Source organism: Gopherus evgoodei, chromosome 7 (assembly GCF_007399415.2).
Source record: "Gopherus evgoodei ecotype Sinaloan lineage chromosome 7, rGopEvg1_v1.p, whole genome shotgun sequence".
NCBI lineage: Eukaryota > Metazoa > Chordata > Testudines > Testudinidae > Gopherus > Gopherus evgoodei.
This window is the reverse complement of record NC_044328.1, coordinates 9,938,982-10,227,339: the sequence shown is the minus strand read 5'-3', so window position 1 is coordinate 10,227,339 and position 288,358 is coordinate 9,938,982. Positions and strand designations below refer to the sequence as shown.

At 43.4% G+C, this 288,358-nt stretch overlaps 4 protein-coding genes across 8 annotated transcripts; 1 reads left to right on the top strand and 3 right to left on the bottom strand.

The window, feature by feature from the left end:
• Positions 1-45,897: 45,897 nt before the first annotated feature.
• Positions 45,898-49,679, bottom strand: ADRA2A (adrenoceptor alpha 2A). Its single transcript, XM_030571032.1, has one exon. The coding sequence runs from the start codon at positions 48,928-48,930 to the stop codon at positions 47,593-47,595; it is 1,338 nt and encodes a 445-aa protein (XP_030426892.1). The 5' UTR covers positions 48,931-49,679; the 3' UTR covers positions 45,898-47,592.
• Positions 49,680-86,316: 36,637 nt separating this feature from the next.
• On the bottom strand, positions 86,317-198,145 carry SHOC2 (SHOC2 leucine rich repeat scaffold protein). 2 transcript variants are annotated; one of them, XM_030568915.1, is made up of 10 exons: positions 198,075-198,145; positions 196,350-196,531; positions 143,109-144,051; positions 129,541-129,678; positions 110,706-110,836; positions 106,604-106,792; positions 104,349-104,471; positions 100,280-100,417; positions 93,382-93,499; positions 86,317-91,395 (listed from the first exon to the last, which is right to left on the bottom strand). In XM_030568915.1, exons 3-10 carry the CDS (start codon positions 143,809-143,811, stop codon positions 91,187-91,189), a joined length of 1,749 nt encoding a protein of 582 aa, XP_030424775.1. In that variant the 5' UTR covers positions 143,812-144,051; positions 196,350-196,531; positions 198,075-198,145; the 3' UTR covers positions 86,317-91,186. The 2 variants fall into 2 exon arrangements, with proteins under 2 accessions (XP_030424775.1, XP_030424776.1); XM_030568916.1 differs by lacking the exon at positions 196,350-196,531 and having other exon boundaries at positions 198,075-198,131.
• Positions 198,146-235,697: 37,552 nt separating this feature from the next.
• BBIP1 (BBSome interacting protein 1) lies at positions 235,698-238,346 on the top strand. The gene is made up of 2 exons (XM_030568202.1): positions 235,698-235,935; positions 237,899-238,346. Exons 1-2 carry the CDS (start codon positions 235,890-235,892, stop codon positions 238,066-238,068), a joined length of 216 nt encoding a protein of 71 aa, XP_030424062.1. The 5' UTR covers positions 235,698-235,889; the 3' UTR covers positions 238,069-238,346.
• A 2,813-nt stretch (positions 238,347-241,159) lies between these two features.
• PDCD4 (programmed cell death 4) lies at positions 241,160-275,446 on the bottom strand. 4 transcript variants are annotated; one of them, XM_030568199.1, is made up of 14 exons: positions 275,352-275,446; positions 268,001-268,151; positions 267,119-267,301; positions 265,187-265,292; positions 258,967-259,266; positions 258,290-258,384; positions 255,483-255,596; positions 255,030-255,251; positions 249,678-249,775; positions 247,739-247,853; positions 246,736-246,843; positions 245,547-245,657; positions 244,364-244,503; positions 241,160-241,857 (listed from the first exon to the last, which is right to left on the bottom strand). In XM_030568199.1, exons 4-14 carry the CDS (start codon positions 265,227-265,229, stop codon positions 241,797-241,799), a joined length of 1,407 nt encoding a protein of 468 aa, XP_030424059.1. In that variant the 5' UTR covers positions 265,230-265,292; positions 267,119-267,301; positions 268,001-268,151; positions 275,352-275,446; the 3' UTR covers positions 241,160-241,796. The 4 variants fall into 4 exon arrangements, with proteins under 4 accessions (XP_030424059.1, XP_030424060.1, XP_030424058.1 ...); XM_030568200.1 differs by having other exon boundaries at positions 267,104-267,260; XM_030568198.1 differs by having other exon boundaries at positions 267,119-267,260.
• Between the last annotated feature and the right edge of the window lie 12,912 nt (positions 275,447-288,358).

Sequence of the window (288,358 nt, the reverse complement as noted above, 5' to 3'; positions counted from 1 at the left end):
AGCAGGCCAGTGCTCCAACCACTGAGCTACCCCTGTTTAGTACATGTACAATAAATTTCTAATCCCACTGGCCAGTTGACTGACTAGAGGCAAATTGTGTCCTCTCTCTCTGCTGCAGTTCTCTCATCTGCGTAATGGTCCTGACCACCTTCAGAAAACTATTTCAGCGCTATTGTTGAAAAGCGCTATATAACAGCTCAGTGGTATTAGGGAATGCCGTAAAATTACAGTGTCTATAGCATCAGCAAGCAGAGAAGTTTTGCTCTCATTACTTGCCACAACCCCACCGTTACCATCTTTCTTTTCTGCTAGCTGTGCCCTGCATGAAACGTCAGTTGAGCTGTTATTTTCTGAAGACATTATTTAAAAACTTACCCCAGCGTAAATCAGGGGTAAGTCCGTTACAGCCAAGGCAGTCATTCTGGTGAGATGAGAATCAACCCGTGAGTCTTCTATGGCAAAGCAGAGGGAGAGACAAGCAGCAGAGAACTATGTGGAATTGATTGCAGCCAGACAGATATAATTACATTGTGGAGAACATTTAATATTTCATCTAGGTCTTTGCACGATCAACAAAATATCAATCACAACATTAAGGCTTTGTTTGTTTGAACTGCAAATTACTGCAAGGATAACTGGTAGTTACTTACAGACATCTTTCATCTTAGTGTCACGCCCGTGGCAGAGATTCCAAAGTCCAGATCTACTAGATCGGTCAAGCTTCGCTCAGTACAAATCCAGAGCAGGTAAAGACAAAGGTTGCATTAAGTCTGAATCCTGGGTACCCAAGCACAGCATGTGCTTATTCTATTTAATACACCATGAATCCCTCCATAGATACAAATGCCATGCGCCTGCCTCCACAGGTGGGGGAACTAGATGGGGTCAGCGGTGTAAGGGGACAGACTCAGCAGCAAAGGAGGAAGACGTTGATTGGGGGGGGAAACCAGGTAGCTCCTGTCCCTCCCCTTTGGAGTCTCTGGCACCCATTGGCTAGTTGTGGGGAGGCGTGCTGATTGGCCAGCACCCCTCCAGCCCCTGTGGAGCCTCCTTCAGCTCCGTTCCAGCAGTGGCTTATATGGTGGGAGCCCTGTAACTCCTGGACTGGAACAACTTAAATGCCTGGTACAGGAGAGGGTGGGGGATGGGAGGGTAGCACCCTTCCCCAGTGTTTAGGTTTAATAAAAGTTGTGGCCTGCTGCTTAAAATCCATCCATGTGTCTGTTCTCATTTTGCCAGTGTCCAGATCAATAGCACTACACTGGTGTTTGACTCTGTGACTCACAGATTGACCATACACCGCTTTATCTCAAAAGATCCGACATGGCCATGCAAACAAATCTGAAGATTTTGAGGATGTGTCAATATTATTTATTTGTGTTTCAGGGGTGCCCAGAGGCCCCAGCTGTGATCAGGGCCACAGCAGGCCAAGCAACATGCAAACACATAGGAAGAGACAGGCCCTACCCTGAAGACCTTACAGTCTTACTAGAAAGACAGATAGATGGTTGGAGGGGAAACAGAGGCATAGAGAGGAAAAGTGACTTGTCCAAGGTCAGTACCAAAGCTAGAAATTGAACACAGGTTTCTTTAATCCTGCTCCAATGCCCTATCCACTGGACCACACTGTCTCAAGGGATTAGTCACCTAACAGTGAAATGCAACTTGCTCTGAGGTTTAACGTGACAGCCTGTAAACAGCTCACAGCAACACTCCATAACAGCTCATAAAAGCAAGCGAATAATGTACCCAAGTGAAACACCAAGGGAATTAGAGTGTGTGTGCATTCATGTTTTGCCATGCTGACAAATGCCTCTTAAGCTTGTCTCTCTCACAGGCTCACACACGTAATTGCTATCCATTTCTATATGTAAATTATACCAATGGAGGAACAGATTTATTCATCGCTTCAAATGATTAATAAGTCAGCCAGAAACATCACAGTTCATAGTACTGCAATGGGAAGAAAATGATCAGAGACCACTCTTCAACAGACATCAGACGTATCTTCGCCATCAAACCACACAGGGCCTGGGAAATGTAGGTAAATCGTTCTATTCTGTGCAGCAGCAACAGGCTGAAATGTAATGGCATATGGAACTAGCTCTTAAAAGCAAATTGTGAGATCAAGGAGGCATTCAAGAGGAAACAGGAAACAAGCAGAAAAATGAGTTTCAAATTAAAAGGAGAGATTGGAGATAAGATTGTACATTTCTGTTGTCTTTGTTCTGCTCTTTCAAGGTTTAGCACGGGCAGTTGTCAGATATCATTGACACCGAGGCAATTAAACCACAAAATAGTAAATCCCAAAAGCAACATTGAAACCATACTATCTACCTAGAGATCTTAGGTGTTAAGAGGATCCGTTTATTTCAGTAACTAAGCACCTCACTGTCTTTCATGTATTTATCCTCACAGTACCCTTCTGAGGTAAGCAGGTGCAGTTGTTTTCATTTTCTAGGTGGTGAACAGAGGCACAGAGTAAGCGATTTGTCCAGGATCATACTTCAAGAAATCCATGATCTGATGGATCCCAGGCTAATGCCCTGACCACTTTGGGACCCCAAAATAAGGATCTAAGTGTCATAGATCCTCCATGTTCCAATTTCCTTTAGAAAACAAGCGATTTCTACTGGAGCCAATAGGGATTTAAGACCAGGAGGAGTAATCCCCTCTAGTGCTAGCATCAGAGGAAGCCGGGGCAGCTAGAACCAAGCCCTAGGAGCAGACCTAAAGAGACAAATGGAGCAATACAGGGTGATTGCTGCTCTATAAAGAAATGACTCACCTTTCCCTGGATGGGAATGTCCCAAATGTAAGTATTTGGTTTTAGCTGTGCACCTTATCTTTTGAATAACCAACCCAGCAGGTTGAGGATCTGTCTGAAGAGTTTGCTGGGTGCTGGCTTGTTTGAAAAAGACTTTCCACTCCAGAAATAGGATTGCCTCCCTTCATGCCCTACCCCACCCCCACCCCCAAAGAGCAATGTCCTGGTGTTTGTAAATAGGGCTCTGGAAATAGGCTCTACCACAGATGTATTTGTACTAGCTAAAAATACAGCATTTTGATTTATTAGACTATTACTATTTATTACAATGGGGTCCCACCATAGTGGGCCCTGCACAGCATTATAAACAGGCCCTGCCCCGAGGAGCTTACATTCTAAATAAACAAGACTGATGAAGGCCAGTGGAAATGGTCTAACATCCAAGCAGGGTGACCAATGGGATAGCCTTCAAATACCATGTTAGTTTCTTGAATTTTCTTTATTCTTTAAATTTGGGGGAATGGGGTCGGCTGGGGGAGTTAGTTAGGATGGGAAAGCTGAACAAAATGACACCAACTAACAGTAAACTTTCAAAGCTAGGAAGAGTGTCTCAAGAACTGCCTTGCAATGGAACATGATTTGGGATAAGGATTCTTTTCTCACCCAATGGCAAACTGTATCGTCTCTCTTCAAAAAGGGAACGTGGGCTTTGACTTGTGCAATGTATTTCTTGAGACAGTACCTAGCATAAATGATCTTGTGAAGAGTTAACTGCACTCACAATAAAAGGGAAGCTTGGTGTGAATAGTTTCTTTCCACAACACTAGGTTTTTACAGCAAAAACTGAATTCCTTTTCTTAAAGTGAACTAGTGCCAGATTGGTAAAGGTATTTTAAAAGCAACTGGGCACCTAACTCCTATTGAATTCAATGGTGTGGGGTTCTTTCAAAAATCCCAGTAGGTACCTATCTGCAACTGTAGGTGCCTAAATACCTTTAAAAATCTGTCCCATGGTGTGTATGGAAAATGGCACACTACCATTTCTGGAAACAATAGCTGATATTCAGTTATCCTCAGAACTGGTATACCATGGACAGCAGCATCCCTGGTACCAAAAAACTCATGTGCAACAACCTTCATGGCCTGTTCCTTTTCTTAGCATCTTTGCTGAACGTAAGAACGGCCGTACTGGGTCAGACCATAGGACCATCTAGCCCAGTATCCTATTTTCCGACAGTGGTCAATGCTGTGTGCCCCATAGGGAATGAACAGAACAGATAATAATCAAGTGACCCATCCACTGTCACCCATTCCCAGCCTCTGGCAAATGGAGGCTAGGGACGCCATCCCAGCCCATCCTGGCTAATGACCTGAAGATGGCTTTAAGGGATGGTTTGTGTAATTTTTGGACACCTACACCCTAAAAACAAGGTAAACCACCAATCCACTTCATATAGGCCACCAAACAGCTGTCAGAAGATCATACACAATCCATATGGGGCAAACTACTATTAACTATCAGAGGGGTAGCCGTGTTAGTCTGGATCTGTAAAAGCAGCAAAGAATCCTGTGGCACCTTATAGACTAACAGACGTTTTGGAGCATGTACACACTTCAGCATTAAACACCAGCCTCCTTTCCCCCTTGTACAGTGAAGCCACTGTCCCCTGTAGGTCCCAACTATCAGATGAGTCAGGCCCTTAGTCACTTTCCTATAACATACAAAGACTTGGTCTATTGGCAGAGAATGGAGGAGGAAATACATGATGATTTAGTAATGGCCAAATTCTCCATGGATGTTCAAGACTTGAAATGCTGCAGAAATATCATGAGCAGAAAGCCCCAACACTGAAGACTCTATAGGTTGTCTGCATGTCTGTACAGCAATGCATAAAGCGGGGTGGGGGAGGGTTATTAGCCTGTAAACTCTTCAGGGAAGGAATCGTTTCTGGAGCCCTGCTTTATGAATGGGGCCCTTACATGCTACCGTAATATCAATAGCAATCAGGCGTAACCCAGGAGTCCCTGCAAATGTTGGAGTAACTAGCCCCAAAGCCAACATACTGAGGAAGCAACAGGCCACATCCTTCTAGACAGGCAGAGTAAATAGAGGATGACTCATCCCCAAAGGGCAAATGGAGGTGAGGACCCCCTTTGCTCCACTCTGTATGCAGCTCCCTGAGTGTGCAGCCTATTTACTGAAGCTGTAGGCTCTGCACCAGTCTCAGGCTCTGTGCATGAACTCTAGGTCTCCTTGGGTTAATATTTCAAATAAAACATATGAACAGTTTCATAGCCACTCATTAAAACTGGGACATTAAGAAACAACCGACACAAGAGTGTGCAAAACCCACTGCATTTGAGCAGCCATTTCAGCAGGTACCTAGCTACCACAATGACGGACAGGATATTAGAATCTGAATAGAATAGCAAAACTTGACTGCTTCAGACAGCTTTCCTCTGGCCCAAAATTCTTTGTATGTATTGTGAATACAGTCCATAAAAGTGTAACAAGCTGTGTGACAGGTACGTGCTTGGTGTTGTCCTGAGATGTGCCATACAAACAAACAGCTCTGTGACAACCCCAGGCTACAACTTGGAACTAGGGTACCAGTGTGCTTTCTTAGCTCTCCAGCCTTGGCTGTCTCTCTCAATGCTTTGCTAGTGACAAGCAGCAAACCCCTTCAGGTCCTGTTTTCACTCAGCACGATCACATGTGGAGCCCAACACCCAGCTAAATTGCATGAATGCTCCCAGAGTCACTCATGAATCATATAGAGAATGGCACCAGCAAATCTCCCAAGCCCCAAGCCTTGCACAGAACTGTACCATCTTGCTCTGGTCAGAAACCTGACCTGTGTAAGTTCATTACCCAGTCTGCCTCCCTCAATGCGGAGAGGACACACACTAGCCTTTGTAAACTGAGCTGAGTTTTCCCAAGCACTTCAACCAAAATACACCATTTTAGGTAAAATATAAAACAGATTTATTAAAGATAGAGAGATGCTAAGTGATTACAAGTGTTAGGCATAAAATGTCAGAGCTAGTTAGCAAAGAAAATAAAAGGTAAGTGCACAGTCTAAATCTTAATCCTTTTTAGACTAGGCAGTATTTGGATCAAGCAATTTTTCTCACCCCACTGGATGTTGTAGACAGATTACAGTTCTTAATACACAGGTTTCCCCCTTGAAGCCTGGGACCAGTCTCTTCCATTCAAGTCTTGGTCTTCCCAGTATTCTTGTTGCTTCCAGCACAGGTAGGGGAGGAGAAAGGCCAAATCATGATGCCACTGTCTCCTATTTTACATCCTCAGTCTGTAAACACTAGCCCAGACATGTTCTGGTGGGCTTTGCCAAATCACAGAGTTGAGCAATCCCCCATTGTATGATGCTTGTGCAGCCCTCTTACAGTATTGTAAATCCCTTGTTTACAACTCCCCAGCTGATTAATGATCGTTTAACACCCGCCTGGGAGTGGATCACGACCCAACAGTAGAGACTCTCAAACTTACAACATATTTCAATAAAAACCATACAGCAAAATCTCATAACATCCTACACACTGACGATACTCAGATTTGACCAGAACAATAGGCTTTAGCAGATCATGACCTTTCAGATGATATCTTACATGGCACATTTTCCATGAAATATATCATCATTATAGCACAGAGGTGAATATGGGGGTTTCAGGGTTCTGCTTCAAGGTACCGAGTGCCACACCTAGGTACCACAGTGATGCACAAAGTATTAGAATCTGAATAGAATCACAAAGCCCAACTGCTTCAGATAGCATTCCTCTGGCCCAAAATTCTTTGTGTGTATAGTGAATACAGTACATTAATGTGGAACAATCTGTGTGACAGGTACGTGCTTGGTATTGTCCCAAGATGTACCATACAAACAAGCAGCTGAAAGGATGGAACAGTTTCACTTCTTTTCCCAAGGAACTTTACAGTAGAATCTCAGTACTCTGCACACACTTTATTAGCCACATCCACAAAGGGCCATGTCAGAGTCTCAGCAAAGATGCAGTAGCAAAGTGCTGAAGTGAGCTCTCGCATTGCTAAGGCTTTCAATATTTTTACAAACCAATGTACTGCAGTTCATTTACTGGACCCCGGTACATTAGGAAATATTAGCATGAATAATTAAAACTAAACTGCAGTTGTCAAAAAAATATACCAAGAGTGTGTTTGAGATGAATAGGCCTGAGGTTTTTGAGTGTTTGTTCACTTATTCCCTGGATTCCATCATTCCCAGCAAGTCTCCCTTTCATTAGTATAAATAGTCAGCTTTTTTTTTTCATTTGAAACCTTTCAGCTGCATCTGCTCTAAAACTGTTTCTTCTAAAGCAATGTCTAGAGTAAGCCTTTTCGAAAGAGGGACTTCTTCAGCAGGGCAGCCCCCTTTCTGTGGCTGCAGTTTGCTCCTGCAGAATACGTGCTGGCATCTGTGGGAACCAATCTTGATATGGGAGCCAGATCCTCAGCTGGTGGAACCTGGTACAGCTGGGAGCTCAGCGCTTTGGAAAATCAGGCCATTTGCTTTAGGGCCTAAATATGGAATTGGGGGCCCACATTTAAGCATTCATTTTCTTTTTAAATCTTGGCCCTTGTTTACAACCACTAGCGGGTGGCCAGATTTCAGTCCTGCTGAAAATGTAGCCTGGGATCTCTCCATTATGAAGATATAATTGATATACAGTTTCTACAACCCCGCCATATTGATCACTACAGAACTGGGCTAGGACTACTTGCAAGAATAGCTCAGTGGTTTGAGCATTAATTAGCCTGCTAAACCCAGAGTTGTGAGCTCAAGCCTTGAGAGGGCAATTTGGGGATTGGTCCTGCTTTGAGCAGGGGGTTGGACTTGATGATGACTTCCAACTCTAATAATCTATGATTAACAGAACCCATTTCTGAGGGAAGCAGTGATGAGATGTACATAATCCATTCCCCACCCCATTTCCATGTTGTACTGCCTGGGGCTTTGTACACAGAACTGTATTGGGGAAAGGGCAAGGTAGCAGCAATTGACAAGATAGCTCCACTGGCCAAACACACACCTTGGAAGAGAGCCATGATTGTGGATGCTGCAGCAAGGTAGACTTCAGATGCTCTTCCACTAGCTCAGGAGGATGGGGTCAGTGTCTGTAATCGGTGGAGGAGGTGGCTCCAAGGCTTAGCTGCTTCATGCTATCACCATCCATGAACTGATTCACTCTTACAGGAAACCTGCAGCTTTGCTCTCTTTCCTCTGCTCTGCCCTCTCCTGCCTTGGATGTGGTCCAGGACCATGTTGCAGGTATCCCTATGAATGGCTACCACAATCCCAAAGGGCAGGGGCGGCAAGCTTGTATAATTTTTGGTGGTGCCCAAAACAGGTCCAAGTCCTGTCCTGCCACCTAAGGCTCTGGGAGAGAGTTTGGGTGTGGGAGGGGGTTTGGGATGCAGGCTCTGCAATGGAGTTTGGATGCTGGGTGCAGGCTCTGGGATGGGACAGAGGGTTGGAGTGCAGGAGGGGGTGTGGGGCATGGTGCTGGGCTGGGGATGAGGAGTTTGGGGTACAGCAGGCAGGCTACCCCAGGTCTCAGGCAGGGGACCAGAGAGGGGGACTTCCCCCAGCCCTCTCCCCAATGACAGCAGGGAGCTCCGGGGGAGGAGGGCTCCTTGGCCCCCCCAGCACGACACTCACCCAAGCCCTCCCAGGCTGCTGCTCAGAAGGTCCAGCCAGAATAAGCCCACCCCCTCCTCCTCTTTCCACAGGTGCAGCAGCTGCCTTAGCCTGCCCCGGTGCAGCCCCCTTGTAACCAGCAGTGGCCGGCAAAGGAGCGCAGTGCGGAGCTGCCCAGGGCAGGCAGGGATGCTCGGAAGCAGTGCACGGGGGCAGCAGATGGGGCCGAGGGAGAGATCCAGCCCTGAACATTGGTGGAGCCAGGCCTCCTGGGCCCTGAATTGCTGGAGCCCGGGCACCACGGGCCCATACAGCTCTCCACTCCTGCCAAAGGGGATTGCTGGAGAACTGACCCCATGGGAGCTGCCAGAATCAGCTAGCTCAAACGTTTAAGTTTCAGTGGAAAGTAAAACATTAAGCAGCAGCCCGCCTTCCTGCAGCAGAGTAACAACTAAAATGCTGCCAGGCGGGTTGAGATTAGTGGTGCAGCAGGTATGTACAGTCTATTTACTGTTCACACAGCCTATGTGAGCAATAAGACTTCCATGACTAAGCAAAAGAAGCTATTTCTGGGCTGCCACCCCTTCCTCTCCGATTACAGATTGTTTGGTTTTGCTCCAAGCCTCCTTGCCTTGGATTGTCCAGATAAGAAGTGTCCCACAATGCCATGCACTTTGCTGAATTTTTAATTGTTTAAGGAAGAGCCCCCTTCCTCTCCCCTCCCTCCCCCATGTGTTTGCCCAGGTCCATTTGAAACCACCTCAAACTATGGTGCCTTCTGCAAACATTTGCCAGGCACCTGAAACAGCCACCTGCAGGAGCTCTTCAATTTCTAGGGCATGCACATACCTACACTTGCATTTGTATTGTGTTCCCATTCAACAGTGAAAGCTGGATCCTTGCAGTCATTCCCTCCACCATGCAAATGACATGTGGCAGACACAACAGGCAGCAGCCCACTCCTTCTGGGGACAAATTCATAATCAGATCCCACTGAAAAACGCAGCAGCAGAGCTGATTGGCAGTGGCACTGAAGCAAACCTGTATCTTTGAATCAGAGCAGAGGCCAGAATAATCCAGCTCGTGCCTAGGGTTTACAAACCCCATAAACCAGACAGGTTCATAACCGCTAGTTGAATTTACTGGCAGGAGAGCCTCGACTACATCCATGGTTCTGCATGGAGGTGCTGAACACCACTGACTTCTTTAGGAATTGAGAGCACTCAGCACCTGGTGGGATTGGCCTCAACACGTCCAGGTTTGCAGGATAAGATGTTTATCCACATTGGAGAGGAGGGGGTCAGAATCTGCCACTCTTCCCTCCCCCCTCTCCCCTCACAGCCCAGTTGCCTTGTGCAGCTCTGGTGGTCCAACGCACCTGGGACATGAGTTAAACTGACTGAATTTCTTTTGCCAATGGGACGACTCGCAGAGCAAGGTACTACTCATTGAGAGTGAGGGTGGTAGAATCTGGCCCATGGTACATGATGTTAGCCTTTTGTTCTCCAAGTCACCTCCCAGCTAACTTTCCAAGCTCTTCTGGGGGTGGGGGGGCCCAGCTGGCAGTCCAGTGGTGGTGTTCAGCTGTGCCATAAGATATGGGTATGATCCTCATCCTTACACATCTTGAGGGAGGGACATGGTTCTCTTCCTCTTTCTTTTCATCAATTAATCTTTGTTTTTACAAACCTCTGTGCAGTTCATTGTGGGATAGGCTGATGTTAGCCCTTCTTGGTTCTAACTTTAGTAACCTAGTGCACCATGTGGGGAAATAATTGTTCTTTCCTGTGGCCTTATAAAACATATTGATACTTTATCAGTAGACCAGAAATGTAAATGAGGGAGGTCTGTATAAACCTTTTTTTCCTTTTTGCCTCCCACAAACGCGTTACAGAATAGAAATAATAACAAAACATTTCCATCAGGTCTCCCTGCTGTTAAGCAAGACAGCATAAAACTTTCTGACAGAGTGAAATGCATAGCAGGGAGTCTCTTTAAAAATGACAGCTTCTGCAGCTGACTTCTCTAAAATGCTTGTAATGCTGAAGGGGCATTTAGGGTATGCTTTTATTTTTTTCCAAAAATGCTCCTAAAGTGACTTAGGAGCATTGAAAGTCAATGGGACTCATGCACCTAAATCACTTAGATGCTTTTGAAAATCTGATAGAAGGTTGTAGCCCAGAAGAGCTATGCGCAGGGCCTCTCTGTGAGACAGTGAGCATCCTGAATGCCCACTAAAGTAATCTAGACCTGTGTTGAGCACTTTCCATGATCAAGCCCCGAACTGGCAGCTACTTAGATGGTGGCCATATTTCCACCAATGTGACTAGTATGCCTCACACCTGACCTGCAAGGACCACCCCTAGAGGGCCATTGTGCCTTGGCGTCACTGCTGAGATTGTCCACAAGGGGGCAGAGAAGTGCAGATTGTGGTATGGGCACTTGTCCACCATGAGCTGAGGCCACCAATTCCACCCCCTGTCAACTAGTGCTCCTTGAGAACTATCTCCTTAAATAGCCCTTGCACCTACAGGGGTCATCTCATTCCGCCATCTCCCAGCAACCTACACACACACACATTCATTCTCTGCTTACCTGGAGGAGGGGATTTAAATATTTTTTTAGCGTTTTCTGTTATCATTAAAAATGATAGCTATAGAAAGTAATCCATTTCCAGAGCAGCTCTTAGCAGGGTATCCTTTCATGGCAACAGGTGCCCAGCCACCTGGCACAAAGTAGACAACTGCTTAATACAGGAATTGGACTGATTGCCAGGAAGCATTCCGGCTAAATGTTCGGAGGCAAAGTTCTGGGATGGCACAATCCTGCTTAATCAAACTTAATAGTCATTTGAGGACACAGTCCTGGGACGTTTCTTTTAATCCACTCTGTCTTTAAATTAAGATTTGAGGCTGTCAGTAACTCAGTCAGAGGTTATAGACCTGATATGGGAGTGGGTGGGTGAAGTTTTGTGGCCTGAGACTTGCAGGAGGTCAGACTAGAGGATCATGATGGTTCCTTCTGGATTTAAAGTCCAAGGCTGCACCCCTTCTTTCACAGAAGCAGTGGCATTAGCCTCATTCACATACACACTAGGCGGCTTAAAATGCAAAAGCAAATTTTTTTTTTCTGTCTGACTGGTAATTTATTAGCATCCTCCAAAAGCACAAAGGTTACCACCGCCAGCAAATGCCCACTGTCTAGGGGATATCCTGGTCCTATTGTTACAGGTTCAAGGGGCCTACCAGCAGTAGAACTGGTGCCATTCCACTGTAGTGCAAGGCCAAGCAGGATCAGTGAAAGCTGTGCAGCTCCCTTTTGGGGGAGGGAGGTTTGGCATGGGAGGGATGGGGCAGATCTGCCACCAGATGTATCGTCCAGTCCTTCCCTCTACAGACAGGGGTGGGAGGAGATGGCTGCTGAAGCTGCTTGAAATATTTAGGCTACAGATTAAAACCATTTGGAAAGAGTCTGGTTCAGAATGCACATTCTGGCATGCAGAGAGATCAGTCCAAGTTTTACACTAGTTGCTGCTGAAGCAGCAGGAAGTGACCAGTACCAGACTGAGAAGTTAGCCTTATAACAAAGGGCTCCTTTAGCATTTTCTCTCTGGGCCCATGATTAACCATGAGTACCAGGGCTGTTTGTGCAGACAGGCAAGGCCAACTCCAGGGTTTTTACCACCCCAAGCAGCAAAAAGGAGAGAAAATAAAAGGCTGCAATCGCGATCTGCAGCTCTGCCGCCGCCGCTTCAGTCTTTGGCTGCAATTCTGCAGCTGGTCCTTCGCTCTGAGAGGGAGTGAGGGACCTGCCGCCAAATTGCTACCAAAGAGCTAGATGTGCCACCCCTCTCTGTTGGCTTCCCCAAGCACCTGCTTGCTGGGCTGGTGCCTGGAGCTGGCCCTGCAGACAGGAGTGTGAAGGACTGGGGAACCCCTATTTCATTGACTTTAAGACCAGAAGGGACCACTTTGGTCATATAGCCTGACCTCCTGCATAACACAGACCAGAGAACATTGCCCAATAATTTCTGCATCAAGCCCATAATTTCTGTCTGAGCTGCAGCATGTCTGTTTGGAAAGATATCCAGTCTCTCACTATAACTTATGTTTTCCAGACCTGAAACTCTTTTCCAAACCCTTCTCAGTTTTTCAACATCCTTCTCAAGAGTTGACACCAGAATTGGGCACCAGCTTCCAGTACTGGTCTTGCTAATACTGTACAGAGAGGTAATGGCACCTCTTTACCACAGCTTGATATTCCCCTGCTTATCCATCCAAGGATCACATTCACCCCCTTAGCTACCAGGATCACACTGGGAGATCATGTCCAGCTGGCTATTTACAATTACCCTCAATCCCTTTCATTGTTGCTGCATTCCATGACAGAGCCACCTATCTTATATGGGTGATCTAATTTCTTTGTTTATAGATATCTGCCCTGGCACTCGGTTATATTAAAACGTCTGTCATTCAAATGAGCCCACCTTACCAAGCCAATAGGTCCATCTGCACACTGACCTGTCCCAATCATTATTTACCATTCCAGCAACTTTCGTGTCCACTGCAAATTATCAGCAATAATTAAGTATCTTCTTTCATATCATTTGTTACATATAGAATAGCATTGGGCCAAGAATAGATCCCTGCAGGACCCCAGTAAAAACAACCCCATAGGGTATTTATTCCCTGTTTACAATGGCCTTTTTTGCAATCTATCAGAAAACCATTTTTAAATCCAGTTAATATGGGCTACCTTGACTTGAACAGAACCATTGTCTTAAATCGTAACCCAGGATGCAACATCACTGGACAAATAAACTTCTCTTCCCTGGGAAATATTTCAAAGGTACTTATCACCTGGCTGCTGTTAAGCAGTGCTTTGCTGGAAATGTTTATACTCTCTTCTTGGAAACTATGCTGAGAACATGGATAGTACAGAACAGTGTTCAGTTAACATCCTATAAAGAAAGCATGTGACCCTTGCAGACCACTGCGGTGGCTGAGGAACTCACATACAATCTGATCAGAAAAAAAATTGCTCTTTGCATGTAGTGTTATGAGCTCCACGTTAAATCTGTCTGGCCAGAATAACTTGGCAGTATGCAGAGAGGTGAATGATTCTATTATAGACAGGGAAGTCATCCCAATCTCAGCATCCTACAAGAACCCCTTCCAGCACATCCCTGCACCAGCGCTCACTCGAGTCAATAGGCATTTGGGATGCACAAGGAATGAAAGTTGAGACCCAAACAAAAGTAAGAAAAAAATTGAAATATTTGATTTTTATGGTGACGCTCCCCTTTAAAAATGTTACTAATTTTGCCCAAAGCCTGGTTAACAATGAGGTGTATGATCTGATCTATTCATGTTCATCACTGCCGCATCTGAGTGCCTTACAAAAAAAAATGTAATAAAGGCAGCGAAAATCTAACATCAGCTTCACCTGCAATATCTCCTCTTTCATAATATCGCAGTTAGCCTGGGTAGAGCTGATTACTTTCAGTGCACATTAATCATGGCCAAATCATGCAGAGGAAGAAAAACCGCACAGCTTGCTGTTCCCTTACAGCACCTTAATTTCACCCGATTCTTAGAAGAGTTGCTGCCTAGGGGGCATCGTGCCAGTGTAATTAACAGAATCCAGAATGGGGAAGAGAAAGAAAAACTTTGCAGGCACCTTCATTAAATATGGCACTTTGGCTCACAAAAGCCAAGGGAGAAGTACAGATTGTAATTAAGGAAATAGGACTCTGAAGTCAGTGGGAGACTTTTTTTTTTTCTTTTTCAGTTTTAGTAGAGATGGCACAGCCAGCTGTTAACAGGGAGTGCTGTAGTTTGAATTTATGACTCATGTGAGATGCTTTCTCACCCTTTCAAAGGCAGAGATGTGCTGTAAGGAAAAGCTGCTATCTTCTGCAGCACAGCTTCGGCCCACCCATAGGGGTCTATTCCCCATTTTGGTCTCAAAGACATACATGCCTTAGAAATACTGGTTACACTTCCTATTAAGGTCCCATTGCTAAAAATACTTTATAAAGGGCTAATCAGTGTTTTGATCAAAGGTTAATCCATAGTTGCAGATTATTAGAGTCCAACAGGTTTCTTATAAGAATGATATCTAGAGAACCTTCTAATAGCCAGTTATACCCCAAATGACTCATGTCTGTCACATGCTTAAATCATTGCTTAAACGGTTGTTAACCCTTTCTATAACGTACATCAATGGAGCATTGCTAGCGAGTGACCAAAGTACCTACAACAGGTGAAGGTAGGAAGGCTGGTCTAGTGGAAACTGGTCTGGGGTGATTTGGGCTCAATTCTCAGCTCAGCCACTGATTTCCTCTGGTGCCTTGAGCAGCTCACTTTCTCTTCCCTGGGCCTGATCTGTAACATGGAGATCCTACCTCACAGGGTAACGTCCATTAATGATTAGGGGTTTGGACTAGATGACCTCCTAAGGTCCTTTCCAGCTCTGATATTCTATGATTGTGAGATACTCAGATATTACGACACTGATGGGTATAGAATACCTTGGTAGCTATCTTGCTCTGGATCTAAGAAAATGAACCTCATTCAGACTAGACTGGCATAAATATTAGTGAGCGTACAAGGAGGAACAAACCTGCAACTGCTGGGGGTCAAGGGTTGTCTCAAAAACGCTAGCAGTCTATTCCATCCCGGACTTCTGTTATTCCATGAATTACTCAGATCCATTAAGGGACAGATTGCAAACGCTGTGCTCACAGCTACTTGCCCAAGTGATCCCACCAATGGGAGCAGCTCACCCATGTGAGTATGGGATTCACAACCTAGCCATCTGGCTAAAATTCCACCTATTTTGAGGTGCACAGGCCTTGCCCTGGCCCACTGCACATCCTTGAGGTATGTGGATACTACAGACCCAGGGTAGACACCCCCAATCTAGCTTTGATCAAGCTAGCTAGAATACCAAAGCAGTGATGCCGTGGCCGACCATGCTGCTGCAGCTTCACTGGTCTGGCACCCCAACTACAATCACCCCTTGTGATTACACTACAGAAATACACTGCTGAGATGGAAACAATTATTATTTCCCTCACAAATTCTCTACTTTTGATTCAAATAATGTCTTTGATTATTAAAACTTCAATGATTATTAAAAGTCTTTGGGCTGTACTCTCACAAGTCATCCAGCTGATTTCAAATGTGAGTCAGTCGAATTTAGTGACCTGCAGTTTCCTTTAGTTTTAAATTTGGAGCCAAAATTCTTGACAGTGTCTCTTTAAAAACCTCTTTAAGAAAGCAGACCTATATCAGCGAGGTCATGATAGAAAGTAGCTTGGGGAGAATGCCTGACAAGGGGCTGGACTATTTCCTGATCATTATATAAGTGCAATACAAGAATGAGTTATGACAGGTGCCAGGACGGGCAAATATTGACTAGTAGGTACAACCTGCTAGCATGGATGGAATACTGTGCATTTAAAAAACCAAATCATGCTTGCAGCAAGCAAAAGCTTTAAAATATAATCAGAGGTTAAATATGCAGCAAGAAGAGACACCACATCTATGGTGCATAATTAAATAATAAAGCAGGACCATGCATCTTTTAAAAGACTTCATCCACTTGGTATTCACCCCTTCATTATGAAAGCACAAAATGTTGGAGGGTTTTAATCTCTGGAATCACTGAGTACTGTGACCCAAATTTTGGTGTTCTACCTAGGTAGCAGTGTCAATTCTCACAATTTTGGTGTGACATTGGCTCATTTTCTTGAAGTCCCACTTCCTGGATTCATGTGAGTACATGAGAATCTTGGCTTTCATCTCAAAACATAAGTTTGTAGCCCACCTCGCTGCAGAAAAAGCTGGAAAATATGATGTCTAAAGGCTCAAAACCCAGAAGTCATGTAAAAGGACTCAAATGTTTTTGAAATCTCATGATGATTCTGGGATGTATTCACAGAAGTGTTACAAGCAAGACACGGGCAGTAATTCTTCCACTTTACTCAGCACTGATAAGGCCTCAGCTGGAGTACTGTGTGCAGTTCTGGGGCCACACTTCAGGAATGAAGTGGACACATTGGAGTAAGGCTACATGTGAACAAAACTGATTGAAGTTATAGAAAACATGACTTGTGAGTAAAGACTTAAAAACTTGGGTTTGTTTAGTCTGGCAAGGAGAAGACTGAGGGGGGACATGATCACAATCTTCAAGTATGTAAAAGGTTCTTATAAAGCGGAGGGTGAGAAACAGTTCTTAACCACTGAAGACAGGACAAGAAGTAATGCGCTTAAATTGCAGGAAAGGCGATATAGGTTAGATGTTAGGAAAAGCTTCCTAACTGTCAGGGTAGTTAACCTAGGAAGGTTGTGGAATCTCTGTCATTTGAAGTTGTTAAGAACAGGTTAGACAAACACCTGTCAGGGATGGACTAAATAACACACAGTCCTGCCTCAGTGCAGGTGACTTGACTAGATGACTCCTTGAGGTCCCTTCCAGTCCTGTATTTCTATGATTCTTTGATTTTTAGTGCTTGACTCATGATTTTTTAAGTTTGGGATTGGCGATACCAGGTATGCTATCTTCATGGGGCAGGTGCATGCATACTCTCCACTTCAGAGGGTTGAGACATTAGCACATTAACTGAAAGAGGCACAAAGGATTTGGAGTTTCAGTTCTTAGCCAGATGTGAAAGTCCATTCCGCTGCTGAAAAGGAGTACAACACACCAACACGCCTTTTACTCCAGGGTCCAGTTCTTTTAAAAAAAACCTCGGGAATATATGTCCGCTCAAACCCTCCACTTGATGTTCATGGTCTACTCCCATCTACATGTTTCTGGGCTGTGGATTTTAGTATCAATATGAATATCAAGAGTCTTTGATCCAAGGGCCTAACCCACAGCACATTCAAGTCCATGACCAGACTCCCAGTAAGTTCATTGGGGTTTGGATCATGCACCTGGGGAGTTTGCAGTGTACCCAGAAACCTCTCACTTCCATTGTCTTGGGTTATCACTGCAGGCCTATACTAACCAGCCTACTTACTTTTAGAGTCTTCCAGCGTGATCTTTGCTCAGTGCAGGAAGCTCAAGGCAGAAAAACCCAGGAGCTCCTGCATTCTTTCTTGTCTCCATGCTTTCTCCCAGCATGTTGGAAATGGAAATGGAAATCTATAATTATTGGTTGCCAGCTCCCCCAAGAGCCTTTAAACATTGTCACTCTGCCTTTTATATGGGGCAGCATTTCCATGAGAATCATTTTAAAAAAATGTGGATTTTGTCTCTGTTTTGATGTTAGGCCTACAGCAGCAGGATATTGGGCAAACGAGGTGATCAAAAAAATATGAGCATTGACAAAGCCAGACAAATTGCAAAGAAGCCTTCCTCTGTCATCAACCCACATCACCGGATGTGGATATCCCAGTTGAATTCCAAATAGCTCCCAGTGAGTGCAGAGGCCATTTGATCTGTTCAAATCCGCTCATAGGAACACAGCCGCTTCCTCCGTACGCTATTGTTCATCTTTTTTGGCCAACTATGGCCTGCTGTAACCAGCCTTTGCTGCCACTAATGAGGGTTTCAGTTTCAGCTCTCAAATTGGCAAAATGCTGCGGGTTCCAAATTAAGGAGTCAATTCAACTCCCATTAACGTTAATGCACTCCCAGGTGAGATGCACCTAGGAGAACAGACTGCTAGGCACTGAAATGAAAGAGGAGAGTTTACTCCTTTTGCATTTTCCTTGTATGTGTGAAAACTGCTGCATCCATGATCCCTGGGAGCCAGGAATTAACGTCAGTATTAAGGTAACTTATTAGCTATGTTACTTAACATATCCAGACTGGGTATCTCATAGAACTGACCACATAGACCCCCTCTACCACTGACTTTCCCTATATGTGCAGTATTCGTTCTGAAGAGCAGTGTTTATTCTGCATATGTAGGCAGAGCAGACAAGAGCAGTGTTTATTCTGCATATGTAGGCAGAGCAGACTATCATGCATCTCTCAGAGACGAGTTTAGCCCTAGGTCTCATATGCTTTGGTACATTTTCACTTCACCAATGCCAAGGAAAGGACAATATTATCATACCAGCCACTATACAGGGCTTGAGTTGATCTAACAAAGACCTCTGGTAACAGTAGCTGAGTACCGTGGAAACTCGTCAGCGAACGTGACTGCTTGGATGCGTTTGTTGCCATTGTTCCAGACAGCCCTTAGAAAATGTTACCTAAAAATCCATCTGCCACACTCAGTGCCAATACCTCTTCTGCTGGTGGTCTCCCCGTGCCACCTTACTGCCCTCTAGAGCCTCTGTGTAATGTCCAAAGCCTCTCCTGATGCACCATGCGAAGATGGAAAGTGGCTAGTAGGAATGTGAAGATCCAGACCCAGTGGGGGTGATCACGCATTTCTATGCCGATGCTGGAGCCAGATTTGTCTGTACAGCACAATGAGAATAACCCTGTTTGTGCCCCTCGGACTCCTATAAAACTGTTTGAATATCTAAATCTCATAGGCCAAGAGTGATTGTTCTTTTGCCTCATGGAGTTTCTGAAAGGGCAGCTAGAGCAGAGATGAAGAATGGATTAGAGATGAAAATGAAATAAAAAAGCTCTATTCGCTTGTAGCTGTGGTGCGTACCAAAGGAGAAGAACCCACTTCTGACAGGTTGTCAATTATTGTTACAGCTTTGGGTCTGGCGCCTGTGGTTACCACCTGACTTTACAACAAGGAAACAAATAACTGGCTTGGGGCCATTTTCGCAGCAGCTGTTCCAGCTATCGCCATAGGATGAAAGAAAGAAAAAGATTAGAAACTTGAGAAGGATGAGATCGAGGCCTGTGGGAAGGGAAACCATTTAACTGTCCCGTAGGCCTGCCACAGACAACATTCCTAAGCACTGCTAGCGGCATCGCATGGGGGGATCTGTATATATAGGTACTGCTGGTTTTTTGAACCGTGTAACAGCAATATTGATTTTTTTTTTTGTCTCAGCTCGGCTCCCTGCAGCTCTCACTGTCCCAGCCCTGTCCCCTCTCCCTGTGGCTGGGACTGATCACAACCAGCCTGTCTGCTCACTGGCTCTGGGCATTTCCTCTTCATGCCCAGTTCCCGCTCCCAGCACTGCTGCCTGCTGCCCCAGCCTAGCAGGAGAGCACTTCCGGGGCACACATGGTGTGGGGAGCAGCGTGGGGCAGCAGCGACAGGTGACCCACCTAGACCCTTCCCACAACCCACTGTGGGTTGGGACCCACCATGTGGGAAACACTGGCCTGACTATGGCTAGCGGCTAATTTATAGGGTGAGTATTCCCTTCAGTTGCTGTGGTTAAGAGAGACGTGTGTACATACTGGATAAACAATGACTGTTACATGATAACGGCCATATTCTTTAATGGAATGAGCCTGTGCAAGTCCCATTCATTTCATTGACTGAGTTGCACCTGCAGATGAAGGCAGAATTCTTCCTTCTGGGGGGGTTAATCAAAGCTAGGTGAAACTGGTGAGGGTGAGCTCAGGGAGCCGAAGATAGACAGAACAAAGAAACAGACGGGCTGACTCTCCGCAATGTTTTCCTATCACCGAGGTCTATGAAACTGCTCTGCAGTTTGTGCAAACAAACTTCAGCCTCTGCGTTTTATGTGAACTTTTCATTTCAGCTCCTCAACCGAGGCTGTGTCTTCACTAGGCTTATCTGACCAATGTATCCCATCAGGGCTACTGGTTTAGCTATAGAGTGGGACTCTAATGGAGGCAAGATGGTGATGAGCACTGGCACTTTACCCACTCTGGCACATAGACCTGCTCCTAGCCGCATTAGCTACCATCGCATTCCAAACAGCTTCAGCTACCTGGGGCCTTTTCTACACTAGGATCCCACCACTACTACCACTGGAGGAATAGAGCTGGGGTTTGCACTGGTTGCAAGTTTGGGGCAAAAAGGCCTATTGTAGACTGTCAGGGTTCCCTCCCTACTCTGAACTCTAGGGTACAGATGTGGGGTCTGGCATGAAAGACCCCCTACGCTTATCTCTACCAGACTAGGTTAAAAACTTCCCCAAGGCACAAATTCTTCCTTGTCCTTGGAACGGTATCACTGCCACCACCAAGTGAATCAGCCAAAGATTCAAGGAAAAGAACCACTTGGAGTTCCTGTTCCCCCCAAATCCCCCCAAGCCCCTTCACCCCCTTTCCTGGGGATGCTTGAGAATAATACACCAACCAAATAGGTTAACAAAGTGAGCACAGACCAGCCCTTGGGTTTTTAGGATACTAAAAACCAATCAGGTTCTTAAAAGCAGAACTTTATTATAAAGAAAAAATTAGAAGCAGCACTTCTGTAAAATCAGGATGGAAGATAATTTTACAGGGTAATCAGATTCAAAACACAGAGGATTCCCCTCTAGGCAAAACTTTAAAGTTACAAAAAAACCAGGAATACCTCCCTCTTACCGTAGGGGAAATTCACAAGCTAAAACAAAAGATAATCTTTCGTATTTCCTTCCAATTACTTACAATTTGTAATCTTAGATGTTTAGTTCAGCTATGGCTTTAGGAGATGTATTTTCCCTACCCTGGTTCCTCACTGACCCAGAGAGAACACACAAAGAGAACAAAACAAAAACCTTCCCCCACAGATTTGAAAATATCTACTCCCCTTATTGATCCTTTTGGTCAGGTGCCAACCAAGTTATTTGAGCTTCTTAACCCTTTACAGGTAAAGGAGGGATCTTATGCTACCCTTAGCTGTATGTTTATGACATAGACACATCCCTGCAACTAAAGCGACTACTTCACATAAGGCTGAAATTTAGTCTGCATAAATTAGGCAAGGCCTTGAGGTAAACTCCACCCCTAGGCAGAGGGCCAGTAAAAGGCCTGTGAACTACTGAAGTCCCAGTTAAACCTTGGATGTCAAGCTGAGTTTAAATGATGTGTCACCCTTGTTCCAACCCTCTGCAGAGGGGCAGATTTCACCCTGTTCTCAGACCCTTGACGTTGTTTCTGCTCCTCCTATTTAAAAGAACAGGACACTAGCGAAGAGCGAATCCTCCTTCTGAGTACAAATAACAAAAGCTTATGGGAGCATCCAACGAAGAGCAGCCACATGAATAGTCATGCCCCATACACTCCTACAAACAAATATTCATTTGCACAAATGTCCCTGACTGGTGGGAGGAAAAAGAGGAACAGACATGGGTGAACCTAGCAGGCATTTATTATGTTTTAAGGTGCTGGAGGCAGGGTTGAAACATTGCATCAACCTCTAATCCAAGCACAACAAAAAAAGATTGTACACTTGTGTCATAAACAGATAGCTAAGGGTTAATGTCTCTTTCACCTGTAAAGGGTTAACAAACAGTGACCTGCAACACCTGACCAGAGGACCAGTCAGGAGATAAGATACTTTCAAATCTCGTGTGGAGGGAAGCCTTTGTGTGTGTTTTTGGGTTTGGCTTTGTTCTCTCTGGGTCCTGGACGGGACTAGAGGTGCAACCAGGTTTCTGCCAATCTCCCTACTACAGTCTCTTATCTATTCAGAATAGTAAGTACAAAGGCGGTCATAGTCTTTTAACTTGTTTTTCTTTATTTGCAGATGTGTACTTGCTGGAAATAGCTTAAATTGTGTTTCTGCTGGAGAAAGCTTCTTTCTATTGTCTATAAGCTAAAAAACCCTGTATATTTTCCATCTTGATTACAGAGACAATTTTTATGTTTTTTTCATTCTTTATTAAAGTTTTTCTCTTTTTTTAGAATCTAATTGATTTTTTGGTTATCTTTTGTAAGACTCCAGGGAATGGAGTCTGCACTCACCAGGGAATTGGTGGGAGAAAGGAAAGGGAGGAGAGAAGAAAAACCTGCTCTTTGCGTTTATCTCTGTCTCTCTCCAGGAGAGAGGGAAGGGAGGGGAGAAGGGTGGAATCCCTTTGTTTAGATTCACGAAGCTGGAATCTGTCTATCTCTCCTAGAGTACCCAGGGCGGGGAGAATCTGGGAGGAGGAAAGGAGGGAGAAGGGAAATGGGTTTTTCCCCTCTGTTGTGAGACTCAAGGAATCTGGGTCTTGGGGGTCCCCAGGGAAGGTTTTGGGGGGACCAGAGGGTATCAGGCCCTGGAATTCCTGATTGGTGGCAGCGCTACAGAATCTAAGCTGGTAATTAAGCTTAGGGGACTTTATGCTAGTACCCATATCCTGGACGCTAAGGTCCAGATTTGGGAATTATACTATGACAACTCGTACACCCCAGTTTCCAAGAAGCTCTTTTTCTACCCTGTGTGTATCTCTTGAATAAACTCCAGATTTCTCTTGCGCCTGTGAATGCATTTCATTCCTGCAATGAGAGATTCTTCTCGCTCATTTTATAAAATGCCAGGCTATGCTAGCCCATGCAGAATCACATTTGGTTCTCATTTTGTAACAGACATACCAGCTAATATTTTTAGATGACGCCAGGCTGCCACATGCAAAAAATAGCCGTCTTTGCTTTATGCCATACATGATTTTTTACCAGCCTCTTTTTCCTATTTTAGTCATAATTCTGGAGTCGTTCATGGCAGAATATCCAGCACAGAAAGCGCTGAACACAATCTCCTTGGGTTTCTGTTGCTCAGGTCTTCTCCTATGTCAGGACACAAATATGACCTTCCCATCCCTTGTATGATTTCCGCTCTGCCTATCCCCAGGAATGATTTGCCAAAGTAATTTCAAATGTAGCTCCTATTTGGGAAATGTCTAGTTCACATGATGTCTGCTGCGCTCCACTGACGTCAATGCACCCACAGGGCAGCTCTCCAGGGTCTCCTGGCCGCCATAGCTAACCATGAGGGTTGCATTTAATCCCTCCCCAGCCGTGGCCATTTTAAACATGAAAGATGCTGATGAAGAGCATTTTGCAGTAAAGGAACAGCTGCCAGCAGGGAGCCATCTGTCTGGGGTGAAGGGTGAACGCTGCCAAGCATGGAGTGCCAGCTTTTGGCTGAGTTAATGACAGGCTCCCAAAAACCTGTTGCAGAAATTAGTTTCCCTGTCTGGCTAAGTTTTTTGCTCCACTGAAAAGCCTGGCACCGGGGTGGGGGGTGGGAGAGGGAGGGAGACAGATCTCTATGCACCACAAAGGCCACAGCGTGTCTTCTGCTAGGTAGACGGTGAGTTTGAAGCAATAAGAAGGGAGAAATAGGTCTCATAGACTTTAAGGTCAGAAGGGACCATTATGATCATCTAGTCTGACCTCCTGCACAACGCAGGCCAAAGAATCTGCCCATCCACTCCTGTAACAAACCTCTAACCTATGCCTGAATTATTGAAGTCCTCAAATCGTGGTTTAAAGACCTCAAGGTGCAGAGAATCCTCCAGCAAGTGACCTGTGCCCCACGCTGCAGAGGAAGGCAAAAATCTCCAGGGCCTCTGCCAATCTGCTCTGGAGGAAAATTCCTTCCCAATCCCAAATATTGCAAACAGCTAAACCCTGAGCATGTGGGCAAGACAGCCAGCATCCAGGAAAGAATCCTCAGTAGTAACTCAGATCCCACCCAGATCATGAGCCCTGTGGAAAGGGCACATTCTGCAGACATGCCCAGGATGGGGAGGATGTGAGGTACCTTGTATCTATGAGCAGGGGCGGGCCTAGAGTCTAGTGGGGAGCATTGCCCATGTGCACCAGCTGGCCAAAATGGGGCAGAGGGCGAGACAGGACCCTGGTCCTGCCCCTCTGTATTTGCCATGGGAGCTGGTCAGGCAAATGGTCAAGGAGCAAGCTGTAGGCTCTGTAAGGAAGGAAAGCTCCTGGTCCACCATGCGGTTTAGATACAGCAGGCAGCTAGTTCCATTGCTCTCACTATGCCTGCTATGCCTGTTGCATCATGCCCACTCCAAAAGCACAGATCCCACCACATAAGCTAAAGCAGAATCTCCGTTAGCAGTATGACGCCCATGACACACAGATTTGAGCAAGTCTGGTTCCCCCCAGCAGAGGGCAGAGATACACATCCACGCTAGCCAGTTCACAGCAACAGAGTATTGCATTGTTAATCAGTGGTCTGTGAGCCCTGAAAATAGAGCCGTGATCAACGGTCCCTTTAAAGCTTGACTGTAGCCCTGCTTAGTATGGAGGGCTCAGGAAGTGCTATGAAACAGAGAGCCTAGATCAGGCAACCACCTGGGAACGCCTTTCCTGTAAGAGCTGAAGCCAGCCTGAAATCCAATGACTCTGTGAGGGATGAGAGATAAGATCCCTAAGAATGCAATTGGAGCTGGTTACGCTGTGTGTCAGTGCTCCTGGCCTGAACCTAAGGACGCCATGTCAAAGCAACCCTAGTAACTGGTGACTGCAAACCCAAATGCCTTATGTGTGATTCATTCACCCCATGAGGCTACACGCAGGGACCAGTGTCAGCGCACATTATGTAAGGCAAACACAACTGTGCAAGCAACGGCTCTGCTGCATCTACACCCCAGAAACTGCTGCTTTAGATGCGTCCTCCTAAAAGCCTGCCGGTGCCCTGTTACAAGTGTCAAGGAGAAGTACATCCATTCAAATCAATGGACGTAGCTTCAGGACCTTTTTATGTGTGACCCAGTTCCTGCCCTAGGAGCCTCATCAGGTGTGAACCCATGCGGCGCCACCAAGTGGCTGCAGGCATTTCCTTAATAAAAATTTATAAATGTATTAATACTCTGCAGCTACGTATAGAGTCTCTCTCAAACAAAGGTGTGACTGCGCCTTGCTTAAGGAACAGTTATAGTCACGAGAAAGCAGCATGATCAGGTGGGCAAAGCACAGGACTTGGAATCAGCTGACCAATTCTGCAACAACTTCCTGTGTGACCTTTGGCAAGTCACTTAATATTCCTGTGCTTCAGTTTCCACTCAGCGTCATCTTACTGGCAGGCATGGCAAGGCCTTCCTTCATGAATGCTTTGAAAGCATTTAAACACTATTGGCTGGACAGGCCAAGTATGATTGTTAGCCTCATGCTTCACAGAGACTTGTCTCAACACATGACTCAACGTGCTATGTTACAACAAGCATTTTATTATTTATAAAGCACACCTGCTGGAATATTGCACAATCACTTTAAAGTACAGTTTAACACTCCATAAAACAAACAATGTAACGGTCACAGGAACTATTTTAAAGGCCAAAGGATACAGTATTACTAGAAAGGAATAGGGTGGCCATTGTTAAGAAGCCAGTGTTTTGCCCACACCTCCCCCAACACTAGCCAAAGGGAAGTTAAGTGGCTTACCAAAGGTTACCCAGGAAGGCTGTGGCAGAACTGGCATTAGAGCCATGAAGCTGTCCAGATGCCCTCCACAGATTTCTCCATGGCAGGGGAATCCCTCAACTGCCCGTTTTGAGGCTGCTTTGCACTGCTGGAGTTGTGCTAAGCAGACTTTATGAGGCTAAGGATCTGGCCCCCCTAATCTGCATCATTGTAATGTGGTCCTTTGAAAAAGCATCAGACACTGTGTCAATGGCAAGATATGGGGGTTACGGCACAGCAATCTGGCTCTAAGTGTTTACATCACTTCACCTCCTATTACTGGGCTCTCACAAAAGGATGTAAATATATTAGGTTAAAGTACTTATAATAAAAATGTTACCAGCAAAAGTTTTAAAATTCTTTTGCTGTCATAATTTTCATTGCATTCCTTGTTTTTATGTTAATGGCAATAAAAATTTTATCAATTTGGTATTGTCCTCAGTGTATGGTTTCTTGCCAAGCACCCCAAAAATCCTCTCCCAATATAGAACTCTCTGAATTCTTAAACTCTGTAGTCTAAATTAAATAAAAACCTATAAATCTTCTGGTTAAACGCAATCAGTGGCAAGCCATAAAAATTCACCCATCAAATTTAGGTCAACAAATAGGTGCCAGCAACGGTGGGGCTGATAGTGTGGCTAAAGTCTGGGCTTTTCACAGAGGACTAGGAAAGCTGAGCAGCCATTGCCTATCGAACATCTGGGGGAAGTGGGTGTGTTAATAAGCCCTGTCCCTTCAAAGAGTTTAGCTGCCCAGAGAGCAGGCTTAGGGGATGGGTGCTTCAGAAGCCCATGCTCTGAATAAAGAGGATCTCTTTCAAGCACCCTAGGCCCAGAGTGATTATAGAACACCACACAGGGCACCACGCATCCACAGGGCTCTTTGAAAATCAGAGACGTGGGTCTTTAAATATGGTTAGACAACATGTTGGTTAAAATGCCAGTTGCTGGTCCACCCTCGGGCTCCCACCGTAATTAGTGCCAGAGAAGCCGAACTGGTGGAAGGAATGATGGCATTTTAAACAAACAGACTCTCGTCTAGGTGCTCTTTGGGGGTTTCCCAAGCAAGCCCTGTCCAGGCCCCAACCTGCTTGATTTATAAGCCGTGCCAGGAGCACAACCTGAGGAATTTCCTCTGCCTCTCATCTCATGGGGAAATGGAGTTGAGACATTCTATTTACAATCATCTTTTCACGACTCTGGAGCGGAATGCAGAGCAGCTTTGGCGCAGTGGAGCTGCAGGTTTTTTCCTGGAGCTGGAGCAAAGCCGGAGCACAGCTCCAAAGCTCTGCATCTTTTAATGTACACTATTGAATTTCCAATTCACTCAGGCAAATCCTCTGCTCCTTTAACCAGCTGAACACTGACACTCTCCAGATGCTGTTGCCTAGGGATTTCTTGGTTTTGGAAGCCCTTCAAACACGTATGAAGATGATATAGGTACACGTGCAGAACAGGGCAGCACTGATATAATTTCCCATTAAACACCATTTGTAGTTTTGATTTTATGTTTCTCTAATCCACTGGAAGGTTGTTCCAGTTAAACGGCAATGCAAAATTGTGCTTGAGCTGCAAAACCTGGGAGATGTATTTAGCTGGAATAGAGTAGTTACAGTACACAGAGTATTGCAGATTGGTGGATAATTCTAAATACAGTTGTTAACTGTATTCAAAAGAAAGTGACGGATTCTGCAATCCTTATTCAAACTGAGCAGCACGTACACAAATAGCCCCACCGAAGCCAATAGAATTGCTTGCATGAATAAGTGGTAGCTTCCATGAGGCCAGCAAAATCAAGCTTATAGTCATTAGGAATATAAGAAATGTCAGATTAGCTCAGAGCTGTGGTTTATTTGCATCCAAATCCTAACTCTGAAAACGGGAACTATCAAATACTTCTGAGGATGTTTTCCTCCTCCACCAAAGCAGTTGGCTTATGCTCTGAAAGATGAAGATCTTATATATATTTTAGCCTAGCTAATGTAGCTGTGGATGTTCTTGTGACACTGCACCCCATATTTGTCATAGTAGTATTATTATAATATGATTATGACCTAATTATGATGTATTTTGTACAAGATAAGTCATGTGAGGTGTCATTGGAAAAGTTATGATTTGCTGAATACGATTATCCTATTTGTATGCACGTATCGTTTTGTATCTGAAGTTATAAATACTGACTATGTAGCTGTCCTTCAAATGTAGTTACACCTGGGTAACACCCACTAGACAAGATGCTTTCAGTCTAGATAGCTGGTTGTGAAGGGCCTAATGAGCCATTAGGGAAAATAATAAGCCTTAGGAGAAGCTTATCTTCCACCTGGTGAACCTTCCTGAGAACACTCCAGACAGCCTGTAAGTAATAGCAGCTGTGATTCTACAAGGACATGTGACCAGGCCACATGATTCTGGACTCCATCTTGGGATGTCAGTATTTTTCCACAAACCAGCCTGGGAACCAAGTTTTGAAACAAAGGGTTCCTTCCTGCATATGCTAAAGGTAGATAATTGGCATCATCTGTGGTTCTTCATTCTCCACACAAGAAGACACCCAGAAACACCTGCAGAACAAAGACTGAACTGGGGGAAGTGCTGGATCCAGGCTAAAGGGATTTCTAGTCTGTGTTTGAAAGACTTGGGGATTCCAAGCTGTAAAGCAAGTGTAACTTGTCCCATAAGATTCTGTAGCCTGCCGGTCTCCTCAGCCAGGGTGAGAATTTGCTAGGTCATAGCCTATCAGTATCTTAGACTTAGTTTGTGTTTTGTTATTTACTAGGTAAGCTGCTTTGATCTGTTTGTTATCACTTATAATCACTTGAAATATATCTTTTGTAGTTAATAAACTTATTTTATGTTTTGATCCAAACCAGTGAGCATTGACTGGAGTGCTTGGGGAAAATCTCTGCTTGGTTATTAAAAGTGTGCATTGTTCTCGTCACACTGAGGGGCCAGCGGACTGGGTATTAAACCCATATGGTGGCCAGATTTGACCAGGGCAGGACTGTACTGCTCTGGGGTCCCAGCCTGGGAAGCTGGTGATAAGACAGCCTGCATGTAACTGCAGCTGAATGTGTCCCTACATGTTTGAATGCTGGTGAAAGTGCAGGTTGGAGGGCTTTGCAGCTTGTCACAGCATCACAGTGTGAGAGGGAGCCTAATCGGGTGGGTCAGAGGGTCAGTGGCACGGCTGGCTCCAGGCTCGAGCTCAGCAAACAGGTGCTTGGGGTGGCCAAGGGGAAGGGGCGGCACCTCAGGATCTTTGGCGGCAATTTGGTGGTGGGTCCCTCGGTCCCTCTCGGAGGGAAGGACCTGCTGCCGAAGAAGAAAGCGGCGCAGTGGAGCTGCTGCTGATCGCGGATTTTTTTTTTTCACCGCTTGGGATGGCAAAAACCTTGGAGCCAGCCCTGGTCAGTGGTACCTCAGTTCCAGGTGGCACCCTGGGGGGAACCAGTCACGGTTCTCACTAGCCACATAAATATCTAATCCTACTAAGCTCTTTGCCTTAGTGATATTTTGTGGCAATGAGTTCCCCAGGTGAATTTTGCTTGGTTAAAAAAAAATCCTGTATCAGTTTTAAATGTACTGCCTTTTAATATAGTGTCATATGTAAGACAGGAGATAATTCTCCCACTCTGTTCAGCCCTGGTGATGCGTCAGTTAGACTTCTCTGTCCAATTCTGGGTGCTATGCTTTAGGAAAGACATGGACAAATTGGAGGGAGTCCATAGGAGAGCAACACAAATGATAAAAGGTTTAGAAAACCTCACTATGAGGACATGTTAAAAAAACTGAGCATGTCTAGTCTCAAGAAAAAAAGATTAAGGGGGAATCCGATAATACTCTTCTGTTTAGGGCTGTTATAAAGAGGACTGTGATCAGTTGTTCTCCATGTCCACTGGAGGTAAGACAAGAAGTAACAGGCTTAATCTTCAGCAATGGTGATTTAGGTTAGATACCAGAAAAAAACCTTGTTAACTGTATGGGTAGTTAAGCTCTGGATAGGCTTCCACGGGAAGTTGTGGAATCCCCATCACTGGAGGTTTATAAGAAGAGGTTGGACAAATAACTGGCAGGGATATTCTAGGTTTCCTTGGTTCTGCCTCACTCCAGGGGGCTGGACCTGAGAACTTCTTGAGGGCCCATCCAGCCCTGCACTTCTGTGATTCCATAACTGGGTGTCACCTTGGGGGGGGGCGTATTTGGAAATAGGGTCCCTAAATGCTCCCACCTGACTACCTCTGCACCTTCTGTTATTTCATTTAGTCAATGCTCAGGTTACAGGTACTCTTAAACTGCTGTGTGTGCATGCACACACACACACACCCTAGGTTGAAGGAAGAATTCTTCTGCCAATTTAGTGCTTTTTGTGCTGGCAGTTAGATTGGCTTAACTACATTGCTCAGGGGGGTGGACTTTTTCACATCCATTCGCAATGTAACTGGGTTCATGTAACTTTTTAGTGCAGACCTAGCCTAAAGCAAACGCGTACTGTAATGCTAGACTTACAAAACAGCTCTCCCACTGAATATCCTTGGCTTTGACAGGAGCCCCTTATCTCGAGGTCTCATCTGGAAGTCAAGGCAAAGACCTGTGATGGCTATTGTTCCTGCTCAGTCATCTGGTACCAAGCAAACAAAACAGGTAAATAGGTGTTGCCCTAAGAAGCAATGGCAATGTCTGATGTCACAATTCAAAGGTAGAAATTGCAACAGGACTTCCCCACACGTGCCAGGCCACCACAAACAGGATGCAGGGAGGGAGCGGAGAACTATAGCACAATTAACTTGTGCTGCATCCCCCATAAGAGCAGTTGATGGCACCAAACGCAGAGAACTCCTTACTTCATACCCCCTGCAGAAGAGTAGGGGGGAGTGTGGCCATCAGTGGGACGGCGGTGTTGGCAACAGCTCAGCCGAGTGGCAAGGCTGTTTCATTTCCCATAAACAGACCTAGACTGGAACCTCCTGAATCCTGCTGCTCCTAACATCTTCCTTCCTTTTTTCTAACCTGTGGAAGGAATACATCTCTCCTCCAGGGGCCCCTTTCTGCTTCGATGAGGCTAGGGTGACCAGATATCCCGATAAAATCGGGACTGTCCCAATTTTGAGGAGTTTGTCTCACGTCCTGACCAGAATACAGTCGGGATGCCATTTGTCCCAATATTTTGTTTCCTGGTCTTCGGTGGCAATTTGGCAGAGAGTCCTTCAGTCACGGACGGTCTTTGCCGGTATTTCAGCGGCGGGTGCTTCTGCCTTTGGCGGCAAGGTTTATTACCCCCCGCCGAAATACCACCAAAGACCGTCTGTGACTGAAGGGCTCCTCGCTGAATTGCCATCAAACTCCCGGACATCAATCAGTAGCCATTGTCCGAGCATTCCAGAATCACATCCCATTGCATGCGTCATCATCGCTGTTTGGGGCGGGGACCAGTGTTTTGTGTTGTGTTTGTACAGCATCTAGCACAATGGGGTCTTGGCCCAGGACTGAAGCTCCTCGGTGTCACACAATACAAATCATGAATCATAATCCTGTCACATGACTCTCGTAGACATTCCATCCCCCTTTATTATTACATGCACGTGGCTCCTGGAGTTAGAGATAAAAGCCCCATGGACTTCAACAGCTCATCACCAATTTACATCAGCTGAGGATCTGGGCCCATAAAGCCTAAACCCTTGTAAGAGAGGGTTGGCTAAAAGTTGCGCATGTCCCATTAGTCCTGTTACCCTGTCTTCTCCCCACCAATCTGGCTGCTTGTCTCCATCACCTGTTAGGTCTTGTCTTTTAGAGTGTTAGGTCTTTGAGGAGGGACTGTCACTTCACCTAACATAACTGGGCTCTCATCTGGTTGCCCTGTCCCACAATGTAAATGTGAGCGTGGCGAGGAGGTCCTCTTGTCAGAAGCCAGAAGCCAAGGAATGAGTGGACCATGGCAAATGACCTTCCATCTCAACCCCCGAGGGAGGGGTCCCACCAGGGTAACATAGAGGGATAGCTTGGGATGCACTCAACTGCCTGGTCTTGCTTGGTGGGTAAAGAAATAACTTCATTCCTCAGCCCAACAATCCAGCATGCTTCACAGCCTCACTTTGACTTTACACTGCAAGGGTGCTGGCCCATTTGAGTTCTGGGAAGAGGTGAGCCTACGCTCTAAAAGACAAGCCATTCAGAACTGAAAGTCCACCCTCTGGCTGGCCCAGAAAGCAACTAATTACTTGGAACAACAAAGTGAAAACAGGGATGGTAGTGAAGAGGTCTCCCTGCTGGACACTCACCAGGTTACTATGTCTGGGCCGATGTAGTCTTAAACTTCCTTTGCTCTGAGTAGGCTCCAGCATTGTTGGCTTCCTTGGTGCCACTGCCACACTTCTCAGGCTCGGGCTCTCTGTCTGTCTGATACTCCTTCACGGAAATGGGACCTCATGGCCCAGCTTCCCTAGGCCCCCAGGATAGCAACCAGAAAGCAAGCCCACCCAGGGCCCTGGGAACATACTCAGGTTGCCAACCCATGCCACCATATCTACACTACTATTGTTACCTGTGCGGGTTAAATTAAAGGTAGTATGAGTAAGCCTACCCAGGCTACAATCAGACGTTCACTTGCAGTGCAGGCATATGCGCAGGCTCTGTGGTTTTTAAGATGCAGTGCTAACAACACCTGATCTCTTTGTTCTGCTTCTAGGAAAATTCCATTCCTTCAAACCCCAGCTCCCTGCAGAAAGGCTGGAGAAAACTGGCTTCATCTAGACTGCAGTTACTTTTTTGTTCTGCCAGATAAGATCAATTCAAATACTGATGGTCTTTAATGAGCCACTTGTTTGTGGACAGACGTGTAGGTGCCACCCCCCCATCTCCTTAGTCCAAGGAGCAAGAGGCACTATGCAGTAAAAGACAGCCATAAGATATAAGGATTCGCAGTGGATAAAATCCAGCTGGAATTCATAAGTTATACATAGAGTCCGCAAAGCATCTTAGACATCATTCCCAAGCCTGTCAATCCAGCTTTGCCAGTGCTTTCATTCACTTGAAAAATGAATATAAATAATTGAATTAAATAAATGCCCTTTTGCTAACAATTGGACACGTATCTACTCCTGTGGGAGCTGAGTGGATTTATTTGTCACTAAAGGTTATAAATCAGTGCTGGTCTCTTATGAATAAAGAAATATGCTGCAACATTTATACGGTAGCTGAATAATTTTTAAAAGGAGACGTGAGTTCCCATCTCAAAGCACATGAAACTCCCTACCAGAAATCTTGACAGATTGCTGAGCCAGTTGAGGGAATATGACAAAACCAGGGGTCCAACATTCATTCGGACTCTGAAGAAGGGGCACAACCAAATTTAAGCCCCTTTTGAGTCTTCCCTCCCAACCGTTCATATGAACAGTTTTTCGGTTCTTTCTTGTTAGTTGCACTAATACCCTCAAACAAAGGTATTGGCATGAGGGCAAGAGAATTCAGTCTTAGGTCCTTCATTATTTGCCTTTTGAAAAAGTTTCCATCATCCAACCAGGTAGATGAAACAATACCACATGATTAAATGGCCCAATCAGTGACTAGGACAAGTGGACCATTTGCAAACGAACGACCCAGAGGCTGACATTTCTAACCTGCAAAAAGAACAGGGGTACTTATGGCACCTTAGAGACTAACAAATTTATTTGAGCATGAGCTTTTGTGGGCTACAGCCCACTTCATCTGATGCATGCAGTGAAAAATACAGTAGGAAGATATATCTATATACACAGAGAACAGGTGAGAATAGGTGAGCTATTATCAGTGGGAGAGAAAAAGAACTGTTTGTAGTGGTAATGAAAATGGCCCATTTCCAGCAATTGACAAAAAGATGTGAGGAACTGTAGTGAGGAAAAATAAGCATGAGGAAATAGTTTTACTTTGTGTAATGGCCCATCCACTCCCAGGCCATGTCTACATCTAAAATTTTGCAGCGCTGGTTGTTACAGCTGTATTAGTACAGCTGTATAGGGCCAGCGCTGCAGAGTGGCCACACTTACAGCAACCAGCGCTGCAAGTGGTGTTAGATGTGGCCACACTGCAGCGCTGTTGGGCGGCTTCAAGGGGGGTTCCGGGAACGCGAGAGCAAACCGGGAAAGGAGACCAGCTTCGCCGCGGTTTGCTCTCGCGTTCCCGGAGCCACCCTGCAAACCGCAGGGAAGGAGACCTGCTTGCTCGGGGTTCCGGGAACGAGAGAGCAAACCGGGAAAGGAGACCAGCTTCGCCGCGGTTTGCTCTCGCGTTCCTGGAGCCACCCTGCAAACCGCAGGGAAGGAGACCTGCTTGCTCGGGGTTCCGGGAACGAGAGAGCAAACCGGGAAAGGAGACCAGCTTCGCCGCGGTTTGCTCTCGCGTTCCCAGAGCCACCCTGCAAACCGCAGGGAAGGAGACCTGCTTGCTCGGGGTTCCGGGAACGAGAGAGCAAACCGGGAAAGGAGACCAGCTTGATTACCAGAGGCTTCCTCCTTCCACGGAGGTCAAGAAAAGCGCTGGTAAGTGTCTACATTGGATTACCAGCGCTGGATCACCAGCGCTGGATCCTCTACACCCGAGACAAAACGGGAGTACGGCCAGCGCTGCAAACAGGGAGTTGCAGCGCTGGTGATGCCCTGCAGATGTGTACACCTTCAAAGTTGCAGCGCTGTAACCCCCTCACCAGCGCTGCAACTTTCTGATGTAGACAAGCCCTCAGTCTTTCTTCAAGCCTAATTTAATGGTGTCCAATTAGCAAATTAATTCCAATTCAGCAGTCTCTCATTGGAGTCTGTTTTTGAAGGTTTTTGTTGTAACATTGCGACTTTTAGGTCCGTAATCAAGTGGCCAAAGCGGACAGGCTCTACGTAAAAGAATAAATGGACACAAATCAGATGTCAAGAATTATAACATTCGAAAACCAGCTGGAGAACACTTCAATTTCCCTGACCACTCGATTACAGACCTAAAAGTCGCACTATTACAACAAAAAAGACTCCAATGAGACACTGCTGAATTGGAATTAATTTGCAAATTGAACACCATTAAATTAGGCTTGAAGAAAGACTGGGAGTGGATGGGCCATTACACAAAGTAAAACTATTTCTCCATGCTTATTTTCCCCCACTACAGTTCCTCACATCTTCTTGTCAATTACTGGAAATGGGCCATTTTCATTATCACTACAAACAGTTCTTTTTCTCTCCTGCGGATAATAGCTCACCTTAACTGATCACTCTCATAGTGTATATGGTAACACCCATTGTTTCATATTCTCTGTGTGTATATATCTTCCTACCATATTTTCCACTGCATGCATCTGATGAAGTGGGCTGTAGCCCATGAAAGCTTATGCTCAAATGAATTTGTTAGGGTATGGCTACATTTGGAATTTCAAAGCGCTTACCCGGCAGCGCTGCGAAGTGTGAGTGTAGTCAGAGTGGCAGCGCTCGGAGAGAGCTCTCCCAGCACTGCATGTAAACCACATCCCTTATGGATGTAGCGTGCAGCGCTGGGAGCCGCGCTCCCAGTGCTGCTGCCCTGATTACACTGACGCTTTACAGCGCTGTATCTTGCAGCGCTCAGGGAGGTGTTTTTTCACTCCCCAGTTGCAGTGCTGTAAAGTGTGAGTGTAGCCAAGGCCTTAGTCTCTAAGGTTCCACAAGTACTCCTGTTCTTTTTGCGGATATAGACTAACATGGCTGCTACTCTGAAACATTGCTGATCTGGTTGTCTAAAGTCAGGAACCTAAATCAATATTTAGGCATCTCAATAGGTCTGTTTTTTCAGGGGTGCTGAACACTTCAGGTTCCCATTGATTTCCCCTGGAGTTGTGGGTGCTCAGCACTTTGGAAAATCAGACCACTGCTAATAAGGCATCTATTGGGGTTCCAGCACTTGACTTTAGACACCTAGGTGTGAAGACTGTGGCCATTAACTCCTCAAACAAGGATAAATAGGAAGAAAGCCATAACAATCAAAGCCTGCTCAAAAGACATTGGGGCAGGAGGGGGCGCCGCGGAGAGAGAGAGAAGCTAAATTTGTTGGATAATCAATTCACAATGAATAATCTGACCAGAGCTCTAATGGCTGTGACCAGACTGACAAGTGAAATTCACAACAGTAAATACTGGAGGCAATTGGGGTAGATAGAGCAGATTGTAAGACATGACTGAATTCTTAGCACACCATGAATTTTCCAGCATGACAGTTTAATCTCGGCACATTCAAGTTACCCTGCAAGCAAACAGCTAAGGACTGGACTGATAGTTTGTTTTTCCAGATCTGAGGACAAAGGGAAAATATCAACTGTCTGGCTCAGAGAGGTTTTATTGGTTGTTTTCCTCCCTAATTAAGCAATAACCACTGATGCAGAGGGCATTTCCGAGGATTAATGACTAGCAGGGAGTCACTGATGACCTGAGATTACAGGTGAGATTAACCTTGGCTGCTCATTCATGGCCCTGTATTGAGACCATTATTGCCACTGTGAAGTGAAAATGAAAGAGGGAAAAACTTACGCTTGTTATTTTTTTTTAAATAGGTGGTTCCATTTGAGGTGCTAGGAAAAGGACATAAGGGAGGGCGACTCTGCAATGACATTTTTTACAGTCATTTTTCAGAGTTGCATATCGACTATAGTTTTATTCTGGGCAAGTGGGCTCCGTGTCTGAGAAAAAGTTCAGTATAATTAGAGCATGCATGTTTTCCCCCTACCAGCACCACAAACCCAACCTGCGTGGTGAAAGGCCAGCTAGGTGCCTTCTGGCGTATGCAACATTTCCAGCACTAGATTCTCCCATAGTTAACAATGCTGCTAATGAGATGTAAACCAGTTTAGACTCCAGCTCTCTCTCCTGTAGCTGTGTTACCTTGACACCACCAGCCGGAATAAGAACTTGTTCTCATCCCTAAAGCAAATGAGAGCTGACTCAGAAGACACATGTAATTGAGCCATGGAGTACAGAGATGGCATTTTATATTGACAGTTTGCTGACTATAACTGCACTTACATGCCCTGTATGCTAACCAGATTGCTTGACTCATTCACTCACCATTCTATTCCATTTATAGTCCATATCTGCCTGCTGTCTCTTAACCATTTCCTTCCAGATCCTTGACTTGTTCCGCAAAGGCTGCAATTTGCTCCCCACTCTAATGGCTGTAATTATGACTCAGCATATCTGGGTGGAGTTGTTTTAAATTCAGTATGTCCCTCACTTCCAGGCCCTCTCTAAGCCCTCGTCCAGACTAACCCGCGGCATCGGCGGGTTAAAATCGATAGCTCGGGGATCGATATATCGCGTCTAGTCTGGACGCGATGTATCGATCCCTGAGCGCGCTTACATCGATTCCGGAACTCCATCAATCCGAACGGAGTTCCGGAATCGACACGGAGACCCGCGGACATCGATGCAGCGCCGTCCAGACTGGTGAGTACCTCGATTTTAGAAATTCGACTTCAGCTACGTTATTCTCGTAGCTGAAGTTGCGTATCTAAAATCGATTTTAATTCCTAGTCTGGACGTGGCCTAAGTGCTGTGCTAACTACTCCTGTGCTTATCTCTGTCCTGTCAATGCACTGCTTTCCCAGCCTGCATTGTTTGATCAAGGCATTCTGATTTAATCCCACAATGAAGGGGTAGTGTGATTTTCCTAAACGGTGAGGAAATGTTTCTGAGCCCTTGCCCCTAACATGCCCAGAGCCCCAATTGCCAGCTAGGCAGCTCAGGGAACCAGGGCCCTCAGAACATTAGGGCTGACCCCAAGCCCTGTGACCCTAGACCCAGGCTGCCAAGGAGCTGAAAGTTTGAGAGCCAGGACTTCTAGGATCTCCACTCTCTGCCCAGACAGGGGTCCATTAGAAACCTGCCCGGTTTCCATCCGAATTTCATCTAAATCGACACGTTGCTGCAGACCGTCTCTGCTGGGAAATGCTCATTCATCGAAAATTCCAACCGGCTCTGATGAGAACTCAGGAGCCTTCATATTTCCTCGGCCTGTGTCCAAACAGCATCCCCACCCCCCACACCTTTCTTTCTTAAAATGATGGCCGATAAAGGCCTGGAAAACATACCGCAAAGATGAATCCTTCTCTGACAAGGGGATAGGGTAGGTGACCCAACACATTCTTACCATCGCCAATGGGAAACAACGTCCATCGCAGACAGACAGCACTCACGTTTAGCGGTGGGGTGGTTAGTTCACCTTTAAATGTTCTACTGATCTGCTGTTTCTTTAAGAGGGGGAATCTAACAACACCAGGTGTGCTGGATGTACTTGCAAGCTGGCTGAGGTGGAAGAGGCACGTACGGTCACCCATTTTTTAAACTGAACATTGGTGTAGATCAGGGGGTTCTCAAACTTCACTGCACCGCAACCCCCTTCTGACAACAAAAATTACTTCACGACCCCAGGATGGAAGCCTGAGCCTGCCCAAGCCCCACTGCCCTGGGTGGGAGAAGGGGGGGAAACCCAAGTCCCACCACTCTGGCCAGGGAGGCCAAGGCTGAAGCCTTCAGCCCACTTTGGGGTCCCAACCCACTGTTTGAGAACCACTGATGTAGATAAAGATAGGCCTGCTATGAAATGCACCTGGTTCCTCCAAGAATATGAGGTGATGGAGACTCCCAGTTGAGTAGGAGAGGGGAATTTATGCTGTTTGTCTTCTGTATAGTTCCTGGTTTGGGAATGTCAGCACCGCTTTTGCCTCTTGCGGCTTTGTTAGGATTGAGCCTGTTCAAACAGGCTGGTGTTCAGTGTGCATGTGTCATGTGTAACCTGCCTCAGCATACCTCACATCTGCATTTTGCCCTTGTCCTAGGCCCAAAGGCTCTGATGTTCAAATGTATTTAGCTGTCTAATTCCTATTGAATTCAGTGGGAGTTCGGTATCTAAGTACTGTTGATGTGCCACAGTGCCTGTATGCCACACAGATTTTCATTTCTGAAAGCTAGTAAGATCAGGAATAAAGCCCCATGAAACTGAGGCCATAGAAAAAGGTATTACACTAAAGGAATCAATGCCACGGTATTTTAACCGTCCAGCATAGATCACGTTCTGGGGTTGCACATTTGAGTCCTGGGAGGTGTGTGCCTCCGAGAATATGCACCACTGACAGCCATATCCGCAGGCATATCCTGGTGCATGGAATTGTAAGGATTGCAGCATACACTGCTGTGGAGACAACGGCACCTATTATATTTCAGAGCAAAACCAGTGACTTCTAGGGAGCATTGTGTAGATCAGAGGTAGGCAACCTATGGCACGTGTGCCGAAGGTGGCACGCAAGCTGATTTTCAGTGGCACTCACACTGCCCGGGTCCTGGCCACCAGTCTGGGGGGGGGGGGGGGACTCTGCATTTTAATTTAATTTTAAATGAAGTTTCTTAAACATTTTAAAAACCTTATTTACTTTACATACAACAACAATTTAGTTATATAGTATCGACTTATAGAAAGAGACCTTCTAAAAACGTTAAAATATATGACCGGCACACGAAACCTTAGGATGAATAAATGAAGACTCGGCACACCGCTTCTGAAAGGTTGCCGACCCCTGGTGTAGATATTCAAATGTGGTTATGCTGAAAAAAAATCTCTTTTGTATGTAAAAATGGAACCTGAGCCCAGAACCTCTAAAGTATTCAGGTGCCTAATGCCCGTTGAAATCAATGGCATCAATGTGACACCTCTGAGATTCTGGGCCCTGTGTATTCCTCTGTGTATTCAGAGTCAGATCTTCTTTACTAATTAAAAATTGGGATCTACCCCTATAGGGTACACTTACACCACTATAAAAGCTGGCCTGGGTCAGCTGTCTCAGGTTCGTGGGGCTCAAGCTGAGGGGCTATAACACTGCAGTGTAGCTGTTCGGGCTGAGGCTGGAGCCTGAGCTCTGAAACCCCGTAAGGATGGGGAGAATGAGACTGCCCTCATTTATAAAGCCCTTTAGGATCTACAGCTGAATAGCCAGGAATTGTTATTACCTGCAATTTTTCTTAGACTTGTGGGCCTAGGAGCTGAGAGAAGCTAGGTTTGTGCTGAGGCTAGATTGCAAAATTACCCACTCTGAGATGAAAGGAAACTAATCTATTATATTTGCAAAATGTTGGGCACCCCATTTTCCTGTCCAATATTTGTGTCACGAAAAATAATCCAGCCTCACACAGAAACACCGGTTTAGTGTTTTCCCCGCGCTCATGAATTCAGGGATAATTTCAATTATAGGGCCAGATCCTCAGCGGATGTATTTCCATTGAAGTCAACAAAGTCATGCTGATTTACACCAGCTGAGATCTAGTCCTATAAATTTCTGCCAGGAGTGAACTATTCTGGAATTTAAATCAATTGTCCTAGCGCTGAACACTTACAGAGACATAAGAAGTCAGCACTTGGTGTTTCGGTTCCTAAAGTTCAATTAATTCATCAGAACAATTAGCTACTGTCTCCAATATGTTCATATATATATATTTCTTAAGGCTTTTTTCAATAATGCATGGAGGTTTTCGGTGTCAAGCAAACACACTGCAAAACACGCAGCTTGCAAATGAACGCAGTACAGCCTTGAGCATGAATTGTTTTATCACAGATGCTCACCCCATGGTGGGAAGTCTTTATGGAAAGCAAAAAAACACAAAAAAAAAAACCCACAAAAAACCACATAGTCTAACAAACCATAACAGTTTAAAATGACAAAGGAGTGAATCTTTCATGTAAGAAATAAGACGATTTAAAACAAACGTTTATAAAATGATGGGCCTAAATGCCAACTCTTTTGTGCAAAGGAATACAAAGCTGCTTTTTGACATGCGTCTGACAAAGTGTGTATTCACCCACAAAAAGCTTATGCTCCAATACATCTGTTAGTCTATAAGGTGCCACAGGACTCTTTATTGCTTTTTAAAGCTGCTTTTGCAGATTTAGTTCCCAGATCTGTATTTTGACCATATGAGCCAAATTCTGGAGGATTTCGTGTCTTGCAAAGCCAGCAGGGACCATTAGATCGTCTAATCTGACCTCCTAGATAACACAGGCCAGAGAATTTCAACCAGTTACTCCTGAATTGAGCCCAGTGAATTGTGTTTGGCTAAAGCATACTTTCCAGCAAGGCATCCAGTCTTGCTTTGAAGACCTCAAGAGATAAAGACTCCACCACTTCCTCTGATAATTTGTTCCAATGGTTAATCACCCTCACTGTTTAAAAAAATAATGTGCCTTATTTCTAATTTTAATTTGTCAACCATGAGTTCTTTTTATGCCTTTCCAGGGTAGGTTAAAGGGCCCTTCAGTAACTGGTATTTTCTTCCCAGGAAGGTTCTTATATAAGCAACAAGGATGTTGAGGGAGGGGGTGTCAATTCGCATTTTCCTAAGAAAGGAGCTAGTGATTTGGCCTTGTATTATTTGAGTATTAATTACAAAGAACAGGCAAAGAACCAGTCCAGAGCCAATTAGAAAGGGAAACCAAATGCTGAACTCTCTTAATACTTACAAAACTCCCCTTGATTCCAGTAGGAGTTTTGCTTAAGTAATGACTAAGGCCCAATTCCTCAAAGGTATTTAGGGGCCTAACTCCCATTGAAAGTGATGTCCTATATCCTCAATGTCAACAAACTCTGGCTATTTCACACCAAAAAGTGGGGCAAGGGCGTAGAATCATGCATAGGAGTTAGGTCCCTGAACACCTTCCAGTGGGAGCGATAGCTTGGTGGTTTGAGTATTAGCCTATTAAACCCAGCTTTGTGAGTTCAATTCTCAGTAGGGCCATTTAGGGATCTAGGGCAAAAATCTGTCTGGGGATTTCAGAGTAGCAGCCATGTTAGTCTGTATCCGCAAAAAGAACACGAGTACTAGTGGCACCTTATAGACTATTTCAGCGTGAGCTACAGCTCACTTCTTCAGATGCACAGAATGGAACACACAGACAGGAGATTCAATTGAGATGAGCTACTGTCAGCAGGGGAAAATTAATATGCAAATTAGACATAATTAACTCAGGCCTTAACGAATGGCTGGGTCATTACACTAATTGAATCTATTTCCCTATGTTAAGTTCTCCTCATACCTTCTATGGGTCATCTTTATTATCACTTCAGAAGGTTTTTTTCCCCTGCTGACTATAGCTCATCTCAATTGATTAGACTCTTCCAGTTGGTATGGCTACTTCCACCTTTTCATGTTCTCTGTATGTATAAATATCTCCTGTCTGTGTGTTCCATTCTGTGCATCCGAAGAAGTGAGCTGTAGCTCACAAAAGCTCATGCTGAAATAAATTTGTTAGTCTCTAAGGTGCCACAGGTACTCCTGTTCTTTTTGTCTGGGGATTGGTCCTGCTTGGAGCAAGTGCTTAGACTAGATGACCTCCTGAGGTCTGGCCTAGAGATGGGCCAGAACCAAGAACTCAGATCTAAATGCTCCCAAGTTTTAGAAAAGTTTTGACCTAGATTCACTTTTTGCAGCTGGGAGCCATTTCTCATTAGACCCAAGCACGGGTGAACCTCAGAGTGTCTGTTTCAGTTTAGAAGCCAGACGTTGGGGTGCCTGGCTGAGGCTGAAGTATCTAAAGCAAAGGCAGTGTGCAAAACTTTGCTGGGCAGTTGACAGCAAAGGCTTCCAGAGATTTCTAACTGAGCTAACCTCAGCCCAGGAGGAGCCTTTGGGGTAGAGGGCATCAGTGTCAGAGCCAAGACTGTGTGTTGGAAATGGAGAGACGCTTGGAAATTAAATAGAATTAAGGAGAAGCTAACTGACCCTTTTGTGGAACCTTGAATGTCAGGCTTGAGATGTAATTTTGTTGGGTCAGAGGTTCTGGTTTTATTTCTCCACTGGTTTGCCCAGCTGAGCCTTTGCCATTTTAAGCTGCTAATTACCCCCACTTTGGTTGACCCTGTGGTTCACTTCCCAGCACAAATGCAGTCAATAAAAAGGAGAGCTGTCCAGGCGGCCGGAGCAATGGGGCCAAAGGTGCCAGGTCTCAACAGTTGTTAGGGGTTGTGTTGCCAAAAAACACCCAGACGTTTGGTCTCATTGAAATCAATGGGAATTGTGCCATAGACTTCAGTGAGATCAGAATCTGGCCTGTTTACTTCCATAGGATGTCAGAGGGAGGAACAGAGGTCAGTACTTAGCCTAGGTTTCATCATCGTCACAGCCCTTGTGAGTTGTCTGAGTACTGGCCGGGGGCAAATCGTCAGCCAATTAACTTCTCTGTTTTCTCCACTCCTATAGCTTGTAAACAGCCAAAGCAATTTCAGCTACAAATATTTAACCCAGGTATCCCAAAGAAGTTATTAGAGGCCAGCTAAGTGTCATTTCCAACAGAAACAATGGCACAGCTCCGGCAGCAGCACTTCTGCCAAGACACCTGCTGTAATAAAGAAGTCGTCTCTGCAGACTTTGAACTTTCCAAGTGCCAAAGGAACAGTAAAAGCAAAAGCTTTATTCTCACAAAAATCCTTCTCCTCCCCACGAGCAGCCACCAAACTCAATGGGACCCACTTGGGGCTCTTGGCCCAGCAGCCTCCACCTGGGAAACAACTGCAGCAATCAGGAGGAACTTGCATCTTTCCCCACACTCAGAAAGCATGACTGATGGGTGGTGTGTGCCACTGCAGAACCCCTGCCCTCGTGGGTGAACTTCTCTCTGCCTGGGAGCTACAGGCTCCACCTGTGCAGTAAACGGGGCCAAAACTGCCTCTTAGTCTGTCTTTCATCTAAAATCTTGGCTGAGCTGGCCATACTATTCCCCAGTGCTTCTCCTACGTTTACACAGCTCCCGGAAGATCCCAAAGCATCCCTCGTACAGCCACACCCCTGCTGAAATCGGTGAAAATCAGAGTGTAAGGAATGCAGGACCAGCAGCACACTCACCCACACGGACAGAGATTGAACTGGATGAATCCTGGGTCTCCAGGGTAGCAATTTCCACATTCCAGTTGGAGGAACTCATCACATGGCATCTCTCTGAACAGTCCTGGACACTAGCACCTGACAACATTGCAAGGCCTGTTTCTCTGATAGCACCAACCCCACCTGCTGCTTGAGACTGTGGGTATGTCTACACTGAACCACAGGGTACGTCCCACTCTCCTCCTCAGGCAAAGCAATGACATGCGGCCTCTTACCCAGGGCTCACTAGGATTCAAACCTTCTCTGCTGTTGTTTAGCAGACACAGGGTGTGACTGCAGCACTAGCTGGGATACCTGAGCTAATCTTAGCTGGCTCGGGTACCAGCTAATGAAGCTGTGACAGCAGAGACTTTAGTGTGGGCTGTACAAACCCCCATGGGACCCCAGGGAATTACTCACAGAGCTGGCCTGCCCTGAAGTCCGTGCTGCTGCAGCTGCCCTGGTCCAGAACCCACATTCACAGCCCTACCAATTGCTACAGCTGGTCAGCACTTTGGTTGCCTCTGGGTCGTATTATTTAGGGAAGGGAAGATAAAAGGCGATCAGGGTTATCAAAGCAGTGGGGCAAACTAATGTCAACCCCTCCTCCCCCAACTTCTCCAGCTCCAGCTCGCAGGCCCCCCATAACTTCTCCAGCTCCAACTGTAGCAGCTTAACCAAGCCATTCTGAGCAGGCTCAATAGCTGTGCCCAGCCAGCGATTTAGTTAGCCAGACAACCCTGGAAATGCTCTCTCCCCCTGGTATGAGACGGTTCATAGTGTGGAAGCTGATATCTCCCATATAAAAGGAACAGTAGATGCTACAGCAGTTCAGTGACATCATGACAGGGTTTTGATCACTGGGATTTTCATTTTACAAAGGACCTTTGCAGGCATCAGTGCTACCTATTTTCTCCCTGGATCCACACCCCATATCATTGGCATACCTACCTGTCCTTATTCCTTCTCCATTGCCCCCCCACTTCCCTCTGCCTCTCCAGAGATTCACCTCAGGCTGACAGTGGGACATTAAGAATTTGAAAATTGCACTTCAGCTCTTCCTCTCTCCAGCTCTATTCCAGTTTGCGGGCTTACCAAGGAAAACTGAGTCTTCACCTGGCTGAGGGAGCTGCGTTCCCTATAGCAGCCGGCCCCCAAAGTTCATCAGTGATTCATTCACAAAGCCATGTTAGCCACTCTACGTTCTTTTGTTTGCTTAACTTATTTTTAATAGGACAAACTATGAAGCCAAGTTAGAAATGATTTGGGGGTTCCTATACTGAGGTCCTGGCTTTCAGAAGCGTGCTGCACCCAAACTCCAGCTGACAGCAATGGAAACTGTAGCTGTTCAACACCTCTGAAAACCAGGCTCCTTTCGGAAGGCTCGGGTTGAGCACCCAAAAACAGGCTGCTGAAATCAGTAGCTACTTCTCAAATTGGCAATTTTGAGGACCCCGATGGTGCAAACACTCATGCACATACTTAACTATAAGCAGGTGAGTAGCCCCATTGACTCCATGTGAGCAAAGCAAAGTACATGCGTAAATTTTTGCCAGATTGGTGCCTTAAAACAGCAATCACTTTGGGGCAGAGATTGTGCAAGGTCCTGTACAAACGTAAATGACAATGTTTAATTCTGATTGAGTTCTCTGAGTGTTACTGTGATACAGATAATAACATAACATCATGTTAAACCAGGGAAGGATGTTCTTTCATTTTTTCTTGACTCTGGGAAAAGGTCAAGGTTTACCAGAATCACTTTTATATGCACAGTAGCCTGCTCCCAAGAGACCTGAAACAAACAAAATCTCTTTGGGAAGAGTGGCTGTTGTCTTTTATAAACATGAAATGCAATTCAGCTAAACCCAACAGTTATAGTCTCCCCTGCTCTTATAATTTCTAGTTGTGTTTATGACCCAATTATTTAGCATCCTGGCTGTTTGTAAATACTGCACCACACAGCTATTTCTACTGAGAGGGGAAAAGGCATTGATAAACTAACCAAGCAAATCTCACCGTGTAACCCTAAATCCAGTTCTTTAAGAAGCACATGAATGCTCTTACTGTGGCATGAGAAAAGAAAGCAGCGTATCAAGGACTCATTTTGTCACTGCACAATGAACTAAACCACTGTTTAGCATTAGGTATAGCAATGCCTTTTGGAAAACACAAGTGACTCTTCTGCTGACACCATTTACGGAGCCTAAGCCTGCAGCTGATGTAGAGTTTTGACACTTGTAAACTGTTGAAAGTACTGATAACAGAATATTCATTCAAGTTTATTTCACATGTAATCTGTAAACTTTTTTATTTAATAAAAAAATCCATTATAGCAACTGCTGCCAACTTTTTATTTTTAAAGGTAAAGGAAAGCTTGCTTTTTTTCTCACCTCTCAAGGGTTCAGCTTTGAAAACTTATGTGGATGTAAACATTGGTGTTCAACTCCCATAATTTGCCATGGGACCTTTGGAGTTAAATACAGCAAAAACAAGAGTAAAAGGAATAAAACACACTCTTAGAAATAAAAAGCTCTCTTTCTCCTTTAAGTCTGCTACAGAAAATTTGACAGCTGTTGTCCAATAAATTCAGTTTACAATGGGGTGATTTAAACAAATGTTTCGTATTCCACATCATTTCTGTGACCTGTCAGTATTTAAACGAAGCTGTTATAACGTTAAAAGGTTTCCCCATAGTTTATTGTGAATGGCAAAGAAGTTTTTCCTTTTTAATATTCTTCAGGAAGTTTTTCTCATGGCACGAGGATGTTAGATTTGTTGTTTATAATAGATACTTCTGAAAAGGTGGTATTTTAATATTAACTCTTTCTTTTCCCATTCCAATATAATGATATTTACACATTTTTTTTTAAAAAAAAGTATAAGTACACCATAAAATATAGGAGAAACTGTATGTACGTTTTCTGTTTTAAAGGGTTGTCCTGTATACGATTCAGATAAAAAATGGACAGTTCACCAGTCTCCACTGAAGATGAAACTAGAAAATTAAAAACTTAAATCTTATCAGGTTACACAAAAAGGCAGAATTGCTTTTGTGCATGAAACCCGGTTTCTTGTGCAGGAAACCCAGCAGGAATTAAAATGTCAAAAATCAATACAAATCAGATAACATTTTTAAAGTAAATATCAGGGTTACATATCATGTTATCTATTTACAATCAGGGTGGGGAAAATAAGTTAGCATTGAACAGATTTCCGTGCTGTAAGGTAAGGGGATATTACTTTCTATTAACTCTTTAAGAACTTGATTGCTCTCAAGCATCACATTGCAAGCAAAATGAGCTCATTGTTCTCAATTTTTTGGATCATTTCTGATTGCATTGTGAAACTGTTTGGTTTCCCGCCCCCCCTGGTTAGGAATGTTACCTTTTCAGCAATACTAAATAATAGTGAGGAAACAGAATCACATACATAAAAAAAAAATCCTCCAATGTGGTCAGGTCTGCACTTACAAGATTTACGGCCAAAAATCCAATAGCACATTGGAAATCTTGGTAATACTATCAAACCGCAGGGTTGATGAGATGGCTCCAATTGTTTTTACGCTTCAAGTTGTCAAGCCTATTTAAAGCATTCTTAGTTTCAAAGCTGACTGCCTTACAAAAATGAAGACAGATCTCAGGGATGGAATACTGTATTTTTACAAGGAGTTTAAAGTTAATTACACATCCAAAAAAATAGCTTATGTGGGCCTGTATATTTTCTCTTTGTTGTTGATTTCTGAATTTCATTTAAGTTTTCAAAGAGTTAAGCTTATAAGTCATGAACCCATCCAAAGCCAGAAATGATTCACTAGCAAACCCAAATGCTGAGGCTGTGTGTTTCCCTTGCTTGCTTTGTTGTTGTTGCTTGGTGTTTTAATAGTTTCATCTCAGTTTTTAAAGGGGTCCCACCTGCACATCAGAGGAAGCTATTCATTTGCAAATCCAGCCCAAGGCAGGTGTGTATCTCCCTCACATGGGAGAGCCTTTAGTCACCAGTCATGCTGACAGAGAAGGGTCTGTTCATCAAACAATCCTTTTCCTGTCTATTCTGCAGAGGATCTTTTTGAAGGCCCTCCTGAAGTCCTGGTTGAAGATGGTGTAGATGACAGGGTTCAGAGAGCTGTTGCAATAACCAAACCAGAAAAAGAACTTGAAGAGGGTGTCAGGCACGGAGCAGCTCTTGCAGACAGCGGTGAGTGTGTAGGTGAAGAAAAAGGGAAACCAGCATATGACAAAGACCCCGATCACCACTGCCAGCACAAAGGTAAAGCGCTTCTCCCGGTTCTGCCTGCCCCTCCACCGGGACGCTTTGGCATTCCTCTCCTCCTCCATCCTCCTGGGCAAGCTGTCCCCAGGCTTGATCTGGCTCAATTTGGTCTTGCCCTTGCATCTCTGGGGCCTCCCCTGCTTCCTGCACTGATGGTTCTCATTGTGCTCCGAGGAGGAAGTCTCCTCCATGTCTATGCCATTTAGCTCCCTCTCCTGCCCTCCTTCCCCTCCTCCTCCCTCCGTCACCTTCTCCCCATTGAGCTTGGCTGCTGCTGGCAGCTCCTCCTTGTCTGCCAAGCCATTTTGCCTCTTATTGGAGTGTTCTCCTCTCTTGCTGGGGGGCACCCTGGTTCTCCTCTTGGCGATCTGATAGATACGTATATAGACCAGGATCATGATGAGGCAGGGGGCGAAGAAGGAGCCGATGCAGGAGGAGATGATGTACCACTTCTCATTGTTGATCTTGCACCCAGCTGCCCGCTGGTCAGCCTGCTGCCCGTTCTTCTTCTCAATGGAGATAAGGGGCGGGAATGAGATGACAGCCGAGATGACCCAGACGATGAAGATGATGCACTTGATGCGGCGCGGTGTGCGCTTGAGGTTATACTCGATGGCCTGGGTGATGGACCAGTAGCGGTCCAGGCTGATGGCACACAGGTGCACGATGGAGGAGGTGCAGAATAGCACGTCCAAGGCCAGGTAGATCTCGCACCAGACCTTGCCAAAGTACCAGTAGCCCATCACTTCGTTGGCCAGTGAGAAAGGGATGACCAGCGTGGCCACCAGGATGTCAGCTGAGGCCAGGGAGACCAGGAAGAGGTTCTGGGGAGCCTTGAGCCCACGGCTGGTGAAGACGGCAATGATGACCAGCACGTTGCCGAAGATGGTGAAGAGCATGAGCAGCCCTGCCAGGCTGATGAGGGTGAGAGTGGTGTGGAGAGGGTAAGGGGTACCACCTCTTGGCCCGGCCTCACTCTCATTCAGGCTCCCGTTGCTGCCAGGAGGCGGGTAACCCTCCTCTTCCAGCTGGTGCTGGTACTCCATGGAAAAGAAGCGCCCCCTCTCCGTGAACGGGTTCTCCAGGTTAAACATCAAACCCAGCTGCCCGTGCTCCCTGCTAGGAGTCACCCAGAGACTCAGGGGCCGGCCGCTGCACCTGGCAAGTCTGTAGCCTCCTGCCAGGGGAGCTAGTGGCAAAGCTTAATTCAATCAGCAGCAGCAGCCGCCTCTAGCTCCCATGACTTCTGTTTACTAGAGCGACAGAAGCAGCGGGGGGCGGGGGGGGGGCGGGCAGCGTCTCTGTCCTTTGTTTTGTTTGGGTCTTGTATAAGCAGCAAAGCCGCTGATCCTCCCTCCCCGTGTCGAAGTCTACTTCATTTCCAGCCGCTTGCGGGGGGCCCGGTGCTTCTCCCCCAGGCTCCCCGCCCAGAGCGGGTTGTGCAGGGCTGCGAAGAGTTCTTAGTTACTGTTCAAGGCTCCGAAATAAAGTTCATCTTACCTGTGCGGAGAGGGCAGGCGGGGAAGGGTCGGACATGTTAATCAAAGGGTCCAGCTAAGGGGGAGGGCGACGGGGGCCTTATCCAGGTGGACGCGATTGGCTGCATCTTCCCCCCACCAGCGTCCGGCAGGAAAGCAAGTCCGAGCAATCAAAGGGGCTGAGTGTGCACGGCAAGGAGGGGCCAGAACTTGTGGGGGTCCGGCCAGTGTCGCTGGCCCGTCCCTCCGGCTGCGGGCGGCTCGGAGCAAGAGCAGCAGCAGGTTCCCCCCCGCAGCGGTCGCTTGCCGGGACCCGGGCAGTTCGGGGCTGCGCTCAGCTGGACCGAAGCGCGCAGCGGTCTGGAGCCGAGTCTGCAGCCGCCGCCGCCGCCGCTCTGCCTCCCTCGCAGCGGCCTCGCTTTATAGCCCCAGGATCAATCCGGAGCTGCTGAGCAGCCGGCGTCAGCCCCACGTGGGGAGCTGCCCTCCCCGCGCGGGTACACACAGCCTCCCTGGTCAGCACACCACACACAAACACACACCACGCCACACACACACAGCCTCCCTGGTCACCACACCACACACAAACACACACCACACCACACACACACAGCCTCCCTGGTCACCACACCACACACAAACACACAGCCTCCCTGGTCACCACACCACACCACACACAAACACACACCACATCACACACACACACACAGCCTCCCTGGTCAGCACACCACACACAAACACACACCACACCACACACACACACAGCCTCCCTGGTCAGCACACCACACACAAACACACCACAGCACACACACACAGCCTCCCTGGTCACCACACACACACACCACACCACACACACACAGCCTCCCTGGTCACCACACCACACACAAACAGAACACACAACACACCACAGCACACACACACAGAGCCTCCATGGTCACCACACACACACACACCACACCCACAGCCTCCCTGGTCACCACACACACACACACAGCCTCCCTGGTCACCACAAACAGAACACACACACACACCACACCACACCCACAGCCTCCCTGGTCACCACACCACACACACAGCCTCCCTGGTCACCACACACAAACACACCACAGCACACACACAGCCTCCCTGGTCACCACACACAAACACACCGAGCCTCCATGGTCACCACACACACACCCACACACACAGCCTCCCTGGTCACCACACCACACACACACACAGCCTCCATGGTCAACAGCACACACCACACATACAGTCTCCCTGGTCACCACACCACACACACCACACACACAGTCTCCCTGGTCACCCCTCACACACACACCACACCACACACACAGGCTCCCTGGTCACCCCTCACACGCGCGCGCACACACAGACCACAGCCTCCCTGGTCACCCCTCACAAACACACACACAGCCTCCCTGGTCACCCTCACAAACACACACCACACCACACACACAGCCTCCCTGGTCACCAGACACACACACCACACGACACACACAGCCTCACTGGTCAGCAGACACACACACACACAGCCTCCCTGGTCACCCCTCACACACACACACACACACAACCCACACACACACACACACACACAGCCCTCTCTGGTCACCACACACACCCCATACACAGCTTCCCTGGTCACCACACACACACACACACCCCTCCCTGGTCACCACTCACGCACCCCACCACACACACCCCATACACAGCCTCCCAGATCGGCACACATACACACACAACCCCCCACCCACCCACACACAGCCCTCCCTGGTCACCCCACACACACAGAGCCCTCCCTGGTAACCTCACACACACACACGCACTCCACACACACAGCCCTCCTTGGTCACACACACCCACACACACCCAGCCCTCCCTTGTCACCACTCTCTCACACACACACAGCCCTCCCTGTCACTATTGCCCCACAGACCTCCCTGGTCACCACTCACACCACACACACACACACTGCCTTCCCTGCTCACCACTCACCCCCCCTACACACACACACAGCCCTCACTGGCCACCTCCCCACACAGAGCCCTCCCTGGTCACCCCTCACACCTCACACAGACACAGCCATCCCTGGTCACACCACACACTCCCTCCCCCCCCACACACACAGCCGTCCCTGGTCACCACTAACCCCCCTACACACACACAACCCTCTTTGGTCACCACACACGCGTGCACACACACACACACACACACAGCCATCCCTGGTCACACTCACAAATCACACACACACAGCCATCCCTGGTCACCAGGGCTGGCTTTAGGAAGTGTGGGGCCCAATTCGAACAGTTTCGGGGGAATTGCTGAAATAGGCCTAAAGCCGGCCCTGCTTGTCACCACTCACACACACACCACACACACAGCCCTCCCTGGCCACCTCCCCTGCCCCCCCCCCCGCCCTCCCTGGTCACCAGTCTCTCTCTCTCTCTCTTTCTCACACACACACACACACACACACAGCCCTCCCTGGTCACCACACACACAGCCCTCCCTGGTCACCCCCACACACACACAGACAACCCTCCTGGTCAACACACACACACACACAGCCCTCCCTGGTCACCACACACACCCCACACACAGCCCTCCTGGTCACCACACACACAGCCCTCCCTGGTCACCACTCATACACACACGCACACAGCCCTCCCTGGTCATCACTCACCCCCCCCACACACACACAGCCCTTCCTGGTCACCACTTACACACACACACATACACACACACACACACAGCTCTCCCTGGTCACCACTCACCCCCCCCCACACACACACACACACCGCCCTCCCTGGTCACCACTCACACACACACACTCCCCGCCCACACCTCTCACTGGTCACCATTCATACCCATACACACACACCTCCCTCCCTGGTCACCACTCACACACATGCCTGCCCCTACACCTCCCCCTCCCTGGTCACCATTCACGCACACACACACACCCCTCCCTCCCTGGTCACCATTCACACACACACACACACACACACACACACACACACACCCCTCCCTCTCTGGTCACCAGTCACACACTCACATACCCACCCACATATACCCCTTCCTGGTCACCACTCACACATCCTCCCCCCTACAAACACACACAGTCCTCCCTGGTCACCACTCATTCACACACACACACAAAGCCCTCCCTGGTCACACACACCCCCACACCTCCCTGTTTACCACTCACCCCCCCACACACACACACACACAGAGTCCTTCCCAGTCACCACACAAACACACACACAGCCCTCCCTGGTCACCAGTCTCTTTCTCTCTCATTCACACACACACAGCCCTCCCTGGTCATCACTCTCACACACGCACACCCCACACACAGCCCTCCCTGGTCACCACTCACCCCCCCACACACACACACAGCCCTCCCTGGTCACCACTCACACACATAGACACACACACCCCTACCTCCATGGCCACCCTTCATGCGCATGCACACATATACACTTCTCCATCCTTCTCTGGTCACCAGTCACACACACACACACCCCTCGGTCACCATTCACGCACACACTCACACCCCTCCCTCTCTAGTCACCACTCACACCCCCACACTCCTCCCTGGTCACCATTCACACACACACACCCCTCCCTGACTGGTCACCACACACACACACACACACACACACACACACACACACACACACCTCCCTTGTCACCATTAACACCCACAGACCCATCCCTGGTCACCATTCACACACACACACATGTTCCTGGCCACCATTCACACCCACACACCCCTTGTTGGACTAAAGTAATAATTGGTACACTTATGTTCTGGGAAAGTGTGAGAAGATCAGACCCTGGATTTGGCCTGACCACTAGAAAGAAATATGCCTATCAAGCAGGCTGAATCTGTGCTGACTGAAATATGCTGGTCAGTTTACAAGGGCTGTATTCCTTGTAAAACCACACCTCAAGACAAAGTCTGTTCTAAAGTGATAAGATTACCGCAGTTTCCCTAAATCCAGGAAGATTTGTTAAACGCCCCCCACCCCCTTGTGTTCTTATCTTGTTTGTTTTCTTTTCATGTGTAGCAAGTGGTATGAATAGGCTTATTGAAGTCTGCCATGTCCCCAATGATTTTAGAGTGGTTATGTTAACGAATGAATAGGTAGTAAAATGTAGATGTAATAGAATATATGTAAAGTGAAAGAGAGTGTGATTGCGGTCCTGTGATTGAATGGGTACTAAAAGGTTGAGGCACCAGTCTTAGGATACCTAGAACTGTTTGGCCGAAGAATGCACTGGGTGAGACAATGGATAATCGTGAAGGCCCACCCGAATCCACCCCCAACCGCCCCAAGGACAGAGAGGCCAAGAACCGAAGAAGAAGATAACAACAAACCATCATTGCTGTGCCATCTGCGTGATTGACTATCACTTCCAGCGTGAGACCAGCATGACCAGGCAAACCCCATGGACTTGTATGAGTATGAACCCCTATAAAGACAGACCCAAAAGCCTGAGGATTCTGGGTCTGGTTCTGCAACCAATTTCCAAGAGCATCAAATGTGCATCTGACAAGAGCCGGCTCCATTCTCATGTCCAGGCCACCTGCCCAGTGACTTGGCACAAGCAACTCCTAGGCTGGTAATTATAAGAACAACTTTGCAGAACTTGTGCGTGTATGAATGAATTGTGTGAGTAAATGGAATGTTATAACTGTAACTGCTTGCTTATTCTGATTCTCTCTGTATTCACAATAAATGCAGCCTATTGCCTTACCCCCTCAGTAAGATCCTGCCAGTTTTCATTTTCTAAGTATAAGACCCTCCCTAGTCACCACTCTCACACACACGTCCCTGATCACCGTTCACACTCACACATACACACACATCTCTCTCCATGGTCATCATTCACACACACTCACATACACCCATCTCTGGTCACCACTCACACTCACACTTGTCCCTCACTAGCATTCACACACACACGCACACACACCCTCTGTTCACCATTCAGATTCTCTCTCTTTCTCTCTCTCACACACACACACAGAGTCATCCCTGGTCACCATTCACACACATATGTGTCCCTGATCACCATTCACATTCTCTCTCTCAGTCTCACACAAACACACACACACACCAGTCCCTGGTCACCATTAACACTAACTCACACGTGTCCCTGGTTAACATTCACCCGCACCATTCACACCCACCCACCCTGCTCTACTCCCCCCCCATTCAGCCCCTTCACACACAGCATTACATCCCTCCCCCTCCCCCGACACTCCTCCAAACCGCCACGGTTGCTCATCCCAGACACCTACTGCCCCCACCACCACCACTACAGCTACAGCCCCTGCCCGGGCACTTCCCCACCAGCCCGAAGCTGGGGTGCGCCCTGAGTCCCCTAGGGCAGCCGGCAGACAGCCCCGTGAGGAGAGGTGCTACCCGCCTGCAGAGGGGCGGCTGGGAGGGAAATACCGGAGGGGGCGGGGAGGTGCTGGGGGTCATTCATCACCTGTTTAGGAGAGTGTGCTGGGGGCTGTTCATCCCGCATGTGTGCACGTGTGCTGGGTGGGGGGTGGGGGTGCATGTGCACGTGCCCGCTGTGGATTCTTAATTGTGCGTGTGTGGGTGTGTGTGTCATGTGCAAGCACCAGAGCGCGCTGGAAGGGTTGTAATGTGTGTGCGCGAGAGACCAGGGAGATGATTAATCTTGTTGGGGGGGGGGGGCACTGGAAATTGTTAATCCCATTTGTGTTGGGTGCAGGGGTGCTGCTCTCTTGTGTCTGTGCTGGGGATTGTTGATCTCCAGTGGGGGCGTGCGCGTGTTGAGAGCCTGTGTGAGGGTCAGGGGGTGGGGTGCTCACCTGTGACAGTGCTGAGGGGTGTTCATCCCTGTGTGTGTTGGGCGGGGGTGTTGAGATCCTGTGTGGGGGTGGGGGGTGCTTGCCTGTGTCTGTGCTGAGGGGTGTTGAGCCCTGTGAGTGTCGGGCGGGGGTGTTGCTCATCTCTCCGTGGGAGGGTAGCAGAAGGAGGCTACAGGGGCAAGGCTGTTACACCCCCCGCAATGAGCAGCACTTTCCCAAGGGGCCCAGCACAGCTCAGGCAGGTGTTTCACCCCAGGGCAGGTGCCACCGTCACTTCCTTTTTTTAACCGTGTACAGCAAGGAGCTGGAGAACAAACAGGGGTTCCCAGCCAGAGCCCACCTCTCGCTGTGTCTGCCACCACCCCTTTGCCAGGCAGGCAGCCTGCTGTGTCCTGCAGGGCTGATTTATACAGCTGTCATGCTGTGAAAGTAGCTTTTACAATGGAGGGAACTGGTAGCATTTCTCAGCTGCTGCCTGATGGCACTAAATGATTCCACTCAGATGCCCAGGGATAGCAGGTGTGAGAAGCTGTTTTGCATCAACCACTACTCCGGGAGGTTGTGGCGGGGGGGGGAGAGAATTTTACTCTGGAGTATTTGTTCTGTGTAGTGATGTGTGGGCAAGCTTGGGTAATGCATGTAGATTGCAAACTGTGCAAGTCCTGGGTTAGCCACCAAGTACAGTCCCAGCCCAGCTACTTACTGGGGAGGCTAGACCCAGCCACCGCTCCAGCAAAGCAAGTGTGTCTGCCTCCTGGCCATGGGACTTATGAGCATTGACCTACTAGACTCAGGGTTGTGAGTTCAATCCTGGAGGGGGCCATTTAGGGATCTGGAGCAAAAATCTGTCTGGGGTTTGGTCCTGCTTTGAGCAGGGGATTGAAGTAGATGACCTCCTGAGGTTCCTTCCAACCCTAATATTCTATGATTCTACCTCCAGGTTGTTGTAATGTAGACATAGGTAACCTTACTGTGAATTTCTACAGTGCCTAGCACGACGGGGCTCAGAGTGGGGCTTTTTGGTGCTACGATAATACAAATAATTACCAATAATAGTCACTGTTTCCATGGGTGCTGGAGGTGCTGCCACACCCACAGCCTGGAAGTCATTTCCATCATAGACAGGGTTTACGCTTTGGTTCAATGGCTCTCAATACCCTCACAATACAAGTTGTTCCAGCATCCCTGATTGTTTCAGTGACTTCTTATGAACAAGTTTATTTAACAAGGCCCATGGAACCAAAGGATGGAGATTCATGTTAGGCTCCTTTCTTCTGTTTAATCCAGCAGAGTTTGCTGATGGGAGGATGTCAGAAGTGTAAATCAGCTTTTAAACTAAAGAATCCAGCATACCTGACAAATCCTGGGCTAGAGCAATACTCATCCAGATGGTGCTGATTGCCCAGGGGACACAGGGCTGGGGGAGAACTTACAGAACATAAGAACAGCCAGACTGGGTCAGACCAATGGTCCATATAGCCCAGTATCCGCTCTGCCGCCAGTGGCCAGTGCCAGGTGCTTCAAAGGGAGTGAACAGAACAGTGCAGCTTAGTTTGGTTTTTAAAGGACTCCAGCATAGCTTGTGTTGAATTAGTGCATGTGTATTCCAGATACTTGGTATTGTGTAAGCAGCGCTGGGCTGACTTGAGCAAGGCAGCACCAAGGACAGAGTGAGGGTGCAGTGGCACCTACTGGCCCCTTACGTTACTGTAGGTACAATTTCAGCATTTTTTTTTTTTAAATAAGGCTAAATCCCAGCTAACCTGCAACCTCAGGAAACTGTGATTTCTGATTTTTTTTGTACCATGGGCATGTGACAACTGTAAGCTTTATATTTCTGCTGAGCAGGTGCAGAGCAAAAACTTCTGCCTCTAAGAATTTCAGTGAAAGGTGGGAGACTCAATTTCTTTGAGGATCTGAGCTTAGAGATTAAAGTTTCTAGTTCACATGTATGTGTAATATTCAAGAGGGAAGAGAACTTCAAAAAGCAATAGAGATGTGAACTTAGGCTGCATCTATCTCTCTCATTTTGGTGGGTGACCAGAGCAACATTATGACTTTCTCAGTCGTAAATGAAAACGCCTTCAGATTATCATTATTTGCACTAATTTAAGAGCTTAGCCATCTCAGATATGACAAAGGCCCCATTGTACTAGATACACACACACAGACACACACAAAGAGACAGCTCCCTGTGCCAAAGAGCTTACAATCTAAATAGCTAAGGCAAACAGAGAAAGTGAAGCTGGTCAGAACATTTTTCATGAAACATTTTGACATTAAAAATAGTATTTTACTGACGTTGAAACATTTCCGCTTCATGGAGACATGTTGATTTGCAACAAAGTTTTCAACAAAAGGTTTCCGAGGTCCAGGGTGGACTCTCCAATCACTGCAGGAGAGCGAGACCTGCATGGAAAACCTGACTTTGTCAATCTGATAATGATTGTTTTGACACCATTCCATTTCACAAACACATTTGAGCAATTTTTGTCTTCGCTCCAGTGGGAAGTATGATTATCCACATTCTCACAGTGGGGAACTGAAACCCAGAAAATTTAAGTGATTAGCCCATGGTCACACAGGAGATTTGTGACAGAGCAGAGTATTGAACCTAGTCTAGGCCCTTAACCACAGCAACATACAGTTCACGTAATTTCCTACAAACAGAGATGCTATTGCTGGCATGGTGCACGGTTGCACAAGTGTTTGTGGTGCATTACAAATAAAATGCCTGCCACAAGGAACTTGCGATTTAAAGAAAGCCATAACCCAGGAAAGGATGACAACAAATACAGGGAGAAGGAGCAAGCATGTGGAAGACCATGCAGGAAGACCACAAGGTACGTTTATTGTTACATACGCTCCTTGCTAAGCCCCTTGTATATATTCAAAAGTGGAATGTATATATTCAAAGGTGGAATTGATCTAGGCCTTCACATCATGCTCCTTGCTTGATAAAGAAGGGTTGTGGAGGCCGATACTGATATCTTTCCACACCTTAATTATTATTTATTTGTAATACAGGAACACCTAGAGATGAGCAGACAGCTCCATTTTACTAGGCAGTGTAGAAAGACATAGTAAAAGACAGTCCATACCCCAAATATCTCATAGTATCAATAGATGTGATGGACAAGGTTTGAGGGAAAGGGAGGATTATGCCATTTTACAGATGGGGAAAACAAGGTGCAGTGTTTTGGTTTTGGTTTTTCCCAAGTGACTTGCCCTAGCCACACAGGAAGGCCGGCTGAGATTCTGTGAAGCATTTCCTGAGCAACACACCACAGAAGGCAAGCCTGGAGAGCTGGGAGCAAAGGTAGCTTTATGCCACCGGTGTGATGCCCAGATTCTGGGCTGCTGCAGAGGTCACAATCTCCAAAAATATAACGTAGAGCAACTCCAAAAACTCCTCGAAGTGAGGCAGCCTCTCACCATAGCCAAGGGGCAACAATGCAGCCCGGAATCTCCATAAAGGCCCAGCCTTATGGCCACTTACCTTCCTTTCCTGACATGTGCCATCCTGGCACAACCTGCCCAGTGGGGCTTGCCAGTGGGTGGGGAGGGATGGTATCATGGGGAGCTATCAGCTGATCTAGGATCTAGTGGGGCAAGAGCACGGCCCAGACTCAACCCCTCTGGCTTTACAGCTCTGCTATTAACTCAGTGGATCCCCCACCCCGGAAAAAGCAACAATGACCTCCCAGGAAGCATGTCCGGGCCCAGCTGTGTTGCACAGAGCTGTCAGTCCTCTGGTCCAAGTGCACGCAAGTGGCTCAGAGCCAGGCACAGTTCCTCCATCCCTGCCCTTTTTAGTTGTTCATTTCATCCTGATCAGATTGATTTAGTGCTGCTCTGCTAGCGATACTGCGTAATGCAGCTTTAATTTACTTGACATGCTGAACATATGGGACAGTAAATCCATTTCCTTTGTGATGCCCAGGCAACACTGGAGTCCTTTCCCTAGACCACGCACAAGTGGCAGAAATCACAACCCTCACTGCCGCGTGGGAACATGGGGGTGAAATTCCGAAAGGGCGAGATTTCGACAGCAAGAGCTTCCAAAAGAAGGGAAAGGAAATCCCATCACATGAGACGATGCAAACACCAGGAAGTGAACACTGGGGAACTAAGGCCACGTTCACAATTGAACTTAGGAACCTAATGCCCATTTTGATCAATGAGTTGGGTCACAGTCTCCCAGACATAAAGCCATAGGTGCCGACTCCGCGGGTTCTCTGGGGCTGGAGCACCCAAAGGGAAAAATTGGTGGGTGCTACGCAGCTCCCCATCAGCTCTCCCATAGTCCCCCAGTGTTTGCTGCCCACTGGCAGCCCTGCTGATCAACACCTGCCCTCCCTCCCTGCTGCGATCAGCTGTTTTGCGGCATGCAGAAGGCTTTGGAAGGGAGGGGGAGGAGCGAGGGCACAGGGCGCTGGGAGAAGGGGGCAGAACTGGGTGGGAAGAAGTGAGGCTAGGGCAGGGCTTTGGAAGAAGGGGTGGAGGGGGGGCAGGGCCTGGGGCAGAGTCAGGGGTCAAGCACCCCCCAGCACATTGGAAAGTCAGCGCCTGTGCATAAAGCTGAAGACCGGAAGGTACCACCAGATTGGCTAGTCTGACCTCCAGCATATCATCCCGCACCAGCACACTAACCGTGAGTGCCCTTGTGAATCTGGGCCAAAGTGCACAACTGGGAATCTCCCAGCACTTGCAGGGAGATGGCCTAGGCCATCTGCTAATATCAGTGATTCAATGGGACAAACATTACAGCTACTAATCGACTGGCACGCACAGCGATTCTCACCCAGTAGTCCAGGCACTAGCTAGCCTTGCAGGTAGCGAGCCTTAAAGCATAATTTTCAGTGTCTTTTTGGGCCTGAAACTTGCTCAGTAAAGGCTGAGATTTTCAAAGGGGATGAGGCAGTTAGGTGCCCAACTCCCATAGACATTCAAAGAGAATTGGGAGGCGGGGTCTAAGTCTCTGGCTATGGCTACACTGCACACGAAGCTCAGGCTCAGACTCCAGTTCCAGCCCAAGCCCTCGGTCTGTTCATACACAAATCAGTCTGACCTGAGTCAGCATGCAGGCCCTGTGTCCTAGCTAGGAGCCAAGTCCCTCTGCAGTTCGGTTCCAAGCCTTGTCATTTGGCAGTGTGGACACAGCTGAAGCCGCAGATCCGAGTCAGAAGGTCTGCCCTGTGGATGCGTTAGTGTGCCTGAGATAACCAGGTCCAGCAACTGTAAGACCAGATTTACAATGCAGTGTGGATGCTCAAGTGCAGGCTTGGAAACATCGAATCCAGGATCCTGGGTCCCACAGTTCTGGGCTAACTGCACCGTACACATACCCTTCGGTGCCACTGAAATTCCCAGCCTAATTTTTTCACATTAACTGCTGTTATCTGAACCAGTTTTTCAATGCAGTATGCACAGGGCCTGGTCTCATGAGATGGGCTCCCTCACCTCCCATCCAAACCAGAGATTAGCTTGACAACAAAGTCAGAGGATGAGCATAGGATGGAGGCCTGGGACACCAAGAGCTGCAAAGGCAGGTCTGCCTTTCTAAGAGCATGAACACAGTTAGCTGTTGTGAGCCCATCACCAGTTGGCCTGATTCTCCTGCTAAAGTATTAGGAGTCGAAGGCTGAGTCGTATGCCCTGAAGCAGTCATCTCCCCTCCACTTGCAATAAGAACTCTGCTTTGATCTGTTAACTCACTATCTGGCAATACAGAGGTGGGAAACACGGGAATGCACAAGGTGTGGCCAGCCATAAAGGACAGTGGGGAGCAGGAGCTGCATGCAGCATGTTCCTATGGAAACAGGACAAGATTCAGTATCCAAGTGTCACGATGGTTATTAATCATGATGCTTTGCCCTTGAGCAGCACCTTCCTACTGACAATGTAAGTGAATTAAAACTCCTCTCTCTCTCCAGGGATCTGTCATAATCCCTGTTTAACACAGATGGAAACTGAGCCACAGAAAGAGGAAGTGACTTGCCCAAATCTCTGGCCAAGCCAGGGATGGAGTCAGGAGACTTGAACTTTAGTCACATTTTTTTTCCACAGCCTCTGAACAACACAGTTAATGTCAACCTAAATTTTAAGTGTAGACTAGGCCTCAGAGTGACATGGATGGATTTAAGCTGCCAGAGCCTGGATCCACAGCCTACAAACAGGGCCGACAAGAGGGGAGGAAGCCGGTACAAATTACCAGGGCCCGACAGTCCGGAAGGGGGCCCGGGGCCCCGCTTCATCAGCCCTGTTAAGCTGGTCCGCCCTTGCTGGGGGGCCAAAAAAAATTTTTTCACTTGGGCCTGAACCCGCTCTCAGCAGCCCTGCCTACAAAGCCCCAGGCTCACTGCTATCATGGAAGCCCTCAATGCACGGAGAGCATGCAGTGGAGAAAGCGCCTTGTGGATGCTATAAATAAGTTTCACCCTTCCATAGCCAGGGAGGCTCAAAGACAAAATAATGTAGCTATTTAGAAATCATAAATCATGTATTTAAGTCTGTTTGCTCCAGAATTGGTTTAATATTAATACGCTGATCTGGAAACACCCAAACACACCCAGGTGTGACTGCTATCTGTAAAGCAAAACTAGTTTCCAGCTGGAAGAATACATTTAGAAGAGTTAATTGCTTACTTGTTCTTGGTGGTTCCCTTTGGCAGGTACCCGATTGCCACCGATATGCCCTGAACTCATACCAGCCAACAAAACAACCCCAATTCCAGCCATGCCACAACTTCATGCAATCAGGGACTTTCATTTTTCATTCAGATAAAACTACTTGACAGAGATAAGCATGCAGGGCCAGCTCCAGCTTTTTTGCAGCCCAAAAGCAGCAGAAAAAAAAAAAAGCCACGATTGGCGGCACTTGGGCGGCTGCTCTATGACACCACATCATTCTCCGGTCCTTCCCTCAGACTGAGGGACCCGCTGCCGAATTGCTACCAAAGACCCGGACATGCCGCCTCCATCCATGGGCCTCCTCAAGCACCAACCGGCCCTGTAAGCATAGACAGACCAGCAGCCGAAAAATGGTTTGTTCCAGGTGCACAGCTGGAATTTGTTCTCTTCTGCATGCTGGGGACACTTGTCATGTCATTACATTCCTATATTTAAGAGGAAAAGCTAGAGAGAAAAGATCCACAGCATCAAAGACTCCATCTTAGTCCTGTTTTTCTCCTTTGCTTTTCTGAGATTTCTTTGTTGTTTTACTGACACCATTGTTACTGAGAGAAGAATTTGGCTCAGAGTTTGTAAAGGGACTCTATAATATTGAATCCACTTTTTATTCTCTCTCAGTGACATAGCTCAGATTTGTTCAATTTACAAGACAAAAGGTAGTTGTGAACTGCAAGTGCTGCAAAGAAACCTTGGGCTATGAAAGGTAATCGGGGTTCTTTCTGGCTTATCCATCAGTATGCTAGTGCGATCAATGCTTACATTTCTATCTCATGTCTCACGATATCTGGCATTTTTCTTAAAGCCTCACTCCATGAAGTTATGGGATTAGGTGAGAATCTCAACTTTGCTAAAAAAAAAAGTTTCCAGTCCTCATGGAGAAAAGCTAGAAGATGTGAAGTGCATCTAAGAATCAAAAATCTGAAGGGAGAGGGAAGAAAAGAACCATAAATGTATGATTGTTTTAGAAAAATGTCATGATGTTTTATAGCAGTGGCATATTATTTTGGAACCAGACTCATGAGACATGAAGGTTTTGGGCTGGCAATATTAATATTAATAAAGATACTGCAGTAATATTAGTAATATTTAATATTAGTAAAGATGCTGCAGTTGGAACTTAGCTGGCAGCTTGGGGCTGATGCACAAGGCAGACCAGAATCCAGCTCATTCTCCCATAGCTGTAGCGGTGCCACACAGCTAACAGGTAAAAGAGCTTGATTTTATCAGTAAGCAAATCTCTCCCACAGACACCCACTGAGCAGACCCGTGGAGGAAGACGGTGCCATTACTTTTCTGAACAAGTTCTTGTTTACGCTAACGAGTGAAATCAAAGATTATTGATTCCTCATGGCCAGGACCGGCTCCAGGTTTTTTGCCAACCCAAGCGGCGAACCGGGGGGGGGAAAAAAAAAAAGATAAAGCCCTGATCGGTGGCACTTTGGCGGCAGCTCAGCCACGCTGCTTCATTCTTCGGCAGCGGGTCCTGCACTCCGAGAGGGACTGAGGGACCCGCCATCAAAGACCCGGACGTGCAGCCCCTTTCCATTGGCCGCCCCAAGCACCTGCTTCCTTCGCTGGTGCTTGGAGCCGGCCCTCCTCATGGCTGCAGAAAGCTGTTTGCTGACTCCTCCCTCCTCCCCGTCTCATTCCAATGGCATTTGTTTTGTTTCTATAACACACCCCTTACAAGGGTGCTGGGGAAAGGTGAGTCCTTTGAACACATAACCCTTCAGCCAGGTGGAGCTGGCAGCATCCAGGGCTGGGTTCCAAATTTAGGGGTTCTTCTTCAACAATACAACACAGAACCAGCTTAAGCCCCCACCCAGTAACTTGGGAAAATTACACACCACCCCTGGGTGCCTCTCAGAAGCAATACTCCCCCACTCGCAAGCACAGAGTCTGAGTGTAGAAAAGAAACTTTTAATGAAAGGCAGGAAGTCACCCAACTTCAATTAGAGAAAATGCCACAAGCAGGATTCATAAGCATAGAACTGTGAGCAGGACGTCCACGCCAGAGTGTGTGGGGTAGAGCCTTCTGCCTCATGTTCCTCAGTTCTACAACCAAAAGTTCCTTTTCTCTTCCCCTCTCTGCTCCCTCACCATACCCCACTCACAGCAGCTGTCCTTGGTCAGTGAGGATCCAGGGTTGAGAGGTGCATCTGTGTGAGTTCACCTCCCACTCAGGGAAAAAGGCACCTTGCTTGCTCTGCCATCTGAGCACTTGCTTTGGCTGGCTGCCCCGCCAGCCATTGCTCCTCTCTGCTGACTGTCCTAGCAGCTGCTCATTCTGCTCTGTTCGCCGCCTGGCCAGTTGCCATTCTACTCGCTGGTCACCTTCTGTCATGACCTCTGCAGGTCAGTCTCTTGAGGTTCTACTCTGATCTTCAGAGCCGTCCCTACCCATATGCAAAGTATGCAACTGCGTAGGGCACCAGGAAATTTGGGGCACCAAATTTCCTGGTGCCCTACGCAGCTGCGTGCTGCTCCAGGCCCTGCTCAGCCACACCCTCACTCCCTGCTCCACCCCTTCCCCAAAGCCCCCGCCCCTGTTCTGCCTCAGCCCTGCTCCCACTCCCCTGAGGACTGCAGCAGGGGTCGGGCCTGCACTCACCAACGGCGGGAAGTGCAGATGGTTCTCCCCTGTGCCCCAAGCCTGGGAGCCAGGGGAGCAGAGCAGAGCAGGCTGGGGCGAGGTCACTCCACTTCCTGCCGCCCCATGAGTGCGGGTTCGGGCCTTCCCGGCAATCAGGAAGTGGAGGAACATGGCCCCAATCCACTCTGCTCTGCCTGCTTGTGCTGGGGGGCAGTTCCCCCCTACCCCACAAGCTTGCTGCTGCCCCACACACACACACACCCGTGGCGGGACTGTATAGCGCACCAGAATGGCTAGGGATGGCCCTGCAAGTCTTAGTGATTTTCAGCTCTTAGACTGGGCAGAGACGCTGTCCCACCACAAGTGATTGGCAGCTCTTTTGAGCACTTAAAATAACAAAAGGCTCCTCATGGAGCCTATTTAGCTCTATCTTTGAACAGTGGGGAGGAACAGGCTAAACAAGACTGAGGACCCTTAGGGAGAGTCTCCAGCCCTCCTATTTTCACAGGAGTCTGGCACTCAAGGCCCTGGCTTAACAAGGTCCTTTCAGCAGAGGGTAACCCCCTCATTTGGGACAGATTAAGCACAGTTCTGCTCCCCTTTACTCATACAATAAAGACAACAACATTGATAACATTTCACTACCCTGGCATTTGGTACTAAAGTGATTTGTAACCCAACACCAGTCTAAATTTCTCACTTTGAGCAACACCGCTCTATCTGCTAGATACCTAGGCAGAGCTGGTGTGTTCATATAAATACAGTTTGCTCCAGAATTCTCTCCTCCTTCCCAAGTAGCTGTCAGGGGAGGGTTCATTCAGACCCTTCTTACAAATATAAGATCAACTTCTCTGCCTACATCCTGCTGCAGAACACATGCATTTACATGCCTCACAACCAAGGTGAACATTTGCTACTGATTCCAGTTGCTTAATTAGGCAAGCAGCTTCAGGGAACGTACGCCTCCTCCATGAACTATGTCAGGAGGTTGTTTCTAGAGAATACAGGTGAATTGGGGCCACTGGCCCGCTTTTGAGCTCTAAACCAGGATTATAATAAATGAAAACGCTCCACCTGTCTTCCATCTATTAACCTAATGCCACAGAGCAAATCATGAATGATAAAATATTCCATGGAAACAATAATTATGACAACATGTACGAAAAATATATGCTGTTTGTACGATAAGTTCCAGGAAATATTTGTTTCCAGAATTACAATGTGATTGTGGAATAAGGGACAATTGATAGTTAAGGGTTCAAATCTATTCTGTTTTCCAGACATTTGGTACAAACCAGGTCTTAGCCATAGAGGGAAACAGCATTATTACAGATGAGAGAATGGCCTTCGGATTTTTGATGGGGAGCCAGAATTTATCTGGAGAGTAGTGTGACATTCTGTATAGCGTGGAAACACCCTATATCCCCATGTTCAACCCTATAAAATGACTGTGTGGTATCCAATGCAAAGTTTGTCATGTCGGGTGTCTTTGGGAGGCTCATGATGCACTGACATTGTGGTTACAGTAACGTTATAGGTTGTAATTTCATGTATATAGTTATGAGGCTGAAAATGTGTCCTCATGGCTTAAAACAAGCCCAGACAAAAACTCTTCAAGAGCAGAGGGGCAGTTCACACCTCATCAGGGCATGTATGGGACAAACCCAGCCCAGCCTCACAGGAACAAAGGACACTGGCCTAGCCAACAACAAAGGATCTGTTGGACTCTCGAGTGAATCACCTCCCTTCCCTTGGTCAGTTTGGGACTGTGATGAGGTAATGCTCACCTGACTCTGAAGGGTGGGGGAGCAACTGGAGTTGGCACTTCAGTACACACACGAGCTGCGCCGACGCTTGGCGTAGGTAATGCACCTCCCTGAGAGGCTGTAGCTAGGTCGATGAATTCGACCTAGTACTTTCTATATCAGGGGTTAGGTTAGCTTAACTGCTTCACTCAGGGGCCTGGCTTATTCATACCCTGAATGACGTAGCTGAATCAACCTAACCTTTTAGTGTAAATCAGGCCTCGATTTTTCCACCTGGCAGGATTCTTAATTGTGCAGGGCTTGCAGGCAGCAGCATGGATTTTCTCAATATAGTGCAGGAGAAGAAACTAGCAATTGTGTTAGCCAGTAGCAATAGCTCCATGGCAGAGATTAGAGCTCAATGAGGGGAGAAGTGCTACTGTGCAGTGTTTATTTTATGTATTAGTTACTGATATTTATTTTCTAGTATTATTTCTATACAACATCTCCAATAAGTTGGGTTTTTTCTCATTTTCATTTTTGCTTTAGACAATACGGTGGCACAGCACTTTACCGTGAATAACCTCAGGGGTCAGGCCTAGCTCCATTTGGACAACTATCAGGGCTTGTCTACACTGTGGGTGCTACAGTGACACAGTTATGGAGTCCAGTAGCATAGATGCTGTCAGGGCAGACTCCAGGCACCAGCTCAGCAACAGGTCCTTGGGGCAGCCAAGGGGAAGGGACGGCACGTCAGGCTCTTCGGCGGCAGGTCCCTCAGTCCCTCTCGGAGGGAAGGACTGTCTGCCGAATTGCCACTGAAGTGCAACTGGAGTATTGTGTCCAGTTCTGGGCACCGCATTTCAAGAAAGATGTGGAGAAATTGGAGAGGGTCCAGAGAAGAGCAACAAGAATGATTAAAGGTCTTGAGAACATGACCTATGAAGGAAGGCTGAAGGAATTGGGTTTGTTTAGTTTGGAAAAGAGAAGACTGAGAGGGGACATGATAGCAGTTTTCAGGTATCTAAAAGGGTGTCATCAGGAGGAGGGAGAAAACTTGTTCAGCTTAGCCTCCAATGATAGAACAAGAAGCAATGGGCTTAAACTGCAGCAAGGGAGATTTAGGTTGGACATTAGGAAAAAGTTCCTAACTGTCAGGGTAGTTAAACACTGGAACAGATTGCCTAGGGAAGTTGTGGAATCTCCATCGCTGGAGATATTTAAGAGTAGGTTAGATAAATGTCTATCAGGGATGGTCTAGACAGTATTTGGTCCTGCCATGAGGGCAGGGGACTGGACTCGATGACCTCTCGAGGTCCCTTCCAGTCCTAGAGTCTATGAGTCTATGAGACACAGTGGAGCAGGCACCGATCACGATTGCGGCTTTGGTTTTCTGTTTGTTTTTTCCCCCCCTTCACTTGGGGCGGCAAAAACCCTGGAGCCGACCCTGGATGCTGTCTAAAACAATGGAAGGGGTCTTCCCATCATTGTAGGTAACCCACCTCCCCATGCGGCAGTAGCTACATTGACAGAATCTTTCGTCCAGTGACAATGTCTACACTGGGGAGCTATGTCAGCATAGCTACAGCACTCAGGGGGGTGAATTTACCTCTGACGGACACAGCTGTGTCAATCTAAATTTTAAGTGCAGACCAGGCCTCAGTCCCTCTGAATGTGCATGCACACATAGGCCCTTAGCCTTCACCTCTTTGGAGAAGAATCCCACCCTTCTCCCACTCTTCCTATGGGGGCCTGGAGTGCAGCACCCTGTATACACACCATGGTTGCTCAGCAGGCCGGACTGGATTCAGCTGCCCAGCGGTTCTTCCATTGGGGGTGATGGCCAGTGCATGAGTCGTGTCACAAAACAGCCTTTCCAAGAACAAAGTGTTATTTAAAGCCACCAGTTGGACAACGCATAAGAAGAAAGTATTTTATTTTCAACACAATGAACAATCTGCACCCATTTGTCATACCTAAGGCTTAGGTAGGCCTCACTTAACCCAGGCACCCCACTTCTGGGACTCAGGGAGACCAGCTGCTGCACCCCTTGCAGTTCTTGATTGTCTCTCCTCTGAGCTCAGGTTTTCAATCCACTTGTTTTCCCACTTGGATTCCCTCTTCCCTGCTCTAAGCCAGAGCGCTGAAGTAGTTAACTTCCAAAGGCTCAGCACCACCTGTATTGATGCTTTTAAGTAGCAGTGAACCGATGCTACCTGAAGCTTGTGCTTTCCCTTTCTGCAAGACAGCCCCTGCTGGGATTAACCCTCGGGAACTGCATGGCCAACAGCACAAGAAAAATTAACCTAGCAGACAGAACATAGAATATTCATGATGTATTACAGGCATCGCCAAGGGCACCACAACTAGTCTTTGCCAATGGCATCAGCATGACCACTTACATGAGCCAGTTGGATCCCCAGGCTGTCCATCTTGCATGAGGAGTCACTGGTGAATTCTATGCAGCCAGCGTTATTGAGGAGAGCAAAACTAGATAATCGTAATGGTCCTTTCTGGCTTATGGAGGCAATTCATCTGGTTATAAAGCCGACAGTCCCCTTTTGGTTGGCTTGTCCCCGGCCGGTACTGGTCCAGTGCTCAAAGACGACGACTGTCTAGGCCCCTTTCTCCCATAACCTTTATTTGTGACCTTCTCTAAGTCCCTTATTTTCGCTATTGCTCAGGGTATGTCCACACTTAACTCTACAGCAGCACAGCGGCCGCGCTGCTGTGGCACTTCAGTACACACACGAGCTGCGCCGACGCTTGGCGTAGGTAATGCACCTCCCTGAGAGGCTGTAGCTAGGTCGATGAATTCGACCTAGTACTTTCTATATCAGGGGTTAGGTTAGCTGAACTGCTTCACTCAGGGGCATGGCTTATTCATACCCTGAATGACGTAGCTGAATCAACCTAACCTTTTAGTGTAAATCAGGCCTCGATTTTTCCACCTGTGAAATGAGAATGACACCACCTACCCATGCTTAGGCACTGAGGTTGTGAATATTCAATTCAATTACTAGCAAGAGACAAAATATTTCAAACTTAGAAATTTTCCAGGACATTTTCCCAGTTTTTTTCCCAGCCAGCTCTGTCCAGTCCATGCTTGTGAAGCCTCCTTCACTGTAAAAATGCAACATTCCAAGAACAAAGTATCAGGTGTAAATATCTTTGAAGTGAGAGCTGGAAAGAGAACAGATTCACTGAAGGGACCTGCATGAGCCTCTTGTCTGAGGTTCTGAATAACACAGGCCATAGAACTCCTCCCATGTAATTCCTAGAGCAGATCTTTTTTTAACCCTCCACTCTTGGTTTAAAAATTGCCCATGATGGAAAATCCACCATGACCCTTGGTAAATTGTTCCCATGGTTAAGTGCTCACTGTTAACAATTTACACCTTATTGCCAGTTTGAATTTGTCTAGCTTCAACTTCCAGCCATTGGATCGTGTTCCACCTGTCTCTGGCTAGATCGAAGAGCCCATTATTAAATACTTGTTCCTGGTGGAGGTACTTACAGACTGTAAGGTGTAAGTCACCCCCTTAACCTTTCCTTTGTTAAGCTAAATCGATATGCTGTCAAAGGCTGAAAAGTGATCGTGTTGAGGGGTAGCAATTGAACACACTCGGGAGTCCCATCCTGCAATGGGATCCTGGCATCTCTGTACACTCCCAGTGGCTCCAACCACATGACACTAATGACAATACCACGTCCCAAGAACGGATCCCCACTGAAAGGGGTCGGGGGATAACATATGCCTTGTATAAATGGCCTCAGAACCTCTTCACTGAAAGGCAGAAAGACAACCCATTTTACTATTAACTATTTAAAACAAGCATGAAGCGATAGATTGAAATAAGCATTTATTTCACACTGGTTTTCTCTCCATATTTAGTACCCAGTTATCCATTTCACTACATCCAGCCTGGCATGTTCAGGATTACAAAGATCAAAGAGCCAGGTGGGCGCTGAGGCAGCAGCAACTGAGACACCTGAAATGTCAAAGGATAATTGGCTGAAATTGCAGGTTCCTAGAGAGCAGAGCACTTTGGAGTTGTTTCACAAGCAAGGAGGCTCTGCAGCAGAATGTTAGGAGGCTTGGGTGCCTGCACGGATTACTTATTTCACCATCTTGTGGCAAAAGCAAATAATGCTAAGGGATCAGCCAGCTGTCAAACCCTGCTTGTAAAACTTCCCTTAGTGCCCAGCCCTTCGTTGTTCTCCTTTCCGAGGTGAGGATGTATTTTAAACGCACCAAGTGGAGGCAACTAAATTGCAGTTTGCACGGGGAAGGAAAAGATGCTAGTTGTAATCAGAGCTTGATCAGTAGGGTAGACAGACTGGCAAGGCATCCCCAGCCCATACAAGCTTCCCCGGTGGGCACTCACACACCACAACTATGGGCACCATCAAATAAGATAAGTAATACGGACAAAGGAGAATGAGTGGCAGGAAGGCTGGTGAGGAAGAAAGGATCAATGCAATGATGCCGTGCCTGCATTTCCCTGATGCCACATACCACAGCCTGGTATCAATCTATGCACATGCTAATAGACTCAGACTTTAAGATCAGAAGGGACCATTATGATCATCTAGTCTGACCTCCTGCACAACGCAGGCCACAGAATCTCACCCATCCACTCCTGTAACAAACCCCTAACCTATGTCTGAGTTACTGAAGTCCTCAGATCGTGGTTTGAAGACCTCAAGCTGCAGAGAATCCTCCAGCAAGTGACCCGTGCCCCATGCTGCAGAGGAAGGCGAAAAACCTCCAGGGCCTCTGTCAATCTGCCCTGGAAGAAAATTCCTTCCTGACCCCAAATATGGCTATCAGTTAAACCCTGAGCATGTGGGCAAGACTCACCAGTCAGCACCCAGGAAAGAATTGTCTGTAGTAACTCAGATCCCACCCCCATCTAACATCCCATCACAGACCACTGGGCATACTTACCTGCTGATAATGAAATATCAATTAAATGAATTGCCAAAATTAGGTTATCCCATCATACCATCCCCTTCATAAACTTAGCAAGCTTAGTCTTAAAGCCAGATACGTCTTTTGCCCCCACTAATGCATATGAGCCTGATTCTGTGAGATGATGGGCACCCTGAACGTCCACGGACACCAGTGACATTCAGAATCTGGCCTTATTTGGCCCTAATAGGATTCCACCCGTAGCATATAAATGGTGAGTGAGGGTAGGATGTTCCTCTGTTTAAGAGTCATTCCTACTTGAAATGAACAAGGTTTTTCCCCTGCTCTTCTCACTTCCTTTACTCTCCTTCAGTGCTGGGGTTTACAAGTACTGCTCAAAAGGGACAGGGGACGTGATGACTTTTTACAGGTGTTATCGCTGTTCTTGCGGCAAGAAGTTCCCCCGTGTAAAGTGCTTAATTGTGGCCCTGGCTGAAAGAGTGAATGGGCCCTGGAGGCAGGCAGAACTCTGACATTAGCGCCCCCTTGAGGTCACAGCAGTAGTGCTGAAAGCTGCAAAGGAGGAACAGGCAGGCTGGGGGCAAGGAGAGGGCACCGAAGTGCTGTTTTAAAGGAGCAGTGTGCACTGCTGCTGCCTGCCCTCCCCCTCCACATACTTTGTGCCTACCTCTGAACGGGGCAAGCAGACGGCGTCTGCTCACCGCCACTCAGGGTGTATCTATACTCCAAAAGCAGGTGTGTTCTCAATGCAGGCTAGCTAAGTTGGGTGAAAATGGCAGTGAAGATGCAGCAACTCAGCTTAGCACACAAATTCAATCCCAGGCTCCCTGTAGGCTTTAACTCCAGCTGACAACCCAAGTGAAAAGCCAAGTTACTGTGCCTTCACTGCTACATTAACCCAGGTTTGCTAACCCGAGTTCAGAAACCACGTTTTGGGGCAGTATTGACATACTCTCAGAAACTACATACCTCCCCAGGTAGGCTGTAAAGGAGGGGGTGGGATTCAGCCCAAAGATATTTCGACTAAAGGAACTGCTTTTAAATGCCATTGCTTTGTCTGTGTGTGTAAATAGCTGCCTATCACCTGTTACAGACATAGGCCACTTTCAGGTAGGTCTCAGCTTCACTTTATGTCTCACTATAGGCTCTTTGCAGCAGGAACCAGCTTTTTGTTGTGTTTGTACAGCACCTGGCACAAAGGGGTCCTGGTCCCTGAGTAGGACTCCTAGGGGCTATGGTAATATGAATAATAATGATAATGTTTCCCCTTTACAATGGCATGTGGTCTGTGATACTACAGACAGGATAGGCTGGACAAAACCCATCTGTGGTGTACTGAAAACTATGTTAAATTACAAGGAATCACTTTAAGTGGCAAGCGGTTTCCTAGTCCTGCTTGCAGGCAAGGGAGCTCTGGAGGGAAGCGTTCACTCTGAGCCTCAAGCAGTCAGGCTGCAGTGACAGCCTAAAGCAAGGTGGGGTGAGCGGTGCCTCACTCCCTGAGGGATCAGCCTGTTTTGTCTCTCTCTGGTTTTGGTTCTTGTGTGTAAGAGTTCTGGATTCTAAGAAATAAAGTAGTGTTACGCTGCAATCTTCCTGAAAGAGTATTTTTTGTTTTTATCTATCTTCTCGGCATGTAAGCCAGAGAGCAGGGATTGGCAACCTTTGGCATGCAGCCCACCAGAGTAAGCACCCTGGTGGGCCGGGCCAGTTTGTTTACCTGCCGTGTCCACAGATAAACAAACCGGCCTAGCCCGCCAGGATGCTTACCCTGGTGAGCTGCATGCCAAAGGTTGCCAATCCCTGCCACAGACATAACAATATCCTCCTCTTAGATAGCTTGGAACACTCAGACATAAAAACAGCTGAGATCAATACAGCAATCCATAGATCGATGATGATGAGGCTCACTTTAACCACAGCTGAAATTCAGCCATCTCCCCAGCAGATGGCATCAGTCTGTTAACCCCTCACAGCAACACTCCCCAGAACAGCAAGAGAAGAGTGTCTTGCCCAATAGAAACTACAACTGGGAGTTCAGAGGGTGACACGATTGCCAAAAGAAACTGCACCAGGCCAATGAGTTCATGTCCTTTCGCAATCAAAATCAACATCCTTAAAGACCTTACAGTAACTGTAGTTCTTGAAGATATTTTGCCCACATGGATCTGACACTCATGTGAAGTGCACATGTGGTGAGTTATGAGGACGCTATATTACGTATAACTGGTAAAAAAACCCCTCAGCCCACTGCTCTACTGAAGCTCTTTAAGGAACAACTCTATGTGAGAGTAAGTAAACACCTGCAGCCAGCGTTTGGTATACTTGTGAACACCTCCTACAGTTATTTTGTGGTGTCCTCTACACAGACATCTGCTCCACTCTGCTGCTGCTGCTATGTAAATTGAAGTGCAGGGTGCCACAGATCCAGCTGAGCGCCTCCTCTTGGCCACCCTCCAGACTGCTGTGAGGGGAATCCAAGCCTCAGGATCCCGATTGTTTTAAGCCTCCCGGTGTCTGAACCATACACTGCCCCAGTCCTTGAGTCTCATATCTTAGGGTGCAGATCCTCTCACCCCTTCCTGAGAGCTTAGATGCTCTAGTCCAACTGTCTAGCCCCTGCTGATCCCCCTGTAGCTTAAACACATCCTCTCCCAGAACTCCACTTCTGGTTGTCATTTCTCTCTCTCAGGAGGCGCATGCTACTGTGAAGCACATTACTCATGAGACACTGTGCCCAGAGTTTAACGTATAATTTGCTCTTATACTTCCTACTATGAGACACACACACAGATCCATACAAAAACAACAAACCCTGCCTCAGTTTCCTCACCGTTGCACAGCATCCTTTGGGCTGCAGTCAGAGCCGTCCACTTCTCTCTGCTGCAGAGCATGACTTGGGTTCCTGCAACATTGAGCCCACTCACTTCTTGTAACCTGGGTCCAGCCATTCCCTTCCTTTCTCCTGCCCCAACTTCCATCTTATTTCACCTTATGCCCCCTTTGTGATTGTGTGGGTCTGTTTACACAGTGGTCCTGTTCTCACCTGGCTTTCTTTGTTCTGTTTCAGGATTGCCCACTGCTCTTCCCTCCCCATCCCGTCCTCTACCACTCAGATAGGAGGAGGAAGCATCTTCTCCCAGCACATTCCCTTCACAGCTCTCTGAGCAGTTAAGAGTTGCTGTCTATTGTCCTCAGTCTGGGGAAGACATTCTTTTGGGTTGGTCGGGCATGGTGGGCAAACGTACAGACAGGTATTGGTGATACAGCAGTTTTCAGAACAGCAACTCCATAACATTAGTCACAATTCGTAAGTTGTAGAAGCAGGTCCCCAGTATCATCCCAGAAGGCGCCCTCCACCCCTCCCCAGCTCCCAGCATGCATGGCTACATATATAGAGATGACTTCTCGGTGTTTGCAGTGCATCACCTGGATGGACTCCTCAGAGCTAGAGGAGAAAGGCAGCCCCATGGCTCCCTCTGAACACCTCAGCATCTCCTCAGCAAAAGGAGCTCAAAGAGCCTCATGGCCAGCAGCAATTCCAGGCCTGGAGTCAACAGTGTGCCCTCAGCTTCCAGCAAAAGAGGAAGGCTGCAGTCTGGATCTAAAGCGGCCCAGATTCTGGGACACTGCTCTCCCAGCAGACACATCTCGGCCTTACCTTGTTCAGCATCTGAATTCACAGGTCTGGCTCTAACCTCCCTATTTATAACCTTTCCACAGTGACTCTCTGATTGGCTCATCTCACAGCTGGTGGCTGCGTGGAGTCTGCTAATCTGCTTAACCAAGGTAAAGGAAACTCTTTGCACAGCTTCCCAGACAGCTACTAAGCATGCACAGTAACTACCACACCCTCTTCTCTAGAGCAGCGGTTCTCAGCCAGGAAACGTCTGACAAAGTGGGTATTCACCCACAAAAGCTTATGCTCCAATACTTCTGTTCATCTATAAGGTGCCATGGAACTCTCTGTCGCTTTATACAATGACTTGTTTAGATTGCTCTATGTACCCTACACTGAAATGTAAGCATAATATTTATATTCCAATTGATTTATTTTCTAACTATACGGTCAAAATGAGAACGTCAGCAATTTTACAGTACTAGTGGCTGTGATGCTTGTGTATTATTATGTCTGACTTTGTAAACAAGTAGTTTTTAAATGAGGTGAAACTTGGGGGTATGCAAGAAAAATCAGACTCCTGAAAGGGGTATAGTGATCTGGAAAGGTTGAGAAATACTGCCATTGGTCCCCTGCCCATTGCCTGCACACGTGTGCAGAGACTGAGAATTCAGCTCAAGTCCACAACTCCTCCCCCCTGTTTCTCTCACCTCTTTAGACTTAAAAAAACAAAAGTCAGTTGCTGCACTACAAGCATGTAAGTTACACATGTGCCCCCTAAGCTGCATCCACACAAAGACCTGAAGAAGCAGCAGGAATTATTCTGTTTTCTGGGCTGGTTCTGTGGATTTTACAATGGCAATTTTACTATGGCATGTAATACACTTCCTTCTCCCCGCTGACCTCCCCCCCCCCCCCCGCGCGCACACACACACACACGAATCTGGGACCTGTATCCCTCAAAAAGGACAGACCTCTACTGTGTGAATTCAAGGAATAACTCCATTACTTTGCACCCATGGTAGGCTATTCTCCTCTGTATGAGCCATCCACTGGAGGGACATGTAACATACCCTTTACATGCATATTACCCTAACACTTCTTGTCATTCCCATTGCCACCAGCAGAGGATGCTGCAAGGAAGCAGTATCCATGGGTTTTAGGGTGACCAGACAGCAAGTGTGAAATATCAGGACAGGGGTGAGGGGTAATAGGAGCCTATATAAGAAAAAGACCCAAAAATTGGCACTGTCCCTATAAAATCAGGACATCTGGTCACCCTAATGGGTTTCTACCTTATCACTTAGGCCCTAACTGGAAAGTAATTGCCCCCACTCAATGGAAGAGGATGGGCTGTCACACCTGGGAGGGAAATCCTCTGAGGAGCTATAATAAATGCTGCTGGGTGACACACTCAAAGAGAAAGTCAAGCAGCTATGCCTGGGCTATATCTCTGCAGGAAGAGGAGGTGGGCCGATGTTTGAACTCTGAATGGCAGACATTGAAATATAGCTTGCAGGTGCCTGCATGACAATATCCAAGCTACAACTAAAAACACCAGATCTAATTGGGGAGGAAACCTCCTTACTCAAGCCAGCATCGCCTGTCCTGGTGTTGGTGTGGACATTGTGTTTCAGAGAGAAAATATTCTTTTTATTCATACAATTTTTTTTGTCTAGTGTTTAATTTGTTACTACCCAGATCTGAGGGGTGTTTGTTTTTATAAGATGCTCCGGTGAAGTTTAATGCTGACTTTCAGCGTTAGCACTTAGTCAGCGTTACTAGTTGCTTTCCAACTGTCTAAAACAGCTCCCTGATCCAAAGAGGTGACAGTCTGAGATTGGAGCTGGTGCTTTGTGCGTAATGATGTAGACATAATACAGAAAGTGAAGACAAAGAGATGGGGAGGTGGCGGGGAGAAGGGTTACGACAAAGAAAGAGAACTGCCTTGCATTGTAATTTGCACACATTTTGTTGGTTCTGATTTCCATTCCCCCCAGAAATCCTAAAATCAAAATTCTGGCCCCGTTGAAATCAACAGTAAAACTTCCATTGACTTCAAGGGGATGGGGGCCAGGATTTCACCTCAGGTCTTTAAATATCACAGATCAATTATTAAAACTCAGGACGGTGTGTATTAGAGCTAGATGAAAAAATTGATGTTTTGGTTGGCTGGGCATTCTGAAAAAATAGAAATAAATCAGTAAAAAAAAAAATTTCACCTCAGACTAAATGTTTTGTTTAGTTTTTGTCCACTTTAAAATACTTTTAATTTAAAAAAAATAAATAAAATTAAAGGAAACTTAGAAATGAAAATTCATTTAGAATCAAATAATATGTTTCATTTCAAAAGTGATGAAAATGAAATTTCAATTTTTTAGAATTTTTTTAGGGATTTTTTTAAATTTTTACTGAAACAATTTGTCAAAATCAATAGAGATTCACTAACTGTTTTCGTATTGCCAAATCTGTATTTCCCACCCCTTAAAAAAACAACCATCTTTAGTGCAAAAAAATTCACCCAGCCCCAGTGTGTACATCCAGCACATACAAGTCTCTGCTGCTCTGGATTAAGTCTTTTCCTTATCCCTAGGGTGTGCATTTCTACCCCACCATAGAACAACTATGCAAAATCCTCCTGCTCCACTTTAACCTTTGAACTTGAGTGAACCCCACTTTGAGTGGATATCCCCATCAATGAATTATTTCACTGTCAGCATCACAAATCACGTTGCCTGTTCTCCCCAAGTCATTCTGGGAGCAATGCCATTTAGGGCTGAAGAGACATTATTCCTTCACTTATTATTCTGCTATTTACTGTATATCAGTGTGACTTAAATCTAATGGCAGGAGGAGTAAAAGGGAAAATAAACTTCAGGAGAAATGCTCACAACCTCCTAAAGCTGAACTTTTCCTGAACTCAGCCTTCCATTTACTGAGCCTGAATGATTTGCTGGGTTACCACTTGATTACCGTTATAATTGCCATATGGTGTCCAAGTCTTACTGAAAACCAAGGGAAAGTAGTAAATGCAACTGAATGCATTGAGAAAAAGAGAACACCCTAAATCAGGCACGGTGGCCAGACAGATCGAAAGCTCATCCCCATTCAGAATGGCCGTTCTGGTCAGATTTCAATTTGTTTTAATTTATTCAAAACAAGTCTGTTTTAATCAGGCATTACTTACTGTACTACAGAAAGTTTGTGTACAGAGTAACCTGCCAGCAGAGCAGGGGGGAGAATAATGACAAACAGACACAGGGAACAACCCACCCAAGTATGTAACCCTATCCTAGGCAGACATTAAACCATACCAACAGATACCCTAAGCTAGGGTTCCTACCACTAGTATTGCTTGTTGGGCAAATAAAATCTGATTGGTTTTCAGCAGTGAATCTAATTCAATCTAGTCTGGGTTTTCAGTCAGGTTGGTGGGAGATGCAGCAACAAGTAAATATGGCAAATTTAACAACATCCTACTGTAGAAAAAGCCACATCTTTCAATGAAGGTACCCAGGGCTTGGGAGGCAAGAGTGAAATGTATGCATGAATTGACTAGGTCATAGGCTTTGTTCATATTTTTCTAATAAATTAGAACTTTTTAGTGGGATTATGGGGAATGTCCTTTACTGAAAGTAATTATAATGATCAAGCTACTTGAGAGCTCCGTAACGAATGGAAAATGTTCTGTATCATTTAAGGTAGTAATCAGAACAAACATTTCTAATAAGTGGTAGGGGGCAAAGACTGACTGTAGAAATAACTTACTAAATAGCTAAAACTCCTCCTTATTCAAGTCTTTGCCCTGGTCTACACTACAGTTAAGTCAACGTAAGACAGTTGATATCAACCTAACTATGTCAGTGTACACACTACAGCCTTGCTTCCACTGATGTAAGTTCCCCCTCTATACGACATAATAACTCCACCTCTGCAAGAGGTGTGGGGCTTATGTCAGTGTAGTTAGGGTGACACAGTGTCAGCGTAGACACTGTCTTACTTACATCGACTACTGTTACAGCGGAGCAGTGAAACTGACAAGAAAGCCCGGCTCCTGGTTCCTCAGATGGGCTGTTACCGAGTCTCTCCTCCAAGCCGGATTGCAGCCCGGGCTTCCTAATGGAAGCCCTGCTTCTCCCCAGGGTCCCCACCGGGAGCATGTAGTCGACCACACTTCAGGTGCAGATCTCCGCACCAGAGCTGAGACACCCTGGGGGGTCATCTGGGTTCCCAGCAGGGAGTATGCGGAGCTGAGGGCTCTCAGCCCGCCAACACTGCCCCATTTCATTCACTGGAAGCGCTACTGGTGAGGTTGCGCACTGCCAACAGAAGTGTGGACATCAGTCACCTCAGTAATGAGTAGGTTGACTTAAGATTATAATGTAGACATGCCCTTAGCTATCTACCCACTCTGAATCACTTATTCAGAAAGCCCCGATAATCCAACCCCTCCTGTTTAGCTAAATGTCTGTGACATCCCTGAAAGTCCAGATCACCATGGTCGTACGCTATTTTTAAAGGTATTATGATAATCAAGTATCCAATGAAATAACAGCAAAGGTATGAAATCATATGCAAATCCTCTATGTATCTATCCAGCAAGGTTTTTGCCATGATGCTCATCACTGCCCACTCATCATATAGGTGTACTAGATGAGGCTCGGAGCTTGTTTCTCAACTATTTTGCTCAAGAGTAGGCAGGTGGACACCAGCTGTTTATTAGGACTGCTGGCTCTAGAGAATAGGCTGGACCATGGCACATGATCAACAGGAAGCCATGGGAAAAGCTCATAAAATGTCTGCCCCCTTCTTAGCTGTTATTTACTACAGCGCATTTCAAAAGCATAGTGGTTTTGGAATAGATGTTAAATGGGTATAGAATGCATGCATCTATGTCACATTTTGTTAGGTATGTCCTGACTACTGGAAACATTAACAGATCAAAGAACAAAGAGGACCAGGCCCTGCGCCCTTCCTGCCTCTACTTACCTCCAGCTTCTGGCTGGGGCAGCAAGCCACATCCAGCTGGATTTCATAGCTTTCATACTAGCTGGCAGGTACGATTAGATCATCTAGTCTGATAAATGTAATGGCCTGTGAAATACAGACTCACCCAGATACCCCTATATTGGCTCCATATTAAACTAAAGCATCCTCAGGAGAGTAAATTGTTATTTGCCACAGGCAGAGAACAAGAGAGACTAAGGTGCTACAAACGTCTGAGGCCCCTGAAGTAGCAAGGAATTGTGTAGGTCAGATATGCTCAGATGATCCCAGCAGGCGATCCTCATTCTGTAGGAAGGCAAAAAAATACCAAGGTCCCTGGCAGTCTCACCAGGGGAAAAATGCATTCCTAATGCCAAATCTGGTGACTAGTTTGACCCTGAGCATGCGAGCAAGGCATATCAGCCAGATGTCTAGACACAGAATTATCTGTACCATCTCAGACTAGTGTCTGGTCTCCACCTATGGCCAATCTCTGATTCTTCAGAGAAAGGGGGGGGGGGGGGGGGAAAAAATAAGAAATGAAAAGGAAAAGAAAGGAAAAAAGAAAAGAAAGAAAAAGAAAAAGAACCTACATCAGAATACATCCTGCCAATTGTGCGTCGGTGGAAAGAATTCCCTCCTGACTCCTGCAGATGACTGGCTGAAGCCCTGAAGCATGAGATTTGCTTATAGTCAATGTCTTAACGCAGAGCTGCAAGACTTATGAGCATATTGAGGGTAAGGCAAGCAATCTTTTTCCCCCCATGCCCGTGAAAGAAGGGAATGAAAATGGGGAGAGGGGAGGTGTCAGATTCACAGATTCCAAGGCCAGAAGGAACCACACCAATCATCCAGTCAAACCCCTCACACGCACAGACCATAGAATTTCTCCCAGAAGCTGAACTAAACCATATTCTTTAGAAAGAGATCCAACATTGTTTTCAAGACTCCACATAAGGATAAGTCCTCCACCTCCCCTAATGAACTGTTCCAATGTTCAATTACCCTCACAGCTAGGAAACTGTCTTATTTCGAAGTTCAACTTCCAGCCATTAGATCTTGTGATGCCTTTGTCAACAATACTGAAAAGCACCCCCATGATCAGAGTTCTTCTCTCTGTGTAAGAATCTAGACACACTGATCAACTCACCTTTCAACCTTCTCTTTGATAAGCTGAATAAATTGAGCACATCGTGAGGCATGTTTTCCTGCCCCAGGATAATTTTTTGTGGCCCTGCTTTCAACTCTCTCTGGCACTTCCAACTCCTTCTTGAAGTGTGGACACAAGAACTGGCCACCATAATCTAGTAGCAGTCTTACCAATGCTGTTAACAGGAAGACCGCTTCTCTACTTCTGCTTGATATTATAATCCTCTGTTTATATAGCCGAGAGTCACATTCACCCTTTCTGCCCCAGCATTCCCCTGAGCACTCCTGTTGATGCAATTATGCGTGACCATGCCCAAATCCTTCTCTGAGTCATTGATTTCCGGGATAGTATCCATCCAGTAGGTGTAATCTGCATTCTTGATTCTCAGCTGTATTACCTGGCATTTGGCTGTATTCAAATACATTTTGTTGGCTTGTGACCATTTAGCAAGGAAGTTCAGATCACTCAGTGGCAGTAACCCTGCCCTGCTCATTATTTACTACCCTACTGATGTGTGTGTCATCTACAAACGTTACCAGCAAAAATTTTATATTGTCATCCAGATCGCTGATAAAAATATTGTATAGAATTGACCAAAAATGGGCCTCTGGGAGAGCCCTCTAGAAACAACCCGTCACTGGTATCTCCCCATTAATACTACATTTTGAGATCAGTGAGCCACTTTTTAATCCTGACCTGTAAATGCCTTATAATGCAGGTTTGTAATCAAAATGTTGTATGGTGCTAACTCAAACACCTTGGAGAAATTAAAGTCTATTATATTAACATAGTGGCAGCAGAACTCCACTCTCTCCTGGGAAACAAAGGACATGTGGGAACCACATACTGTCTGCCTCATGCCTCTCCATCTTCAACATGCCTCCTTTTCAGTAGCTTGCACTCCAGCTGTCCTATGCTCTCACTGTCCTCCCCAAATTCCAGCTTTATCCTCACTTTCCTTCTCCCTCATCTCATTTTCCCTTCTCCTTCACACTCCTTGCTTCTGCACTTCTCCAAAGTCCACATCAAATTCCTGCCCATCCCCCATCCCATTACCTCCCGTTAACCATCGTCCTGGCACTTGACTGCTCTGCTCTGACCTTCTCTCTCATTTAACCCCTACCCTGAGACACACTAACTTTGGCTTCCATGTTTGATGGCTCATCCCACCTTCACTGGGTTTCCTTAACTTCCTTATTGAATCTCCAGTTCTGAGCCATTTCTTTTACTCAAGGCCTTGACCTGCACTCAAGTCTTGTTCTCTCCCCGCAAAACTTTCCAATTCCTTCCTGCTGCTGTCTTTAATATTGCTCATTGCTATGTCCTCCATTCAGCCTTGCACTGACTTCCAACTCATCAGTATCCATAATTTCTCTACAGCTCTGTCCCTTAATTCCTTCCATTGATTCCAGGGTGCTTGGACCTCCCCTCTGTCACTTCTTCATCCATTCCAAGACACAAATCTCATTCCTCAGCTCACATTTCCTTCCTCCATTGATATGACTGGAGAAAATCCAAGGAGTTTACAATCTAAAGAGGCAAAAAAGTAGGAGAGGGATGGGACGTGTGGAGTCAGGACACCGATTGTTTGTTCAATATTTGTGTCTCTCTCCCCCAGTCTATCTAAATATCACTGCATGGAGAGGAAGGGGATGGGGAAACAGACTTTGAAGAAGTGTGATCTGAAGCAAGAGAAAATGGAGACGACAGCACCAGAAACCATATGGGAAGAGCTTTCAACTACAGCTGTGCAGAGAAGGTAATTCCATTTTGTGGAAGATATTGATATGCTGACGTTTGGTTCCATTCCAATTTGGAATGAAACCCCAACATTTCAGAATTTTCCATGAAAGGGAACAGAGACTCAGCCCACCTGGCAGGCTACCCCAGAGCCACAGACCCAGAAAACCATGAGGTCTTGTATCCATAGCAGTCCACTTCAAGGGCTGCCCCACAGCTCCGGATGCAGAAAGCCCAGGCTGACAAGGAGCCAGGAAGTCTCAGAGCTCAAGAGCTATAGTTTCCAGGGGAGCTCTTACATTAAGTCTGATGGATTACATGGGCCCAAAGAGTCACAGGCATTAACATGACCCTGAAACTGTTGAATAAACAGTTTTAAAGAAGGTTCAGGTCACAGGCATTAACATGACCCTGAAACTGTTGAATAAACAGTTTTAAAGAAGGTTCAGGGTTTAGCATACAAAGACCTCAGACTGTTTAGTACCACGGCAAATGCGTTAAACATCTTTAGTGTTTTATTAAAGGCACAGAAAAAAGGGGGAAGAGTTAAAGCATTTAAACTGTAAAGTATTATGTAAGGCTTTCATTTTAACATAATCCCTTGTTCCCTTTCCCTGGAGAGGGCTTTTAGATGGAACACTCCCCTTACCATCTCTTGGATGCTATTAACGATGGCAATAGCTGTTCTTTTGCAAAAAAAAGAAGTTGGTTGAGATGGGCTGGTGTTGTCAGTGTTTCTGAGATTGTTAAAGTCTGATTCCCTTTCCTAGAAGACAAAACAAAACAAATACACTCAAAATGTGAAAGCAAAGAACAGCAAAGAGAGAAACTTCATTTTCTAGCTCTGGTGTTGGCTCTCACTTGCAATCTCACCGCTGAAAAAATAAAGGCACAGAACTTAGTCTGATCAGCCACTCTGAGACTTGTCAAACTTGTACCAGCATCAGGCTGTTTAGGGAGGGTGGGTATTGCTTTGAACTGCCTCTTTCTAGTCACAGCAGTGCTGCAAAATATACAGTCTTGGCAAACTGAGCCAGACTCTAATTAAACAGAAGACAAGAGGAGGACAGGATAGAGAATAATAGGCAGGGAAAGAAAAAGGACACACAAAGTGAGTAAGGACAAAAAGTGTCTGATCTCAGATGACAGTCAGAATTTAGCTGGAGCTGGTTGAGGTGGCAGTGACCTTCAATCTGTCACTTTTTGCATCTCTTCCCCTCAACATTTGTTGTTATAGGTTATTGTGACATTTTATGAACTTTCACTCACTTTCACAGTTGAGCTCACAATTAGGGTACGTTTGTAGGCCCAATTATCACAACAGATCCTGCCTGGCTTTGTGGCAGCCTGCCAGGTGAGCCGAAGAGGCGCTTAGGAGGATAATTAACATCACAGTGCAGGACACTGGCTGGTCTCACAAACTCTTTTATTATACACTTATTCCAAACCATCACCACTTTACTCTGCCAATCTAATTACCTCCTGCTCTCAAGATTTTCTCTTCCTGCAGAAGTTGACTAAGATGACTGGTAAATTAGCTTTGGTGCCATCTGATTTGCTTGACCCCTGGCTATAAGCCCAGCTATGGTTAAGAGACTTGTTTTTTTCCTCCCCGTTGATGCTCTCTATTCCTGGTGACAGACAGTGGTCAGCTGTCCATGGTTTTATTTCTAGATCTGCAATCTTTGATACAGGTGATCATGTCCTGCCCAACTATGGTGTAGTGGAAGAGACTCCTATTCAGTGGTTTTGCTCTTTCCTACTTGATGTGTTCCGAAGAGTAGCAGCGGTGTATTTCTCATGCTCACCAAGCTCTCTCTTGGGTGTTGCTGTGCAATCTTCCATTCTGTGGCCCCTTTTATTTTATTGTCTAAGCACCAACAACATGCCTTGTCTTGTACAAGACAATTTTAAAAAAAATCCCATTAGGCACCTATTGACATTTTAAGGTGCCTAAATACATTTAAATATCTGGCTCTGTGATCAACTAAGGCCCCGACAGGGTAATGAATCCTGTATTAGTCCAGGGTCCTAGATAATCCTCTCACCCCACATTCCTTCCTAGCATTTGGATCACCAAAAGAAACTCATCTAAGAGATCCAACTTCAGACTTGCAGGCCAATGATAGAGTGTTTATGATGGAGGATGCCGGAAACTGGAACTTTATTCATTTTTCACACCAGGCAGTTTCTTGAAATTCAGGACCTGGCACAATGCCCATCAGTTCACTTTATCCAACAAATTATTTGAATAAGAAGCCGATCATGATTGGTTGGGGATGTTGTTTCTGAGTTCCATTAAGTCTCAGTGGTTACTGATAGTCTAGCTGATGCCAATCATCATCAGCCTATTAATTCCGGTGGTGGTTGTTTTCAAGTGGGCATGTCTTAAATACAATTTTTTTCTGAGAGGGATCCAGTAAATAAGGAAAATGTAAAACCAAGTGATGCCTTGTGAGAAACCACCACCACAGAAAAGGAAAACAAGAGCATTTGAAGAAAAAGAACAACAACAACAATGGAGATTTATACATGGTTTCAGAAAATTCTGAACATTGAAAGCTTAAGAAAGGCCAATTAAAATAATAACAGCTCTCCTGTCAAGCAATGTTAAAGCCATATCTTCCAAGCACCATGGACTCCTCCAATAGCATGAAAAATTGTTTCTACTAGTAGTATAAATATTTCCTCTCATTATGTTTTAATTTAATCAATGAACTATTTTAATACGTTGAATGAGTTTAAAATGAGGGCAATTTCTGTTTGTCTCAAAATTAACTGCAGGAGATAGTGTGATTCTTCCTATTATGGTTAATTCAATAAAGTATAGCAACTGCTGCAGTAGTTTCTATGTAACAGATTTAACACCAAATTGATCATTTTGTAATGGGGCCATTTTCCATTAATATAATACTTCACATTTATCTTCAGAGCCCATTATGAGTTTTAATTAATTTTCACAAAATATCTGTATTATCCCTATTTTACAGATGGGGAAGTTGACACACTAAGAGGTAAAGTGACCTGCCAAAGGCCACCATGGATGGGAAAGATGATCAGATTTGAGATTCGTACAAGTCAAAGATGTAATACTATAATTATCAGACACTTTAGCTAGGTCCTCAGCCGGTGTAAACTGGCATAGCTCCATTGACTTCAGTGCAGCAGGGCTCAAATACTACAGTGATGAGTGGCAGAGATACCTTTATGCTAGTTGAGAATCTGGCTCACTATTTTAAAGATACTCAACCATGATAAGCATTTTGATGAGGGGGGAGGGGCTGGAGGGAAGTGGCAGGGGTTGCATCAAGGTTGAACCCTTAAGATGTTCTCATTTAAAAAAAAAAGTATTAAGCACTCTCTTTTTGGTTTGCAGAACATGATGTAAATATTTACTATTTGAAACACTGAATACGTATCATATGAGCTATACATACTTGCAAGATAACTTTCAAAGCTACACAATATCACTTTGAAATGTTTTCTTTTATTAACCAAATATTAAATCCAGGTGATTTCTTGTCTCTTAAGAGCTGTAGTTCCACATCTATTTTCATGTATGTGGTTATTTGGAACTCATTTTGCACTAAAATCCACAGTCACAGTTTTTTTCCTCCTAAAGAAAATGATCCTATACTGTCTTCTTTGCACCTTACTATACAATAATATAACATGAAAGTAAAAGGTTTTACCAACATTTGCTTTATAAAGGTGTGCAATTTACATTTTTATGTTTAGAGCAGTTACTGTCATGCAATTTTTGAAGTATAAGTTTCCTGAAATCAGTATACATTAAACTTCATATTTTACTTGGAAAAACATCTTCAAAAGAGTGAAGAGGTATATAATGAAAATGCAGTTCTCAATCATTTTTGTGACACTGCGAAAGTATGATTTACATCCAGGTTAAGTTAGATTTTAACACTAGAAAACTTTCAAAAGACTCAGTGGCAGCTCATTTACAAATATACTATTTATACTGAATGCATTGATACAGAATGACATTTATAAAAAAGCAAGGCAATCTTTTATATTATAGACATAACAATCAACATTACAATAATTCGGATTAAAAGTACATTTTTTGTAGACTCTTTATACTTTTGTTTAGCTTTTGACCACAAATTAATGTGGTCAGGTGTTTTTCCACAGCAAAAATCCTGTGTGGACCTGTTTAAGACCTAAACATCAGAATAATAAACATAGTCTTTGGATTGCTAGAATAAAAACAAAAACCATTAGATACTGTTTGTAGATACTATCATTTGTTTGTAATCGTCTTAACTGTGCCTTTTAAGTTTGTGTGTTGTGCAAATTACTGCCAACTGTATGTCTAATTAAAAGCAAGTTCTGGCATGCCGATTAAAGATACAATTGAGGTGCAATATTGACTATATAAAAATACTCTGCTGCATTCAGATTCCTTAATAATACAAAAGACATGTCCTCCCTTGATATGTTATGATTTTGTATTGATCCTTAAGAGAGAAACAAGGAAAGGAAGAAACACCTGATAGAAGGTTTTCCATTAAAAAAGGTATTCTGCACACTTCCAGAATTAAAGATGGTACTTGAAGTTTTTGCTTTTTAGGCGCTGCAATGGGTTCAAGTACTAACCAGCTGGACAATGTTTCTAAGTCCTGGTTTTTAAAACCATTTAAGTGAACAAACTTTATTGGTTCTTTCAAGAAGCTTGAGCACATGATTTCTTACACAACGTTAAAGAACAAAACTGCACAAAAAACCTAAAACCAAAAGAGGCACTGAAGCATCAAATATTCTACAATACTAAGTTGTTTTAAAATAAAGTAACATGGATTTAAGAGTTTCCAATAGCATCAGGCAAGTTAAAGGCCAGGCGTGCAACCATATGACCAAACTGTACAGGGTGTGTTCAGCTCGATGTTTTTGTTTAGGATATTAAATGTGAGGTGGCCAGAGAGGGAACATTATTATTTTTATAGTGTTTATGAAAACCAAGCATTTTCAAAGCCAAGAGTTAGCAGCCAAATTTCTATTTAGTCAATTTAAACAGAATATAACTTGTTTCAAAACTAAAAGTCATATTGCAAGTTATTCTTCCTTTACATTTAATCAATGTTTTAAAAAAGACAACCCTTATAATCAGTTTTATACTTATCAGAGTACCATAATACTATACTCTGCAGTATAGTATTTTACTTGTGTTAATCGAGGCATAGTTCATGATAGTGTCCTATAAATACAAGTGCTGATACTTCCACAGGCAGGCAATGGAGGTCATAATTTGATTTGCATTCAGATTTCTAAAGATTGTCAGACTTTTTATAATCTCTTCTTATTTATTTCAGAGATAGCACTACCCACAACAGTATCGCAAGGGACAAAAGTTTTAACAGAAATCTGGCTCACCCCTTTGACCATCCTAGTCTTAAAAAGTACCGACAGAACCTTATTACTCCATCTTGCTCATGCCTCAATACCATATATTTGTCAGAACTGAGTTCTTTCTTCTCATTTTTAATTTAATCAGAATGATCCAAAATTCTTAAACATATATACAAACGAACACAAATCCCACTGACTGGCATTTGGCATTAAAGACAACCTAAAAACTGTACTTAGTTAACAGATGCACAATGCAACATCCTAGAAAATTTAAAGAAGTTGTCAGGTTATAGAATTGTTTTAAGTGATCCAAGGTGTCAGATAAATAGCTGAGGGACTAATAACATTTATACATTAAAGCTTATTCCAAGCAAAATGATACTCATCCATTTAACACCAAAATTAAATAACTCATTTCATAAGGAAACTTCTTGAATTCTTTGAGTTAATTCTTTGCACCAGAACTTAGTCTCTCACGCTGTTTGACTCACACTCTCTCTAGACATTGCAAGAATTATTCACTTCAAAAAGTACAAAATTCAATTCCCAAACAGGACTCAGGAGTATTTGGCATTGAAGTTACTATTTTAGCACAAGGATACATTGAAAAATATCCTGTTTTTAACATAGCTATGTTTTAATTCATTATTTTATTCCTACAAGTGTAAGGGAGACTTCTTTTTAAGAGTTTAAAAAGTATTTTTGGTAAGCCAACTTCTCACCCAACCAAGTTTTTGGAAGAGGGGGTCAGCTCCAATTGTACAGTCATTAACCATGTACCTTAACAAGATGAATAAATCAGATCAAAATATTTACATACTGAACAATCTTAATTCCGTAAATGCAGCCCAACAGCACCTATACCTGTCTAGCAGTGGCCATGGAAATGCTTCAGGAGGAGGCAGCCTGCTATAGATGCCCTATCACTTGAAATTTTTAAGAAGCATCTAAAATGACTCCTCTTGGGCAAGTTTCCTACTGTATTACACACCTAAAATCTTGCTCTATTGTAACAGATTGAGACACGAGTTGTCTTATAAATTAAAGGGCAAATTCTCATAAAAAATGAGAATAGATATGCAAACGGGGAACACAACTGATATGCTTTAAGATACAGTGGCAGCCACCTTTGTTTTAAGGAATCGTATGAATCAAAAACTGTTTTCCCAAGTGAACTGAGGAAGCAAGAAGTAGATTTCAGCAGTAAAATTCAGAAGTTAGATTACAGTCTTCAAAGCTACACATTTCAGCATTCATATTTTAACACCTTACTGCTGAGAAAGATTATCTCCAGGCAGAGCTGTAATAACTAGTTTCTTTTATAAACTAAAATCTAAACTGAAAAGCTACAGTAGATGTAAAAAATAAGAGAGGGGAACGGACATTACTTGGTAAAATCCAGTGACATCTACAATAGTTTTACAGCACATTTGAGCCCTCTACGGTTTTATATCTCCACCTGCCTTCCATTTAAAAGTTGCTCCTTGTTAATGAAAAAACATCAGACAAAACAGAATGCAAGTTACTGTTAATGCTGGAAAAAACTAGACCAAAGGCAGTACATAAAATTAAGCACGTCTAAAAGTCAAAAATTATACTCCTCCAAACTTCTGCATGTGAAATAGATTTTTTCTGACAAACTGATTTAATTTTGTTCAAAAGATACAGTCATCTCTAAATCACAACAATCCAGCAGCAGTTCCATTATGAGTATAAATTGGACAGTTTAGTCAAAATATGAAATGTAACTGCCTTTAGAGTTTAGATCTTAAAGAAAAGGTCATCTTAAACTGGCAATCCAAGTGGAGTAACAGTATCTATTTCACTGCAGCATCTTTAGCTTTCTAAGCAGGCAAGCAAATTCAAATAAAATGGCATGTGAACCACTTACAGTATTTCTACTGAGCTATCAACATCTGTGCACAAATGAAAAGGTGCCTCTTTTTAACAGAACGTTCTTTAATACTGAAATTGACAGGATGAGATTAAAAAAAATAGATGTGGTACTGAACCGGATATTTTGAAGCAAGTGCCCCAGCTGTGGGGAAAAGTGCATTTAGTTCAGCAGCAAAACAGCACAGTGTGAAGCTATTGTGCTTGGACACAGAAGTTCCATAATGGAAGGAGGTACAAGGCAAGTCAAGATATAAAACCATAGTACGTTGTTAACCAACCTTAAAACTTACATATATTGCAGTGTTTAAAAGTAAGACATTCATTTATTGTACAAGGACTATGAGGAACCCTTAAAATTGCCTGTTGTAGTTTATGACCCAACACTATAACAAAAAAAGATAATATATATTATTTCCTTGCCATTCAACTATACCGTTAGACCTTATGAACCTGTAACTTCACAAAACAAAAACTGCTCTTCACTGAGACTATTCAATATTTTTACCAATCTGAAAAGGTTACTTGTGCTAGAAAAGACCAACCACAAAAGGCTCAGTTCAGATATGTTATGCCCACAACTGATAACTCAGGGAAGCAAGGCTTATAAGAATTCAAGCTTTTTTGACTGCATCTTTTCCACCTACCAGTTGTTTTGATGAGTAAATATTTTTAGTATACAAACCAGCTGATAAAAAATTTTCAACAGAAGCATATAAATTCTAGATTGATTAAAACAGAGCAAATCAAAAAATGAAACAAAATCCAGTGATTTACTCTGACTGTAAACAATATAAAAAGACCGCTTGTTTCAAATCTCAAAATAAATTAAAGAAAATCCCATGAACTTCAGGATGTGTGACCCTACCAGGTTTTGACACACAGGAGAGGGAGGAAAACAGGAGAGGGAGAAAAGTTCACCATAAAACATTTCGCATTTTTTGCTAACTGAAAGTAGATCTAAGTAAAAACTACTCTTGTCCCTTAAATTTAACAACTTTTGAATTCGTTGGCAATTGCTTTAAGTGAACTGGCATTTCCAGATTACTCAGACAAACATCCACCAAATTCAGCAACGAAAACTTACACAAGCATTTTTACAGAATAAAAAAAATCTAAATGGCTATGATTCCTCTATTAGCAGAAACACATAATGCAGTCTTAAATTTGCCTTGTTATATTATTTATATATTTTATATATAATATAATATTATATGTATATATTATATTATATATAAAGACAACATTAATGCAGTTTGTATTTTGTACAGTGTATGGGACAATCCAATTTACATCAGACCATGGCACGATATGGTCCCTGCATTTTTAGGAACTGAATGATGAAGGAGGGTCCCCCAGCAACGATCTGAGGTGGAAGGTGGCTGAGTGGGCAGTTCTCAATACTCATTATTGACAGTTTGCTGCAGAGTGCCAGCTCAAAGGGAAGGCCGTGCAGATTGGGGTTGTCATTCAAATACAGTTCTTCCAGATTCTCCAGTGTACCTGGTTAAAATAAAACATTCATAAATATACATGTAAATATCCCTTTTGTTTCAAATGGCTTATCACATGTGAGTAGAAGCTTTCAAACTCACAAGGGAAATTCAATTGGTAATTCTCTACCAGGGAAACAACCCATGTCCACTTCTATTTTTAAGCATAACAACCTCCTTGCCCACAGGTGCCTAAGAGTCACATTCAGCTCAATTCTCTGTAGCGATGGTCACTGCAAGGTTTCCACTCAAAGTGTGATTGCTACATAAATCAACCAATATGATGTTGAGCAGAATAGCATTCTCTTCCTTGCCAATGCTTACCTATCTTGGACGCCAAACAGCCAAACTAGATAACTGTATATCCCTATTTATAGATTGAATTCCCTACAGATCACATACACCATAAGCACTGCTCCTGTTCTGAGGGCCGGCTCCACTTTAGATTAATAAAAATGGTTAAAAAAAAAGTTTATGATGGCAGGATAGTATTGCACCACTGGTTTGTCAAAGCCTCCCAGTGATGTTGCATTGGGGACACTGGCAGGAGCATTAACTGAGCAAAGACAAGTTTACATAGAGTAATTCTTTGAGGATGGCATGAGGAAAATGATGTACCTGGACATATACCGCAAAATACTGATAAGAGTTTCAATGCTAATTGGAAGTAGGTATTCTTAGAATTCTTTTACTATTATTTGTATTACTGTAGTTATGATTAGCAGAATTTTTTCTATCATGAAACAGTTCACAGTCGCAGAGTCAGTAATGAGAATATGTAAATCTCTACTGAATACTCCTGCTGCCTTACAACACTCACCTCTTAGTGAAACATCAAAGACCTAGAGGAGAAGCAGAGAGGGTGACAGGAGTATTAGAGGGTTAAAGAGCGTGTTGAGGAAGGAAAGGTGTCAGGACCACTGGTGGACTGGGAGAGCGTGCAAAATGTTCAGAGTACAAGCGGGGAGCCACATGTAGAATCTGAGGAAGATTGGGGAGCCAGGGGGAGAGAATGCAAAGCAGAAAGGACAGAGTTGAACAGAACTCTGAGCACTATCTGATCATTCTACATGAGGCAATCAAATCTGAAAACTTTAATAACCGGTTTCTACACCTCACTAGAGTGCTTTAAATATAGTAATTTATTTTAACTCTATAGATTAGAGTATAAGGCAACTGAGCTCAATTAATTTATGATCTAGAATGCATACAGCCAGGTTTAGCTGAGATTTGGCCCTTCTGACTCCAACACATGTGCAAGATTTGCGCTGGCTGTGATGGTGTTTCACTGGAGGTGCTGGGACAGCTGAAGCATCTCTGTTTCCCTCTTCTCTAGCTGTGTGGCACTGTATTTCTCACTCGTTTCATGGTGTTTAGGTCTCTTTTTTTAATCTCTTTCCTCTCCTTTCCCTGTATTTCCTTCTCCCCTTCTCTTCTCTCAGCAAGGCAAGCAGCAGTGTGATGATATGCAAACAGAAAGATTTGTAGAAGGTAAGTGCCTCTCCTAGATTCCCTCTGCAGCCCCTTCCCTCACACAAAATTTTACTTCTGCAGCGTGGCCAGAAAGAAAAGTCATAGGATTAGTCTGATTCCTTTCCTACCGAGTTTTTACAAGGAAATGGTTGGAAAGGAAAGTTAACCTATATGCACAATCCTATAAATTTCTCTTTAGCAGAGTGAGAGAAGAGCTTGATAGAGAAGGAAACTACTTAATCCAAATCAGTTTCCCTCTACAAGTTCTTCACACACAAGGTAATTAATCAGAAAAAGCTAAGTCATTTCTCTCACGAAAATAGAGAAAGCATATAATATTGTAGTGCTGGCAGAAGTTTCAAGCAGAGGTGCATACCTCCTCACAATAGAAGTTTCGCCTTGAATTTTGTGGCCTCTGTTTCTGAATACAATAAATTCCTATCATTTTGTGTCTCCCAGAGGTATTTGGAGGTTATTGCTTAACTGTACTGTATACTTATATTTAACAGAAATAGCACCTTACCAATTTCTTCAGGAAGGTGTGTGAGAAGATTTTCTCCTAGCCCAAGATGTGTCAGATTGATGAGGTGACCAATTCCTCTTGGAAGGGTGGTCAATTGATTATTAGTCAAGACCAATTTCTGGTAGAGAAAGAAGTTCTTAAAATTACTAACAGTGCCTTCAAACAGCTGAGTAACATCAGAAAATGTAGCTATTGAATCGACAGATTGTATTTCTAGCATAAGGAGGAAAATCTCTAGTTCTCTATTGCATTCAAATTCTCTCAAATATTATTAAACTTAACAATAAACAACACGCACTTTTAACCAAGGATATAAAGGCACTTCATAAGCTTTACTGAAACCTCAGCACAATTCTGGGAAGTCTATTATTTTATTCGTTTTATACATTGTCAAACTGGGGCAGAGAAGAGAAGTTACTAAATGTAACTGGAGGTTCTTTGAGATGTATGGTCCCTATCTGTATTCCACACATAGGCACACACGAGTTTTTTCAAGCAGTGTCTGTTGATCTGAACACGCACAATATTTCCCCTCGTGCTACTGAGCCAGGATAAAAAGGGCAGTGTGGGTCAATGCCACTCTATTTCCTCTTGTTACTGCAATGTAATCAAGTCCAAAGCAGAGGGGAAGGAGGGCGGGTAGTAGAATACAGATAGGGATCACACATCTTGAAGAACCTCCAGTTACAGTAAGTAACCTCATCTTTTTCTTGCGCAGCTCCCTATATGTATTGCACATGTGGGCGACTTGCAAGCAGAGATCAGTGTGGAGGTGTGTGCAAGGAGGCTGGCAGCAAGGCTGTTTGTAAGATGGTCCTTCCTACTACCACATCCATGCCTGTCTCAAGTCAGGGAACAGTGTGCTGTAAATGTGTGGACAGATTGCCAAGTCGCAGCTTTGTAAATGTCCCACAATGAGATGCCAGATAAGAATGCCATGGAGGCTACTTGTGGCCATGTGGAGCGAGCTGTAACACTCCCGAGAGGGGGAAGTTTTGCTATCTTATTGCATTTTAGCATGCATCTCCACTTAGTAAATTCTCTGAGGATATGGCTTACCCCTTAATCTTTCTACTATGGTGACAAAGAGTCAACTTTCTAGTTGGCTTGGTTCTTTTCAGGTAGAATGCCAGGGCACATCTGACATCAAGGGAGTATAGTTTCTTGTCCTCCGGAGAGGCATGAGGTTTTGGAAAAATATAGGTAAGTGAATTTATTGGTTCATATGGAATTCGGACACAATTTTAGGGAGGAATTTGAGGTGTAGCCAAAGGAAGACCTTCTTGTGGAATACTATGTAGAGAGGGTCTGCCATCATGGCCACTAGCTCACTGACCCTTCTGGCCAAAGTGATGGTTACCAAGAATGCCACTTCCATGGAGAGGTGGATCATGGCACAGGATGCCATAGGTTCAAAGGGCAGCCCTGTGAGAGCTGACAGGACGAGGTTAAGGTCCCACTAGGGTGTGTGTTTGATGACCAGTGAGGAGGTTCTGATCAAGCCTTTCATAAACCACACTGTTGTCGGGTGCATGAAGATACAGCATCCCTCTACTGGGGGAAGGAAAGCGCTAATCGCTGCTAGGTCTGCATGCAGCGAGCTAAGGGCTAAACCTGATGTTTTCAGGGCGAGGAGATAGTTGAGGATAACCTGAATGTCCAAGCAGAGAAATGGCGCCATTTAGCCGAGTAGCACATTCTGGTTGATTCTTTCCTGCTTTGGTTAAGGACCTCCTGGACCGAGACAGAACATGAGCATTCCATGTCTGACGCTCATTGAAACAATGGGCCGTGAGGTGGAGTGAGCTTGGGCTGGGGTGCCTGAGCCTGTTCCACAAATGAGCGGATCCTGATGGGTGGGGGTATGGACAGCCTAAGGAGATGCATGAACAAGAACCGTCTGGGCCAATAGGGTGCTAGAAGGATGATGGTGGCTGCGTCTCAGTGAATCTTCTGAAGAACTTGTGGTATGAGGGGAATGGGGGGAGGGGGAATTTATTGGACGTCACCCAGGGGAGCAGTAGAATGGCACTCAGTCACTGCTGATGGGCGTCTCTGGAGCATTACATGAGACGCTTTCTGTTAATCTGGGACGTAAAGAGGTCCCACAGGGGATTACCCAACTGTGAAAAATCGTTGGTCAAAACTGTGTTGTGTATTTCCCATTCATGGTCTACATGGTCACTTCTGTTTAGTCTGTCCGCTACAGAGTTCTGAGCACCTGGGAGATATACAGCCTGTAAGGAAACCTGATTTCTGACATACCAGATCTACATCTGACTGCCTCCAGGCAGAGGAGACAAGATCTCACTCCTTCCTGTTTGTTAATTAGATTGATAGATTAGATACTGTCCAACAGGATTTGCAAGTGGAGGGAGCATATGAGGGGAAAGAAGGCCTTGCAGGCTATGAGGATTGCTCTCAGTTCCAGCAAGTTTCTAGGGAGCCTGGCTTCCCATGGTGTCCAGGTACCCTGGGCTGCATGGTAGGCCAGGTGAGCACCCCATCCTGTAAGGGAGACATCCATCACAATGGTGGCCCTCAGTACGGGAGGGCTGCAAGAGAGGTGAGAACTCCTGAGGGAACAATAGCTCTGGAGTTGATGTGGTCCTTGGTCAGCTGGTAGGTTGAGTGGAGCTGGGCAAAAGGTGTCACATAGTTGCATGCAGCCACGTGGCCCACGAAATAGAGGCACCAACGCGGCATAGTGCGGGGGTTGCGGGGGACGTGTGTGATCAGGCTGCTCATCGTGTAAAATCTGTCCACTGGAAGGAAAGCTCTTGCCAAGACAGAGTCTCATAGACTCATAGACTCTAGGATTGGAAGGGACCTCGAGAGGTCATCGAGTCCAGTCCCCTGCCCTCATGGCAGGACCAAATACTGTCTAGACCATCCCTGATAGACATTTATCTAACCTACTCTTAAATATCTCCAGCGATGGAGATTCCACAACTTCCCTAGGCAATCTATTCCAGTGTTTAACTACCCTGACAGTTAGGAACTTTTTCCTAATGTCCAACCTAAATCTCCCTTGCTGCAGTTTAAGCCCATTGCTTCTTGTTCTATCATTGGAGGCTAAGGTGAACAAGTTTTCTCCCTCCTCCTGATGACACCCTTTTAGATACCTGAAAACTGCTATCAGGTCCCCTCTCAGTCTTCTCTTTTCCAAACTAAACAAACCCAATTCCTTCAGCCTTCCTTCATAGGTCATGTTCTCAAGACCTTTAATCATTCTTGTTGCTCTTCTCTGGACCCTCTCCAATTTCTCCACATCTTTCTTGAAATGCGGTGCCCAGAACTGGACACAATACTCCAGTTGAGGCCTAACCAGTGCAGAGTAAAGCGGAAGAACGACTTCTCGTGTCTTGTTTACAACACACCTGTTAATGTCTAGCCTTGTTCCTATTATATTTATTGTCTGTGTAGGTAACAAAAGGGACCTGTCTTCATTTATGCAGACACCTAAGGAGGCAAAGAGACATTGAAGGGAGTCAATCGTGAAGACGACTTCTCGTCAGGAATGTCCCACCAGAAGCTAACTGTGCAGGTATGGGAACACTGTATTTCCCTGGCGTTGCATCTAGGCTGCTACTACCGTGAATGCTTTCACAAAGGCCCCTGATGCTATCGCAAGACCAAAGGGAGGAGGCAAAACTGGTTTTGTTGCTGTGTAATCTTGAATTGTAAGAATTTCCTATGTGATGGGTGAATGTCCACATGGAAATATGCATCCTTCATGTCAAGAGGTGTGAACTACACCCCCTCCTGGAGAAAGGTGATCATTGATGCCAGTGTAATCACTGTGCATTTCAGCTTCCTGATGAAAATATTGAGCTGTCAAAGATTCAGGATGGATCTCCACTCTCCACCTTTCTTGGGGATGAGAAAATATGAGGAGCAGAACCCTCTTCCTCGCTACTGAGGCAGGAAAATCGATATCACTCGCCGGTAGAGTAGGAAGTCTACCTCTTGTTAATGAATCAATTGGTGGCAGGGGTCCCCCAGGGATGGCCAGGTGGGAGGTTTGTGAGGAGTAAAGGAAAGGAAATCTATGGAGTATCCATGATGGATAATTTCCAGAACTGAACTGTCCATGGTGACCTTGCTCCAAATGTAGATGAAGGTGAGGCAGCCTCCAAAGATGACGGGTGGTGAAGTAGGCATCATCAGTGGTGATGTGCGAGTTTTGACCTGGATATCAAAAGTAGCCTTTGGCATGCAGTTGGGAGTACATGGACGATGTGGTAATGGTTGGAGCCAGGAAACAGCCTCTCTGAAATCTCAGTCATATGCAAGCGAGTTCAGGTGGATGATGGTAGTAAGAGAGAGAGGAAGAAGGTAGTCATGGTCTGAAGGGCTGTTTGTGATGTATTCTCGTGGGGGCTGGAGCACCGATCCCAGAGACCTCAGGGTGGATCTCGAGTCATTGAGGGAATGTAAAGACTCATCTGCCTTTTCACTGAATAGTATTTTGGACACCCCCTGGGAAGCCCGATGATTGGAGCCCAGAGTTTCTACGCATGACCAGCCCTGTAGCATCCACCGGGACCTGGAAAGCCACCTTTGCCACCAGCCTCCCCACATCCATCAAGAAATGCAACTGGGGCTGATCTTCCCCAGGGAGGTTGTCTTTGAACTCTGCCAGCGTGGTATAGGTATTAAAGTTGTATTTAGCCAACAATGCCTGGTAATTGGCTATATGAAACTGAAGGTCTGCAGAGAAGACCTTGTTGCCCAGGAGATCCAGCCTCTTTGACCCTTTCTATAGCAGGATGGATTTCTGAGAGTGCTCCAGAGCCCCTTACACAGCCACCTGCACAACTAGTGAATCAGGGGAAGGGTGTGTTAAAAAGGAAATCAGCCCCTCTGGTAAGCACAAAATAGCATTTCTTTGCTTGCTTCCGGGTGGGGGCACACTATGCAAGTATGTGCCAAACCATTCAGGCCAGTTGTAGTATGGCCTCGTTCATGAAAAGGGCCACTCTGGATGGGCCCTAGGGCTGTAAGAAGTCCAGGAGATGGTGCTGGGGGTCCTGAACCTCCTCCAATGGGATTTACAAGTCAGTAGGCACCCTTTGGAGAAGATCTTCATATTGCCAATGGTCATCTGGCAGAGAGGGTGGCAAAAGGGATGAATATGTCATCCAATGATGAGGCAGCTCTGGTCGGAACCCGTGGTACCGGCTCAGTGTCTTCCTCCTCATACACTGACTGAACCAGCTGATGAGAGGACAACGAGTAGCAGGACTCCTGCAACAGTGCCAGTGTCTGCTATAAGGGTGCCCAGTATGCCCAGAAGGAGGGATCTGTTAGTCACCGTGGGCCCACAGGAAATGATATCAGACATCCCTGGGAGAGGGGGGTCATATCCAGGAAGATAAGGCTGCTGCAGCTGTCTGGGCTTCTGTGCTGTGTTGGAGATATCAGTGGGAATATCTCTTTTGGCTCCTCTGAGTCTGAGCACAGTGCTGTCGGAAACAGTGGTATTGCTGGTACTGGGAGGCCCCAGTATGATGGATAGGGAAGGGGTCTCTCCTGTGGCAGTAGCAGAGGTTCATGCTCCAGGGTAGGAAGCTCCTTGAGAACCGTTAGACCCGACAGAAGTAGAGACTGCAGATAGTGGAGGAAGATCTCATCCAGTGTCAGAAAAGCGTCCATGTGGCCTGGGGTCCACAGGGTTCCCATCAAGACACCGGAAGGACCTGGTTTCACTGCCGGAGCTCGCCAGTCTCCATATTGCCGAGGCAGAACCAATGGCACATCCAGACTGGTGCTCATGGACGCGACTGGCCTATCCTTGACACTGTAGTCACCACTGGATGATTCTTCTTTGCCTTACCCTCCAGCCGAGGGGCCCTCAGTGATAGTTCTGTGGGATTTGTACATGACATCTCACCCGACCTGGGATGGCTTGGGGAGAAAATATGCTTCTTGTAGGGAGTCCACTGTGTGGATCTGCCATTATGCCCAAGAGAGTGTTTCTTACTGTCACAGGCAGCCCTGCGTCGTTGGGCTTCAGTGCCAGTGGCTCCGCTCCATTGTTCGTGCTCAGAGGTGTACTGCTGGCCAGCTGAGGCTGATGTACAGTGGGGTCTCCCAGGCCAACCTCAGGTCAGGGCCTCATAGCCTCTTCCATCAGAAGCTTCTGCAGCCTGAGTTCTTGGGCCTCTCTGGTTCTGGGGCAGAAAGCACCAAAATGCTGTACTTCACCGAGATAAGCGCCTCACCCAGACAATAGAGACACCACAGATCCTTGCTGATGATGGAAACGAGGCAAAGGCAGGAAACTCAGTTCTTGAAGTCCAGGACCCTGGGCACAGTCCCTGGGATAAAGAGAATCTCCCCCCGACCAGGGGGAGGGCAGGAGGGGGGCAGGAGAAGATAGGGTAATTTTCTTATGCTGTCCTGTATATACAACTAAGATTTCTATACTACAGGATAACTATTTATAACAAACATACACACACTCTTTTAGAGACTAAGAAGAGTGAAGCAGGACAGGATTTTAACTCAGGCCACGTGGCATCAACCCAGACCACCCCTTAAACCGTCAGTCAGGAGCACGAGGGGAGCTACCAAGCACATGTGGGTCAATGGACGCTGCTTGGAAAAACTGCTGGACGCAGGGGCATGGCACATATGTATACCCACAAGTGGAATACACATAATGATCAGCACTTGAAGAATTAAATGTTTTCCCAAGGTCAACCAGGGAATCAATGGCAGAACCAGGAGTAAAACTCAAGAGTCCTGATTCTTTATACTCTTCGCTAACAGTAAACTCCTTCCGTTAACTTTCCTAAAGAGCTAGAGACCATTAATTTGAGTGGGAAAGGTACAAATTAGCCTGTTGAAAGTAAAAGCTTGGTATGTTTATCTCCTCTCATGATTGTTTCACCTGCAGATCCTTAAGGTAAGCGATTTCATTTGGCAAGGATTCCAGTTTGTTCTCCTCTAAATCTAACTCTCTTATTTTCCGTAGGTTTCCAATGCCATGGGGAAGTTTCTTCAGAAGATTATTTGACAAGATAAGAACCTGAAGGAAAAAAACAGAGAAAATTTAAAGTAATGCAGCAAGCAAGTGCCAACTAAAATAGAATCCCTTTAGACTTCAGAATTAAGTAGCATTTCATACAATGCAAAATTAACATACTATTTAACAAGTTTTGTAAAACTCCTCTGAAACTGAACTACAGGATAAAGTTAAACTTAAATCAGTAATCAAAACTAACAACACGTTACAAAATGGAGCTTAACAGAAGTGAAGTTTAAATTCAGAACAATAGATTTCAGATTAACAGGACTATTTATTTTAAAAATATATACATTTTAAACAGTGGCGAAACAAAGAGCTAAGAGCCCATTTTAACCAAATGACTCAAGAAAAACAGAGACTACTTCCTACTACATAACTTCCCTATCATTTGTATTCTTTCACATGCCCGCCTCAGTGCCATCTGCCCTGCTATCCCTTATGCTTGACAGTCCATCCTTGACCCAATCTGCCAACCCCCGCAACCTCCTCTTACTTTTTATACCACCTTCAAGAAGTTGGTTTTGGGAAGGGACTAACAACAACATACTTGGCTACTCTACACACATGCACTGGTCTCCTATAATGATCAGCCTCATCAGTCCTCTTCTTTAATTCTTCTCGTGCTCTCAGTTACTGTTTGCTCTCATTTTCAATTAGGGCCTGCTTACATGGGGACATGCAGAGAAATTAATCCAAATTAACTGAAGGTGTGAATTTAAAGAGGATTCATTAAACTGCATCAAATCCCTCTGTGGGCATTCTTATTGAGAATTCAAGTGTCATTAAATCAGTTGAGATTAATGCACTTCCAAAGTACATCAAATTAAGCCCATTTTAATTCTGAATAAGAGAGAGTGTCCACACAGGCATTTTCTCAACTTTAACTAAACCATTTGAAAAATTAATTTGGATTAACTTTGAGTGTCTCCATGTAGACAAGACGTCAGATTGTAAATCCATCCAAGCAGAAAATCTGTCTTTTCTATGCTGTAAAGTACCATGCCTGGGGGGGAGGGATAGCTCAGTGATTTGAGCATTGGCCTGCTAAACCCAGGGTTGTGAGTTCAATCCTTGAGGAAGCCATTTCGGGAACTGGGGTAAAAATCTGTCTGGGGACTGGTCCTGCTCTGAGCAGGGGGTTGGACTAGATGACCTCCTGAGGTCCCTTCCAACCCTGATATTCTATGATCTATGAACCCCAGTCAGTAATTCATTCAAACAATAGTTTGCAGTAATATAGCACCTTTATCCAGAGCTGCTCAAAGTTGCTTACAAGCAACTCATAACATCTCAGTGAGGTAGATAATGAGCAAGATAAGGCACAAATGTGAAGGGCTGCATTTTAGTGGTGCTGAGCACTCACAAATCCCTGTTAAATCAATAGAGCTGCAGGTGCTTAGATCCTGAAAATCCATGCTCTAAAGCAGGGGTGGGCAAACTGCAGGCCACATCTGGCCCACCAGCCATTTTAGTCCGACTCTTGAGCTCCCGCTGGGGAGCGGAGTCTGGGACTTGCCCCGTTCTGGCGCTCCAGCTGGAGAGTAGGGTTGGGGGCCACTCCGTGCGGCTCCCTGAAGCAGCAACATGTGCCCCCTCCAGCTCCTACGCATAGGGGCAGCCAAAGGATCTGCTCCACACACTGCTACCTTAAGACCTGCTAGCACGAGTCTGCCCAACTAGACTGGGAGGCTCGCTCCCTGGTGCAGTGTAGACATACCCTTAGTAACATCACCAAGGCCAGACAGCTCTGGACGGGTGTCCGGCTGGCTTTGGATAGTTAAGTTCTTCCAGCTAAACCGAATAGGATCTGGGAATTGATCCTAGCACTGTACTATAATTGCTAGTTATTTCTTCTTTCCAATCCTACCATGTTATTGTTATGCGGTATTAAAACACACACACACAAAAGTGAATAGTTCAACAGTTAATGCAAAATTCTACAACAACGCATCGTTAGGGTTGTATGCAGTATTGTCGGAGCTGTGTCAGTCCTGGAGATTAGAGAGAAGGTGAGGGAGGTAACGTCTTTTATTGGACCAAATTCTGTTGGTGGGAGAGAAAGCTTTCAAGCTTACACAGAGCTCTTCTTCAGGTTTGAGAAACTTAACCAGATTAGGGTTGCACAGTTAAAGTCATGAAATGCCAAAGTTAAGGTTAGCATGTCAATAATAATGTGGTCTTGTTGCATATCCTGTGTATTTTAAGGCACATACTAAACAATACGAATAGTAACTTATTAAACTACATATCTAAAAGAAAAACAGAAAATATTCCTGACGCACAGGGCCAAAAAGGGTTACACAACTAGCAGGCTAATTGACCCGGGATTCAACCTTGAGAGACATATTAAAGGATAGGGTAAATGGTAATTACGGCCATTTCATGTTAGATAGACTAGAGTTTGAAATGCAAACCTGTATGGTTAGAGAATTAGAGGCAACACTAATTGTAAGTGTATGCTTACAACTTGTTAGGTGTTAACCATGTAACCAAATAGTTCCTGTGTATTGCTGGATTCTGTTAATTCAGAGATCAAAAGAAAAAACATTAACATTTAAATGAACTGTGAATATAGTGATATCACTGTCAATTTCTCTTTGAAGTATGAAGCAAATTATCTGTCAATAAAGGGAGATAGGCAATTGCCTTACATTAATCCAGGTAGCCAATTATCGTTGATGGTTAGGAAATAGGAGGATTACTTCAAAGCTTGGATAATTGCCTACTGTTCACCCAAGTACTGCATGCTGTCATGAGGCTGCCTGGGAACTGTTTAAAGGGCTTTTGGGACCTGATCCTTTCATCTCAGATGTGCTTAAGCTTCATCAGGGGGAAGTCTGAGTCACAAAACTGAGGTCTTCAGTCCTATCTGGATCACCCTGATATTGGACATTGGACTAAAACTATGGACTAATTCTGGAAGAACTCTTTGCAACTGAAGTTCATCATATCTACTATGAAACTGATCTAAAAACTCTTAGTCTGTATGTATAATGATCTTTTAACCAATACTCTCTTCTTTTTACATAAATTTTACATTGGTTAATAAGAATTGGCTGTAAGCATGTATTTCGGTAAGATCTGAAATATCCAGTGACCTGGATGGTAATGTGTCTTCTTTGGGATTGGTAGAACTTTATACATGATGAACAAGATTTTCAGTAATCCTCTTCATATTTGACTTGCCTGTCTGGGAAGAAGTCCAAGGCTGGGTTGTTTTATAAGATCTGTGGTTTTGGCTTTTGGATAACCAGTAAGTTTATTGTGGAAGCTGATTTTTTGTTGCTGGCTTGGTGAATCTAAGTATTAGACTAACCACCAGTTTTGGGGTTGTCTGCCCCATTCTTTGCAGGTTGCCCTAATTGAGCAATCTCAGTGTGGTACCCCTGCAACCACAGTCCACAACTACCTATGTACAATGTGGCTGAGTTAAAATTGCTGTAAGATCTTCCACTTTTGCATTAATATTGCATAAGCAGTTATTTCTGTTTAATTCCTTAGTGTTTCTACCTAGTTGTAAAAAACTACCTAATTTTACAACATAAATACGCCCTTTGCTATTGGCACTCCCTCTGGTTTCAAGGCCCAGTCCAATGCTTTCTAACTGAATTCAGTCCACTTTGTCATCCTTTTGTTGGAATATTTTGGCCCACTTTGTTTGTATGCTGGTCCCTCTGGGTGTTCAGCTCAGCTTTAATTCATTTTATTTTCTGCACTGTACATTTTGTGGTGTGGGGTTGTCTATAGGTTAATAAATGAAATAGGCACACAGGTTTAGGGAACAAAACATTAAAAAAGCTATTAATGAAAGCCATAAACTTATGAAACACTCATATGTTTGGTTAGCACACTTATTGGCGCATATACTTTTTTTTTTTTAAGTTCATGTCTGAGGATTTGCTTAGTCAGATGTTCACTGTATTTCTCTCACCTCAAGGGAAACTAGCCCAGACACATCCTCAGGAATTTTTGTGAGCTGATTAGTGGCTAAATTCAGTTCCACCATGCTGGTCCAAGTCCCAAAGTCCAAGGGGAGCGAGGTTAGCTGATTGTCCTGCAATTTAACAAAGAAAATATGTAGGTTTTGGCATGAAAAAACAGGAAGGTAGCTTGGAGATTAAATAAGACGAAACATTTAGATAAATCAAAAATTTTATTGGTTCTTAAATAAACCAGTAGAAAAAACTCTGGTAAATGGCTGAATCTTTAAAATGCATTCCCAAAATGTAATGAACACTACCCAATCTAGACACATGGAGCTGTATTTGTATTACCAATATGATGGAAATGGAAACAACATATTACAAAGGCAATAACTCATGAAATTTCCAAGGTCTCCATAGTTCATTTTGACTTCTTACTCTTTTCAACATTATGCATTGTTGGATAGGATGTGAACACTTAAGACATGAATAAAAAAACCCCAACAAACACCACATCATGTAAAGAACCTAGCAACAATTCTGCAATCCTAAAAATATGAAGGGTGTAAGGTAAACAAAAAAAACCCTAATCATAAAAGGTCAAGTGCCATTACAAAACAACTTAAGTGTCAGACATTATTTCAGGATCTGGCCTATGACAGGCAGTTGGAACAGCTATCAGCCAGCAGGGCCCATAGGCTCTATGTCTGCTGACATCGGGATAGTTTTTAAAATAGCAAATACATCCAAATTGCTTATATAGTAGAAAAAAACTGGAATGAAGTCAGACACTCTCACTATTTAGAGTGCTAGTGATATAATTTGGTCTAGAGTGGACACAGTAAACGCTAAGAAATCAGGCTGTTCAAACTACTGGTACATGTGTGACATTAAAGAGTGATTGGTACTTTCAGAGAAATTTTTTTCTAACTTAAGGACCCATCTAGATTACCAAAAGGAAGATGTTGCCTCTTTTGTCTGACTTTTCCACATTGCCCTCACACCTGAAAAAAACTTTCCAAATAATGTGCCAGACACTATCCTGTTACCATTCAAATCCTTCCCCGGACTAATTTCTGTTGTGAGGTCAACAAAAATTCAGTCATCTAGTAATAGATGTACTGGAGGACAGTTAAACGTAAGTTCTTACAATAAAATAAAAAATTTAACCCCTTGAAATGACTAAAACATGCACCCGCCACTTTACGTTTATGTTGCACCCTCTTCATCTGGTTCAGACTGGAAATAAAGCATAAATTTTTAACAGTGTAAGTAATTAACCATTAAAATAATTTACCAAGGGATTCTCCATCAGTGACAATTTTTAAAATAAGACTGGGTGTTTTTCTAAAAGATCTGCTCTGTAAATTATTTTGAGGAAATTCTATGACCTCTGTTAAACATGAGCTCAGACTAGATTATCACAATAGTCTCTTCTGGTCTCAGCATCTATGGATCTATTTTTGTATTTCAGAATGCAAGCTCTTCAGGGAAGAGACTATCTTACATAGCCTGAAATTGCCTTGTACATCGTAGGTGCTATCACAATTGCTATCATTTACTGATAAATATGTTTTCTATAAGGCAATTATATCAAGACATGGGAGGGGCTATGTGTCGAGTTTCAAGGGAGACTGAACATTTCTGAATGTGTATTCTGTTACAAATTAAACTAAACCCACTGTTACACTATTATCCCTCATGGCTATTTTCTCCACCTGTAATCTGTCATCACATGCTTATATTGTGATCTTTAGGGGATGTAAACCATCTCTTTAAAAATATACAGTATCTAACACAATGGGACATGAGTTCGTACTGTGGTCTCTGGGCTACCTCTTTGCAAAAATAATAGTAATAACAAGGTCTTAATTTTAGATTTTGTAAAAATAAGCTTAAAAAGGGCAATAGATATTTCTTTCAATGAGTGTTTTTAAATGAAATAAAATTGTTTTAAAACAAAATATTCCCCTGCAATGTTTGCAATTCAACCATTCAGATTCCTGAACATGCAATGTACAAACAGCTTCACTGATTTTCATTGTCCAAATGTGAAGGCAATGTGAAAGAGCTAACAGAATAAATAGCGAAAAATGAAATGGATCAGTAACACAGGTAAAGGATGTGTGTCTGTGATATCTGAGGAAGGTGACAAGGTATCCCTTTCATATGCTAGACGTTTATTCTTTGTATTACTACATTTGTTACAGATCACAGAATCTGCTATGGATGTTACAAACAGTGGAGCATTGCGGTGGCTCACCTTCATATTCAGCTTACTTAACACTTTAGCTCTAGAGAAAATTCCAAACGGTATTTTGCTGATGCGATTGTGTTCCATGTTAAGAGAGTAGATTGTGGAGAACTGTGATGGACCACCCACTGGATATGACTGGAAGCAGTTCCTGGCCAATGTTAAACTAGTCAGGTTCACAAGACTCGATAAAAGACCCTGGATAGGGAGAGAGGGTGGGGGGCAAACCTTTCACTTGAGCTTTGCATTTAAATTTATTTGAACATATATTCTTTCACTGTATTGCTTCCCCCCAGTGCACCCAACAAGATAAATAAGAGTTGCAATATATAAACGAGTCTTAACTTCAGAAAAAGCTCTCCCATCCATACATTCTCATCCACAATCACTAGGAAAGAACCGTATTCCTCTCCTCCCACACATACATGGTGCCAACATTTAAAATCATAGCTGGTGCTATTTTTTGTAATCTTTTCCTACTTGTAAAAAAAATAAAATAATGGTTTCAAGCAAAACTGATAGCACTGGCTAGAGTCATCCAGAGTGCAGACAGTGGTTGTCTTGAAAGCTCAGTGGAAAAAAAAATTACATCAGTCCTGACCAGCATTTCCAGTATTGGAGGAAATGCAACCGGTGTAGAGGAGGAGATGCAGCCAATGCTGCTGAATTGTTGCAAGTCACACTCAAACTGGAAATCAGATGTAATTTTTTTTTTATTTATTTTTTTTTTATAAACAGTGAGCATAACCAACCATTGGAACAATTTAGCAAGCGTCATGGTGGAGTTTCCGTCACTGGCAATTTTAAAATCAAGACTTGGTTTTCTCTCAGATATCCTCAAGGTATGATTTCGGGGAAGTTGTATGGCCTGTGTTATACACGCAGTCAGACTCTATGATTACAATGGGCCCTCCTGGCTGTGGAATCTCTGACTATAGCAAGTGTCCTTTGGAGAATCGGAGACCAAACTCATCCTCACTTTGATGACCACCCCAGTTGAAAAATGGATGGAAATAGGTGTGAACCCAGTACACTGCTTTTCAATGAGGTTTTAAAAAAAAATAATTAAAAAAATACAAATCTGTACTAACTTAATAAAAGTCTATGCTATGAATTGACTCAACATCAAGAATGAATTCACTTTACAGGTTCCTACAAATATTACTAAAGTTTCAGCCACTGAAGTCTGGCAGGTCAGCACTTTAAAAGCATCTTGAAATTCAGATAATGTAATACTACCAGAAATGGACCAAAACATGCCCCCAATGTTTAGGCACACTTGAAAAATTTTTTTTCAGAAATCCTAAATTTTTTCTGATCTTAATCCTACCATAAAATAATCTAAAAGTTACTTGTTTGTGTCTTTTTGTGACAAACGAATAATAAAAAAGAATCAAACAGCCCCAAAACAAAACTATTAGAATTAACTAATTGGGTGCTAAGTTTTGTCATTTAAACCAACTGCTTTTAGTCTTGGTTCTTGAGAGTTTTGTCTCTCTCTCTACAGCGATTCTCAGACGTTTGTACTGGTGACCCCTTTCACACAGCAAGCCTCTGAGTGCAACCACAATAAATATATAAAAAAGTGTTTTTAATGTAACACCATTATAAATGCTGGAAGCAAAGCGGGGTTTTGGGGTGGAGGCTGACAGCTCGTGACCCCCCTGTAATAACCTCGCGACCCTCTGTGGGGTCCTGACCCCCAGTTTGAGAACCCCTGAATTATTGTAAGGTCCTTTAGGCAGGAATCTCAGGTTTGCACTTGTCAGTAAAGCACCCAGACACACTATTGGCACCACAGAAATAAATAATGAGTGCCAAATTAATGCTGAAATTTCATCTTTCACTCATTATAATGCCAACCTTAATTCAGCCTTATTTGTTTAAGTATTGAAGGGATTAAAGATTCATGCATGATGTTACATACCAGAAATATTACAATATCTACAATCACAGAGAGAATAGCAGCAAGCTCTCAAAAATTTCAAATATCTTTACTTTTCCTGATTTACAGTTTTAATATTACAATAAAAAATTTATAGTGTTATTTCAGGATTGAAAGTGGTTTTTTTTTTAAAATTAAGGGTCGCTTCACACTCATTACATAATAAACCATCAAACTGCAACTTGCTCTGCTTCATGTCATGACTCAACAAATTTGCGGGTATTTAAACATATGAAAAAAAAGCTGTCAGAAAAATCACTGCAGCAATTTTTTTCTTAATTGTAAACAAGAGAACTTTAAGTTGCAGAGATATTAGTCGTATTAAAATCTCATTGTTATTTTGCACAATCTTTTAAGAGGAAATCCTGCCTTTAGTGATTTCGTTATTTAGTTGGCATTTTTGATTCTGTACTTTGCAATAGTACTTTGGGGTTGCCTAACATTTCATTGTTTCAAACTGACCTTGGAATTTGAAAAGGCTGTTTTTTAAGTCTGGGGCTATACATAAATGTTGATAATGTGTGTATTAGCTGGCGCATATAATTTTTCTAACAGCTCACAAGTAACTAACAATTAAAATATGTCTTCGAGGGGAAGATGTAGAGTTTAGTTACACACAGTCTAAAGAAAAACAACGCACTCAATATTTATGAAAGCTGTGGAACTGCTGCCTTTCCCAACCTATCCTTTTAAGATACAATATTTATTAGGCATTGCATCATGAGCTCTGGCTTATTTTGCATTTCAGCAATTTCATTACAAATGAATTTTCTTTCTATTGCAGCCAAGAATGCTTAATTTTAAATGGATTACACTATTACATTAACATCTGAGCTGCTTCTTTGTCGCAACATATAACTTATTGTTAGACTAACACATTTAGGTAAGGTAGCACTATTTGTTAAGGGAGTTTTTGATTGGGGTCAATTTATTTCAGGATAAGCAATCAGTTCTCCAATCAATTGCTTTTCTGTGTGTAATCACATTGTAGTTACTTTCATTTCGTGCCTGGGTGGGGTGGTTCAGCTTTGTTTTTAAAAGCAGCAAAGCAACTTTTTCTCAACAGCTTTTTTTTAAAGCACAAATCTACCTCAATATTTATCTATCTTTTGTTTCCAGTCAGTTGTTGCTAAATTTAATAATTCATACAATTATTATTTATTATTTATACAATTACTGTACTTGGTACATTCAATGGTCCTCTAATTTATGTTCACATCTTTTTCCTTTTTTCTCTGTATACACGTTTTCTCTTTTCTTATTAGGTAGATTTTAATAATATGATATTTGCAGTATAATTTTAGATGTAGTTCTTCGTAGAACAGGTTAGGTAGAATGAACAAAACAGTAGTAATGTTTGGATCACTAACTGAAACAGAGCAGAACAAACTCTGTGCATTTTATCATGAAGCCTAAAACAAGTTCCACAGGGTTGAGGAGGGTGGAATATCCTGTGATTTGGCTGAGGCAGGAGGACAGGACTAGCAAGTGCAATAGCAGTGGCAGGAAGCAAGACAGCTGGCCCCTGCACAGTCCTAACCACCACAGGATTCTGCAGATTTTTACCTTTTGTAGCTAGTGGGTGGTGTGCCACCCAACTGAGGGATGCACTGGTAGCAAAACATTGTTGTAATTGCAAACTCCTACATTACATTATTATGGAAATGTTAACATTAAGCAGCTATGACAAACATAGGGGCTTTTTGTTCACCAGTTTATCTAAAAAGAACAGTCCTGTTTCAGTTGGAAGTGGACAGGGAGATCCCTCTTAGTTTTCTGTCTTCTTTCCCCCTTAGCAACTGCAACAGGAACCTCACGTCCAACTAAAATGATGGGCCCCTGGCTTCACTGTTTAATTGTGTCATAAGAACATTTAGAAAATAGATAAAATGAGTTCATGTCTTGTTGCCTGATGAGTCGTCAATTGAATTACTGTCTAACTGGTTAGATATACATGTCAATGTTGCAACACTGGTGGATTTATAGATCTTCAATGTTTTATATACACATATACACACATATATATACACACACACACACACAGGTTAAAGTGAGGCTCTTTCCTTAAAGCTTTTCATGTAAAAATCAATCTGCAATATTTTGATGTGCTCACAAAACTAAAAAATCTATTACATTCCCCCCAAGTGAACACTGTGTGCCTCTCACCTCTGGTAAAGTGGAAATGTTGTTGTTCTCCAAATTCAGTTCATCAAGTTCACTACATTTTGCTAAAGACTTGGGGATTGCTGACAGTCTATTGTACCTTAGGCCAAGACGACTTAGACTGGACAAATTTCCTACAAATGCAAAACAAAGTGTTATTAATATATGTCATTTAGGGGTTAGGGCACAGGACAGAGTATGGAATCTTGTTCTATTTCTGATTCTACCACTGCGTACGCTTAGTGAAGAAACAATCTCTCTCAGGCTCAAGTTTCCCATCTGTAAAACGGAATTACCACACCCTTCACCGGGACACTGAAAGTATTAGCTGATGTTCACAAAGTACTCTATTTTCAGATTCTTAGACGAAATATGCAATAGAAGCATAATATGCATATGTTTTTCTATAAGTTTCACAACAGAGAGACACACTGAGTAATCAACAAGTTAATTTTTTAGATGTTCCTCCGTTCTGGTCTTTTCACAGGAAATTCAGCTTTTACCAATAGTTTTCCAGTTTTTCCCAAAATAACAAAAAATTACAATATTTTTACTATACGCCGTGTTGTTGTAGTCATTTTACTACATTATTATTACAAACTATTACAGTGATACACAAAACATGATTACATGTAATGAGATGAAGTCAAGTCAAAGGAAAGGGAGGCTGAATATCAGGGAAAGTATAACCAACAGTGAGATCTGTTAGCTGGGGAATATTTCCCCAAAGAACATGGTGAAAGCCCCATTGCCTTGAACTTTTGAAACCAGACTGGACAAAGCGTATTATAAGGACCCCTCCCTGTATCGTAAAGGGGATAGACTGAATGATCTAATACATCTTTCCCATTTGTAAGCTCTGATTCAGCCTAGTCTCTACAGAGACTTTCTGATGAGTCTCTTAATAAGGCAGGAGACACTCAGAGCAGTAGAAATATCTACCCTGCAGATATTGGGCTTAAGTCCCAAAGAACCAGAAGGCATGTCTGCAATGGATATCTGTGGCATTTTGCCCAAGAGCATGGGAAAGTGTTTAATTTATTGTCGATGAAGGCAAAACAAAAATTAGGAAAATGAAAGCAACAGTGGCTGAGCTGGTGGCATATGTTTATAATTATTACTATTATAACTAAATTGTTAACTATATGCAAAGTTAGTATGTCCTAACTTCATTTATAAATATAAAAGATAGCAAACATCTCATTTCATTGTGCCCATATTCACAAAGATCTTCAGGGTGAAACATTCTAGGGATGAGTCAAAACATTCTAACAGCACTTCTCAGAAATGAAATAGCATTTAACAATCTAGTCTATAAATGAACAACAGGCAAACATCATGCAAAATGTAAAAATCCATCACTTGTTCTTTGCTCTCCGACACACTTCTTGAGACAGATTTTGAATCCTGAGTTATATCATCAGGCACTATGCAATAAGTAGTAGCAGAGTAAAGGATATACATTGCCAACTGTTGTTTAGCAATACAAATGTAGGCTAAGTCAATGATAAGACTGTAAACTGAGGGCTTGTCTACATCACAAAGTTGCAGCGCTGGTGAGGGGGTTACAGCGCTGCAACTTAGGAGGTGTACACATCTGCAGGGCATCACCAGCGCTGCAACTCCCTGTTTGCAGCGCTGGCCGTACTCCCGTTTTGTCTCGGGTGTAGAGGATCCAGCCCTGGTGATCCAGTGCTGGTAATCAAGTGTAGACACTTACCAGCGCTTTTCTTGACCTCCGTGGAATAAGCAGGTATCCCAGCATACCTGAGGAAGCCTCTGGTAATCAAGCAGGTCTCCTTCCCCGGTTTGCAGGGGGGTTCGGGGAACGCGAGAGCAAACCGCGGCGAAGCTGGTCTCCTTTCCCGGTTTGCTCTCGCGTTCCCCGAACCCCCGTGCAAGCAGGTCTCCTTCCCTGTGGTTTGCAGGGGGGTTCGGGGAACGCGAGAGCAAACCGCGGCGAAGCTGGTCTCCTTCCCCGGTTTGCTCTCGCGTTCCCCGAACCCCCGTGCAAGCAGGTCTCCTTCCCTGTGGTTTGCAGGGGGGTTCGGGGAACGCGAGAGCAAACCGCGGCGAAGCTGGTCTCCTTCCCCGGTTTGCTCTCGCGTTCCCCGAACCTCCGTGCAAGCAGGTCTCCTTCCCTGCGGTTTGCTCTCGCATTCCCCGAATCCCCGAGCAAGCAGGTCTCCTTCCCTGCGGTTTGCTCTCGCGTTCTCCGAATCCCCGAGCAAGCAGGTCTCCTTCCCTGCGGTTTGCAGGGGGGTTCGGGGAACGCGAGAGCAAACCGCGGCGAAGCTGGTCTCCTTCCCCGGTTTGCTCTCGCGTTCCCCGAACCCCCCTTGAAGCCGCCCAACAGCGCTGCAGTGTGGCCACATCTAACACCACTTGCAGCGCTGGTTGCTGTAAGTGTGGCCACTCTGCAGCGCTGGCCCTATACAGCTGTACTAATACAGCTGTAACAACCAGCGCTGCAAAATTGTAGATGTAGACATACCCAAAGTGTACTATGTCTAATCACACAAGCAATTTTGGAAAAAGGGAACCTCAAAGCAGCTGCTGTCAGAGGGTCAGAATTATATACACCTCTACTCCGATATAACGCGACCCGATACAACACAAATTCGGATGTAACACGGTAAAGCAGTGCTTGGAGGGGGGAGCGGCTGCGCACTCCAGTGGATCAAAGCAAGTTCGATATAACGCAGTTTCACCTATAACACGGTAAGATTTTTGGGCCCCCGAGGATAGCGTTATTTTGGGGTAGAGGTGTAGTATTTTCCAGAAAACAAGATACATTGGAAAATCATTTTTAAATTATCAAAAGTAGAAATACCACCTCTCAAACGATCTCCAAATCTCATCTTTGTTTCTACCTCTTTCCATTAATCTCTCTCCTCCTAATGAAAAACACCCGTTGCTGCAATACATCATATACTAGTATTGATCGTGTCGTGCACAATATGCCTACTGCATCAGCACATACAGCTCTCCCGAGCCCAACAATTTGGTTGCTAGTCCAGGAGCAGTAAGTGTCAAATCTTAAGTGGTTCTTATAGCATTTGCACCAGTCTGCTAAAGCTTTTTGTAATCCAAGGAGATTGATAGCAGACCTTAAACATCACATTTTTATTACTATCTTCTTCCTCCCCCCTTTCATTTCCATTCCAAAAATTAATTCAGCAGCAGATCGCATGAATGGCTGGAGTTATGGAACTTGACTTTCAGAGATGTTGATCATGCAGAGCTTCCATTAACTAAAATTGCAGCTGTGGGTGCTCAGAATCTCTGAAAATAAGCTTCTAATGCTTAGCACATCTATTTTAGCATTTTTACCATGCTCAATGAGACACTAAACTCATACTAGAATTGAAGTGGGATTTGGGGGGAGAAGCATAATGGTCATCAGAATGAATTTTAAGGTCCACAGAAATTGAAGTACTGGATCAAACACTAGTTACTAGACACTAGAGGTCCTGCTAGTCCAGTATCCTGTCTCTACCAGTGGCAAGTACCACATGATTCAGAAGAAGGTTCAAGAAATCCCAATCACGGAGCAACTTGTTCACAAGAGAAATTTCTTCTCAACTTCCCTCAATTAGTGTGACTTGTGTTGGGAGTATGAGGGTTTATATCCCTTTTAAAGACTAAAATGGGGAGTAAGACTGCAGACAGGCTAACATCTGACGTGATCACTAACAACAGCTAAACCAAAACAGCACGTGTCCACTTGATTTATTCAGCATGAGTATGTAAAATGGACAGCAACTATAGAATGATTAGGTTCAGGTTCAGTTGTATTTGTCATTAGAACCATACCTCAACAATTCTTCTAGGCATGACCCTGCCAGTGTGCAGGCAGAATGTCTCAAATGAGAGCAGCATTAGATATTTATGAGCATGTCAGTTTGGCATCAAACTGAAGAGAAGTATTAGATAGGAAAAGCAGCAAGCTAGCAATAAACAAGTAAAGATACCTCCAACTCCTCTCTATGGCAAATGTCTTAATATTTTTACTCCCAATTTTGTGATTCTTTGATACAACTTTTGTTAAGCATGATTTGCAAGCCATCTTAAGCCTCAGCTTATTTTTCTTCTAATGGAAGATGCTGACCATAACAAAACCCCTGCAAAGTTATTTTTCTTAACTTTCTTCATGCAGGATTCAGATTGCCTTGGGGGAAATCAGTCTTTAGACATCCACCTTTGTACCAGTTATTTCAGTTCTCTTTTACTAAATGCAAATTTGGTCAATATTAGGAGCATGACATTTCTCTTAGCAGGCTCCACTCCTTTTCAGGAGACATACCTTTCATAGGGTCCTAGTTTTGCAGTAGCTGAAGCACAGAATTCCCAACCACTTCATTAGGGTGGCTACAAAACCAGATACTACATGCTTCACAAAGATGTGGCTATTTAATTTATACACAACTGAATTTAAAAACTGCTTGGGAGAACACAGAAAAAAATTCCACAAATTATTTCAGTTCAATGCATGCTACTATAAACAAAAATTGAAATAGGTTATTATAAAATAAATTCTCTGTTAAGGACATTTTCAGATGCGTAGAGGGGAAAAAAAGATTGACTGCTACTGTCCACCAACTGCAATGAGAGAAGGACCGCAAAGAACCAAGAGATGCACACATGCAGAAATATTACTGATCTGCAGAGAGACCAATTAAGGTGGTTTTTCCATTTCTCCCACATTATCAGTTTCTTTGAGAGAAGAGAAATAGTATCTCTTCTACTCAGAATATTTCAAAATTTGAAGAGACATGGTCTCCCCTACCTTCAGTTATTTTAAGCCCTTTGAGACTCTTCACTGAAGAGTACTACAAAAGTGTAAAGCTTCACAACAAAATGGGTAATGATTACTCTGCACCATGTAACTTAATGCATTATAGGTTAGCTTGCAATCCAGTTGGAATTTTTTTTTAATGTTATGGAAGCACTCAGACCAACATAAAATAAAATGTTTACTGGAACAAGTGCCTTTCATACAATTACATTAAAATACAAAGCTTTTTATGTTTATAAAACTTGTGCATTAAAAAGTCTTTCCATTATAGTTCTCTCCCCTTTTACGATTTATTGGTTATCAGAGAATTTGAAGCCTTCAGCAGTTTGCAATAGATAATTGCAACAATACATCATAGAGAACATTGAAATCTATTAAACAAAATTGTTAAGGGTGCACATTACAAAATCTGCAATTTTTATAGACATTTTGCAGCTACCTTTGATATCACACTCTCTAAGTTCTCATGTGTTAAAATGTGTATTTGCATTATTATGCATTGTTACCTTGTCCTAGTTCACTCACAGATCATTTTCTACTGAGGGTTTATTGTTATCACAGGTATGAAAGGGCAACTGATGCCATCTTTAACATAACAGGGAACTGTGGGGATAGGTTAAGTCAAACTGCACGACACTTTTCAGATGTAGTATAAAAAACTACAAAAAAATGTAGTATGCTTAATATGACATCTGGACTTAATTCAGTGAACAAAATGTGAGGTTGCAGCATGGAAGAAAAGGAACACAGATTCAGCCAATATAAGATGCTACAAGACTTAAACCAGACAAGACCTAAGTGTTTCTAAAAAGTTGGGAAATGGTGTTTAGTCACCTTCTAACAGAGGCTGGGAAGTCTTATTGGCAACCGTCAATCCACTGGCTCATGGTGAAGTTTAAATGGTCTAGTCAAGTTTCTGATGAATAGTTTAGAGGCAGCCTAACGCATACGTAGGCTACAGTACTTTGTTTAAACATGGTTAGGCACACTGTGTAGTATAGAAGCTGTCTAAAGCTTACTTACTCTGTAGATATTAGACTTTAGTCTTTGCAGATGTCAATCAGGCACCATCCACAGTCACTAAATGTTACTTCAAGGAACACAGCAAAAGGCTACTCTTCCCCATATTTTTAAGCCAATGACATAGACCAAATAACTTTGAAATAAGGAAGGAAGAGGGCAAACTCATGAACTGGTCACCAGTTTATAACTTTCATTAATGACTGCTACCTTCAAAGTGTGTGCAAATGCAGTGGATATCAGCAAGCTGCTCACAAATAATTAAGCACCCCAAAAGCCAAAACTGGACTCGCATTTTGTGTTTCATTTTTACATTGTTGGCAGGCATAAAACACTGGCACACACTTCTGAAATGTTTTCTCAGCTGTGAAAACTAGACTTGATTTGTGGTTCAATCACTCAGGCTTTGAACATAGAATCATAGGACTGGAAGGGACTTTGAGAGGTCATCTAGTCTAGTAACCTGCACTCATGGCAGGACTAAGTATTAACTAGACCATCCCTGACAGGTGTTTGTCCAACCTGCTCTTAAAAATCTCTAATGATACAGATTCCTCAACCTCCCTAGGAAATGTATTCCAGTGCTTAACCACCCTGACATTTTTCTCAATGTCCAACCTAAACCTTCCTTGCTGCAAGGCATCAACACGTATGCAGCCATATCAGACTTGCTTTTCTTTATTCTGTCTTGTTCCTTCAGATCTTTCTGCTTCACCTGATGCCTCCTCCTTGGCATGAATAAAATAATCTACTGTCAGTTTTGTTTCTTCATACTGTAAAAAAAATACTTTAAAAATGCTGAGTCACACCTTAGATTCCTATATCCATAAATATCAACTGATGGTACCTACTAGTGACTGAAAAAAAATTCTATTCCCTAACCTACAAGGATGAATGAGGGCATACCTACACTACGAAATTAGGTCGATTTTATAGAAGTTAATCTCTAGCAATCGATTTTATACAGTCAATTGTGCATGTCCCCACTAAACGCATTAGGTCAGAGGAGTGCATCCTCAATACCGTGACTAGCATCAAGTCACAGAGTGGTGCACTGTGGGTAGCTATCCCACAGTCCCTGCTGCCCATTGGAATTCTCTCAATGCCTGATGGGGCAAAAACATTGTTGCGGGTGATTTTGGGTACATGTCATCAGTCTCCCCCCTTCCCTCCCTCCTTGGAAGCAATGGCAAACAATCATTTTGCACCTTTTTCCGTGCAGACGCCATAGCACGGCAATCATGGAGGCTGCTCAGCTGTACACTGCTTTTGTGAGCATTGCAAACATCTTGTGCATTATCCTGCCGCCAGCACGAGGAAGACTGTGAAGAGGACAAGGACACAGACATTCCTGAAAGCACAGGATGTGGCAGTTGAGATAGCATGGCGCCATTCGGGCATGTTGATACAGTGCAACGCCGATTCTGGGCCTGGCAAACAAGCACAGACTGGCGGGATCGCATAGTGTTGCAGGTACAGGATGATTCTCAGTGGCTGCAAACTTTTGCATGCGTAAGGCCACTTTCATGGAACTTTGAGTTGCTTTTCCCCACCCTGAAGCATAGGAATATCAAGATGAGACCTGCCCTGACAGTTGAAAAGCGAGTATATAGCCCTGTGGAAGCTTGCAACACCTGTCTGCTACCCGTCAGTCAGGAATCAATTTGGAGTTGGCAAATCTACTGTGGGGGCTGCTGTGATACAAGTAGCCAGGGCAATCAATACCCTTCTGCTAAGAAAGATAGTGACTCTGGGAAATGTGAAGGTCATAGTGGATGGCTTTGCTGCAATGGGGTTCTGTAACTGGGGTGGGGTGATGGATGGAACGCATATCCCTATCTTGGCACTGGACCATCTTGCCAAAGAGTACATAAATCGCCAGGGGTACTTCTCAATGGTGGATCACAAGGGCTGTTTCACTGACATCAAAGTGGGATGGTTGGGAAAGGTGCATGATGTTCGCATCTTTCAGAACTCTAGGCTGTTCGGAAAGCTGCAAGAAGGGACTTTCTTCCCAGACTAGAAAATTACCATTAGGAATGTTGAAATGCCAATTGTTATCCTTGGGGACCCAGCCTACCCCTTGCTCCCATAGCTCATGAAGCCGTACACAGGCAGCCTGGACAGCAGTAAGGAGCAGTTCAACTATGGCTGAGCAAATGCAGAATGGTGGTAGAATGTGCCTTTGGACATTTAAAAGGGTGCTGGCGCAGTTTGCTGAGTAGGTCAGACCTCAGCGAAAGCAGCATTCCCATTGTTATTGCTGCTTGCTGTGTGCTCCAAAATATCTGCGAGAGTAAGGGGGAACGTTTATGGTGGGGTGGGAGGTTGAGGCAGATCTCCTGGAGGCCAATTTTGAACAGCCAGACCCAAGGGCAATTGAAAGAGCACACCAAGGCATGCTGCGCATCAGAGAGGCTTTGAAAAACAGTTTCATGACTGACCAGGCTACGGTGTGACAATTGTGTGTGTTTGTCCTTGATGCAAAACCGCCACCTTTGGTGAATGTACTTCCTTGTAAGCCAATCTCCCTCCCCTCTTTGACCACAGCTGGCACAGGAAATAAAGTCCCTATTGTTCTGAATCCATTCATTCTTTATTTATTTAAAAAAACTTGAGATCACTAGCAATGCTGAATAGTAAAAGGAAGCCCAGGTGTACAAAGGGTTTGATAATGGGGAGGCGGGGGAAGACGAAGACCACATTGCTTATTGTACCCACACTACAAATCAAAGCTGTTTAATGACAACCTTCTGTTGCTTGGGACATCCCCTGGAGTTGAGTGGCAGAGTGCCCGGAGCCTCCCCCCGCATTCTCAGGCATCTGGGTGAGGAGGATATGGAACTTGGTGAGGAGGGCAGGCGGTTCAAAAATGGCTGCACTGGGGGTCTGTAGTCTAGCTGCCTTTCCTGCAGCTCCACCAGATGCCTCATCATGTCCATTTGATCCCCCGTTAGCCTCAGCATCTCCTCCTGCATGTTACGATCACGGTCACTGTCTGCTTTCCTGGCCTCTGCCACTGAATGTCTCCAAGCATTCAACTGTGCCTTATCAGTGCGAGAGGACTGCATGAGCTCTGAAAACATGTCATCGCAAGTGCGTTTTTTTCGCCTTTTAATCTGCGATAACCTCAGGGATGGAGTTGATGCGGGGAGCATAGAAACATTTACAGCTGCAGGGAGAAAAAGGGAGAGTTCACTTTACAGAAGACACATTTCTGAGAACAAAAGGGAGACTCTTTCACAGTGAATCAAGAAATTCACAACAGACAGCATATGTGTTTTAGGTACAAGGTCGCATTTTGCCTTTTATATTGAGCACCCGCCAGTATGGTGACACATCACACATGGCTGGGCAACAGAATTCAGTTTGCAGGCAGCCATGGTAAGCAAAAGGGTACATGGGGTTGACTTCTTCCGTGTTCGTAATGTGTGGGAATGGTTTCAAACTGCAGTGCCCTCCATTCCCATAGCAACTAAAGCCAGTTGTGTTTGCCGCTTAAAAGGAGGGGCTGCGGTTGCCATTTAAAAGGAGGGGTTGCGGTTTCAGGGTGAATGTGTAGCACACTCCTGCCTCCCAGCGTGGCTATTCTCCGAGATGATCCCTTTTAGCCAAGCGCAAACAGTTCAGCATGCCTGGGGTCCAATGTGTTGGACATCACCAAACAAAGGAGATTACTGTCCCCTTACAAAACTCCCCTTATTTCAACCAGGTGACCATGAATGATATCGCTCTCCTGAGGCTGACACAGAAGACCAAATGTTGCATGAACGTGACCAAAACCCAGGACCATTCATTGCCATGCTTTGTGCTGCAATGATTCCAGACTACTTGCTACTGGCTTGATGTGGTAAACTGTCCTACTATGGAGGACAAATAAGGCAGCTCTCCCCAGAAACCTTCTGCAAAGGCTTTCAAAGTACCTCCAGGAGAGCTTCATGGAAATGTCCCTGGAGAATTCCCACTCCATCCCCAGACACATAAACAGACTTTTCCATTAGCTGTACTGGCTGCAAACGCATCCCAATTGTTCAAACATTAAAACACTTTTGCTTTTAACCCCTGAAGTTTCGTTACAAATGTGAACTCACCAGGAGGTGCCTTCTCTGCCATCAGGGTACAGGAACAATAGGCCCTGGGAGGGTATTGGCTCCAGAGTGAGGAAAAGGTACTGCCTGCCAGGGAGAATGGATTCTCCACTTGCCTGCTGCACATTCTCCTTCTCCTCCTCCTCCTCCTCTTCTTCCTCATCCACAAAATCCTCATCCATTGCGTGAGACTGCCACCTTGCAGGTGTCCATGGAGAGTGTTGGGATGCTGGTATGGTCCCCCTTGGAATGGCATGCAGCTGATCACAGAAGCAGCATGTCAGGGGCTCTGACCCAGAGTGACTGTTTGCCTCTTTGTCTTTTGGTAGGCTTGCCTGAGCGCCTTAATTTTCACATGGCGCTGCTGCGCATCCCTGGTGTAGCCTCTCTCCACCATGCCCTGTGCAATTTTGGCATATATATCAGCATTTCTTCTGCTGGATCGGAGTTCTGCCTGCACAGATTCTTCTCCCATACAGCTATCAGATCCAAGGTCTCTCATTCACTCCATGCTGAAGCTTATTTGCGATTCTGCTGAGCTCGCCACGCTGACCAAACAGGAAACGAAATTCAAAAGTTCCCGGTGCTTTTCCTGTGCACCTGGCTAGTGCATCCAGAGTGGTCACATTGGAGCACTCTGGGATAGCGCCCGGAGGCCAATACCATCGAATTGCACAGCAATGCATCTACACTATCCCAAATTTGACCCAGGAAGGTCGATTTTTGCACTATTCCCCTCGGTAGGGAGGAGTACAGCAGTCGATTTTAAGGGTCCTTTACGTCGGCGGAACAGGGTTGGTTGTGCAGATGCATTCATTATAAAAATCGACCTAACGTGGCTAAATTCGACCTAATCTCATAGTATAGACCAGGCCCGAGTGACCAGCATGAATAATATGGGAAATAAACAATGTTAAAAACATACACACAAAGCAAATGAAATCCAGAGCTAGTAAACCACAATAGACACCAGAAGTCAATCTGATTTATACAAAAGAACAGTATGTAAGTATTCACTCTAATTTGTTTGCATTGGGAGATTCTTTTTAGATAAAATGTGGAAAGTTTAATTTTTCAATTTCAAAGTTGGAAATGGGTGATGGATCCAATAACACAATGCTTTAGGATATAAATTACAGTGTTCTGCAGCAAAGTGTAAAACACAAGCCAGGACTTCTTCCTCTCAGCATTTCAAATGAATTAGTCATCATTAAAGTTTAGTAAAGCTATTTCATACCTACAGTGAAGTAATTCAATTCTGTTTCTCTGTATTTTTACTTGGTATTCACTCATCTCTCTTATTTAATCAAGGTGCTACAGCGAGTGTTGAAGTTTTAACCTCAGATTTTACCTCTAACACCCTGAAGTAGCTTCCAGCAGAATTTCAACTGTCTCACACGGCAGTGCCTCTTCCCTCTTCTTTACATTTAGTTCCATGTAAATTGCCATTTTTGCACTGGGCTCAAATACAATGGAGTAGAGCATGGAGTCTAATTTCAGAACATCTTTTTACTCCTGGACTAGCGTTTAGAAAATCACACCAGTATCAGAAAATGGAAAATGTATCCAGCAATGTATCTTTTGATGCTATTAATTAAAGAATCATTTTGGAGCTACCACTACTCCACTTACAACTCACTATCCTTTTCCTATTAAAATGACTGTTGCTCTAAATATTCATAAATAAGAGATATCTTACTATGATCAAACTAAACACATTTTAGAAGAACATTTACAAAACTGTAGAATGAAGAAAGTAAGTGAGAAAGCTTGTAGATATAGAAAAATAATTTTAAATGATTTCTTACCTGAATTCTAATGTTACCTGTTGAATTTCTCCCTCAGATAACCTTTTTACCTTTTTTAAAAATAAGAAAACTATTAAATTTACATTTAAGGGATGAAACTATTTAAGTTTGCTGAAGAGAAATTATAATTGTAATGTGGTATTTAGTGAACAATATAAAAAATCTTGTAATCCAATGGCCAACTAGATTAAATGCTTTACTTCTCTCTGTTTCAAAGGTCCACTAAATTGTTCTTTACCTCATTTTACGTCTCTTTTGGATGCTTCCCCCAAGTTAACATTAGCTGTACTGCAAGTTGGCATAGGGTACTTCATAACTAAAACTAGATAAACTGTACATTTCCCAAATATTTCTTCAGCACAAAACATTGGCTCATAAAAAAATAACATTGTATCATAACTATTTTAATTTTGACTCTAGACTGTCTCTTTTGCTTTATGGTACTTGGGAAATGCTAGGCTATTACACAAAGCACATTTTTCTTACAGGAAGTGATCTACATGTAAAGTAATTTACTATTTTCAATCAACAGAAAATACTGATAGGACTGCATTAAGCCAATATCTGTAGAACAAGACATTAAGTCATTTCCTGATAACTAATATCTAAAATTGCCATTTGTTATAGTACAAAAGTGCACTTAGAAGAAAGCGTTACTTGAAACAAAAACTATACACTTATACACAGTGATTAAATTGGCTTTGCTGCCCTTTTAAATCTTGGATGTTGCGTAGTTCCTTCCCTACCATTCCCCTCACTCTCCATTACAATTATGCCCTTTCGCTAGCAACTTCTCAGTACAGTCCTATTAATTTGTGAGGAAACATTCCTTTAGAGTTTTCTGTTTTTATTAGAAATCTTACAGCACACCCAGAAAGCTGTCTGCCGTAAGACAAGGCTCAGCTAGCTAACCAAACAGTAAATGCTTCTTACCCAAGAAACACCCAGCAAGTAAACACAAAACTTGACAAACCTTTCCTCTTACAGGATTTCATTAAAAGATGTTTCCGACCGGGGGGGGGTCGGGGGAGAATAGACCTAGCAAACTCGAAAGGCACAATAAATTGTTACAACAACAGATTGATTCTAAATTAGTTATTTATGATTAACAGATGTCTTTGATTAGGTTTTTTGCACTGACTAAATCAGAGAAACTTCAACAGTGCTCAGACATCAAATATGCTGGAACCTGGCAATGTGTAGATTTGCAAGAAACACTCATCACTCCCAACCACCAGGTAAGTGTCAAGGTGGGGGGGGATGGGATGGGGGGATAACTAAGAAAAACAGGAGAGATTAAAAAGTTAGAAAGAAAATTCTCCAGCCTAGAAAAAAAACAAACATCTGAAATAAAGCAAGCCAGACTCTGGATTCCAAAGTCATAGACAATTCACTGCATCTCTATCTCCGTGCTAAAACTCTCTCACTGAACTATTCTAACCACAAAACAAGCTATAATCTAAAAATCAAGCCACAACTTGTTTTAATGTTGTACCAAAACCGTAATGACTAAGAAATAAAGCCACTGTTGCTGAACTGGCTAAGACTGCCTCTTTTGTATTATGCATAAATGTAGGTCGATCATTATCAATTAGTGGAGTTTCGTTCCCCTCACCACTACCCCTAGAACTTATGGACTTATTCTGAACTCTATTTTATATAGCAACAAATAATGCATTCTGAACGACAGATTCATCCTCGATCAGTAATACTCATATATGACTGATAATGGCTGATACAGATTCTTTTTTCCATTAGTGCAAAAATATAATCAGACTAAAATCAACAACAGTTAGCAAGCACAGTGCAGTGTTATCTTCCACCAGTCTACATCTGACTTGGCAGACTGTAGAGCTGCAAAGCACTGATGTTCTGTAGAGATAAGCACCATATAGGTATAGCTATATGTTTAGAGAAAGAACATAAGCAACTTTAAAAGGCTACAAAAATGCCTTTAGAAGCCAAAAATATGCCATTGCAAAACTTAAACTATCAAGAAAATGTACAGAAAAACCATCTTTGGCAGATGAGGAGTTGATTCATTGACAGCAACATACTAAAGATTACTACAGTATCACTTTTTCAGTGAACTGCATGCCTACAAGAGGCCCAAGCTACTTCAGCTGCATTGCCAGTAATTTCTCACTTCTATTAACTTATAAACTGATTATATAAAAAGTTGCGTGATTCTTTCATATCCTCTTAAGACTATCTTCTGTAAGCATGGTCTTTCCATGTAGCCTATTCTAAAGTAAGTTTTACAAACCACTTTGAGAAATTTAATGATTGCCTTTCAACAGATCTCTCAATATAATGTATCAATATTTTGCACAGAAATTAACACTAATAGCCTAGAACAGCTAGGGAAGGTGTTCACCTATAACACATAGGTATTAGCCCATTTAAATGGAGACATTTCTTTCCATAGCTCTCTAGGTGGTAAACTGCTACTAACTCTTACAAATAGTTTCCATCAGGCTGCTAAGGCAGAAAGAAATCTATCTTAAATGTAACTCCACTGAGCAACCTTTCTAACATACTCTTTATATTGACGAAATCAAAGGCTAAAAAAAGAATGAATACATTCTTTTACTTTAATTCTTTCTAAAGAATGAACCACATACTTAAGGCTAGAGAATCACAAATACATTAGAAGTACTAAATGACAAGTTTCTATTAGGGTGATGTGAAGAAAGGAACTTTCAGATATCCAAGCTCATTTTCTGGAATTTATATGTCAGTTAAAATGTCTAAGATCTGTGTAGAAATCTTTGAGACATAACTGATGTCAATCAGAAGAGCATTTATTGGTAGAAAGTGCAAAAATAACACAACAAGATAAAGGTAGTCTACTGGACACACAAACATAAAAATGTTAAAATCAAGCAGCAGCAATTGTTTACTGGCCACATACTTAAGGAACAGAAGTGTAGCTACAAAGAAGAGCAATGGGGGGAGGAGGAGGTGTTCCTCCTGAAACATTCATATATTTTTTAAAAAGAAATGGACAGAGAGCCCTCTCCCACAAAAAAAATCCAACAAACAGGAAAATTATAACTATAATAGCTTTGAGAAACACCAGAAAACATCAGGACCAGACTTCAAAGAGAAACTGCCGAGTTCATCAGCTCATCTGCAAATTTGACACCATCAGAGCAGGATTAAACAGACTGTGAATGGCTTGCCAATTACAGAACCAGTTTCTCCTCCCTTGGTTTTCACACCTCAACTGCTAGAACAGGGCCTCATCCTCCCTGATTGAACTACCTCATTATCTCTAGCTTGCCTGCATATATATACTTGCCCCTGGAAATTTCCACTACATGCATCTGACGAAGTGGGTATTCACCCACGAAAGCTCATGCTCCAAAACGTCTGTTAGTCTATAAGGTGCCACAGGACTCTTTGCTGCCTTTACGGATCCAGACTAACACGGCTACCCTTCTGATACTTGACACCAGAAAACATTGTTAGTAAAAAGAGATAACCCGTAGCAGTGCAGAAATAACACTTATTGCTTACAGAACATGTTTTGTTATCTTAAAGTGTTTTACATAGGCAAATAATTTTTTTTTCCTTTTACAAAGGGGGAAAGTTAGGCACAGAGTACTTATGTGACTTTCCCAAGGTCACATCCAATTAGTAGCAGAGCCAGGAACAGAATCCAGGTTTCCTAACTCTTATGTGTTTCCACTACAAAAGAGCAGGTCAGTGGGAAAAATGCTAAGAATTCACAGAAACCATAAATTAGAGAGCACATTAAGTGCTTATCTACACAAGAAAGTTGAATCAGTTTAACTTAAGGTGTCATTTTAAAGCAGTTTAGTTAAACTACTTCAAAAGGCTTTATGTACACTTATTTTGGTTTATCTTAAATCAATTACAAATCAATTTAATAAACTGAAATAAACTGCTCTTATTCTGAAACAAGTGTTCATACAGGGATTTGCACTGTTTTAAAAAAGAATTTATGTTAAAACGAGTGCACCTTTCTCATGTAGACAAGGCCTAGGTCATCGCAATCATCCTCTGTTAATGCAGCATTGTTTCATACAGTACATTTTCTAGTGCTCTGTCTAGCCTAGCTTCACATGTTCTAGGATATGAGGTTTCCACCCTCTCGCTTGGGAGATTATGCCTATAAATCTCATTGCCGGGAACTTTTCCTAATATTCATCTCAATTTTCCTGTCTGAGGCTCTGATCCTCCAAAGCATTTAGGCATTTGCTTAACTTTAAGTACCAATTTAAATTGGGACTACTAATGTGTTTAAATTTAAATACCTGCCTATGCATTTCATGGATTGAGGCCTTAATTTAATCTGATGCTCTTAGCTGAGATTGCAAGGCCATATACTCAGTTTAAAGGCATTTCTCTAACTTTTTAATACTGCATCTGATCAATTTCAAAATCAATTACCAGAACCCTACTGATTTTGGGAAAAGTCAGAAAACTGAAAAAGGAAAAATGGAGACACATGGCTCCCTGGTCATCTGTTTAGTACTGCCACAGCCTCAAGCACCTCTGCAATGACCTACAGATCAAACAATTGGTGGATAGCACTCATGAATGCCTTCCAGCATAAACAATACTCCTATCTTAGCTCTGACCAGATTCCCAATAGAGTTTAACCCAGTGACTCTCAAACATTTTTACTAGTGACCCCTTTCACATAGCAAGCCCCTGAGGGCGACCCTCCCCACCCCATCAATTAAAAATGCTTTTTATATATTTAACACTATTATAAAAGCTGGAGGCAAAGCAGGGTTTGGGGTGGAGGCTGGCAGCTCATGACCCCCCCATGTAAGAACACTGCGAACTCCTGAGGGTCCCAACCTCCAGTTTTGAGAACCCCTGGTTTAACACATTGACAGCCTACGACCGTCTACACTGCACTTTTCTTGTTAAAACTTTTGTCGATCAGGGATGGTTTTATTTTGCCAGCAGGAGAGCTCTCTCAATTGTGCCGCTGTAATGTACATAGCGTAGACACAGCTTAAGTAATTTCTCTCCCAGCAAGAAAGAAAGAAAACAACAGTTCTGGAGAGAGTGCACAGAGTCCCTGGCACTGAGGGGAAAGGAAGCAGCATGGGGAAGCTTGTATGAAGGGACTACACAGAACCCTTAGCCTGGGGGGAAAGGGGAAGACAGAACTTCTGCCATGAGGCAAGGGGTGCACACAGAGCCCCTTGTCTGTCTGTCTGTCTATATGGGGGGGGGGAAGCAGGGGAGAGAAATGCAAGGACCCTCTGGTTTGCCAAATGAGCTCAGCCTACAGAAGCCATAAAGTATGAGATACTCTAGTACTACCTCTTGTACCATCCTAGTTCCTGTCATTTTCTTGGTGTTTATAACCCTCAGATATTTGTAAACACGTGTACCCTCTTAGTTTCTTTAGTTAACCAAGCTACTTGTATTTGCTATTTTTAATCTTTGACATAAATCAAGCCTTGCAGCCTGAAACATTGTTGCCTCTCTTTAAATTTCCTCCTATTCTAAATCACTTGGGTAGCACTTTTTTCTACTCTAGCCCTTAACAATTTTGAAGACTCAAGGCTTGACCTTTCCAAAAATCCTAACTACCTCCCTAATGTACACTGACAATTTATAAAATTTGATTGACATGAGCAAAGAGCACTACACCTGTAGACTGAAGTTAGGACAATTTTATTTTGGTAGTGATGTTGCCAATCTTGATAAAAGAGTTAAAGTTAGAGCTATGCTTACAAATTCTGCAATCGGATGCAAATTCCAGCTGGAAAGATGTCTCCTAGTTTTTAAACACAAAATTAACTGGACAAGATGAAATTCAGCAACAGTGTGTATTTCATCCATGCAAGCTCAATTCAGGTAGAGCTCTCTGGGTAAAAAGGTCAAATATCTTCATGGTCAACAATTTGCTACTAAAAATAGCTGGTGTCTTTCTAAATGGTTCTTCACTCTTCTGCCCCTCATCCCTCCATTTATTTTCCCATTATATATATAAAAAAATACTGAAATGCTCTATTAATATTAGATGTTGCCTAAGTGGTGCAGTTTTGTCTTTTATTTGCCCCCTCAACAAGGCTGAAAGCTTACAACCATGATGGGCTGTGTTTTTTAAACAATTGGTTTTATTCTACCATTTGTTCAACAGAGATTTAATAAAATAAGAAAAGTCCTCACCTGTGCAGTCCTATATGCACTTCTGAAGCCAACTAGGGAAAGACCAGTTTATTTCAGTACTCCTACTCCCAATCCCAACATCAAAACCTGTATTTTACTGAGTGAGATGGTACATTTGGGAACTTGGAAGTGGATTTTCAAATTATATTATTAAAAAGTAGAAAATACAAAGAATAAATTAGTACTTGAAACTGATTCTGTGAGTCTTGTCTATTTTTTTCTACTCAAAGCAAATACTGAAATACAATGCAGAATGTTATCCTTAAACTAATAATTTTTAGCACTTCTGTAGCACCATTCATCTACAAATAGATTTATTAACATGAACAACTCACTACTCAATTTCACTATGTGGTGGATAAGCAAACAGTATTCCTATTTTATAAATAGGAAATCTAAGACAGAGGCTAAGTGACTCACCCCAGGTCACAGAAAACGGTGTCAGAGCCAGGTTTAGAACCCAGGAATTTCTTGTTCTCAGCCACACGTTTAGATCACTCTTCTCAGGGTATGTTCCCACTTAAAATGCTATCCTAACACAGCTTTAGTGTAGACACTACTTACACCAACGGGAGAACCTCAAGAGGTGCTAGCTAGATCAATGGAAGAATATTTTGTTGATCTAGTGATGTCAAGAAGAGGATTTAGGTTGGCATAAGTCCGTCACTCATGTGGGTTTTCTCACACCCTTGAGCAACATAGCTGGGTTGACCTAATTTTCCAGTGCAGACCACCCCTTACTGTAGCTAGAATTAACAGTGTTTGTGTTTGAGAGAGTTTACATTTTTAGAAAGTGTATATCCCTTTGAGATCTTGATAGTGAAAATGCCCACAACAAAATTCCTATCCCTTCTATCGTTACAGTCCACATTTTATTCTTAGATGTTCTATTCTTATTGTTCAGTGACTTGAACATTTGGAAAGCAGTGATGTCTCTCCCCAACCCCACCTTCACATACCTATGGTTTCTGGTAGGTCCAAGAGCTCATTGTGCTGCAAGTCAAGGTTGGTGATTTGTGTGCAATTTCCAATCTCCTTTGGAAGATGTTCAAGCTGATTGTGCGCTACATCCAGAGTTATGAGGTTACACAACTCACCTGTGAACACACCAAAAAACACTTTTTTTTTAATGTCTAGTTCCACCAAATAAAACGACAACATGGAAGTAAAAATAAATGGTCAGATATACACAGCTACAGTTTTAAAACAAAGTATTGTGTGTACCTTAAATTTACGGCTGCAAAATATTTCTGATGTACCAGGATCACAATCTAGTACAATCAAATTCAAAACCGCATCAGCATCCTTCGAAAGCATAAAGTATAGATTCCAGCTATCTGAATGAATCTCAGTGTATTCAAAAAGACCTGTGCCAGCTATCCCTGATTTTGATTTGGTACTGTGAGAAGTATAAGAGCTTGGTTATTCTCATTATTCATCCCTTTCAGCTTAATTGAAGCTAGGAACATCATGGAGGCAAGCAGTTTGTACTGAATTTTGAAAAATTCATTACAGTAGGTTACATATAGAGAAATCACCACCTAGAATTACTTTCAGGCTGCAAAGAACAAATAGCTTGTGAAACATCAAAACAGAATCAATTATTTTGCTGACAAGCTGGAAAACCAAGAAAACTACTGCTGATTGAGACTTAAAATGGCATGTTTGTTAAGTTAAACAGGAAACCTATTCCTACAGAATAATGCATTTTAAATACTCAATAATAGCTAAAAACGTAAGGAAGGTTGAAATAAAATCTTATTTGTTAAGTCTTAAAGAAAGAAAGCCTGGATTCTCTTCTGATTTATATCTGTTTTACACCAGCAAAACTTCACACCTGATTTATCCTGATGTATGGGAGGTAAGAATCGGGCACAAATCTCTGCAAGGATAAAGTTTCATTGACTTCAGTGTCAGCAACAAAAGATCCAAAATATTTTTAATGCTTTTTTTTTTTTTTTGCATGTTTTGATTTCAATGGAGCTGAAGATTTAACACTGTAGATTTTAATAGCTTCAACTTCTATTCACTGGGTAAGTGACAATGTTTGGAACAGTAGTGAATAGATATTGCAGAAATAATACCTATTTTAGGAATGTACCCTCCAGTGGTATTTTATTCACCTCTACCCTTCTAGGATCTCCTTGCAGACCTCGAGGGCTAGCCTGGGGTAAACTCTGATGCCATGGATTACATTGTAAAAATGAATGGTAAATTTCATTACAAATTCTCAATACTTAACCTCTTCAGATGATAGTTATGGTACTTTTTTGAGGTAAAAAAAATTCAAACCCATTTACCAAAAGGCCTGCAAAGTTAAAAGCATGTTGTCTATTCACAGTTTTTTTATTCTGATTTTCTCAGTCTGTCTCACTGTTATGCGCTGCAAAGATCTACACAGCTCAGAGAAACATAGTACAAAGAGTATTTTGTCACCAAATCCCACACTATACTGCCTACGTTCATTGCACTTCCCCAAAACAGTCTCGCAACAAGTGTGAAAGTATTGCTTATGGTCAGGGGTGGCCAACCTGTGGCTCTGAAGCAAGATGTGGCTCTTCAGAAGTTAATATGTGGCTCCTTGTATAGGAACTGACTCTGCGGCTGGAGCTACATGCACCAACTTTCCAGTGTGCTGGGGGGTGCTCACTGCTCAACCCCTGGCTCTACCCTGACTACATCCCTTCCAGCCCCCTCCCCTGAGCTGCCATGCTCTTGTTCTTCCATTTCCCCCTACCCCAGTGCCTCCTGCATGCCATGAAACAGCTGATTGGGAGGTGTGGGGACAGACGGAGGGGGAGGCACAAATTGGCGGAGCTGCTGGTGGGCAGGAGGTGCTGGGAACGGTGGGGGGGAGCTTATGGGGGATTGCTGATGTATTACTGTGGCTCTTTGGCAATGTACATTGGTAAATTCTGGTTCCTTCTCAGTTACAGATTGGCCAACCCTGGTTCATGGTGCTCCTGCATGACTGGATATGCACTCAATTTATGCATGTATTATAAGCAACGAGCATTGCAATGGAAACAATCAAGAGAGGAATGAACCCAGCAATAAGCAGCAATCCCACAATACACAGAAGAGAATGAAAGAGCAAGAGAGTAGGCCACAATAACGTCCTATAGTGCCCCAACATTTTGGGAGTCTGTGCCCCTTCTAGACTATTGGGACATACAGTTCTTTTTATGACAAAATATAAAGGAGGGAGGGAGGGAACACTAACCCGTTTTTATACCATACTGCAGATGTTATTTAAAGGTAATCAGAGAATTCTGGCAGCATTTTAGGGCACTAGTTCTTAATTTATGATCAGCAAAGCTTAGGTCTGGAACAAGATTCAAGTTCTGTGGCTATAACTTTACTGTTATGTCTCAATGACGAAGTCAAGTTCATGCTATGGCACATTCCATTTTATCATATTTAATTCTCATCCTCCATGGCCAATTGTGGGAGGGCAGGTACATCTGCTGAAGTACATCTGCTGAAGTGGAGGAATATTCTGACTTGGGGAGCAACATTCTCTCCACTCCATTCCTTGGACCTACAGAGAATTGTGGCAAAAGACACACACATGGTTGCAACAACACATACAGACAGTTCATTTTGTTTGGACATGGCTGCCTTGGATGCTAGGAATATTTGGATTTTGAGTCTTGGGAGAAAAGTATCAGTGCCTATCTAGCATTCTAACTCAATTCCAGATAGTTATAGATGAAGATTATGCTGATTCTGCTTGTGTGGGATTAAAGATAGGTTTTATTTTAGACAAATTGTTGGTACAAAAAATGACATGTGCAACAGATCTTTATTTCAAGTAAACAAACTGAATCCTAAAACTGAGTGAAGGCTGTTGCCCTATATAAATCAGATTTTAGAATAGGAAGTGGATGACATCATGACGTTGTTTAGTGATTTGAGGAAAGGAATTTCAAGAGATAGTATAGTAAACAGAGTATAATGACCACTGTTAGGCCTTCAGTTCCACATACACCTCTACCTCGATATAACATTGTCCTTGGGAGCTAAAAAAGCTTACCACGTTATAGGCGAAACCATGTTATATTGAACTTGCTTTGATCCACCGGAGTTCAGCGGTGTAGCATATAGAGCATGTGGTGAGAAGCTGTCAAACCATGTGATGGTCCAAAATAAAGCGCAACATCATTTTATAATCTTTTTTGGGGTGAAGGGGTTGCAGAGACGTGAACTTTTTAAATCTTTGTTACATTCTTACTCTTGTCAGTCTACACTGACATACAACTCAGCAGAAAGAGCCCGATGAAGCATCAAAACTAAGTTCCCTTTCTTGCCCACTTCATTGCAAAGGGAAAAATTCTCACATTGGAGATGCTTTCCTTACTGACATGGAAAAAAAACAAAACAAAACCACACTGAAAGTGATTCCGGCAGCTAATATAAGTGGTAGAGTACCACTGCCCAAGATCAATGCACTGGGTGGATTGAATACACATCTACTGACTACAACAGAGATGCTATAAGAAATCAACTGAATAAATCAACAGTCGTAAGTGGGCATGTTCCACTAGATGATCATGATGGTCCCTTCTGACCTTAAATTCTACGAGTCCATTTGAATCATTTGCTTTGTGGACGCAGATGCTTTCCAACAACAGTTCTCTTGAAAGGAGGGACAGAATGAACAAATGGAGTCAACCGTTGTTATGACAAATAGCTAGCTGAAAGAACAAACATTTCTCTGGCCCAAATATGTTGCCATCTGCACAGAGTAGTTCTGATAACAGAAAATGTAAAGGGATTTGTGTCATTAGTGAAAAATCTATCACAGTAACAATATCTCACTGCATTCTTCACAAAGAATTTCTCTTAGCCTAAACTGCAAATTCTTAGAAGGTAAACTTAGTAGACTATTCATATAAATGTTCAGAGAAATAAAGTACTTTTGAGAAGATGACAAAATGCCTTCTTTTTAAACATGTCCGTAAAGTCTAAAGAGCAGCAAACACCTCACCGTCATCTTCTCATGCACAGTATGTGTTATAAAAGCAGCATGACAAAATCACACATAAGTGCTGATTGACAATCATATTGTTATTACGAAAAGACTAATGTCTCCATAATTTAAGGCTGAAACCTGGGTCCCATGTAAGGCTGATTTTGAATACCTGTCATGACAACGAGACCAACTAACATGTCCTACATCCAGAATTTTTTAAATGTTTGAGTTACTCAAAAAACAGAATGCAGCTTTGTTTTTTATCCATCTACCTATAGATATAATTTTGTTAGTATGTACATATGTATTCTATACATACACATCTAGAGATTAATATTAAATTAGAGAGAGCAGTTATTTCAATATCAAACAGGGTTCAGTATCTCCTGCCAAAATTCACTGGGGAAAATAACCTTGGACTGTATACACAATTTGCAATATAGCTCCTTTTCCACTGTATTATATCTTGTGACTGTCCATTCTCTCTCTTCCCATATTTAAGCAGATTGAAATTCTGAAATCCTTTACTACATGATAAATGCTGGACCAGATGACATAGCAACAGAATAAAGAGCTCTTGTTGGACCGTACAAGGAAGAGGACAGTGCTAGTATTAGTGATACCTTTCCATTTTAGCATCAATTAATGTCTTAAGTAGTGTGTCAAGTTGTATTCATTTCAAGCTTATATTTTTCAAAACTGAATCTACGTTCACTAGCGCCAGCAATAGATTACAAACACTTTCCATAGCTGTGGTATTTATTAATCCCTCACTAGGTTCACTGACTGCAGAATAAAGCAAAATAATCTAGTCTACCCAGAAAGCTATACGAGATACATTAAAGATAAAAAATGTCCTGACCCTAGAAAGTATTACAAAGTAATTGTATAACTTCAGCACGACATACTTCCCCCCCACTATTGGATTTGAGTGCATCATTATAGTGGAAGGAATGAGCCTTTTCCCGTTTATTTCTGACCACCCTAAGGAACAGATAAGAAATACAAGCTAATGGTTTTGATTAATAAATGTAATTTATGTGGAAAACGTACTGAGTAGAAAGAATTTAGCCTTTTAGGTGAATGGTCACAGTTATAATTGTTTTATCATTTTTCTGTACAATGGTTATAGCATTTGTATAAATGGATTTCATGCATATTTTAAGAGAACTTGAATAATATTTTCTTTGAGTTTAATTTAGGATCTTCTTAACTTACAACATGAATTAATTACAGCACTCAACAAGGAGGAAGGAGGATATACTAAAACCCCCAAATTGTTTCCCACCTGAAACCTGAGGTAAAGGGAGCTTGTATGAGTGCAGCATGTAACAAAAGAAATTAATTACTTTCAAGTGAAGGTTGAAAAATTCAGGGAAATTAGGAAATTCTCGGTAAATGTCATCAAACCAATTTCCCAAGGAACATCACAACTTGATTGCAGTCACGATTCCTGGAATGGGGAAAGGAGTTCCTGTACACACTAAATAAATTCCTCTGTATTGTCAGATCCGCTGAAAAGGGGAAATGAAATGCAAGATAGTACTGGACAGCCCTTGAATTGCTGTGTCATTGAGTAGTGGGACACAGTATTACGAGACGGAGCTAGGAGGATGATTGACTACACCAGTGCAGCTGCTACACCCACTGTCTACACTGGTGAAGACTGAACAGGTGCAAGCAGAAACTGTGTGTAAACTAAACGCAAAATGATAAAAACCCATAGAATGGTCCCAACATCTTAGTGAATTTTGTGTATGAACAGAAGAGGCATCCCAGAACTGCAATACAAAAATAATTCCCTTGCAGCATAGACCAGACCAGCTTCAGCATAGCATAAAGACTGCATTCACAAAGAAAACATTTAGTTCCCTTAAGGCAAGAAACTAGGTAACAGCAAATTCAATTGTGTTGAAAATTTACTATTGATCTGTGTGCTAAACCAAAAAGTAGACATTTTATAAAATGCAACATTTATCTCTAACTATTAGTATTGACATTTTTATGCAAGACAGTTCCATACCAGCAACATGGAAAAATGTAATAAAAATGAGATCAAAGGACTGCACAAGGTTAGACTAAGTAACAGACTTGCAAACTGAAATGCTTTCTTGACTTCATCACCCCAAGATTTTTCCTCTGGTTCTTCATACTTCTCATGCACACAATCTGACTCACTATCACTTTTGCATTTTTCTATCCCAATATTCATCACTGTGACCCCAATGGAATGGAGATTTGCTAGATATGGAGACTAAGCTGGAGTCCCACCTTAGAGGCAGATTTCTACAGTTGTCATTAGGAAGTTTACAGAGTTCAGCATTAGCTATTGGCAGGAACATTTTTTCAGTTGGTATCTTTCCCATGGGGAAGAACTAATGATTCAACAGCTAGGTGAAAAGGAAAAAAAAAAGCTCTCCTCGGTGTCATCCTCCAGGGCAATTTTACTGATCTTCATTTCTTTCGTTTCTGAGGCTAGAGCAGAATATAACTAAAAGAAAGATTTCAAGATTTTCATTAAACCAGGGTAAACCCAGCTGCACCATGGCTCTTTAATTGCAATGTATACCTACCCCCATATCCCACAAAAAAATGGAAATGCAACCCTAGTGAGGGATACAGAAAGGAATATAAATTATAGCAAGTAAAATATAAGGTGGAAATTTGAATTTTGAAGAGCAAGTAACCAAAAGCCTCTTAATTTTATGTCCTTCATAAAAATAAATAAAGAAATCTTTAAGCCTATTTAGAAGCAAGAAGACAACTGCTGAGTTTGCTGGAGTATAGGAAGCAATTAAGAAAGACAAGGATATTGCAGAGAAATTAAGTTATTTCTTTACATCAGTCCTCAAATACAAGATGTTGGGGAAATACCTACTCAGAATCTACTTTTTCAGGTAATAAAGAAAAAGTACAGCCAGAAACTAAAGAGTCAAGAGGAGACGGTTCTGGAACAAGTTTGAAAGGCAACAGTTCACCAGGACCAGATGGTATACACCCAGCACTTCTGAATTAACTACAGGATAACAAAAGTACTTAAGTTTAAAAAATGCATTAGATGATCCTGGGAAGTACAGAGCAGCAAAACATTAACACAGCAATAGTTAAAGTAACTTAAATGGCCATTACAATAGAATTATTAAACTGCTTATGTGCAGTAGAGCCGCAGAGTTACAAACACCTTGGGAATGGAGGTTGTTCATAACTCTGAACAAAACGTTTTTTCAAAAGTTTACAACTGAACATTGACTTAATAACAGCTTTGTACCTTTACTAAGCAAAAGAAAAACGCTACTTTTCCTTGAGTTTTTTTCAGCAGTCTACCTTTAAAACAGTACTATACTGTACTTGCCTTTTTTTTTCCCCCTTTCTTTTTTTTGGGGGGAGAGGGTCTCTGGTGCTGCCTGATTGCATACTTTTGGTTCCAAATGAGGAGTGGGGTTGACTGGTCAGTTCACAACTCCGGTGTTTAATTCTGAGGTTCTACTGTACATGTGATATGACAGTGACAAATTAGCATTGTTTCTGTTAAAGAAAATCTTGTCTCTAATCTACTACAATTCTTTGAGTATGTTAAACCGATTGACATGATTTATTTGTATGCATGTATGTAGCTGTAGCCACATCGTGATTTATTTAAGACTTTTAAAAAGCCTTCGACAAATACCCTAACGAGACTCCAAGGAAGAGTCGCAAGAACTGGTTTGGGGAAACATTCTTCTCGGGTAAGAAATTTGTGCATTTGCATTTAAGATGGGATTGAGGGGAGGATTTGAGAGAGGGAGAGAGTTGTAGACAGGTGATAATTTTTCATTGGAAAAATTCTCTCATCCTACAGGGAGCATAACAAAAGATCTGCTTCAGAGCATAGGGAGAACGGCACTACCAGAACACAAATTTACCACCACCATTATCAGAGAAGGAGAGAGATGAGGGTGGAGTAAAAAATGAGTGAAGTAGTTAGTGATGAGTACACAAGTGAAAATGTAAATAATGCATTTTTGATGTGGTACTGTAGGCAGGCCAGCAAGGACCTGTCTCATTGTGTCTATGAGGCACCTAGCATACTTTGTGTTCTGCATAAATACGAATTCAACTATATTTACAAAGACCTTTTGCCTCTGAACATGTGATTTTAAAATATTCCAGGAATGATATTTCATTGGTACTATGAACGTTTTATGGTATTGTAAAAGTAAGAAGTGGAGGGAGGTGGGAAGGGAACAATGGTAACAAACGAAAGGTGATCCAATTATGAAACATAGCACCTGATTCTGAGAAGTGGCTCCTGGTTTTGACAGTTCATAGCACTCTAAATACCTAGACACTTGATTTGAGGGTTCAATCAGGTCGTTAGACATTATATGTTATGAAGTACACCCACAAAAATCACAATTTGCACCGAAACCTATATATAATTAGAACACCCAGTTCTTTTGGAGAACACAGAGCAGGAAAACCCATTTTTGTATCCTTTGGTACACATTCCAATAATTCCAATAAAATTGTCAAGTTTTGCTGTTACTTTATAGAGAGGACTTCAAAGTGGGATGGCAGTCAAATGCAGCTCAGTAAAAATGGCACACACCAATTCAACATTTCTGCACACTCAGTTTGGCTTACTTTTTCACTTCTATGGGTACAGAGCCTATAAAACTCTGGAAGAGCAAGACAGTTTCTATTCTGCCTTGTACACAGTGAAATAAATAATCACTTAGGTACTGATAAAAGAACTTTGTTACTGGTGATAATTTAAAAGGGGAATGGGAAACAGTTTGATTTTCAGATTGAGTTTGCAGACCTAGCAATTGGGAAAAAAATCGATTTCTGTGTGGGCACATTTGAAGTACGTTTGGATAAATATGCAGTCTTAATGTTTTCACACGGTTTATTTTCTGACTAAGTATTAGGATGTTGTAATATGACTACTGTTGAGTATTTTTTCTACAAAGAGGTCAAAGTTCACGTAGTCCTGTCTTATTTTCCCTTTTCTAAATTTATATTATTCTTAAAACAAATCTCACCAATTCAGCTAAAATCTTTGCTCTCTAAGTTTAATTCTAAGTAGTACCCCTCTTTCAGAAGGCTGAGCTTTCAAGATAATGCACACTGGCAGATCAACACAATTTTAAAAAGGCTTTCAATAACACAATCCTATGACCCATGCAGTTTTGCATACAACACTTTTTTCAAAGCTATATATACTTTTAATTAGGTGTTTTATTTATTAGAAACCTGTTTTACAGACCAACAATCTCCTGAGGTCTTCATCATGAAGCCATCACAGTTAAGTACTTCAAGGACAACTTCTACTTGACTGAAGAGAAAGCTATCACAATCCCCGGTGCACCATGACAGTAGACAATGAAATTTCAGTTTCATGACATAATTCTACCCAGTCACCTTTGTTTTTTTAATACCGTCTCTCACTGTAGCATAGTAGCAATATTCCCACCTTTTATGAAGGAGATTAGGATTCTATTCCTTGTTCAGGACAACACTCCGAAAAACACACTCATTACCACAGGGATGGAACTCAGAACCTTCAGCACAGAATTGTATCAATTTAGCCAAATAAGTAATTACCTTAGCTGATAGCTGCAATAGGGTCTTATCCTCCATGGATCAGACACTAGCACAGCATACTTAACCAGCATGTTATATAAATCTGCTTGTCAATACTTTTACCACCAGAAAGGGTTGAACCTTAGAACAATGTAATACTCAAAATGAAAAGAAACTGAATCTGACTTGTTCCATGCGATACTGTTTCATAAAAAGATAATGGTTCATTCTGCCTCCTGCTCTGGAACATAAATCTTGGACTATTTACAAACTGATATTACACGACATTTATTACACCTATACTAGACCTCTACATGTGAAAGGAAAAACTTAAAAGAATGTAAAGGGACTTTTGTATAATTTGGCCAAAAATATAGATTTTGAAAAAATAAGTTCAATTGTAAAAACTTAAACCAATAAGAAATGCTTCAATGACATTTCTGAAAACTATCCAGTGCAAACGAACAAATATATTTCTCTGCCATTCCACTACATACTAGCCAACAGTACAGCTTTGTGCTAGACTATCTCAGTGAAATTGACTAGAAACTGATTACAAAAGTGAAACTGATTAGTCTTCTCATTGTTTAGGCTGAGGGAAACATAAGTGAAAATAAGACTTTGTTTTCAGTGCCAGGTTCTCAAATTTAGGTGTATACAAATTTAGGTGCATATGCCTAATTTATACACACAAGTCAATTATTTATTGACTGTAACCTGTTATATACATTCTCAGACAGCTGATTTGCATAAATCAGGTGAGCAAAAATTTGTGAGAGCCTAACTCTGAAAGCTGAAAGTAATTTTTTAACTCTAATTCTTCAAGTTATAAGTAAACTAAGTAAATATCTTTAGCTTAAATATTTAAATGCTGTTAAGCCCGCCAGTGTTCTTTTAAAGAAACTTAAAATTGTAAATTGTTTGGGGGCAGGAACTGTCTTTTTGTTTATACAGTGCTTAGCACAATGGGATCAGGTCTATAACTAAGTTTTCCAAGCGCTAGAACAATACAATAATCAAGATACAAACAATATCTGGATGTGTGGACAAAAAACATGGTGCTCAGGCCAGCATTTGTCCTGTTTGGTAAAATACCAAATACATTCTCAACAAAAAAATAATAATGACATAAAAAGTCAGAAAAGGTTGTAATAATAATAACTCTGAAGCAATTTAAAGTATATGCCTATTATACATAGATAGATACTGTGTGTAAAATGGCTTCATGGAGAAACTTTCAAGATTCTTGAGACCAACTGTATAAATGGGGCGAGAGGGGATAAACACATTTTAATACAACATTGGCCTTGAGATTTAAAAAAAATACAAGAGTCAGGAAACCAAATTTCAGCTTATATAACAGTCATTCAAGATCTCCTTTGTGTTAAAACTATCTACACAGAGCTTTTAAGAAGCTATGCCAAAAGTAAACTGGAGAGTAGCATCCCACTGCATTTTATTTCATATGTTAGTATTAGTATATGTTTCTATGGAACACTCCCCAGCTGCATTTTACAGCTATGTCTTTACTGAATTACTGAATTTTTAAGTAACAAAGGGAGAGCACCAGTTTAAGTACCAACGCTGCAGCGTGTCCACACTAGCTATGCTGTTACAATTGCAGTTTTGCCCCATATCTGTATTTGTGTTGTATGTTACTGTTACAGATGCTTATCCCCTGGTTCCAGACACAGCTCCTTGAAGCAATGGTTTGTTGAAGATTTTAAAAAGCTTTTTGGGAGCCCAAAATTGTAGGGGAGGCAGGAGCGCCGCCAGCTTTTTTGGCACCCTAGGCGGTGGAAGGTCCCACCCCTGAAATGTCTCCCCCAACAGAGGTAGCAGAAGGTCCCGCCCCCAAAATACGGCCCCGACAGAGGCAGCAGAAGGTCCTGCCCCCAAAATACTGCCGACGACCAGGGCGGCTGCAGATCCGGCCGCTGCGATCGCCACCCCCCAAACGTTAGTGCTCTAGGCGACAGCCTAGGTTGCCTAATGGGTTGCGCCAGCCCTGAGGGGAGGTCGTCAAGGGCTGGCCCCCACCTCCTATCTGCCCCCCGACTGGGACTCCTGCCCCATCCAACCCCCTTTGTTACTTGATGTCCCCTCCCCCCGGACCTCCGCCACCCCATCCAACCACCCCTTCTCCCTGCCCCAACTGCCTCCGGAACCCCTACTCCTGACTCTCCCTGCCACCCTATCCAACCCCCACTCCTTCCTGACTGCCCCCCCCGGGATCCCTGCCCCCATTCAACCCCGTGTTCCCCCCGCCTCCTCTCAAACTCTCCTGCCCTCTACCCAATCCCCCCTGCTCCGTGCCCCCTGGAGCACCGGTGGCTGGCAGTGCTACAGCCGCACCACCCAGCTGGAGCCGGATCACATGGTTGGCAGCGCTGGAGCTGGGCCACGTGGCCTCCACACAGCACAGAGACAGGATCAGGCTGTCCCTGCCCCAGGAGCTCAAAGCCCCACCGCCCAGAGCATTGCGCCAGCGGTGGAACGGAGACAGCAGGGAAGGGGCCAAGGGCGAGCCTCCCGAACGAGGAGCTCAGGGGCCGAGCAGGCCAGTCCCGCAGGCCGGATGTGGCCCGCAGGCCATAGTTTGCCCACCTCTGGGGTAGAGGATGTTTCAGAAGCGCCAGCACAAAGCCAGAGACTGAAATCAGCAGCTGACAATTCTGAAATACTTGTGCAATGTCCAAATTATCCTGAGGAAGCTGTGTACACCAGACATTAATGGTTAGCTGACCAGCAGTTTGGGGTTTGGAAGTTCACAGTGGGTGTTACTGTTATGAAGATGTGCAATTCAATACACTACATTGCAGGAGCAAGAGTGTGGCTAACTTGACAGAGATCATTGAGGGATTTAAACAATTGTATTTCCAGAATTGTACAGAAACAGATAGAACGTATGGACCAGTTCTATGGTCCTGATCCAATCAGCCAAGGAGTTTATTAACAGGGAAGAGTTCTAAGTGCCTAAATCAGTTCTGAAAATGAAACTTACTCCTGTCAGCGTTGCAAGTACTAACACCAAAATACCTTTAAAAATCTGAGCCTAAAAATTTGGAACTAAATTAGAAGATAAAAAAACAAAAAAAAAATATTTTAAATCTCTTGTGAACGTTTCATGTTTTTAAAATTGCATTTAGTACTTATATTTTTAGAACTGGAGATACACAAAAAAATTCCTGTGATAAACTCACATGCGCACACACTTCATTCATGTGTGTAAGTACTATATGGTATTGCTTAAAATGGTTTTCGAAACAGAGATGCTTTCCTGAATCAAGGCCTGTTCGAAAGTGGTTCGGGAATTCCTATCACTACATCAATCACTGCTTGAAATGACTAAACTACATTAACTGATACCCCATTTACTTTAAAATTTGAAAGATAAGTCTGTATAATAGATTTAGAATAGCGATTTGCTAGCTATATACTTTTTCATTTGTTCAAAAAATATGTATACATTAGCAATGATGCACGCAATACCTGGTCACAGCACCAAAAGATTCCATTTATACATAAATTCGTTAACCATTTATAAGCAGCTGATGTTTCATACATGGCTGACCAATTGTTACACATTATTACTGTGTCCAATATGTTTCTTATAATTATAGTTTAACCATCCATAATGCATTTTACTGATGTGCTTGTAACCATCTATAACTTCATATTTGCGCCTGTAACGTGCTTATAACATCAATAATTTATTACCCTTTATAAATGAAACTGTGATCCACCATCTTTTTTAATTAACAGATATACACACAATATATTGAATATACCCAGCACAATCTAACATCATGGTAATGTGGCTGAGAGCCAAAGAAACTAATCTAAGATTCTTCTTGATGATGATAAAAGGAGGGCAGTATCTATAAAAAAATTCATAAAGCAGTGATCTGTGTGTACCTACCTGCATTACAAAGTGAACTACAAAAAGATTTACCATAAACTTAAAATCACAGTGTAAATACTTACCAATTTCAGCAGGTAGTTGCTTGATTTTGTTCTCTCGTATGCTAAGCATGGTGAGTTTTGACAAGCTTTTGATATCCTTTTCCACAGTAGTTATACGGTTAAAGCGTAGATAAAGAGTGGCAAGAGAATTTAGCCTGTACACCACTGAAGGAATTTCTCTAAGTTTGTTATGCCGTAGATCAAGCATGCGCAATTTCTTCAAGTTATCAAGAGAGTCAGGCAAACTGGTAAGCGAGTTCTCACTTAAAGCCAATGTCATCAGATTCACAAGACAGCCCACCTCTGCAGGTAGAGACTGCAATTTGTTACTGTATAAATAAAGTTCCGTTAACTGCGTCAACTCTTTGATAGATGATGGAAGCATGTGTATAGACCTCTTGGACAAGTCCAAGCGCATTGAATTCTCTTCTCGGCATTTATTTAGCTCTTTGATCACCTCAGCATTGCTGGATTTTTTGCGAGCAGCTGGGGCTGGATTAGGTCGTTTTATTGTGTTGTCTACTGAAAAAGCTACCCCAGGCTGTGCACTACTGGAGTCCTTCTTTCCATCTTTGGCATCTTTCCCTTTGGTCTTAGGCTCCTTTTCTTTGCTTTCTTTCCCAAATCCTCCAGAGGCCTTAGACTCCTTCTCCCGTTCCTTTGCCAATGGGACTTTTGGATCCTTCTCTTTACAGTCTTTTTCTTTTCCTAGATTACTACTCATGGTGATTCAATGTTTAGCAAGCACCACATGAAATCCACTTTTTTCGGTTAAGAAAAAAATTAATTCACTGCTGAAAGTACAAGGATCCTTAAAACACAAATATGTTGGCTTGAGGGACCAACTTCAGTTGAGTGATACCCACTTGCTACATATTGATTCCGAAGACACTTGTTCCTAATCCTGGTATGGAAATGTTCAACTTTAAGAGATCAGATGGTCAAATGCTCCTTATTAGAATTTCTGCAACATAAGAGAAAAAAAATAAAACAAACTGTTAATGTAAATATAACTTTCTTTTAGGTTAAATAATGAGTATTTTGATAGCAAGCATGTGGATACTTAATCAGGTCTATAACTTCCCTATATATTTCATATGAAGAACTCAATCCTAACATTCAAATCCCAAAAACGTTGCTTAGGAATGATTGGTATGTAACTTAACACTTAAATCAACCTCTGTACCGGATGGTTGGACGATAGCTAATGTAATGCTGATTTTTTTTTTTTAAAGGCTCTAGATAAAATTACAGGCTGGTTAGCCTGACTTCAGCACCAGGCAAACTAGTTGAAACTATAGTTAAAGAACAGAATTATCAGACACAGATAAACACAATATGTTGGGGAGGAGACAACATAGCTTTTTTAAAGGGAAATCATGCCTTACCAACATATCAGAATCAACAACCAACTCTTAAAGTCAACAAGCATGTGGACAAGGGTGATCCAGTAGATACTGTCTACTTGGACTTGAGGAAAACCTTTGACAAAGTGCCTCATCAAAGGCTCTTAAGCAAAACAAGCAGTCATGGTATCAGAAAGAAGGCCCTCTCATGGATCAGTAACTGGTTAAAAAATGGGGTGGAAAAAAATAAATGGTTAGTTTTCACAATGTAGAGAGGTAAACAGCGGGATCCCTCAAGGATCGGTATTGGGAACAGCGCTGTTCAACATATTAATAAATCATCTGGAAAAAGTGGTAAACAGGTGACAAAGTTTGCAGATGATACACACTTACTCAAGATAGCTAATGCCAAAACGGACTGCAAAGAGTTACAAAGAGATTTCACAAAACTGGACGACTGGTCAACAAAATGGCAGATGAAATTCAATGTTGATAAATGCAAAGCAATGTTCACTGGAAAACATAATGCCAACTATACATACAAAACGATGGTCTAAATTAGCTGTTCCCACTCAAGGAAGATCTTGAAGGTCTCTGAAAACATCTGCTCAATGCACAGCGGCAATAAAAAAAGTTAACAAAATGTTAGGAACCATTAGGAAAGGGATAGGAAATATCATAATGCCACTCTAAAAATCCATGGTATGCCTGCACCTTGAAAACTGAGCGCACTTCTGGTTGACCCATCTTAAAAAGGACAGATTAGAAATGGAAAAAGTACAGAGAAGGGCAACAAATATGATTAGGTGTTTGAACAGCTTCCGTATGAGGAGAGATTAAAAAGACTAGGACTGTTAATGAGTAAGGCGAGATATGCTAGAGGTCTATAAAATCACGAATGGTGTGGAGAAAGTGAATAAGGAAGTGTAATTTACCCTTTTACATAAACACAACCAAGGGTCACCCAATGAAATTAATAGGCAGCAGGTTTAAAACAAACATAAGGAAATACTTCTTCACACAATGCACACTTAATCTGCGGAACTCATTGCCAGGGACACTGCGCAGGCCAAAAAGTACTACTGGGCTCAAAAAATATTCACTAAGTTCACAGAAGATAGGTCCATCAATGGTTATTAGCCAAGATGGTCAAGGACACAACTCCATGCTCTGGGTGTTCCTAAACCTCTGATGGCCAGAAGCTGGAACTGAATGACAGGGGATGGATCACTCAATAACTGCCCTGTTCTGGTCATTCCCTCTAAAGCATCTGGCATCAGCCCCTTTCAGAAAACAGGATACTGGGCTACACGGATTGTTGGGATTTGACCCAGTATGGCCATTCTTATGTAATACTACTTGACTGTGGAAGAACTGACTATTAAAAATGACACGAAAAAGAGTAAGCTTCCATTTTTAAATGTAATATTGCCTTCATTGAAGTGTATGAGTCACCTGCTCCTGTTGCTGGAAGCTAATGCACAACTTTAGCATATCCCGCTGATTAGTGTGTGTGGCACATCTTCCTCTGTACCTGATCCACTGAGGATAAGGGTCCATGTTACAACTTTAATCTGAAGAGACTTGTTCCTTTGTTCAAGCCATAGAGACCCTTGTTTTCAACTATGGAGGCCCTGAGTCGAAGCTCTGGTGTTAGCTAAACTGGAGCCATCAAGTTAACGTTTCATATCAAGAAATCTCTTCTAACCTATTCTGAATCACAATCTTCTCTATTTCTGCAATACATTAAACAGAACCTTGTCACCTATCAACAGGTTTGTGGATTTCGAGATGCAAACAAGCAGCTGAAATTAGATTTGAAGTTCCATTTCAAACAATCTTACCAAAATAAACAAATACATAAATCAACCAAAAAAGTTCTGAAGGGATATAAACCCTGATCTTACAAGACAGGCAAACCTGCAATTAAAGTGGTAAGGAAGAAACCTCTCCTACAGGCAGTTTATTCCATTACAGCTCATTTCAGAATATTCTGCATCTTCCTCTAAAGCAGCGGTCCCCAACATGGTGCCCATGGGCGCCATAGTGCCCGCTGAGAGCATTTATGTGCGCCCGCCTAGTGCCCAGTAGGGGAGAGAAGCCACGGCACAGCACCTGCCAGGGACAGAGAACTCCGGGGCTGTAGGTTGCGGGTGCCGGTGTTCGCTGACCCCAGTAGGCACGGTGCCCACCTAGTGCCCAGCAGGGGAGAGAGGCCAGGGCCCTGTGCCTGCTAGGGACAGAGTGCTACAGGCACTGGTGTTCTCTGTCCTCGTGGCTTCTCTCAGGCTTCTCTTTGCACTGCCCAGAACTGCTGCCAAAAAAAAACACGCTCCACCTCTGCAGAATGGACCGACTATTTATGATATTTATTTTGTAAAAACGCCTTAATTTTTCTTACAGATAGAAAAAAAAAAGCAAATTCACATGGTACGGTGAAAGAGTAATTGCCGAATAATTTAATTAATACCTTTTACGTGTAAAATTACCTTTTTTATCTTATGGATTCATGTATTATGTAATATTAAATATGATGTTTTTCGCATTATTTAATATACAAATACAAAATAAGCCTTGAAAAATTGTTGGTGCCCGCCACAGTCTTCTGAAAACATGAATGTGCTACTGGCCACAAAAAGGTTGGGGACCACTGCTCTAAAGCATCTGGTATTGGCTACAAGATTTGAATGACCTCTGGTCTGAATACTGTCCAGCAATTTCTATGTTCCTAAATAAATAGAATTATGAATAGTTCTAATTTGATTCAATCCTGTGACAGCGATCAATCCCATTAACGATCTGGTCATTTCAAAACTTACCACCAACACATTTTGAAACTGCCTCTCCAATACATGTCTGTAAAAGACAAAGTCAATTTTATCCTTTGATGCTAACCTGCCCTTTTGCCTACAAAAGCAGCATACCTTAGGAACATAAGAATGGCCATACTGGGTCAGACCCAAGTTACACCTGGCCCAGTATCCTGTCTATTGACAGTGACCAATGCCAGGTGCCCCAGAAGGAATGAACAGAACAGGTAATCATCAAGTGATCCATCCAGTTGCTCATTCCCAACTTCTGGCAAACAGAGGCTAGAGATACCATCCCTACCCATCCTGGCTACCAGCCATTGATGGACCTATCCTCCATGAATTATATAGGGATGGGTTTTTTTGTTTTTTTTAAACCCTTTTATAGCCTTGGCCTTCACAACATCCTCTGGCAAGAAGTTCCGCAGGTTGTGCATTGTGTGAAAAACTGTGCAGTGTGTGTGTTCTGCAGTATTTGTTGATGGGGAGTTTCTTAGCATTCTACAAGAGAGTCTTATTTGCCTCAACCACAAAAGCTATTTTCATTCTTCTTATCAACTCCACGTAAGGAACTGCATTCCCTTTCTGCCACTTATCTTCTGTACTAGCTCATATGGCCCACAGTTACAGTCATAGCAAAATTAAATTTTATACCCTTAAGTAAATCATCAGTAAGAACTGAAGACACTGAAATCGTACAGCTAAACGCAAACTTCTATTAATGTTTAAAATACTCATTCACTTACTTATTATGAATAGCCATACATGCATGCTCACAGTTTGTTTCCAGGAAGCCTTTGATATCAAAGTATGATCAGTCACTATCCACCATTTTCAGTCACACCAAAGAGTATCAAAGATGAAAAACAAATCTAAAATTATATATTTGAGGGTGGAATTTGGAGGAGAGAAGGCTACCATAGTTTTCCCCTTGTGATCTGCAGATAGTGCTTCCTAATGGCAGAGATGGGAACAGAAGCTTTAACTTCTAGTCCTCTGCTCTGACTTGTTACTTCTATAGCATCATGCTGTCAAGTAATTGCTGTGCCTTAGTTTACACAGCTTTTGAGAACTTGGCTGAAACATGCTAATAATAATACTTTGTACTCTAAATTGGGTTAAATTTACAGTAGCCTACATGATACCACATTAGCCTCACTTTAATGTACTTAACTGATCCTGTTTTCTTTTAATCCCTTTGGGAGTTCTGTTTATTTTTTGATTGTTTGTTTTTTTGCCTTTTTAAAAAAAAGAAAGAATAATCCAGTTTGAACACTCTTCTAATAGAAAGTGTCTCTGATGTGGATTCCTCTGAACGTGGGCCAAATGGGGTCAATTAACATCAGACACGTTTTCAATTAAGACTCCTATGTGACTTTTAAAGTATCCAATAATTTGCATTTTGTTCTAGCATAGCAACCCCACTATGTTACATTTTAAACCATTTTTCAGCACTGTATAATTTGTATGCTTTTATGTGGATAGCACAGGAAAGATATTGGCAGAATCTTCAATATACACAAATCCAGGTGGAGCTCAGTTGCCTCACTATCAGCTAACTAAAGTCTCAAATGGTAGTTAACTTGTTTTCAGTACAACTAGAATAGAATACAAACATTTTGAGGCATAAGTCACAACACTGTCAAATACCATTTCAAAGTTTTGATAAATATGAAAACTATATCAATTTATTGTTAATACTGAAGGTCACTCAGGATCCAGGTTCCATTGTGCAAGATGCAGTAAAAGCCACACAGTCCTTGCTCCCCAAAATAGCTTTCAATCTAGTCAAATTTAAGACATGGCAAGTGTGTTTTGCCTAACATGTTATAGGCAGTGCAAAAGAGGTGGCTCTCAAAGGTATCTGAAAGAGGATATAGTTCAGGGAGGACATTCCATATGTAAGGGATGGCCTGACCTGAAGGGTCCAAATTATTATTTTTTATATACATTTCAGTTATCTATTAGCAATTTTTCACAAGTGTACCATAAAATCAGCTTCTGTACTTTCTCAGTAACAGTGTAAGCTTTTCATTACAAATATAAAACTATAATGAACACATATACACTTTCACCATTACAAGGCTCCCCATCCCCATTTTTACCCATTTAACCTCTTTCAAGTCAGACACTTTTTAAAAAAGTATTCCTTTCTATGATCAGAACAAGATAAACAGTTACTACCAGAGAATTCAATCTTTCATAGCTTTCTTCGAAGCTATGCTGTCTGCAGGCAGTTAGCTCTGCAACCAAGTGACATACAGAAATTTAAGACTAATGGCCAGATTCGCAGCACAAAACATACATTCAAAACAGTAAATTAAAAGCAAAGAATGAGAAAAAACTAAATGTTAAATATACTGCACACATTTATCTTAAGGATTTTATTTTATTTTGTTTTTATTTAAGTTTGAGAATGGAGGCTGTATTGGAAATATACTGCATCTTTTCAGACTCCGACTCTTCAAATTAAATGTTTCTCCTCCGAGAAAGATTTGCAACTAGCACTTTCTATACAAATTTAAAATTAACAGAGAGGAAGCAGTTAGTGAGAAGTTCTTTGGACAAAACATGCCTCTGAAACCAGACTAGGGGCTTGGCTACACTGGAGAGTTGCAGTGCTGGTGAGGGGGTTACAGCGCTGCAGCTTAGGATGTGGCCACACTTGCAAAGCACGGCCAGCGCTGCAACTCCCTGGTTGCAGCACTGGCTGTACACCCGGTCGAGCCTTGGGTGTAGGGGATCCAGCGCTGTCAGCAAGTGTGGACACCCACCAGCGCTTTTATTGACCTCCGTGGTATAAGGAGGTATCCCAGCATATCTTAGAAGCCTCTCTGGTAATCATGCACACTCCACTGCCCTGGGCTCAGCTGATCCCTCCTTTAAATGCCCCGGGAATTTTAAAAATCCCCTTCCTGTTTGCTCAGCCAGGTGTGGAGTGCAATCATTCATTCAATCAATCAGCTACCATGCCTCCACGCCCCAAACGAGCCCCAGCATGGAACAATTCAGAGCTGCAGGACCTCATCAGTGTTTGGGGTGAGGAGGCTGCGCAAGCACAGCTGCGCTTCAGAAGGAGAAATTATGATACCTATGGGCAGATATCGCAGTCCTTGCTGAGAAGGGGCCATGAACGGGATGCATTGCAGTGCCGGGTCAAAATAAAAGAGCTGAGGAGTGCTTATTGCAAAGCCCCTGAGGGAAATCGCCGCTCAGGAGCTGCCCCCACAACCTGCCGTTTTTACAAGGAGCTGGATGCCATACTTGGGTGTGACCCCACTGCCAATCCGAGGACCACAATGGAGAGTTCAGAGCAGGGAGAAGTGGGGGAGGGTGTAGAGGAAGCCGAGAGTCAGGCTACTGGGGTGGAGGGAGACACCCCGGAGTCCCAAGAGGCATGCAGCCAGGAGCTCTTCTCAAGCCAGGAGGAGGCTAGCCAGTCGCAGCAGCAGGAAGTTGCTGGTGAGGAAGAAACTGAGGAGCGTGCTCGGGGTAAGCAGATTTTTATGTTTTGGGAGAGGAGGGTTTGGGTTATGGCTGCCTGCATGCCTGCCTAAACATGGAATACCCCACTGATTTGCTCTATCACGTCTCTGTAATCTGCCTCGGTAATCTCTTGAAAAGTTGTAGCCAGAGCGTGGGCAATTTGCTTTCTCAAGTTTATCGGGAGAGCCACCGTGGTCCTTGTCCCGGTCAGGCTAACTCGTCCGATCCACTGTGCAGCGAGGGGTAGGGGGACCATGGCTGCACACAGGCAAGCTGCATAGGGGCCAGGGCGGAATCCACATTGCTGTAGAAGACCCTCCCTCTCTTCCCAGGTAACACGCAGCAGTGATATATCCGGCAGTAGGAAACCCTGTTGAGAATTTAGGGATACTTGAGTGCAGGGCGCCAGGTTCGCGGTCCGCCCCCCCCAGCCCCGCGGTGCGCTCCAGTCTCCCCCCCCCTTCCCAGCACGTAGCTAGCCCCGCGGTGCCCTCCGGTCTCCCCTCCCCCTTCCCAGCAGGCATCCAGTCCCGCGGTGCGCTCCGGTCTTCCCCCTCCCCCTTCCCAGCACGTAGCTAGCCCTGCGGTGCGCTCCGGTCTCCCCTCCCCCTTCCCAGCAGGCATCCAGCCCCGCGGTGCGCTCTGGTGTTCCCCCATCCCCCTCCCAGCAGGGATCCAGCCCCGCGGTGCACTCCGGTGTTCCCCCACCCTTCCCAGCGGGCAGCCAGCACAGCTGTGCGTTTTTCCCCCCCTCACCAGCAGGCCAGCATTAACGCGGACCCCCCCCCCCCCCCGCCAGCAGCTCGCCACCTTCCTGTTCACTACTGTCCCCTGTGCAGGACACCAGCTACCTCCTGTACCCAGTGCTGATAAACCCCAGTGACCCATCGGTCAATTCCCCCTCCCAGGCGCAGTCGGGGCAGAAACACTCACCCCATTGCTCGCCATGCCTTCGCTTCCCTGGCCTCTCTGTGTTATGTGAAGTATGTGGGAAGGATGCTACAAAAAGTCTAAAAACTCCTTCACTGTGTGATAATAAACAATGTAGCCTCTGTGTATTACATGTTTCTATCTATGTTTTTTTCAGTGACCTTGAGTAATGCAGCCGGATCACCGGTCTCACGTCGTTTGCAGAACTTGAGAAAAAAACTCCGAAAATCAAAAGAAGAATTGATCAAATCAGTTATGAATCACTACAACAGAGAAAGTAGGAAGACGCAGGAATGGAGAGAGAAAATGTATGAATCCAGAGAGAAAATGAATGAGTGGAGGAAAACAGAAAGCAGGAAAAAGGAATTGACTCTCAAAAAAACCACAAAGCAGATGATAAGCCTCCTGGCTCGCCAAACTGTGTCTTTCGAGTCTATGGTAGCCATGCAGGCAGATCTGTACCGTGGTAACCCACACTCCTCCAAAAGCTCTCTTTCTTGTTCCCCAGTGTTTGCACCAAACACCTTTCTCCAGCAGCCAGTTCCTTATTACACCCAGCTGCCCCCAACACCTGTACGATCACCTACCAGCCCTGAAAACTATAATTCTTACCCTGTGCACTCCACCCCCATTACCCTGCAGCATAGTAATCCTGAAGTGCAGCAGACATTGAACAGTAATCAAAACAGAACATATTCAAACCTCTGAATGTACAGTCCACCACCCTAACCCACCTTGCCTTTTATGTACTGTACTTTGAATAAAGGATTTTATGGCTTTTACAATATGTTTTATTATTGCAGGAAGTGGTAAATACTGTACCCCAAGGTAGAACATAGCACAGCAATGGCACCAAACATTACTGTTGGCTCTCAGCATCAAATTGCTCCCTTAAAGCATCCCTAATCCTTGAAGCCCTTTCCTGGGCCTCCCTATTAGCCCTGCTCTCTGGCTGTGCAAATTCAACCTCTAGGCGTCGAACCTCGGAGGTCCATTCCTCACTGAATCTTTCACCCTTCCCTTCACAAATATTATGGAGGGTACAGCACGCGGATATAACAGCGGAGATGCTGCTTTCCCCCAAATCTAGCTTCCCATAAAGACACCTCCAGCGGGCTTTCAAACAGCCAAACGCACACTCCACAGTCATTCTGCACCAGCTCAGCCTGTAGTCGAACCGTTCCTTGCTTCTGTCAAGTTTCCCTGTATACGGTTTCATGAGCCATGGCATTAAGGGGTAAGCGGGGTCTCCAAGGATCACAGTGGGCATTTCGACGTCACCTACTGTGATCTTGCGGTCTGGGAAAAAAGTCCCAGCCCTCAGCCTCCTGAACAGGGAACTGTTACGAAAGATGCGTGCATCGTGCACCTTTCCAGGCCATCCTGAGTAAATGTCAGTGAAACGCCCACGGTGATCCACAAGCGCTTGCAGAACCACGGAGAAATACCCCTTGCGATTAACGTACTCTGATGCCAGGTGAGGTGGTGACAGAATAGGAATATGCGTCCCATCTACTGCCCCTCCACAGTTAGGGAAACCCATTTGTGCAAAGCCATCCACAATGTCCTGCACGTTCCCCAGAGTCACAGTTCTTCTTAGCAGGGTGCGATTAATGGCTGTGCAAACTTGCATCAGCACCATTCCAACGGTGGACTTTCCCACTCCAAACTGGTTCGCCACCGATCGGTAGCTATCTGGAGTTGCCAGCTTCCAGATTGCAATAGCCACCCGCTTCTCCACTGGCAGGGCAGCTCTCAATCTCGTGTCCCTGCCCCGCAGGGTCGGGGCGAGCTCAGCACACAGTCCCATGAAAGTGGCTTTTCTCATCCGAAAGTTCTGCAGCCACTGCTCGTCATCCCAGGCTTGCAGGACGATGTGATCCCACCACTGAGTGCTGGTTTCCCGAGCCCAAAGGCACCGTTCCACGGTGCTGAGCACGTCTGTTACTGCCACAAGCAATTGAGTGTCTTCAGCGTCAGGCGTTTCAATATCATCGTCTGACTCCTCACTGTCACTTTGCAGCTGAAGGAATAGCTCCACTGCCATGCGTGATGTGCTGGCAACATTCATCAGCAAGGTCCTCAGCAGCTCAGGCTCCATTTGTAACAGAAATCTCAGAAATCGCGCTGCAGACTCACAATGCCGCCAAACTGCTTGGAATGTGTTGCAAAGCACCACGGGGCGTTAGAACAGGAAGCGGAAAGACCCGCACACTTCCTTCCCCTTCCCACAAGCCACAGCGTCAAAATGGGACGAGGTGCTCTGTGGGATAGCTGCCCACAATGCACCACTCCCAACAGCGCTGCAAGTGCTGTAAATGTGGCCACACTGCAGCGCTGGTAGCTGTCAGTGTGGCCACACTGCAGCGCTGGCCCTACACAGCTGTAACTACCAGCGCTGCAAAACTAAGTGTAGACAAGCCCTAGAGAACACAGAAATACTGTTAAGTCTGGAAACAAGGTTCTGTAGAAGATAAGAATAAGGAATTGAAGCTGACTACACAGCCACTTTTGCCAAGTCTTATTACCCTAGTATCTTACATACTGGTAGAGCGCCCAGTGTAGTGGGGCCTTGGATCCTGATGAGTCCTCTGGGTTCCAATACTACAATTGTAGGTGGAGTTGGTAGCATCCCCTATTGTTAAGATTGCTTGACACTTCCCCTTATAAGACCCAATTTTCAGTTGGTTATAACTAGGGTCCTACCAAATTCCTTGTCCATTTTGGTCAATTTCACAGATATAGGATTTTAAAAATAGTCCATTTCACTGTTTCAGATATTTACATCAGAAATTTCAGGGTGTTATAACCATGGAGGTCCCAGCCTCAAAGAGGGTTGCGGGAGGGGTCACAAGGCTATTGTAGAGGGGTCACAGTATTGCCACCCTTCTGTGCTGCTGCAGACAGAGGTGCTCCCTTCGGAGCTTGGAAGGCAGAGAGCAGTGGGCAGCATGGTGTGGGGAGGTCATCACTTTTGTGGGGAGGTGCAGGGCTGGCCCTCTGGGTGAGTGACCATCCAGGACCCTATGGTCAGGGGCGCTGTGGTCCCCTCACCACACACAACCAGTCCAAGTTCCCTTTAACCCCCAAGCTCTGGGCCCAAAACCAGAAAGGGGAAGGACTGGAGGAAAGGGTGCCAGAACCACCAGCTCCAGAACAGGAGGGGCCAGGGAGCTACATCTTCCAATTTTTAACATGGGTGTAGTTTGGGGGCAGGGATCACCATTCCCCCACCCCAAAACTGCAAGCCTCAGACAGGCACAGAGCAGTGCCACGGCAGGGGAGCTGATAACCATGGTATCAATGCTCACCTGACTCCAGTGATATTGCAGTCCCAAACTGACCAAAGGAAGGGGGGTGACTCACTTGAGAGTCCAACAGATCCTTTGCTGCTGTTTAGGCCAGTGTCCTTTGTTCCTGTGAGGCTGGGCTGGGTTTGTTCCATACATGCCCTGATGAGGTGTGAACTGCCCTTCTGCTCTTGGAGAGTTTTTGCCTGGGCTTGTTTTAAGCCATGAGGCCACATTTTCGGCCTCATAAGTATATACATGAAATTATAACCTATAACATTACTATAACAACAATGCTCAGTACATCATGAGGCTTTCGAAGACACCCAACATGACAAACTTTGCACTGGATACCACACATTCATTTTATAGGGATGAACATGGAGGATGTACAGGGTTCCCCTAAGGCACAGTGTGTCAAATGTGATCGTAATTGAAAACTGAATCATAATGCACTTACAGCAGGGAACCAAATTACGGTTAACAGGCTACTTTAATTCTGAAATTTCTTAACTTTTGAACGCTTGAGTTTGCACCTTAACAATGTTTTTCAAAACAGTTTGTGTGTGTAGAATACAAATAGCTGACAATCTATATTTAAGGTTGCAACAAAATTTGCATTTAGCAGGATTTTAGTCCCGCTATCTCACAATTTAAGGACTAAATTTATCCATGAAAATACAGTAACTTCAGACTTTTTTTTTTTTTGTTAAGTTGGTCCCAATCTTCCAAACACTTATGCAAGTGAAGTGCTTTACATTCATGAGTACAGAATCTTGACTTCAATGGAGCATCATTCAAGTCAAAGAGAATACTCATGCATACATTTAGGCATTTATCTAAGTATTTAGAGAATGAGGGATAGAATTACTAATTTTACAGAGGCAACAAATGTATTCATGTCTCATTCACATTTTTCAGACCCTTCTAGCTAAAGAACCAGAGACACCACCAATGCTAAGCTGCATACAAACAGTCATATAACATTTCAAGGAGAGGATTTTTTCAACTTTTAAAACTTGAGCTATTTTTAGCAAAACAAAGTTGATCAGAACTGGACAGTTCTGCCAGCTACTTCCATTTTTCAATGTTGTTCAGACTGTGTTCCTGATATACTGAGAAAAAGTAGGTTAGGTAATATCTTTCATTGAACCAACTTCTGTTGGTGAATGAGACAAGCTTTCAATCTTACACAGAGTTCTTCTTCAGGTCCTGATATACTGACATAGAACATTTTTTAAATCTATTAGGTGATGAAGGGCTTAGGGGGAAACAGGAGGTTAAACTCTGGCATGGTTGAGGAAACCAAGCAAAAAAAGAGTTTCAAGAGAATTAAACAAAAATCTCTCTCATGGTCTGTTCTGAATATTACTAAAGAAAAATAGATTTTATGAGATTCTGAATATTGTTTTTCTTGTTTTATATGACCAAAATATATTTCCCAGAATTATTTTTAATCCAATTTAACTATGGAAGTCCAGAAGGACACACAATTAAACTCTTCTAAACTAAGTCACCTTTCTTTAGTTCTTGTATAGAACTTTTCATCCACAGATCTCAATGCACTTTACAAATGGAGGTTAGTTTCATTATCCCCATTTTACAGCTGTGGAAACTACCTATCATACATGTTATTTGCTAAAAACTTTACAGATTTATGGGTAATTGGGTGACAAATAAAAAGGAGAATAAACCTGAAGAAGTTCTGTTGAATCAAGAGAGCAAAACAATACATAAAAATTTTGGGGAAATTGTATGAAATGGTGGTTATGTTTCTATTGTTAATACAATCCTGAAATGTTTATTTAAATAACTGCTTTACAGAAAGAACTTTTTTTCCTGGGTCTCATGCGTGGAAACTAGGAATAGTTACTATTGCAATTCCAAGAACAACATGAAATTAATCATCTGCAGCTCAGAAATATAAGTACTACTGCTTCCTGTCAGCCATCAAATGAAACATGGTCCTTGACACAAAGGAAATCCAGCTAACTGGTAGCCTGGAAGAGTTGGGGATTCCCCTTAGACTTAGTATCTAAAAGTAGGAAAACGTTAAACTTTGTAATAGCACAATGGGTTACCAAAAAATTACACTTGCAGTCAGGGCCGGCTTTAGGAATGCAGGGTCCCATTCGAACAGTTTCGGCAGGGCCCTAGCAGGGATGACTTTAAAAAAAAAAAAAAAAAAAGTAAAAAAAACCAAAACCACACCTGGGGCTTCTACTCACCGGGTGGTGCTCCGAGTCTTCGATAGCACTTTGGCGGCAGGTCCTTCACTCGCTCCAGGTCTTTGGCGGCACTGAAGGACCCACCACCGAAGTGCCGCTGAAGACCCAAAGCAAGCGAAGGACCCGCCACCGAAGACCCGGAGTGAGCGAAGGACCCAGAGCGCTGCCAGGTGAGTAAAAATTAAAAAGGCGCCTCTAGCCAGGGATAGAATTCTCACTGGACGCGGGGCCCAACTCGGGGGACTTGGTGGAAATGGCCTAAAGCCAGCCTTGCTTGCAATATTAGTTATCCTAATATTAGTATTAAGATGTTTTACTTGATGTTGTTTCTAAGTAATATGGACACAGGCTAGCATCATTTCCTGGTAGAGACAAAGAACCAAGAAATATTAAAAAAAATAATATTAACTACAGAAAAAAACTAACATCTTTCACAGCTGCTTGGACTTACCAATAACAGCCCTAACAAAGAAGTATTGCTAACAGCCATCTCTTTAAGAATGGTCATTTTCGATTCCACTGATACTTTCAGAGTTAATGGCTCATGTCAGCGTGTTTTTGTGTAGGGAAAGTAGATATCTTAAAACAAATCAATCTTGGATCCAGCATATTCCAAAATTAAATGCACTACCACTAAATTATAATGCATTGCGATGTAAAATATGACTAATTTTAATATACCAAGAAGTTTATCTATATAAAAGAGGACTGCTATTGCATAACGTGTAATTCTGAAAGGATGACCATTTTCCCCACTCAAACACAGCTCATGCCATCATGTGCCAGCATGCCCCTCTGCCATGTACATTGGCCAAACTAGGCAGTCTCTATGCAAAAGAATTAATGGACACAAATCTGACATCAGGAATCAGAACACTCAAAAAACAGTAGGAGAAAACTTTAACCTGTCTGGTCATTCAATGACAGATCTGCGGGTGGCAATTTTGCAACAGAAAAGCTTCAAAAACGGACTCCAACGAGAAACTGCTGAGCTGGAATTGATATGCAAACTAGATACAATCAACTTAGGCTTGAATAGGGACTGGGAATGGCTGAGCCATTACAAACATTGACTCTATCTCCCCTTGTAAGTACTCTCACACTTATCAAACTGCCTGTACTGGGTTTGATTGATTATCACTTCAAAAGTTTTTTTCTCTTATTTAATTGGCCTCTCAGAGTTGGTAAGACAACTCCCACCTTTTCATGCTCTCTGTATGTATATATATATCTCCTCACTATATGTTCCATTCTATGCATCCGAAGAAGTAGGCTGTAGCCCACAAAAGCTTATGCTCAAGTAAATGTGTTAGGGCTTGTCTACATCACAAAGTTGCAGCGCTGGTGAGGGAGTTACAGCGCTGCAACTTAGGAGGTGTACACATCTGCAGGGCATCACCAGCGCTGCAACTCCCTGCTTGCAGCGCTGGCCGTACTCCTGTTTTGTCTCGGGTGTAGAGGATCCAGCACTGGTGATCCAGCGCTGGTAATCAAGTGTAGACACTTACCAGCGCTTTTCTTGACCTCCGTGGAATAAGCAGGTATCCCAGCATACCTGAGGATACCTCTCTGGTAATCAAGCAGGTCTCCTTCCCCGCGGTTTGCTCCGGTATTCTCCGAATCCCCCTCCAAGCGGGTCTCCTTCCCCGCGTTTTGCAGGGGGGTTCGGGGAACGCGAGAGCAAACCGTGGGGAAGCAGATCTCCTTCCCTGCGGTTTGCTCTCGCGTTCCCCGAACCCCCGTGCAAGCAGGTCTCCTTCCCCACGGTTTGCAGGGGGGTTTGGGGAACACGAGAGCAAACCGCGGGGAAGGAGATCTGCTTGCAGGGGGGTTCCGGGAACACTGAAGCAACCCGGGGAAGGAGACCTGCTTCCCCGCGGTTTGCTCTCGCGTTCCCCGAACCCCCTTTGAAGCCGCCCAACAGCGCTGCAGTGTGGCCACATCTAACACCACTTGCAGCGCTGGTTGCTGTAAGTGTGGCCACTCTGCAGCGCTGGCCCTATACAGCTGTACTAATACAGCTGTAACAATCAGCGCTGCAAAATTGTAGATGTAGACATACCCTTAGTCTCTAAGGTGCCACAAATACTCCTGTTCTTTTAGCTCACAAAAAGAAACATTTCCCTTACTCTCTTATGACTATTAAGTGTACTAAAGGAGTCAGGTATAGCATTACCAGAAACAGATCGTAACTACAGACAGAATTGGTGAGCAACAATTCAAATCCATAACAAAGGAGAAAAACACTTTGACGATCCAACTCTGACCTAGGAAAACTCAGTTTAGTCAGATTTAGGGAGAGGTGGTTGTTTGTTTTTTTTTGAGGGGGTAGGAGTGAATTCAAAATGCTATTTTAGTAATTTTAGCACCCCCACACAAACAAGTAGACAATCAAAATCCCTAAAAAACATATCTTCCTGGAAGAACTGAAATTTTACTGAGGAACAGTATGAGATGTATCAGAAAAATATTCCATTATACCATAACTTAGCACATATGGGAAAGCAAATAATATGTTTTCTAAAATTAGCTGAATAAACTGCAAAGGACTTCCCTCTTCTGCACCCCCAACCACACTACTTTCATTTGAAAAGCCAAACAACCCAAGCCAACCAGCCTGCTGCAAAAGAAGCAAATTCCTTTCCACAATTTACAGGCTTCAGACATCTGACCTACAGCTTTTTCATCTACAAAAGGGGTATACAGACTTCCGCTATTACAACCACCTCCAGAGCAGTTGGGATTAACTGCTCAGTCAGTCACCAGGTGGCTGCACTACTGCTACAAAAATAAAACTTTTTAGAAAGCATGTAGACACCATGACAATCACTGACCATCATATGTATGGCTGGCCTGCACCAACTGTTTTTATAAATGTGAGCATCAGGAAGAATACCAGCTGAACGAAGAGACGGTATCGTAGCCCCCCCATACAAGAGTAAAGGACGTAGGCAGTGACTTATTTTTCCCTGGGGGTGCTCCACCCTGAGGCCCCACTCCCACTCCATCTCTTCCTGACCCCACTCCACCCCCTCCTGATGCTCCACCTCTTCCTGTCTCCACTTCACCCTCTCCCAAGGCTCAGCCCTCTCTCTGCCTCTTCCCCACTACTCTAACCCCTCTCCTAAGGCCCCTGCCCACCAGTCACTCGCTGCTCTCTGCCCTCCCCAAGTGCCTGGCCCAGCTGCCAAACAGCTGACCAGCAGCACTGCCAAACAGCTGTGGCTGGTGGGTACTGAGCACCCAGTGTTTTCTTCTCTGGGTGCTTGAGCCCCGTAGCACCCACAGAGTCAGCACCTATAGGAAAGGATCTCACACTGAATGTGGCAACAACAAACTAATTTAATTATTTTAAGCCCCTGGAAAGGTCTTCACTCACATGCTTGGTAGGATTCAGCCACTTAACAGACATCATCCACTGCAACAACCAGGTTTCACTCCTAGGCAGTCAACAATCAACTCTATCCTTACTCTCCAGCTTCTGGCTGACTTGCATTGAGAATTTAGCCACATGCTTTGCACGGCATTTATCAATATCAAAGTGGCTTTTGATTCAGCTGACAAGTCAGCACCTTGGCTCCCACTGAAAGGTGCTGGCGTCCCAGCTATTCTACTAAATCTTGTGCACTATCTTCACACTTGTACCAGTGAGAGAATGCACACTGCTTCATGGCTTTCACTGCATTTCTCCACAACCTCGTGTATGCAACAGGAATGAATTCTCGCCTTGGTACTACTCTGTTGAGCTATCAACTGGACATTAAGACTTGCCGCTCCATTCACCAGAAACAAGGTTGGTCAAGAATTATTCACCAGTCAAGACTACTATGGGGTTGAACATCTCATGGCAGAAAGTCAGAGCTGGGCCTAGTGCAGGTAGGGTTGAACACTGTGGAGAGCATTGACAAGTTAATCTACCATAGTCACTCTGGCTGGCAGGAAGGTCCTCAGTAGACTATGCACATTTGATATGTATAAACGCTAAATAAAAAAAGTTAATTGGATCTAAGTTAGCAAATTCAGTGCTCATGAAATGTGCCAGCCAGTTAGCCTGGGACAGTAAAATCCTCTCTTTCACATTTCAGGAGTGGGTGTAAACAAGCATCACAGCTGGCACTCAGTTTATGTGGTATAGTTCACTGAGACTGCTAAACTCATTTCACTCAAGCCAATGAAGAGTGAGATGGTAACTTTCAGACTATATCAACCTGGTGTGAATTCAGTATGTAAACCTATGAGATCCATGGCACACACAAGCAGCAGCTTACATCAGCATACATCCAGCTCTGTGGGCTCGTCATGGGACAAAGGGTTGGCAGAAAGGATTGGCTAGGAAAACCAGTTCAACCAAATTTCTCTGCAGGGTACTTGAAGTGGGGAGTGGAAAATTCTCAACAGCAGAACAAAGGAATCAAGTGTTGCTGGTGGGACATACTAATTTGAGAAACTCACTAACTCAGAAACAGGAAGCTTTGGGTAAGGATAGAAGAAGTGACAGGCATGCTTTCATGGGAAGGGAGACGGTATGATTGAAGTGCAGGAGTGGACACAGTCAGAAAAAACTGGCTGACCTAGAAAGGCTCCTTGATTCTGAAGAGAAATCCTGAGCAATTGGAGAAGGATCCCAGACACACCAAACCCAAGAATTCTCTAGAGCCGTGAGGAAATAGAGGCAGGGAAATTCTGTATAGGTGTGTATTATTTTGTCTCAATATGCGTATTTCCCACATTGCTAGGTAAAGATTAAGTTGTGTTTTAGAATCCTGTGCAAAGTGTGTCTGTTAGCATTCACTGTTATGTCTCTGAAAAGTGAAATCGTAAACTCAAGAGTACCCACATGGCTGAAGATGTGGGGAAAAGATGTGTTTAAACTGTGGGGAAACCTGATGGGTCAGCTCTAGTTCCAGGGGATAGGCAGATGGAAAGTGGGGTCCTAGCTCTCAGGAGGAGGTGCTATACAGAGGAGCTGTACCCAGAATATGCCTACAGATGGCAAGCCGGGGATAGTGTTTGGCCTCTGTTCACACTCCTGAGACAAAGCCCAAGAAGCCCAACAGTCTGGGAGTGCCTAGCCAGAAGGGGGGGGGGGGGGGAAGTGAGTGAGTGAGTGAGTGAGTGAGTCAGAAAGTTTATTACAATGCCTCAAATTTCAAAAAACTTCAACCCACTACAGGATCCTTTATATATCAATTGCATATTAAAAGCCTAACAAGCAAAGTCCAGCACTGCCAAAATGAAGGAAGTGTTATAGTGAAAACAATAAATACTAGTAGAAAGGCACCAATGTATTAACATATACTATGCATTCACATCTTCCTACTAAATACCTGTTTCCATATTTTCACTTCTGTCCTTTCTGGATTATCATCTTGCATGGCTAACATATAATATTCCAGTCTTAAAATACCATTTTGTATTGGTTTGCAAAAAATACCTGAACTCTGTGTATTTAGCATCTAATTCCTGAAAGCAGCTTATATTAACACACAGACTGAAAGCTTCTGCACATGTGGTTCCTCAACATGTACATTTTGAGTGTGCTCACTGTTGCCATGGTAATTTGTAGTGCCACCAGGCAGTGTAATCTTGCATAAATTATGAAATCTGAAAACTACAAATTGTCATGTGAAGTGAGTCTGAACACCTGCTGGGCAGAGCCTGCATAAAAATATATATCACCACAATGGTGGTATTGACAGTCTCAGCAGAGACCAAAAACTATGGGTTAGTGTCTGTTCAGGCTGCAGTTGAGGCACATTTAGGAGCATGGAGAACAAAACAGTATACTGTCACTGCGTGTACTGTACCTGTTTTGTGAATACAAGACTTAAGCTTTCAAAGCTGTAGGTCGCCTTTCGCCATTGCAAAAGGTACAAAGTCTAATCTTTCAAGAAGACATCTATTAATTTCTCTTTCAAAAAAGGCTACATTGCTGTAGCGAAACTTTCTTCCTTCCCTCTGTGGGGAAAAAAACCAAAACTTCACAACCACTATCTGATCATTCCTCTCTATTCGGCATTGGTGAGGCCTTATCTGGAGTACTGTGTCCAGTTTTGGGCCCCGCATTACAAGAAGTATATGGAAAAATTGGAAAGAGTCCAGCAGAGGGCAACAAAAATGATTAGGGGGGCTGGAGCACATGACTTATGAGGAGAGGCTGAGAGAACTGGGATTGTTTAGTCTGCAGAAGAGAAGAATGAGGGGGGATTTAACAGCTGCTTTCAACTACCTGAAAGGGGGTTCCAAAGAGGATGGATCTAGACTGTTCTCAGTGGTACCAGATGACAGAACAAGGAGTAATGGTCTCAATTTGTAGTGGGGGAGGTTTACGTTGGATATTAGGAAAAACTTTTCACTAGGAGGATGGTGAAGCACTGGAATGGGTTACCTAGGGAGGTGGTGGAATCTCCTTCCTTAGATGTTTTTAAGGTCAGGCTTGACAAAGCCCTGGCTGGGATAATTTAGTTCGAGCAGGGGGTTGGACTAGATGACCGCCTTAGGTCCCTTCCAACCCCGATATTCTATGATCACTAGAAGTTGCCCTGTTACCAGATTCTGCAATAATTACTCTTAAAAAGGCACTATTTTGCTACTATTGAATATGAATTTCTCAAGAGGGAGTTATTCACATGCACACCTCTACCTTGATATAATGCTGTCCCTGGGAGCCAAAAAATCTTACCACGTTATAGGTGAAACCGTGTTATACTGAACTTGCTTTGATCCACCAAGAGTGCGCAGCCCTGCCCCGCCCGCCTCCTTCAAGCACTGCTTTACCACATTATATGAAAATTCGTGTTATATCGGGTGGTGTTATATCGAGGTAGCAGTGTATTTCATTGGTCTCCTTAGAGGGAGGATTTGGATACAGAGAGAACTTTGTTTAGCATGGAAGAGAATCCATGCTAAAGCAAGCAGCAGATCCTTTCCTTTTGCTCATTCATTTCCCCTCAGCAACATAGCAATATACCAGAGGGTGAGGAAAGAAGAGAAAGCAAGGAGGTGATCACTGTGTAATATATTCTCTATTATACACTTAATTTCTTTGAAAAAAACTCCCTTGCTACCTTGACAACATAGGTACATAAACAAACCTAAACTGTTAAACAATTTCTGGGACAAGATGGGTGAGATCATATTTTTTATTGGCCCAACTTCTGTTGGTGAGAGAGATAAGCCTTTGAGCTTCCACAGAGCTCGAAAGCTTGTCTCTCTCACCAACACAAGTTGGTCCAATAAAAAAATATTACCTCACCCACCTTGTCTCTCTAAGATTCTGGGACTGACACGGCTGATCAGGTATTGCTTGATGAACACTATGGCAATCTTCCACTGAAATGACTCCTCTACCATCTGCCCATTTAGCATCCTCCTTTGGTTTCCACCAACATTATCATTCCAAATCTCTCCTCGAGAAAATTAAAAGCGTATTTATTCTAAAAGGTTTGGTTTCTCAATTTGAATGTGTGATCTAATAAGCATCCTGTTTGCTCCAACCCAAGATACTTTTAGATGTCACAGTTCTGGCCTGTACTACAAAGTTTAGAACTGCATGAAACGTTCAGTGCTTGAGTTTTCTGTCCACAACTAGCTAGTCTCTGGAAGTCACAAGATCTTTTTCTCAGAAAATAAGGATTTTAAAGAGAACTGTGTGTTTAAAGATGCACGCAAGAAAAAAAATCTTATTAGGTCAAGATTAAACAAAAAAATTAAGGATATTTGCTAGATAATGTGACAAAGAACCTATGCTACATTAACAACATAATACAGCTACACACACCACAAAACCTGCATATTATTAAATGCTTTAAACCAAAATTTATTTTTTATCTTTTTCTTCAATTTGGGACAGAGAAAAAAACTCAGATTAAAGAGAAAGAAGGCAATAGTTTAAACAAGGGGTTCTCAAACTTCATTGCACCTTCTGACAACGAAAATCACTACACGACCCCAAGAGGAAGGACCGAAGCCTGAGCCTGACCGAGCCCTGCCACCCCAGGTGGGGGCTAAAGCCTAAGAGCTTTGGACCCAGGCAGTGGGGACTGGGCTCCAGCAAGTCTAATGCCAGCCCTGGTGACCCCATTAAAATGGGGTCCCAACTCACAGTTTGAGAACCGCTGGTTTAAATACTGACAATAGACTTAAAAATAAATGTATGAAACATGGGCACCTACAATAGATTTATTTTCCAATCAATTTAGTAGTTTTGGAGGAAGCATGACTGCCAAGTAAAGGCCAGAAATTCCATATTTATTTAACAGACTGCTACTAATGTCTTATCCATGTGAGTGGCATGGGGTTTACGATGGAAGACAGATGGACTGGTTCAGATGAAACTCAGAGACAATCTTTCGGAGGAAGTTGCGGTGAAGGCGCAGGGAGACCTTGTCTCTATGGAAAACTGTATAGAGTGGGTCAAGCCATCATAGCCACCAGTTCGCTGACCCGCCAGGCAGAGGTGATGGCCACGAGAAAGAGGAACTTCCCGGATAGGTGGGCTAGGGAGCGTGCAGCAAGGTGGACAAGGATCAAGTTGAGTGCAGGGCCCAAGTTCTTGATCTCCAGGATGTAGTCTAAGACAACTGGCATAGAGATAGCATGGAGGGGAAGGTGTCAGCGTTTTGACCAGGAGGAAGAAGGAGAGTGTCACCTTTGGAGTCCTGTCCCCTCGCCCCTCCAGAGCAGTAAAATTTGCAGTTTGAATGGGTTGCAGCACAGGGTCTTCACGAGGGCCGAGAGGGTAGCGAAGCTGTCTGCGAGGAGAAAGGCTTGCATTATGATTGAGCCTAGGTGCACTCTGATGAAGTGAATCGTCTGTGTTGGGAGGAGCACAGACTTCTCCAGGTTGACAAAGATGCCCAGCAAGGCAAGACGACACTGGAGGGTAGCGACTGCTGACGTCATCTTGGCAACGGATGGACCCATCAACAGCCAGTTGTTCAGGTAGGAGAATACAAAGTGCTCCCCTTGGCGGAAGTGGGCCATTATGACCCTGCAAAGACTTTGGTGAAGACCCTGGGGACCATGCCAATGCTGAATGGAAGGACCCATAATTGATAGCTGTTGTCGCCCACACTAAAGTGAAGAAACTCACAGTGGATCAGGGGCTGGGGCAGGGGGTCTCAGGGCTCTGGCTGCAGGGGTTACAGGTGGAAAAGGTGGAGTCAGGGGCTAGCCTCCCCAAAGGGGGGCTCCACCCATTGTCCATATGCCCACCACTCGCCTCCACACACTCAGACCTGCCACTCACCTCCTGCATCCCTCCTCACTCCCCTGCCACAGACACCCCCCTGCCAGCCGCAGGTCAGGTGGTCAGTAATATATATCTACTGCTATATTCTTATTATTAGAGCATGGAATTACTATCCATAGAGATTCTATGGTACAGTTTGATTCATTTAAGATTTTTAGTTAATCTGATTCTACGCCTTCCTTAACATATAGTGCCACTCCCCCCACTAGCACAACCTGTTCTGTCTTTCGGATATATTTTGTACCCTGGTACTACTGTGTCCCATTGATTATCCTCATTCCACCAAGTTTCTGTGATGCCTATTGTATCAATATCCTCATTCAATTGATTTTGTTATATTTAATCTGTAGCATGCCGAGCATGCTAACTTTAGGAACAGGCATTTCCTCTTACACACTCATTAGCTATGGCAACCCCTGGGGGAGCCTAGGGGAGCCAGAAGCCATTGAAATTATAAACAAGTCTGCATGGAACATTCCACCCAGTGCATAAAGTTTTCCGCATGTATCATTGGGAGCCTTGTACCATTATCAACTTTGTGAGAACAGCACTTACGTTTTCAGTTTGCAGGAAAAACTTATCTTATAGTAAAGAATCCATTTTCAATTTCAGCAACTTCGCTGTCTCTAGAACCACTCTTCTCAAGAATCCCATGCTCTGGGAACCCAAAACCACCCCTAGCTCTTTTCCTACCCCTAATGAAGCCTGCTCAGATCACTCTCCTATACAGACCTTCAGAGGCCAGCAGAAGCACTCCCTCAAGCTCTTTACAAAGAGCACGTGCACCTTCAGTTCACTCTTCACTATGCAGTTAGCTATGCACACTGTACTCTTTCTTAGCTGCACATTTTATGAGCTCAGTATGCGAACTCTGATTTAAAAATGTAATGCTTATGAACAAAATATTTTCAGAAGGTCACATCTCTGAAATCAAAACCAAATTCACCAGAATGCTCAAGACACTCTTGATGATTATTAGCCTGTGTGTAGGCTGTAGACCTCATTAAAAATGGAGTGTTTTTTTAATAAATACAAAATTGGGAAGGCTTTTCCACCCATTCCCTCTTGCTTTCCAAGAGATGAACTCTGTTTTCTTAAACTCTAAACTAAACTAAGCTTAACAAATAAATAAATAAATATTCTTGGATAAAACCCAAGCCTGGAAAATTTCTGCCAGATAAGTGAGTTTCCATCAAATAAATAAATAAATAAATAATACAGGTGTTTCCAATGGAAACTTTCAACCCCAAATACAATGGCCTCTACAGTTTCTGATATAATTTCATACTGACCCTCTGCTCATCTTCAGAGCTTGCTTTCAAAAATTTCTCAGGACTCTCTTTTTAGGAGCAAGAAGCAGGAACTAGCTCTTCATTCTGATTTCTTTAGCTCCTGAACAAATTCCATAATATTTAACAGAAGACCTTGCCTTTAGCATGGACAATACAGCTTTATGAAGGATCTTCCCAAACTTGTTTACTGTCATCTCTTGGATTGCCTTTCTTTAGGGTCACTGCAGGCAATTCATCTAATGACTTGAAATCTAAAATCCTGGTCCCAATGCATCTCCATTTAAGTTCTCATACAACTTGCACCTAGCTTTTCCTTGTACTCTGATTTCTCCTTTGTTTTATATTAGGTTGTTTAATGCTTATATTAATTTTATAATTAAATTGTATAATGTACAGTTTAAATAAAAGTTAATTAAAAATGAAGCACCAATAATAGGAATCCAATTCCCAATTTCCAGGCTAGCTGATTCTCTTTCATTACATCTCAGGCTATATTAGATACACACATTCTATCAGGAGAATCCTTTTTCTTCCAGAAATTGCATGCGTAACTACAGACGGCAAAAATATGGCATATCAGTTTAGATATAGATGAGCTTTTATTTGCTTAGCTAATAATTCTTAATAGCCATGCCAACAGGTCTATACAACTGTACCTAGTAAAGGTTGTTTTTTATTTGAGTAGAGATCTCATTCCAATATGCCGAACCCCAAGCATTCCTAACATATGGAAGAATATTGCTCTAGCAATACTCTTTACACTGTAAAATTTTCATAAATCATTTTAAGATCACGCCAATGAATAGCATCACTGGTTTAAACCACAGAAAGTTTTATCACTACAAAAAAGTTCCTGAAGACTAATTCTATTTCTACTCTGCTTCTTAATTTGCTCTATTCATATTCCCCTTATGCCACTATGTAATTAAAAAGGATCCTGTTCAAATATTATATATAACTCCCAATTTGGAAGTTAACCCTTTTGCACAGTCACTACACACCAGCTACCTAAAGTAGGAAAAACTTGACATAAAAATTTTACCAATGTTTTAATACAGTATTTCCAAAATGTACTTGAACTGTCTGATATGGAGATATCAGAAAGAAGGCAGGAATGTCTGAACAAATTTCAACTGACACCTAAGATAATTAGCTAAGCATTGACGTTTATTTCAGGTACCTTACATTAAACAGTTTGCTAAAGCATCCTCTTCACCATACTAATATCTTAGCTTCTACATCAAGAAGGCAATGGTATATTTAATGCTAAATATCGAACAGGAAAGCTCTGCAACCTGCACTCATTTCCCATTCTCCAACAGATCTACTTCAATGTTCTGATTTACAAAATCTGTAATGAGACTGGCCCAAGAAATGCAGCTACTTCAGGGCATCATCATGACAGTTCCAATTAGGTATAAACTCAAAGGAGTCAAAGGCAAAGCATTATCAGTCAATTACCAACTATCCAAAACTGAGATCAGAAAAAGCCCAACCTTCACCAGATGCATATCACAAATCAAGACTCACGCCTTCACAAAGCATTCCTCAGAGAACCAGACCAGGGGAAAACTCAGCAGCTCACTCAGAGAAAAACCACCATTAAACTGAAGAGCAGAATTCCAACCTGGACAGACCTCACTGTGTTCTATAAACCACCCTCATACATTGCAACAGGTACTCCGCTGGCAGCTCCCTGCTGGGAGCCCAGCTGCCCATAGGCTCCTGGTGCACTACTCCCCCCTCACCTCCAGTGACGTAGCCATGTTCTAACATCAGGGGGAGCGAACACATAAAAAAGAGGCACCACCCGACATATCAAATTACTAATTACATATTGTAAATTCATTTTACATATTTATTTTGTACTTAAAATAAAAACACAAGAATGATCCAGCCACGGAAGGGCTTGCACAGCTGGCATTCTGCAGGGGAACTTTAGATTATACTTAGATATACTTTAGATTCTAGAAAGTAAATGACAGAATACAGCAATTTATAACTGTCACAGGTTTAAAAAAATACTGGTCATTGTTTCCAGTTACTAATTTCATTTTAAACTCAATCAGTGAAAAGCACTTTATTTATAATAGATCGTAATACAAAAGTCACCAAAAAGCATGAAGGATACAAGTTTTATGAGAATTGGTGAGCAAAGATCTCATAGATCTTCGGGGTTGGACAAGCAGTAGTTTCCCTTACAGTAGCTTTATTCATAGGGGTTTTTTTTAAACAAAAGACATCTCTACGACACAGGTTGGCAGTCTAACAATTTTGAAACATTGAGAACTGAAAATTAGGGTTAACCAATTTAAAGCTGTTCACACAGACACACAACAAAAAACAAACCTCTTCCTGCTTTCCTATCAGCAGTTCTGTTACTACAGGAATGAAATCTAGATATCCCATAAAATAGCTAGTTCCATACTGTTCTTCAAACCTCAGATCAGTGAAATGCAGCTTTGCATTTGAGAAACTGTATGACTGTAGTACATTTTGCACTGGCTGCATCTACACTGACATCAGGAGAGGAAGAGAGGACAAGACTATCCCTAACATATATGATTTAAAAAAAAAAAAAGGCGAGACACATCCACCCACTATCAATGCAACAAGAAGGGAGAAAAGTAGCTGGGGCCAAGAGAAAAGATGCAATGAAACCCTCCTGTACCCACAACTGATATCTGACAAGCATCAGTCACTGCAGATCAAAGAAAGAAAGAGTAGCCAGTATTCAGACAGCTAGGATCCTTATGACCTATATAGGAGAAGTGCACTTTCTAAGGGCTTGTCTACATCACAAAGTTGCAGCGCTGGTGAGGGGGTTACAGCGCTGCAACTTAGGAGGTGTACACATCTGCAGGGCATCACCAGCGCTGCAACTCCCTGTTTGCAGCGCTGGCCGTACTCCCGTTTTGTCTCGGGTGTAGAGGATCCAGCGCTGGTGATCCAGCGCTGGTAATCAAATGTAGACACTTACCAGCGCTTTTCTTGACCTCCGTGGAATAAGCAGGTATCCCAGCATACCTGAGGAAGCGTCTGGTAATCAAGCTGGTCTCCTTCCCTGGTTTGCTCTCGCGTTCCCCGAACCCCGAGCAAGCAGGTCTCCTTCTCTGCGGTTTGCAGAGGAGTTCGGGGAACGCGAGAGCAAACCGCGGCAAAGCTGGTCTCCTTCCCCAGTTTGCTCTCCCGTTCCCCGAACAAGCAGGTCTCCTTCCCTGCGGTTTGCAGGGTGGTTCGGGGAACGCGAGAACAAACCGTGGCGAAACTGGTCTCCTTCCCCGGTTTGCTCTCGCGTTCCCCGAACAAGCAGGTCTCCTTCCCTGTGGTTTGCAGGGTGGTTCGGGGAACGCGAGAGCAAACCGCGGCGAAGCTGGTCTCCTTCCCCGGTTTGCTCTCGCGTTCCCCGAACAAGCAGGTCTCCTTCCCTGCGGTTTGCAGGGTGGTTCGGGGAACGCGAGAGCAAACCGCGGCGAAGCTGGTCTCCTTCCCCGGTTTGCTCTCGCGTTCCCCGAACCCCGAGCAAGCAGGTCTCCTTCCCTGCGGTTTGCAGGGGGGTTCGGGGAACGCGAGAGCAAACCGCGGCGAAGCTGGTCTCCTTCCCCGGTTTGCTCTCGCGTTCCCCGAACCCCCCTTGAAGCCGCCCAACAGCGCTGCAGTATGGCCACATCTAACACCACTTGCAGCGCTGGTTGCTGTAAGTGTGGCCACTCTGCAGCGCTGGCCCTATACAGCTGTACTAATACAGCTGTAACAACCAGCGCTGCAAAATTTTAGATGTAGACATACCTTAAGTAAACTGTAGCAGTTTCCCAACAGAGTTTTCTTATGGACTTATTTAATAAGCAAAAATGAATATTAGGAGTCTGATTTAAAGTATGTAAATTTTCAGTTTTAGTTAACTGTGGAAAGATTGCAGCTACTTTTATTCTACTCCTGCCTTCATAAAAAGCTACAGAGTTATAACAGATAATTACAAAGACTAAAGTACATGCTTTAATATAATTAGGACCGGGCCAACCAAGATGAAAACTACACCATGGTAGAGTCCTACAACCAGGTATTTGAGGCCAATCCCTTTACCAATGGAATCCTCAACTAAAATGTGAGGAAGGAGAAGAGTCACCTTCTAACTTTTGACAATAATTCAAGGTCAGCCACCAAGGCAACCAGCACCATTCATATCCTGGTTTTGGATAAAACAACTGATCTTGCCTACATCATAGAAACCTTCCTCCCTCCAAGCCTATATCCTACTACACTCTTTAGCAATAAAGTAACCATTAAACAAGTTCTGAATCAGTAGTCTTTCTTCCCAATCTAGTTTTAACAAAAAAAGCTGCGACATAAGTAGCTATGGGAGATAACAGTGCAACTGCTAGGTATCGGTAGGGGAAAAGTGTGCTAGTAATGTCCTGGATATACTGGTCTGTTAAGTGTTATTGCTCTTAATATGCTAATACAAACGCTATAATAGAGTATTAATGTCTCAATGTACTGTAGCTTGTTTTAACTTACCGTAATACTAGAAGTGGTGCATATGAAGCTCTCTTAAAAGCTGACACTACAGCAGTGATATTCCCAAGCCAGCATGCGTAGGGCTAGGGGTGGGGAAGGGGAGTGCACCTAGGTATAAGTAACATCTCTCACACCAAACAGGAATGTTTCCACAGTTCATTGCAATTTGGAAGTGTGATTATTATACCGTGTCTTACAAACACCAAACACTATTACATATGCACAAGGTAAATAATTCCCCTCATATATACAGAGTCGTGCTTCTGCACATAGTATCTATCTGAGATGAATATTGAGCTCCCAGCTCTTCAGGAAGCAGTAAAGAGTCAGCAGCCAAACCACAGGTTGAATCCTATTGCAAACAGTATGGGTGATGCATGAGGCATTCTGAACCAAGAGGAGATTACTGGAAAACTTTTATTAAGACACAGAGAGAATAAAGTTTTCCTAGGTTTTGTTTCTGTCGGATTTATTGTATTATGTATAGTAAGTGTTTAATATAAAAATCAAGTAGTAGGGTTTACAATGTTATAACAAGAGATTATGCTATTACCATTATCCAGTCAACTTGCACACTACTATTTTGAATTAGTGATAATTCAGAGAGAGAGAAAGAAGAAAGCTGAATTTAGAGAATAATTATTAACCAGATTCCTGGTTATTCACCAGCCACTTTGCTCCAGTCCACAGCACAAACCACCATAAACCCAGTAGAATCTGGCCAAGAGAATATTCACCTCAAATTGGCAACTGCTACACTCCCCGCGCCCTCCCCCACCCCAAGTCACCACTATTCAGGATATAGCTAAGTGAAAAGGTGGCACAGCTAAAGCATTTAGCAGGCAATTGAAAACTAGTATAGAGTATAGTAGCCCTGAGAACAATTCTTAATTCTGAGCACTGGGTCTGCAGCTAGTCAGCAGTGAGACTGAGGAGACATAACTGGCATCTTAGAACCTTTACTGCTCTTTCCTTCACAAGCTGCACTAAGCACATGTTAGATACAGCCCTGGATCTGATCCACAGTATCTGTCACACGTCTGGTTCTCTTGGAAATGAGTACACTTTGTGTATAAAAGTATTTCTCTTTTAAAAAAAAAAAAGTAACATTCTATCCAAAATTTTTGCACAAAACTAGTGATGTCCATGAGACTTCTGCACATAGATCAATGCCACTATATAGTAGCCTCCAACATATACACAGTTTTCCAGTGTTTTATAGTGAGACATTCTCTTGCCTAGACCAGTTTCATAATTCTCTACAGATCTGTCACCAAGATCAAGGACTGTAGAGAAAAGACATTCCAGGCAAAGGTGTGTGTGTGTGGGGGGGAAATTGGTTATGTGTTTTTACAGCTTTGAACAGACAGATTCTGTAAGCCAATATTATTACTGAGTTAATGAATGATTGCATTGCTTAAACTCTCTTCCTAAAATGCTGACATTCTAGTTAAGAGAATTTTATGTTAGATCAGATTTAGTTTTAGTTCAAGAACATATGTTTATGAACAATCTTTCTGAACTACCCTGAATTCTCTTTCATTGTGATCTAAAAAACTCTTAAGAAACTGAGCCAATGAAGCAGAAGTCAGTCACTACCTTCCATATTAACCAATCTTGTCATTATTTCATAAATTAAGCCTTTAAATACTTTTTTTCACACCAAAAAAATTCCATCTCCCCTACACAACTGTGTTGTTTTCTAGTTTGTGGAAAACAAGTTTCTTTCTGAATAGTGAAAAAAAAGTTATAAATACAGGCCTCACAAGGCTGCACTCCCAATTTTAACTCCTTATACACATGTGTGTAAAGGAAGGGGAGGGTCATTAGAAGCAGTTACCTTCAGTCCTCACCCGGTCCTGAGCACTCAGTCCCCATCAATTCCTCAACAACCTGCAGCAATGGTGGTGATGAGCTGCCCCACATGCCTGCTGCTCCTCAGCCCCACGCTGCGCTGGGGGGCTGCGATGCCACCCCTTCCCCTCCCAGCAGAGCCCACTCCTGCCTGGGCAGCATGTGCCAAGTGGGGCTTGGCTTAGCAAGCCAGGCAGCTGCGGGTGGGCGGGCAGGAGCCTCCTCCTCCTCATCGCCGGGGAGCCAGGCAACCAGCTGCCATCGCCTGCAGCCCCGGAGCGAGCTGGGCTGGGGATGCAGGAGGGCAGTGTGGAGCCGAGAGGCAGCCTGCAAAACCCAGCTCCGGAGTCCAGTGCTGGCTGCGTGGAGAGACGCCACTTTTAGTGAATGTGCTCCACCTGCTCCCCCCCCAGCTACACTATTGGCCCATAGGGCTTATATCAGTGTATTAGGGCACTTACATCAGCAGGAGCAAGGCTGTAGCATAGACGCTGACATTATTAGGTCAAAAAAAGCTGCCTTACATCGACCTAACTGTGTAGCGTAGACCAGGTCTATGTCTACATTAAGAGGCCAGTATAGTTATACCAGCAGAACTTTTAAATATAGGGCTTGGCTACACTCACACTTTACAGCGCTGCAACTGGAGTGTGAAAAAACACACCCCTGAGCGCTGCAAGATACAGCGCTGTAAAGCGTCAGTGTAATCAGGGCAGCAGCGCTGGGAGCATGGCTCCCAGCGCTGCACGCTACACCCGTAAGGGATGTGGTTTACATGCAGCACTGGGAGAGCTCTCTCCCAGCGCTGCCACTCTGACTACACTCACACTTCAAAGCGCTGCCGCGGCAGCGCTTTGAAATTCCAAATGTAGCCATACCCATAGACTAGGCCTTAGACCAAATCAGCTTTGTGAATCAGTACCAACAATTATGGTACCCATATCCATGAAAAAAACTGTATAGTTGTGTCAGTTATAAAATTGATAGTAGAGACAGAACATTTTTATAGGATCCAGTAATGCTGCTGCAGTTGACTTTTTTTTTTGGGTGGGGGGAGAGAGAAACAAGATAATACAGGTTAATTTCTTGGCAGTGAAATGCTGGTTTAAAAATATGCATGCAGCACTACCTACTAGGGGCCATCACAATAGCACTATCCCCACCAAATCTGGAACTGAGGAAAGCAGTAGAAAATCCACACCAGAAATCTAAACGATATCAGAAGGAAGAGTCAGATTGGCAGTGCCTTCCTAAAAGCCTCTCTGTGGAATGACACAAGAAAACAGCCAAGTGGAGGGTAGCAGGGGACAGCCAGCCTATGTGGCATCATTTCCTAACAAACTAACATGAATTTTCATCATGAAAGTTATTGTTGACCGCAAAGAGAAGTCATCACCACAAAGGCAGTCTGCCTCTGTGAAGATTTCTTCACAGACCCGGACACTCACACAGCCGAGGACAAGGGTTCCTACCTTCTCTCATAGGAACATTAGTTGGGGACTCAGTTTTGTGCTTCCATGAACGTTCCCAAAATAGAGCATAATTTGATTCTAGACATTTAGAATATGGAGTATGTTTCTCGTCAAATACTAAGAGCTTAAAAGGAGGACTGGGACCTAAGACAGGTGAGATACTTGGCCTCATCTACAAAGGTGTTCCTTTATGTGGAAAAAACAGAAAACGTTGCGTAGAGCCATTTTTAGCACTCTAGATTGGATATGAAATCTAGTACATCACCACAAAAAAAAAAACTTTAAACATAATGCAGCATTTTTATTTTAAGTTTAGCAACACAAGTCAAAATACTCTGAAGTCAAAAATTACCTTAGATTAACAAAGTAGTGAGCACTGTTGTTTTCTGAACTAGGAGCCTGATAAGATTGGTTTGTGTATGCTTACAATTTTGAAAAATGCTGTCACAATAAATTGAGTAACTTCACAGGAACAAGATATCCTCCTTCATAAGAAAAAATATGCTCCTTTCTAAGCAGATTCTTCAAAGTCTGCCAGGATGAGACTTTTTTTTTTTTTTTTTTAAACACAAAACAAATGTCTTCAACGACATTTCTACTGTTAATTGAGAAGAAAAACATGATTTCTTCTTGCCATGAATCAGTTGGACCCTAAAAACTCTTTGAAACATCTTAAACATTTTTGTATTGATTAAAAAAAAAAGTGCAACAGGAGCAACTCTTGTATCTTAAAGTTTCCTGTAACCTAAACAAGAAAAAAAAAATCAGAAGTGAACAAAACTACATTAAACAGTTTGGATCAAACGATTCAAGCTCCAGGGAAGCTCATCGCTACATGGGAGTTGATACTGTTGGTATTGCTGACATACAAAACCAAAAAGAAAATTCTACTGCATACTGATTTTTAATAAATTCACTTATTCTTACCTCTTTTTGTCCTTCACATTAGACAAAAGCAAGTGTGTTGTTTTTAAATGTTCTAAGTACTTCAGCAAGAAGTCATCTCATCTGTTCATGTTTATATAATCTACTTGTGAACATTTAAAAACTATCAAGAAAGAAACAACTGAAAAAATGCAATCTTTCTACTATTTTAGCACATATTTTCAACAGTAATTAACTGGAAGAGATGAGGCAAGATTGACTGATATTATCCATTCAAACAGCACATGTATTTTGGTCTGTGGGATTGCACCACTGGTACAAAATCCATTCCAATACCACACGATTTTTCCATTTAGGACAACATGGCATGCTGTCCCATCAGAAAATTGCTAGTATAGACACTCACATTAGACAGTGTCTGTATTAGATAAATGAACCACTGAGACTATTTGACTATACCAGTTTGAGAACAAATAGCTCAATGCTTCCACACTAGCCATGATTACTCCTATTTTAAACTGCTTACATAATGTCTGCACTAAAAGTACAGTGAAGCCTTAAACAGTTCTGATTCAAACAGGTCAAAGCAAATTGAATCCAAAACAGTATATAACATCATTACAAAACATTGACATCACTTGTGTGTGGATTTACAAGCCTGCCGTAGAGTCCTAACAATTAATTCTTGGCATGGTAACTTTAGCTGTAGTAGACAAGGCCAGAGATGTCTACAGGTGGTAACACTTCCAGAATGAGACACTAGAATTGGAGCCAATATTTAATTCTACAAGAATACTCTGCTGTGCAGGGAATAGCTAAGGAGAAGAATAACTGGAGAAGGGGGAAAAAAAAATTCTCTGAGACCAGAAGAGGAGGAGAAAACACCGGAGATAAAACTGAACCACAAACAAAAGTAAGAAAACGTTCCAAAGACAGATGTTCACATTTTATTTGTTAAGCACAAAACACTTCCTATCAAATTGGTCCTCGTCTACATCACTCAAATTCTTAGCCAAAAAATGTGAATATAATTCTCAAATGAGTACTGCTTAATGAGTACTATTTGCACTGAGCATCCTTGTAATTGGTTACTGTTTAGTATTTAAAAGCATTGAATGCTGTAAACTTATGCTTACTGGAAGAGAGGAAAATTTGAAGATGTGCAAAATGAGATCAACTTACAGAGCGGTATTCTGCGGGGACCAAGTTCAGCCCTGGCATAAAAAGAGCAATTTCCACTGAAATTAACTGGGGTCCTACTTCTGCCAGGGCTGAATTTGGCTTTATGACAGGTGGGGATGATGTAGACTGAAATGTGTAGGGGAGAAATGAGGGCCTTTACGATATACTCCTTTGTTAGTTGCTTTTCCTGTACTCCCTCTTTTACCTCCATTCATGTAATTTACATTTGTTTTGCATACCAAATCTGTGCAAGTTAAAACAGGTATAACTGTAAACTAGCATATGACCAATTTACACAGCCATTTACCCTATTACTAAATTAAGCCCAAAGGACGACAGTAGTTGGAGCCATTTACTCCAGGCTGCATTTGGCTAAGCGTCACATGTTTTAGAATTTTTGTTTTCCTATCTTGCTAACATTTTAGATTTGTAAAATTGAAAGTTAGTCTTTGAACCAGGGGCTCTCAAATTTCTTCTTTGAAAGGGATCACCTCCTCTCAGAAATCGTCTTGTGAATGCACTTCCCTCTCCCAGTCACAATCACAGAACATCCTTGCGGCAATTTCATCAGTTGCCTACATGGAACACGTAATAGCAGGAAGGTATTTAATGAGTTTTTAGAGGTCTTAGCTAAATACAGGCACCATACAACAAGCCAACTCTCTACAAACCACTAAGCAAGCACTGTTTATGAATTTGTTTTCAACATAACAAGTGAAAAATAATTGTTTATCTACTTCTTACATTTCTTTAAGTTTGGGCATAAATATCAGCTAGTCAGTTTCTTTCAGGTGCTCAAACACTGCAGCACTCTGCTAGTATGAGTGGCAAATATGGCAGGGGAGGTTTATCTAAAAACTTTGTTTGACCTGCTCTAGCCTACAACGTGTGATTGACATAAGCCACTTTTGCATTGACCTAGCTGTGCACATGTCTACACTTAAATTTGTCTCCCACCGATGTAAGTGCCCCATCACAGGGTGATAGTAAAACCACTTCCCCAAGCAGCATTGAGCCATGGTCAACGTATAGACATGGGATGGAAACAGTTGCAGGCTGGGAAGTTGATCCCCTGCTCCCAATCCAACCTGCGTGACTTGTTTCTGCCCCATTGTGCATTGCCAAAACTTCCCAAAAGACAGTGTGCTGTATGGTGGCAGGCGGCACACTGGGATATTTACCTACAGTGCACTGCACTGTGAATCGACACAAGCACTCCTGGTGAGTACACACAGCGCCAAAGCAAGAAGCCAAGTATGCATGCACACAAGCAATGTACTAACTGCGGCGGCTTTATGCCGACATAACTTGTGTTGATCAAAGTTTGTAGGTAGACACGTCCTCAGAGGATTTGGAGAGGAGGGACCTGCGCAGGCGGAGGGGGTTAAGTCATGGAAATATTTCTATTTGTCTTTTGTTTGGTAAAAAGTTGTTTTTAAAAAACCTACGTTTTGGGCCAAATTTAACCCAAGAACTTCTTCTAAGAATTACAGATCTAATTGGAATGCAGTAATTAAACTGGAATTTGAGTGGATAACTATGAAGATTGTATCTTTATAGATATGTCAGGTGTCCTCCCTCAAAGGAAAATATTGTTCCAAGTACATAACTCAGTGTTTCACTGGCTATGCATCCTCCCAGAACGTTTTACTCACTGCTCCACATGGTTTCCTTTCATTGGAATACTGTTTACCACTTAAATTACATAGGACACTGTACAACATTTGGAACCATATAAACACACAAATTATGTAACCACTGGATTTGAAAAATTTGCCTGAGTGCTAATGCTCAAGGATAAATATTAGCGATAACGTTTGGAAAAACCACCTTGAATGTTTTAAGAGCATACACAACTTTACTTTTAGTTTAGGAAAATGCTACATGTCATGTTTGCTTCCTGAGTTCTATGTAATGGTGGAATCTCTTACTAGAATGTGCTTGGAATCTTTGAAAAATGTTTTACATTCCTTTGAAAGTTTATTGTTTATTGCTCCACAACTCTCTGTAAGCATGGTCTGATGAAATACACAAAGATATTCCACATTCTAAATTCAGCACTTCTGTTCTTGCAAAAGATTGCCAAACTGGATCTCTTGAATTTAACTTGATATCACAACAGTGCTACATATTATGCGTTTAATGGTAGTTTTCATGCAGTAAGTGCTACTTTTTTTAAAGGGTTATAATTATTGAGTTCAAGAACTAAGTTCCAAAAACAGTGCGAGTTTTTAAGACCTCTTGCAATCAAATGGAAAAACTCTAACACCTGAGGCCAAACAGAAGGATGCAGTTACAAAAATAAATGTTTTTTAAAAGGATCACTACTCTTCCATTATGAAGACAGAGCTAATCAGAAAATCTATTTTGTGAGATTGCCATTTTCCATTTTTTTTAAAGGCTTTCTAATGTAAAATTATAGAATTCTCTATCCTCTTATTCTGGATCATCAGTACAAGAGTTTATTGCATCTTATTTTTAAACAAATCCCCAAAACACAAGAACTCTGTGCAGGTGTGAGAACAGAATAGTATTGAGCAGATTTTTGCTACGTGAATTTAAGAGACAAGACTTTTATTCCAAGTTTCTAAGCTTGTGGAACAGATATTTTCTAAGGGTTTGCCTAGTCACAGAGAACAAAACACAGGACTGCAACACAGCAGTTCCACATTCTATTCCTATCTCTGCCATTAGTTTTCCATTTTCTGAGCATGGGCAAGCATCAACAGGGAAAGAGGCACATAGTATATACAGCCCTTAGGTTTCTGAAACTCTGTGGGAAGCAAAGACTTGACCATTAAATGAAACAACACAAATACCATAAAATTAAACAAACCTTACTAAGATTACCATACCTTTGCTGAGATTTTCAAAACTGAATGTGGGTGAGTGGAAGAAACATAAGAGATCCATAGGCAACTTAAACAGAAATGAAACTGAAAAATTATCAGTTCTAAAATCAAGCTTAAAAGACTACATTCTTATCCTCACTTTCAGAAATCTGACAAATTTGGAGGACCCTCATTCTGAGCTGGATGCTTAAAGATATTGTTATGATGTAATTCTTTGGTTGGGAGAGAGTGAAAAAAATAAGAGGGAAACATGCATTTCAGTTTCATTTTCTCCCATACATCAGTATAGCAGAAAAAGATGAACATAGAAAAGGAGAGGAAAGCATTGATTAACTAGGCACATACCTTTGTCTACACTTGAAATTCTGCAATCAATAGCAAGTTACCAGTAAGGGTGGCACTAGTGCAAACTCCAAGGGCAAATCAAGGAAAACCACAATTTTTACCCATTGAGTTTTCCCCATTTGAACCATGAGTAAACTCGACCATTGCAAATTCAATGTTCCTTACATATGCTCCAGATATGTAATGGTGCAGATATATTTGCTGTTGGCCACTGTTTACTGAATCTGGGGGAGGCTAATCCTAAATACAGATAAGACATCAGAGGAACAGATTTACTATTAACTAAACTGTTTGGCCACTGTGCATTTAGTGCAACACTAATATAAACTTTAAAAATGAAACTTCATTTCACTATTCCCTAGAGTGACACTTGGCATTATTAACACTTTCATGACAGCATTTCAAAAAGGCTTCACAAATGCTCACTAAACCTCACAAAATGAGGCAGATACAGTAGGTAGCGCACATGGGAATCCCCACTCACCACTGCTACACAACCTGTACAGGGAGAAATACAGTAGCTGTCTAGCACACTTATCAAAGAAGAAAGTAGACCAATAAGTGAAGACTACTGTATGCAAATGAAGCTACACAGGGATTTTTGGTACACAGATTTTAACAGCCTAAATTGGAATTTAACTATTAAAGACACAATGATGAATATGCTATTAAGGATATTGTCTCAAGATCGTCAATGACCAGAAGTAGCCAGAACTTGGAGTACCCATTACCAATACTTCAGCACTATCTGCATTTTCCATTAAAGACTTCCTTTCACATACTGAACCAGTCCATCCTTGCTTAGTTTAGGAGATTTAACAAGCCCATAGCACAAGGTGTCTGACTTCAGGCAACAGATCTTAGGTGTTTCAAGAGATGAGAAATTATCCCAGTGAGTCAGAGACTTTGAAATTTATGTGTTTTTTTTTTAAATGCTATTAAGACCACAGAAAAACTGATAAAGAACCATCAAATCTGTGATGCTGATGTGGGTTGAAAAATACCATCTGTTGCAATTAAAGTTTCTTCCTCCCTAATTTTGCAATCAAAGAGCTCTCAACTTGTTAATTATGATTTTTCTATATTGTATCAAATGCTAATGGATTTGTTTGAGTAAAATGTACATATTTCACCAAGAACTACTGAATGGCAATCAGAAATATCAAAAGAAAGTTGAGAACAATTCAAAATACAGTCTTTTGCCAAGTCTAGTTTAATTTAAGCTATTTAAAAAGACTACATTTAATCACTGAATGACATTTACATGAATACCAGTACACTACACAAACTTTTCCAGCACCAGATAGCTAAGAGTGGACCTATCAGTAAATTAAGCAGCTTGATTCGTAAGAAGAAGCTGAATCACTCCACTGGACCATTGTCTGTTCTCTGGAAAACAATTATGTTTTTTCTGCCTTGAGATAAAAGACTCATTCCTGAATGTCAACATTTAAGTTTGGCTATTTTATACTACTAACTTCATATTAGGCCACAGGTGTAAGGCAGATGCAAGAACCTACAGCGCAACAGCAGTCAAAAGCAGCCAGTTCTTTAACATTTAAGGGGGTTGAGGATACTGTCTGTGGAGGGGATGGAATTATGCACCCAAATCCCCCAGACATTAAGATTATTGTCCAATGGTTATTAATTAGAGATTTGGAAGCAGGGAGATCAAAATCCAACCCCAATTCCAAACTTTGCAGCTAGTTTCTGTCTCTACAGCGAGCCAAACTCAGTCTCACATCTGAACAGTCATCTTCAGAGTGTTCAAAATTTGTAGTCACTGAATAACTTGTGTGTATATGTGTATACACACACACACACACACCCCCAATACAGCCTGCAGTGTACACTGAAGAGCAGTTAAATAATGTATTGCCTTTAATAAACTTGTTTAAACAATGTCGTTAATACACACACACACACTCACAATAGCTTATATATACACACAGTGCATAACTTAAAGAACAATCTTAATAAAACAGACAACCAAGGCAAAACTGTGTTAAATATGGCATTTTCCCTTGTAACTTGCAGTCTCTCATTAAAAATATTCCCCTAATATCTAAAGGAAAAATCCTCAAAACAATACCATTTGAAAAGGCAAACTAGAGAGGGGGAGAAAAGCTAAATTTGTGTTGGAATATACATAGTTGTAAGACTGCATGTTATATATTACATCTAAATGCCTTAACATGAACATTGTTTGCACCGTTGTCTGTGTTTTAACATGAATAGTGAAAGAAAGAATGATTTTAATTTCAGTTTGCTTTCAAGACTCCTCCTCTTTGGCTCATTATCCCTTGATCATCATTTCTAAACATAGGGAAGTCAGGGTTTTGTGACTGCAAAAAAAGAATAAAATACACAAAAGCAAAAAGAATCCAATTAATTTTCTATTAAAAAAGTTAAATCAATGTCATCAATAGTTTAAAAGACACTGTTCAACATGAAAAAAAAAAACACACCAGCCTGAAAACTTTATTTTTATCTTTGTTACAAGACCCAAGATATATATGAAGATTATAGAAGCATTTATTTTTTCAAGGGTGAGGGTTTCTAATATTTGACCGTCCTTTGTGCAATCTTAGGCCTGGTCTACACTACGGGGTTAGGTCAAATTTAGACACATTAGGTCGATTTTAAAAATGAATGCGTCCACACAACCAAACCCACTCCGTCAACCTAAAGGGTCTTAAAATCGACTTCTGTACTCCTCCCCAGTGAGTGGAGTAGCGCTAAAATCAACTTTGCTGGGTCAAATTTGGGATAGTGCGGATGCAAATCGATGGTATTGGCCTCGGGGAGCTACCCCAGAGTGCTCCATTGTGATCGCTCTGGAAAGCACTTTGAACTCTGATGCACTAGCCAGGTACACAGGAAAAGCCCCAAGAACTTTTGAATTTCATTTCCTGTTTGGTCAGCGTGCAGAATTGTAGAGTGTAGAACGTTTCTACGCTCCCCCTATCATCTCCGTCCCTAAGGTAATCGCAGATTAGAAGGCGAAGAAAACTGCAGTCGCGATGACATGTCTTCCAAGCTCATGCAGTCCTCACGCACTAAACTGTGCCCTATCAATGCATGGAGGCATTCAGTGGCAGAGGCCAGGAAAGAATTAAGTGAGCACGAAGAGTGGAGGCAGGACGTGATGCTGAGGACATGATGAACTATCTGTTGGAGCTGCAGGAAAGCCAACAAGAGCACAGACCCCCACTACATCCAGTGTATAACCGCCAACCCTCCTCCCCATGTTCCGTAGCCTCCTCACTCAGATACTCAAGAACGCGGATGGCGGGAGGCTCCAGGCACCCAGCCACTCCACTCTAGAGGATGGCCCAAGCAACACAAGACTGTCATTCAAACAAACAGTTTGATTTTTAGTGTGGCTACAATAAGCAATATGGATTTGTCCTTCCCTCCTCCCCCACCCCACCCGGCTACCTTGTCCATTATCTCATTTTTTTTAAATCAATAAAGAAAGAATGCATGGTTTCAAAACAACAGTTACTTTATTTTGAAGGGGGGAGAGAAGTTGGCTTACAGGGAGTTAAAATTAACAAAGGGTGCAGGTTTGCATCAGGGAGAAACACACCCAACTGTCACACCAAAGCCTGGCCAGTCATGAAACTGGTTTTCAGAACTTCTCTGATGCGCAGCACGCCTTGCTGTGCTCTTCTAATAGCCCTGATGTCTAGTGCGAAAAGACTGTCTGCTGCTGCTTTCACTGAGGGCGGGGCGACTGACGACATGTACCCAAAACCACCCGCAACAATGTTTTTGCCCCATCAGGCATTGAGAGCTTAACCCAGAATACCAATGGGCGGCGGAGACTGCTGGAACTGTGGGATAGCTACTCACAGTGCACCGCTCTGTAAGTTGATGCTAGCCACAGTAATGTGGATGCCCTCCACCGACTTAATGTGCTTAGTGTGGATATATGCAATCGACTGTATAAAATCGATTTCTAAAAATCGACCTAATTTCGTAGTGTAGACATACCCTCAGTTATGCTGTGAAAGAGACACAAACTGAAACAATAGAGACAAAATATAAGACTGTAAAGCTACAAAAACCTGATGGGAGACTGAGCAGATTTAGCTCCTGAAATAATTTTTAAACTCATTTTCTTAAACTGTCAAGATTACAAGTGAACATTTCTCTTCAAAAGCATAATAAACCACTTCATAAAGAATCAATTCCGTACAAACTCTTGAGAGAGTCTTACTAAAAATTCAGGTAGACTGGAGTGAAAGAATTTTTAGTAAAAATACTAGAAGTCACATCTTTCAGCACAGAAGTCATGGTTGTGAAAAACACACAGCTATACTCACTACACAAACCTACACGATGCCTGCGCCACCAAAAGGGGGAAAAAAAGTGTTGTTTGTAAATTGTGTCTGTAGACCATTCATTCTGACTTTGAGATCATTGGTGCCCTCCATTATTTTTATTATTTCACTGGGCGAATAATTGCTCTAATGTTCAATAGATCTATGCAAGCAAAAGTGATTTTTTTTTTAAATCATGGATCATATTTGAGACCTATGAACCTTGACAGATCACATCTTACTGGTGCAAAACAGAGGAGTAAAAACTCCAAAATACATTTTTCCTAAAGTTTGAAAACTGGAAATTTTCTGTGATATCTCCCCACCTCAGGATATTCCAAGGAAATGTTCTGATTTATGGCATCCTATGTAGCTAACATGCTTATGTTTACATGCTGAAATTAAGAAATAATGCCACTTAAAGCTTTCAGAAAGAGAGAGCGAGAGAGCGCGCACGAGCAGTTTTATATCTGCTGCTTTGCTATGCTTTTACTTGTTTGAAAAGAGAACCTGTCTAGTGGTCAGAACACACAAAGAAGTCAGGTGTTCTACCTGATAATCCAACTCCACTACTTAGTCATTGTGACTTTAGGCCCAGTCACATTGAGGCAGATTTTCAAAGGTACGGATAGGAATTTGACATTCATCTCCCACTGACACACTATCAAATGAAGCCGATCACCTAAAGTCTATTTCTTGTTTTGAAAATCTCCCCTGTAGTCTACCTGACCCAGCTTTTCCATCAGTAACACAAAAGGAAATAGTGCCTACCTGACAAAAGTGTTGGAAGGCTAAAATCTATCAATTCTCTAAAGTGCTTTGAGATCTTTGGATGACAGGAGCTATAAATGCAAATTGTAGCGTGTGTTATATTACATCAGTTCAAAAATTTCACAAACTATTTTTAAAGCTGCTTTTGAAGCAGCACACCTCAACCAAGAGCGGTGCTATATGTTGGGAGAGGCAAATGCTGAAGAAGAGAAATAGTTCCTTGCTTTCATCCTTTTCCTTCTCAATTTTACACAATTTGATGTCTGAAAAAAATATTTTGTTTTTCACTACCACAGGAGAGCAGCAGTATGTAAAGCTGCTACTGATCTGTATGAGAAGAGTATAGGAAACAGTGGGGGCTGAAACAAAGAGAGGAAAGTCAGAGACCTAGAAAGGGATGGAAAAATCAGTCCTACCAGTGAAGCTAACTACTTGTTAAAGGAGGAGTGTGTATCCCATCTGTCTGTTACAGAAAGGTTGGAACAGTTTCAATAACATTTCAGAATACACTTGCCACTGAATATATGGTCCAATCATGTAATCCTTCCTCTTAAAAATAGACCCACTGATTTCAATGGGATTACATACACAAATCAGGTTTGCAGGATCTGAACCCACATCTTTGTTACACGTTAACTGTCACTGTCCCCTGAGAATGAAGATCTTCCTATTGCCAGCACTGCAATTTGTTGATATATATAAATTCTGCATTTCAGAAAAAGTTCTGGTTTCCACTCAACAGCTAATTGGTTCAATAAATAAAATCCTGCTTTAGAAGAATATCATCACTACCATAGATACGTTTGTAACTGAAGTCTAAACAATGATTGTTTGTGTGTAACTGAAGTCTTCTAGAATGATCAGGTTTGCATAAAGCCATTTTAGATTCATCATTCTGTAAGTCTTATATGAGAGAAATACCAGTCAACCAACACTTCTCTGCACACATGCAGCCCTAACCAGGAAAGAAAAGTAAGTGTGGTCACTAAATGATTGCACAAGATAAGGAAAATACAATTATGGGTAAAGCAATGAAAAAAATCCAGTTTGAGCTACTCAGGGCAGCACTAATTAAAGTTTTACTTCCCCCACCAGACCTGCCACTTCCAAGTATAAACCACACAACACATTACATGTCACCAAGCAAGCTACTAATAGTTTTCCCAGTACACAAGCCAGCAAACCAGCAGTAAAACACAAATATAACAGGCTACAATCTGCCCTAATTTGCACCTTGTACAATACACTTGTACCATGAACTTCAAAGGAATTACACAAGGTGCAAGTCAGCACAAAATTTGCCCCTCTTCAGTACAAGTTCCTACTGTTGTAATTCAAATAATTTGCTGACACAAATCTCTTTTCTCTTATGACTAAGCAGAACTTTAGATTAACAAAACCCTGATAAACTCAATACAAAAATAATCATCCAAAATTAAATTCAATACAGTTGGAACCCTTTGTCAGTAGTATAAAATTCTGTTTGGCTTGAAAGTAACTTTTTAGTTATTTTTCAATTTTTATATATGTTGTATGTTACTAAACTCAGTAATACACACACAAACTGATGAAAAAATATTTTCACTGATGGTAATTGAAGTTTACTGCTAGGCAGAGTACGAAAAAATGCATCTTGAGAACTAGAGTTTGATTTAATAATATTTACTTAGTAGAATTTGACAAGTGATGTTAATAATTTGTGTTTTAAATTATAAAGCTTTAACTTTTTGAATCTCAACATCTTGTCATTAAATATTGTCTGCATAATCTCCTGCACCTGTGAAAATTTAAAATAGTTAAAAAAATTCTTAACCAAACATTATCCACTGAAATTATTAAAAAAATCAAATTCTGCCAACCCTGTATGTTACATAAAGATAGCTACTAAATTTTAGACTATATTAGAAAAAATTGTTACAGGCTTAACAGCTGTTCAAGCCACTTTTTATGTGCATCATTTGGTTTCACCCTTCCCCATAATAAATTGTGAGAAGCAGCTACTTTTGTATATTTTCTCCAAGATTTTTTTTTAATACCTTTGATTACATACTCATCTGTCAACAATATACATATGTAAACAAATACCCTGCTATCAAAGGCAATACCAGACTCTGTGGGTTTTCAAGGCAAATCCCTCATATTCTTCTCTGATCAGCATTTTATACAACACACGTACTACTACATACAGAGCTCCTCTGGTAGCCCTTCACTTCCTTGTTTAGAAGGTAATATTTGCACTGTTTATTTTTATGAAGATCTATTTTAGGCTGCTATGGGCTTTTGTTTACATATTAAACCACCTGATGCCTCCAGCTTTTACAGGAGCCCTATAGTTTGCTAGTGATGTCATGTTCTCTCTCATACATTCAGTGAGCTCCCTGTAACAAAAGGCTTCTAAAAAGAACTTAACATTTATGGAACTATAAAGGGAAAGGCCTCTGCCTACTCATCCTTTAGGATTAAATAAACATTCTTAATGCATGGTTCTACTTTTCAGATGCAGCTGATTCAAGCCATGGGAAAAATACTAAGCAATTATCTTGGCAGCACAAAATCCACAAAGTTACAACTTCACAGATACTAGAATTCATACAATAAAAATTGAAAGAGTCAAGCAACTCTTATTTTTACCTTGGCCAATCAAGCAAGTTTTCCTTTTGATTACAGGCTCGTTAAAGGGAAAGGAAGTAGGTATCAATATTTTACTTGACTGCATACAACACAGGAGAAAGAAACATCTGTTGCTTGATTAAGGATTTGAATTAGTCTTTCATATTCTACATGCTACACTGTCTACATTTGCTTTGTACAGGAAGCATTAGATAATTATTCAGAAAATATTCTATTAATTTAGACTTACTGCGTTGTCATACAAAGCTTTAAATTACAGTGACACTGAACTGGTTTCTCTTGCTAAAAAACAGACTATCCTGAGAAAGCTTTTTCCCCCAGGATGTTAAAATAATCAAAACCATTTGGACATAATGTAAATGTTTCTACTTCCATACCGGCATTAGTAAACACTGTTAATTTCATGAGTTACAGCACAAAGCAATATAATTTAGAGACTATAAAAAGGTAGTGAAAATCTTAAATACAAGAGACTGGTAGCTCAGATATCACTGTTATAGTAGGCATGTACTGGAAATACGAGCAGAGAAGCCATAGCCTGACTAAAACATGGAGACTGAACTCCTCTTATCGAGATTAGGGTGATTTGGGAGCATGGAGGAGAGAGGAAGAAAGAAGTTTGCAACATCATGATCCACTGCAAACACAGCTTGAGGATAAACAGTGGGCTTCAGTCTCCCTGGTTGCCAATCAGGTAGCTTTCCAACGGCACAAAATTCATGTTAAAAACATCTTAATCTATGCAAACTGTAGGGGGTGGTGGTTCTTCTAGGAATTCAAGCTTTCATTTTAAAAGATGGTTCAATTTCCAGCAGTGACAATTAAGATTCCCTTTAGATTTTGAGTACTCTATATCTAATGATTTGAAAATCCCATGGCAGAACTGGTAACCAGTTGTGCTGTGTTCTTCAAGACACAACAGCAAGGTTACATGTGTTACAATCTAGAAATAATTAAAAGCCAAATGCATGTGAAAAATCGGAAGTATCAGCTAAAATTTCTCAGTCTCTTGGCTGCAAGATTATTTTTATTTCTTCACTGAATACAGTACTCTTTAATCTTACACTTCATGGAAATGATTGTTGTCACCATAGTTACTTCATCTAAACTCCTGGTATTCACACTGCAAGATTTCACTATCATGAATACTGTTAAAAATGAAATGTTCAAGTAATATATATCACACTTTTTTGGCAGCACTTTGCAGGACACTATTAAGAGGTCCATGACTCCAAGAGAGCTGAGAGAAATTTTATTGTTTTGCAATATTTGTCACTTGCAAGTTGAGGCCCTCCCAGATTTTCATAATTAGATATCTTTAATTCCAACAGCAGGACTAATCCTTATTTCATGAAATTTCTTAGCTATCTCCTTGTCATATTATTCAAGAAGGTTTTACATATTTAAACATGCTAATTTACTTACATTACAACATTTAGAAACAGGAAAAGCTCATCGGCTCAAACTTGCCTATCATTTTTGAGTGTTGCTTACATCAGTTTACAAAGATGGTGTAAAAGAGTAAACCCTAAAATTATAGTTAATAAAACAAAACAATATAGATAACTACTTGCTATGTCATTGTCTCCCCAATATATTGTTGCCATATCACAAGAAAAGGCAGTATCTAAGGCAAATGAATTTTTAATTAACTGCATTTTGTCCCTACACAGCTAGCAATCATGAGAACACCCAAAACTTCAGTAGTGAAATAAGATTGCCATTGACAGACAAAATGAATATTCAGCCAGACTACTGTAAGAACCTAACCAGAGATCAAGTTAGGTGGTGCTTGAACTGCAAGGAGACCATCTCTTTTTGGGATTTGCCATGACGACGACGATGACAACTAAATTCAAATTTCGGCAAAAAATGATATTTTAAGGTAGTAAAACAACACAGAACATCTGCTCACCAATACAGTCAGGTTAATGGCAGGCTAGTTAGCATCACTTAACAGCTTTGAAAAGGAACCTCATAACAGATGAACCATCTGTTCCTTTCAGTTCTCACAAATTGTGCCTGGATTCAGTCATATGAGTGTGTAGATACTGTCAACAAAAACTAAGAATCCCTTTAGTAATGTTAATCGTAAGTCATGTAGACTTTATTACCGTGCTACCTAAACAACAAGGGAGCCTGATTCTGCATTCTTTGCACATGCAACATTCCCAGTGAAATCTACAGGAGTTTGGGGTACGCAAGGAATGCACGGGCAGGTTCCAAGTAAACAACAGTTCTGCAACCTCATATATAAAATAGTTTTGGAAATAGTTGGTGAAAAGAATCACCTATGCTTAAAAAAAAAAAAAGCTGTTTTATCTCCAAATGCCTATATCAACATGTGGGCAGAAAGGGTGGGAGACTGGAACATGGATAAATGAAAATTGTACCTCATCACAAACAGGCTTCATCACTTAATGACGTGTTTCAGAATCCCCTTGAAAAACATTGCCAACCATGAACAAGATCTATGTTCAAATAAAGACTCTATTTTAAAACACCAACAGGCTAGGTAGTAAGAGAGTGAACTGAGATGTGTTGCAATATTTAGGCAGCCATTATAATGTAAATGTGTAAGGTATTAAAAAGTCTATATAAGGTGCCCAGCTTCTGTGGTCTATATATAATGCTAAAAGAACAAACAATCAGAATCCATACATAATGATAAGCCTCCGAGTATTGGGGTACACAGGTCCACTGAATCATGCATCCGACAAAAGCTCATGCTCCAAAACATCTGTTAGTCTATAAGGTGCCACAGGACTCTGCTGCTTTTACAGATCCAGACTAACACGGCTACCCCTCGGATACTTGTGTAATCATTATAATTCCCACAGGCATACTGTCATCTTATGGATCACATCATATACCCTGACCACACTTTGGATGTGTGCCACTTTAAGAGGCAGACACAGGCACACAAAGGACTGGTGTGAGAAAGGTAAGAGTAAATTACATCCAATTTGCTGTGAACATCACATATCCCATGATGAACATTTAGGCTCCCATATAGCTTGTGTCACAAATAATATCCCTTTTAGAACGATGATTGCCACTTGCAGCCAAGAGTCAAGTTTTAAATATAAACTCTTTTCAAAATATATTTACATGATTTTCATATGATAAAGTGTACTCTTCAGCACAAGAATGTTCACAACTAAAGGAGTAGGTATTTCATGCAACTTAAAATTCAATATATATTTAGAAAACAAAGATGCACTTTAACATCACCAGCACACAGACTACAAGTTATTCTTTGGCACACATGGGAAGGGAATTCAGAGGGAAAAGTTAAAACTGTTCAAGCTTTTCCTATTTCTTACTTTTCAAAGGACTGTGATATGTCTAAATAATTAACAGTAAACCAATAAAATGCTAAAAGAACTAAGGATACAGACATGCCAAAATCATTAAAAGAGCTCTTTGAGCATCCACAGTGGGACCACTTTACACTACTTCAGGGTATTCTAGCATGTTTTAGCTCTGAGCAGCATGTATCACTTTACGAGATCATGTACTGTAATATTTTCCTTACAATATTCCCTAGATTCTTCTTACTCTGTACTGATCTTTACAGGGATGAAATTAACTACGTGATGTGAAGTCTGAGGCTTTTAAAAAGAATTACAAACACAGCACAATCTATTTATGTATTTTTAAAGAGAAGCACATATATTACCTAGAGGTTAACGACGGTACAACTCCTTTGTAATCAGAGCCATCTCTTTATAAAGAAATACTATGCTGAACAGAGTTTGATTCCAGAATATGCCGCTATGTAAAGAGAGGTTTAGTACTATGTTACCTAAATAATATTGGATCTCAGCAGTGCAGGCACAGTGAGCATAAAAATTAAAATGTTAGTACCTCAAATATTATTTTATCATCACATGCTACAAGTTGTATCTCAATACATTGTGTAACATACCAAACTATTTCACACACACAGAAAATATGCAGTATTGTCAGACAGGGCAATTGTAATGTAAACAAGGATTATTTTAGTCTATACAAGCTTGATGGGGAGGCTGTTAAATCTTTCATATCATCAGTTCCTTTCCTCCCCCACCAAAAAAAAATCTCCATAAAGAGATGCAGTCATCTCCTCCAAGATAAAGCACAATGCAATGTGTAATCAAAATTAAATATATGGATATAAAAAAGAGAAAGGGAAAAATACAAAGATTTGTTCAATCCTAAAAGCATCCGCAACCAACCACCCTAGGAAACAAGTACACATAATAAACTTCAGGTAATTTCAGAAAATCTGCTGATCCATCATCAGGACTTGTTAACAGGACTCCTCAACAGTGGGTTAAATTAACATTTGGGCTAGTGCAACATACCAACATTTACCTAACACTCCCCACCAAGGATGTAGCCAGAAGCCTCACACTGCTGCCACACTACCAAGGTAACCTGTACCAGACACAGCAAGCGTCAAGCTCCTCTGAAAGACACTGAAAAAGCCAACACCTAACTGAGGATAGGAAAAGAGAAACAGCCATCAGAATCTGATGGGAGATGGAGATAATTGAGGGAACCATCCCAGCTGTAGCTAGGTAGAGAGAAGAGGAAAAAGACAATCCCCAGCACAAACAAAGAGGAGTCCTTGTGGCACCTTAGAGACTAACAAAGTTATTTGGGCATAAGCTTTCGTGGGCTAGAACCCACTTCATCAGATGCATAAAGTGGAAAATACAGGAGCAGGTATAAATACATGAAAGGATGAGAGTTGCCTTACCAAGTGTGAGGTCAGTCTAACCAGACACTTCACTTAACAGCAGGATACCAAGGGAGGACCAAGTGCAATTAGCATGGAGGGCAATTCTTCATCATTCCTCAGAAGTTTGAAAAAGCCAGTAGCAAGGGAGAATTCTCTGTATTTAATTATCATTCAAATTTAAATGACAAAGGCTGATATTTTAGCCACATCTGAAATGTTCAAATACTCTCCCAGTGAGAATTTTATTCCCTTATTGTAAAATGCAGTCTTTCCAAAAGATACTGTTCTTGGACCCTGAGCACATACTCCCCACCAATCTTTAGATATCTGTTAGATAAGGCTGATACCAATGTAAAATTTGAACTATGTCTAGTTTTACATTCTTAATCCAGTTAAGATATGGACATGTACATACCTAAATATGGCTACACTTGCACTTAAGTTTCAAGTGTGGTCGCAGCGCCAGCGCTGGGAGTGAGCTCTCCCAGCACTGCACATACTCCACATCCTCTACGGGTGTAGCTTGCAGCGCTGGGAGCCGCGCTCCCAGCGCTGCGGCACTGTTAACACTGAGGCTTTACAACGCTGTATCTTGCAGTGCTCAGGAGGGTATTTTTTTCACATCCCTGAGCACAAAAGTTGCAGCGCTGTAAAGCGCCAGTGTAGCCATGGCCTAAAAGTCTTTACTAAACAGCCCTAGACATGGTGTACATATATTACACACACACAAGTGAACAGTTCCTTCGTGATGACAATAGTGAAATAAGGACCATCACACATTCTTTCAGCAGAAAAGCTCATTTCATAGAAAGCCATGATCATGTAACAACAAATCCAAGGATTTCCTAATGGGAGTGCACACAATGAAAATGTTAAAAGAAAACCACATGCAGAAAGCTACAAAAAATATTCATTGGTCAGATGGAAGCCTTTCAATAATCTAGTGTTCTTAATGTAGAGTACTTCCATTAGTGTGATATAATTGTCAAGATAAAGGAATGCCCCTCCCCAACTCCCTTGCGCCTTACAGATGTGTCATGTTGGGAAGACAGAACTATACCAGGATCAGCAGCTAGTCAGAACCAGTACTATTTACCAACCCTACCTCTGCTGTTATGTGATGTAGGGGATTCTACTTTACATTTCTATAAAAAGTAGAATAGGGAATATTATGTTGCTCTGATTCTGACAAAACATGGAAAAAGCATTCCTTTTTCAAATGAGGAATCCAAGATATATCAATGATGTTCTTTGTTCAAAATTATCTTGCTTTATTATCAGATTATACGTAGGTAATTGTTGCCTGATCATTTCACTTGTTACAGCTACAGAAATCCAGCCCCTCAGAAAAACAAGTGTTTTCATATATATATAAGCTCAAATCTTTTTAACAAGAATTGATAATATTAGGGTATTTTTTTTTAAACTGGAATGTATCTACAATACAGTATTAAACTTTCAAGATGCAGAAATCCTTTTAAGAAATCAGCCTGGGGTTATATTGAGATCATTATACAAGCTATGCTTAAAATATGGCTGTACATGTTGTATTACTTAATATGACCACCACCTTCTTCAGGCCCTTAATTTTATAAATAGATGCATCCAATAATACTTAAAGATAGATAGATCTATAGTTCCATGAAAAGTGTGTGATTTTTTTCCTATTAGAAACAAGTAAATAGAGAGAGAGAGACACACACACCAAAGCAATTTGTCAAAAAATCATTGGCTAATTTTTGTTTCAGCAATTTTTGGTTCCAAAAGGCTGAGACTGTGTCACTACTGCAGCAGTTACAATACATGCAATTAAAACTCAATCATTAATATTCTGCTGTGGAAAGGTCTTTGTGCACATGCATGCATAATTACATAAAATGCATGCTTTCACAGTCCGTATCAATTTCAAATACATTAACTAAAAATTATAATTAGCATAATCTTTTCCTATTTTTTAATTTAATATATGACTTTTTAAAATTTCCATATCTACTTTTATAAATCCCTGTAAAGTCTGAACGCAATCTTTCTCCATTAAACTTCAGTCATGCTGAACTGCTACGTAGTTCACATACAAACACAACTGTAGTCAAATATATGCAACAATCCAATACAATTATGATTACTATAACTCCCTAGTGACTTAAGATATATTTGTGCAATTTACATAGAGAATGAACACACTTTTTACAACCTCATGTGTATTAGAAGCTGTCACTAAATGTTCTTCAAAACACATCTACAGTTCTGATACAAAAAATTATTTTATTGCAGAATACCTACTTTTAAAGAGAGGCTTTTTGTATGGCTCCAACAGAATTGCCACAAAATAAATGCAGTGAAACAGGAAAATGGGGGAGAGGTATAGCTAGTACAGCCACATAGTAGATGTAATGATTACCCTGAATGTCAGGTAATCATTACTCTGTATATTAGTTGCTACTAAACACATACATAGAGCATCTTTAATTTCTCTTCAGCCTGCTCACAATATTTCGTTTGGAGGGAAGCTAGGGTTGTAAAAACTGTGCTTCCTTATTCTTTTTAATATCACCATTTCACTATATGAAGACGACAATGTATCATAAAGTAGTATCCCAAGCTGCAGGGAGGAAGGACACCAAAGATTAAGTGCTAACTATACACTAAAGAAATTCACACACGGGCACACAATACGCAGTAATTTGAATTCATCCCACCTGCTCATAAACCTGGAGGCTATACAGCTGATCCATTCCATAGCTGGCAAACAAATGCCAGGCAAAGGTTTATTAATACTGTTCCCTGCAAAGCAGGGGGCAACAAACAATATATTTTTAAATAATGACTGCTATGTTTTGTCTCCTGCAAGTGTTTGACCCTGCCCATAACCAGTCTCTGGAAAGGGTTTCCCCTAATAATTATAAAGCTGACAACACCCCTCACTTTCTTTATAGCGGGGGTGGGGAGGGAGCACACAGAAGATATATTTTTAAAGCATGACACCATGGCATTTTATTTCAAAACCAATAGCCACCATATCCACGCCCCTCCCCCCTTCTCCCAATAAGCCTGTTTTACCTGCTCATAAAGGGGTCTTAGTGCCTTTGTGTTTGGGGCTTCCTGCTTCTGCTCTCTACCATCTCGGCTGTTGTTCCTGCTTCTTCTGTCTTGCTGCCCTTTAGGCCCAGCCCCTGCCTGCTGTCAGCAACGGCAGCCTCAGCCCAGCCTGGAGCCGAGACTCCTCCACCTACAGGCTCTCCCTGGCAGCAGCAAGTGATGTGAGAGTGTCTGTAGCAAATGCTACAGAACATAACCCTTTCACCACCACCACAGTCTCTCCAGTCCCTTCTTTCTCCACCCTTTCTTCTGCCTCAAGCCACTGCCACTGGCTTCCCCTCCACACGCAGCCCTCCACCCCACCCCTCAGCTGTCCCCCCCACAGCCCAACTATCTCACCCCTATCCCACCCCGATTTCCCCCAACCCGACTCCCTCCATCTCCCACTCCCCATGTTCAAACCCCTGCGTTCCCCAATCCCCTCCATTCCCCAGCCTCCTAACCCTCAACTTCCTCCACCCCACCCCAATTCCCTCTACTCCCCTATCCCCTAACCCTCAAACCCCCTCTACCCCCGAACCCCTCCAGCCCCAACTCCCTCTTCCCTAACTCCTCCACCCCAGCCCCCTATTCCCAAACCCCCAGCCCCCACTCCTCCACCCCAGCCCCCTATTCCCAAACCCCCAGCCCCCACTCCTCCACCCCAGCCCCCTATTCCCAAACCCCCAGCCCCCACTCCTCCACCCCAGCCCCCTATTCCCAAACCTCCAGCCCCCACTCCTCCACCCCAGCCCCCTATTCCCAAACCCCAGCCCCCACTCCTCCACCCCAGCCCCCTATTCCCAACCCCCCAGCCCCCACTCCTCCACCCCAGCCCCCTATTCCCAACCCCCCAGCCCCCACTCCTCCACCCCAGCCCCCTATTCCCAACCCCCCAGCCCCCACTCCTCCACCCCAGCCCCAACTCCTCCACCCCAGCCCCCTATTCCCAAACCCCCAGCCCCACCTCCCAGCCCCCTATTCCCAAACCCCCAGCCCCACCTCCCAGCCCCCTATTCCCAAACCCCCAGCCCCACCTCCCAGCCCCCTATTCCCAAACCCCCAGCCCCACCTCCCAGCCCCCTATTCCCAAACCCCCAGCCCCACCTCCCAGCCCCCTATTCCCAAACCCCCAGCCCCACCTCCCAGCCCCCTATTCCCAAACCCCCAGCCCCAACTCCTCCACCCCAGCCCCCTATTCCCAAACCCCCAGCCCCAACTGCCTCCACCCCAGCCCCCTATTCCCAAACCCCCAGCCCCAACTGCCTCCACCCCAGCCCCCTATTCCCAAACCCCCAGCCCCACCTCCCAGCCCCCATTCCCAAACCCCCAGCCCCAGCTCTACCTCCCAGCCCCCATTCCCAAACCCCCAGCCCCAACTGCCTCCACCCCAGCCCCCTATTCCCAAACCCCCAGCCCCACCTCCCAGCCCCCTATTCCCAAACCCCCAGCCCCAGCTCTACCTCCCAGCCCCCTATTCCCGAACCCCCAACTCCCTCCACCCTCAACCCCCTATTCCCTAACCTCCACCCCCAAACTGCCTCCAAACCTAGCCCCCTATTCCCCACCCCCTGCTGCAGCCCCACCGAGCCCAGCCCCACACCCCAGCTCCCCTCTCACACCCAAGCTTGCTTCGCCGTGCCAGCCGCCCGCCTCTCCACACAACCCTCCCTCCGTGACCCCTGCCTCCCGTCCTGCCCCACTCACCGTGAGGGATCCGCCATCCTCCTCAGCCACTCTCAGGCCCGGCCCCGTCACCTCCCCCCTGCCGGCCGCCGTCATCACGCAGCGACCCGTCACGGGACTCCCCACCCACAGGCCTCAACCACACCATAGAGAGCGGCAGGTAGAGCGCCGGGTGGCGCCGCCATCTTGGATTAGGGCGGAAGTGCCCTTGTTGCCATGGTCACGGTTGGGCAATGACAGTGGGTTTTGTTTTGTGGTTTTTTTTAAAGGGGGTTAAAATAAAGAAAACTGATAAATGCTACAAGGCGGCGAGTAAAAAATAATGAAAAAAAAGACAAAAATAGCCATGTTCCCACTCCGCCACCATGAGGGGTCCCACCACAGACACTCACGTGCCTTAGCTTGGCGTAACGAGGGGCCCCATGCCCTTCCCAACACCATCAGAAGCCCCACAGGCCAACACCCACCACCCTCTGCCATGAGCAGCCCTTTCTTTTACTAGTGTTCTGACGGTACTTGGTCTATCACCTTAGCGAGCTCGGGACAATCTAGTCCAGCCTCCCTGACCCTGCTCTGGGCGTTAGCGGGGGTCTCTAATACACGGATTCAGAGCTTTCTCCCCCTCCCTAAGCATGCAGGGGGCAGGTGTTAATCCCACAAAACCATCCCTCCATGCAAGCACTCCCTCGTTCAAGCACTCCCTCGTTCAATAGACGTTAATGAATGCCAACCTTTGCCACTCTATCCCACGGCTCACAGTGTTGGCTGTTTGTCTGGAAGCCCCAGCTGCTGGAATCAGGAGACTAAGTGCGAATCTCAGCTTTCATTTTAAAAAAATAGCAAATGGTTGCATAGAAAAGCTGGGAAATGTGACTCGTGCCCCCTCAAGGCTCAGAAACTGGAAAGAACCGCAAATTTGATATTTTTAATAACATAAGACCACCCATACTAGCCCAGTATCCTGTCTTCCACCAGTGATTGGTGCCAGCTGCTTTAGATGGAATGAATAGAACAGGGCAATTATTGAGTGATCCATCCCCTTGTCCAGTCCGAGCTTCTAGCAGTCAGAGGTTTAGGGACACCCAGAGCACGGCATTGCATCCCTAAGTCATAGTGGCTAATAACCATTGATGGACCTATCCTCCATGAACTTATCTAATTCTTTTTTTGAACCCACTTATACTTTTGACCTTCCCAACATCCTCTGCAGCAGTGGATTAATGCACAGGTCCATGGAGCCCCCAGCTCTGGCTGCGGGCCCCAGACTCTGGCCGTGAGGCTTCAGGCTCAGAACCTGGGATCCCAACCACAGGCTTTGGGAGCCGACCACATAGTGCCAAGCTCCGGCCCTGAGCTTAACTCCCCCCCACTTCCTACCCCCACCCCAGCAAAAGAAATAACAAAAAAGACAAGAACGTGCAAAGCACCTTAACTGTGTTTCTATTCTGTTTAGGTACAGTAAAGAACAGAGACAACTGTATATTTTTATTACTGAGTCTACAAAAAGAAAAACTCTACATAAATAAATTACAATGATTTGGACATGGATATGTGTATATTTATTTATTTTTCCTAAAGTTAATTATTTTAGGGAAAAGTGTCAGAGCGGCCACCAGCAAGAGTCACAGCCACTGGTGAGGGTCTCCCCCTGCACAATGGTCAGGTTTAAGAAAATTAGGGAGATGCAAGAACCACTTGTTGAACTCTGAACAACTGATTCTAATGCCAGTGTTGTCGAGATCAGCAGTGAATATCTTTCTGTTATGGTATGGATAATATCTAGCCATATTCGTTGTCTATGTGGAAACTTTGAGCAGTTAATCTAGGTATAATGAGCTGGGATATGATTTGCTTCATTATTAATGCAGTGTGTAAACAGTGAATGGAGTCTTTGTATTAATGCGTTCTGATATAATCATGTTTTTAATAGAGGCTCAAATGTTCTTTGTGTCCAGGGCCCCCACAAATTTTAATCTGTCTCTGATCCGTGGACAACGAGTTCCATGGGTAAAATATCTAATGATTTTTAAGCCAATCTCATGATTTCTTTGGGGCCTAACTCTTGATTTTTGAACTAGCACAGTTTTGAACAGTCTGACTCAAATCCCCTCCTTCTTCAGATGCTGAGACTTCAGTCTCTTAGTTACAATGTCACAATTTCTAGACCTGTTCAGAAAATTGCTGTCAAAATAATGTTAATGTTGCCTGTTCCAGCAGTAACAGGTCTTTGTGAACCAGTTTCTTGTTTGGAGCAGAAATTGGTGACATTGCAGTAAGCAAATACATCCTTCTATTTGTTTATTTACAAGATATACACAGGTCTGTTTTTTCCCCATTCAGGAACACAAGCACCACTGCTCTGTCCCAAAGAAGCAGCTTTCTTCCTCTGCCTCTCTCCACAGACCCACAAAAACTCATAGCCAAAACCGACTGCAGTTGAACACACAGGCTTTCTGCAACAACTGGTAGCTTAACACTTAGTTTAAAACCCATATGATTTCAACACATGGCCCTTGCTCTAGCCCCACCTCTAAGACTATAAAGTCTGAAAGCCATGCATATGGGTGTCAATCTTCCTTTTGCTTAGCTGTTTTCCAACACAAAAAGAATGTAACTAAGGTTTCCCTGCATGATTAGGAGAATCCATAATTAGTCTCTAAATCCAATAATTGCATCAATGACTGCTGATGACAATCTATTACATTATTATGAAAAATGGGAACATTTCTCCCATTTTCTCCCCAGCTGTAATAATGTATCTACTACTCCAGTACCCATATTGTCCTTCAGGGTACACATGACCTGAAATACTAATGTAATTAACAAAACAAAACCTTTAAGTCATTATACGCATCATAATAATATTAAAAGACTCAAATCAAATTTTCCCCATTGCAGGTCATGGTTAACTACTGTTCTGACATTGCAGGAATAGAGCGGAAAATTTTAAAATATTTTGCTACAGAACGGGAACTGTCCCTAGCTGGCATTCATTATGACCTTACAGCAAGGTACTTTGCATTATGTTTACATCAGATCTTACAAGCTATACAGGGTCAGGCTACCACTGAAAGGAACATGTGGGTACTGCAGGAAGTGATTTTGGCTGTGCAGCAGGATGATAACCTTCCTTCTGAGTCAATAATGAATGTATATTCGGCAGCCTGGTGATGAGCACTCTCTGCTGCTGGAGCTATCTTCTTTCATATGGGATGGAAAAGCAAGCTCCCAATACTCATTATTACACACCCTGTGACATTTTTGCCAAGAGCAGGGCTTTAGCCTCAGTAGGGCGTGATGTTAAACTGCATCCTCCGCTGCCTTGTGGATACTTCCTGGTTGAAGAAAGGCTAAGGGGTCTCATCCCAACAGAAAAGGCACTCACACTGAAGCAAAAGGCAGTTAGGTGCTCTATCTAGGTTGCTCTCTGGCAGAATCTACAACTTTTGTGTCACTGAATGTCCAGACTCACTCTGGCCATTAGATTCTGGCTCAGTGGTCATGGGCAGCAGGTAGCATAGGCAGGGGAAGGCTGTGCCCAGGACTGGCGCTAGGGGTTTGAGCCCTCTAGGCGCACAGCAATTTTGGCACCTCGCGCGCTGGTCCCGCGGCTCCACTGGAGCTGCCGCAGTGGTGCCTGCAGAGGGTCCAGTGCTCCACGGCTCCAGTGGAGCTGCTGCAGTGGTGCCTGCAGGAGGTCCACCGGAGCTGCGCGAGCAGCCGACCGTCAGCAGGCACGAGTGCGGCAGCTCCTCTGGAGCCGCGGAGCACCGGACCCTCTGCAGGCACCACTGCGGCAGCTCCACCGGAGCCGCCTGCCGCCCCCTCCGGCAGAACGGCACCCACCAATTATTCTGGCGCCCTAGGCAATTGCCTAGGCTGCCTAAATGGTAGCGCCAGCCCTGGCTGTGCCTCCTCAAACAATCCCACACTCTGCACTGAGGTCCCCTCCTGCTTGCCACTAGTTGGCCTCCGCCCAGGCAGCCTGCTCCTCTTCTAGGAAGCCTGCTAGGGCTGGGACTGGAGCTGGGACTTGGGTGGCTGGGGGGGCTGCATGCCACCCACCCAGTGCTCCAGGGCTGGGGGGGCACGCACCACTTACTCAGTGCTCTGGGGCTGGAGGTGCGTGGGTGGCCTGGGGCTGGGCAGGGCTGGCGGCCATGGTGGGTGCTCTAGGCTTCCCTGGGGGAAGGGAGACAGGGCCTCAGGAGGAAGGGGTGGGCCAGGCCAGGAGCTAGCCTCCCCAATACTGTGGTTCATCCACCGCCATGTCAGTGGTCTAAAGGGGGGATGACAAGTCTTTGGCAGCCTCCAGTCTTCCATAACTTTGCCTAGGCATATGCGCTAAAGGTCTTGGCAACATGTTCATAGGAATCTGAGAGAGAGGCATGGGAGCCCTGGGGCAGCTTCCAAGAGTTCCATGCAGCCCTGTTTCTGGATGGTCTGCTTGCCTCATGTGAGAGTAACCCTAGAAAAGGGTCAAACAAGTCCTGCTTCATTGTTTACATCCTGGCTCAACTGTTTTTATACACAGACTTGCTTGCTGGAATATTCGGACTTTAACTCTGTCATAAACAGATAGTTAAGGGTTAATGTCTCTTTTACCTGTAAAGGGTTAAGAAGCTCAGTAAACCTGGCTCACACTTGACCACAGGACCAATAGGGGGACAAGATACTTTCAAATCTTGGTGGAGTGAAGTCTTTGTTTGTGCTCTTTGTTTTGGGGGTTGTTCGCTCTTGGGACTAAGAGGGACCAGACGTCAATCCAGGCTCTCCAAATCTTTCTGAATCAGTCTCTCATGTTTCAAACTTATAAGTAATAGCTAGGTAAGGCGTGTTAGTCTTATTTTTGTTTCTCAGCTTGTAAATGTTCCTTTTTTGCTGAGAGGATTTTACCTCTGTTTGCTTTAACTTTGACCCTAAGGCTAGAGGGGGTTCCTCTGGGCTATATGAATCTGATTACCCTGTAAAGAATTTTCCATCCTGATTTTACAGAGATTATTTTTACCTTTCTTTCTTTAATTAAAAGCTTTCTTTTTAAGAACCTGATTGATTTTTCCTTGTTTTAAGATCCAAGGGGATTGGATCTGGACTCACCAGGGATTGGTGGGGGGAAAGGAGGGAGGATGGTTAATTTCTCCTTGTTTTAAGATCCAAGGGGTTTGGATCTGTGTTCACCAGGGAATTGGTGAAGTCCCTCAAGGCAACCCAGGGAGGGGAAAGTTTGGGGGGACAGAGAGTGCTCCAGACACTGGAATTCTGGATGGTGGCAGTGTACCAGATCTAAGCTAGTAATTAAGCTTAGAAATGTCCATGCAGGTCCTCACATCTGTACCCTAAAGTTCAGAGTGGGGAAGGAACCTTGACAAACCCCGAATACGACTTTGACCTGAATTCAGATTGGAAGAAAATGGCAGTGTTGAGTAACAAACCTGCATCTTTCAGAATTGATAGTGCAGCTCTTTTGGAAATGCACTTCCCAGATACAGGCTTCATTAAGGAGAAGGACTACACCTTTTACTGGCATGGGGAACCTGGGAGTAAGGAGAGAGTATGGTGTAGATTTTGCTGTCAGAAAAGAATGTATGTCATCGTGTGACACTCCAGTTGCAGTGTCCTTATATATCATGACACTTCAAGTTAGTTTACAGAAGAGATTCATCAACCGTGTCACTGTCTATAATCCAAGGAGAAGGATACTTTTTACCAACAGCTAGAAGAATTGATCAGCAGGATTCCATGGAAGGAACCCATCTTAGTACTTGGAGACTTCAATGCAAGAGTTGGGTCCAGCGTGGATATCTGGCCTGGGATTCTGGGTAGGCCTGGCATTGGATGTAGGAATGACAATGGTCAGAGAGTTCTCGAGTTCTGTGGCAGTCAAGGCTTATCAGTGACCACCTTCTTTGCTGGTAACATCAGAAGAACATCATCATGGAGACACTTGAGGTTCAAGCACTGGCACCAGCTGGACTTGGTACTGACAAAATGTACATATTTGAAAGATATCTTACATACACGATCCTTCCAAAGCACAGACTGTGACATAGTCCACTCTCTTATCTGCTGCAAAGTGAAATTTCAAGCTAAGAAGATCCACCATAATAAAACTGTCATACAACCTTGTATTGACTTGTGCCGAATCAATTATCCTCTCAAGAAATAGCTTTTTAATGAAGAAGTAGCAAAGACAGCCAGAATGAATGAAATTGCTTCAGATGCAGGGACGTCTTGAAGGCAAGTATGTACAATGCAGCAATCAAGAGTTTTGAAAAGAATATCAAGAAAAATGTTGAATGGTTAATAGACCATTTGGAGATACTACTGCCTCTCATTGAGAGGAAAAGATCTGCCTTGGTCACCTACAAATCTACTCCCACTACTGATTCGCTCGACAACCTAAGAGACGCTCATAAGGTTGTTCAAATAACTTCCAGGAGGTGTGGCATTGGATAGTTGTCTGGACGAGTTACCGCATTTAGCTTATGGTAGTCCACGCAAAAGCGTATTTCCCCATCTGGTTTGGGTACCAGAACCACTGGAGATGCCCATGCACTGGTAGATGAGCGGATTATACCCTTCTGTAGCATGTTCTGGATCTCTCGTTCTATAGCAGCTTGGGCATGAGGAGACACCCGGTAGCGTGGGGTTCTAACTGGGTGAGCATTACCTGTGTCAGTGGAGTGGTATACCCATTCAGTCCGTCCTGGGGTGGCTGAGAACAATGGGGCGAAGCTAGTGCACAGCTCCTTGATTTGTTGCCGCTGCAGACGTTCCAGGGTTGTGGAGAGGTTCACCTCTTCCATGCCACCGTCACTTTTTCCTTCATAGTAGACACCTTCAGGCCACTCAGCGTCATTTCCTCCCTGGACCGTAAACTGACAAACCTGTAAGTCTCTGGAATAAAAGGGCTTGAGAGAATTAACATGGTACACTCTGGGCTTTAGGGGGGAATTGAGAAATGCTATGAGGTAGTTAACAGCTCCCAGGCGCTCTTGGACCGTGAATGGCCCTTCCCATGATGCTTCCATCTTATGGGCCTGTTGCGCCTTCAAGACCATAACCTGGTCTCCTACCTTGAAGGAACGTTCTCTGGTATGTCTGTCATACCAGGCTTTTTGCTCTTCCTGAGCATCCTTCAGGTTTTCTTTAGCAAGGGCTAAAGAGTGTCGGAGGGTGTTTTGTAGGTTGCTTACAAAGTCTAGAATGTTAGTTCCTGGAGAAGGTGTAAACCCCTCCCATTGCTGCTTCACCAACTGTAATGGCCCCTTAACCTCGTGGCCATACACAAGTTCAAACGGTGAAAACCCTAAACTGGGATGTGGGACAGCCCTGTAGGCAAAAACCAACTGCTGCAATACTAGGTCCCAATTATTGGAGTGTTCATTGACGAATTTAAGTATCATGGCCCCCAAAGTTCCATTAAACCTTTCCACTAGGCCATTGGTTTGATGGTGGTACGGGGTGGCAACCAAGTGGTTCACCCCATGAGTTTCCCACAGTTCTTTCATGGTCCCTACCAGGAAATTAGATCCTGAGTCTGTAAGGATGTCAGAGGGCCAACCTACCCTGGCAAAAATGTCTGTTAGGGCCAGGCACACAGCTTTAGCCCTGGTGTTGCCTAGAGCTACTGCTTCCGGCCATTGGGTAGCAAAATCCACAAAAGTCAGTATGTACTGCTTTCCTCTGGGTGTCTTTTTTGGGAAAGGACCCAGAATATCCACAGCTACTTGCTGAAATGGGACCTCAATTATGGGGACTGGCTGGAGAGGGGCCTTGACCTGGTCTTGGGGTTTTCCCACTTTTTGGCACACCCCACAAGACCAGACATGCTTGGCAATGTCCTTGCCCATCCCCTCCCAGTGGAAGGACTTCCCCAACCGGTCTTTGGTTCTGTTCACCCCAGCATGGCCACTAGGATGATCATGGGCTAAGCTTAAGAGCTTTTCCCGGTACTTAGCTGAAACCACTAACTGTTTTTGCGGATGCCAGTCTTTCTGGTGTCCACCAGAAAGAGTCTCCTTGTATAAAAGTCCTTGTTCTACAACAAACCAGGATCGATTAGAAGAGCTGAGAGGCGGTAGGGTGTTCCATGCCACCGCCCAAGCTTTCTGAAGGCTGTTATCTGCTTCCTGCTCAGTCTGGAACTGTTCCCTTGAAGCTGGAGACACCAGTTCTTCCTTAGACTGTGGACTTGGGCCTGGTCCCTCTGGAAGCGATGTAGGTGATGGGGTTGTTTTCGTTGCTGGTGAACCGCTCTCCGCTGGTGCACCAGGTGGTATTTCAGGCTCTGGCTGAGCCTCTTGGGTGTGGTTGTCTGCTGCTTCAGCTGGTTTAGGCTCGCTGGCGCCCTCTGGCATTGGGGTTGAAGATGGGTTTGCAAGCGCTGGTGTCAGTACTGGCAATGGTTCTGGTGTTGGTTGCTTTTCCAGTTCCTGGTCTGGGACTGGAGGCACTGTGGCTGTTTCAGTCATTGGTAAGGGATTCGGGTCCACTACCTCGGTCTGGGTCTCTGGTAACACAGACGGGGCCACTGTGAACGGCTCAGGAACAGGGATGGGTCAGGAAGCTTGCCTGGTTTGGCTGCAGGTAACCATTCCCACCCTCTTGGCCCGCTTTACCTTGTTGGCCAAATCTTCCCCCAGTAGCATGGGGATGGAATAATTGTCATAGACTGCAAAAGTCCACATTCCTGACCAGCCTTTATACTGGACAGGTAGTTTAGCTATAGGCAAGTCTACAGCTTGTGACATGAAGGGGTAAATTGTCACTTGGGCCTTTGGGTTGATGAATTTGGGGTCCACGAAGGATTGGTGGATAGCTGACACTTGTGCCCCCGTGTCTCTCCACGCGGTAACCTTCTTTAAACCCACTCTCAAAATTTCCCTTCGCTCCAAGGATATTTGAGAGGCATCTGGGCCTGGGGATCTTTGGTTTGATGATGGTGTAATGAACTGCACTCGGTTGGGGTTCTTTGGGCAGTTGGCTTTTATATGTCCCAGTTCATTACATTTAAAGCATCACCCAGCTGACTGGTCACTGGGCCAAGGTGGGTTACTGGAGACTGGTGAGGTGGGAGAATAGGGCATCTGTGGCTTCCTTTGGGTTGTAGGTGGGGTTTTGGGCTGCCCTCGGTTATAGGGTTTATTGTCGGTGTGCCCCCATGACAGTAGCTTTTTTCTTTTCTGCCACTTCCATCCATTTGGCTCCAATCTCCCCCGCCTCCGTTACCATTTTGGGTTTCCCATCTAGGATATACCTCTCTAAGAACTGCTCCATTTGTATCAGGAGGTGCAGCTCGTCCATATTGTTAACCTGGGTTCCTGATATCCAGGCCTCATAATTCTTTGCAATGTGATAGGTGTGTTGGGAAATGACACATCTGGTTTCCATTTTAGGGCTCTGAACCGCCAACGGGCATGCTCAGGTGTTATCCCCATTCTGTATCTGGCCTTGGTTTGAAAAAGTTTATAATCGTTCATGTTCTCCTTAGGCATTTCAGCCGCCACCTCTGCTAAAGGTCCACTGAGCAGTGGCCTCAGCTCTATCATGTACTGGTTTTCAGAGATGTTGTATCCATGGCAGGTCCTTTCAAAATTTTCTAAGAAGGCTTCAGTGTCATCACCTGCCTTGTAGGTGGGAAATGTTTTGGGGATGTGGAACAACAACTGGTGAAGTGTTGTTAGGATTGGCTGTGTTCTGTTGCTTAGCCTGTTCTAATTCCATGGCCTGCTGGTGGGCTTCCCTCTGGAGCTCTATTTTTCTTCTGTGGTCCGCGTCTTTGGCTTCTTGTTCTCTTTTGTAGGCTTCCTCTTTGATTTTTTCTTCTCTTTCTCTCAGCTCCGCCTCTTTTTCTCTTATTTCTATTTCTTTTTGTTTTCTTTCCATGTCTCGCTTGTGGTCGGCATCTCTGAGGTGTTCCTCTGCAACCTATTTTGCCAGTTCCTGTTTCAGGTCCTTGGTAGTCATGGTTCCTGCTTTCTTGTGTTGGGGTGCCCTCTGGTGTTTACTGCCTGAACTGCTGTTCCTCTGCTGCCTGCTTGGGCTTGCCTAGCAACAGTGCCTTTTTTAACTTCTTCTACCTAATCTTTCGCACTTAAATTAAAACAAAAGGAAACCCTTTGATATGCAATTCTGTTCTGCTGCTGTAGCGGACTCACAGCTGGAATCCTATTGTTTAACAAAAGACCCTTGTTAAACCTTAATGTGCCCTGAGGCAATCTCTGCACAACCAGAAGGGAGCAAGGAAAAAAAATTCTCTCGCTGTAGTTTTAAAACCCCCTTCTCTCTGCTTACAACCAGCTAGCAGAGAAAAAGAAAAATAATATTCCTACTGGCTTTTGCTTTCCATCTTTCCCACACACTGCTACCATGTCATAGTATCTTTCCCCAATCTGAACCTTAGAGTCCAGAAGTTGGGGTACAAGCATGAATTCCCCTAAGCTTAATTACCTGCTTAGATCTGATAAGCTGCCACTAATCAGGAATTCGAGTGCCTGATACACTCTGGTCCCCCCAAAACCTTCCCTGGGGACCCCCAAGACCCAGACCCCCTGGATCTTAACACAAGGAAAGTAAACCCCTTTCCTCACCATTGCCTTTGTCAGCCTTCCCCTCCCTGGGTTACCCTGGAAGATTACTGTGATTCAAACCCCTTGAATCACAACACAGAGAAATTAGGTCTCCTGGAGAGAGAGACAGATTCACGCTCCGTGAATCTAAAACAAAGGGATTCCATCCTTCCCCTCCCTTCTCCTTCCCTGTTAAGTACAGACTCAATTCCCTTGAGCCTCAACAAGGGGGAAAAAATCAGACAGGTCTTAAAAGCAAAACTTTTAATAAAAAGAAAGAAAAAAGTAAAAGGTCTATCTCTGCAATTTAGATGGTAAAAAGTTACAGGGTCTGTCAGCTTAAGAAACTGGAGAAACAGCCTCCTCCAATAGAAATACAGTTTAAAATACTTCCAGCCAAATACACATTTGCACATAAAGGAAAACAAATAAAAAGACTATACGACCTTTCTACCTTTATACTTACAAAATTGGAATAGAAGATTAGAGAGCCTGTAGGTACGTATGGTCACTCTCAGAGCCCAGAGAGAACAAAGCAAAACCCAAAAAACACAAACAAAGCCTTCCCTCCACGGAGATTTGAAAGTATTTTGTCTCCTGATTGGTCCTCTGGTCAGGTGTTGCAGGTCACTGTTTGTTAATCCTTTACAAGTGAAAGAGACATTAACCCTTAGCTATCTGTTTATGACAAGGTATGCTTAAGAATTTTGGCTGGGTCTCTGCAAAAGCATCCAATGGGCAGCTGAAGCAGGTGCCCTCATACAACCATCTACTGTCATTAGAAAGGCCATTGGGCCAATAAAGAACAAGACATCTCCACTGAAAGATGTGGATGGCAATGTTATAACTTGTAAAGGGAAGCAAATGGAGAGGTGGATTGAGCACTATGGAATGATATACTCAAGGGAGTCTGTGGTAGATCAGCGTGTGTTAGATGAATTGCCTGGGTTTGAAGTTATGACTTTGCTTGGTGCCAAACCTACACTAGAGGAACCTGAACAAAGCATCAAAAAGATTCTTCAGGACAACAACAAAGCTTCAGGATCTGGCTATCTACCTGCTGAAAGCTACAAATGTGCAAAGACTAGCTGCAAAGATTGCATGAGGTATTGCTACTCTGTTGGAAGGAAGAAACTGTTCTGCAAGATTTTAAGGATGCTCCTTTCATCCAACTCTATAAAAACAAATGAGACAGAAGTGTTTTTAATAAATACAGAGGTGCATCTCTTCTTAACATTGTGGGAACGATAGTGTCACTGACAGCCATATTATAAGTTGAGCAGTTACAACCAGATTCCTCCTTCAAGTTCAACTGGATTCTTTACTTCTAGACCAAATGCTATGTTAAACTGTACTCTGTGCTGGTTCTTACATTGTCCAAAGTAGGGAAAGATCCCAGAATGTCATTTTAACCTATAAACATGTTATGTAAAACTGTTGTTAAAAAGCACACAATGGGGGTCAAAGAAATGATGTAAACCATGGACCTGGTATGCATGTACTTACCTTTATGCCCAAGGTGCCTCATCCAAAGCCCATTGGAGTCTTTTAATTGACTTGTGGGCTTTGATCAGGCCCGTGACAACCCTGTTGAATTCAGTGGGACTACTCAAGTGTGTAAAATTAAGTCCCTGCAGAAATTTTTGCAGGAACAAAGCCATGAACTACTGATGTATGTAAAGTTAAGCACATGTGTTAGTTTATCCTGAATCAGGCCACAAATTTGCTAATAGCTAATTAGGATTTTTCAGGGCTCCTGGTAAGGTATCACAGATATAGCAGTAAACCAAATAAAAGTAGTGTTCATAGAGTGACTACTGGAAATTTGGTTTCATGGGGCAATTTTAATGGAATGAGGTTGCCACCCCTTTTGAACATTTCTGCTCAGTGGAGAATTTGGCAACTTAGTGTGTCAGAAAGGATGGCAGGGGGCTTTGAGCAGCAGTATTATTTCTATGGCCCCTTTATTCTTACAGCCATCTTCTCCTGAGTGCGAAGGATTTATCATCATGCTCTTTGCCCTTCTTTTCCTGATCTTGGAAAACAGCCCATTTGGACAAAAGGAGGAGAGAATCAGATGACACCATTGCTATAGCTGTGTCCTGAGCCACCTAAGGCTTCTGCTGTCTTCCCTTTTTGTGTGAGTTTCCTCCTTGATACTAATCTTAAACCTCTTTCCTCTCTCCCATTTTTACCTTCTGTCTCACAACCATCTGGTTTAACCAGCCGGAACAAATCTAACCTTGCAACACTTTGCAACTAGTTTGGCAAGGTACAAGCAATTCTTGCTTGCCAGGAGTGACTAATTGGGTCACATGTTGTGCCGTATGATCTTCCAGGAATAAATCCTCAGCTGATGTAAATTGAAGTCAATGGAGCTGTGACAATCTACCTATCCAGTATCTAAATGCCGAGCATCAGTCACAGAAGCTACATTTTCCGCACTTTTGCCATTCTTTTCTTTCTCCCTGTTGGTGTGCATTTGTCTTTTCTCTTAATGGGGTAAAACTGGGGTAGGCAACCTATGGCATGCGTGCCAAAGGCGGCACGCGAGCTGATTTTCAGCGGCACTCACACTGCCCGTGTCCTGGCCACCAGTCTTGGGGGGGGCTCTGCATTTTAATTTAATTTTAAATGAAGCTTCTTAAACATTTAAAAAACCTTATTTACTTTACATACAACAATAGTTTAGTTATATATTATAGACTTATAGAAAGAGACCTTCTAAAAACCTTAAAATGTATGACTGGCATGCGGAACCTTAAATTAGAGTGAATAAACGAAGACTCGGCACACCACTTCTGAACGGTTGCCGACCCCTGGGGTAAAATATAAAGTTTTAAGAACAAGGTCTACAAATAACTTTTCCTGTTCCTCCCCCCACAAAACAAAAACAACCCCGCCTCCAAGAATACAGTATTTTTTTTTAATTTCAAACAATGTTTTTTCTTTTTAACTAGAAAGAGAAAGAATAAAAAAGTTGGCTACAATTGTTTGTAGTAAGATTTACTTAAAGTTTCTAATAAGTTGATCACCTGTTGATTTATTTCTTTTTATGTGTTAAACACTGTTTAAAAAATCTGATTTGATTATGGAAAAGGGAAATGAACTTGTCAACAAAACACCAAAACCAAATTAAAAAGAAAACAAATAATACAGCTTAAATATTATAACCCTGTCAGGTCCTCACAACACTACTGGGGTATCAAGCAAGGACAGTTCCAGTCCAGCAAAGCCGTTCACATTTGGTTAGATGCATCCTGCTAGTTTCCTTCATACAATTCTTTAGCAAATTAGCCAAAGTGACTTGTTTACATGTTTTTCTGCTAACAGATGCTAGATGGGGACACAGGCAGAATTAATTTTTAGCACTTGGGTCACAGGGCAAACACTAAGCAAAATATAACATAGGAGATTTATTTTCCTGGGGGCAACATTTCTTATGGTGACTACCCATTTGTTTCTATTACTGTTAATTCTTTGTGAAGTTACATCAATGTGCCCAGCCCAATGCTAGCCAAATATCAAGACAGTCCCTGCCCTGGAGACCTTACAGTTTGAAATATTTGTTCTTTGTGCAGTTTTTATTGAGCACCCATGTAGATTTGTTCCTAACTGCATCCTCTGTTTTAGTGATCATATTTTGTATGTGCTGTATATAGCTATGAAGCTGGGTGTTTTGTTGTCTGTGTACTGCACCATTAAATTTCTAAGTCTTCTTGTGTGCTAAGTTCAACAGCCCTTTTGTTTTCAGAATTGCTGCAGCATATGCAGAGGAGACACACTCATATGTGAATGTTGGGAATCATTAAGAAAGGGATAGATAATAAGACAAAAAATATCATATTGCCTCTATATAAATCCATGGCATGCCCACAATTTAAATACTGTGTGCAGATGTGGTCGCCCCAGCTCAAAAAGGTTTTATTGGATTTGGAAAAGATTCAGAAAAGGGCAACAAAAATTATTAGGGGTATAGAACGGCTGCCATTTGAGGAGAGATTAATAAGACTCGGACTTTTCAGCTTGGAAAAGAGACGACTAAGGGAGGATATGACAGAGATCTATAAAATCATGAGTGCTATGGAGAAAGTAAATAAGGAAGTCTTATTTACTCCTTCTCATAACACAAGAACTAAGAGTCACCAAATTAAATTAATAGGCAGCAAGTTTAAAACAAACAAAAGGAAGTATTTTTTCACACAACGAACAGTCAACCTGTGGAACTCCTTGCCAGAGGAAGCTGTGAAAGTCCAAGACTATAACAGGGTTAATAAAAGAACTAGATAACTTCATGGAGGATAGGTCCATCAATGGCTATTAGCCAGATGGGCTGGGATGGTGTCTCTAGACTCTGTCTGCCAGAAGCTGGGAATGGGCGACAGGGGATGGGCCACTTGATGATTACCTGTTCTGTTCATTTCCTCTGGGAAACCTGGCATTGGCCACTGTCAGAAGACAGGATACTGGGCTAGATGGACCTTTGGTCTGACCCAGTATGGCCATTCTTATATATAAAATGGGTCTGGATATTATTATGACATGATACAGCATGCTAAAATAGGGGTGATCAAATCTCATGCTTCAGCACCTAAACTAATTTCTGCAACTATCAGAACGTTTTTAACAAATTTTCAATATTGCACAATTGGCCAACTGTATTCTGTGTGTGGAAGCAATGTTTACTTTCCTCTGAAGCATCAGTTATTCACTACTGTCAGGGCAAGATGCTAGTTTAATAGACCAATGTTTGAACCATGTGATACTGCAACTCCCATACCACTGCTCGTGTAACCAAATCCTTTTCCCTAAAGAAACAGCCATAGACAGTACTTTGCATGTTCCTGCATCTCCTTCCATTGGAAAGCAGAGAGCTAATACTTGAGTAAATGCCAGAGTGTCCTTAGTTCCTATCCATAATTCACCCATAAAAGGGGTCCTATAAAAATTAATATGTGATCATACAATTTAAAGACTATCATAATGCAGCTGCACAAGTATGGTAACCATAATTACAAGTATGGTAACCTCACAGGCAACCTTAATTCTGGAGTTTCCTAACTTTTGAGCACTTAACTATGCAACCATACTAATGTTGTTTTAATGCAGGTTTCATGCATGTAATTTCTTTGCTTTTTAAAAACCAAAAAACCCAGAAATTCTATTGTGTGGCATCATATTGACTCTTATGTGGATCACCAGCAGGGCTGGAATCTTTACTGCCACCAGAGAGACCTCTGCCACTTGAGCTAACCGAATAACTGATACAATAGTCGATTATCATCTCTAGGGGACCAGCACTAGAAGCAATGAGACATACACTTTGCAGTGGGTTTCAGATATTCGCTGGCTGCTAAAGAATGGCGAGAACCCAGAAGCTTGGATTTCATTCCAGGCGCTGGAGGGGTATATATTCTAGTGGGCACAGACCCTTCTTCCCACTCTCCCAAGCACCCTTCTGCCCTGTTCCCTTCAACCTGTCCCTGCCCTGTTTCTCCCCTCTCCCCAAACTCCTTGTGCCAGTTCCATTCTCCTTGCCTACCCAGCCCTAGTCTCCACTCCTTAGGCTTCTCATCCCAATTCCAATCTCCTTATTTGTCAGTCCTACTCTCCTCCTCTAGGCTCCTCCATCCTATCCCCATCTCCCTCCACTCCGTCTCTTTGCTCAGCCAGCTCCAGTTCGCCCCTCCCCAAACACACTTCACCACCTCTTTATCCCGTCTCCTTGCCCAGCCAGTACATTTTTATCCTCCCAGCTCCTTCTCCAGTCTCTCTCTCCTCTCTCCACCAGCCTCTTATTATATTCCCTGCCTGTTTCCCCATCACCACTGGTTCCCAGTCCTAGTTTCCTTCTTCAGGCTCCTCAGCTAATCTCAGTCTCTCCTCCCACACTCCCTCTCTGGCTTTTTGTCCCAGTGTCATTGTCCAGCCAGTCCCAGTATTCCCACCCTACACTGCAGCTCCTTTTCTGATCCACCTCCTCTCCCTCCCCATCCCCATTCCCTCCTTGCTGTTCCCAATCCTAGTTTTCTTGTCTAGCCTCACTCCCTAGCTCCTTGTCCCATCTCAGTGTCTTCCCCCTTTTCCCACACCGACCCCCAGTCCCAGTCTCCCGGCACAACCAGTCCCAACCTCCACTCCTCCCCCAGCTCCCAATTTCCACACCCAAGGAGTCCCAGTCTCCCCTCAATTGCTATTCCCAGTTTCTTTCTCCAGTCTCAGTCTCAGACTCCTTCTTGTCCCAATCTAACTTTCCCTGGCCCCTCCCCAGTCTGGCTCTTGTCTTGTCCTCCCCCATGCTGCCTGCTAGGTGCCAGCAAGAGTGGTTATTGAAACCACAGGAAGGATAGGATCCTTGCATTCAGTTCCAGGGCCTGGCCCCACCCTGGTGCAGAGCAGTAGTTACAAGGAAAGTTCAGCTTCACCTTTGTAGCCCTGACCGTGCTCAATAATGCCACTGGGAAGTCACATGCAGAGTTTGGTCAGCACTAGGTGGTGTGAAAAGCAGCGGTGGCTCCAGGCACCAGTGCACCAAGCACGTGCCTGGGGAGGCAAGCTGTGGGAGGTGGGGGGAGCGGTCTGACAGTCGCTGTGAGGGCAGCAGTCAGGCTGCCTTTGGTGGCATGCCTGCAGGAGGTCCGCTGGTCCCATGGATTCGGCGGTGGGTACACCGAAGGCGCGGGACCCGTGGACCTCCTGCAGGCAAGTCGCCGAAGGCTGCCTGACTGCCGTTCTTGGGGAGGCCAAAAAGCTATAGCCGTCCCTGGTGAAGAGTGGAGTATGCTCAATTTTCATGGGCTCTTCAGAGACTGTAGTGGCTAAACTCTAAAAAATCTTCACCAAGCACGTGCAAACAGAGATTTTTCAGATATAACTTGTACAATTTGAGTAGTTTTCACTAGACCAGCAAAAAGCACATCCCTGACAAAAACACCACCTCCTGCTAACTTTCAAGCTCCCAATCCAGGATATAGAGGCGCTAGAACTTCTCAAAAAAAACCAAACAGCATTTTTTAACATGGGCAAAGTATATGTATATATATTTCCCTCGCCTCATTCTCAAAAATGGCCAAATACTTTCCAAACAATTCAGCCTGAAGCAGATACCTGGTATGAAAAATTTCAGCTCCAGTGGTTAAAGTTTGACAAAGTGAGAAGCGACTGAAAACACGACCTTATAATCGAAAGTGTCAGGCAACCTTAGAAATAGGCATCACTGCGAGTCCTGCTTGTAATATATAAAAGATGGTTACTCACCTTTGTAACTGTTGTTCTTTGAGATGTGTTGCTCATATCCATTCCAGTTAGGTGTGCGCGCCGCATGCACATTCGTCGGAAGATTTTTACCCTAGCAACACTCGGTGGGCCGGCAGGGCACCCCCTGGAATGGTGCCGCTAAGGTGCTGGATATATACCCCTGCCGGCCCATCCACCCCTCGGTTCCTTCTTGCCGGCTACTCCGACAGTGGGGAAGGAGGGCAGGTTTGGAATGGATATGAGCAACACATCTCGAAGAACAATAGTTACAAAGGTGAGTAACTGTCTTTTCTTCTTCGAGTGCTTGCTCATATCCATTCCAGTTAGGTGATTCCCAAGCCTTACCTAGGCGGCGGGGTCGGAGCAAGACGTTGCGGAATGTAAGACCACTGAGCCAAATGCGGCATCGTCCCTGGACTACTGGATCAATGCGTAGTGTGATGCACAGGTGTGGATGGAAGACCAGGTAGCCGCGCAACATATTTCCTGGATGGGAATATGGGCCAGGAAAGCGGCAGATGAGGCTTGAGCCTGAGTAGAGTGGGCGGTGAGATGGCCGGCTGGGACGTGAGCCAAGTCATAGCATGCCCGGATACAGGATGTCACCCAAGATGAAATCTGTTGGGAAGAGATTGGCATGCCCTTCATGCGCTCTGTCACCGCTACAAATAGCTGAGGCGAAAGTCGGAAGGGTTTGGTCCTCTCGATATAAAAGGCGAGAGCCCTGCGGACATCCAGAGTATGCAGCTGTTGTTCCCGACGCGATAAGTGCAGCTTCGGGAAAAAGACTGGTAGAAAGATGTCTTGATTAACGTGGAAGGCAGAGACCACCTTAGGGAGGAATGCTGGGTGCGGTCGCAGCTGTATCTTGTCCTTGTGGAATACCGTATACGGGGGATCCACAGTCAAAGCTCGAAGTTCCGAGACTCACCTAGCCAAGGTGATAGCAATAAGAAAGGCTGTCTTCCAGGACAGGTACAGCAGTGAGCATGTGGCTAGAGGCTCAAAGGGAGGACCTATGAGCCTAGCTAATACGAGGTTCAGATTCCAGGTAGGGGTTGGGCGCTTGACCTGAGGGTACAGCCGCTCCAAGCCTTTGAGGAATCTGGAAACTATGGGGTGACAGAAGATTGAACTGCCAGTTTCCCCAGGATAGAAGATGGAAATAGCTGCAAGATGCACTCTTATAGAAGAGATCACCAAGCCCTGCTCCTTGAGGGACCATAAATAGTCCAAAATAATGGGGACCGATACACCTTCTGGGATAAAATCAGGCTGGGCGCACCAGTGGGAGAAGCGCTTCCATTTGGCGAGATACGTCGTCCGCGTGGAAGGCTTTCTGCTTCCCAGCAGTACCTGTTGCACTGAGGTGGAACAACGCAACTCAGATTGGCTCAACCAGCCAGGAGCCATGCTGTCAGATGGAGGGACTGCAGGTCCAGGTGGTGAAGCCTGCCGAAGTCCTGCATTATGAGGTCCGGGCAGAGTGGCAGAGGTATCGGGTCTGCCAGAGAAAGGTCGAGTAGCAGGGTGTACCAGTGCTGTCTCGGCCATGCCAGAGTGATCAGTATTAGCTGGGCTCTGTCCCTGAGGAGCTTGAGTAGAACTCTGTGGACAAGAGGAAATGGTGGGAAGGCATAAAATAGGTGACCTTTCCATGGAATTAGGAACGCATCTGAGAGGGAGCCTGGGGAGCGACCTTGTAGGGAGCAGAACACCTGGCATTTCCTGTTCTCTCTGGAGGCAAAGAGGTCTATGTGGGGAAAGCCCCACTTCCGGAATACAGAATGGAGAACATCCAGATGAATGGACCACTCGTGAGACAGGAAGGATCTGCTCAGTTGATCTGCGAGAGTGTTCCGGACTTCTGGGAGAAAGGAGGCTACCAGGTCTATTGAGTGGGCTATGCAGAAGTCCCACAGTTGGATGGCCTCCCGACAAAGGGGGGAGGATCGTGTCGCTCCCTGTTTGTTTATGTAATACATGGCCGTTGTGTTGTCTGTGAACACTGCAACACAACAGCCTTGTAGATGACACTGAAATGCTCGGCATGCGGACTGCTCGGCATGCGGACTGCTCTCAGTTCTCGGACATTTATGTGTAATGCCAACTCCCGAGACGACCAAAGGCCTTGAGTGTGAAGGTGCCCAAGGTGAGCACCCCAGCCGAGAGATGATGTGTTCGTTGTTAGGGACGTGGAGGGCTGCGGTGGATGGAACAGAAGACCTGCACAAACCAGGGATGGTGTCCGCCACCAGTCGAGGGAGCGTAGAATGCTCGGCGGGATTGTGAGTATAATGTCTATGGCGTCTCTGCCCGGACGATAGGCTGAGGCGAGCCTAGTTTGAAGAGGACGCATGCGCAGTCTGGTGTGCTTTGTGATGAATGTGCATGCAGCCATGTGACCGAGGAGGCCAAGGCAAGTGCGGGCAGAGGTTGTTGGGAAGCTTTGAATCTTTGTACAAGGGAGACTATAGCCTGAAAACGAGGAAGAGGCAAACTGGCCGTTGCAATATTGGAGTCCAGCATGGCTCCGATGAACTCTATCCTCTGCTTAGGCACCAGAGTGGACTTTTCTAGATTGATTATCAGGCCTAGACGCATGAACAGGTCCTTGATGATGGTCACATGACTGGTGACTTGTGCCTCGGAGGTCCCTCGAATAAGCCAGTCGTCGAGGTATGGGAAGACATGTATTCGACGACGACGTAGGGAAGTGGCGACTACCGCCATACACTTCGTGAATACCTGAGGGGCCGAGGAGAGGCCAAAGGGAAGGACCATAAACTGGTAATGTTGATGATTCACCACAAAGCGTAGATACCGTCTGTGCGGGGGGTAAATTGCAATGTGGAAATATGTGTCCTTCATGTCGAGAGCGGCGTAACAATCTCCGGGATCCAGGGAAGGAATGATGGTTCCCAGGGATACCATGCGGAACTTGAACTTTTTCATGAATTTGTTCAGTCCTCGCAGGTCTAGGATAGGCCAGAGGCCCCCTTTCGCCTTGGGGATTAGGAAATATTGGGAATAAAACCCCTTGCCCCTTAATTCCTCCGGTACCTCCTCTATAGCTCCGATTGTAAGGAGCCTCCGAACCTTCTGCAGGAGGAGTTGCTCATGAGAGGAGTCCCTAAAGAGGGATGAGGAGGGAGGTTGGGAGGGAGGGGGTGAAAGAAACTGAAGATGGTATTCAAGCTCCACTGTGCGTAGGACCCAAAGATCTGAAGTGAATTGGGACCACGCAGGGAGGAACAGGGAAAGGCTGTTGTAGAACTGGAAAGGATCCTGGGAGACAACTGGTACACTGCTCTCGGGCGCACCCTCAAAAGTTTGATTTGGGTCCCGCTGCTGGCTTGGTGGGACCGGAATTGTTACCCCCTTGAGGTCCAGACTGACGTCTGTGGTTGGTACGACCTTGCCTTCTGGTAAAGTCTTGCCTTGGCCTAGGCGTGGGGTAAGGGCGCTGAGGTTGAGAACAGAAGGACCGTCTTTGAGTCTGTGGCATATGAATTCCCAGCAAACGCATAATTACGCGGTTGTCCTTTAGACTCTGAAGCCTGGGGTCCGTCTTTTATGAGAACAGGCCCTGGCCATCAAATGGTAAGTCCTGTATGGTATGTTGAAGTTCAGGGGGCAGGCCTGACACTTGCAGCCATGATATATGGCGCATGGCTATTCCAGAGGCAACCGTTCTAGCTGCCGAATCGGTGGCATCCAGTGAGGCCTGTAGGGAGGTCCGTGCTACTCTCTTCCCCTCCTCCAGGAGTGCTGTAAATTCCTGGTGGGAGTCTTGCGGGACCAGCTCTGTAAACTTCCCTACGGCCTCCCAGGTGTTGTAGTTGTACCTATTCAGGAGGGCTTGTTAGTTTGCTACCCTGAGTTGAAGGCCTCCTGTGGAATAGATTTTCCGTCCCAAAAAATCCATTCGCCTGGCCTCCCTTGATTTAGGTGCAGGGGCTTGTTGGCCGTGGCGCTCCCGTTGATTGACAGACTGAACAACCAATGAACAGGGAGGGGGTGCACATATAGGTATTCATACCCCTTGGAAGGCACCATGTATTTCCGTTCGACCCCTCTGGCTGTGGGTGGGACGGATGCCGGGGATTGCCAGATGGTGTCTGTTCTAGCCTGGATCGAACGGATGAAGGGGAGAGCCACCCTAGCTGGTGTCTCCGCTGACAATATACTTATCACCGGGTCTTCCACCCCTGGAACTTCCTCTACCGGTAAGTTGATATTCTGGGCAACATGCCACAGAAGATCCTGGTGTGACCTGAGGTCAATCGGAGGTGGGTCCGATGATGACGTCCCCGTTACTGCCTCATCTGGAGAAGAGGTGGATGACAGCCCTGAGACGAGTGGGTCTTGTACTGACTCCTGATCCTGGGGGACCTCTGGAGCCGGAACATCGTGTGGGTCCGGTACATGGGTAGGAGCTTCCTCCGTACTAGCCGGAGGAGGTCTGCTAACAGTGGCCTCTGGCATGCGGTGCTCTGAGGGAGTATGATGGTCCAGCGGGTTCACCTTGGGCCTGGAAATAAGCCCAAGGTGTACAAAAGGACCACTGATGAGGTCCCTGGTCCGGGCCATGGGTGTGACTATCCGAATCCCCATAGGAAGCACTGTCTGCATGAGATGAGACGGATGGATGACGAGAGGGCCACGGAGGAGCTGAGGCCATTTGGGCAGGGTCTCTGCGTCCGTTCGATCCTTCTCCATGCGGCACTGAGGGATGGTACCGGGAGTCACACCGGTGTCGGGAGTGAGACTGGGACCTGCGACCAGCGCGGTGCCAGGAGGTCGACCGGTGCCTCGAATCTCCGTGCCGAGATCGGCTGCGAGAGGTACGGTGCCGTGAGCAGTGCCGGGACCTGGACTGGTGCCAAGAGTACCGGGACAGCGACTGGGATCTCGACTGGTGCCGCGAGTACAACCGGTACCTAGACGGAGAGCAGTACCGGGACTGCGAGCAGCATCAGGACCAGGATCGATGACGAGACCGAGAATGCCTGCAGGACCTGGATCTTGACCGGCGATGTTCGACGGTACCAGGAGAGGACGGTCTCACCATGGCGGGCTTGCCTAATGATTGAACAACCCACACCGTGGTGCCGGGGATTGAGGCAGCTTGGGCTCCGTCAAGGCAATCAACTCCCTTGCGGTGGAGAACATCTCCGGCGTGGAGGGCACGACAAGCTCGACCACGGTGTGTGCCAGGGAGCTGATAGGCACTGGACTCGATGGCTCTTGCGAGACCGGAATCAACGGTGCAGAAGACTTTGGTGCTGCGGCAGTTGACAGTGCCAGGCGGTCCGACTTAGCTGTATGCTTTGACTGCGGTGTCGATACAGGAGCCGCAGGAGTCTTATGCTTCTTGCTCCTTGGGGAGAGAGACCGGTGCGGGGCAGGAGCTTGGGCTGGTGTCGAGGAGCCTTCACTGTAGCCGCACGCTCCGGTGCAGAGGAGGCACTTGTCCCGGTGCCGCAGTCGGTGCCGAAGATGGAGGAGTTAGAGCTGCCTCCATCAAGAGTTGCTTTAGGTGAATGTCCCATTCCTTTTTTGTCCGGCGCTTGAAGGCTTTGCAGATGCGGCACTTGTCTGCAAGGTGAGACTCGCCCAAGCACTTCAAACAGGAGTCGTGAGGGTCTCCTGTGGGCATCGGCCTATGACAGGTTGAGCACGGTTTGAAGCCTGGTGAGCCGGGCATGGGCCCCGGTACCGGGTGAGGAGAAGGGGCTAACCCCCGATCTCCCTTAACTATATACAATAACTACTACAACGAATTACTAAAATTAGAAACTAACTAGAAATATAGAAGATCGAACTATATACACAAGAACTATTATAAGCGAGTGAATAGCTAGGGAGGTGGAGATCAGCTAAGCCACGCTCCACTGTTCCAACGACCGACACGGGCGGTAAGAAGGAACTGAGGGGCGGATGGGCCGGCAGGGGTGTATATCCGGCACCTTAGCGGCACCACTCCAGGGGGTGCCCTGCCAGCCCACTGAGTGTTGCTAGGGTAAAAATCTTCCGACAAACGTGCACGTGGCGAGCACACACCTAACTGGAATGGATTTGAGCAAGCACTCGAAGAAGAATAATTCATTTCCTAAACAGTTAAATATCTTCTCTCGTGTGTGAAAGGTGCTAGTGTCGCTCGGTGTTGGCTGCCATTTTACTGATGCTTCCAATCAGTCTAGTCTGGTGATGTGTGGTCTGAGACACAAGCAGGGCTGATCAGCATTTGAATGTAGGAGGAGACCTTACCACCTTGAAAGCACTGCTTTTCTTTTTATTTGTTTTTTTAATTAAGGTAAAATGTTTAATATTACAAAGGTGCTTAAGTTACTATTACATTAACCAAAATAAAATTCTAATAAAAAATAGTTGAACTTCCCTTACAATTTTCAGGTTAACATTTCTAAAGGGTCCGGACCACTGGGTTGAACTGGGAGAATGGAATCCAAGTGCTGTTTGCATCTGCTGATCATTTTCTCAGGAAGGTGGAATGCAGGCACAAAAAGTAATGCCTATTGAAAGGGGCATATACTAAAAGGCCATTACCAGGAAAATACACCTACCATGGAATTTCCAGGGGACTGCAGCTGGGTGAAGGATCTACTGGGTGAAAATATTTTGTACCACAAAGTATAATTTCAAGTGCCTGCCCCAAGGAAGAACCCCACATCACCTGCCCTCCATGGAGTCCTGGCAATTATTATTATTTATATTATGGTAGCACTGTCAATCAGGGCTCCTATTATGCCAGGCAATGTAGAGCTCAAGAACCCAAAAAAGTCAGCCCCTGGACCTGAGAGCTCACTATCTACCTGTCAGCCAGGCTGCAATGGGAGGAGGCATACTGGAAGGATGAGATAACCATAAAACTAATAGAGTTTAGCAGACACCTCAGTGCCCCCCCCCTTGCAGCTTCCTGACAGAAGTGGTGCATCATGGCAGAGGCAGGTTTAAAGGCATTTTACACAGAGCAGCCATCAGAAAACAGAATCTCACATTGAAAGGTTAAGGTGTGTGAATTTCCCTCACATTCTCTGTAGTGAAGACTGATGCAAATAATTCATTTTGCTCCTCTGCAATGGCATTGTTTTCCCTGAGTGCTCTTTTAGCACATTGATTGTCTAGTGGTCCCACTGATTCTCTGGCAGTCTTCCTCCTTCTGATGTCCTTAAAAAAATGCCGTTACTTGTGTGTCTTTTGCTAGCTGTTCTTCAAATTCTTTTTTGGCCTGTCTAATTATACTTTTACACTTGACTTACCAGAGTCTATTTTCCTCAATAACATATAAACCTGTCTAAAGTATGTTCAGCAAAAGATGTGTTGTCAGTGAGGAGAAGTAATCACTTGCTCATTTACATTGTTTGTAAGGTTGACTTGGAAATATAAACTATTTGAACTGACTGATTCTCAATTTGCATGATAGAAGTTTAACTTGCTTGATAGCCTATTGGATTTGGAATTTTCCTTTCCTCTAAATCAAAAGTGGACCGAGAGTGTATTATGGAGCCACAAAAACTCAGGAGGACAGAGATGCTGATTTGATCTTTTTCAAGACTTTATAGTTCTAGGTGTCTGAAACAAGACTAGAAAATTATGCTTGATGTAGGATTAGAAACGGAGAATTTGCTTCAAGGTGTTCAAAGCTAGACCTGATCTTTCAGTTCAGTTGCATCTTGAAATCAGAATAATTGTATGAATAGGAGTGCCAATTATTGTACATATTATTGCTTTATACATCTAATTTGTTTAGACCAATGCATGAAATGCTCAGTACAGCTAGTGCATTATTTACAAAAGAAAAATGTTATTCCCTGAAAGGGAGACTGCAACATAAGATATAATCTAATCACTACTCTTGTTACAAAGAAGAGTAAATCACTCTAAAAACACCTTTATATTTTATACATATCTATTATAACATATAGAAAATAATTAATTAAAAGAACAAGCTGCCATCTTGAATCTGGATGACATTGGAAAATGATACATGAGACACAGGAAATTCTGCTCACCATCTGAATGCACAGGACAGAAACTGGCAAATTTCTAGGCTAAATGTTCCCAGGTGCCAGACTATTCGTGCCTGCAAGGTGCAGCAAAGGCAAGGAATGCAGGGACACAGAGAAGAGCTATCACCTGTCAGAAGAAAAAGTGCACGAGCAAAAGTGTTGAAAATCAGAAGTTGTGGGAGCCAGAATGTGTGATGTACGTGCTGAGGTGGGTGTGAAAGGAATGGTGCAGCTGCTTCTGTCCTGTGCAACTGCTGGCATCAGTCCACTTTCACTATACAAATTAGGCATTGATGTCCATTTCTATTGTCTTAAGAGCATCTTGTTTGTTCAATGTGCCTCTGTCTCTCTCAGATGCAAAACACAGTATTGCACACATGTCAAAGATTATGTAACTCCTCTGCTAAATTCTATAGCAAGTCATGCTTAATGATGGTTGAGTTCCCAAAGAAAGTGGTCTGGACTACATTACTGGCACGTGCCAAGTTGCATTATCTCAACACTCTTGCTTTACAGTTATCAAGCTCTTTCATTTCTACAGTACAATGCAATGTGCCACAACCAAACAATGGGTCAACTATGTTTCAAGCCACATGCTTATTACATTTCACACATTACTGCCACCCTCTCCAACATTGCGTGTGCGCTTTCTATTTTGCTTTTTTCATGCACAAGGAGTATTCGTCATCTGTTACTACAGTGCCCATTTTGCTCATCCCTAATGTCTGACAGGGCTAAAACTAAGGACTAATTACGGAATTCTTCTGATGTGGCTCAGATTTGCTTCTGCTAGGTGGTGGTTTTTGTCTTTGAAGATTTATTAGCCCCACCCATGCTGGTATAGCATGACACATGGCAGTGCTTGTATAAAACTAGCATATGTTTCTCTTCATACACCAGGTTAACAAAGGACTAAATTCTGTCCCCTGCCATTTACAGGAGTAAGTAGGGGTGGCCCTCATATGCCCACAAAGCAGGACATCGTACTGACCTTACTGATCCTCCAATCTTCAAGCAGACACAGGAGGGGTTCAGAGCAACTTCTCTGCAGTCAGAACGGAACGGGTTAAAATACTTACTCAAGGCCACAGATGGAAATAGTGTCAGTGCCAGGACTAGAAATCACCACTTTCGGAAGCTCCACCATCTGAACTGTGGTATTTGTACAGATCAGGAACTAAGTGTGTTTGGCAGTGTCAACATTTCAGGGTAATTCAGCTTCATGGTCCACTCCAGTCAGGTCTCAGGTCTTTAGCCATCACCTGTCTCAGCAGGGGCCATTCTTCCACTCCTTTCTGATTGGGGGTTTTAAGGTTTCACAGCTCCCAGCCTTACACTGTGATATCCCCCTGTGATAGAGTGTGCTCCCAACCAGTCCTGAGAAAATTGAATTAGGCCAGGTGAGCCCAATCAGCCAATTAAGCTGTAGACAGGGGAGATTTAGGCTGTGTGGAGGGCACTAATAAGAAGGAAGCTCACTTGTCAGAGAACATAAAATCTGGAGGTTGGCAACAGTATAGGCAAGGCTACAGGGAGGAAGCTACCAGTCTGGCTCCCTAAGATAAGGAAAAAGAAAGGAAGTGGGGGAAATTACCCCCTGAGAAAGAGTTTACTAAGCAGGCCTAAGAGAGAAGGGTCTGATTATGAAGACTAGAGCAGGGGTCGTCAACCTATGGCATGCGTGCCAAAGTCAGCATGCAAGCCGATTTTTATGGCATGCGCTGCCAGCCGCAGTCCCGGCCGCCGGCTCCACTCAGCCCATTGCCTGCCTGAGTGAACAGAATCCTAGGCCAGCAGTGGGCTGAGCAGGGCCAATGACCAGGACCCTGGCTGGCAGGAGCTGGCGGCCAGAACTCCAGACCGTCAGCTGGCTGAGCCGCTCAGCCAGCCACCAGTCTGGGGTTCCGTCCGCCAGCCACGCTCAGCCAGCTGCCGGTGTAGGTTTCTGGCTGCCAACCAGGGTCCCAGCCCCACTCAGCTCGCTTCTGGCCTGAATGGACGGAAACCCCAGCTGGCAGCAGGCTGAGCGAGCCCAGCAGATGGGACCCTGGCTGGCAGGGGCTGGCGGACAGAACCCCAGACCGGCAGTGCGGGTGGCAGACGGAACCCCAGACCGGCAGTGCGCTGAGCTGCTCAGTCTGCTGCCGGTCTGGGGTTCCATCTGCCAGTCCCAGCCAGCCAGGGTCCCTGCCGCTAGCCCCTCTCAGTCTGCTGCCAGCCTAGGATTCTGTCAGGGGCCCCTGTAAATGTAAAATTTATTACCGGCACGCAAAATCTTACATTTCTGAAGACTTGGCACGCCACTTCTCAAGGTTGCCGACCCCTGGACTAGAGAATGAAAAGCTTGGGGAAGAGTCCAGGGAAGAGAGCAGTAAGATACATGTAGCCACATACCTTAACTGCTTGCTGTAGGGCCCTGGATTAAAACCAAGAGTAGAGGGTGGGCCTGGGTACTTCTACCATCCACTTCAGAATGGTATTGCTAGGGGCAGTGAATAGGGAACAGGCTGGAGTAACATAGTCAGTGCAGCGGGCATGAGGACTGCCTGCAGTAGGACTTTGAAAGACTTCTCCGGAAGGGGAAATTACAGTGAGCTGGCTAGAGGGTTGGGTCACAAAGCAGTCATACGGTAACTCCATGAGCAGGAGAAGAACCGTATGTCAGAAGACCAGAAAGGAGGCACTGAACTGGGCAGAGCTAATCACCAGAAGGAGGCACCACTCAGTGGTGAATAGAGCAGTATCGTGACACCCTCCCTGAAGCCAGTCTGCCTAAAGCCAGTGCCAGTGCTTTGCTTTCTCTCCAAGGACTATGAACGGTGTAGCACCAGCAGTGACAAGGTACCATGCAGTGCTCTCTAAGCAAGCACACTTATTCTTCAGGTAAAAGCATTCGAGAGAAAATATATAAAACCCTAAACAGATTTAAACCTACATTAAACATACCAGGACTCACTCATCGGCCTTATAGGGCCCTAGCAGGCTAAAGTCTTTCTACCCCTTCTGCAAGGATTGGGAGTGGACCATCTTGGACAGAACATCCTGTCCATTTGCTGGAGCAGAAAGAAGAACCCTGTTAGAATATAGCTATTCAGCCCTGCCTATACTTTAAGAACTTAGGTGTATTTTTATCACGTAGATAGTTATAAAGATATAAAACAAAGAATCAAAATCACAGTCCGCCTGTGTATGGGCCTTCTCTCACTAGGATAGTCTGAGGTCTTGTTCTTAGGCTAAGGCCTTTGGCTAAGCAGCAGGGGCAGCCATAAGCTGGGAAACGAACAGTCCCATCCTCACATTCCAAACCAGTCACATTGAAATAAGATGCTATTAGGCTGTTAGGAAGATGATCCTGTTCTGATAGTGCCCCTCACCACCGGATAAAGAAACAGATCTTAAAATGGTTTACAAAAAAATTAGTCTGATAGCATTCTGTCTGGCAAGAAATCAAGTATCAGTGGTTGTGGTTGTGAAACCCTCATTTCTGTACTGATTTATCTTTATGCCCCCCACTTTTCTATTGTTAATCTGTCAGGTTCTCTAATTGTTTCTGTCTGCTGTATAATTAATTTTGCTAGGTGTAAGTTAATTAGGGGAGTGGGCCATAATTGGTTAGAGAATTATGTTACAAAATGTTAAGATTGGTTAGCTAAATTTCAGTAAAATGATTGGTTAAGGTATAGCTGAGAATTTTACTATATAAACTGGGGTCAAGCAAGAAGTAGGCGGGGGAACTGGAATCATTTTTGCTAAGGGGAGAATGGGAACAGGGACACAGGCAAGGCTCTGTGGCGTCAGAGCTGGGAAGGGGGACACAGGGGAAATGCTCTGCCGCGTCAGAGCTGGGAACGGAACACTGGGAAACAGACTCTATTGGCATATAGAGATAAGCCCGCCTACTGTGAAGGACTTTGAATACGCTTGCTTAGAAACTAATCCCAATAAACACTGCGTTGTTTGCACTTTGGACTTCTGAGTCTTCTGTTCTCTGTGTACATGAAAAGAACCAGGGGAGAGGGTGAAGGGAAAGCCTTCTAACAACCCCGAGCCAGTTTAAATACAGCTTTTTATGCAAAAGCCCTTTCTTTGTCTATTGGTCTCTGGAAAACTCAGTTTGAACCAGTATATGCAAGCCTCCCAAGAGGTAGTATTTCTCTGGAGGTGTTTACAAACTGAGAGAATCACCTTAATCACCCTCTACTGTTCTTAGTTCCTGGGGGAAGTGTGGCAACACTCCCCCTGCTGGAGTTGCATACAATCTCAAGTCCACAGTGATACACAGACCATTCATACACTTAACACAATATGGTCCCCAGAGATATTACATGAGGTTGCTCTATCTGTCACAGGAAGCATGGGAGAATCTAATGGGAAAAACACTTGCACTTACAGCCCCCAAACAGACCTCATTTAAGTTTCTTTTCGGAGAGAACATGACAATAGTAATTTGCCCTCAAAATAAGACTTTGGGGGACAGAGGTACTTGGGAGGGGTATAATAAAAAAGAGATGTTTAGGCTGAATATCTGGAAAAACAGCCTGAAAAGTGGGATCTATCGAGCTGTGCAATAGTCTCCCAAAGGGACGTGTTCAAACTCCCAACACCAGGAAATGTTAAAACCAGACTAGACTGAGCACTGGGCAATATACCACAGGAATGATCCTGCACCATCAGGAAGATGGATCAGATAATTTGATAGGTCTCTTCCACCTCTCCAGCTTCTCTGGAGGTATATTTCAAAGGATAATATAACTTTCTTGTTTGACTGCATTGGCAGTTTTATGGTCTGTATGTTAAACTGTTAATTTAATTTCTACTACATTTTTAGGCATTTACATTACTCTGTTATGTCAATGATTGACTTATGTGTATGAAAGTTGTACTTCTGTATAGGGTCCATAGATTCATCACTTAATTTTTACCCAGTAAGTAAAGGATGTTTCTCAGACTGTCCCCAACCAATTAAATAAATATTCCAAGAGACACTCTAAGCAGCTGGGGGAGAGGTGGAATAATAAACAATAAAGTGATGGTGCATTTATGGGCAATTCTATCACCCTTTTCTAGCTCTGTAAGGCCCTAGGCCAAAGCTTAAGTGATTTTAACCGCACAAGTGATGCACTAATCTCATAGAAACTCCTTTCTGGAGCATCTGGTGTGACAGCACAGAATGGAATTTATATATAACAATAAGGCAGGCAGTGAGATCTCAGCATTTGCTGGACAGTAGTGACTTAGACGGAATAGAAAGTGCAGCCAGTCAGAAAGCTACTTCTGTATCCCCTCTGCCATATGTTTTCAGACGTTCAGCATGACTCTGCTCACACTAAACGAAGATGGAAGGAAGAGTTTCTCTCGCTGTGGCACGGATCAGCTCGTTCAGCAACAGAAGACAAGCCCTTCTACTAAGCATGGGATTTTCCTCCAGGCTTTTATTCTGGCCTCAATGTGCACAGGTTGCAACCATCAAAAAAAATCTCAAATATAATGATCAAATCAATCAGAAATAAACCCAGGCCCTACCCACCTTATTCACAGAGGCAGCTGCCGCACTCCGTGTCTGACTACCTTTCAGTTTTTATAGCACCTTGTATTCTTTCTGAGAGCCAGACTGAACTTTCTGCCCCCAAAGTTACCTTGTGGTCTTATCCTGTATGAGTAAATCTCTTGCTTTGTTCCTGGGTGAGGATGGTCAGTACCCTAGAGTACTTGTGCAAGTTTCAAGGAAATAAAGGACAAATAAATGTATGAAAAACCCAGGACCAAAGCTTACTTGTAAGAAATGACACACACAATGTTTTATAAATGGCACAGAGTCATGCATCTTCACATGGTTATCATCAGGGCTTACAGAGGTAAGAGTTATATAAAAACCAATGATAGAGATTTGGGAAACAGACATTTTTTAATCTGACCAGATTGTATTAGTAGCTCCTTACTGAATATGGGATGGACACTATCAACCAAGCAAAAGATATCCCTTAAAACCCAAGGCAGATGGTCACCCAGAGCATTGCAATACATGTGATATTGGCTGTTTTTAAATTTTCTTAATACTCCAGGTTATGTGATCATGCAAGAATCTCAGCTTTCATTTTAAAATACAGTGAAGTTTCTAGCCCTTCGGTTGCAGGAAAAAGCTGGAAAGCATGAGATCTAATGGCTCAGAAAACAGAAAGAACTCAACAACTATTACATGATTTTGGGGGCCTGACCCATGACTTTTTAACTCTTGGAACTGGCAACATTGCTACTCCTGAGCCCATCCTTCACTCATGGGACATGTGACCTATCCTTGGAGAAGGTAGATATTTTTCATTCAAAACTTAAAATAAACGTTCATTTTGTATTTGCAGTATTGTGGGGCTTTCAGCAAATGGCTGCAATGTTATGAAACTCACTGGATTCCAGCAATGCATGTCTATATGCTGTCTGCTGTTCTGAAATTATCTCTGGGAAGAGGAGGAAAACAAGGTTATCATTTATAACACTGTTGCTGGTTTTGTGGTTGTGAGGCTTTCTGCAAAGTACAAGAATCACTCATTTGTGATATAACAAGTTTGAAGATGGCATCCAGAATATATTATCTTCATGCTTGGCTACTTTAAGGAACAATACTAGGTTTTATGTTAAGGTCTGTCTCATGTCCTTTGAGAAACATGTGGTTAGAGCACAGGACTTGGCATCACGATACTGGAGTTCTGTTCCTGCATCTGCCACAAACCTTGGGCCAGATCCTGGCCTCCATTCCAGCCACAGTACATTGTGCCAATTTAACCAGCCAGCTGGAAACTACACTTTCATAAGGGTAGTCCCAAGGTGGAACAGAGACAGCATAGTGGCTCTGCTTACCCTATTTCCAGGACAAGGGGCATTTCACAGGGAATAGAAGTACCTCTGCTCTCCAGCTATTTCTGGCAGCTCGATTGGCCACTTGTGCAACTGAGCATAAGTCAGAGCAGCCTTCACCCAGCCCCAGAAGCAGGGATCATAAGGCCACTTTTTCTCAGCAGAACCAAAGAATCAGATCCCTGACGTACAATTTGACAAGTCACAACTTCTGTCATTTAATCACTGCTTTCAGAATGAGCAGGAGTAGGTCCTCCAAGCCTCATTTTTCTCATCTGTTAAACGTGGTAAATAATACTTGCCGAGCTCAAGACTAAATCTCCTAACATTTGTTAAGCACTTTGAAATTTTCAGATAGAGGGTGCAAACTAGCAATATATTAGTTCATACCTGTACCTCTTGCTCACTTTCTAGCCTTCCAATTCCTAATGGTTTAATATAATCTTCCTCCAAGTGTCACAAGGTGTTTTAAAAATAATTCCACTGGTAACTTCTGGAACCAATCACCAGTAACCACCCACACATCACCACAACCCTAAGGATCAGCTTGTTTAGAAGAGTGACAAGTTGGCATTTGGCTAGTTGAGAAAATGGATTTAGCACATTGCCAGATCCCAGATCTCAATCAGTAAAATAGTCGCAAGCAACAAATCAAGGTGACCATTGTTGCATACCATGGAGGAAAAATACTGGCAAGAAAAACATTTTGGAAAGTAACTCCCTACATGACTGAGATGAGATTTAGTTGTTGTAAATGTCAATACTTACATAATGCTAGACTCCAAACAACCATCTGCGATGAACAAACAGCTAGAAAGACCTAGCCCAGGAATTCAAGTTAATGCCGCCTTGTATTTAATTAAACTTCCTGTCACTTTAAGGCTCTTTTTCACTTGCATTGCTCCAGTGCTGCAGAATTTTCATTCATAATTGGTATCTTGCAAAAACTGAGCTGTACTTTACAATTTAATATTTACATAGTATAAGAAGCTGATTATAAAGATTTTCTAGTTCCTTTCTAACTGGGCCATTTACCAATTAAAAAAAATTAGTGCTAGTTAGACTTTCAGATTGCAAATTCATAAATTACACAACTCATGTTAAATTGCCTCTTCTAAATAAGGCCCTAATCCTGTTTTCATCAAAATCATGGGAAAACTCCAGTGCGTGCAGTTCTAGGGCATCAGACAAAACCTTTCATAGATTCATAGATTCTAGGGTCAGAAGAGACCAATGTGATCATCTAGTCCGACCCCCTGCACAAAGCAGGCCACGGAACCCTACCCATCCACTTCTACGACAAACCCCTAACCTATGTCTGAATTATTGAAGTCTTCAAATTGTGGTTTGAAGACCTCAAGCTGCAGAGAATCCACCAGCAAGTGACCCATGCCCCACGCTGCAGGGGAAGGCGAAAAACCTATAGGGCCTCTGCCAATCTGCCCCGGAGGAAAATTCCTTCCCGACCCCAAATATGGCGATCAGCTAAACCCTGAGCATGTGGGCAAGACTCACCAGCCAGCACTCAAAAAAGAATTCTCTGCAGTAACTCAGATCCCATCCCATCCAACATCCCATCCCATCCCATCCAACATCCCATCACCGACCACTGGGCATTCTTATCTGCCGATAATCAAAGATCAATTGCCAAAATTAGGCACTCCCATCATACCATCCCTTCCATAAACTTATCAAGCTTAATCTTAAAGCCAGATATGTCTTTTGCCCCCACTACTCCCCTTGGAAGGCTGTTCCAGAACATCACTCCTCTAATGGTTAGAAACCTTCGTCTAATTTCAAGTCTAAACTTCCTAGTGTCCAGTTTATATCCATTCGTTCTTGTGTCTACATTGGTACTAAGCTTAAATAATTCCTCTCCCTCCCTAATATTAATCCCTCTGATATACTTATAAAGAGCAAGCATATCCCCCCTCAGCCTTCTTTTGGCTAGACTAAACAAGCCAAGCTCTTTGAGTCTCCTTTCATATGACAGGTTTTCCATTCCTCGGATCATTCTAGTAGCCTATCTCTGAACCTGTTCGTTTGAATTCATCCTTTCATATTAAAGGCAATGGGAAAATTCCCACAGACTTCAAAGAAAGAATGAAGAGGCAGGCCTTGAAGTGAATGTGACAATTTTATAGCTTCATTAATATCAAGATTATGACTTGGGGATTTTGAATTTGGAAGAAGTGGATCACAACAGAAGATTTTCCTTTCCCCTGGAACAAGACAGAAAGCATTACCTTTGGCCAGCTCCACAACAAGCAGAAAGTAAAAGGCTTGTTCTTGCCCTCTGCAAGTTGCAATACTGGCATCAAATGTGACAAACAGACAAAAACTTCAAGTAAAGTGAAAGCTGTCTTAAATGACTACCGGAGGGACCATGTGATTCCTAGTATAGGTTGCCTTAAAGGAAAAAGGAAAAAGAAAATTGTCCTTAATCAATGCTTGCAGGTGCTTTAAAACCTATTGAAGAGATGGTGTTGCTTATTGGAAGTGGGATTCTTAGTACAGGTTACACTGGAACCCCACAAATGCATTAGAAATAGCAGCAAAGGATCATCCAATGGGCCAACTGCACAGCATCCAAGTCAGCAAAGGGAAACATGACCAAGTGAAATCAAAACCAGAAAGAAAACTTATTATGGAAAAAAATTATTTTCCTCATTCTCTTTTGATCACTGAACATTGCCGTTGTCTATAATTTCCACAAATCTTTGTCCACAGCTAATATACATCACTATGAAAAATGTTACCAAAATCTGCTGTTTCTTACTACATCTATAGGGGTAACTAATACTAGCTGAGATTGTGGTTAGCAGGTTGACAAATGTGAACTGTTCCTACATATGAGCTTTTCCCTCTACAAATTACTGAAGTAAAGGGCAGGATGTATGGGTCATATAAACAATATCATTAGCAAAATCTAAAAATAACAGTTCAGCTTGGAATTGAATTAGTACTCAATTACCATCTACATGCAGAGCCGGGAAGCTGCAACTGCATCTACTGACTTGTGTTAGCACATTTACTTCCAAGTGCTCTTCAACGAAAGTTGCTACTAAACGATAAAGCATCCTCCAAAACACAGACAGGCCCTGCATGTATCTGAGTGATGAGAGGAATGCTGGCAAATCTGGTTTTGCTGGATTTGTGCTTTTAGCATTTAGAAATACCCCAGTCTTTGATTACATTTTAAATTAAATTTTACATTAAACAGTGGCACCACTCATACTACAAGTTCTAGGACATCAGATTAAAACTTTGATCAGAATTTGAAATCCTGGAAAAACCACTAATGGGCAATATCTTGTTGATATTTTCAAACAAGTGTAGAGTGAACTTGATGTCAGTGAAAGGTAGGCTGACCAGACGCCCCAATAAAGTCGGGACTGTCCCGATATTTAGGCGTTTGTCCTGCGTCCTGACCGATGTTTGTCCCAATATTTCACGGCACTCTCCCTTTTTTTTTTCTTGCTCCACCAGCGGCTTTTTTGTTTGTTTGTTTGTTTTGCTTCACCGGCGCCCCTCCGCCCCCATGTGTCCCAATATTTTCTTCTTCTCATCTGGTCACCCTAGTGAAAGGGGCTGGTTCGATGGCTCTAGAGAAAGAAATCCTGCTCTTGCAAGGTACTGAATACCCTCACCTCAGGTTGAAGTCAATCGGAGTTGCAGAAGTTCAGCACTTCTCAGTGGTAATATGGACTTCTCCACATTGCCCTACCAAAGACCATCAGTGCTGACAGGGAGAATCCCACTGTGGGCCGTCAAGTTCAAGTTCCCTGGCACATTCAGTTTTCTCAGGCTGGCAACAAGGGGACAATTCGGGATAAGTATGGTGGGCAACTCCTGTACTGCAGAGCCCTGTCTCTTAGGAACTGGGCAGAGGCTCACCACCTCCTTTCATGTAGATGTCATTAGGCAAGCTGCCAAGTGATAACTTCTTAGAGCCTCCAACCTAGGCTGGGCTTCAACCAGAGATCTACAGGCAAAGGGCTTTCTATCCCCTCCACTCCCCTTTAGTGATTTTCCAGAACATTCTAGAAACATGTCAAATAGGAAAGGTTGCCATCTGGCCAGTTTTTAACCATTTGGGCAGATTTTGTGGTGCCTGGTTGGTTCCTCATAAAAAGATTTAATATGCTAGGTTTGGTTTTCACTTGGGACCAGCATTCCTCGTAAAATGTAAACACATGCAGCTGTGCATCAAAATCTTTAACTGCCATATGCATAACATGGCAGGCGGCAGGGCCAATACCTGGTCCCACTCTACATGCTGGGCCTTCAGCCTGCCGAAACTGCAACAGATCGAAGGGTCATGAGGGTTGGACAGACGACTCCTGGGTGGGATCCCTCAAGGGCTGAGGTGGGTGGGTGGTTTTTCTGTTCTCAAAAGAGAAAAAGCCTTGCAGCGTCCAGAGTGGCTGGAAGCCAGGTAGGGAGACTGAAAACCAACGCAGGTCAGATTCCACAGCTATGGGCGTGCTCCCTCCGAACCAGGCTGCTAAACACTCCCAAGGGAGGGCCACATCCCAGCAGCCTGGGGCAGGGGCAAGGCTTCATTTGCAATAAAGCAGAGCAGACGGAGGCGGTATTAAATATGGAGGTGTGGCTTGCTGGACTTGCCTCTCACATCCACCAGCAACCCCAAAGACCGTGCCCCCTGCCATACAACAGGCCCAGGGCAGCTCCAGCCTTCCCCCCCTGTGCTATAGAACCACCAACGCACTACAATTCCCAGCATGCAATGCGATACCCTCGGACTACCATTCCCAGAGTGCAGTGCCACCCACAAGAGACCAGGCTTCTGCGCATGCAACGATGACAGGGCCGCATGGAACAAGACAGCGCAATGCATGGTGGAAGCGCTATTATGTTTGGGCCACTGCGCATGCGTTGCGATCTCCCGCCAAAGGCGGGTCGATGTGCAGCGCGCATGCGCTTGCGCGCCCTGCTCCTGGGCTGAGGAGGCGGTGCTAGGACCGAGAATTACGATGCGACGACAGGACGCTGCGTACGCGGTACGTGTCCCGTGCTGACGCACGGATAGGGGCAGCTGCCTGCCCAGGCCCTAGCAACGGGGGCGGACCTGGCCGGGCTGGGAGCAGCCGCTCGACGCCGCCATGGCTGAGGGCAAATCCCTCTTCCGGGAGGTGCTGCCCAAGCAAGGTAACTGCCGCACCGTCTGCGCCCCCTCCCCCTCGGGAGAGCGGGGCTCACGCCGCCGCCAGCCAGGGGAAATCTGGGCGATCTGCCTCTGCCCACAGCGGGGGGCACGTACCCCAACTACTGGGCGGGCTGCTCCGGGGGCAGTGAGCCCAGGGTTGCCCACGCTGGCTGATTCAGTTAGCACGGGGTGCCGGTCCTAGGGTGACCCGATGTCGTGATTTTATAGGGACAGTCCCAATTTTGGGGTCTTTTTTTTATATGGGTTCCTATTATCCCCTCCCCCCGTCCCGATTTTTCACATTTGCTGTCTGGTCACCCTAGCCTGCCAGCACAGCTACCAGATCAGGGGTTGGCAACCTACGGCTCGTGTGCCGAAGGCGGCACATGAGCTGATTTTCAGTGGCACTCACACTGCCCGGGTCCTGGCCACCAGTCCAGGGGACTCTGCATTTTAACTTGATTTTAAATGAATTTTCTTAAACATTTTAAAAACCTTATCTATTTTACATACAACAATAGTTTAGTTATATATTATAGACTTATGGAAAGAGACCTAAAAACACTAAAATGTATTACTGGCACGTGAAAGCTTAAATCAGAGTGAATAAATGAAGACTCGGCACACCACTTCTGAAAGGCTGTCAACCCTTGTACCAGACTTTCCTCTCTGGGGTGGATGGACGTGTCCCCCCCCCCCCCCCCATGAGATCTAAAGAGTAGAGACCTTGCCTTGGTTTTCTTTTCAGCACCAGGCACGGCTATGGTGTTATATGTAAATGAGATTGATTTATCAGGGGGTAGTCACACCATCCCTTACAGCAGGGGTTCTCACATGGGGGATCATAGTCATTATATGAGGGCTTGTGAACTGTCAGCCCCCTCCCCCTCCCCCAAAAAACCAACCCTGCTTTGCCTCCAGCATTTATAATAGTGTTAAATGTTTTTTTTTTAAGGGTTTTTAATTTACGAGGGGCTGCTCTCAGAGGCTTGCTGTGTAAAAGGGGTCACCACTACAAAAGTTTGAGAACCACTGCCTCTTACAGCAAATAGAACCTCCAGCAAACCAAAAGCCACCTACTCCCGCACCTTCCTGATTTAGACAAGGCCAATGAAGTGTGTGCAGGCATATTCCCAATTAAAGCAGGAATCCTGTTTTTACTTTGATCACTCTGCCCCTTACCTGTCAGGGTATTTGAAAGCACATACATTTGTGTTTACAAACTATTGTAAGCCCTGACAGAAAACAGTAGAAAGGAAGCTCACATGATGATTACCATTTTACTTACCTTCCCCATATCCCACTCCCCATCTTAATCATAAAATGGTTTTGGCAACTTCATTCAAATTGTTAGTTCTAGCAATATAGCTTGAATGTTGGGATTGCAGGGCTGCTTTCAGACGGGAAAGCATTGAATTCTATAGCTGTGCTGGTAAAATGTAGGCACTGAAAGGCAGGAAAGCTGTCACGTGAGGAAATAAGGTGGTATATTACATAAGCAATCTGCTTGGCTACCATTGGAAAGCTGAGACTCCTAGTCATTAACTTGATTTTTAGAAGATAAATAGAAGGAGCAATGATAGTCTAGATGTCTGTATTTTTTGCACAGATCTGAATATATAAAAGTCCCAATCCTTAGCCATGTGACTTTCCAGTTCCTGAAAAAAAAAATTTTTTTTTCGTGTGGTTCAAAATCAGATTATAGGCCCACTTAAAAACAAACTGGTTTGTTTATCAGTTGAGGATAATAACTCATGCTTTTGCAAACCTTTTCCCCAAAAGAACAGTATATTCTTTCAGAAAAACTAATGCTGTCTTGTCCAAAATTAAGTATTATCTTGTATATACACACTAGGTTTTCCAATGACATTTGGTGCTCTTATCTGAGATGTATTTATACTTGGTTGTAAAATTATGCCAGTTATATGAAATGTACATATTTTTATTTTTCCTTCTACACTTCAGGGCAGTTGTCAGTGGAGGATGTGGCTATCATGGTGTTATGTAAGCCAAAACTGTTGCCTTTAAAATCTGTTACCTTAGAAAAGCTAGAGAAAATGCAGCGAGCCGCACAGGAGACCATTCGCCAGCAAGAAGCAGCACAGAGGGAGCAGCAGCAACAAAGCCAGCAGTAGGGTCCATGATGGCTCACCCCCTATTAAGAAATATTTCACCTAAATATTGTACCTTAGTTTGTGTATATTAATCTAGTGATGTTTGCTGTACAGGAATGGTAGACATCCATACTAAACTTGCTTAGCTCATGTCTTCTTATATTGTTCATATTATAAATGTCTGTAGATTTTGCTTAAGATTAGTCTGTTAGTATACTTACTACCTTCTGTGTAGGTGGGGCTTTCAGCTTATCTCAGCTTGATTTCTTTTTTTAAAAGCTCCATAATTGTGCTGGCTTAAAAAAAAAAAAAAAAGCCCCCATGAAGAGTCTCAACATATTTAATTTTTGTTTTGGTAACCTATTCACCTTAGAGTAACTCCTCACTTAATCAAGTATCAGAGGGTAGCCGTGTTAGTCTGGATCTGTCAAAGCAGCAAAGAATCCTGTGGCACCATATAGACTAACAGACGTTTTGGAGCATGAGCTTTCGTGTTATTCACCCACGAAAGCTCATGCTCCAAAACGTCTGTTAGTCTATAAGGTGCCACAGGATTCTTTGCTGCTCCTCACTTAATGTTATAGGTACATTCCTGAAAAATGCAACTTTAAGTGAAACAATGTTAAATCCAATTCTCCCATAAGAGTTAGTATAAATGCAGGGGGTTACGTTCCAAGGACATTTTTGGGGGGCAGACAAAAGGCATTATATACTGTACAGTACTGTGGTTGGGAAGTGCCCCTGGCTTACCCCACACAGGCACAGCCCACTGCAGGGAAGGGTGCTAGGAAGCAGCTTCACAGCAGCAGCGGCAGCGGCAGCTTCCCTGGAGAAGAACAGGTGCCCACTTTGCCAGGGGATGCTCCAGGCCCACTTTTTCCTGTCCCTGCTCCACTCTAGGCCCACATCTTCCCATCCCCACTCCACCTCCTCTCCAGAGCAGCTGCATCCCTGCTTCTTCCCTCCCCCCAAGTCCTAAGTGCTGCCAAACAGCTGTTTGGCATTACTTAGGACTTTCTGTGAGGGAGGGGGAGGAGTGGAGACATGGTGCTTCCCCACTCCTCCCCCTCCCTCGCAGAAAGTCTTAAGCTTCTCCCACTGCCAACAGCTGTTTGGCGGTGGGGGAAGCACTGGGAGGGAGAGGGAGGAGGTGGAGAAGAGGAACTTGTGCAATGCTCCTGTATAAAGTCACTGCTCTTCCAAAGAATCTTACAAGCAGTGGACATAGCAGGCAGCCAAATGACGTAAGGGAGCATTGCACAACTTTAAACGGGCATGATCCCTAATTGAGCAGCGACATAACTTTGACACAATGTTAAGTGGGAGGATGTTAAGTGAGGAGTTACTGCACTTTATTCATTACTTGAGGTTGCAGCTGTATAGCTAACACTTCTGAAATGTTACAAATCTTGCCTGGCCATTCTGGTCTACTGTTATGTTAGAGCACAGCTCTGCTAGAGGTTAAGCAGTGTTTACTGTTTAAAGCACTACATAAGTGCTCCATAATCCACATGCTTACTGGAATAGTCTTGAAATGTATTGTGCCTGATGAGTATTGGATAAGGTTGATATCCAGAGTAGGGGATCATTTGAGATGATTGGGGATCAAACCCTCCAACTGCTCTTACCCTTTCAGGGTTTATTTTAGCTAATTCATTGCCGCCTTTTAGTGGATACAATTTTCTCCTCCACCATGGGTTGATACAAATTGATGCACCAAACAGTGAAATGTGCATGCGCAGTAAGTCTGCCTACAGACTTTCGCTTGCAGCAGTCTGCCACAGTTAAGTGGGTGGCACAAGCTGACATGCTGCAACTGTTGAACTGAGTTCAAGCTCTAGCCACAGCAGTTTTCAGAGAATGTGTTGTGCAGATGTTGCTTTGCCCTCATTGGGCAGGAGGCATGTTTCATAACTTTTGTCTTGAAACCACAATTTCTAATTTTGTTAGATTCTAATTTGTCAAAGATCTTAATCTTGTCTTGTCATCATTCCCCCTATTAAATTAATATTAACAAACAGCTAGGGTAATGTAATCATGCTTCATTCTCAAACCTCTTTCTGAACAATGGGACTAAAGTGGGGGGCCAGATGAAAGGAGCACACCTTTCAAGATCCCTGGGTCCTACACATGCCTATCACAGCATGTGGTGTATCTCATCCAGTGCACTAAATGCCCAGTGATGACTATGTGGGTGAAACCAGACAGTTACTGTACTCTTGAATGCTTACTTCACCCACCCAGTCTCTTTAACAGGTTTGGGGTAGTTAATACCAGTACAGCTACTCATTGCATTACTCTTATAAAGGAACAGGTGTATACATCAATACAAGGGCAGTGGATAATGTTTACTAGAATTGCAGGCTGCTGCTTTACTTATTACAAAATGGCATACAATATCAGTTCTAGGATAAAACTGTTATAGTGTGTGCTTCATATTGAAGAGTACCTTCTGATTTGGAACACTAGCTCGTTAATGGTCTCACAGACACCAGAATTTGTAATTATCAGCCTTGTTATATTTAGGATCAAGAGCTGTTTATGGGCAGTCACCTTTGTTTTCTACACTGAGACAATAGCATATACTGTTAATACCATCTACATGTTTGAGCTTCCATTATACCCCTGTGAACCATATTAGTATCTAATGCCCAGGGTTGGTTTGTTGGGTATTTGTTTTTTTAAGATAAACCTTTTCTAAAGCAATTTTAAAAGAAGCAGTGAAAGAGTAAATATAAATCTGGAGAGGCTACTAGCTTCAAAAGTCTGAATAAATAGGATGTCAGGAGCTTAAACAAATTAATTTTGGAAATGCAAACATTACTAAGGTAATTACATTCATAGTAGCAAGTATGTACTGACATTTTGTGGTTAAAAAAAAATTGCACAGTTAACACTGAGGAGAAGATGTGATTGCATAAATTGTACCCATTTTCAGGGAAATCTTTGGTAGAATGTCCCTTTCAGTTTAGGTATTCATTAATCCTCTGCAAAATGCTATGCAAATGGGTATTTTTTAGATATGTATTTTATTGGCACCTGGTTCAAAGATTATCTGCAGAGGACCTAAAGAGCTTTCCAAAACTGCTTATATAAAAACAAAGAAAGAGGATAGCTTTACAAAAATTTATTTTGTAATACATTCTACCAGAACTGTTCATTTTTTCCAGTTTTGTAGAGAAATAGATGTTCCAGCCACCTTTTACTGCACTGGTCTTTAAGACCAATCAGTGCGTTCCCCTGGAAAAGATGAATACATCTTATGACCAATCCATTTTTTAAGATTCTTTAAAGAAATAACCATTTTTTCCTCCCAAAGCACAGCATTTCAACAGCAGCAGCAGCCAAAATGAGGTTACAGCAGCTTAACTTGACCCCGCTGTAATAAAGCTTTGTATAAACCAGTGATTTTACTACATAAACACTGTCCTTGAAGGAAAGGAGTGACAGTCAGACATCAATGCAGAACATGGAATGATTGGGTCATAAACATACGGCACTTACAAAAGGGTAGTTTATTTGAAGGCACCACCACTGAAATGTGGTTACTTGTTCTGTTCTACTATGTGCCCAGAGAAAGGAATTTCCTTCCTGAATATAAATTTACAAAACTATTTCAGAAATGATTTGTACCAAAACAAGTGCTTTAAAAAAAATATGAACTGTGCTAAGCAACTCTTACAATTTAGATAAAGAATATATATTTTTTCCCTTTAAGCATCTAAGGCTGCAAGAGTTGGTTTCTGTACTCAGTAGCTCTCTAGTTTAAGACGACCTCCATCTCCTTCACTTACAAAGCGCTTCCTTCCCCTGTAAGCAAAACACAAAAATACAAGATTATAAATTTCACATTAGTGTCAATAGTCTTTCCTTATCTACCATATCTTAGAGTGATCCCCTGCACCACTTTAAGGTCCTTGGAGTAACATGGAGGTGGCTAGTGATCAGCGATATTACCTGTCAAATTCTTAATCATCTGAAAAGGCCACATAATCAATCTGAATATTCTAGACAGAACACTATTTGGGTATTTATACTAGGCTTTTAAAAACTTGACTCAAGTTTCATAATACTTCTTTCTCCCTTTCTTAGAATTCCATATAGTGTTAGAATCTGAGAAAAGTGCTAGCTTGACAGCCAAGAAACTGCAGCTCTATTTAGCCAAAGAGCAGGAGTAATACAAAGTCATGCAAAGCGTCCTTCCCTATGCTGCCCTGTCATTGGTCCTCAAACCCAAGTGGGAGGAATAATCTCTAGAACAAAGTTATAATAATCCTTTGCACATTTTATAGGGCCTTCCAATTACGAAGCTCAAAGTGCTTTGCTAACCATCTGGGGAAGTGAGAGGTTTAATTAAAGGTTACAAAAAGTTATTTTGATAGTGCTTCTACATACAGTCACTAGAACTGAAGTATAATGGAGCTTTATATTTTAAATGATGATGTAAAAAAAAACTTATACCAGGGAATATGTCAGTATAAAACCTAATGGATTTGACTCCTCAAAGAACAGAACAAGGGACAATTTTAGTCCCTAGTTTATGGATATTGGCTCACTCTGGGATGAGAATAAACTCATTAAAATTTTACAAACTGACTTTATTGCCATCAGGAAGATAATTTCTACATGAGAAACCTAATTTTCAGCAGATCAAATAAAAAAGACCTTTACAAAATACAGTATATAACCTAACCCATAGGATCAATGACTTGTGAATAGGTAGCGTAATTTGCAAAACTCATTTTTTTTAAAAAGCTAAAGAGAAGTACAGTGTTAAGAGCTCAGTGTCCCAGAGTGCAAGAAATAAGGCATGGGGCCACCTACGGAACAATGAGGATAAAACAAAACATTGAATAGCTGCTAGTTACATAAGCATTATCTATTTTATGTCTTAACTGAGGCAGGGGTCCTGTGGAAAAAAACAGTAAACATGACAATGTAATAAGGACTGCATTATAATGCATATGTACAAGGGGTCAAATTAAGGTTGCACATTTCCTGGCATTTCCTAACTTTTATGTGCTTGATTTCACATCCTTAATAACCTTCTTTTAATGTAGTTGTGTGTAAATTCCTAGGTTTTAAAAAAGAACACCAATTCCATCGGCAGGGCTGAAACCTTTAGATCCACCACAGAGCTTGGCCCCTTGAGCTAACAGAGTAACTGACTGCACTAGTAGGTTGTTATCTGCATTACAAAGCTATTGGACACTTTGTCACTGGGTTTCACTGATACTCTCTGACAGCACAGGAATGGCAAGATTCAGGAATTCTCAGTTTCCATTCCAATTTCTGAAAGGAAGTCTGATTAAGTGGGCATAGGCTCTTCTATCTCTGTTTCCTCCTCCCTCTCCCCCCCCCCGGCCCATGTTTGACCCTTCTACTCATCTCCTCCAATCTCTCTCTACCCCAGTCCTGTCTCTTCCCCATTCCCCACAGCTCCACATCCAGTCCCCTTGCCCAGCCTGCTATGCTATGCTAACCTCTCCAGACTCCCAGTCTTAGTCTCCTTGCCCAGCCAGTTCCAGTTCCTTCAACTCCCAGCTTCTCATCTGATCGGTCTCTCCCTGCAAACCTGGCCTCCAGTTGCTGCCCCTCCCTCATATTACTCATCCCTAACCTCCCTCCCCAGTTCATCACCCAATCTCAGTGTCATCGTTCCCACCCCACCCCCAATTCCTTGTTCAAATCTCTTCACACAGCTATTTCCAGTACTCCTTCTAACCTTGCTGTCTTATCTGCATTCAAAAATCAGGCAACTTCATCCTCCATGCTACCCAAAAGGGGGTGTCCCTGCTCTCAGTTCAGGCATGGCCTGCAGCAGGCTGGAGCTGCAATTACAGGGAAAGTCCTGGAGTGGTGCAAGCCAAGTGCAGAGGGAATCTTTGGGGAAATGTATAAGACGTATAAGAGCGTGCATGAACTGTGTTTTCAAAGGCTTATAAATTGACCAAATTTGGACAGATTTTCATAGTGATAGCAAAAGATACATTCCTGACACAACAGCAACCTCCTGCCAAATTTCAAATTCCTGGTCCAAAGCATGGGAGCTCTAGAGCTTTCTACAGAAAAAGTTGGCACAATTTTTTAACATTGACCTGTATTATTTCCTAGGCTCAGTCTCAGCAACTGCTCTACCCTTTTGGCTAATATATTCCAAAAGAAGTCAGCCTCAGGCAGATACCCAGCATGAAAAGTTTCACTCTAAATTCTTAAAGTTTGGCAAAGTTCTAAGCAACTGAAGACTGGGTCTTATGATGGGAAGTGTCAGGCAAACTTAATATACCAGCTCTTTTTATAATTATATTAAAAGTACCTTGAAGGACAGAGGTCTCTCAGTGGTTTGGAAATGATTCCGGCCTGAAAGCATTCCTCTACAAACCGCTCAAGCACAGAGTATGAATGTGGCACATCCAAGTTAATATCTGGGATTTCACGGTAAACTCGTTCATAACCCTGCAATATCAGAATTGGGTAATGAAGTCACATTTTGCTACATAAAAGGGTAACCTTTATTACTCTCTGAGGGGATTATAATCAAGTAATTTATTAATTTTTAAGAAGTATTAAACATAATTTCAAGGAATCTACACCACCTCATCTGCAACTTAGCACCACACTATAGAACACAGCATTACCTAGATGTATTTACTTACCCAGGCAGATGAACTAAATTTTAGGATTCCCAAAAATCAGAGGACCTGACTGACCAGGCTAACCTGCCTGTACAGTATAATCTCATGGATAGTAACATCAGAGAGGGAACAGTTTCTGGAGTTCTACTATTTCTCCGATCATTAAGCATCTCCATAACACACCAGCTCAGACAGCTGAATAATCTGTGCCCCGACACAAATCACTCACCCCCAGAGCAAGGGAAGCAGAGTAGATGGTAGGGAGGAGATGGAAACTAGATTGTGAAGGTGTCACAGAGTGGTTCCCAGTGTGTGGGACAACACAGCTATATGCGGTCACTTGTTCAGGGCTTATGGACAGAACCACAATTTAGTTCAGATATAGCTAAATGATTTTGTTTTTATACTCTAAGTCATTTTTTTTTTTAAATCGAGTAAATCTAAATAAGGCTACTTCAGTAATAATGGCTGGTCAAGATCCATAAAAACATCCCTATGATATACTGCAACATTATGAGAGATTTAATTTTTTAGTAATTAAACCACATAATTCCGTAAGACACCTCAAAGTTTCCTTGTTATTAGAACATATTTTAAATTATTCTCAACTCTGCAGCTCCACAAGACAACACTTAAAATTCCTTTGCACCCCCTTGAGACACAACATTTATTGCTATATCTTGGAAACATCAACTATAGTCTATTTGTACAAGTCACTGGAGGGCCAACAGAACCATAGCAGTACAATTGATAACAATGGATCATCATCTATAGTTTAAGGGAAGGTGTAAAAACAGGAATGATGTTTGAAAACAATTTTTTATGAATTACTATTCCAATTATATTTTGGAAAAATATACTTACTCTCTTCATTTGGTCCAGAGTAATAACAGTAGACGTCCAGAGGGATTTCAACAAATCAAGCATCATTTTAAAGGTTGTTTCTCCAGTTGATTCTAAAACCATCACAATTGCCTAAAATAAAGCAAGAGGAAGTGTTTAACTAAAAGACAGTGGAAAAAGTACATTTGACAAGAAATGAAAAGTGAATGCTGCAAACAGTTGTAACATTTCCACATGGAGAAATGTGTATTTATCACATGCACCTACAATGCTAGTATACTACAACGTAACAACAAAGCATGGGGTGGAAAAATTATTTGGGTAAGGATACGAAGCTTGAAAACAAGGACGATGTTACTATAGGTATACAGACCACCAGGCAAGAGGAGAGAGAGAGAACAAAAAGCTTTCTGGACTATTTCTAGAGGTACTCTAAATCACATGACCCTGTACTCGGGCATCAGTTAGCAGCAGTGTGGAGGGCTCTACTTTCTGATGTCATGTATTTGCATCAGACAGACACCACAATGGAGAATTGAAGGGTGTAAACACCAAGACAAAGGAGCTTCTTGATAATGAAGGAGCAACTTATAAAAAGGGAAACATTTAGGTTCAATATCAGCAAAAATGTACTGACAGAAGGCAGTACTAGGCTGTGGAATAGTCTCTCCCCCCTCTCTCAAGGCATTTAAAAATATGGATTAGACAAAATACTACGAAGTATACTACAGGGAGCAATCCTCCACTAGTGAAGGATTGACTGTATAACCTAACAGAAGTGGTAAAGACCTATTAAAAGAGCAATTTATCTGCTTGTAACCTGCGGTAATAAATAGCTCACAGCACTACCAACAAGAAAATCTAGGTTTAACAAAAACTAGAGCATGGGATTTTTCTTGCCATTATTCCACAGCAGACAACTGTGAAATGGCTCTTTCAGTACAAAATATCCAGTAACTGCCCCATTTATGTAATTAATATAGTTTAATTCTACATCTTCCTGAAGACACCAACAGTTTACCCAAGCACAAGTAGCATGCATACTTAGAAACTGTGGACATCTGATAACATTAATATTTAGGAGCTGAACTTCAGAATTCAGTTACATTACTTACATGTCCATACTGAAATAAAACCTAGAATCTGCCATATTTATCCACAATTTAAAAAAAAATTTACAAAGGAAAAAGGAGTCTGATTTCTGTCTTACTTCATATACAAGTTCATGGTGAAAATGAGGCACTTCTAGTTCCTGAAGGCAACGCTCAGCTTCTGATACATCTCCAGAAAGTAGGTACTCCTTCAGCAACATATCAATCTATTGGATTTGTTAAAAAATACTAGGTATAGTTTAAAATCTTAAAATTAATCTGATAAATCCCCTACTCAGCCGAGCAACAAGCTAGTGACATGCATTAAAAAAAAAAAATCTGTATCCAAAACTGCAACTAGTATTTTAATAAACACACATCTTAAACTGAGAAATTATGTCTAACTATACAGATAGTATGAAGCTGAACACTTATCCAGACACCATTTCAAAACATGCAGTATCTGCACACATATATGTTTAACATGCAGCCCATCATTAGAAATAATGTTTGATAAAATGCCCATGGGCCACTCAAGCTTAATATGACCAAGATCAAACTCATTTTCTTTTCTCCAAATCTTCTCCCATTTTTTGTTACTTATGGTGGCACAATCATTGTCCAACTAAGACAGGTTTGCAACCTCGAAGTCACAAACTTCTTCCTTTAAATTTTCTACCAATATCTGGAATGTATCCCAAGCTTGCTGCTGTTTCTTCCCCATCCTAACTGGAGTTTCTGAAAAAGCTACCCTCCAACAACGAGGCCAAAAGGGAGACTAATTAAATACAATTATCCCCTCTGGATTTCTCAGGCTTCTTATCTTCTATTAGCCTATCTTTTTAAGATCATAAACTCTTAATTGCAGGTATTATCGTTAGGGTGTTCATTGTACAAAGCCAAGTACTAAACAAGTCTACAGAGGACAAACATCCTTTTCAGTCAGTGTCATGGTCAACATCCTTAATTCATAATAAATACACATTTCAAAACAGCAGAATACGATTTAGGTGCAGGATTAATGCATCTCTTTCCTTCCTCCCTCCCAGTCAATCTGCATGAGCTTACACACACACACACACACACACCCCTCCCCAACCAGGTTTTTTACAAATTAGCTACCTCTTTAACAAGTTGTTTTACAGATTGCTGTCCACCACCTGATCCCCATACGCTGTCTATACGCTTTCCACCTTTTTTCATACTCAGCAGCACAGTAGCTCGGTCCAATGCAGCTCTACAAAGCAAAGGTTGTGTTACAAAATTAGTTACATAAATTCACTACAGAGGAGAGAAGAAAGAACAAGGAGTTTCTCTTATGTCAAGACTTGGTTCTGTGGGCCAGGCTATGTTCCAAATTTCTTCTTCTTCATCATCAAGTATCCTTCCCTCACTTGACACAAGAGGACAGAACATCTCATTCCCTTTACTCAGCCAGTAATAGCTTCCCACAATAAGTGAATAGGGAGATCCAACTCCAAGAAAATTTACCCCTTATTTCAAGGCAACCCAACAAATATACATAATCACAAATGCCATCCTCCTCAGATGATGTGCTCACACTTCATCACAGGTAGTTCAGAAGACACTGTTCAGCAATGCAAGCTCCACACTGATAACCTGGAACTGACAGCCATCAGGTGAGCTTCCTGAAGATCTCTTCCCCACCAACTTCTCCCTTCAGCTACATTCTGATAGGGACAAACCACACAGTAGTGGCAGCCTCTCTCAGACATTCCTCTACCCAGTGGAAAAAAGTGTGTTGGATTCCCTCTACGGTAAAATCTGGGATCTGTCAAGGTCCTGCATTTGCTTAGTAATCTAAGTCTCCAAACATGTGGCTAAACCTAAAGTGCCTTTACCTTGGAGAATGGTTACTCCCTTTGGGTTCAAAGAATTCTGGGACTCCTGAGGTCTGGAGACAAAATGGTGCTTCAGCAGAGGAACACCAAACACAGAGTTTCTAAAAAGACAGAGGAACTAGGGAAGCTTGCCACCTCACTGGGAAGAGGAACTAGGTGTGAAAAATCCTAGATCCAGACTGGCTACCATATAGCTGAACAAGGAGGAGTACTCAGCCATTTATTCAGGCTGATCGTAGTCATAATATGGAAAACTGTACTCACTATCTGGAGTGGCTAGGTGAGGAGAGAAGTAAGCTGACTCAGAAGTGAAGGTGGCCATGCTACATGTATGGATATACTTAATTATTGGAACCAAAAGTCCTTCAACCACAGTAAAAGGATTTGCACACCTGGGTGCCTAAAGTTAGGTAACCTAAACAGTAGCCTAATTTTCAGAGGTACCAAGTACCAACAACACTAACTGATGTCAATGGAAGCTATGGGTGCTCAACACCTCCGAAAACCAAGCCTGAAAGGTCAACACTGTATACAAAAACTGATGCATTCAAAATCTGAGGGTATTTTTCAAACTCTCTACCTCCCCATCCCTTGCACACAGGCTGCTCTGTTTTGACTCTGAAACTGAGTCCTCATATCCCCATAGAACAATATCAGGTCTGCAAATGTGAAGGATTGACATTCTCTGTGCAGCACTAAGCATGAAGCAAAAAGGGTTTGTTTGTTTATTTAACAAAATCCTTACATTGCTTCGCCTGACGCTGTATTTACCTACTGGTCATATACAGTCTGAAGCAAAATGCTCCCTAAAAGTTTCTGATTTGATCAGAATTTTTCTTAAAATAAATTAGTAAGCTCTTTTCAAGTGGCCGAGGAAAGGTTAAACTGTAAGAATTCACAGTTTGCAAAAATACTAGTCAAATTTAGTTTACTGCTCGAGTTAAACAGATTCAACTAAGATACTAAAGACGGAGTTTGCCAGAAGCATTTAGTATCTCTTGGTTTAAAAGTCTGGGGCATTTTTGTGTGTGTGTGACAGGCTTCCTTTGAGGGTTTTCGTTGTTGTTGTTGACTTGTTTTTATACTAGAAGTGAGTGGCCAAACCTACTTTATTTTAAAATACCAAATTACTGGTTTGCTTGCTGAGAATTAAAAAAAAACTGACCTATACACACTAACTACAAAGAACAATCACTTACCGAGCCTGGACACAATCCACGGTGCCTTTGTAGCTGTCTATGTAAGTACTACATAAAATCCCATCTCCAACTGCTCTTGCAATAAATTGGCCCACTAACTGCAACAGAAGAGAAATATTTTTGAGACACTGAATTCCACATGATTTCTGAACAGACACTTTAACTTGCATAGTTATTCAGGCTTTGTTTTTAAAATGTGGAGGTTATTCACCTTGGGTAGTAGCTGAAATTATTCACCTATGGGTGCTCCACTTTGAGTGCACACAGCTCCCATGTGCCTTTGGTCAGAGATTTTAGATAGCAGTGCCCATTTGACCTAGTCATGAGCTTGTCATCCTCATGCCCCATACCAAGGATATACACAGCTGTGCAGGCAAGCCACTCTCAGCTCCTTCTCTACCATGAAGTCACACAAGATAAAACTTTGAAGCAAAGGGGAAGGAAGGCAAGTAGTTGAGTACCCACTGGGATACACATCTAGAAGAATTCCAGTTACTGCACAAGATGGGTAACTTCTTTCTTTGAATATTGGCCTATGAGGGCTTCACTTCAGGTGACTCCTGAGTGGTATCCCTTGAAGAAAGAGGAGGCTTTGGAGCTGGATCCAATACTGAAGAAAAGACTGCAGTGACAACAGCACCAACCAATCTAGAGGCATGTATCAGGATGTACTGCATGAAGAAAGTGTGCACTGATGCCCAGATTACTGTTTAGCAAATTGACGCCATTGGTACTTTTAACAGTGCCAGAGTTAGAGGATGGAGAGACAGACCAGAATCCTGAGACAGCAGACAGGAAATGGTTGGAAGCTGAAAAGAAGGACAAGAAGCAAACCTGCCTCGGCCAAGTTGGTGCAAATAGAGTAACTCTGGCTTTGTCTTGATTGATCTTGTTCAATACATTCAGAATCAGAGGTGTTGGAGGATATGCACAGAGAAGGCCCTTCATTCAATGAATGAGAAAGACATCTCCACAAAACTGATGAGCCAGATCTTCTCTCAAACCAAATTTCTTGGCGGCAGTTGCAAAGATGTCCACTTGCAGAAACCTCCAAGTCATAAAAATCTGAGGGTTCAAGGGTCCAGAGCTCCCACTCATAATCCTGGGAGAACTCAGACCATCAGCCACGGTGTTCTGCATGCCAGGAAGGTCAGAAGCTGAGAGGAGAATGTGATTGGCTATACACTAATTCCATAGCTTTATTTCTTCAGCACAAGAAAGGGGATCTCATCCCTTTCTGATGATTTAGGTAGAACGTTCAGACTACATTGTCTCAGGATTTTGACAGATTGGCTTCGATTAAGGGAGGAAAGTGGATACAGGCATTTCCGACTTTCCATAATTCTAGGAGGTTGATGTGTAGGAGAGACTTCGGAGGGGAGGGATAGCTCAGTGGTTGGAGCATTGGTCTGTTAAACCTAGGGTTGTGAGTTCAATCCTTGAGGGGGTGCCCTAGGGATCTGGGGCAAAAATCAGTATTTGGTCCTGCTAGTGAAGGCAGGGGGCTGGACTTGATGACCTTTCAAGGTCCCTTCCAGTTCTAGGAGATGGAGATATCTCCATTAATTTATTTATTTAGACTCGAGGCAACCATTTGTTTTGGATGGTATGCCCCCCACCCCCTCAGAAGAGCTCCCCACCCCACAACTGGTGCACCCAAAATTACAGTAAATGGTAGGTAGAGGGTGAGTAAAGGAACTCCTGCATGGATTTTGGATGTGTCCTTCCATTGAGTGAGTCTAGCACCCAACCAGGGACAGACACCAACTTGCCCAGACCATGTTTGCTAGGGATATAAACAATTCTGGAGCAACCTGGACACAGCAAAGATATACTGGCATGTTGTGTGACAAAAGTATAATCTGCCTCCAACTGCTGGGTCATTTGGCAATTTGTTGCAGTTGGTATGGGGGGTTATTTTGAATTTTGGCAATAAGTCTTACCAGTGTCCTAAGTCTGTCCACAAGGAGGCATGTTCTGAATGCTATGGCATCTAAAGAAGCTTCTCTGAAAACTGCTGAAGTATAGTTAGACTGGATTATTCTGTATCATTCTGAGGCTCTAGGTTGCAGACTAAGGACATGGCTGTCTGTATTGCAGAGAGAACTTCGATACATGACCAGAACTTGAACAGCCAATTGTCAAGGTAGGGGAAGATTCTTATTATTCTTCACTGACAAAAGGTGAACAGCTATTACTGTCAGGACTTTGGAAATATCCTGGCAGGCAGATGAGAAGCTGAAGCAAAGCACTCTATACTAGAAACTTTTTGTAAGAGGAGTGAATGGCAACGTGAAAAGTACGTGCCCTGGAGGTCGAGGCTGTAAAACAATCTCTGGAATCTAACAACAGAAATATATTTGTGAGAGTTACCATTCTGAATTTTCGAAATTTCATGAAGGTGTTTGGAAGTCAAGATCTAATATTGGTCTCCATCTCACCTTCCTTTTTGGGACCAGAAATTACTTGGAGTAAAACCTCTTCCCTCTGTGGCAGACTAGAACAAGTTCCATGGCTCCATGCATAGAAGGGAGGTGGTCTGTCTCAGCAACTGTTTGTGAAAAGAGTCCCAGAGGAGGAAAAGGGAAATGGATTGAGTAACCCAAAGTTTTAACCTCCAAAACCCATTTGTCAGATGAATTTGCTCCCATTCAGGTTGAAAACCGGAGAAACTATCTCCAAAGGGAGGGAAGCAGGTAGCATGTTGTAGCTGAAGAATCTCAAGACGGAGATGTTCTGAACCCTCCACCATACCATCAGATTTGAGATTTCAATGATGACACAAAGCTGGGTGATATTAGTGGGGGGCCTCTTCTTTTGATATCTTGGTCTCTTAGGCAGTTTGGCTGGTCTATGAAAACTGAAGAACTGGACCAGATCGGATTTCTGTGTCATTTGGGCTCAGCTAAATTTTTTTTTATCTGCAGTTGTATATAAACCTGTGTGTGGCCCTTGAATCCAATAAAGGTGTACAAGGATTAGTCAATGGACTCACTCAAGTGTCAGTCCATCAAAGAGAATGTCTTCTACAGTAAACAACCTCCTTAGGCAATCCCGACAGCTGCAGCCAAGATGCTTGACATGACAACAGCAGTTGAGATGGAACAAGCTGCACTGTCAACTGAATGTAGGGAAGTTTGCAAGACAGTCCACGCTGAGAGATGACCCTCGGTTATGGTAGCCTAGAACTGTTCCCAGTGTTCTGAAGATGATAATTTAATTTAAAAAAAAGCATTGAATTGTGCTCATAGTTTGCCAGCAGAGACTGATAATTCTCTTTTCTAAACTGGAGAATTGCAGAGGAGTAGCTTTTACACCCAAAGAGGTTGAGGAGCTTCTGGTCTTTACTTAACAGAGTAGACTCAGTCGGATGTTGTCTGCCATGCTCAACAACAACCCTCATAACTCTGTTTAGTTGTGAGCAGGGTATGAGAATAAAAAAAGTCCAAAATGGTCGATCTTGATAATGACTGAAGCTCTTTTGGCACCGGGGAGGTGATATCTAGGCCTGGATCCAAGGCTGGTCAGAGGCAGTATTCCATCACGAGAAGCCAAAGTTTCATCTGTTTTTTTCCTAGTCCTACTTTTAGAAACTGAGGTCTTGCACTTGGCTGAGATGTGGGATACCTGGTTGACAATGACCCCTCAGGCAAACCCCTCAGAACTGGGAGGGGAGAGGTATTAAATGCAAACCCCCCAAATAAACTTAAGAGGTATGTGTGATGGGTCTCTGCGTACCCAGGATTGTGAGTCACCTTGTCACCCACCTGCCTGCAACATAATGAAGTCTTGCTTGTGGTACCTGGGTATTTGCTTGAATGGCTAACAGGCTAGTGGTGTTAGGGAGCTCTCCCCTCTGGCCTGTTCAAGCCCTGTTTTTCCCTTGCAGGTTAAAAACAGGTGCACCCCAGCCCCAGAGTCCCTTTGAATCATTTCCCTGTGATATCCAGCACGTCACTGGGCTAATCAAAAGAAATCCCAGATCCTCTGCCCCCAAAGGAGCTGTGTACCCCAGTTCACAAGTTTTACCTCAAACTACTGTTCCTGTAAAAACAAAATTTAAAAAAAAAACAAAAAAAACACACAACACATGTGAGCACTTACAATAAAACAAAAAGCAGGTTTACTTAAAAAAGAATTCAGAGTTAACTAGGAACCAGAGAGTGATGGAAACAAATGACTACAAAACAAAATCCTAAAACTTACAAACCTGTGTCTATGCTTATTAACATTTAACTTAGCCTATTTAATGAAGTAGGTTTTCCCTGCCAAGTTCAGTCTGTTGAAGAGCTGGCTGGCTTCACAGGAACCAGGATCCAAATTTTTCCATGAGAATATCCCTGCTCCCCAAGACGTCTCCTCACTGAAAGGAGGAAGACTGTCTTTTCTCCTCTCTCTCCTATACTGAATCAGTCTTTTGTCTTTATTCATAGACAGGTTGAGCCTTTGTAAGGTTTTGTCTGTGATAATGTTCCTTTTTTACCCCCATTGATAGTTTTAGGATGGAGCAAGGCTAAACAACGGGAGTCTTGCCTTACATCACAACTAACTAGGGTGGCATGACAACTCCCTCCTGCTTGAATGGGACACCGGAGACATATTGTCGTTTAGTGACTAACTTTTACTTAAAGTCTATAAAACATACTTTCTATTTAAATATATTATTCCTTAAATATTACAACAATTATGCTTGCAACAATTATGAATCTTGACAAGGGCTTTCTGTAGCTACTTTTACCATGCTACTTTTTATGAATAATAAATACCCTCCAAGACATGTGCTTGTCAGGTCAGGTTGAGATAAGAGTTGTTTGCAGAGAACAGGAGACACTCTGCATTACAGTACGATTATCAAAAGAACTAAAATGGAACTAAAGACTCGAGGCCAAGCTAGAGCAAAGCTGAAGTGTGCACACTAGAAGCTCTGTCTCAGGCCATCAGGCAGCTGAGAAGGAACTGAGGGCAGTTTGCCTACACAGCTTTTTGTATCCTTAGAATGGGGCACAAGAATATCTGGAGTGCCTGCGAGGGCTAAATGGGCACTACTACAAACAAAAAATCTGGTCAGAGGTAAATGGAGCACATGCGCACCTGAAGTGGGGCACCTATAGGAACACTATTTGAATAAGGGTTAGTTTTGCTACACAAATTTAAAAAAAAAGGGAAACTTCTCAAATTAAAACACCGGTCTGGGAGTTAGGAAGGTGAGTGGTGAGACAGAAGGGAACTACAGCATACAAGTGATAATGCCACTAAAATACATTACACCCTATTTCATGAAGCAGTTTAACTGAACAACACTAGGCATGGAGGTTCAAGTCAAAGATCTGGTGCAAAGGGCTGTAGGCATACCTGTGGAGCTCTTGGAGAATCCAACATCAACTCAGGTAGTTCTTTCAGTAGTCTATCAAATGATTTTTCCACATCACTTGTGCTCACTACTGTCCCACAAAGGTCAGAGAGGAGCTTAGATGTCATTTCTCTGTGACTAGCCTTCCCCTCTAATGACAATGATACGGCCAACACTGGCACACTGTATTTCATTTCACCAAGATTTAAATCCCTCAGCATCTCCTAAATAAGATTTGAAGAAAATATATTAACTTTTTTTTATTAAAATGTTAACAATTAATAAAAGATTTAATAAAAAATTTCAAATAAATAATCACTACAAGGGCAGAGGGAAGGTTGTTTAGGTGGCTTAACTGCATTTCCATATCAGTACCTCTATAATCTCGTTTGTGACATGGGAAGTCACAGCCAGTTAAGTGTGATATTTTTAAAAATACAAGTTGTCAGACATACCGCAACTTCATTAGTATCTCCATGTTCAAAGTATTCCTGTAACATTGGTGTTAAAGTTTTATCAAATGCTCTTTCATCCAAAGGTGGAACTACAGTTTCATAGACACAATTCTCCTATTTAAAAAAACAAAAGAAATCAGATACTGCATCTGAACAGCAGCAGCGTCTCTCTTGTTCTCTTTATTGAAGAGCTTAAATGCTTTTTAAATAATTAACTCTTTGGTACTTGCAGCCAAGATTTCTATCAGCAATGACTGCATCATGCCTTTGTAATCAGTCTGTGGAAACATCAGTTCTAGAACAAAGATAACATTTCCCAAAAATATAAAAGTTGAATTTACTAGTAAGTAACATTATAACTTCCAACATTGTAAGCACCTAGGATTCTTCTGGCACCATTATTGTTCGAAACAAAAAAGTTTTCATGTACCATACATAGAAGGGAAGGAGACAAACTCATATCCAGCTCTGCAGGAAGACAAAACATTTAACCAGACACCTTGCATCTTTTCCCCAAAAGCTACTCTCCCCTCCCCGATAAAGAAGCAGCCTGTTTTTCAAAACAGCTACATGGCCAGACCGCTAATAAGATGTAAAAAGTGTGAATGAGGAAAAGGACTGGGCATTTAATTTTCAGGGTGTTTACCAGAGTCAGTGAGAAGCACTCACAAAAAGGAGGAAGAGATCATGCAGCAATTGGCTATGGAGCAGCCTGACCTTCAGGGCAATATAAGCCTAAGAACCAGAACTCCAGCACAGCCAATCTTCCTCCATATCCCTCAGTTCCCCACTCCTCCTGGACTGACCTGCTAATTTTCAGACGTAAGTAGGTAGGTAGGGGTATGAGAGTGTGGAAGGAATGGGATGGAAGGACAATTCTGTAACAGATTATGTCTGGGTGGGGGCATGGGAGGAATAGATATATTAGTGTCCTGGACCACCCTAACAGAGTCTGTGCTGCACACTGCATATGATACTCATTTGTAGTTCAGAGGGGTACTGCAGCCTCCATATACAAGAGAACCATCACAGCTTGGACAAAAAGTGTAACATGGTGCTGTCTAATGGGGAAGCTAAAGAGGAAACCAGTACTTAATGTAGCCTGAAAAAAACATCCCGTGGTGTCTTGCATAAACTGAGAGAAGCAGCTTTGGTAAGACGGTGCTTAAAGTATCCGACTCAGTGGTTCGGCTTGATTTTTAAATGTTTGGAGTCTTTTTTTTTTTTTTTAAATCTGGGTCTACAACTCCCTATGACCCACTCAACTGTAAGCCCTGGAAGGGAAAGCCACACTTGAGGGTGGATATTTACACACTTATCCTAGGCCAGTTGTCCCCAAACTTTTCACAGTCATGCCTCCTCTTTACCCCTGTCTATACCCTCACTCTCCTGGAGTTGTGACCCCACTCCCAGCCCCCGAGGGTGGGCACAGACAGAAGTAAGGGGCAGGGCTGGGGCCACAGCTGGGGGCAGGGCTGGGGCCGGGAACAGAGCCACGGTTGGAGGCAGAGGTTGGAGCTGGAGCAGAACTGGGGACAGAGCAGGGCTAGGTGGTGCTCCCATCCACTGTGGGGGCTGACCCAGACCCTGCCATGCCCCCCCTGAACATTCCTCTGCACCTCAGAGTTTGGGGATCTCTGTCCTAAACTCTTTAAATATTGTCAGTAGCCTTAGATTCAGACTACCTATTCTCAGCCCTCAACAAAGCTACTATAAGCTGTTTGAGAGGGCCAAGATACAACAGTGACTACTTTATGCATCTCTTTTTAGCTGTCAAGATACACCCCCTTAAGCTCTGACACAGTGTGGGCAGTGGTGTCAACATCTGTTAAAGAATCTTTTGACTTCAGCCATTAGATCTATATTTTACCTTCAAAGCAGTGCATCAAACTGATTTCCCTGATTTCCTACTTTGATGTGCACCACTGTATTAAAAAGCCACAGAGTTCCACTTTGAAATTGATTGTATCTTGGTTCATATCCAAATACTGAAGATACGAACATATGACCAATTTCTCCCCCTACCAACTGCACAGTCTGTACAATGAGCAACTGCACAAAGAGTTAAACACTGAAAGGTGTACTGGCTTTGAACTCCTTCAGAGACCTGCAGTATTTAGTGTTCATGTCCAACAATTTAAAACAAAGAAGAGAAAAAGCTACCACACATACTTAGCAGTTGTACCTCTGTGTCTTTAGTATAAAGTATATGTCAAGAACCTGATTTATCTACTATTCTTTTTATCCATATGCAATAGGCACCTTAAAAATCAGTACCAACACTAGCAGTATCTAAATACTGAAAATGGAATTTGTTTTCACTTCTGTTGATACCAACTTAACACTTCAAACTATTAGTGTAGTAAGAGACCCTGATGATTTGTGAACACTAGTTTTGTAGTAAAACCAATACAAGAATGTAGGCATTTTTATAAAAATATGTATGTTAATTACAATTTAAAGGGACTGAGAAACAAACATTTTTTCTTGAATGTCAATTAGTTTTTACAGAATTAGAGCTTAATCTGGCAAGGTTCTACATACCATGGCCCTGATCCAGCCAAGCACTTTAAGCATATGTTTAATTTAAGCATGAGTAGTCCCACCAGACAAACCAAGACACCTATACCAACCTCTTTGCTAGTGAATGGGCCTACTTGTGTGCTTGAAGTTAAGCATACACTGTATCAGGGCCAGTGTTTAACATCTTTAGAATCAAGCCTTTACAAATGTCACATCAATTACAGTGAATAAAAAGGCTATTTCCATCTCAATCTTGCACTGTATAAAACAAAACATTTGCTCACCTGGTCATCGTCGTAGTTGGGATCTTTAATATCCACTTCCTCCACGTCATACACTTGCCCTGGTGTACCCCAAACACCTTTGCCACCTGCACCACCTAGCAAAACATGCAAAAGTGAAAAAAAGATGGCCAGCTTATGGTAAATGCTGGGTTGATCTCAAAATATCTCCATATTACCATGCTTCATTCAGGCACGTGTGTGTAAGACTCAGATTTTTTGGGATATGCAGAAGTATCTTTCAACTCCCAGCCATTTGAGCTTTGCATCACTTGAGTCAGGAAACTGTAAGCAACATGAGGCAGCATGAAGAGTGCTGAAGATTGAAATAATTGTGCTTTACAATATTAAAGGGAGTATCCCATATATAAATTCCATCATAAACCTCAAGATCTGTAGATTGTACTGTACATTATGATATAACAACAATGTAGTATCCTAAAGAAAGAAGTTGATTGTGCTTGGTATAACAACTAATGCACGTGTGTGCACGCACACTATAATCCATTATTGAAGATTGCTATCTGCTGTGGCCTTCCCCATACAACCATTATAAAAAGAACTACTGAATGGGAGGATAGACAGAAAATGTTGTTTAGGGAGAAGATAATCCAAATGGAAAAACAGGCCTTTAGACAAAAGCCCATAAGCAGAGACCTTTCTTAGTAGGCTACACCAACCTTTCTTTGGTAGTCCCCTTCCTTTTCCAGACCGGGATCGTCTGTCCAGAAATTTTCCCTTTGGACTAGTTGGTGCAGTGACTCCATTTTTCAGTGTCTCTCCATTATCACTAACAGAGTCTCCTCTCCCAGAATCACGAGAAGAATTTTTCCTTAACCGCCTCTTTGCTCTAGCATTAATTTTAGCTTCATTAATGGAAGATGCAGCTATCCAATTTCCATTGATTTCAGTCTTTATTTCCTCACTTCCACCATTCTCTTCCTCACCAGAAAATGGAGTGTCACTTAGATGATCAAGTTCTCAAAAGAGAAAAGACACAAAGAAAAATCTAGTTACTGCTTTAAATGGTTATCATAAAAGTTATGCAAAATATTCATCATGATTTTAAAAAATTACATGTTTAAAATGGAAACCTGTAATATAAAAGAAATATTAGATGTAAGGTTGCTGAACCAAAGTACCTGGCTACATTCCAATTACTTTTATTTAAGGCAAATTTGTTGCTTTTCCATTGCCAGTGCAGTAGCATAATGGGAAATAAAGCTCTCCAAGGCTATATGCCAAAGAACATGTATGTGGGTGGGTGAAGAGCAACTGAATGAACATTTTACAAATAGATAAACCAAGTAAAGAGGTTCTGTAAACGAGCATGGTGCTACTTGGGTTTATAATGTCTCTCGAACTCAGTAAAACATATCCATTTTCCTTAAGGAAAATTCATAGAGTACCACTGGCTGCAATAGAAAAAAAAGAAAAAAGAAATAATAAACTGCAAGAGCACACACTTGGAAATTTCTCAGCATGCCACCAATGAAGAACTGTCTTACCGGTTGATAAGCAGTAACAACTTTTTTAAAAAAAAAAACTAGAATCTTTACCTAGATGCAACAACATAAAATAGGAAGTGTTTCACTATACTTTATTGGGCTGGCTCTGCAAACACTCCTGGACACAATGCTTATACCTACGAATAGTTTCATTGCAGTCAATGGGACTACACTCTTAAGTAAGAGCTACACCCAATAATAAGGCTTGTATGCTCAGACTTCAGTTTTTAAAATAGAATTCCTACTATGTGTACATGCTGAAGTTTTGCAGAGTGGGGCCCTTAGCATTTTTCCTATTTTTAAAACAGACATTTGAAAACATGTCTGCCTGTACTTAATCTGTTCTGTGGATGAACAGAAAATTTTTAACTTCCCAGCTATCAATCTAGCACTTCCACGTGCACTCAATTCATGTACAATTTTTTTAAAAGTGAATTTACGTCATTATCGTAAATACTATCTGGCAATTTCCATTGGGCTACGTTTCTCAGAACTGAAATATTTTCAAAACTAAGTAGTTTTATGGATGGTAATTGAGAACAAAATGCCATAATGAAGCAATTCCAACTTCAAAGTATCTGCCGATGTCAAAGACAACTACAGTTCATAAATTTACATATTTCAGAATGAAGAACGTTTGATGCAAGTGTTTGTTGTCAGAATCAATTAAATCATGCTGCGATATTAGTGTTTCCAGATCTGAATGTTAGAATGGAATGGCTGCATTACCATTTAACTGCAAGTCACTCTTTTCCACTAATTACTTACTTAAAAATGGTTCCTCTCATGTTGGAAACAAGCTAAACAAAAAAACAAGACCCTTCTCTGTGAAAGATATTCCCCCTAACTTAGGCTTTATATAAGTTTGCCCAACATCTTTATAAAGTAAAACAGAACTGTATAAAACTAAGGGGGGGGGGGAGTGAATTTACTTACACCCTGATCTCCCACAATGTCCTTTTCCAGCCCAGGTCTACAACTCAATCACCAAAAAACTACTCTTCCTAGCAATCCCTGCTCTCTTGCTTCTCAGGAAGAGACTTGATGAGAATTACCCTGAGCCAGCTTTGTCCTTACTACTGAAGGGGGAGTTGTGATTGTATAAAAAGAAGAAGGTGATCCTCTACTATTGCGGCAACTACTGTTATACAATTGCAGCAAATCTTGTGCAAAGTATGCCTTGTAAGGTATCTATCACTGGAGAAGTCGTGATCTGCTGAACATTGTTATCCTGTTTATATTTATGTATTATCATTGTGTATGAAGTTAGGAATCTTTGCTATGTGTTTATATCTCAAACGTGTTTCTGGGTAACATGCCCAAGACAGATTTACATCAAAGCCTGCCAGCTATGATTGATAGGGCATTAAAGAGATTCAAACTCTTCCTGAGGATGCCTCAGAGAGCACGTAGACAACGGATGCCTCAAAACTCAGCAAGGCACATAGAACATATGAACCCTGACTCCATGTTTGAGACAGTAACTTTCTGTGCACATAGACTTGGGGGTATAAATTGGAGAGTGTGCCATCATTTCTTTGCCTCTTTCCTGTTCCACATCTCTGGACTATGATTTCTAACAAAAAAAAGCTTTGAACAATGGACTGAGGACCCCAATATTTGAGAGGCACCTGAGAAACTTTTTACGAACTGGCAGATTTAACATCACTTCTATTATCCTGATCTATATATTCTGAAATCAGCTGTAATGTATATGATTCATGTTGACCATTTAATAGCTCTTCTTTTTTATTACTAAATCTTTAGTTAGGTTACTAAAGATTGGCTGCAGCGTAGTATTTGGTGAGATCCTGAAAGTACATGTTGATCTGGGGAGTGTGTCTGGCTCCTTGGAGTTGGAAGAACCTAATATATGTGATTTCTAGTTCTAATGGTCATTTAACACAGAAATCTGGTTGTCTGGATGGCACCTGAGGGGCCAGAGTGCCTGAAGGGGCCTGTTTCTGGCTTCATAATAACTAGTATAGTATTTTGAAAGCATATATTTGTTATTGGCTTGGTGATAGAATATACCACCTGTCTGGAGTACATGCCCTGTATTTTGGCAATATGACCTGAGATTGGCACTCTTAGCTGTCTACCAGGCAGCGTGACAAGAGTGACGCTACAGTCAACCCTGGTCATTCAACTCCGGTCTCAGTCTCTAGATCAGTAATATGGAAATCTTTTCAGAAGTACTCCTAAACCTCAAAGGGCCAGCACATTTTTGCAATGCTGAAACATTACATACTTACTATCAACGTCAAAGTGACTATTTACAAAAGAAAGAAATTTGAACAATGGCTATTGAGAACATACTTTTTCCCCGTCTGTGCACAAAACAGCTTACCTTTATAATTCTGTAAGGAACAAGACCACAGTGAGAATGTCACCTCATTAGACTAAGAGTATGTTAAACTATTAAGCATTAGTTTTGGCACTCGGCCATACACAAAATTACCAGTACGTTTTAAGCTCTATCATTTTGCCCTCCACTACAGAGCGGGGTAAATGCATTAAGTGCAGTTTGAGAAGAGTAACGAGAAGTTTCTCTCTCTAAAAAGTGTTTACTATTTAAATAAATATTTAAAGTACAAATAGAAAAAAGATTTTTTCAAATAGTTTCACTGTAAGCCTTTACTCATAATAAAGAAGTGAACCAGTTTAGCGAAACTGATCTAGTTAAACTGATACAACCACTAATGTAGAAACACTTAAAACCTTTAACCTTAGCTTCTATAAATTTATCTTAAAATTGATAATCTGAAGCAATTTAAGCAAAAATGAATGTGTTTAAAGCGCACCTACACTGGGTTTAATGCCATTAATTTAGTTAAGTCAGTCCAGTTTTCTAGTATAAAGGAGAGCATGAGACTCATAGTACTTACTGAGCAAGTACAACCAGTTCATCTTCTATTAAGTTTATGATCAGGATGAGTTTAGCAATAGAGAGGCTTTTGTAAAAGGGAATCATGCCTCTCCAGTCTATTAGAATTCTTTGAGAGGGTCAACAAGCATGTGGAGGACAAGGGTGATCCAGTGGATATAGTGTACTTGGACTTTCAGAAAGTCTTTGAGATGGTCCCTCACCAATGGCTCTTAAGTAAACAGTCATGGGATAAGAGGGGAAGGTCCTCTCGTGGATCAGTAACTGTTTAAAAGACGGGAAATAAAGGGTGGGAATAAATGGTCATTTTTTTTTCATAGCGGAAAGGGGTAAATAGCGAGGTCTCCTGAGGATTTGTACTGGGATCAGTGCTGTTCAGTGTATTCATAAGTTATGAGGAAAATAGGGAGAACAGTTAGATAGCAAAGTTTACAGATGGTACAAAGTTACTCAAGATTGCAGTCAGCTTTGGACTTAGCTAAGAGTTACCAAAGAATCTTACAAAACTAGGTGACTAGGCAACAAAATGGCAGATGAAATTCAATGTTGATAAATGTAAAGTGCTGCACATTGGAATATATACTCCCAACTATACATATAAAAAGTGATGCGGTCTAAATCTGCTGTTACCACTCAAAGACCTTAGAGTGGTAGCGTATAATTCTCCAAAAACATCTGCTCAGTGGCAGTCAAGCTAACAGAATGTTAGGAACTATTAGGGAAGAGACAGATAATAAGACAAAAAAATATTGTTGTCACAATATAAATCCATGATACGCCCACACCTTGAATACTGTAAATAGTTCTGGTAGCCCTGTCTCAAATAAAGATATATTGGAAATGGAAAAGGTACAGAAAATGGCAACGGAATTGCTTCCATATGATACTCCCGGGGGAATTGTGTGCCACTGCACACATGCAGAATTCATGTCCCCTGCAGATTCCCTCCCACCCCCACAGAAAACACATTTTGCCAGAGAGAGTAGCTGCAATTATACATTTCCCCACCAGGGGCTGCTGTGGCATCACAAGAGAGGGAAGCCAGCTCACAAGCCGCAGCAGTTAACTACAGAGAGGGAGGAGGCAGAGGTCAGGTGAGGTGGCACAGGACACGGGGGAGCCCCAGACCAAGCGGAACATAGAGCTGCTGGGGGGATCATGCATTGGTGTTCAGAAAGGCTAGCGGGGGGACAGACTGAAGTGGGGACACAGCACTGAGCCAGGGGCTGAATGGGTGGGGGTGCCAGGCCACATGTGCCTGACTCAAACTTCTGCACTAATATGCCTAGTAAGGAATCTATGTGTCAAAAAACATTTCCTGAATCTTTTTTATTGTCTGTATTCTTACAGTCATACTTACATGTATTTTGAAATAAATTACTGAAATAACTGAAACTAAAGCAATGATATTGTGTTACTTTGACAAATTAAAAATTCTGCACACAATATTTTAAAATTCTGCATATTATTTTTTGGTGCAGAATTCCCTCAGGAGTAATAGGAGGAGAAATTAAAAAGACTGGGACTGAGATCATTGAGGAGGAATATAACAGAAGATTACAAAATCCTGAATGGTGTGGTGAAAATGACTAAAGAAGTGTTAGTTACCCCTTCACATAATGCAAGAACCAGGGCTCACCGAAAGAAATTAATAAACAGCAAGTTTTAAACAAACGAAAGGAAGTACTTCTTCACACCACATGGTCAACCTGTGGAACTCATTGCCAGGAGATGTTGTGAAGGCCAAAAATATAACTGGGTTCACAAAAGAATTAGGTAAGTTCACAGAAGATAGATCCAAAAATAGTTATAAATCAATATGGTCAGGAACACAATCTCATGTTCTAGATGTTCCTAAACCTCAGACTGCCAGAAGCCAGGACTGGATGACAGGGGATGGATTACTCAATAACTTACTGTGTTCTGTTAATTCCCTCTGCAGCATCTGGCCACTGTCAGAAGACAGGATACTGGACTAGATGGACTACTGGTCTGACCCAGTTCCCAGTCTTATGTTATGTTCTTATTATGTGTTTCCTCTGCTTTTAATCCTACGGACAGTTACAGGAGAGCAAAAATCTCTGCTCCAAAAGGAGTTTATTTGCTTTTGTTTAATTGTGACCTGAAGTCATTCCTGTGTTTGTGACATCACAACTAGTTGCTGTGACAGTAATAATAAACATCAGATTATGATGACTTCAAAGTCATTATCATCTAGTATTCTAGTTAAGCAACCACTTGGGACGTTGCAAACAAAAACAAACAGGAGGAAAAGAGGAATTCCTAACGAACAGAGATTTTATTTGCATGCAATTATTCCAATTTTAAAAGAAATACATCAGGCAGCAAATGTAATATAGTTAGAAGAACTGTTTCTAAATTGATTATTTAATCAAGTTTGTCATGAAGATCTTTAAAGAAGCCACCAAAATACAATTTATAAATAAAAAATTCCAATGTCAATTAAACAATAATTTAAATACAAAAATGAAAGATGTTATATACCTGTTGGGTTAACATTATATATCTGCTCATTTTCTACTTCCATAGTTGTTTAATTGCACTTCCACTGAACTGACTTAACAGAAATCTTAATGCTTTCCTTTCAGGCCTAAAAAAAAAAAAATAAAAAAAAAAAGGCAGTAAATGCAATTACATTGAATACAGGAATATATTTGATTTTTACAGCAGACTAAAGTCTGACTGAATTAGAACATTAGGAGTCTTTTACCTAGTCAACATTCTTTTTCACTTAAATTCAAGTATCAAGACTGGCTTTTTTTTTTTTAAATTAGCATTAACTTACTGGTACTAATGAAAATATTCATGGGATGGTGAAAATGTAATAGAGAGAACCATTTATAAAACAGCACAGGTAACAATGTACAACTGTTACACCAAGACAAAGGTCAAATCTACACTTAAGTTTTACCAGTATACTTTGATTTATTTAAACCAATCAATCACACCCTTAACTGAGCTATGTAGTTGTTATACTGGTAAAAACCCTAGTGCAGGCACAGTTACACCAATGTAAAGGTGACTCATACCAGTATAGTTATTCCCCTTCCAGAGGTGAAAGTAAGCCAGCACGGAGTACCAGTAAAAAAAATGTGGCAGTAGTGTACCAGCAAGTAAGTGGAGCATTCAGTACTGGCTTACTTTCACCTCTTTTGTCTGCATAACAAAAAGTTAAAACTCAAAGCTAATAAAAACTTGGAAAGGGAAAACTCACTGTCACATTTGTTTGTTGTTTCTCTCCCTCTCCTCCTGCAGCCAGGTTGCCTGATGCAGCTAGACTTTGTGTTCCCCTGACCCTCCCACTCAGCACAGGCTGCAGGGGCTCCCCTCTAGCTTCTAGCAGGGGGACTGGCTGAGGGAGAAGCCTCCCCAGGTAGCCTGCTGCCTGCACAGGAACAGTTTAAACTTAGCTGTTCACTCTGCAGTCTGAGCCCTGGGATTCAGGGCTATTTCTGGCATCCTTGTTAATTTCACTGGGGCAGGGGGGTGACCAAAGACGGAGCAGTTCTTTTCTGCCCCATAAATTTGAACTTGTAAATGGTTCCTGATTTTGATTGTATTTTTTGTGTATTATATTACTGCAGATCGTCTCATCCTGGGGGGCAGAAAAGAACTGCCCCGGCTTTGGTCACCACCACCCCTCCCCCCACACACCACCGAGTGAAATTAACAAGGATGCCAGAAATAGCCCCGAATCCCACGGTTCGGACCGTGGAGTGAACAGCTAAGTTTAAACTGTTCTTATGCAGGCAGCAGGCTACCTGGGGAGGCTTCTCCCTCAGCCAGTCCCCCTGCTACAAGCTAGAGGGGAGTCCCTGCTGAGTGCGGGGATCAGGAGAACAGGGAGCCTAGCCACGTCAGGCAGCCTGGCTGGGGGGGGGGGGGGGGGAGGAGGAGGAGGAGGAGGAGGAAGACCAAGGAGAAAAATGTGACAGTGAGTTTTCAGTTTTATTCCAATAGTAAAGTTTTATTACAGACAGTACTGGTAGTAGTAATAGTAGCTTTATTTTCTATATCTAAGTTATGCAATGGGAGGGATCCATGAAGTATGTAGGAGAGGTGGGTTGCTTGTGTTTGGACTGTACGGTAAGAAATGTAACTTATTTCCATCCCTTCCATCTGGGGCAAAGTGGGACCTGGACCGGTAAGAGCTGTATTTTAACTTTCATCCCTGTCCCCTTCCCACATATGACTATCTATGTGGGTTTAAAGCATCTTTATGACACCATACATGCATCCACACTAGGAGAGTTGTACTGATTCAACTATACCACTATAGTTAAAGCATTATAACTTTCTAGTCTAGTCAAGCCCTTACCATGCATCCTATTTCACTGCCTCCCCTACACCCAAACACAGATCTATAGGCTATATAAATTTAGTCTACAGAAGTACACACACCTGAGAAGCTCTCACCTCTGTATTCTCTCATGAATATTCTGCTCTTTCCTTCTTCTGTGTATTCTGTTAGCTAGGGGCCAAGGTGAACAAGTTGTCTCTTTCTAGAGAGATTACTGTTGTTATCCTCTCATTCCTTCCCATTCATCTCTATAAACAGCTGAATAATGAGATTTTGAAAGAGATGGCATCTCCCCTTTTCTTAAAAAAAATATTTCAGCAAGACTACAATATGCAAATGAATCAGGTGGGCTTACACAAAGACATATTGGCTATATCATTTATCACAAACTTTTACCGGCAAACTTTTCATGAATCACTTTGTCATCTTGTATCAGAGGTATAGCCGTGTTAGTCTGGATCTGTGAAAGCAGCAAAGAATCCTGTGGCACCTTATAGACTAACGGACGTATTGGAGCATGAGCTTTAGTGGGTGAATACCCATCCAACGAAGTGGGTATTCACCCACGAAAGCTCATGCTCCAATACATCTGTTAGTCTATAAGGTGCCACAGGACTTTCTGCTGCTTTGTCATCTTGTGAATGTTATTGCTATGTGCAGTTCTCCCATGAGATTTCAATGGCTCTTCTCTTCTTCCCTTTCCACCTGTTGCAGTCCTGCAAACACTTGATTGTTGAGTGGCAAGTTTGTGACATTAGATGACATCAACCCTCCCCACTTTTCTCCTCTAGTTCACTTGCCAAGTACAGACTTATTGACTACAGTGATGAATAACCAGTGGTTGAAGGTACAAAACTTGCCTTTTTACAGTGATTTCTGCGTATAATCCAATTTTCTCAGGTCACACCTCAATTTCAAACAATTAACCTTGAGTAAGGCAATGTCCTCTCCCCCACGCCATCTAATACATCATTTACAAGTCTTTCTTTCAGCATTACCTCAATCATTCAGTTCTGAAGCACTCTTATTATGCTAAGAGAGTCTTCTCTTGTACTACTCATTCAGGAAGGGGAATCAAGATCATCTGACTATCTTAGGAGGTTGATTTTCTTCTTCCTAGCAGAATGTTCCATTACAGATATGTTTCTCCTTTAAAACAAAAAGGAAAACACAATTATAAAGAGACTACATAGAACACTAGAGCTAGGAAAAGTAATTATAACAACTACCACCAGTGAGGAGGACTTTTTTCCCCCCATACAGGACCTCCCATAAATCTACTTGAGACCACCTTCCATTTAGAAAATTTGAAAGGACACCTGTCTGTAATATTCCTTGGAGGGTTATGACCCACAGGTTCAGAACTCCATCTTAGACTATAAACATGACACAGGCACCAGCACACCTCAACTTTCTGCTCACATATTCACACTAATCAGGAGACTGTACTGGCAGTCAGGGCCACCCCTAACTATTCTGGGGCCCTACACAGCCCCCCTGTGGGCAGGGCTGGCTTGGCGGGCAGGGAGGAACCACCCCCCAGCACTCACTGGCAGTGCGGCAAGGGCCAGGTTGCTGCACTTCCCACCACCAGTGAGCGCAGGCCCAGCCCCGCTGCAGTCCGCAGGGGAATGGAGGCAGCACTGGGGCGGAGCAGGGGCGGGACAGGGGCTTTGGGGAAGGGGTGGAGTGGGGGCAGGGCTGGAGCAGAGTAGGGGCGGGAAGAGGCGGGGCTGGAGCAGCACGCAGCTGTGCAGGGCACCAGGAAATTTGCTGCCCCTACACGCTGTGTACTTTGTGTATGGGTAGGGATGGCCCTGCTGTCAGTCTAGAGATGGGTAAAATTTACACCTCCTGACTAAATATTAACTTTAATTCTAAGGCCAGAAGGGACCATTGTGACCATCCAATCTGACTTCCTGTAAAACACAGGCAATAGAACTTCTCAAAAACATTCTTGGAACAGTATATGTTTTAGTAAAACCTGCAGTCTTCATTTAAAAATTACCAGTGATGGAGAATCCACCAGGACCCTTGGTAAACTACTCCAGTGGTTAATTACCCTCACTACTGAATATTTACATCTTATTTTCAGTCTGAGGACTTGTCTTCACTTATAGCAATACAGAATCGAAATCGGCACCGTTAATCCACCTCCCTGAGAAGCGGTAGCTATGTTGACAGGAGAAGCCATCCCATTGATATTGCTCTGTCTACATGGGGGGTTAGGTTGATATAATTATATTGCTCAGGGTGTGGATTTTTCACACCCATGAGCAACATCATTATACTAATATAGGTCTGTAGTATAATCCTGGCCTGAACGTCTTAATATAAATTTCCAACCTTTGGATTGTGTAATACCTTTTTCACTTAGATGGAAGAACGCATTATCAAATATTTGTTCCACACACAGGTGCTTACAGACTAATCAAGTCACCCATTAATTTCCTCTTCATTAAACTAAACAGATTGAGCTCCTTCCATCTATCACTATAAGGTATATTTTCTAATCTTTTATTCATTCTTTTGGTTTTTTTTGCTGCCTCTACAGTTTATCAACATCCCTCTTAATTGTGAGCACCATCCCTGGCTAGTAACAGTCACATCAGTGTCAAGTATAGAGGTAAAATAACCTCTCAAGTCCCCTGTTTATGCATCCCTGGATCACATTAGCTTTTTTGCCACAGAGTCACATTGGGAGCTTACTTTCAGCTAACTATCCACCACATCTTTTTTAGAATCACTGCTTCCCAGGATAGAGTCCACCATCCTGTAAGTATGGCCTATATTCTTTGTTCCTAGATGTATATATTTAGCAGTATTAAATCGCATATTGTTTGCTTGCACCAAGTTTAGCAATAATCCAGATCACTCAGAGTCAGTGACCTGTCCTCTTCATAATTTAATGCTCCCCAAATTTTGCAGTAAGCTGCAAACTTTATCAGTGATGACTTTGTTTTCATCAACATCACTGATATATTAAATACCATAGGGCCAAAAAAATGATCCCTTTAGGGCCCCACTGGAAACCCACCTGCTCGATGATGATCCCCCATTTATAGTTACATTGAGACCTAGCCGACATTTTTTAATCCAGTTAAGGTGTGCCATGTTAATTTTATATCATTCTAGTTTTTTACTCAGAATGTCACCAAGTCAAATACCTTATAGAAATCTAAATATGTCAACACTATTATCTTTAATCAACCAAACTAGTAATCATTAAAAAGATGGTACCCAGTTAAATCCTGTCAAACTCTCTTCCATAAACCCATGTTGGTTTCCATTACTCTCCTTCAATTCTTGATTAACTGAATCCCATATAAACTGCTCTGAACTTGCCCGAAATTGATGTCAGGCTGACAGACTGATAAATTGCCAGGGTCATCCTGTTTACCATTTTTAAAAACTAGCACATTAGCTTTCTTACAGTCTTCTGGAACTCCTCAGTGTTTCAAGACTTATTGAGAATCTACATTAATGATCCAGCGAGCTCCTCAGACAGCTCTTAAAACTCTCAGATCACATTATTTGGACCTGCTGATTTTAAAATGTGTAACTTTAGTAGCTTCTGCTTAATATCGTCCAGAGAAACTAGCAGAATGGAAAGAGTTATCATCAACATATGATGAGACTGCATCATGTGGTTTTCTCCCCAAATACAGAAATCATATTTATTAAACATTTCTGCCTTTTCTGCATTATTATTGCTAATTATAGCACTTCCACCTAGTAATGGACCAATACAATTGTCAGGATTCTTTTTGTTCCTAATAAAATCTAAATATATAATTATTGTGCTTAACACTGCTCACCATAGATTTTTCCTTGTGTCCCTTTGCATCTCTTACAAATTTTCTACAATTCCAATCCAATTACTATCAACTTTCACCTTTCCTCCATTTGTTAAATATTTTTATTTTTAATAGCTACCTTCACTATCCTTCTATGTCTGGTTGTTTTTTTTGAATCAGTATGGTTAAAGGGGCTTGCTTAAACTTGGTAATGCTAGTATTCAACATCAATTTCAGGACTACCTCACATTTCCTAACTAAAAACCTTTACTATTCATCTACTACAGTATAAGATCTGAAAATATGTAAAAAGAGCATATTGGTATCATCGTGTCATAAATACAGGCCAGTCTAGACACACGATGATGTGCTCCTGTTTTGCTCAAACTAAGTTTCTAAAGCTTCATATAGTCAAGAATAATTTGTCGTGTTAAAAAAAGTTTTCAAAATTACACACACACATTCACAGGATCAGAGCTTCTGTGCCTCACAGCAAAACCAGAGCATAAGTATATATACTGTAGATATATACACTCAAACTTGGTTTTAATTTTTTTTTAAGCAAATCTCAAAGGGCTTTGCAAAGGAGATCAGCATCACCTTCATTTTACAGAGGGAGTGACTGAGGCACAGAGATGAAGTGACTTGCCCAAAGTCACCCAGCAGGCCACTGGCAGAACCCATATCTCCTGAATCCCAGTCCAGAGTTCTACTAACTAGACCAGTGGTTCTCAACCTGTTCTCTGCGTATCCCTGGGGAGTCCGCAGACCATGCCTAAGATTTCCAAAAAGGTCTGCACCTCCATTTGAAATTTTTTAGGGGCCTGCAAATGAAAAAAGGGAGAGAACCACTTAACTAGACCACACTGTCTCAGCTGAATATACAAGACAAACACATGGTAAAAGTAAGTATTATTTTCTTGATTTTATAGATGGGGAATTGAGGCAGAGAGAAATTAAATTACTTGCCAAGGAAGTCTGTGGCAGAGCTGGAAATTCAACCCACATCTTTCATATCTTAGTCCAATTACTTAATTGAAATACCCCTCTCAGCTGACTCTGTATTTGCACTTTTACATGCAAGTTGTGCTAGCATGTTTTGAAATGTTACCTGCCCCCACTGATCAATGATAAAAATACTTACTTGTATTACTACTTCCCTCTACCATGCAAGCAGATACTTACTTTCCTTTTTAGTGAGGTTACAGCCACAAAATTGATTTTTTTGAGGGACGTCAGAGGGGAGAGGGGGGTACCACATGGATCATACATCTGGGTAAGCCACAGTAATAGAGGAAGAATGTGTACCTTCATTGACTGTTAACATGTTTAACAAAAAGTTAAATATTTTTAGTACAGGCATTCAAACTCAGATACTTAAAGCTTGTTTTTTTTCCCCTCCTTTGTGTAATCCTCAACAACAAAAAATATTCTGGGATAAAAATAAGTAATTTTATTGATGTGAAATAAAATCCAGGTCCCGCTTCCACAGCTCTCTGTTCCATAGCAATGATACTTGGTTTTGATCAGTAGACTAAGCAGATATGACTATTAAGACAAAAGATAGCCTCTTGCTGTTGGCTCTATTTTTCCAGGGTCATTTTAATTACTGTAAACACACTTAAGAAAACAAAACAGATTGAACATTAAATTGTTAACACTCACGGACACACCATAAGTTCATGGAACCTTTAGAGACAAAATCTGTAGTGCAGAGTTGTTAATATGAACAAAATAATGCATATCAACATTATGTAAGTACTAAGTTAATGACCTATTACTTAAAACTACTATGTGGTTCAAGAGGGTTACTCCTGCATATTCACACTCCTGAGACTGATGCCACATTAGCCCTGCAGAGTAAACCCTAAAATTCCAACATATTAATTTATGTTTGAGGGCAGCCCCAAAACATTCTCAAAATGAAGCCTTGCTCAACGCTTAGGAGACTGCTGAAGATGGCCCTACAGCCTCTTACTGTGGTACTGACTTCCTTAGAGCCAAGTAAGAGTCCTGCACTGAGAAAGTACCTACATTGGCTTCTTCCAGCAGAATAGAGGAGTATTCAATACCAACTCATCAGCTGATACCTGCTCGGTACCTTGTTTCTTGTTATATGGGTAACTTCCAATATCAACAAAGATAAGTTCCTTAAAAGCCCAAATCATCCGCAGCAACAGTAACAATCCAACAATGGAAGAGATGAAGTCTCAGCACCCAGAGAAGATATAGGTACTACAGTCATGAACCCTGGATCCAAAAGGCACAATTTTCCTCACTTCCAGGGTCATTCCTGATTAATGTATCTGAAATCAAACTGGCTTACTCGCTGTGTCCCTTCCTCAGGCCAGATAGCCAATATGTTAGTGGACTCAAGGACTGGGCTTGGAAAGGCAACTGACACAGTCGTCTAGTTCAGTTATTTATATTATGGTAGCACCAATGAACTTCAATCAGGGACCAAGTATTCACTGTGCTTGACTCTATGAAAACAAAAAAAAAAAAATCCCAAAAAAAAACAGAACAGTCTCTGCCCCAGAGAGCTCACAATCTACAGGTAGACAAGACAACAGGGGGACTTTAAAAAGGAAAGAAAAAAAAAAAAAGCTCCAACTTAAGAATTTGCAGAACATTGTTCCACTACATGCATTCGACAAAGTGGGTAGTCACCCACGAAAGCTCATGCTCCAAAACGTCTGTCAGTCTATAAGGTGCCACAGGACTCTTTGCTGCTTTTACAGAACATTGTAGAGTGCTGCAAAGACTCCAAAAACCATAGGATCCTGGGAAGGTTTGTTTTGGAGGGAAGTGGTGTCTTGTTTTTTTTCTCAAGTCCATTATTTTCTCTGGTCTCTTATAGGCAAGGAGCTTTTCTGGATCATTCAGTTGTGACTATTTAAATGAGACACTTCTATTTATGTAGGTATTTAAACCACACCCATCAGCCGGGTACATATCTCATGATCTCCTGCATCCAAGCGGTCCCACTAGTAGGTTAATGTAAGCAAACGTACCCAAATGTGTCCCTGGCCAAGAATTTGCAGTGATGTTAGATAAAGAACAAGACTTCAGAAAACTCTAAAAATCTCTAGATTTTAAAATTTCTTTGAGTATGCTTGATATGGCAATTTCCTCCTTCCCCAACTTCAAGCAAAAGGGACCAATCATTAATGTCATACATTTTTAAACTGCAGCAAAATGGCTGAAGTCACATTTAAAAACAACAAAAGAAATGTTGCTTAAACATCACAGCATTTTTTCCTCCCTTTCAGCAGAGAACAAGTATGAAAACTTCCAGCCTGAAATATGAACATTTCAAGGTTGTGGACTTGTGAAAACATAGTGTTACAGCAGAATTTTTTTGTGGCCATGTGCTCACTGCAGCACTGTAAAAAGATCTGTTTCCATCTGAGGTTTACACATACATACAGTTTTATAGCACAGAATGCTCTATATAAATACTAGATGCTAATTATACAGGAAAGAGTGTATAAACAGCCTAAAATATTACTTATTCAAAAAAGACCTGTTACAGTTAAACATACACAAATCCACCTTTAACCCAAGTCTTAAAGCACACACTTTAAAGTATCAGGAATAACAGCGGAAGTGGTTTTCATACAGATGTGGCTACTTTGTTTTGTTTTTAAAGGTGCCGCAGCCAGCTCAGTCTTTACAAGAAAAGAAAGTGACTTTACAGTGTGAGGGGTAACCAACAGCTCTCCTGTAAAGAGCTAAACCAGGCTCCCCTCCTCCCCAGTAACCAATTCAATCCTAGTGCTGTTTGGAGGCAGCAGGCCTGTCACTGCATCCTCACTCAGCCAGACTGGGCCAGGGAGCAGAGGGGCTGGGGATCACTCTTTCCCCACATATGGCAGCGACTTGTATCTTTACGACAAAGCCCTGGCTGGGATGATTTAGTTGGGGATTGGTCCTGCTTTGGACTAGATGACCTCCTGAGGTCTCTTCCAACCCTGATCTTCTATGATGAAGACCACTGGCTCCATTAAGAGCACTGCTTCTTAGGAGGTGTCTTTAACTGGGAGTCAGAAAGCGGGGGGCGGGGTTAAGACCCTGAAATAAACAGGGTAGCGGAGGGGAAAGCCCCCCACCCCACCATCATCCCTCCTGCTGGGGGACAGAGCAGGGAGCAGGCATGAAGACCCCACACCACCCCCTGCCTGTTGGGGGGAGCACGGACCCCACACCACCCCCTCCCTGTTGGGGGGAGCACGGACCCCACACCACCCCCACTATCCCTCCCTCCGAGGGGGGGCTCCTGAACCGAAGGGGGGACCGTGAACAAGCCTGAGGAGATCTGAGAAGGACCCACACGCCCACCCGGCCAGAAGGGGCGTGGAGCCCAGAACACCAACACCCCCCCCCTCGCCTCAGAGACTTCCGGGGAAGGATCCCGAACTCCCCCTGAGGAGACTTCTGGAGAGTGGCGAGGACCCCGCAATCCCCGCCCCATCTGAGGGGGCTTCCCAATAGGAAAAGACCCCGCGTCCCCCCCCCGGAGCCGCGAGCGGGAGGGCGGGGTTCCCATTACCGTAGGCAGCGGTCCCGCGGCTGCCCCGTCCCCACGGCTCCGCTCCCCACAGCCGCTGCCTGCCTCGTTCTGCCCGCTTCGCTCCCCTGTTTGTTTTCGTTTTGTTCTGCCCAGCGACGCGGCCACGAGCGCCCGCCGCGGATTGGTCGCGGGGCCTCACCTGTCACAGCCAATCAGAGGGCGAGGGGTTGGGAAGGGGGCGGAAGAGAAGGAGCGTACTCAACCGGCGAAGAGGGCGGGCGAGACCACCCGCTCGGAACGGAGGGGTGTGGGTGTGTCCTGCAGGGAAGGACTAGGAAGGAACCATTGTGTGTTGGGGAGGGGAGGTCCAGCCTACTGGGGAGGGAGGGGCACACATCACCTGATTGCCCCAGGACATTGTCTGGGGAGGGGGAGGAGTGATCAAACTCCCCAGGCCTGTTAAGAGGCACCGTATACAAGGCAGAGGGGGTCTTTGCTGCCCCTAGGGCCCTATGCAGTGGTGGGGTGGTGCTAGAATGAGGAGGTATTGGGACTCAAATTGCCTCCGCAGGTTCTATCGCCCGGCACTTTGTATGGGTCTGGTCTAAATGAGCATAGGGTGGCAGGAACTTTTGTTGCCAGTGGCCATTAGCCCGCCCATTCTGCCACCCTCCCATCCTTTTGGAAGGGCATTTATCACCCCATCGGCCAGCAATTGCTGGTTTAATCATCCATTCACTGCAAAACTCCTAGGGGCCAGTGTACTCACTAGGGGCAGAGGCCAGGGCAGTTGCCTTCCCAAAGAGCCTTATTAATAGCAGTTAAATATTGGGATCTAAAGCAGAGGCATAATTGTTATTTTTCAGTCCCACAAATGTTTATGGCCCATGTCACAGAGGCCATGCCATCTAATACACATAATGATGCCACCTCTAAGGTACAAAACAACAGGACATTTGGGATGATGCTGACAGGGGCGGCTCTAGGCATTTCGCCGCCCCAAGCATGGCAGCATGCCGCAGGGGGCGCTCTGCCGGTTGCCAGTCCCGCGGCTGCAGTGGACCTCCCGCAGGCGTGCCAGCAGAGGGTCCACTGGTCCCGCGGCTTCGGTGGCCATGGGACCAGTGGACCCTCTGCAGGCACGCCTGCGGGAGGTCCACCGCAGCCGCAGGACCAGCGGACCCTCCGCAGGCATGCCGCCGAAGGCTGCCTGCCTGCCGCCCTCCCGGCGACTGGCAGAGTGCCCCCCGCGGCATGCCGCCCCAAGCACGCGCTTGGCATGCTGGGGCCTGGAGCCACCCCTGGATGCTGAGGCCAAAAAACTGGACAGCAGGCAGTGTGTATTGAGCACCCCTACAGATTTCACAGGACAGCTACCGCAAAAAAGGGACAATCATGGGAAAACCTAGTTAAGTAAAAACCCTAAATACATTATAAAAAAAACAACATACAAGCCAAGAGGGTGCAGAAATATGTTGGGATCAATGGAGGTCATCAAATGCACAATTTCTCAGTGTAAACGAGAGAAAATTTAACACTTAGTGAAGAAGGCTTAGGAGCCCTGCTGTTAAGAAGGGAGCCAAAAAAACAACAACCCAGCATGGCACTATGCATTTATATCACAATTAGATAATGCATCATCAGCTTTTTTTCCCTGTCCTCAGTTTAGCCCTGCAGGACACCAGACAGATCAGTTTAACCCAGGACATTATTGCTCCATAGCTAGAATAAAGGTGGCTTTAAGGAAGCCTAGGTGATCTATGCAGCTGCACAGTGCACTGTATTTCCAGGGGCTCTCTGTCACATATGCATATGTAATGCCAGCAGACCCTGGTTGTCGGCAGGGAGGATTGAACCGGGGACTTCTGGAGCCTAATGCTGCCTCTACCAGATGAGCTAAAAACCAGCTGGCTGTTGACTAATGCTGTAGAGCAGACTCAGTTAACTCTCTCTCTAAGTGGTCTTGGTGCCACTAGATGTGACAGACCACCACATTCAGAAGGTGTGTGGGTTACATATACTCAACCCACTAGGCATAGCATGGGTCCCATGTGGGTTAAATCACCGATTCCCCATCCATCATCCCATTGAGGGCTGCGTGGCAGATACTCAGTTCGCTTGCTGCCCTCATCCACTTGTAATGTTGTGCTTGCATCTGAAGTGGATTTTTACTCACTGAAGCTTATGCCCTAATAAATCTTTTAGTCTTCATGGTGCCACCAGACTCCTTGTTTTTGCGGATACAGACTAACACGGCTACTCCTCTGATTCTTTAGGTTTATCTCCTGATTTTCCAGCAGCCCATTTAAAAGGATTATTAGAGCCAACCTGATAGTATAGAGAGAGGCACATAGACCTCAAACAGACAGACCAATTTAAATTAGGTTTGCTGAGTCTGAAGTGCAAGACAGTGTGAACACACCTCGAGCAGACAGACAGGAAGTGGCTGGGGGGGAAGAATGTTATATGTAAACAGTGTGTATAGGGAACCTAGAAGTGTGGAGAGAGATGAACTGGTCCCATGCCAGTGAAATCATAAGACCTACCAAGAAAGGCTAGTCTTGCAATAGTGGTACATTCCTGCTGTATTTGCCTACAGTGAGGAAACTGAAAAGCTTGAGATTTACCACTCAACACGCAACCCCAAAATTTTCTCTTTGGCAAATGACCAAAAATAAATTGAAATAAATGAAATACTTTGGGGTTTTTTAAAATCAGGAAAATAATATATTCCTTATCTTTAAGTGATGCCAGACTAGACTAGGGCAAGAACTGTCCTTTTTGCAGTCTGTCTTTGCAGGCTACCGCTTCCTCCTCCTCCTTTACCATAGTCAGTGTTTTCTCCAGAGTTGCAGCCCTGAACGTTCTGAGATTCTGGCATCAGCTCTGAGATATCACACCAAAACCTCAGGCGAGGTAGATATAACTCCTCTATTTGAGGGGAAGGAGGGACATTGTAGAGTGGAAGATGACCCAGCAGACAGATCGCTTCTAGTCTTGAAATCATGAATCTAATACATACAACCCATATTCGGGGTAGACAGCAAAAATGAAACCACTATGTGCATTGGAATGCTGTGAGACATCTCTAGCCAATTCAGTTTTGTTTTCATTGATCGCTCTTGTGTTAGACATCTGCTGCAAAGTGTATTTATTCAGTTACTGGCAGTGGTGTGCTCCTCAGTTAATACCATACAACTTTATTTTGTATAGCATTTCCACTGGAGTGAATGGGAGTTTGGCTGAAGTTAGGTGAGGACTCTAATAATAAGGAACTGCAGAGGAGAAGGCTTTTGCCAAAGACACCCCATAAACCTTTGCACCAATTCCCACTGCACCCTTTGAAGTGCTGTGTAAAATTGCAGAAGGGATTCTGGGAGGCTGTTTAGGACTGGAGCACTTGTGAGTGGCTAAGGGTAGGGTCACTAGTCACAAGAGGATGAGAACCCTAATATTGTCCTGGGTATTTCCATGACATAAAAAGCATTTTTTCTTGTTGAATATCCCTGCTCAGAGCATTGATATCAACCATCATAAATCTCAACTCACATACGCTTACAGACATATAGATGCTGCAAATATATCCAAGATTTAGTAAACACTGAATGCCCATACAAATACTTAGCTTGCAACCAATTTGATACATTTCATCCCATCTCTGTAATTACCAGGACTAATATTGCACAGCAAATATTCTAACAAATCACAGGTAAAATAAACAGATTTTTCCTTTTTCCATAGTTTTATAATTCAGATGGAATTAAGTTACTCAAAGTCACTTGGAAATAATCCTTTCTCAATGGTTTCTGCTGGATCCTTGTTTCAGGTGCAAAGTGTCTGAGTTGAGTTGTCCTGTCCTGGATTCTTTAAACCCTGGATGTTGATTGCTGCCTGCTTTATTAACCTGGATTCTTGATAATGATGATACCTCCAAGCATGGAACTGTCAGTTGGTACTCAAAGCAATTACTGGTCCCCACCCTTGCTTCTGCCCAGAATCGTGCTGATAATTCTGGAGTCAGAGGCAGTTCATAGATTCCCTTTGGAGCTTAAGCTCTGGAAGGGTTGCCCGGGGGAGGCGGGGGCAAGTGCAGCAATTTGCCCCAGGCCCCGGGCCCCACAGGTGCCCCCATGAGACTATAGTGTTCTATAGTCTTGCAACTTTTCTTATGGAAGGGGCCCCCAAAATTGCTTTGCCACAGCCCCCCTGAATCCTCTGGGTGGCCCTGATCTCTGGCAAACAAGTCCCCTTCTAGTCTTAGCTTTTCACTAGATTCTCATTCTCTCTCTGGTTATTTTCAAAGAATCCACTACTTTTCTGGCATGTTCAACTTTGGGCTGGTCCACTCTACGGGGGGGAAATCGATCTTAGATACGCCAGTTTAGCTAAGTGAATAACGTAGCTGAAGTCGAATATCTAAGATCGGATTACTCACCCGTTCACACCGCGCGGGATCGATGTTTGCGGCTCTCCCTGTCGATTCCGGAACTCCATTAGGGTTGATGGAGTTCCGGAATCGATATAAGCGCGCTCGAGGATCGATATATCGCGTCTAGATTAGACGCAATATATCGATCCCCGAGCAATCGATTTTAACCCGGATACGGCGGGTAGTCTGGACGTGGCCTTACTTGCTGGGCCCGCCCATAAACAGAGGAAAGAAAGCTATTGGCCAGAATTCCCCCCAAACAATTAGAATAGCCCTTCCTCCAGCACAGGGAATGCCCTGTTATTCTGCTAGGGATCTGTAAGCAATTTGTATAGATACAGTCCAGTTTTAGAACTTATCTACAAATGCCAGTTTGAGGTTACCTTGATACATAAACGTGTTTCATGAAGATGTCTTTTGAATTTTCATGACTCCTATGTTTCAGAATGGTAGCCATGTTAATCTGTATCAGCAAAAACAATGAGTCCTTGTGGCACCTTAGAAACGAACAAATTTATTTAGCCCACGAAACCTTATGCCCAAATAAATTTGTTAGTCTCTAAGGTACCAGAAGGACTCCTCATTTTTGCTTGAATCCTATGTGAATCTAAGGCCTTGTCTACACCACAAAGTTGCAGCGCTGGTGAGGGAGTTATAGCGCTGCAACTTAGGAGGTGTACACATCTGCAGGGCATCACCAGCGCTGCAACTCCCTGTTTGCAGCGCTGGCCGTACACCCGTTGAAACTCGGGTGTAGAGGATCCAGCGCTGGTGATCCAGCGCTGGTCATCAGGTGTAAACACTCACCAGCGTTTTTCTTGACCTCCGTGGAATAAACAGGTATCCCAGCATACCAGAGGAAGCCTCTCTGGTAATCAAGCAGGTCTCCTTCCCCGCGGTTTGCAGGGGGCTTCAGGGAACACGAGAGCAAACCGCGGGGAAGCAGGTCTCCTTCCCTGCGGTTTGCTCTCGCGTTCCCCTAACCCCCGTGCAAGCAGATCTCCTTCCCCGCGGTTTGCAGGGGGGTTCGGGGAACGCGACAGCACACCGCGGGGAAGGAGATCTGCTTGCATGGGGGTTCAAAAAACACTGGAGCAAACCTCTGGGAAGGAGACCTGCTTGCACGGGGGTTCGGGGAACACCAGAGCAAACCGCTGGGAAGGAGGCCTGCTTGCACGGGGGTTCGGGGAACGCGAGAACAAACCGCTGGGAAGGAGACCTGCTTGGGGGGGGGTGTTCGGGGAACACTGGAGCAAACCGCGGGGAAGGAGACCTGCTTCCCCGCGGTTTGCTCTCGTGTTCCCCTAACCCCCCTTGAAGCCGCCCAACAGCGCTGCAGTGTGGCCACATCTAACACCACTTGCAGCGCTGGTTGCTGTAAGTGTGACCACTCTGCAGCGCTGGCCCTATACAGCTCTACTAATACAGCTGTAACAACCAGCACTGCAAAATTGTAGATGTAGACATACCCTCTGCTATTGTGATTCACCCACTTCCAGCAAATATCTAACACAAGAGAAATCAATAAAAACTAATTTGAATTGGCTAGAGATGTCCTATAACATTCCAATGCACACAGTGATTTTATTTTCTCAACAATTTTTTTAATCATTAAACCATTTAAAAAAGCAGCATGTGTGATCCAAACACCTCAATGGTTCTGTTTGTCCATAATACAGCCTGCAGAGAACAGAGTCTAGGTTAGAGTATCCATCAATCAGTTGAGACAGCAAAAAACAACAGGATCTGCCAAACACAATCCCATTAATCTTGTGGGTTTTTTTTCTTATATACATATTTATTCTGCATCCTTTGTGTTGGCATTTGGGTGCCATAATAAAATTAGATGCAAACATAGCAATGCTACTTGGGTAACAAACAATCTAATCTCACTTTGGCCAGTGATGGCTACAGGTTGAAAGGTTTAGCTGAGGTGCTATTTGTTTGTGCTAATTAATTATGGTCATTTTTGAAATTTCCCCATGATCCTTTGCAATGGCTGCCAAACAGGAAATGCCATTGCTGCCTGTTTGAAGTTTTACTAGAATGTGCACATTAGTAGAGTGCATGTGAGCTAGATTGTAAATTAGGGGTTCAGATGGTCAGGAACTCTGGGTATTATTCTCAGCTCTGTCACTGACTATCTGTGAGACTTTGGAGGAATAACATAACCTTTCCATGCCTCAGTTTCCCCACCTATAAAATGGCTTCCCTGTTTTCTCATCTACCTACTCCTTATGGCTTAGAACAGCCTTCCATGTCCCATATTCTAGATTACCCCCCTATGGCATACTACACTCTTAAAACTGGTGTTTTGTTGTTGTTGTTTGGTTGGTTTTTTGTTTATTTTCCCAGAATTTTCCAACATTGATTTACTCTAAAAGAATTGCAACACTGTGTCTTTTATCTGAACAAAAGAAGAGTCTGACTCAAAACCCCAGATGCAGGACAAATTTGAGATCTTTGAAATACAGACCCAGATCGAAGTTTTTCATTTCAGGCCCATCTCTAATTAGAGCTTTATTCCTATGTACTGTGTTTGTTTAAATTAGCTTGTAAGCTCTCTGCAGCAAAGACCCAGCCTATGTGCTTTGTACAGTATTATGTACAAATAATATATAAAGCTACATAAATAAAATAATAATTCATCCTATGTTCAGCCAGCTGGATTTGTAGGTTGGGGGCACCACATTTCAGAAAAAAAACCTGGTGAAATGGAAACACTTATACTGTTCCACTTCTGTTGGAGGAGAGTTTATTTAAGGTATAAGTAAATTTTTTAATTGAAAAGAAATCTTAGAAAAAGCTCTGGGCATGCTTTGTAATACAGTAATAACCATTCCAGACATGTCTCTTTTGTATTATAGTTATCACCTCATCTGTTCATTCTTGCCCTAACAACAGCGGCACTCATCTGAAAAGGCCTTCTTTGTAGAGGGCTCCACATATTATAGGCTATATAGGAAAAATCAAGTGATCCAATTAGACTATAAAGAATTCCAAACAGTGAATTCAGTCAAAAACCAATATCAATGACACAAAACATAGTCTTTGTCACATGATAATTGTTCCTTTCCGCTAGATTATTGTAGGAGAATATCTCCGGACATCATTTATAATTACTAGTTGATTTGTTTCCTTTTTGTTTTTTGCATTACTTCAGAAATTTGTTTAAACTGGAAGAGTCTGTGGTGAACTAGTGAAATCATGACATAACCCGCTGATGAGTGTCAGTTAACTTCCCCCACTATGTGCTTGATCCACAAAGGAAATGGACCTATTACAGCTCTCAGCTTGAGAGCTTGGCTCTTTAGCTCAATTGTTTTCATATTTGAATTAATGCTTTCAGGTCTGGAGGTCATCAGTTCATTACCCAAGCTGGCCGCCATCACAATGACAGGAGAAGGGAGCCTGGAAATTGAACAAGTGAGATGGAGAGGGATTTTGGAGAAAAAATGTTTAAAATGTGGGTATGTTTGGTTTTAACAGATATCTCACCTCAATATCTAATGAACATATGGGAGAAAGAAGGCCTGTGGTAAAATTTAGCACACACATACACAACTTAATTTAAGCTGAAAGAAAACTCCCATTATACATCTGAGACCTCCTGAGTCCTCCTGCAAAACTAGGTCAAAACTTGACATTCCTGGTATGTCTAAAGCAAAACCAAACAGACAAACACAGCTTTAATGTGGGGAAAATAAATTTCTGTCCTTTTTAGAACACATCATTATATTTTCAAAATATCTTTGCAGGTCACCTTTTAAGTTGCTTCATAGTTCACCCATAAGGGCATTTTATACCAGCATGGCCAATTGACAGTCTGAGACCTGTAGATGGTAGAAGAGCCTGGTCTATCTTATTGCTATTTGTATATCTTCCTGTCTCTCTTTTTCCCCCTTCTCTTTCCTTTGCTTTCCCCCATCTCTTCCTCTTCAATCTCTCCTTACCTCTTTCCTCCTTCCCCCAACCTTGCCTCTCTCTGTTCAGCATCTTGGACTTGTATTGACAATTTGTAGCTGAGACAATGTAATGAAAGGCACTGAATTTATCAGCTTATATGTGTTTGAATTCTCAAACTCAGTTTTGCAATCACATAGGTTTTGGCAGCTAATGCAGCCCCCTACAGCCCAGCTGGCTAAGACAGCAAAATCATTTAATGTTTAGAATAGCAATTCTAAGCTCCTGGCAGGCCCGGACTAGTGTGCCTTTCACCCTGGCTATACCAATTCTATAAAAGCAGCACTTTGAAGCATACTGTAAGGGTATGGCGGAGTTGGTGAAGGAGGAGTGGGAAATGAGTGAAATAGGATTTTTTGTCTACAAAAACTACTTTTGAGGTTGTTCTTCCAACTAAGCCAACATCAATCCCTCTGTTTTAAAGCAGAAATCCCCACTGAAATCCAGTAGTTCTGCCAAGATACTGTCAGCCTGATGCATCTTTAGCACTCTGCTACAACATTTCTGTGGACACATTGGGCCAGATTCTGGCACCAGCTATGGCCTCTTTACACCACTCCTATGGCATAGATAGGTTGTAAAGGGACTGGCCTGGCTCTCTGGAGAATTCCCCAGCCTAGAACACTTGTCTTCCCCCTCCGCCCCTCTGGATTAGGAGTATAGCCAAGATTTGGAGGGGGACATGTTAGCACCAGGGATGGCTATAGTGCTCTCCTCTCCACTCATTCTGAGCTGTGGAGCGGCCCACAGACAATGCGAGGCTGCTGGAAGTGAGAGCAATTCTTGGGGCTATGCTAACACTCAGAATAGAATCTGCGCTGTCTGCTGCACTGCTAAAAAGATGGAATACCTAATCTGGCCCTGTACTCTGGTCACACAACACAAATACAACAAATAAACCAGTAATATTATCTTACGGGGTGTGGTCTAGAGTTAGGGCTTGAGACTTGGAGTCAGCAGTTCTGGGCTTTGTTCACACCTCTCCCACGGAATGTGTGACCTCAGACAAGTCACTTCACCTCTTTCCTCTCCTTGCCCCACGCTGCTAAATGGGGATGATAATAATATACCTTGTATGATGCCATGGGGCTAAATTAGCTGATGCTTGCAATGTGCTTTGAAATCCTTGGATGAAAAGATGCTAGATAATTGCAAAGTAGTAGTCATAATGCTAATAGTTTGCTCCATTATACATCGCTTTTCATCCCCAAAGATCCTGGAGTGCTGCAGCAGCTACATACATACACCACCACTAACCTTGCTGGGTTTTGGTTCTTCCCAAATCCAGGTCAGGAAATGTGCCTGAGACATCGCAAAAGGCAGCATATAAGCAAACACAGAGTAATCGAGTCAGTGCAACTGGGTTTGGGTGTGTATGTGTATGTGTGTTTCTGAGGAACTGTGCTTGCAACACTAGGAATATGCTTCTCTCACAAGGGGCTGCATGAAAGGCAGCATGAAGCTGATAATGGGAGGAGGCAATAAAAGCAGCAGCTAATGGCTGGAGGGGAAGTGCATAAGGTGGGGGTGTAATGTACTGGGTTTGGAATCAGTCCCAGGCTCAGGAGGCTCCAGGGAACAGATCAGTAGTGCAGCCTGCTCAAACATCACTCTACATGCACTGTACCTGAATCCATCCAGCTGCACATCATGGGGTGGGCAACTAGTAGGACCAGTAAAGGCACAGTCCACTAGCCGGGGTGTAAGGTGGAACTCAGAACGGAATGTTTGCTGGGTCAGAGATGAGCACCTTGAAGTTATCTGGAAGGCAGGCAGGGAGGAGTTGGACTCCTTATTTAGGCCCAGAAAGCTCATACTGTACAACTATATTATTTGTATTTAAACCTTATGAGCTGGTCTACACTAGGAACTTACACTGGTATAGCTGTGTCTCTCGGGGGTGTAAAAAATCCACACCCCTGAGAGAAGTAGCTACACAGACTTAACTCCTCATGTAGACAGCATAGGTCAATGGAAGAATTCTTCTGTTGACTTAGCTGCCACCTCTCGGAGATTACCTATGTCAATGGGCAAACCCCTCCTATTGGCATAGGTAGTGTCTACAATGAATCACTGCAATGGCTGCAGCTGTGCTACTGTAGCATTTTAAGCATAGACATAAAACTAACACAACAGCAGCCAGAGTCTGGGGTGGCTGGTGTGACAGATGTTGCAACCCCATGCAGTGTTTTTGGGGACCACTGTATTGAATTTATGAATGGTTTAGGAGTGATTGTATTCTACCCTGAAAGGGTGGGTTCCCACAGCTCCCCCAGGAACTAAAAAATGGTGAGAGGTGAATCAGTGAGACTACAAGCAACTCCACAGACATTCTACCCCACTGGGGTGGTTTGCACATATTGGGTCAGGTTGGGGTTTCCAGAGGACAGGAAACAAAGAAAGGGCTTTTGTATACAAGGATGAGTTTGAATTGACCCATGGCCTTCCACTGGCTTGCTGGGGATACCGCAGTACATGTCGGTGGCTGTGCAGTCTTAAAACCCCTGGTCTGAAGGGAATGGGAGATGGGTCTCAACCCAGAGACAGGTGACAGCTGGAGATCTAAGACCTGATGGGGCATGGGAGAGAGAATACAGGTGCAGTTACCCCTGAAGCTGTGACAGACAGCAGCCTGCAGCTCCCTGCAGTCCAGAGCTCCCTCCTTCCAAAATAGAAGACGATCTCTGTAGTGTTGACAACTCTCATGATTTTAGTGCAAGTCTCATGATTTTTAGTGTATTTCTTAAACTCCAGCTCCTTGAAACAAGAGAGTGCAAGAGAACCTTGGCTTTCATTTAAAAGCAAAGTAAATTCCTAGCCCTCAAGGTGGTGGACGAAAGCGTGCAAATGTGCATGCTGAAGGCTCCAAAATTGGAAGGCAAATAAAAAGAACGCCAAATTTGTTAATTTAAAAAAAAACTCATGATTTTTAAGCCAATCTTACGATTTTGGGGGGCCTGACTCATGATTTTTGAATGCTTCAGGGTGGCCTTTGATCTTTGCAGCCGTACCCACATCCTTAAATAACAATGGCAGCTGCTCTGTACAGGGCGTTCCAGACAGGAGTGACATGCTGAAAGCTATGGGAAGAGATTATAATAGAAGCCTATTATGGTCTCATATTTCAGTGCTAATCTTTAAAGTATAAAGGCCTGGAGTCTTAACATCCCACACACCCTGCTGGGCGGGATTACCTTTTGGTTACACTAACTCAATGTTCTTCAGGGGCACTCATCCTAAACAGTAGGAAATCTCCCATAGGAAGGAAGGGATTCAAAGGCTTCAGGAACTCTTATAAGGTTATTTAATGAGTCTGACTCCATGGCAAATCGGATTCCATGGCCGTGTCTCCTGTATTTGTGAAAAGTTATTCATTTTTGTTTCAGGGGTAGCCTTTGTTGAAGATATCAGCACTGGTGTAAGCTTCGAAGAGCTGCATCTGCTTGCATCATTTAGCCCGTAGGGTATGTCTACACCGCAGGCTTGCTGCATGCTGTGCTAAGCTTTTGTTCCCAACCTCCCCTATCAGCCATCCTCAAAGCTCTTAGATACATGTATTGAACCTGAGCTGGTTGTGCTCATCTGGGGCGCATGGCAGCATATAGGTTGAGCTGTGACCCTCACCCTGCTGGCCCACTTTACAGTGTGGAGCAGTAAGGGCCTGGGGGCCTGGTCTAAAGTCTAGATAGTCCTCTGCTGCCATTCCCACAATTGTCTGTACCTGTATCTTCTGCTTTCATGAGCTATGGCAGGAGAAGGTAGGCAAAGACCCCCAAAATAACACTATACACCAACAACCCTTGATAACACTGTTATTAGGAGGGAATAATGCCCCTGCTTGTCTCAACAGGAAAACGCAAGATCTCCTCACCATCCTGGTGTCCCACACCTCTTCTGTGCATCTGACATTAAATATTCATTAACATGCCTCTGTGGTTGACCAAGGCCTGCAGAGCAAGGAAGTAAGTAACCTTTGCTTCAGCTAAATGTGTTGGTGGGCTAAAACCACTTCCACCTAAGTGTCTGGGGAGGACAGACACGTTCTCTCACAATGCACCAGGATGGAACCAAGTCCTAGAGCGGCTCCGTCTGGTCAGGCACTAAGAGCCCTGGGATGTGCCCCAGAAATCCTAGCTCCAAACATGTAGCTGCAGCTTTGCAGGAGATGGTTTGTGTGAAGCAATGTGAATTCTTGGAAATGGGCTTGGCTACGATATACCCAGATACATGCAAGCCAGGGTGTGAGTACACATCCAGTGTAGACGTAGTCTTAAAGTAAGGTGAAATAGTAGCTATTGTGTGCTATTGCCTGGATGATATTTTCATGTGTTCACTGCTCTTTTCTGTCACTTTTTTTTTTTCCTTTGCTCAATGTGCAAAGTTCTTCTATTCCCACTTCATTCACCATGTCCTGGCAAAGCTCAGGACTCTCCTTTCCAGCAGATGTTGGTAGGATTTGCTGACATTTTGAATAGGAGCTTAAATTAAAAAAAAAATAAAAATTGGGGGGAGGGGCAGAAGCTATAAGGGCCTGATCCAAAGCCAATTGAATTTAACGTGAGTCTTTCCATTGATTTCCTTGGGCTTTGGATCAGGCCCTGAACAGGTTTTGACACTGTAGGCTTCAACAGCTGAAATTCAGATGTTTGAGCAG

Bases quoted from the DNA above. Each gene is read 5' to 3' on its own strand.
- ADRA2A (XM_030571032.1), bottom strand. From the start codon at position 48,930: ATGTTTAACCTGGAGAACCCGTTCACGGAGAGGGGGCGCTTCTTTTCC.
- SHOC2 (XM_030568915.1), bottom strand. From the start codon at position 143,811: ATGAGTAGTAATCTAGGAAAAGAAAAAGACTGTAAAGAGAAGGATCCA. The intron at 104,472-106,603 runs GTGAGCCACCGC...GTTAAATTGCAG, and splicing joins TAAGTAAGCTGAATATGAAG to GACAATCAGCTAACCTCGCT. The intron at 100,418-104,348 runs GTGAGAGAAATA...TTTTTCCTTCAG, and splicing joins CTGGGCTAGTTTCCCTTGAG to GTTCTTATCTTGTCAAATAA.
- BBIP1 (XM_030568202.1), top strand. From the start codon at position 235,890: ATGGCTGAGGGCAAATCCCTCTTCCGGGAGGTGCTGCCCAAGCAAG. The intron at 235,936-237,898 runs GTAACTGCCGCA...TCTACACTTCAG, and splicing joins GGAGGTGCTGCCCAAGCAAG to GGCAGTTGTCAGTGGAGGAT.
- PDCD4 (XM_030568199.1), bottom strand. From the start codon at position 265,229: ATGGAAGTAGAAAATGAGCAGATATATAATGTTAACCCAACAG. The intron at 259,267-265,186 runs GTATATAACATC...TTCTCTTTTGAG, and splicing joins ATATAATGTTAACCCAACAG to AACTTGATCATCTAAGTGAC. The intron at 244,504-245,546 runs GTAAGTATATTT...CTGATATTGCAG, and splicing joins CTCTGGACCAAATGAAGAGA to GGTTATGAACGAGTTTACCG.